We start from the raw sequence: 288,358 nt of genomic DNA, 5'->3' as shown, positions 1-288,358 counted from the left end.
AGCACTTAGGCCTGAAAGAAATTCTTTGTAACATACTCATAAAAATAAGGGTAGGTAGGTTTGATTTTTTTGGGGGGATTTTTTTTTTTATTATTAAGGGAGACTTTTCAGAAATTATTTTTGTGTCAAAAAATAAATACAAATAAGGGGGTTATGCCTTTAGAGCATCAGTAAGTTGATTTCTAACATCACTGACCATGTTTAAAGCATAAAAAGTGCAGATTTCCCACATTTTTTTAATAAGTTGAAAAAAAATTCTCTTTTTTTTTAAACCTTACTTTAGAATGTGCAAATTTATTCCACAGAAAGAAAGTTGTCTTTCTGCTAGGAAAATTTCAAAATTCAAATTATTTAAGCAAACTTTTATGATAAGCAAAGGCACTCAGCGTGTGGTCTGAAACCTAGACAGCTTACTGTCATGGAGAGGCTGCTTTTTACTGTTTGACCGTCACAGTATAAAACAAACTGTATAATATGTCAGATTAGTTTGACTAGTCTGAATCCCACCCCAGCCATCCCCTCTGCTACTACCCTGGCACAAAATTGCACAAGCTTGTAAAATCTATTCTTTTTGTACATGAAATAATAAAGTTCTGTGAGAAAAAAAATCATATCCTATTAGAATACCCAGAGTAGAACTACTAAATATAGATCTATAAAAAGAAATATCACCGTGATTTGGCGTTAACACATTTTTTTCATAAACATGAGGTCTTTCATAACAAAGCAATGTTTCAATAAAATATTCAAAATGCACTTACCTAACCCGTGGCTGCCCTCGGAAGGAAAAGGACAAGCTCCGAGGGCAGAGAGAAGGGACCTCACACCCTGCTGGACCAGGCCACAAGAAACCATGAGACTGCACAGAACCATTATCAAGATAATTCAGATACTTTAGCTAGACAACAGATATATATAGTCGCAGTAGCACAATTCCTGCCGGTCAAAATTTGAATTTGCCTTTATATACCCAGGTCAATCCAACCATTATCAGGAAGGGTTTGTTTACTTTTGTTTTGTATGTCAACTGTCATTACCTGATACCTTTGATCGTACACTTACTATTTTACATACCTTTCTTCATATTTAGGAATTTATTCGACGTTTATGTTTCAGTTTAGCTTCTACATATTTTTTTCAAAAGATTTTAACAAACCTGCCTACCCTTTCTTTCGTTAGCCGTGGTCTCTTCCATCAGCTCGTGCCGTACGGAAAATAACGAATGTTGCCGACTGATCTTTCCGTGGTAAAGGTGCTAACACGATAAGCCATAGCAAATTAAACGCAATTTTACATTCAACATTTATTTTTATGATATTTTACGTTGTTCTTTTTTACTTTTATTTTTTATCACTTCATGTAAGACCTAATAAACATGATAAAATGCGACCGAAAAAGATCATAAAAACTAGTTTGAACGTAAAAATGCTCTCCCTAGCTAACACTGCTTATTTCATCTGAAGAAAACCTGCATCCATGCCAACTAATTCTTAAAAACAGTAATATCCAATTGAATATAGATCTTATCCATTTTATATTTCCTACACTTGACATGTATCTATTCATTATTCAAGATTTCTCCGTGATATCCGTGCAATTCATGTACTGGTCATAGGCGTAGCCAGAGCTTCAAAAATGATACGCACAAAGAGGTACGAAGTGTCGAGTGGGGGAGGCTGGGGGAACCCCTCCCGCTGGTGTGGGGCCTCCCCGCGAAACTTTTGGAGATTTAGATAAAAAATGGTGCATGCTGTCACAGTTTGTGTTTGTTTGTTTGTTTTGGGGTTTAACGCCATTTTCAACAGTATTTCAGTCATGCAACCGGCGAGCAGTTAACCTAACCAGTGTTCCTGGATTCCGTCCTAGTACAAACCTGTTCTCCGCAAGTAACTGCAAACTTCCCCACATGAATCAGAGGATGAGGACGAATGATTTCAGACACAGTGTCTTTTTATCAAATCTTCACGGAGAACATACCCCCACCCGAGGATCGAACTCACGACCCCGCGATCCGTAGACGGACGGTCTCCCTATTGAGCTAAGCTGACGGGTGACGCATTTTGTGGCATATAATTCAAGAATGCCATGGTGTATTAGCGTTCCTAAATTAGAAGGAAGTTTACCTAAACAGATGAACAAGCAGCGCAATTATTTTAGAAAAACCAGACGATACAAACCCAATGGAAAGTACTGTACACCAAGAAACCCTAAAATCAGTTCAAATATGTTCATGGAAATTTTGAGCTGTATAACTTTATGAAATGCCGACATATATTAAAATTTATTAGCGTCATTTTCGCTTACCAGTAGGTTTCGTAATTGACTGAAATAGACAGGACAGACAGCTTTTTTGCCGACGGTGAAATTTTATATTAAATTGTTTTAGATTTAAATTGTTTGAGATTTTACGCTACGCTGGACCGCGCAAGCAATGTAACCGGACAACATTTAATGTAAATATATGTTGTTATTTGCCCATCCCCGCTTGCATACATGATATTGCTCTAGAAACATAACTAGTTATAGATTGTAAAATATGTTATTCCTACAGTAAAAGAAAGCTCCCCGTACTCGGAATCAGTGTTGTTATATTTTGTGGTCATTGTGGCCACGGAGTACCTCCATTCTTTTACTGAAATAGAATTCCGCTTGCGTTCATTACCTCTATCAAGCCGAGTCTGCAAGTATGTTGCGTTCATTACCTCTATCAGGCCGAGTCTGCTAGTATGTTACGTTCATTACCTCTATCAGGCCGAGTCTGCTAGTATGTTGCGTTCATTACCTCTATCAGGCCGAGTCTGCTAGTATGTTGCGTTCATTACCTCTATCAGGCCGAGTCTGCTAGTATGTTGCGTTCATTACCTCCATCAGGCCGAGTCTGCTAGTATGTTGCGTTCATTACCTCTATCAGGCCGAGTCTGCTAGTATGTTGCGTTCATTACCTCTATCAGGCCGAGTCTGCTAGTTTGTTGCGTTCATTACCTCCATCAGGCCGAGTCTGCTAGTATGTACCTCCATCAGGCCGAGTCTGCTAGTATGTTGCGTTCATTACCTCTATCAGGCCGAGTCTGCTAGTGTGTTGCGTTCATTACCTCTATCAGGCCGAGTCTGCTAGTGTGTTGCGTTCATTACCTCTATCAAGCCGAGTCTGCTAGTGTGTTGCGTTCATTACCTCTATCAAGCCGAGTCTGCTAGTGTGTTGCGTTCATTACCTCTATCAAGCCGAGTCTGCTAGTATGTTGCGTTCATTACCTCTATCAAGCCGAGTCTGCTAGTATGTTACGTTGTTACGTTCTAGGCTTTCATATGATTTTTTCACAGATTTTTTTTTTAATCAAGTGCAATAGCTGTATTGGCCGTCTGATTGAACTGTAGTCTAGGGGAGATAAGCAATTTCATCACATTTTGATTCTTAATAGATTTATTTCCCTTAATTTGATATTATTTCCTCACACCGTCGGTGATTAGTACAGAGTAAAAGCTGAATGATTTAATTTACTGTTCTTTTAGCGATAGTAAGAATGTGACAGTGACAAATGTTGTTAAAATGTTAACACTACTCCATGTAGTGTTGTCGAACATGCATTTAAAATGTTCTATACCGCACTTGGTGTTGCTAATATCTTTCTTAATTTCTCAGTTAACACTTTGGAAAGTTTACAGCATTGGCATATATCATTTGTGCGAGAGACACAAAGTGACTGTCTAAAATATGAGGAAATGAAACTAGAATACTGTACTGGACAACTGGAGTATCCGATAATGTGATACCATTATCTCATGGCATACAGGTTTCTGGGACGGCAAAAAGCATGTCAATCTAAAAAGAAGGGATGCAATTGTTGTAATATTACAAGAACATGCCCAAGACAACAAAGATTTATAACGATTGCCACAAATTTTAAACAAAATCCAAAACACAGACCAAAAGAAATTCGCACAATTAAAGGTTAAGGTGATACGATAGAGAGTGATTAACCACAAATCAAATACTAAAGAAGGTAGAGATTTTGACGGAACATAAAAACAATTCCTGGCGTTACTGACGCACTCGATGACCATGGTCAGTTTCACTTGTGCAAGACCTGGTGTTCATTAGCAGCAAACAAAACGTTTCTTATGGAAACGCGAAATTTTGCACTAAAACATTTTCAGGAAATAAATAAAAAATATCTAGGAAATATCATTTATTGCCGAGATGTTTTCAGAAAAAAAATGCACACATTTCCTGGGAAGTTAACAAATTATCGTAGTAGCTACCTAGCTATCTCGTAGCAGAAATATACCACCTGCATTCTGTATCCCTGAGTCTTCTCGGCCCCTGTAGACAAACCGCACGTCAAAGTTTGTAGTCTGTGGAATGTTTTGTTTTTGGTTGCGGGTTTATCCCGCTGCCAAAGTTAAAGTGTATTTCTGACAATCATATCATTTTTCTTTTATTCCGAATCACATCCAAAGGATGTTCACATATATATAGTCCCATTTCATGAAGAATGTGGATGAATTTATCAATGAACAAGTAGTTTTTATCATCACCTGTATCCACACACACTGACCATTTAGATTTATTACTATTTTCTAATTCTAATTTCTTAATTACAGCCAAATATCTTTATCTCTCACTATGTAAGTTGAACAAGAATCTTCTACACTGGAATTCTACTTTTTCTAACACATGTAGCCTTGATCGAGTGACTGAATCAAGGATTTTTAAATCCTGACAGAGATGAGTACAATCAGTGATTAATTTAATTTGTTCTGGTTGTGACAACTGGTTCCACCATGTAACTCCAACAGTTTCAAGTTCGTGGATCAAGTCGAGAAGAACTGAATCTCGTACTGGGGAGAACACCCGACATCGGAATATAAAATGTTCCATTGTTTCAATTTAAAGCATTTTCTGATAATAAAATATTTTTAATTAACGAATATAACAAGACTTATAGGTTTCTTTGATTAAATTTGGTTATCCTTTGTTTAGATCAGTGTAGACATAGCTAGTGAGAGAAAAATTTAAGAACGAGTAATGTGGTAAACACGATTTCTTTCCCTTTAATACTCTTCTCAATAGAGGCCTTAACTGTTGGATAATTTTTGTATCTTTAAGCCGATATATAAAATATATATAATATTTCGCGCGAATTTTCACAGTTTTGTTTGACACGATTGATTTGATAGTAGAAATTTTGGCTTGATGGTTTTAACTGTGGTCATCCGGCATTTACATCGTGACACCAAATCACTGGAGCATGATATATGTGATGTATAATAATAGAAGTTACTCCCCTTCGTTATTTTCACACCATTTGCACGTCGGTTGACTACGAAACCAGGGATCGTGAGTTCAAGCCCGCGCTTCTTCAAATAAAATTATACTAACTAACATACTAACATTGGGATAAGAGTCCCGCACATGGGCGCTTGGCATATCCGGGAATCTTCAATCTGTGTACGGAATGAACAAAAATAATAAAGGGAGGTAAAAATACGTTGGTTTAGAAACCTTTCTAAATGTCATAATTCAATATCTGTAAGTTTAAGACACTCTTAGGGGTGGTGGTCAGGGATTAAGGTGGATATAAGGAAGTATATATACTTCATTCTGTAGAGGGAAAGATAATCGGATAATGTCGGGTGCTTTACTCCTGGCATGTTATATAACCAGGAAAGCTCTGGAATTGGAGTACAGTAAACCTCGCTTATAAGGAACAGCTTGGGACCTCTAAAAATTGTTCCTTATAACCGAGGTTCCTTATATCCGTATAGCGAACTAATTCCTTGTAACCGAGGTTTGTATAACGAACACAATTTGTTCAGCGAACATTATTTGACTGACGTTTGATAAATGCCAAGTGTTCACACTCCGGGCTGACCTTGAACCTTTATGTGAGGAAGTTACTTTTCTAGTATCCGGTCCTTTTCTGGAGAGATGGTAAGGTAAACTGCCTGCATGTATATGACTGAAATAGTGTTTAAACGCAGCGTTAAACCTAAACCAAGCCAAAATGTTCGTCGGTAAGAATGACCGTAATTTATGTTTATTTTTTGTCGGTTATTTCTATCTTCTTTTTAGAGAGCGCTACATGGTGACTATAAGATATTTTGCAATTACTCCCCTTACCTTGCTTGACAGCATGTTACGTGAATAGACATCGATACTAATATAAAACAAATGTTTTTTATTACAAAAATGTTAAATTAGACTTCCCATTAACTTAACATTTAAGGTGTTTATGACATACAGTGTATTACGACTAGACAACGGCGCCATACATATGGATTAAAGTGTAAATTATACCTTTACATTTGCTACTGTCCATTTTAGCACCTGCTATAATTTTTACAATTGGAGATTTGGTAAATTGGAGTGTTTGCCATTGTTAATCACGTGTAATTAGCACATTTATTTAGGATAGTATGACCATGACCGTCACTATTGTTAACATGAAATACCCAATCCATGTAGCTGTCGAACATAATCTTGAGTAAATAATAGTCTACTATCGTCTAGTATTTGGTAATTTGGTGATATTATATATATATATTTTTATGGTATCCGTGAATTAACAAACTAAAGATCATAGAAATGAAATAATTTGTGTTTATTCATGTGCATGAAAGCGCGTGATAGTGCCGACGTTACTCTGACGTCATCAGCGATTCTCATGTTTATTTTCGGTTTTCAATAATTTTTATTCTTTATGTCTGTTCGATATAACCGAGGCGTTTTGCATTGAATTTTGTACTTTGGGACTGGAAAAAGTGTTCCTTATAATCGGGCGTTCCTTATAACCGAGTTCCCTATAACCGAGGATTTTAACATTGAATAAAGAAGGAATTAAATCGGGGAATTGAAAACTGTTCCTTATAACCGAGTGTTCCTTATATCCGAGTTCCTTAAAAGTGAGGTTTACTGTATCCTCAGTCTTTTGGACATAGAGAAGAAGAAGAAAAATATTTTATTAGACTTAAATAACTTTTACAGTTTCTGGTCTATTTACAGTATAACAATATACAGTCAAATATACAACTATAAATAAAGGTCAATAAAAGATTACTATCTATATACATGAGGGTGGATCATCATCTGGTTTCTTTAAACTCTCTCCTACAATACAGTGTTTTCGCTCATAACATGATAATATGAATAATAAACTTAATAGAATCTAATACTAATGTAATTTATATGTTTCAACAATATATATGCTACGATTTGTAAAGATTTTAGCTTGGTTCGCTATGAAAGAGTTGTATTAAGTGAGAAATAAAATGTCACATGGCCGGCATTATGCAGCATAGTTATTGTTTTCTTATTGGTGTTGACAGTTATGTAACTAATTGCCTTACTGTGTGCACCAGATTTGATTCTAGGCCGAACCATACATCCAATGAACAGTAGATCTATTACATGAATATAAACATTATTGTTAATATTATTATTGTACCCCCCAACAACAAAGTTGTAAGGGGGGGGGGTATACTGGTTTCAGGTTGTCTGTCTGGCCGTCTGTCCGTAGACGCAATCTTGTGCGCACCATCTCTCCTTATTCCCTTGATAGAATTTAATGAAACTTCACACAAGTGATCAGTACCAACAGTAGTTGTGCATGGGGCATGTTAGGTTCTTTTAGAAAATAAATTTGCAGAGTTATGGGACTTTGTTTTTTTGTTACTATACTATATACATAGACACAATCTTGTGTGCAGCATCTCTCCTCATCCCCTTGACACAATTTAATGAAACTTCACACAAGTGATCAGTACCAACAGTAGTTGTGCATGGGGCATGTTAGGTTCTTTTAGAAAAAAAATTTGCAGAGTTATGGGACTTTGTTTTTTTTGTTACTATACTATATACATAGACTCAATCTTGTGCGCACCATCTCTCCTCATCCCCTTGACACAATTTAATGAAACTTCACACAAGTGATCAGTAACAACAGTAGTTGTGCATGGGGCATGTTAGGTTCTTTCAGAAAAAAAATTTGCAGAGTTATGGGACTTTGTTTTTTTGTTACTATACTATATACATAGACACAATCTTGTGTGCATCATCTCTCCCCGTCCCCATGACACAATTTAATGAAACTTCACACAAATGATCAGTAACAACAGTAGTTGTGCATGGGGCATGTTAGGTTCTTTCAGCGACAAAAATTGCAGAGTTATGGGACTTTGTTTCTTGTTAACATATACTATGTACATACAGTCTGCATATGCAATCTTGTGCGTGCCTAATCTACCAAACCCTTGCACACAATTTAATGAAACTTCACACAAGTGATCAGTACCAACCCTAGTTGTGCATGGTGCATGTTACATTCTTTTAGATAAATATTCTGCATAGTTATGGGACTTTGTTTTTTGTTACTATATTATACATACAGTCTATATACATACAGTCCACATAATTAATTTATGCAGTCTTGTGTGCGTCAAATTGCAATGTACTGTGTCAGTGCATGCGGGGGGTACATTCATCACCTTTAGTGATAGCTCTAGTTTATTTTATTAAGTAATATAATTGATATGTCTACAGTATATCATCACGACAAAATGTGGTAGTGCACATTTAAATTTTTAAAAACAATCAGTATGTTGCTGTGTATTACAGATATACAGTTGAAAGGCGAAGTATGTGAAAAAGATTAGGTTACAGTAAGTATTGTTATCAGTAGGTCTAAAATCTTATAATAATTTGTAATTATTAATATTGCCGTTCATTGTTTACAAAATTATTTACAGTAATATACGGCATACAATATGCAAAAAATTTGAATGATCATGCAAGATTACTATATCACACTATGTACCCGGATAATCCTAACTCTGTTCAATGACCCTAACTCAGTGCCAACATGGCTGACAGGTAGACGATGTATATAGTTAATTTCCCTGTCTTTTTTCATGTTTTTATGTTAGTATGCAATGTAAGCATAAAACTTTTGATAGCCATAATATCCTGTATTGATAACATGTTTTGTGTACTAAATATTTCAATCGACAAGTCACATTATGTACTCAAAGAAGTCTTCAAAAGAACATGTTTTATGCTTCTAACTGTTTTAAAGTACCAGAAATTGCAGTAAGACCTTACTTATCAACTGTCAATAAACATCTCTTAGACAATGTTTAACAGTATCAAAGTTTGAAATTCATTTTTATAGCTTAAAAACTGTATTGAATATGAGATGGGTTTAGATTGGCGGATAATTCCTGACTGGTATAGGAAACAGTGCTGGATAAATATGAACTTAGAATGGATAAACACCTAACCAAATGAAAACATAGCTGTTCATCTGTGCTTTATGTCTGAATTATAGATGCTTTAAGTTCTTTGACCCACCCACCCCTGCTGGGATGTGGAATTCCTATATCCAACTTGTCCATCATGATTTTTTGCCAGCATACAAGTGCATTTTTCATTCTGTGTGTCCGCGGACAAGCAGAATTTTTCAGGTATGAAATGAGAAAACAAAAAATATCATTAGGATTGTGTGTTTCTTCAAGTGTATGGAGGTGATAAAGATATAATTTAATGTATGAAATCCGTGATGTACTTGCTGAGATCTCTCGATTGCTGCAGTTTTAGAAAAAAAAAACATTCATCTGTGTCTTTAAGTGTCACTTTCCATGATTCGATTGGTTCTTTGGCTAGGTCTTGTGCACAACGTAACTCGGTGACTATGATAAAAAATCAGGAACGTAAACAACTTAAAAAAGTATTTCGACAAGTCTGTTAGTAGAATTCCACTGCTGAGACAATAAATCACTGTCAAAGGTAATATGAGAGCCAGTAGTCAGCCAAATGAAAATCAAAAGCACACAGAGATCGCAAGTATGACTAAAAAGAAGTCTGAACGTTTTAAGAGTCTTTCTCTGAATTCGTCTGGCTTTGTACCATTGCGTGGACAGTGTTTTGGGCATGGCATCAAAAGATCCCGAACCCTGCATGCGCGATTGCTGACATTTATATAAACTTTAAAAGGCAAATATTTTAACAGCTTATTTTTTACCATATGTACTGTGATATGCTTTTCTTTTCATTGCCCTAAATAAAGAACTCTCCAGTCTATTTGCAGTTTCATGAAGGTTTAATATTACAAATCCGAGCGAGTGAAATTTGACTATGGACAAGTGGATTTTTAAGTGTCCGTGGACAATTGAAAAAGGTGTGGATTTCCACACCCTTGCACTGTCAACACTGTCAATCCATGATCACCCCCCCCCCCCCCCCCACCTCCCCTCCACACACACACACTTTTTTAATCCCATTTAAACAATATCAAAATATTCCATTAGCACCTCTATAAAATCTCTTACACTATAAGATATACAAGATTTGAAACAAACGCCATTCTTCTGAAACAGTGTATGAGAGAGAGAGAGATGGAGGGAGAGAAGGTTGGGTGTTACAGAACTTCGAAAATCGGTGGTATTAAATAATTTCTTATATAATTATATAATAATCTTGACTTTTATATTGAAACATTTTCGAGGGTTTATCCAGATTTTTGCAAACATTGCTATTTGCATAATATTAAAATTATGAAAAAATATTTGACTGTAGTGGGCATACATATAACATCTTGTAAAATTAATGATAAAGTTTGAAGACAATACCGCTTATAAAGTAATAATTACAATAATCAGACCATGTACATGTCAACTCATTCATTTCTATAGAATACTAGTCAGTTCGGTGTTTATCCTTCCCGCGATTTCGTGTAAGTTAGGTTTTTATCCCTTCTTCATGTAAACTGAGTTTGGTTTTTATCAACTCGAGGTTAGGTTTTTATCGCTTTTCTCGCTGTCAGTACATTTGAACATGTACTGTGTCAACATGTAGTGGTTTAACAACATAGTGTAAAGGGACCTATAAAGCAGTATATTTTTGCTTTCAAACAACAGAACAGTAGAGGCATCAAAAGCATATAAGTATTTTTTAAGATTTTTTGTAAAAAATTTTCATTGAAAAGTTTGCCTTGTTCATCGGTATTCCACCTGAAAACACAAGGGTTGATATACTTAACATGATACATTTTGAAATAAATATACACTTGATCAATGGAGATAGATATAACAACCGAAACATTCCTTTATACATCGAAATTACACAGAAAACATCCGCCATGTTGGCACTGAGTTAGGGTCGCTGAACAGAGTTAAGATTATCCGGGTACATAGTGTGTATATACAGTAGGTAAACATATATGTGTCGCAGTACTAGCGTTTATGGGTTCTGTAGAGGTTTGGGTTGTATTTGGGGACCCTTGGGTAGGTAGTAAGGGTGTAACAGATATGATATTGTATGATATGATCCTGTAATTATATATAAGCATTCGTTTACAAATCTGATTTATTCACTGGCATTCTGCTGTAGCTCTTAGTAACTTGCTTTGCTCCTTTTTTGTGATTATCATTACTTGCATAAGCCAGAGATTAAATTGGCCCGGACAGGTCAAATAAAAAACCCTATAGTTGTTGTACAGACTTATTCATTCACTGAGATAAAAAATTTGAACCTGTATACATTATAATTATATGTCTGTTTATGTATATACAATGGCGGCATTATGTGCTCACAATGTACAGGTGGTGTGTAATAGTAGTTTAACCTGTTTATGTATGAGTACAATATTTCTATGTGTATGTAACAGGGTAGAGAGTGATATCATAAATATTGTTGAATAGTCTGCCTTGTTCCTCACAACACCTACCTTGTTCCTCACAACACCTGTATGACAGTCTGCAGTTTAATGTCTCTCCCAGAAAACTTGGTGAGAGGCACTGAAAGGTATCTAAGATTAATATCAATGGCATTGACCAGGACCAGACTTTGTACCTCAGTTTGCTAGGCCAACACTATTACTGGATATACATGCTGTCCAAGACTGCTGTGTCACTGCAGTAATGTGAACTGCAAACGTCACTTATTTAAACTTAAGTGTCATGGAGCCAGTTTCTATGAGGTCAGTATCTGGGAAGCTCTCTTTAGTAGACACTGATCAAGCCATTGGCATTAGAAGTGAACTGAGAGAGAGAGACTTCATGGCACTGGTTGCTGGTTCGGTCAGGAAATGAGCAGAGGCTACTGCCAGACGCCAGAAGATAGATTTGTACAATAAAATCCATTTGAATGGACAATTCACCATTGAATTCATGTGAGGAAGCCATTCAGCTGGCTTGCGGAAGGTTGGTGGTTCTACCCAGGTGCCCACTCATGATAAAATAATGCACAGAGGGTCTTCCTCCACCATCAAAGCTGGAAAGTAGCAATATGACCTATGATTGAGTCAGTGAGACGTTGAACCCAACAAAAACATAAAATACTGATCAGGACACTCTGTAAAGTGAATGCTTATGCAGATTTCTTATAGAAATGTTAATTTCTTAAAATTTCAGAAATGAAACAGTCAAATGGATAGTATCAAATTATCCGGGCTATGCAGCTTTTATAGTGGTTTCCTCACAGAATGATCCAGCATCCGCTGATGCAAGATGGGTAAATAAGATGGCACTCGCGAAATATCTGAGTTTATTCCCAGAGTGGCTAGAGGCTATCAACATCAAGAAGTTAGAGGTTCGTAAAGTGCCCATCTCAACTGGTAGAAGGTATTTTTTTGAAACATTAATAATTTCTTTTTTATTAGATTTTTTTAAAGAAACAAAGCTGCAAAATGTACACAAGGCATATTATAACGGTTTATATTACAATGTTACTACCAGTGCTTAACTAAAGTTTCATTGTACATGTACAGAGCTCTTTCTTAGTTCAATTAATTAAATGGTTTATAAATTATAACAAAACCCTGTTTTAACTCACTTTATACATGACAGGTGGTTATAATTATGTCCAACATAATAATTTTATATGACATATAACCACCAGTGTATATAAATCGTCATATGAGCGCAAAAACTGGATAACGGACATTTTTTTTCGAAAATTACTTTTTTGCATATTTTTCCAAGTTTTTATTTAAAAAAAAACCTTTTTTTAAAAGTTTGCAAAAACCTGCTATCTGCAAACCAATTTTTAATAAGAGCAAAAACAGGACAAGTGCACTTGGCTTGTTTTTGCACTCATAAGATATCATATAATCGCATAAATTCTAAATGCAAAAACAAGCTAAGTGCACTTAACTTGTCTTTGCAGCAATGATTTGTTAAAAGACAATATGACAGATAGGCAAACAAAATTATAGTTAATTTGCATTTCATTATAATTTTAACATTAAGTGAGTTTGAACACCAATCTGTACTGCTTACTGATCTTAATTTGTTTTTTTAGCTCAAAATATTTTTGTTATACTTCCATTATTCAAAGCTAACAAGCGCGATAAAAACGTGTATTAAGTAATTAGCTTAAGTACAAATGAAATAGCTAAATGCAAGACTCTCCTTGAATAAACCATAGTAATAAACTTCTCTGAGCAAAAATGGTAAAAAAAATGGTTTTCAATTTTCATAATACATTAATTATATAACTGATACCTCAGTAGAGTTTGACTGCTATCTTTAAAAATACTGAGTTAGGTAAATGGGGTAGAAGTTCTCTATTTTGCATTCACTCTTTAGATTACATATTGTAGAAGAAATGTAGTTAGTTTACTTCTGCCCCAAAGTTATTTTTGAATGAAGTGAGCAAAATTCAAAACAGACCTGCAAGATTCGACCTTAATTTTTCAGTGTTGGAGTGAGAATTCTGTCTCATTAAATCCCTTTACTTAAGGTACCCCAGAAAAAAATTATATTGACAGTTTTATTTTGTGTTTTATTATTGTTTACCAATAGTTCGAGGTTTCTTTTATCAAAATTAATGGTAAAATGAATTATCTGCGAACATTTTGGATAGTGTCCATCACTTTGAAATTTGTCTGTACTTGAGCTTGAGGAAATATCATGAATTGTACAAAATAAAAAAAACGGTAAAATTTCTTTAAAAATTGCAACACAGAGCGAAACACTGTCAACTTTAAAGGTGGATAATCAGATTTTGGCCATGTAACGGATTTGTTCGAAACTTTAGCATCTGATCATTTACACTCATTTATGCTCACTTAACACTTAATACAAATTAGATTTTCACTGGAGGTATTTTTAAAATTTCATTTTCCTATCCTGGTTGCCCAACCAAGATAGAGTTATTTTATCATAAGTATAAATTTGATAAACATACTTTGCCTAAGGAAATGCATAAATATTAGACATATTGTAATATATTTGTAAAATATTTGCATTAAAAATTATGTATTTAGATGGAATTCATTAGAAACGCAAGTTTGAAAAATTATTATTACCTCCCTTTGCCTATCTTGGTTGCGCAACCAAGATAGATTGGAAATAAATGAATTCAGAAGCTACACACAGCTTTTAAACTTGCATTTTGGTTCAGATTGTTCAATAGTTGATATGTCTATCAAATGCAAATGTAAAACTAGACATTGTATCGAAATAAAAAGAAATACCCAGCTTTTTATATACTTTCATATTAAAGGGGAGTAATTACAAAATTTTATAAAAATAATAAAATATACATTTCAAATAGGAATCTAACTCTATGTAATCAGTCTTTTTGTTCCTTAAATAATTCTCTACCAGAATATACAAGAAGTAAAAAATGTCATTAAATGTTGTTTAAATGTGATCGACCACCTTTAAGAATATACCAAGCAGAGGCCATTCTGTAAACATTAACATTATGGGTCCAATACCTTAATGTCTAGAGTTGTTTTGTTCGACAGTGAGATGTCTTCAGCTATGGCCAGTTCTTGATGACCCAAAGTCAGTTAAGATTATTTTTCAGTTTATTGCCAGTTACAACAAATGACAGAATGCCGTAGTTCATAATTTACAGTTTTAAAGCTAATGAAATTTTACACAGAGTTTATAATCAGTTCATTACAGTCTACAGAGATTCAATCCAGTATCTGCATTAGTTAACATGAATGCAAAACTTTAACCAGGATTTTCTCTATGTCCAAAAGGGGGCATAATTTGGTCAAAATGCATGTCAGGTTTATAGGTCTTGATGCTATTACCTAGTTTAATAACGCTGAAGACAAGTGAAGTTTCAAGTCAATATATGCATTAGTTTTGGAGACAGTAACTTGTACCCGAACTTTATAAAAGTAACCAGGATTTGTTTTTAAAGTACAAAAGGGGGCATAATTGGCAAAATGCAATTGTCAGAGTAATGGGAGTTGACACTGTAGCACAGTGGGGTTGATATTTTAACACAGAAAAAGGAAAAAATAAGTTTCAAAGCTATATGCCTTTAAATAATAGCTATATGTACTTGCATAAGGCATATTACATCTTAATTTTTTGTTACATTTTATTTTTAGAAAATGTTGTATTATTTCTGTACAAGGGGGAACATAAAATTTTGCAATTTGTGCATGCTAAATCCTGAATTTTAAGGCGATTTCAACACTGATTATGGTTGTCAATTACTTTTGTTTAAGTTACATATTGTCATCAAAACTTGGAAAAAATGTATTTTAAGTAGAAATCTTTATTAGGGTACAAGATCTTTGTTGGAAGTATTACTGCTGATGGTTCTGAATATTTCAACAGCCAACTGCTGAATTCTAAGAGCTTTTAGGATATAATTATCAGTATGGTCTTATAAATAAGAAAATATACCAATATATATATATATAATACTCCAAAAATGGTATTCCCCTCCCCCATGCCTCCTTGAACATATGCTTAGGTTTGCAGTATAGAGTACTGTTTATATACTGAAATTATCAGTACAAAATATTAGTCACAATTACACTACACAGAATCAATCTCATCTTTAGCAGTGTCCAATATTTAAATGAAATGCTGCCTAGAAAAAGTGTTATGCTATAAATGATATAATAATTATACTAACTTACGCTATAAATGATATAATAATTATACTAACCTTACTACTGGTATGTGATTATAAAAATTTAAATCTAAGGGCAGTTTCGAAACAAAGTAAATGGCTTTCAGAGTAATAAAACTTTTATTTTTTTTAATCTGACTTGGAGCATTACAGTCGACATTGTACTTGCGACCACCTCTATTAAGCAAGTCTTTTTATTAAATGACCACTCAAAATCCCTTACGAACATTTTCAATACATAAATACATTCCATTAAACAGCATTTTTATTAAACAACAAGCGACCACATTACTGTAGTCCTGACAGGTAAAATAAAACATTTAGATGTTGATTCTGAATTATTTAGGAAATGACAATTGCCATCTATTTAAAAACTTTTCTGCTAGAGAGTGTATTTGTGCTACAAAGGCTCTTCAGAAATAACGTAGACTTTTTCTCTAGCTTTTACATTCTTTAATGAAGCAAAAAGAGAAATATAACATCATGATTTGCAATTTTTCTACTAACTGCACTGCAGATCTGACGTGATTATGATGGAGTTACACCTCCTCGAAAAAACTTACTTACAGTTACACGGACCTGGCGCACAGCGATCATATTTCAACGACGTTAACGACGTCATGCCTACATTGTGATGCTTTCATTAAGTTTGCATTCATTTTTATTTGTAAATTTATTTTATAAATTTTCATGAGTTATACTTAAGTCATAACAAGCTTTTTGGTTAGAGTACTAACAATGTATGAACACTAATATGACACGCATCTTGGACAGGGTACACAACGTGAGTACTTGGTCTTTATCTACGGCGTCATACATTGGCGTTAACATTCATTCGCAGTTTTCCATTTTTAGCTAGACTATACGAAGTATAAGGAGAGCTATCCTACTCGCCCCGGCGTCGGCGTCTTTCCGCGTCCCCACCTTGGTTAAAGTTTTGGTGCACTTTCTCTTTTTTCAACTTATCTCTGTAATTACTTGATGGATTTGATTCAAACTTGAAATACTTATTCCTCATCATGATCCACATCATCTGACATAAGGGCCATAACTCTGGCACCAATATTTCATGAATTATCCCCCCTTTTCACTTAGATTTTCAGGTTAAAGTTTTGATGCACTTTCACTCTATCTCTGTTAATACTGAATGGATTTGATTCAAACTTAAAATAGTTGTTCAACATCATCACCCACATCATATGACACAAGGTGCAGAACTCTGGCACCATTTTTTCATGAATTGTTCCATCTTTTTACTTAGAATTTCAGGTTAAAGTTTTGGTGCACTTTCACTCTACCTCTGTTATTACTGAATGGATTTGATTCAAACTTAAAATAGTTGTTCAGCATCATCACCCACATCATATGACACAAGATGCATAACTCTGGCACAATTTTTCATGAATTATTCCCCTTTTTACTTAGAATTTCAGGTTAAAGTTTTATGCACTTTCACTCTGTCTCTGTTATTACTGAATGGATCTGATTCAAACTTAAACAATTGTTCAACATCATTACCCTTATCATATGACACAAGGTGCATAACTCTGGGACCAATTTTTCACGAATTATTTCCCCTTTTTACTTAGAATTTTAGGTTAAAGTTTTGATGCACTTTCACTCTGTCTCTGTTATTCAGAACAATTCATTTCAAAAGAATTGAGGAACCTAGATGTCTCAAAGTCAACTGGGCTTGATGGAATTGGACCCAGAATAATAAAATTAAGTCATAATATATTCTCAAAACCACTGTCTAAAATAATAAATCTCAGCATATGTAAAGACAAATTCCCAGCTAAATTTAAAGTAGCCAAAATAACACCAATTTTCAAGAAAGGATCCAAGTCAGACAAAAACAATTACAGGCCTATCTCAATCCTGCCTGTGCTATCTAAAATCATTGAGCGTCATGTATCTACACATTTGAAAAACTTCTTAGAAGAAAACAAATTATTACATCCAAAGCAATCAGGTTTCCGTGTAAACCACTCATGTGAAACAGCACTAACCAGTATAATTGATGACTGGATTATGGCAATAAACAATTAGTCCTGTGTTGGGACAATATTCCTAGATCTGACTAAAGCCTTTGACCTTGTAAATCATTCCCTTTTATTAAGCAAACTAAAGCTATATCACTTCAGTGACTCTTCCATTACTTGGTTTACATCATATTTAACAAATTGCAAACAGAAGGTTTCTGTATCTGGTCATCTATCAGAAACACAAGATATCTCAGCGGGTGTGCCCCAAGGCTCAGTCCTTGGGCCGCTTTTATTTATTCTTTACATAAATGACTTGCCACTTCACACAGGTAACTCTACTGTGGATATGTTTGCTGATGATACAACAATGTCTGCTAACGGCAAAACAGTTACTGAAGTTCACACTTCTGTCCAAGATGATGTCAATAGAGTTGAGAAATGGTGTCAACAGAACTGTATGATTCCAAATGTATCTAAAACAAAAGCAATGTTTATATCTGCATCCTACAATAACAAACAAATCAATGCTTATACAAGCACAAACTCAATTCAGATGCAAGGACAATCACTAGAATACTCATCTGCAGAAAAACTTTTAGGGGTTCAGGTTGATAAAAATCTTAACTGGAAGATTCAAGTTGAAAATACACTGAAAAAGTGTAACACTAATCTGTACCTTCTGCTAAGAATTAAATCCTTTCTCAGTATACATTCCCGCAAGCTTTTCTTTAATGCATACATCCTACCCCATCTAGACTACTGTTGTACAATCTGGGGCAACTGTAGTGATGACCTTATAGAAAAACTTGTCAAATTTCAAAAACGAGCAGCAAGAATTATTCTTGATAAGGATTTCAATGCACCATCAGCTGAACTCTTTACAGAACTCAAACGGATGACCTTTCCTGAACGAATTCATTATAAAAAGGCTGTTCTGGTCTATAAATCCCTACATAACATTTGCCCCCAGTATCTAAACTCTAAATTTCAGTACCTGCAAAATTCATGTGAGCTTGAACTTAGATCCAGAGATAATGCTAACCTGGCTGTCCCCAAACCACGCATAGAATTCTTTCGCAAATCCCTATCATACTCTGGACCTGTAATCTGGAATGCTATTCCAGCATATATTCGAAATTCAGATACACTTCAAAAATTCAAAAACTCATACCTTCAGTGGAAGTACTCTCAGGCTGGGACCACCAGTTTATATATGTAATTTCATGGTTTAAGCTAAATTTTCTTAAGTTTGTAGTATATGTGTATATATGCATGCCTTTGCTGTTACTTTTATTATCTTGTTGTGTTTTATGCTACATTTGTTCATTATTGAACTTTCTTTTCAGGTTTGCTTCTCAGCTGTATAGCTGTATATTTATCAATCATTACTGTTCTCTGATTTGTAAATTTTGTAATTAATCATGTATCTTTTGTTTGATAATGTGGACCATATTGAAAATTGGTTAAACACCAAATATGTTATCAACGTAAAATAAAGTCATTATTATTATTATTATTGTTATTACTGAATGGATTTGATTCAAACTTAAAATAGTTGTTCAACATCATTACCCACACCATATGACGCAAGGTACATAACTCTGGCACCAATTTTTCATTAATTATTCCCCCTTTTTACTTAGAATTTTAGGTTAAAGTTTTGATGCACTTTCACTCTGTCTCTGTTATTACTGAATGGATTTGATTCAAACTTAAAATAGTTGTTCAACATCATCACTCACACTATATGACACAAGCTGCATAACTCTGGCACCAATATTTAATGAATTATGCCCCTTTTTGCTTAGGATATACTTATATAGTGTTTTGATACATTTTATCTTTATCTCTCGTATTACTTTAAGTTGATATTTTTGACATAGACTCAGGCTATTGTGCAATATCTTCATCCACAATTGGAGTCATTAAACACTCCAGTGACAGCTCTAGTTTCCTCAGATGTGCCCAGCTTCACTATCCAGCATCGAAATAGTCGAGCGTGCTGTCTCCTGTGACAGCTCTTGTTACCCTCCATCTTCACTGGCTTTAAGCAATTCTGAACCATTTGAGAAACATTTGTACCACTTGAAGATAAAGACACAGATGACTGAACATTGTTGTGGTGTCTGCTTCATTAGTTTATGAGTTTCAGTTGTTGTTCGCCAAAATTTCTCTAAAACTGAGCAACTGTCTTAGTATCCATGCGAGTCGATGACGACATTACATGCATTATAAACAGTAATACTTCATTTAAACATTGTTTTCCTTCGCCTCCCACGTCGGAATGACGCTATACTTTAGGTGCATGTTGCCCTGACGTGTTGCTTCACTTAAGCAAACATGTGTATTATTAGTGCGAACATTAGCGATCAAATTCAAATCATGACAGATCAAAAAGCGACTGTGCTGGTAATGCGTAGCTATGAATAAAAACGTTTGATGCACTTCACCTATCAGCAAAAATGTTACAAAAACATATGACAGAAAGATTCCGAAATACAACGATATATTTCACATCATTATTTACACAATATGCAACATTTGACAGCAGAAGTCTACGTTATTTTTGAACAACCTTCTTATACTTCAAAATATTTGAAGAATAAAAGTATCTATCTGTCTATATTATTATGTTGCAGCACTGAGTGGATTGAATTTTGTGACTTAACTTTGTGTCCTAGAGCCATAATTATAGTCTAGGGAGTAGTCTATTAATATGAGTTTTATAGGCTCTAGGACACAAACATAACTCAATCCACTCATTGCCGGACCCCATTGTTGTGTTGCATTAGACTGTTAATTAATATTATTGATATTGTTAAGTTTTCACTTTCAGTCACTGGCTTGCACAAGGTTTCTACATTTTCAAATCATGAACATAAATGATTATAATAATAAACACCAATTGTAACTGAATGTAGTAAAGTAAAACATATCCCGCTATACAACATAGTATCTTTAATCATGCAGATGCTCTCTTAACATACTAGTCATGAGTGTGAGTCAACTTTGAAATCTGTTCTTATTATCTAAGCATATACAAAGCTTTATTTTAGTTTGGTTGTGCAAATATGCATTAGGGAAGTGCACATAGCTACTTTTTGCACACACAAAAATGATGCAAAAGCCAGTTATGAGCATTTAACCTGTTTTCGCACAAAACAATTTCTGAACAAAATCAAGCTATATGCATATTTAACAAAAAACTCTTTTACAATAACGATTTTATAGATAATACATCTAAGGTATAAATTCATGTATTTTCAACTGTTGGAAAATTATACACATAAAAATGAGCTCACATTAAAGTAGGAGTTATTAGTTTTTTGGCTCTCCTGAAAAATTATGAAAATGTCAGTTATCCAGTTTTTGCGCTCACATGACGAAATAGTGTTCAAACACAGTTTTGCTATGAATTATTTTGATTCTAATATTTTTTATTGCAAAATTTAGATGATATGTGATAGAACTTTTTCTTCTCGCATGTATGTTGCGAAATAGTAGGTCTTCAAGCGCCTTTGTTTATACACAACTTGACCAGAAATGGTAATATGTCTTGCGGAATAGTTCCATTAGAGTGCAAATGATGTCACATTGATGTGAAATTATTCTGTACAGAGAATAACCAACTCGTTGTGTATGTAAATTAATCAAGACAGTTGTGCTATGTGACTTTTCATTTTATGCATGTTTTTAAGTAAAATGTTTTATCTATTAAATTTGACTGCGCTGTTTATGGATGCACATAAATTTCATGCCGGTGTGACGTTAAGATAATACTGTTGTGATGTTTTAAGCATTGCTAGTCATATTTGAATAGAAATAAATGCACAGTGATGTTAATTTCAGCTGCCACTGATCTCATGTCCTACACAGATGATAATGAGTTGTCTGCAGTGGCGGAAAAGATAGAATTTGATCTCAAGGTACTATAAGTTTATTTAAGAAGTGAAATATTTTTTTCAAAGTTCATGAGAAATAAAAACAGAACAGAATTGGCAAATCCACGAATCGTGATGCAGGTTTCTGTTTCCTATGCTGGCGGTCATTTTGCATGAAAAAAAAATTCAGTTCTTACATTTACATGATATTTCCTTTCCATGTTTAAACAAGGTTGTAATAAAACATACACACATTTGTTGCATTGAACATTTAAATCAGCTTCCCGGCCATTCTGTTCACCAGAGGAAAGAAGTGCGACATCATCTACAGAACGTTCTCCCTGACTATATGTGGACATCATCAAAACAGTGTCCCATTAAATAGCAACTTTTCATTCACTGGATAATAATGCAGTTACTTGAATTAAATGTGTCAAGCAGAATCCTGGAGTGAATCTCAGTATGTAAAATGTGTTCTGAACAAATGGAATATTTTACAATACTTTACATAATGAAGCTGTCTCAGTTGTGATATTATTGTATTATAATTAGGTCTGCTTTGAGTAAAGTTTTCTAAGGAGTTACCACATTTGTACCAATTAATAACGGTAGGAATACATGTATTAACATTTTTCCAGTTTTCCAACCAACTGCGACTACTCTGGCGTCTTCACCAAAAGAAAAGACTCCACCAAAAAAGACTCTGCAACAGGCAGGTAATGATCTACTTAACAAATAATCAAGGCCTTTGAGTTGTTTATCGTCTAATTTACCATGCTTCAGAGTTCAGATGTGTAGGAATTGAACCACGAGGGCGTTAGCCCAAGTGGTTAAATACTGAGGCATCTCAATGATGAACCATGGTAAATTAGATGATAAATAACAAGAAGGCCTTGATTGTTTTCATTCTGACATGCTCATTGATATATTTTGATAAATTATACTGGACTTCATTTACGCGAGGAGTAATGTACCAGACGTCATGCGACAATATGATATCATAATTGACGTCATAATGCTCTCTTAACGGTCCGCGCGTCAACCGTTGTTTATCGCAGAATATACAGAGCTTGATTTTCTTCTTTGTTTAACTGGAAATCAAATCGAGCCATGTTAGAATTGAATGTATATTATGACAATGTATTTTAACCTAACATTCTTAAAAAGTTGTTGCTACGTGGGAATTCTATGTAGTTCAGAAAAAAAAAAATCTGTATATTATTTGAAATTGTCCATTAATTACAGAAGAGCAAAATAGGACAAGATCAAAACTAAAGTATGATTTAAATAATGCCTTGCAGCTGTATTCGAAGTTGTTTTGGTGAGTATTGCTGGCTGCTGATATGCTGTATCTTATAATCTGATATATTTGCATTTTATATCTTCAACCTTTACCCTGCTAAATTTCTAAAATGGACTGGTCCATCATTCAATTTGGGTAATACCACTTATAATTCGAAGGGGTGTTCACTTAAAATTTAATGACTGAATAGCAAACAGTGCAGACCTTGATCAGACTGCACAGACATGCTGGCTTATCTTGGTCTGCACTGGTCACAAAGGCAGAATCAGTTTAGTAAAATAGCTTGTTTATAGCAATATATTTCATACAGTCCATCAAACTCTAAAATCTGAAAACTAACCCTTATCATGATGAACATGACTGATTCTGCCTTTGCGACCAGTGTAGGTCATGATCAGCTTGCAAGAACTCAGCCTGCACATCCGTGCAGTCGGATCATGATCTGCACTGTTCACCATTCAGTCAGTATCTTTTTGGTAACCACACCTTTTAAAAGTTAATGGTACTGCCCAAACTGAAAGATAGACAAGTTCATATATAAATTTAGCAGGGTAAGGGCTAAAAGCCATGTAAAAGAGTGATTAAATTCTTGAAAATGTTTGCGTAATTGTAGCATGTATATTATACACTTCATTGTTTTCCCCAGCTTTAATGTGACAGTATAGCTGTGTATAAGTATAAATTTGCACTGTTCACTTATGACCATTGTTATCTGATATGTATGTTGGAAGTATTGTGAATGGCACTCTTTTAATTCTGTCTTGTATATTTCTTATAAATATTGATCCATTGTTGTCATCATTGAATAGCATAAGTTCAGTTGCTTAAGAAGTGTTCCAGTTCAGTATCAGTTTGATACTTATAACCTCTAAATAATGCAAATGCTAAAGCAATTGCAGCAAATTTAAAATCTTGTTTGTATTGTTTTATTCTTCCATCAGCTGACTAACTTTAGGTCAGTTGTGCTACTAAGCTCCTTGCACTTTGGCCTTCAGGGGTACCAGAGTCCTTCATGCACTCGCAAAAGATGCAGAGCCACTATATGGCCTATAATTGTGTTGGTATGATGTTTAACCAATTGGAAATAGAGCAGACTAAAAATCTATCCTTTCTTTTTCAGTGCCTGAACAGTGAGAGCTTCCACAAGGACTGCCTCTTCAAGCCGCTTCGTCAGTACCTGAACCAACATCTTCAGCAATCTCAGGTGGTTATACAAATAAATACATGATAATGATAAAATGTACACCAAACTACTTTTGGTGATCACAAAACAAATTATAGTTGATAATCCTGGTATTAATTTCAGCTTCTAATGAGATTGGTTTAAGACATTATTTATTTCTTGAATGGTAAGAAATAGTCGTGCTAGGTAACTCTTGATGGAACATTTATTGATATGAATACTTTTCTACGTATTGTTTTATACGCATGTACTATGTATCTTCTAAATGCGTATATACAAATGCATGAATACATACTCAGGTTTTAATAAAAATGGATTTATCTTGGTACAGATTTATAGAACTCATTTGAAATTTTATTACTGTGTTCAGTTGCACGGAGGCAATCAGGGTAGATACCTTTAAACTGATTTTGTGTGAAATTACCTCCCTTTCTTTCAAATTAAAATGGGTGTATCTTAGTAACCAATGAAGATACTGATTTGAAATGTCATTTATGCCATCAGATGAACTCGGACAATCAGGGTAGATAACTTTCGACTGCATTTATGACATATTACCTCCCTTTACTTTATGTAAATGAATTATATATCTCCGCAGTATCAAATGAGATTGGTTTTAGCTGTCATTTAAGTATTCCAGGTTAATGAATAGTCGTGCTAGTACAAAAATGCAGCATTTGAGCCTAGGAGAAATCAAACTTGGTATGGAAATTGGTCCTGACTAGGTCAAAAGGGACTTTTACAAGGAAATATTTATCCTGATGATATCTAATGTGTATGCCTATGTGCTCTATGTCAAAACTTGATCATATCATTTTGATCAATTTAACTCAGGTGAGCGATATAGGGCCATCATGGCCCTCTTGTTTTATCAAATTAAATGGACCAACCTTAGAATTAAACAGTCATGAATTTTCCCTCTTTTTCATTTCATTAATCACAGATCAAGTTTGAGGGTGCTATGCAGATATAAGAATGAAAAGAGACAAATACAAAGGAATGGATGACTTCTCAAAATCAATAAGTAATCAGCTCATTCACAAATTTTACTGATTTTTGGAACTCTGAAGTGAATTCTTCAACAAACTTGCTCTTTATACCATGTTTCAAATAAACATTCAGGGACACAATGTGTCCAGGTCATCAAAGTACTTTTAATATCATTGCACTTCTAGTTAAAATGTAATGAACAAGTTGCATTGAAATACAGATGAAAAACAAAAATGAAAACTTTCAAACATGAAACTCGCACAATGTTTTGAGACAAGAACTGCTTTAAACTGTGACCTTGACATCTGAAATACAGAGAAGGTTCGATTGCTTTTTGCATTCTCTCATCGTCATCTACCTACAAGCCAAGTTTGAAGTCAACATTGCATGGTTAGTTTTGCTGCATACAAAAATTATGATGGACATTTTATAAATTTTAGCTCAGACTTTGTTTTCTTCTTCTTTTTACATGGTAACATTGCAGTGATAGCAGATATATAAGGTGGACCGATGGTCTAGTGGTAACAAGCTTGACTGTCAATCCAGAGGTCCGGGGTTCGAATACCGATCTAGGCACTGGAAATTTATGAGATGCTCTTGAGTGTCTCCCACCTAACTAGAGGCCTGTACTGGTTCTTTCCAGGAAAGACGGTTTCGCGTGTATCAGTGCTATACACCTGGCATGTTAAAGAACCACACTGTCTATTCGAAAAGAGCTAGGCTAAGTTAGTCAGACATGTCTGTATCTGAAAAGTTTTATCTGTCTGTTCCGGGGACTTTATCTCACTCTGTCCCTCTGGTCAGACCACTCTGTATCTGTACTAGTAGAGGATGATTTTGCGCCCTGTGTATCTGCAGTGTATGTAAAGTGCCTTTGACTGTGTTTATCATGAAAAGGTATGATAATAATAAAAATATAATAAATTGATTGAACAACGCCTCCACAGAGGTGACACATACCAACATTAGGACAATTTTTTTTCTATCAGTACTTAGAACAGATTATGATGTCTATAAATTTGGAAAAAATGTTTTTAATTTTATATATGAAATCCAAAAACAGATATTCCAGTACTCAAAGTGATTATAATGACTTTCACTTTTACAAACTACACAATTGTTAACAAAGGCAAAAATAAATTCATAAAATTTATTATCATGTAATAAATGAGATCATAAATTGGTTTGTGTGAAAATATTAATATGATGGTTTTTTTTCTCCAATTACAGCTCACTGGTCAAATGAACACAAGTACCGGTAACTTGGAAGTAATCAAAGCCTTGGAAGAGGCGGGCCATGTTGTGAGGCACAGAAAGAAGACTGTAAAGAAGGGTACTGTATCTTTTGTATATCTCAAATCGGGTATTCTAGCATAAAAGTACTGTTTGTCAACATGTACAAATTCTTCTTTGGCAAAGCGTAATGTATCAAAGCCCCAAACGGCTTATACAAATGAAAATGGTGTAAATGTGAAAACAAGAGCACAGCCTTGCACGTGCAGACGCTCATTAAAGCAAACATGTTGATGAAATTTCAAGAACATCCTGCACAGAATGAGGCCCCAGTTGCATTCATAAACTTTTTACTTGTTTTTACTGGGTGACCTTGTTTTTTACTTCACAGGATCCTTATTTGAATTCGAACTGGACCTAAATATCAAGACAAACATTCTGATCAAATCACATAAATATCCAACTAGACCCAGTATTGCATGCACAAGGGTCTTTTTTATTTTACAAGGTGACCTAGTTTCTGATCCCAGATGATCCAGCCAAATTCAAATTTAACATAGCCAAATTCAAATTTAACAGATTTCATTCAGACATTGTGATGAACATTAACAAGCTTATTCTTTAATTTGATCTTAAGGGACTTAGTTCTTGTCCCCAGATAAGGTATTTTGAGAATTAAAACCTTTTAACTGTTCCCAGCAACATTGACCTTGATGTTTGACATACTGATTTCAAAATCAATAGGAAACATCTGCTGGTGATGACCGGTCTTTCTATCAACTTTCATGACCCTAGGCCAAAGCGTCCTTGAGTTACCGGTATTATCATGAAAAGGAATGGTCTACATATTGACCAATCAACCGATCGACTGACTGAAAGGCCGACAAAATTGACCCCTTCAGCTTAGAATGGGGGCATAATTATTAATTAACAACTCTACTAACTGAACATTTCAGCTACGAGAAGAATAGAAATAGATAAAGAAGTTTCTGTTGAAAACAAACCTGCGGAGAATGAAGACCTTCTTAAAGCCATTAGAAATAAATATGTGGGTAAGAACTTCAAATGAAATTTCCTAAAATGCATTTACTGTTAAAATTTTTAAATACCACAGGCAAATGAAAATATAGAGTATATTACATGGGTGCCTTTTCACATTGAATTTATTGAACGAGTTGAATAAAATGATAAAATGCGAGGCTCTGCCGAGCATTTTATCAATTTTATTCAACGAGTTTAATAAATTCAATCTGGAAAGTCACAAATGTAATATTCTTTTTATCACATATTTTCGTTTCCTGTCGAAACATCAACAAATCTACTTTCTTTTACTATATAAACAAGTCAGTTTGACCAACATCTCCTATACTGTAAATGACGTCAACGTCAAAGCTTTATTACACTAGTGTATTATCATTTTTATTTAATAGCTTTATTACACTCCCGTGACGTCAAACATGTGATAAAAAACAATAATGAATGGCAAAGAACAATTCACAACTCTGATGTCAAAATTATTGTGTTCATATGAGTATTATTACATCACTTAGGATGCGCCGGGCTCAAGAGTTAATTCCTTTACATCTGAACTCTAAACAATGATTTGATCAGTGACAAATCACTACATGAGATATATTACTTCTTTCATTAATACATACATAAGTAAATATAACAGTCTATTAACTATTACATTGAAAGGTCAAGCATTAGCCTGGGAATCCAGTCTGACAATTTCTAATCTTTTATTTACCTGCAAATTGACAGCCTGGGGAAACCTGTTTTCCGATCGCAGCGCCACCTGTATTACACCCGGAATATGCGGGTGTTTAATAAAGAACGATAACTTCTGAAAGCAATAATCCATGGCTAAAAATAGAAACGGAATTCTCACGGAAAGACAGATCGGAATCGTGTACTTCGGAAGGTTTCCGAACATTTCCGGGCCATAAACAAATTCCAGTTTGTACCTCCCATAGCTTTTCCAGCAAGTTGCAACAACTTTAAAATATGTAAGTTTAAACTTAAATTTGCGTCATAGTTGTCAAGATGTTATATTAATGCAGACCTAGTAATCTACGAAAATTGCCGAAAATCATTGCCTCATTTTCATTTCAAACAAGCGCAGATATGGTCACATGTTAATTAGGCTAATTATAGAAAATCGATAATCAGTAGTGACATGGAAAATCCTTCAGATTTCCCCGGGCATTGATAATATCAGAAACTCGATGAATGCCAATTAAAACTAATTAGCGCACATTAGTAGCATCTATAATGCATAAATATTAGGTATGATTTCTTCTGACAAAACACAAATATTATCAACGGCTTCCCAGGCTAGTCAAGCATTACAGTCCTTTATTAGTTCTTATTGCCATAACAACATTGTACTGTGTAAAAGTTTTTTTATGCCCCCAAAGGGAGGCATATAGTTTTTGAACCGTCTGTCGGTCTGTCAGTCTGTCTGTCAGTCTGTCAGTCTGTCCGCAATTTTCGTGTCCGGTCCATATCTTTGTCATCGATGGATGGATTTTCAAATAACTTGGCATGAATGTGTACCACAGTAAGACGACGTGTCTCGCACAAGACCCAGGTCCGTAGCTCAAAGGTCAAGGTCACACTTAGACGTTAAAGGATAGTGCATTGATGGGCGTGTCCGGTCCATATCTTTGTCATCGATGGATGGATTTTCAAATAACTTGGCATGAATGTGTACCACAGTAAGACGACGTGTCGCGCGCAGACCCAGGTCCGTAGCTCAAAGGTCAAGGTCACACTTAGACGTTAAAGGATATGCATTGATGGGCGTGTCCGGTCCATATCTTTGTCATCGATGGATGGATTTTCAAATAACATGGCATGAATGTGTACCACAGTAAGACGATGTGCAGTGCGCAAGACCCAGGTCCGTAGCTCAAAGGTCAAGGTCACACTTAGACGTTAAAGGATAGTGCATTGATGGGCGTGTCCGGTCCATATCTTTGTCATCGATGGATGGATTTTCAAATAACTTGGCATGAATGTGTACCACAGTAAGACGACGTGTCACACGCAAGACCCAGGTCCGTAGCTCAAAGGTCAAGGTCATACTTAGACATTAAAGGTCATTTTTCATGATAGTGCATTGATGGGCGTGTCCGGTCCATATCATTGTCATTCATGCATGGATTTTAAAATAACTACGCATGAATGTGTGACACAGTAAGACGACGTGTCGCGCGCAAGACCCAGCTCCGTAGGTCAAAGGTCCTAAACTCTAACATTGGCCATAACTATTCATTCAAAGTGCCATCGGGGGCATGTGTCATCCTATGGAGACAGCTCTTGTTTCATTTTATCATGAAAAATACTTTGAGATGAAGAAGTGAAATCTGTTAATCGCTACTAAAACATTTTCAGAATTTTAAAATAAAAAATTGAATATCAACATGAAATTTAATGACCTCAGGTACTTTTTTCGAAATGTTCCATTTCATTTACTGCAAATTATATCAAATAGTGATTTTCGATATATATATACAACTGGTTAATACTCCATACTTTCCTTTTTCTAGGGAGTTAGTACGTCGAAGTTAACTCATTAAGACCAGCTCCAGAACAGTGGAAAATCCGAGAAGTAGACGAAAGCTGGGTCGGTCTTATTAAAGAAAGCCTTATTTGCCTACCAGGCAAAATTATAACAACTCTACCTGTGAACATAGTTACCCAGGAAGTAAAATTCATGTGAATCAAAAAGTTCACACAAATTCTTCTTTTTTACAGTAATTAAAATTAAGTTGAAATTAATAACACTGGACAAGGTACATTTAAATCTCACATAGCCTACACAAATTCTAAAATAATACCAAAAAAATACTATTCCAAAAATTGATGGAACAATTTGGTCAAAATATTACCAAAGATTTTCAGACAAAAGAAAAAAATAGGTAAGACAAAAAATGTTCCGGAGTGTATTTAGGGAACTGGCTAAGTCTTGCACTATAATAGCTATGTGTCAATTGTAAGCATGTGTTCATAGTTTCAAAGCCATACTGTGAAATCATTTTTATTCGCGTAAGACGAATTTTCGCGTACTTCGCGCTAGGACCGATGCGCGAATTTAAGACACCGCTATTATTATTTTTTGATTATATTTGTTCATTACTTTAATTCGAAAATGCGCGAATTTAAGCCTGTGCGAAACAGTCCTTTTTCATGAAATTTCATGTCAGCGAATTTTAATGATTTCACAGTATATATGTAACAGTTTAGACAAAATATGAAATGGTATGAGAAACTTCACTCATTTCTATGTCAAAAACTGAGCTTAAGTCTTGTACATCTTAAGAAGTGTTGTGCACATATGTGGACTATGATTGTAAACAAGTGGTCAAAGTTTCAAAGCCATATAAGAATGGGTTAGGCAAAATATGAACTACTATGAAAATTTTAACTTATTCAAAGTCCAAAAAAAAAAGGCCATTCATTCAGCAAAAATAGTTGACAAAGTTATTTTCCTTGCCTACAGATGGTAAACAAGTGTTTAAAGTTTCAAATAGTTTTGACAAATCATGGCTTGTACAAACAAGAGCACAGACTTGTGGGTGCATATGCTCATCTGATATTTTGTCCCTCTATAATAGAAATTTTGACCAATCAATGATTTTCTAAGTCCAAAAGGGGCCATAATTCATGCAAAAAGGAGGATGGAGTTATCTTTCTTGCTGTACAAGGTGTGCTTTTTGATGGGGAACAAGAGTGGCAAGTTGCAAGAGCCTCGCATTTTATTATTTTATTCTTGTTTCATAAATACTTCACGGAAAGACACTCATGTAATATCCCCTGTCAAATGTTTATTCATACTTTATTAATCTTCATGAAGAATTCATGAAAATATTCCTGAAAAAATACTTCATGAAGAATTCATGCATTATTTTGTTCTTTATTTCACAGTGTCTCATTTGCACTTCATGTTTTTTCCATGAACACTTCTTATAACTGCATGAAGACATTTTGTGCTTTTCTTGAATATTTCATGAACAGTACAATAGGGTTATAACAGTAGCTTGATCTGGGATGCAGTATTCGGCTCGAGTGGATTTTGCCAGATCGGATCTCATGAGGCGCGCATGCGCCGAGTGTGATCCAACCTTGCAAAATCCATGAGACCGAATACAAAGTCCCAGATCTAGCTACTGTTATAATGACCTTTTATTACTATACCTTTACCATTCTGATTCTTGTTTTGTTCTTGAACGAAATCTTCAGTGTTTATTGATATTAAATGGACCTTAGTGGAGTTTTTATGTGCGCTATATATAGAAATGTGTCGGTCATGCATATTTATGAAAATAGTCAGGCAGCATACAATACGGAAGGTACAATACGGAATTTAAAAGGTACAATACGGAACTTTTGTCTGTCTGTCATATTTAATTGTGAAATACAAGCCAATTCTTTCCAGAATTTATATAGGTATATAATAAAAGACATTATAAAAAGACTTCTTTGCCTTAAATGATACAGAAATCCATCATATTTAAAAAAAAATAATAATTTTCAGTTACTAAATAATACCTGTACCAATTAAGTAGTATCCATGCACTTGTTATTAAGAGATAAATTTTGATTTTCATGAGTATTTATTCATGAACTATTTTTGTAAAAAAAGAAGTTTCATGAACTTGTCAAGGTAACCTGGTAGAAGTGTAACACTATGAAACCTGAGAGATCTGAATGTAATGAAATTCTTTAAACAATAACGGCATAGCTTGATACAAGAAAAATTCCTGTAGGTCAATTTAAGTGTTGTTCACTTAGTGTCTAGAGATTGTTTTAGTCTCTGCTGAGTCACTGAGACAATGACATTTTCCACCCTCAACAAATGACATGTTGAGTCAAACAGTAAACTAGAGTGGGATTGGGAGCATAATAATAAGTAAACAATAATTATTGCTGTATAAAATACAAAAATATATAGTTTACTTTAATCTCAAGATTGACATTCAAATAAGGTACTAGCTTTGTTGCAGGGTCGTGAAAACATGTGACATTTTAAAAGGATTTTATATTTTTTTAAAATGAACAATTTATGACCACACCATAATTACTTATTTGATATTCAGTATACTTATGTTTCTTTTAAACCATTCCTTACTGTAGTAGGATAAATATGTCTTCTCATTTGCTGAAAAAACTTCTCAAAAATTGCTGAATCACAAGTGCAAAAAATTTCCCAGCATGCAACAAAATAATGGAAACTGATCATGTGACATGAATTTAATGTTCATGAACATTCATGAACAGTTCATGAACTTATTCATTTATTGTAAAAGGGAAACATAAGTTTTATGTTTAATGAATTAACAATTCAGAAACTCCTAATTGGGTTCAAGAACTGGTACTGAACTAGGTTTTGAATTTTAGTACTTTTAATGAATCATAGAAGACTTTTTCTTAAGAACACATCAAGAATGTTTTAAGAAGTTAATATTTAAGACTGCTCATAAAATGTTCATCATTTTCTTGAATTCTATAGGTATAGTGACATTCATGAAATAATCTTAATTCATTCTTAAACAAGTTCATGAATATTTCAAGGATTTCATGTATCTGTCAGTAATGCTTAATATCTTCATGAAATAGATCAAATGACACTCCATGCATAAAACTTCATGAAGTTAGATTAAGAAGTGATCCAGAACAGTTCATGAATAATTCATAATGGTTTCATGAATTCCATTTCACCGGGGATTCTCTCTATTTATATATGCCTCACCTCATTAAAGTAGGGGGCTTACAAAAAGCACACAGAACTGCCATGTCTTTAAGAAAATATCCTCACTATGTGAATATCTTATAATAAATCCTACAAATTGTGTATTGTTTCTGTCCTACAGTTTAACCCAGAGATGTTAAAAACTGACAAAGAGATTTATTTACTGGGTGGTAACCATCTCCTTGCTGCCATTCATTCAATCTTAAAAGAACACAAGGAAGACACCAACTTTGACTGCTTGAAGTAAGTTACCAGCATTTTTGGCGTAGCCTGATGTGTGATTGTAAAGTCCACCTTCTGCCCTTACTCTTAGCTCAATATATAGAACAAAGATCTACATATCAATGGGTCATGAGTTCAATCCCAGGGCTGGGTGTATTTTATCCTCGACAGTTTGATAAAATTGTTTGCTTCCAGCATCTTGACCTGCCCTAAACTTTTGGCAAGACCCAAAATGTTTTTATGCAATTACCTTAAGTGGTTAATATCTAAAGTACATGAAAGAAGGTCAAAATTACTATGCTTTTAAAACTTACATGAAAACCTACTTGAATATTTGTTAGTTATCTATAAGCTTAGCAATTATTCCAATTTGATTAACTGACAATCAAATCAAGCCGTGTTAAACTGTCAAAATACGGATATGACCCAAAACTATCCTTAAACTAAATGCAAAAATAACACTTGTACACTTTCATGTTTTCAAGAATACAATTCTTTGATTACATGCAGTAAATATGCATGACAGTACTGGGTGTTATTCATAAGGCTCAAACACACATGCAAATATGAAGACCATGTACAATGCATTAAGTATAACTGGTACTGATACCTATGCTCATTGCAATTCCTTATTATTTCAGAAGCCTTGAGGTAGATGTTTACAACAATTTAACAGATGATGAGGCAATATTCATGGCCAACTGGCATAATGAACGTACAAAACAAAATAAATTTCCACAATGAGTGAACATGCAGCCAGTCAATTTCATGACACTTAAATTTTATCTCCTAAAATTAACAAAAAAAATTTAAAAGAATGAGTAAAGCTTCATCTCTTAATTTTTCGAATTTCAGAAAGTGCCAATCCAGTCTATCGGATGTGTGTTATCTGTAGCAAGTTATAGTGATGAAGAGTATGAGGCAACTGACAGAATATTCAAGAAATTTTCCGAGACTAATGAACCTGGAAAGGCCTTTCCACAGAATGTTAGTAACTATTACTAAACACAATATACATTCTAGCATAAAACTGCTGTTATTGTCACATTTCGGGGGTGTTTTAACAGGAGAGAAAACGTGTGTTAACAGAGAGATTCTCGTGCTCACGTGCTGTTATAACACCTTTTTATATATAAGAGTTCCGTGGCAAAGCGTAAACGTCATTCGGCCCCAAAACGGATAATCAAAACAAAATGATGTCAACGTAAAAAACAACTCGGACATTCCCGCGCATTTCATGGAAATTTAATGACGTTCAGGTAGGATGTATTCATTTATTAGTATTTTTTCCGCGTTTTATGCTAGAATAGCGTTAGCGCATGTTCATTTCATGTTATAACGTCTACTGGCTCGGGCACCAACCAATCCCGAGGGATTCTGCAGACGTTGTAACACGAAAAAACATGCATTATCCCTACAGTAACAGATGATCGAAATGAACATGTACTATTTCTGTGTCAAAAACTTGTGCTGATAGTTTAAATGTGCGGAATTTATTTCTGCATGACAGCCTCGAAAGACAGATTTAGCAGAAATAAAAGCCCGCAGAATTAACCTGCTATACGGTATACATACTTTACACATGATTTTCATACATGATTGGTTACAAACTCTAAACAAGAAGTGTCTGAAATAAAGCCAATGCTGGCATAATCAAACTATTGTCCAAAGGGCAGGAAAAAAATAACCTAAATGTAATATATATAGTAAGTATAGAGTTTAAATCCTGTACCTGCATCAGTTTTAGACAGTAACTTGCATGCAAAACTTCATCCAGAAGTATCAAGTTCAAAAGGGGGCGTAATTTGGCAAAACGCATGCAATAAACTAGTTTAATAAGCCTGAAGGAACATGACTTTGTGAAGTTCCAATTTAATATCTGCATTTGTTCTCTAGTAACTTTCAAGCAAAATTGTTACAAATTAGGAGCAAATTCTGAAACAATCATTTTACAACAAACAGGAGGAAAATATTTTAAGTCATTTGCGACATTCCCACCGCCAAAGTTTAAGGTCATAAAGTCACAGTTTGTAGTAATCTTGCTCAGCTCTATAAGTACATATGACTATTTCATCATTTCTGTATGTCGTAGTTTTTATGACTGTCATTTCATACCGGTATACTTCAGTTTCAGTTCGTAATTTGAAAGGCTCCAATTCATCACTTATAATAACAACACTATCCTCCTCATCATTTTCATTTTGTTCCAGTTCATCACTATCATGGTAAATATCAATATCACTATAATATTCAACATCTCCATCATTATCGGACTTCGTAATTTTACACTCGTCATCATAGTCCTTTTGTTCAGAAATGCATTCCTCATCACTCTCTTCGTCACTTTGTGAAGCATGTGCAGAAAGCCACGAACGGCAACTCCTGATGTTCCGAACGTAAAACGCGCACTTGTTCGTACCGGGTACGATAATTGCAAAAACCTTGAATTGAGTCTGAGGTATTTTCCACCATTCAGAATTAGTTGTTAGTGTGTTATTGAAGTTGTACATTCATAAATTACAAAAAGTGAATAGAAATTCGCCAAAATAAGTGAGAGTGCAATTAAATGACGCTAGAAATTGCCGACTTGTTTCGTAACCAAAACTTTTCGTTCCCAGCAAAGAGTTATAAAAATAAAATTTAAATGTATTTTATACTTCTTTGTTCCCAGCTATGTAAAAACAACGCCATAGGTGAAAGAAAACGTTGCTGACGTTTTTAAAGCTGAGACAGTTTTAGCAATGGATAAATCATGGAAAATTATTTTAAACTCATAAATTTATGGGCACATAGATGCTTTATACCATTAATTTGACCATTTTGAGTGAAAATAATGTTGTTTCCAGTCCCATTCGGTGACAGTGTCACTTAGTGTCAATGACCCACTTGACTGGTATGGGTCACCTGGGTGTCTGATCTGTGCAGCTGGAGTCTTACTTAATATCTTAGTGACAAGCTTTGATTACTTTTATTTCATTTATTTATTTATTTGTTATTTTGAATGGTTGAACTGGAATTTTGAAAGTACATGGACCCAGACCACAAAACTGTAGATTTTGCATGTTTCACTTAGCTGTTTGAGCTAGCCCTTGCTTTTGTCACTAACACATAAACTCTCTTGGTATGCTATATCATGAATCTAGCATGGCCCAGTAATGTAGCCAGTTGTGAAGCGTACTTTCTGAATATAACAAATTACTAAAGTTCCATCACTGTTCAAGTGTTCGAATCTTCATCAGTATACTGCTGAATGCTGAAAGGAAAACTGTACAAAGACATGCTACATTTTCCCTGCTGTTCAACTTGTTCAAGTTGAGTTTTTAGTTCATGTTACAATGCATGAATTTTTCATCAGTTTCAGATAAAAACCATTCTTGCAGACAAACCTGTGCTAAATACCACCTCTGAACAATAGCAACTTGCCAGAAAGACTACTCTAGCAGTCTCCTTGAATATTACTATCAAGTATTTTTAAAATATTGTATAATGAAAACAGCCACCACTTGCAATAAATGGCTCTTTTGTTAGTTCCAAGGGTGGTCTTTAAAGACAGGATTGATTGTAAATACATTGGACAGGATTATATATTTTCTTTTTTTTTCTCACGGATAACTACATAAACCCCTCTGTACTGCATAGTGGACTTTACACTTGTTTTGGCTGTGAATGTTTCATCAGATTTTTGTACACAAAAAGCAACATAGCTACTTATAGTTAGAGGTAAAGTGAATTACTGTGAAATCATTTTTATTCGCGTAGGACGAATTTTCGCGTATTTCGCGCTAAGACTGTTGCACGAATTTATGACTGCGCTATTATTATTTTTCGATTATATCTTTCCCTTTCTAAAATTGAAAATGCGTGAATTAAAGCCCGCACGAAACAGTCCTTCTTCACGTTTGCGCGAAATTTCATGCCAGCAAATTTAAATGATTTCACAGTATGCTCTTTTATGGCCCCGAAGGTGTATTAAAATCGCACTGTCTTCATCTGTTGTGTCTGTGCATGTAGCTGTAACTATGCCATCTGTGAAAGGATTTTGAAGTAACTTGGCATAAATATTTACCATAATGAGACAATGTGTCATGCGCAAGATCCAGACCCCTAGCTTCAAGGTCAGTGTCCCACATGGAGGTCAAAGGTCAACAGTGTCTGTTTCGTGTCTGGTCCATAACTCTGCAAACCATGAAGGGATTTTGAAATAACTTGGCATAGGTGTTTACCATAACATAACGACATGTCATGCGCAAGACCCAGACCCAGACCCCTAGCTTCAAGGTCAAGGTCACACATAGAGTTTAAAGGTTAACAGGATCTAATTCTTGTCCAGTCCATAACTCTACCATTAGTGAAGGGAGTTTAAAATGAACTGGCACAAATGATCCTTATATTGCGATGATATATCTTGCGCAAGACCTTGACCCTTAACTCCAAGGTCAAGGTCACACTTAGAAGGCAATGGTGTTCCTTATATTGCGATGATGTATCTTGCGCAAGACCTTGACCCCTAACTCCAAGGTCAAGGTCACACTTAGAAGGCAGTGGTGTTCCTTATATTGCTATGATGTATCTTGCGCAAGACCTTGACCCCTAACTCCAAGGTCAAGGTCACACTTAGAAGGCAATGGTGTTCCTTATATTGCGATGATGTATCTTGCGCAAGACCTTGACCCTTAACTCCAAGGTCAAGGTCACACTTAGAAGGCAATGGTGTTCCTTATATTGCGATGATGTATCTTGCGCAAGACCTTGACCCCTAACTCCAAGGTCAAGGTCACACTTAGAAGGCACAAATGTTCCTTATATTGCGATGATGTATCTTGCGCAAGACCTTGACCCCTAACTCCAAGGTCAAGGTCACACTTAGAAGGCACAAATGTTCCTTATATTGCGATGATGTATCTTGCGCAAGACCTTGACCCTTAACTCCAAGGTCAAGGTCACACTTAGAAGGCAATGGTGTTCCTTGTCTGATCCCTAACTCTGCCATTTATCAAGGGAGTTGAAAATGATTTGACGCAAATGCTTACAAATTGAGTAGGTGTGTCATGCTTATGACCCGGGTCTCTGGGTTCAAGGTCAAGGTCACAAGATGATGTGTATTTTTTTGCACAGACAACTTATTATTCTTAGGCATGGTTTGAAAATATTTGTCACCAATAGAGACAGCTCTTGTTTTTCATGCATTTGGAATTACATGACTGTTGATGACTTACTATTCAGAATAGGCCTATATTTGTGACCAGAATCCAAACTAATATTACCAAGGAATAACAGAAAAAAGCTTGAGGTTATAGACTTTTGGTGCTTTTTCATACTATAAATACTACTAAAGTCAGTTGCTATTGTTTTTGTGTCAGATTTTTAATAAAATGTCATTTTTTGTTATCAGGTCGTTTTTCAGACTAAAAGCTTTAAAAATGGCTTTATGAGCCGTAAAAACGCCCATATTTGCATGAACATATTTTTTCTTAATTTTGTGGTAAATTATTTTTTTTACTTCCATGTTGTTCTGGGGTATATACTGTTATGAAAAAATGTCATTTCAAGTGGAAAAGTCTGATTTATAAAAATGTCTTTGCATTGCTAACTTTAAAAACCTGAAATGAGAGCGCTCAGACAATGTGAAGTTTGTCGCATAGATGGGGATTGACCGCCTTTGTACATATATGTCTACAGCTTCTCAGATTTCACCGAAGACAATTGTTCTGTGTTGTGAATGGGTAAATAATTCCTTTTTATATGCTTTTAATCAAGATCAGGTAGTTTCTAAGATTTTGTAAAATTTAATAGACTTTGTTAAATTGCACCAGCAAGCGAAAAAAAGCTAGAAAATAGAATTGTAGTGGAATAAAATTATTTCAGCCAGTTTTGCCATAATGACTACTTTCTAAAGCATGTGTGGTAGTGAGATTACATATATAATCAGTGTTACCATGAAATTGGACAGGAATTTGTTCATAGTAGTTGATGCAGTAAGCTGTATTCCCAGTGTGAATACTCAGTTCAGATTGTAGCTAATTTTACCTGAAAACAGTAACATTGCTTCAGATCTAGCAATCAGTAAAGCAAGGAAACTGGACTGACTGCTTTGTGACTGATAGTTTTGTTATTCAGACTGTTTGTTATGACACATTTTACATATATGACTTGAATTTGAGGTTTTATATTACATTATGAAAGTTTCAGTATGGGGAAAGGAGATTGTGATATAAATATTCATAGAAAAGTTGCTTTGAGGAGCACTTTTTAGCATTTCACACTTTCTTTGCAGTCAGATTGTTTTGAAATATAGTTTGCACATACATACAATCATGTAAACTGATTTAGTATTCAGTCTAAGAAATTATGACTAGCTTGACTCGTATTTCAGATGTTGTTCGGCCGCAAGCCTTCCAGTCACACAGAAGATCCTGGTTCGATCACACAAAGGGTCGATCACTTCCATTGATATGTAAGTCACCGGAAAAATAAGGAGCACCAGTTGTAGTGTTTAAGGTTGATATTTATCAAGGTTTTTGCTGAAATTTAGCCAGTTTGGAACATTCAGCACCAGTGATGTACATTAAAATCATTCTTTATAGAGATAGGGGCTGTTTTTGCCAGAAAGCTCAGTTGTGATACACAATGTAAGATTTTGTGCAGTGTAACTGGTCATGGTGTGCATGTTTCATTTACAGAGTGCACTGAATGCCTATAAACTGTAAGATTTTAGTGAAATATTCATTCCAGAAAGACTCATAAGCTTTTTAGTAAGCTCACATATTGGACTTTTCAGAGCTGTTTGGCTCATTTTACATTGGGTAGCCATAAATGAATGATCACTGAAAAGTATATGACACATACATGTACAAAAGCTATTCATTCTCATATTTGCCACATACTGGGCTGCTGAAAAAGGGCAAATTTGACAGCTACAGGAGTTTTCTTAGTTCACATTGTACTTTCTCGTATGAGTAGACTACACGTTTTGACGTGCTTTTTGTAATATGAATAGTTTTCCTAAAATTGGAACAGTGATATTGTAATCAAAGTTGAAGTGGCTCTTTATTTGGATAGATATATAATAAGAAAACATGCAGTTTTTTATTTTGGGTGAAAAACTCATCAAACCAAAAAGTTATAGAATTTTGCTTTTTTTTTTCCTCTGAAAAGTACGCACATTTTTTTTTGCTCAGATTTGACCGATACCATGTGTAACATTGGAAGCTGTCAAATTTTAGTGCATAGTTCAACAAGGTGTAACTTTCAGATTTAATTTGCAATACATCTGAAATTGTACTGGTAAAGTCTTTTTTAGTTTGAAGAGAAAAATAAGTCTAAATAGGCACAAGACCACAGTTATTTGCCCTTGTTGACCACAATACGGAAGTGGTTTTGTGGAAAATAGTTCCTCTGTTTGATGGTGAATATTGGTGAATTTTTGAGTGAAAGATCTGCAATAAATGGCATGATTTAATAGAGGAGATATGAAATAGTAGGTACATGTACAATTTGACAGAATGAAAATGTCAGAATATGCATAACATGACTTTTTGTTAGGGCCTGTTTTGCCTGTTTGAGGCCATCTAGAGAGTATTCTTCATACGCATGTGATTTGGTTCAAAATGGTGGAAAAAAGAGCAAGTCAACCCAATGTTTACTGTGGCTGGAATTTTTTCTCTTGAATAGTTCTGTTGAGTTCAGGTATTTTTATGGGGGTTGGAATGCATGCAAAATTGCTATAGTGTCCAGTGCCTATATAGAACATATAGTAAAAATAACTGTGGTCTTAGGCCTGTTAGAGTGGGGTTTCACTTTTTTTTTTAGTGTTGAATATTTCTTTGTAAGTGGATATATAAAAGATAAATCCCCATGCAAGGCAGTGTCTTAATTCATATTACATGTGACTGCTTATCTGTAATCATATTTTATTCTTCAGACAACATGGAAATGAGCTCGTGTAAGAAGGAGAGAGATAATAATGAAACAGAATGGGTATTTGCTAATGCATGGCGGACTCTGTATGGTCAAACACCATTGAAAGACAGTAAACCAGACTGTACACGAGATGCAACCTCCAATTGCAATGGTATAAATGCAATTCTCATGAAACTTGATTCCCTTGCATATGAAGTGAAACTAGTAAATAAGAGCCTTACTGAACGCATTGATTTGCTTGAAACTGAACTGGAGCTTAAATTGATGGGGGGAAAAAATCTGAAAAAATGGCTCGAAACTGATGACACAGACAACAGGTCCTTGAACTTAGGCTTTAGAAAAGTGCCAGAAACTGTAAATGAAAATATTGTGGAAAAAATTATTATAATAAATGATCACATGAAAGTTGAGGATGTTAAAGTATCGTCTGCAAAGAGAATTCCAAATAGAAATGAAGAATCCGTAGTTCCAGGTATTGTAATAGCCACTTTTGCTGACAAAAATGAACGGTCTAAAATTCTTAAAGCAAAGAAAAACTTAAAAGATATAATATACAACAATGTTTTTGTGCATGTAGAGTCAAAGGAGGAAAGGATTACTGCAAACAACTTGAGATGCAGTTAACAAGGGAGAACACTTAGCAGTCAGAGGAAACCGTGTCTTTAAAGCTCAACAGAATAATGGCAGAAATAGTAATTCTAGGAATAGTGGTACCCATAATAATGGTACAAATGGTGCAAACGAAAATAATGGTTTTCGTAATTCAGGTTGTACAAATAGTGGTACCCACCATATTGGTACAAATGGTGCAAACGAAAATAATGGTTTTCGTAATTCAGGTTGTACAAAAAGTGGTACCCACAATATTGGTACAAATCATGGTAATGATGATCAACCTGTTCATAATAATAACAATCGTGGTTTCAGAAATAACATAAATTTCCGTAATGGTCAAGGTCAGAGAGGAAGAGGTCAGGGTCAACGTGGAAATGCGTGGAGTGGTTGTGGCGGTGGAAACAGACATAGCTAGGTTTTCATTGGGTTTTGGAATGTCAACGGTTTTAGTACAAAAACAGACGGTGACCATTTTCTTTGAGATATGATTGTATAAAACATCTAGATTTTGACATTTTAGGCATAGCTGAGACACATTTGGTAGATAATAATGTATTAAATTTACCAGGATATGTCTGGTTTGGAAATACTAGGAAACCAATTCATGTAAGAAGATTTTAGTGATAGGTATTTTATAAATGTCTTTGATGAAAGTTATGATGGTATATTATGGCTAGAATTTGTTGATAAATGTACTGGTTTTTCCTTTTATGCATGTTGCAACCTACCACCAGTTAATTTCACTAGAAATGTTGATGTTTGCGAGTTTTATGATACATTACTTAGTAATATGTATTCTTATCAAAGTTTAGGTCCTCTGTATATTTCTGGGGATTTTAACAGTAGAATTGGTGACAATCTTGATTATATTGCTGGTGTTGATGATTTACCAGAGAGAAATATTTTTGATTTTAATACAAATACATTTGGTGACAAATTGATAGATTTTTAATTGACAGCAATATGTGTGTCCTTAATGTTAGACAGTGTCTGAAAATTATTACATTTCAGTATCTGTTAAGGGATGTTCTGTGGTAGACTATTGTATAGTCTATCATGATAATTTATATCTATTCAAAGACTTTAAAGTAACAACACTGTCTTTGAACTAAAATGCAATGTGAAAGCACAACCACAAAAATTGCAAGATACCTGGCAGGCATGATACTTGTCAATACAACATAAACCAGTATCAACATTTGAGTACTGATACATACATGTGATCTCCCGCGCGGGAGGGTCAAAATCCCGATTTTTTCACCTTGCCTCCCGTCTCCCGACCAAAACCATATTTCTCCCGCTTTTCAAAAAAAAAAAAAAAAAAAAAAAAAAAAAAAAAAAAAATCAGTATTATGACTGGGTTGATAATTACCGAGGAGTGCCAAACATGTTTACACAGTCAAAGTGTCACCGACTGTTGTGTATTATACATGTTTGACACACATGTAGCTGGAGGAAAGAGTTGTTTTTCACAGGTGAATTATTAATTGTTTGTTTTGATAAGGGATTAGACAAGCAAGGCCTTTTCCACCTGTCTCACGGGACCGAATATCGGCCCATTCTTGATGCCAATTAGGCTCGATTTTTTACCAATTCGAAGCAAAAAACTCCCAGTCATAAGAATTAATTCCAAACTGAAACGAATTTTGATTATTCAAAGAAATGTTTTGTAATTAAATCACATAAATAATTGTTGGAAAACCCAACCCATTACTATTTTTAGAACAGGAGTGTTATTCCCCCTTATGCAGTTACGCCATTTTCTTCCAATGTTTACCAAATTAATTGCTAGTAAAATTGGACTTATTTCATTGAAAATTGGATGAAAACGCACACTCATTTATTTGATAACATCGATCTACATTATTTTGGTAAGGGTAAATACATGTTGATGCATTTCTGTTTCTATTTTTCATGTCAAAATCATCAGTATTTTTATACGAAAGTGGGTGGGGTAAGGAATTTACATAATTTATGAGTTGTGTTCAGACCAAATTAGAGCTTCGTTTTTTTTTTCAGTCCTCAAGTAGAATAATGTTAATGCATGTTAACCATCATTTCAGACCAAAATTGAGACTTTGTTTCTACAAATGTAATCTGTTAAGAAAGTTTACAGTTAGAACAAGAGGGACCTTCTGTAAGACAGCATGCTCGACTTTTCTCAGTGATTGACTCTGAATTTAAGGTTTGCCAGTAAAAGGGGCAATTAAAGCTTTGCCAGTAAAAGAGGCATAATAGTCAATAGCTTTGAAGGTTACAGAGACATTAGACATTATATAAAATTTTAACAAAAAATATAAGTTAAAAAGTGGCATAACTCTGTCAAATTAAAATCAAGAGTAATAAGGATTGTTTCTTCTGGTGTAGACTTATATACATTATTGTGTGGCCAAAAATGTTGGATTTTGTCTCTTAAGTTATGTGTCCGCGCCCTTAATTTATGTCGATAAAAAACCTCCAGTTTTGAGACCCCAACTCCAGCTGAAAAATGGCAAACCTCCAGTTTTGGGATTCTGAACTTATCACATGTATGACTGATAAAACTTATCAAAAATGTTATTTCATTCAAGATTCCTCATATTTAAGGTTGTCTGTCACATGTTTCAACAAATGTTGACTTCATTTCAGTTTTCCATAGAAAGTGTCGGCTGTGCAGAAAGATGCGCATAAAAAACATAGGAATTCCCTTTAATAACATAGACAGAAGATGACCTTCAATTTATGCTGAATATTTTGAGTACCTGATGTGATTTCAATAGTATGATGGTTAATCCTTGAAAAAGTCAAAATGTGTTTGATCATAAGACCTCGGCCAAGTTCGATAACAAGCCACATCGGTCCAGGCATATTGGAGTTACGGTCCTTGAATTACCAAAAAAAAAAAAAATCGGCCTATTTACTATTGTCCGCACTCTAAAGTCAAACATTTCTCATCCGATCTTCACCAAACTGAAACAAAATGTGTTTGACCATGAGACCTCAGCCAAGTTCGATAACTAGCCAAATTAATCCAGGCATTTTGGAGTTACGGCCCTTGAATTACCGAAAAATTGGCCTTTATACTCTTGTCTGCACTCCAAGTCGATCATTTCTCATCCGATCTTCACCAGATTTGAATAAAATGTGTTTGACCATAAGACCTTGGACAAGTTGGATAATGAGCCAAATCGGTCCAGGCATTTTGGAGTTCTGGCCCGTGAATTGTAGTGAGTAAACAGTATATAAAGACTGACTTGCTATTTAGATGATTAGGCAGTTGTGGGAGACATTAATTTTGCTTTTTGCAAAAGCAGCTCTAGTTTATGTATCTTATCTGTAACTTACTAGAATATTTTATTTGATATGTACAGAAATTATATTACAATTGCAGTCTCTTATAATTCTTTAATAGAATGGTCTTGCAATAGTTTGTTTATAATTATACACTGTAATTATATGTTTTATGCAAGAATGAGATGTAAATAAAGATATAATACTATTTAATGCAAGTAGTGCTACTCAAGAATATATATGATGTTTTTCTATATCTATTTTATCTATCCAGTTGTGAACATTCATTTGCAGCACATGACTATACAATATATTACCTTATTGGACGCACGTGTGTACAAAAACCCATATTTGGACGGTTCAGAAAGTCCCATTTTAAACATAGTTTACGAAAAAGCCCGAAACACGTGAAAATGTTCCAAATGTAAATCAGGTGAACAGAGTTACATTATGCGTCTTGAAATGAGGAAGACAGAAATACAATATTCAGTGAATCATTTTAATTTAAACTAAAATAAAACAGATATTGAATAAAAAGGTTATTTAACATTGAACTGTACAATACGAGATATATTTGGATAGTACCCAGCTGGAAAACCCATATTGAACTCGCCTAGCAGCTTGTCCAATATGGTGTTCTCAGCTGGGTACTCGTCCAAATATAACTCCGTATTGTACAGAACAATATTAAATAACCTAATATTATTTGTCTGTATTGTCCAACCTTCATTTAGTAGAGATGTAAATGTTTATTTACCTATATGATCCATTCCTGCATAAATCCTTGTGTTGTAATGAGCTTAATATAGTACAAAACATACAGATATCTATATTAACAATTTTGTCAGTGGAAAGCATGAAATATACAAATCCTGATATTGAACATAAAATCTGTGAAAAGAGAATGTAATCAAGTAGCATAATAGCAGACAAAATTTGACTGAATCTATTTTATGAGTGTTCAAATTATCCCCCTAAGGTCAAATATGGCCATGTCCTGGGGGTCACATGGTAAATACAGACTTATATAGGGAAAATCTGTTTTAAATATCAGGGCCAAGGGCTTTAATATTTTATATGTAGCATCATCTAGTGGTCCTCTACCAGTATTATTCAAAATATCCCCTAGGGTCAAGTACGGCCCTGCCAAGGACTGGTTCACATAGTTTATATATAGGCTTTTGTAGAAAAACTTTAAAAAATCTTCTTGTCTGAAACTGAAACATCCAGGATTTAATATTTGGTATGTTGCATTGGTTTTGCACACTGATATTAAAACTGATTCAGTGACAATAAATGTAACCTACTGACCTACTTTCTTTCGTTTAAAGATACAGCCATGAAATTTGGATGACATGTTCAGTTTTGCATTAGGATCTTAATACTGACTTTCAGTGGCCATGAATATGACATACTGATCACTTTCTTGTTGTTTTTGTTGTTTTTAGCTCACCTGTCACAAAGTGACAAGGTGAGCTTTTGTGATCCGGCAGTGTCCGTCGTCCGTCCGTCCATGCATAAACTTTTCCTTGTGACATCTCTAGAGGTCACATTTTTCATGGGATCTTTATGAAAATGGGTCAGAATGTTCATCTTGGTAAATTCTAGGTGAAGTTTGAAACTGGGTCACGTGCCTTTAAAAACTAGGTCAGTAGGTCTAAAAATAGAAAAACGTTGTGACCTCTCTAGAGGCCATAATTTTCAATGGATCTTCATGAAAATTGGTCAGAATGTTCGCCTTGATGATATCTAGGTCAAGTTCGAAACTGGGTCACGTGCCGTCAAAAACTAGGTCATTAAGTCTAAAAATAGAAAAACCTTGTGACCTCTCTAAAGGCCATATATTTTACAAGATCTTCATGAAAGTTGGTCAGAACATTCACCTTGATGATATCTAGGTCAAGTTTGAAACTGGGTCACGTGCCGTCAGAAATTAGGTCAATAGGTCAAATAATAGAAAAACCTTGTGACCTCTCTTAAGGCCATATTTTTCATGGGATCTGTATGAAAGTTGGTCTGAATGTTCATCTTGATGATATCTAGGTCAAGTTCGAAACTGGGTCACATGCGGTCAAAAACTAGGTCAGTAGGTCTTAAAATAGAAAAACCTTGTGACCTTTCTAGAGGCCATATATTTCACAAGATCTTCATGAAAATTGGTCAGACCGTTCACCTTGATGATATCTAGGTCAAGTTCGAAACTGGGTCACGTGCCATCAAAAACTAGGTCAGTAGGTCAAATAATAGAAAAACCTTGTGACCTTTCTAAAGGCCATATTTTTCATGGGATCTGTATGAAAGTTGGTCTGAATGTTCATCTTGATGATATCTAGGTCAAGTTTGAAAGTGGGTCACATGCCATCAAAAACTAGGTCAGTAGGTCAAACTAGAGCTATCACTAAAGGTGATGAATGTACCCCCCGCATGCACTGACACAGTACATTGCAATTTGACGCACACAAGATTGCATAATTATGTGGACTGTATGTATATAGACTGTATGTATACAGTATAGTAACAAAAAACAAAGTCCCATAACTATGCAGAATATTTATCTAAAAGAATGTAACATGCACCATGCACAACTAGGGTTGGTACGGATCACTTGTGTGAAGTTTCATTAAATTGTGTGTAAGGGTTTGGTAGATTAGGCACGCACAAGATTGCATATGCAGACTGTATGTACATAGTATGTTAACAAGAAACAAAGTCCCATAACTCTGCAATTTTTGTCGCTGAAAGAACCTAACATGCCCCATGCACAATTACTGTTGTTACTGATCACTTGTGTGAAGTTTCATTAAATTGTGTCAAGGGGATGAGGAGAAATGGTGCGCACAAGATTGTCTATGTATATAGTATAGTAACAAAAAAACAAAGTCCCATAACTCTGCAAATTTATTTTCTGAAAGAACCTAACATGCCCCATGCACAACTACTGTTGTTACTGATCACTTGTGTGAAGTTTCATTAAATTGTGTCAAGGGGATGAGGAAAGATGGTGCGCACAAGATTGTGTCTATGTATATAGTATAGTAACAAAAAAACAAAGTCCCATAACTCTGCAAATTTTTTTTCTAAAAGAACCTAACATGCCCCATGCACAACTACTGTTGGTACTGATCACTTGTGTGAAGTTTCATTAAATTGTGTCAAGGGGATGAGGAGAGATGGTGCGCACAAGATTGTGTCTATGTATATAGTATAGTAACAAAAAAACAAAGTCCCATAACTCTGCAAAAAAATTTTCTAAAAGAACCTAACATGCCCCATGCACAACTACTGTTGGTACTGATCACTTGTGTGAAGTTTCATTAAATTCTGTCAAGGGGATAAGGAGAGATGGTGCGCACAAGATTGCGTCTACGGCCAGACGGACAGACAGACAGACAGACAACCTGAAACCAGTATACCCCCCCCCCTTACATCTTTGTTGTCGGGGGGTTAAATAATAGAAAAACCTTGTGACCTCTCTAAAGGCCATATTTTTCAATGGATCTTCATGGAAGTTGGTCTGAATGTTCATCTTGATGATATCTAGGTCAAGTTCGAAACAGGGTCATGTGCGGTCAAAAACTAGGTCAGTAGGTCTAAAAATAGAAAAACCTTGTGACCTCTCTAGAGGCCATACTTGTGAATGGATCTCCATAAAAATTGGTCAGAATGTTCATCTTGATGATATCTAGGTCAAGTTCGAAAGTGGGTCACGTGCCATCAAAAAGTAGGTCAGTAGGTCAAATAATGAAAAAACGTAGTGACCTCTCGAGAGGCCATATTTTTCATGGGATCTGTATGAAAGTTGGTCTGAATGTTTATCTTGATGATATCTAGGTCAAGTTTGAAACTGGGTCACGTGCCTTAAAAAACTAGGTCAATAGGTCAAATAATAGAAAAACCTTGTGACCTTTCTAGAGACCATATTTTTCAATGGATCTTCATGAAAATTGGTCAGAATTTTTATCTTGATAATATCTAGGTCAAGTTCAAAACTGGGTCACATGAGCTCAAAAACTAGGTCACTATGTCAAATAATAGAAAAAACGACGTCATACTCAAAACTGGATCATGTGGGAAGAGGTGAGCGATTCAGGACCATCATGGTCCTCTTGTTTAAAAATTAATACAGCCTTGAAATGACTCACTGACCATGAATGTGACCTACTGACCTACTTTCTTGTTTTTGAAGCTTTAAAAAGAAATTTGTTCAAGCAAGCAACTTAACTCCGGTGAACAATATGGCCACCATGGTCCTCTTGTCTTATTGAACATATGCAGTTATGCTGAATTTTTTTCTCAAATAATATCTCATGTATCTCAGTTGAATTTTGTGCTTGTTTGTTTGAAATAAAAAATATAGCCTTGATGTTTGTTGTTTTCATTTTTAGCTTGATTCTTTAAGAATAAGGAGAGCTATCCTCCTCACCACAGTGTTGGCACTTACACCTTAGTTAAGTTTTTTGTATCTGTCAACATTTTAACAAAACCTTTTAGAAATAAAGCTTTGAAACTTTCAGCAATTGTGTACCGTCACCATATCAAATTTTTAGCAAGATTACGTAACTCCATCAAGGATTTTGTCTGAATTATGGCCCTTTTTAACATGACGTTTTGTTTGTAGTCAAGGGTATGTAAATATGTCAAAAGATATTTGGCAAATTTTTGTCCTTTTTATACGCCCATTTGAAAAATGGGATGTATTATGGGAACACCCCTGGCGGTTGGGCGGCGTCCACAGACTTTGTCCGGAGCATATCTTCTACATGCATGGAGGGATTTTGATGAAACTTGGCACAGTTGTTCACCATCACAAGACGGAGTGTCCTGTGCAAGAACCAGGTCCCTAGGTCTAAGGTCAAGGTCACACTTGGAGGTCAAAGGTCAAATTCAAGAATGACTGTCTGGAGCATATCTTCTGCATGCATGGAGGGATTTTGATGAAAGTTGGCACAATTGTTCATCATCATGAGATGGAGTGTCATGCGCAAATACCAGGTCCCTAGATCTAAGGTCAAGGTCACACTTTGAGGTCAAAGGATACAAGAATGAAAACTTTGTCCGGAGCATTTCTTCTTCATGCATAAAGGGATTTTGATATAACTTGGCACAAATGTTCACCACCACAAGGCGGAGTGTCATGCACAAATACCAGGTCCCTAGGTCTAAGGTCAAGGTCACACTTCGAGGTCAAAGGATACAAGAATGAAAACATTGGGAGGAAGTGCAATGTGCAAGAACAATAACTCTACCTTGCCTATTTTTTGAGTTATTCCCCTTAATCATATTTTCTTAAAAAAATTTGTGCGGAGCATATCTTCTTCATGCATGAAGGGATTTTGATATATCTTGGCACAAATGTTTACCACCATGAGGCGGAGTGTCGTGCAAAAGAACCAGGTCCCTAGGTCTAAGGTCAAGGTCACAGAGGTCAAAGGATACAAGAATAAAAACCTTGTCTGGAGCATTTCTTCTTCATGCATAGAGGGATTTTGATATAACTTGGCACAAATGTTCACCACCACAAGACGGAGTGTCATGCGCAAGATCCAGGTCACTAGGTCTAAGGTCAAGGTCACACTTAGAGGCCAAAGGTCAGATACAAGAATGACTTTGTCCGAAGCATTTCTTCTTCATGCATGGAGGGATTTTGATGTAATTTGACACAATTATACACTATCATGAGACGAAGTGACATACGCAGTTCCCTTCTTTAGAATTACTTCCCTTTGTTGTTACTATAAATAGCTTAAATTGTAACTTTTTCATTACTGGTAGTAGGGAAAAATTGAGACCACTTTTCTGTAGTAAAACATGCATGCTACATCCAATTTTGAGGTGTATTTTGACCAATCTGTACCTGGTAAAGATTTTTGTGCGGACTTACAATTTTTTGGGGATTTTATTTTTTTTTATCTTCCTTCCTTCAGTTGTTACTATAAATAACTTATATTGTAACTTTTTTATAATTGACCGTAGGGAAAAACCAAGACCACTTTTCTGTGGTACTTTCAAATTTTAGGTGTATTTTAAGAGCTGTACCTGGTAAGGAGTTTTTTTGTGGACTTAGAAAAACAAAAGACTTACAATGATTACTAAACAACCACAAAATTAAAATTCCATTCGCAAATACAGGTGCTAGAGTAAAGAAATTTGCTGTGACGGGCGTATATTGTGACATTTTGGCACTCATGTTTGGACTTTGAAATCAGTTAAGTTTTTCGTACCAGGGCATATTTTGTCTAAACTGTTTGACCTCTTGTGTTCCATCATAGTCTCCATAATAATGTAGACAAGACTACATACCTAGGGAGGGCCTCTGTGGCTGAGTGGTTAAGGTTGTTGACTTCAAATCACTTTCCTCTCATCGATGTGGGTTCGAGCCTCACTGGGGATTTAAATTAAGAGAGGAAGCCATTCAGCTAGCTTAAGGAAGGTCGGTGGTTCTACCCAGTTGCCCGTCCATGATGAAATATTCTAATATGCTTTTCTCTGTTAAAACACTCTTATGCTAAAATGACGTCACGTTAACGTGCGGTCCACCCCCACCCCACTGCTTAGCTCAGTAAGTAGAGCGTCGGTCTACGGATCACGGGGTCACGATTTCGATCCTCTGGCTGGATGTATGTTCTCTGTGACTATTTGATAAACGACATTGTGTCTGTAATCATTAGTCCTCCACCTCTGGTTCATGTGGGGAACAGTTGGCAGTTACTGGCAGAAAACAGGTTTGTACTGATACAGAATCCAGGAACACTGGTTAGGTTAACTGCCCGCTGTTACATGACTGAAATACTGTTATAAAAAAAGCGTTAAACCCAAAACAAACGTTAACGTGCGATGACATCAATGTTTTTGTTGCAACCAAGAAAGAGTGCTATAATATTTTATCTTCTGTTTTAGATTAAAGGCATATTAGAATTGAAATAGTTCATAGCAAAACCGTGTTTTAATACTATTTATAGACTTGGGCGGTAATACGTCGTACAAATAATTTCACTCGGGCTGCACCCTTGTGAAATTATTGAGCCAGACGTATAACCGCCCATCATGCATAAATTGTGTTAAAACACTCTTTTTGCTATAAATTACTTCCTAAATGTGCGGAGAGGCAGCTGGGGTCTTCCTCCACCACCAAAGCTGGAATGTTGCGATATGACCTATAACTGTCGGTGTGACATTAAACCCAACAAAATGAATAAATAAATGTACATAACTAGGACAAGGATTTGACTAGGTTTTTTGCCCTTTTTTGACAAAGAAAGAAGAGTTTTGCGTAACATTCATATTTTGTCTAAGCTATTTGATATATGACTTTGAAACTTTGAACATTTGCTTACCATCATGGTCTTTATGTGTAGTTAAGAGAACCTCTTTTGTATATATTATTCTGTATTCTTAAACTAATGCATGTTTTTGGTACATTCTTTAATCATTCGTTTAAAAAATTGCGATATCTATTATTTGTTTTAGTCCCAAGATTGCACACAATCACATCAAGCATAAAATAATTTAATTGTAACACTTATCTATTTTCTTTCTTTTGTCAGAAAAAAAAATCACAGGTAATATTTTGACACTATACTTACAACATTGTGTTTGATTATATATTTCATAATGCAATTTCGACATTTTCTTGCTCAATGTTGTACCAGTTTTTCTTTGTTATGTCCAAGGAATGCAGAAATAGCATACAGGATTATTGGATTTAGTCTGTAAAGGCTCGTCTACACTATTCAAGAAAATCTTGTAGGGCCCATAAATCACTAGATAATTTATATCTTGTACAAGCAGTTAGTGCTTTGCAATATTTCTTGAACTTGGAAGACACATTAATTTTAAATGGAGGGAAATCATGACAGGTAAATAAAAAAATGGCCGAAATGATACTGGTACAAAGTGTTTATATAGATCAAATATTTGTACATTTAAAAAAAATGAATCATTGGTGAAAACATTGATTGAGAAAAACTCTAGTTGAAGTGATACATATCCAGTTGAAGAACAAAGCTACTTAAAAGATATTATTTCAGGAAATATGATAAAACAGTCATATTTTGTTAATATGTAACCTTGTGAGAAACATCATTGATAATGTAAAAATACTTTTTGAGAACACCGAACTTGCTGATGTTACTCTTCCACTGGAGTACTAGATATAATTTTATTATTGAATTATAAAAACTTGGCTTTTGAGCATGTCATTCAATTAAAACATCATTTTTTTCTGCTGTCCACACTGCCATGTTTATTGTTAAATTATCAAAGCCAAACATTCAATTTTCATTTCATTTTCATTTATTGGCAAATCGGCATTACAAATGCCTTTGACCATTTACAGTATCTATTACAAAATTAATATGGTCAAAACATATTGACATAAAATATATGATGGTTTTATTAAATGTAAACAAAATACCATACTGGGCAGGTGCTCCTCATCAAAAAACCTTTATCAGAGCATTTGACAGCACTACCATCCAAGAAAAATAGGATGAGTTCTAAACGCTGCAAGATCTTGTAGCCGAAAATTATCTGGAAACTGCCACTCAAAAGACACTAATGGGGGACACAATGTACTGTCTACACTATACAAGTTGCTGTGATTTATATCTTGTGCAAGTTTTCTTAAATAGTGTAGACGAGCCTTAACATATAAGAGGAATTAGAAACAAAACAGTTTATAGCAGAAACATTACTTAATTCAGACAGTTCAGATTGGTTGAACACAAAATAATTCTCTTCTGAATCTATTCTGGCGGATGTATACATGGATTCCTTCTGTCTGATGGAAATACAATATGCTTCGGTTTGTCATTATTTCTTAACCCTTACTCTGCTAAATTTCTATAATGAACTTGTCCATCTTTCAATTTGGACAGTACCATTAACTGTTAAAAAAGGATGATTACCAAAAGATACTGTCTCAATGGTGAACCGTGCAGATCATGATCAGTCTGCATGGATGTGCAGGCTGATCATGATCTACACTGGTCGCAATTGCAAAATCAACCGTGTCTAGCATGATATGGGTTATAATATCAGAAGACTTTAAGTACTGATGTTTGTGAGATACGTGTGAAGTGTAACTTTATGGTACATCTTATAATTGCCAAAGCTTGAATCATCAGAATGATTTCTCATGAAATTTATGCAGAGAAATGATGACTTTAAGACATTTTTGCTGTGAAATGTGCAACACGTATCCCCTCCCTCTGTTCAGTCTATTCATGAGAAGTCATGAAACTTTGTGCAGCACGCCCATCTCCCTCTGTTCAGTTTATTCATGAGAAGTAATGAAATGTGCAACACACCCCTCCCTCTGTTCAGTTTATTCATGAGAAGTAATGAAATGTGCAACACGCCCACCTCCCTGTGTTCAGTATATTCATGAGAAGTCATGAAATGTGCAACATGCCTCCCCTCCCTCTGATTAGTATATTCATGAGCCCCCCCCCCCCCCCCCCCCCCACTCCCTCTGTTCAGTTTATTCATGAGAAATAATGAAATGTGCAACACGTATCCCCTCCCTCTGTTCAGTCTATTTATGAGAAGTAAAGAAATGTGCAACATGCCTCCCCTCCCTCTGTTCAGTCTATTTATGAGAAGTAATGAAATGTGCAACATGCCTCCCCTCCCTCTATTCAGTCTATTTATGAGAAGTAATGAAATGTGCAACATGCCTCCCCTCCCTCTATTCGTCTATTTATGAGAGTAATGAATGTGCAACATGCCTCCCTCCTCTGTTCAGTCTATTCGTGAGAAGTAATGAAATGTGCAACATGCCTCCCCTCCCTCTATTCAGTCTATTTATGAGAAGTAATGAAATGTGCAACATGCCTCCCCTCCCTCTATTCAGTCTATTTATGAGAAGTAATGAAATGTGCAACATGCCTCCCCTCCCTCTATTCAGTCTATTTATGAGAAGTAATGAAATGTGCAACATGCCTCCCCTCCCTCTATTCAGTCTATTTATGAGAAGTAATGAAATGTGCAACATGCCTCCCCTCCCTCTGTTCAGTCTATTTATGAGAAGTAATGAAATGTGCAACAGCCTCCCCTCCCTCTGTTCAGTCTATTATGAAAGTAATGAAATGTGCACATGCCTCCCTCCTCTGTTCAGTCTATTTATGAGAAGTAATGAAATGTGCAACATGCCTCCCCTCCCTCTGTTCAGTCTATTCGTGAGAAGTAATGAAATGTGCAACACGTATCCCCTCCCGCTGTTCAGTCTATTCGTGAGAAGTAATGAAATGTTCAACATGCCTCCCCTCCCTCTGTTCAGTCTATTTATGAGAAGTAATGAAATGTGCAACATGCCTCCCCTCCCTCTGTTCAGTTTATTCATGAGAAGTAATGAAATGTGCAACATGCCTCCCCTCCCTCTGTTCAGTCTATTGATGAGAAGTAATGTAATGTGCAACACGTATCCCCTCCCTCTGTTCAGTATATTCGTGAGAAGTAATGAAATGTGCAACACGCCCTCTGCCTCTGTTCAATCTATTCGTGAGAAGTAATGAAATGTGCAACACGCTCTCTCCCTCTGTTCAGTCTATTCATGAGAAGTAATGAAATGTGCAACACGCCCTCTCCCTCTGTTCAGTCTATTCATGAGAAGTCATGAAATGTGCAACACGTATCCCCTCCCTCTGTTCAGTCTATTCGTGAGAAGTAAGGAAATGTGCAACACGCCCTCTCCCTCTGTTCAGTCTATTCGTGAGAAGTAATGAAATGTGAAAACACGCCCTCTCCTCTGTTCAGTCTATTCATGAGAAGTCATGAAATGTGCAACATGTATCCCCTCCCTCTGTTCAGTCTATTCGTGAGAAGTAATGAAATGTGCAACACGTATCCCCTCCCTCTGTTCAGTCTATTCGTGAGAAGTAATGAAATGTGCAACACGCCCTCTCCCTCTGTTCAGTCTATTCGTGAGAAGTCATGAAATGTGCAACACGTATCCCCTCCCTCTGTTCAGTCTATTCGTGAGAAGTAATGAAATGTGCAACACGCCTCCCCTCCCTCTGTTCAGTCTATTCGTGAGAAGTCATGAAATGTGCAACACGTATCCCCTCCCTCTGTTCAGTCTATTCATGAGAAGTAATGAAATGTGCAACATGCCTCCCCTCCCTCTGTTCAATCTATTTATGAGAAGTAATGAAATGTGCAACATGCCTCCCCTCCCTCTGTTCAGTCTATTTATGAGAAGTAATGAAATGTGCAACACGCCTCCCCACCCTCTGTTCCGTTTATTCATGGATATACCGAGAAAAAGTAGAGAAATACACCAGGAAGCTCTGTTTTTACGCGATGCGTGTGTTCCCTGCCCATCGTTTCCAATCGTTGAAAGAAATTTTCACGAATAATCTAAAAAACCACGAGGAGGTTTTAGAAATCTCTGTTAACCGCGCATAGCTGTTACAATGCCGGGTACTCTGCGCCATGTCTCATCAAAATCGGTTTCGTATAAGCTGAGAAATCAAGGAAAAACATACCTGAATCAAGGCCGATTTTCGCGTGTTCCGTGCCCATTTGATCACGTGGTATGGCCACACTGGAGAAGTAATGAAATGTGCAACACGCCTCCCCTCCCTGTGTTCAGTCTATTTATGAGAAGTAATGAAATGTGCAACCCGCCCTCAACCTCTGTTCAGTCTATTCAACACGCCCCCTGGATGAAATGTGCAACACTCCCCCTCCCTCTGTTCAGTATATTCATGAGAAGTCATGAAATGTGCAACACGCCCCCCCCCCCCCCCTCCCTCTGTTCAGTCTATTCATGAGAAGTCATGAAACGTGCAACACGCCCCTCCCTCTGTTCAGTATATTCATGAGAAGTCATGAAATGTGCAACACGCCCCCTCCCTCTGTTCAGTCTATTCATGAGAAGTCATGAAATGTGCAACACGCCCCCCCCCCCCCTCCCTCTGTTCAGTCTATTCATGAGAAGTCATGAAATGTGCAACACGCCCCTCCCTCTGTTCAGTATATTCATGAGAAGTCATGAAATGTGCAACACGCCCCCTCCCTCTGTTCAGTCTATTCATGAGAAGTCATGAAATGTGCAACACGCCTCCCCTCTCTCTGTTCAGTTTATTCATGAGAAGTCATGAAATGTGCAACACGCCCCCTCCCTCTGTTCAGTCTATTCATGAGAAGTCATGAAAGTTACGACACGTCTCCCCTTCCTCTGTTTAGTTTATTCATGAGAAGTCATGAAATGTCAACACGCTCCTCCCTCTGTTCAGTCTATTCATGAGAAGTGAAATGTGCAACACGCCTCCCCTTCCTCTGTTCCATTCCCATTAATAGGGTAGTAACCTACAAGGTTGATACAATATATGCAGATTTTCACATGATACCTATGACCTATTTTCAACTCCTTGCAAGAAGATATTGTGATATTATAGATCTAAGACTACTACATAGATTTTCTTCATATAGAGGCCCAGTTTTTTTAGAGATTACCCAATTCAACTGTTGTGTTTAATGTTGTATACCTGTGACAGTGGCGAAAGTCAGTCAGGTATGTTATCATAGAAAATGATTGTGTGCTTGCTATGGTACTTTTGGAGCTCAATAGAATATACGGCTAAGACACCATCCAGGCACAATGAGCATATTTGCTTACCTTAAAACGACGAAAAGCTACATCAGCAAGACTATTGGAATTTCAATATACTAGTATATAATCAAACAACATTTGTCTTTAACTTTGAAGGACAAGGCGTCAACTGAACATACGCTTCCTAGTCTCCAGCATGAACTCAACACGCTAACAGTTTCTAGTCTCCAGCATCAGTTGGACACGCTTACAGTTTATGTCATCAGCATCAGCTGAACATGCTTACAGTTTATGCCTACAGCATCAGCTGAATACGCTTAAAGTTTATGTCTCCAGCATCGGCTGAACATGCTTACAGTTTATGTCTCCAGCATCAGCTGAACATGCTTACAGTTTATGTCACCAGCATCAGCTGCACATGCTTACAGTTTATGTCACCAGCATCAGCTGAACATGCTTACACTTTATGTCTCCAGCATCAGCTGGACACGCTTACAGTTTATGTCTCCAGCATCAGCTGAACACGCTTACAGTTTATGTCTCCAGCATCAGTTGGACACGCTAACAGTTTATGTCTCCAGCATCAGCTGAACACGCTTACAGTTTATGTCTCCAGCATCAGCTGAATACGCTTACAGTTTATGTCACCAGCATCAGCTGAACATGCTTACAGTTTATGTCTCCAGCATCAGCTGAACATGCTTACAGTTTATGTCACCAGCATCAGCTGAACACGCTTACAGTTTATGTCTCCAGCATCAGCTGAATCCGCTTACAGTTTATGTCACCAGCATCAGCTGAACATGCTTACAGTTTATGTCTCCAGCATCAGCTGAACATGCTTACAGTTTATGTCACCAGCATCAGCTGCACACGCTTACAGTTTATGTCTCCAGCATCAGCTGAACACGCTTACAGTTTATGTCACCAGCATCAGTTGGACACGCTAACAGTTTATGTTCCCAGCATCAGCTGAACACGCTAACAGTTTATGTCTCAAGCATCAGCTGAACACGCTTACAGTTTATGTCACCAGCATCAGCTGAACATGCTTACAGTTTATGTCACCAGCATCAGCTGAACATGCTTACAGTTTATGTCACCAGCATCAGCTGGACACGCTTACAGTTTATGTCTCCAGCATCAGCTGAACACGCTTACAGTTTATGTCTCCAGCATCAGTTGGACACGCTAACAGTTTATGTCACCAGCATCAGCTGAACACGCTTACAGTTTATGTCTCCAGCATCAGCTGAACATGCTTACAGTTTATGTCACCAGCATCAGCTGCACACGCTTACAGTTTATGTCTCTAGCATCAGCTGAACACGCTTACAGTTTATGTCACCAGCATCAGTTGGACACGCTAACAGTTTATGTTCCCAGCATCAGCTGAACACGCTTACAGTTTATGTCTCAAGCATCAGCTGAACACGCTTACAGTTTATGTCACCAGCATCAGTTGGACACGCTAACAGTTTATGCCTCCAGCATCAGCTGAACACGCTTACAGTTTAGGTCTCCAGCATCAGCTGAACATGCTTACAGTTTATGTCACCAGCATCAGCTGAACACGCTTACAGTTTATGTCTCCAGCATTAGCTGAACACGCTTACAGTTTATGTCACCAGCATCAGTTGGACACGCTAACAGTTTATGTTCCCAGCATCAGTTGGACACGCTTACAGTTTATGTCTCCAGCATCAGCTGAACATGCTAACAGTTTATGTCACCAGTATCAGCTGAACACGCTTACAGTTTATGTCTCAAGCATCAGCTGAACACGCTTACAGTTTATGTCACCAGCATCAGCTGAACACGCTTGCAGTTTATGTCACCAGCATCAGCTGAACATGCTAACAGTTTATGTCACCAGCATCAGCTGAACACGCTTACAGTTTATGTCACCAGCATCAGCTGAACACGCTTACAGTTAATGTCTTCAGCATCAGCTGAACACGCTTACAGTTTATGTCTCCAGCATCAGTTGAACACGCTTACGGTTTATGTCTCCAGCATCAGTTGGACACGCTAACAGTTTCTAGTATCCAACATCAGTTGGACACGCTAACAGTTTCTAGTATCCAGCATCAGCTGAACACGCTAACAGTTTATGTCTCAATCATCAGCTGAACACGCTTTCAGTTTATATCTCCAGCATCAGTTGGACACGCTAACAGTTCATATTTCCAGCATCAGCTGAACACGCTAACAGTTTATGTCTCCAGCAACAGCTGAACACGTTTACAGTTTATGTCTCTAGCATCAGTTGGACACGCTAACAGTTTATGTCTGCAGCATCAGCTGAACACGCTAACAGTTTATGTCTCCAGCATCAGCTGAACACGCTTACAGTTTATGTCACCAGCATCAGCTGCCCACGCTAACAGTTCATATTTCCAGCATCAGCTGAACACGCTAAAAGTTTATGTCTCCAGCAACAGTTGTACACGCTTACAGTTTATGCCTCCAACATCAGCTCAACACGCTAACAGTTTATGTCTCCGGTGGCTCAAACTTGCAACCCCTGATTTCGTATTTACGAGATGATAATGAAAACTGTCGTCAGATTGTGTGAACATTTGCGTTGAGCGGGTAATTAACCCGGCAGGCCTGTGGCAACTAATCTTATGGTCAGATTTTACAAGGCTGGAGAAGTTAGAAATGTATGACATTGGGATGGTGGTGCGTGCATGCTTATGGATTATATCATAAAAAAGAGCTGCAAACAACGTTTGCTCCCGTGGAGGGATGGCAAAGTCTAGGGTCATGGGTCTGAAATTACAAACTTTCAAAATTTTAACCTGTTGTATAATATTTATCTGTTTTGTTTCAAATGTGAAAACTCCGAACTAAAAGCACCATTGCATATTCATAGATTCTCCATTTTAACAGTGTATTACAAAAGAAAACTTGTTTATTGGTATTTTTAATAAGAAAAAGATGACAAAATATACATTATTATATAGAAAATATAATTAATTAAAGGGATTTTCAACAAAAGTAACATGATCAGACGTTTAAGTAAAGTTGTCGTACTGGCGTATGTTATACATTCTGAATTGGAACAAGTCGCCAGTTTTACAGTTCAATGATAAAGACCTCTAATGAAAATAAAACCCTCCTTTTCACGTGCCATGATTCGTTTTGCGTCTATAGTGAGCCTCTGATGAATGAGAATGTAAAATACTAAACTTTGAAAAGAGAAGTATCATAAAAAACAACTCGAACTAACGAGTGTTCTATTAAAGGCATCGGACAAACGTGTGTTCTGTTACCGCGAGCGAGCTTAAACGTTTCTATTCCCGACGTTGAGTTGACTGGCGTTCTATCACAAACGTAAAAATCAACGTCATCGGGCTGAAATGTGTTCTATTTCTGCCGGCGAACTGACACTCGTTCTGAAAGGGCGGTCGAGCTGACGTGTGTTCTATTCCTGCCGGCGAGCTAACACTCGTTCCAAAAGGGCGATCGAGCTGACGTGTGTTCTATTCCTGCCGGCGAGCTGACACTCGTTCCGAAAGGGCGATCGAGCTGACGTGTGTTCTATTCCTGCCGGCGAGCTGACACTCGTTCTGAAAGGGCGGTCGGGCTGACGTGTGTTCTATCTCTGCCGGCGAGCTAACATGTATGACTGTGTTCTGTTCCCACTGGCAAGTTGACACGTATTCTCTATCCCCGCCGGCGAGCTGACAAGCTGACGACTATTCTTTATTCCCGCCAGCGAGCTGAAACTCAGTAATCAATTACCGCCGTCGAATGGACGTGTGCTCTATCTCTGACGCACAGCTAACACGCGTTATATATCCCCCACCCCCAACACACACCGTTAAGTAACATCCCTGATAAATGAAACAAGTGTTCAACTCCCACAGTTCAACTGACACAGGTTCCATCACCGCCGTCAAACTGACACAGGTTCCAATGACACGTTATATTTCTGCCGTCACATTGACATGCTAACTGTCAGACATGGGTTATTTTTCCGACATTCAGGGCAATGTCTGCAGTGAGCCATTGTAGATATGTAGGTATACAGAAAATTCCTAGCAAGCTACTGCAAGCTGATCAAAGGGGAGATAACTAAATCTGAAATGAAACAGCAGCAACTTCTTTTATTTCCCCTTGACCAGTTGCTTAACGCGCATGTCTTTGCATGGATATCACGGTAAATCTCAATGTTTCTTGCTACATGTGCTTTCGAAATGTGAATAAGCGAAACATAAAAAGTTAAAAGGAAGAATTTAAAACACAATGAACAAAATTCGTAATGATATTCAGTGAAATATTTTATTTTTAATATGTATTTATTCCAGTTTATACTAAGGTTTATATAATACCCACCCCTCCCCCCTTCCCCGTGCCCTCCCCTCTCATTCTTTCCCCTTGCATTTGCGTTCCCTTGCTTTTGATCCCCTCTCCTTTTACTATGAAAAAGTTATCGTGCTCACCTTAATTCTGGCTACCTTAATCTTTAGTTGTAGGGTTTTTGGTACGTAGCATTCCTTTTCGAATAACTTTCCTCTTCAACCCCCACCCCTACCACATTTTCCCTTTTATATATATATTTTGCATAAAGTCACGTTAAAATGTATTTGTTCAAAAATTTGAAGCAAACCGTCTATAATATTTTTCCAACACAACAAGTTTGCAAATTTATGGTTCTGTCATTTTTGAATAGATCTATCAAAGTTAGGAATAAACACCAGTTAAGTTTCAGAAATAAAGCAATAATTTTGTATTTTTTCAATATAAAACAAAACTGTACGCCATTAGAAAACTCGTGCCCAATAGCACGGAAATACCCGACAGAACTACCCGTTATTTTCCGCCGTGTCCGTACTGACGCACGAGCTATTGGAAAGTACCATTTACTAAAGAAAGGGAAGGAAGGTATGTTTTTGTAGTTTAAGATATATTAAAAAAAACTGAAATAAAAAGTAAACGTTTAAAAGACGTCAAAAAAAGACGGAAAAGACATGTAAAAATATTGGTGATTCGATTGAAGATACCCAGTAATTGAAAACTGACCTGAAAACAATTGTAAATAAACCCCTCATTGCAACTACTGCCCATTATCCAATGAAATCTTTTGTTGTATTTGACCCACTATATATACGGAAATTCAAATTTTGACCTTCAGAAATTTAGCACGCTGCAAAGTATTTACATATTGTCAGAATAAAGCTATCATGATGTTTCTTCGCAACTGCTTGGTTTCTTGTGTGCACGTTCTGTCTTCCTTTGCCCGAAGGTGTGTTAGGTCTCTTCGTGGGGCTTTGGGACTGGGCCCGTCCCAAAGCCAGGGTGGGGACTGTAAGTACATTTTAATTATTTCGTCCATTTTTCAATCTGATTCTGCCTGCTTTAACTGGGACTCTTTAGAGTGTTATAAATAGATCTAGATCTACGTGTTTACCTTAATGTTCATTTGAAACAAGGCTGCCATCCAGCACATTAGTCTACTGTAAACCATGGGAGAGAACATACCAAGGTCCCTACTGGGGCTCGAACCCTGGACCTCGAGATCTGTAGGCGGACTCTCAACCACGTCGCTAAAGGGTTAACCCAACAGCAAGGCTGTTGGAAGTGGCCTATAAACCTACTCTCACTACATACTGGTACTCACTGGTATCTATAGCCTTTAGTCATTTGGCAGGATATGACTTAATTTTATGATCTGATTTTTTGTAGTTGTCATCCCATAATGTAGTCAAAATAATTGGAATTTCAAATTATTTTATATTTTTTGACGTGCAGTCTTTGGTCTTTCGAGTGTTTGACGCAAGTGGGGATATTTCTATTGCCCATATGAAAAAATTATCAGGTCTAGGAAAGTGGTAGATTTATCGCACTGCCTTTGCGTCCACGAGACAGCTTCACATTGTTGTTTTAAATATTGATTCATTTTGAGATTTTGGCAGCTTGAACTGGTACAGAATCTAAGAATACTGGTTAGATAGAATGCCTTACATTACAATTTAGAGTCTATTCTTTTGCTGTAAACACAATGCCTATAGTTGAAAAGATAAAATGTTTTCTGCTTGAAAGATTTGAGTTAGATGTCAGAATGAAAATGAATGAAAAAGTATCAGAACATTAAATAATTATTATCATAGGAAGTGCACACAGAAAACTGAAATGAAAAGTAAACATTGAAAAAGGATAGAAATCTTGAACCTGTGAAAAAGCTTATATAAGCTTTTATGTTGAACTTGTTTGCTATAAATTGTATCTTAAACTTTTATAAAATTAACAAAATCCACAAGTTATTAATTTTGTGAATTTTAGTGCTTTTAAAATAAAGCAAATTTACCGAAACTTTTTCTGGTTAAATTTATTTAAAAATCTGTAAATTCTAAGCATGTCATGCTAAAACATTGATTAAAATGATGTTAAGCTCGTGAGAAGATTCAGTATTTATAGTGTTATAACAGCTTGTTGTTGTTGATATTGCTACTTCTGATGTAGTGCGCTGAGTTTCTCCATTGCTGGCAGGTGCGTAGCCAGGCATACGCAAATACGCACGAGCGTACACTTTTTAAAAAATGACGAAAATAAAGTGGCACAGAAAAGCAATAGAAATCAATGCCTGACCCGGGCTAGGCATAAAAACTAGATCTAGTAATCACTGCATATCAAAAAGTTACAGAGTGAGTTTTTTTTTAAAAAAAAAACAAACTCAAATTACTACTTGGTTAACATGATATTTACGCAGTGTAGGAAAAATGATGGTGTGTTTTCTTTAGTATAAACTATACAGTACAGAGACAAACAATTTATGCGTGAAAGGTTTTGTTTGATCGTTGTTTTCGATTAGTATCCGAATGATGTTACAGCCGGGAGATTTTAAAAATGGATGTCGGTGCAGTTTCTACACCGTATACAAAGATGTTTTGATGGCTAAATGGAGCAATGTCCATTCGTACAATTTCCACTCTTGGTATACCTGTAGTAAAGCTATAAATTGTATAATTATGGTCCGACCAAATTTTACTGCGAATTTCATCAGGAAATACATCATACATTTAATGTAAACCTATACCATGTTTTATCTCAGAAACATGCTTAGATGTAACATAATTCTTGAAACTTGTTAAAAATTATTTACTTATAATTTTGCCTTAAAGTACTCCAGAATGCACCTAATGGGATACAGAATTCAAAATTTTTTAGGGGGAGCATGCCCTGGACCCCACCCCCTAGAAATATAATGAATTCACGTGTGTGTATGGTGATTTTCTGGCCAGCTACGCCTCTGGCTGGTTACAAATATAAAACAATCTAATTATTTGGACTACTGTCATGTTGATGGTGTGATTGACAGTGGCAAGGTTGCTGATGATAAAAAATGTTAGCCTTTGAATAGATTACATGCAGTCATGATTTTAATATGTCCAGTGTTAAAATACCTTGTTGCTGTTGTTGATGATGATGATGATACTTAGGCTGCACCTGATGATTTCCGTTACAATGATGTAAGCTTTTAAACAGATTAAAGGTTATAGGGATTCTGGTACTGACATTGTTTTTTAGAGAAGGTTTATATGAAGAAAGTGTTGTAATAGCTTATTGTTGATCGTGACGATTTTGATGATGATGTAAAGGCAGGCAGTAAGTTTCAGCATAATCAAGTTGTCTTTTAAATAGATGACAGTAAGTGTGTGTATTGAATGGAAAAAATACGAATCAAGTTCTGTGTCGAAATTTACAACTTTATTAAAGTAGAAGTATATGCATGATTTTGCTGACTAGACGTACAGCTCTGAAATATAGACTGATACATCTGTTTTGAAGTAATCGGTCCAACTAGCTGTTATATTGAATTGCCAATATGTATCGTGTATTGATCCTTCTTTATTGCAATTGTATCATACTGATTTTTTTCATTCAATACACAAGGTGACAACATTGCATCCTTGTAAATCGAATTTGAAACTGAAATTATGTAGCAGATTTGACAAAAAATGGAAAATTAATGGCATGACATACGGATTTCATTTCATATTAGCAGTGATTTCCAGTCAGTGCCTAATAAAAATTAAAAGCCAATGGAAAACAGAATTTCCTTAATTCACATGCTTGATTTACATGACATGTCAGCTTGTCAACGGATGTCTTTGAACTTAGCTGTCAAAACAAAATATGAAAGTAGGCAGTGACTGTTTGGGCTCATATTGGCAGCCTGAGGTTTCACCATGTAATTTCCCTGAATATTTTAGTGTAAAGTGATAAAAATGAAGAAGCTTAATTTTATTTTGTGTTAAAAGGGACCTCACTGAATTTAAGAATACATGCAGAAAGTCCATACGGGTTGCCTATCAGTGTAAACATGAATATTAAATTCATATCGATATATGGTACTCAGGGGTCATGCCATTATCGCCGTTTGCGCTTATTTTATTTAAATGGCGAATATTTTAGCTCACCTGAGCCAAAGGATCAGGGTGAGCTATTGTGATCACTCACTGTCCGGCATCTGGTATCCATAAACTTTTACTTTAAACGACATCTCCTCACTAGGCCAATTTCATCCAAACTTACAGAAATGTTCCTTGGGTGAAGCTCTACAAAAGTTGTTCAAAGAATTGAATTCCATGCAGAACTCTGGTTGCCATGGCAACCGAAAGGAAAAACTTAAAAAATCTCTTCTCAAAAACAAGAAGCCCGAGAGCTTAGATATTTGGTGTGAAGCATTGCCTAGTGGACCTCTACCAAGTTTGTTCAAATCATGACCCCGGGGTCAAAATTGACCCCACCTGAGGGGTCATATGATTTTACATAGGAAAATCTTCAAATTTTTTAAAAAAATAAACCAGAAGGCCTAGAGCTTAGATATTTAACATGTAGCATTGCCTAGAGGACCTCTACAAAATTTATTCAAATCATGACCCCCAGGGTCAAAATTGACCCTGCCCCAGGGGTCACTTGATTTTACATAGGAATTTAAAATCTTCAAAATTTTTTCTAAAAATAAACCATGCAGAAGGCCTAGATCTTAGATATTTGACATGAAGCATTGCCTAGTAGACTTCTACAAAATTTATTCAAATCATGACCCCGCCCCATGAGGTTACTTGATTGTACATAGAAAATTCTTCAAAATTTTCTAAAAATAAACCATAAGGCCTAGAGCTTAGATATTTGACACATAGCATTGCCTGGTGGACCTCTTCAGCTGATCTTCATGAATTTTAGTCAGAATAATTGCCTTAATGACTTATAGATCATTTTTGAATATGGGTCATCTGGGGTCAAAAACTAGGTCACTAGGTCAAATCAAAGAAAAACCATGTGTATGCAAGAGAGGCCGGATTTATAGCTCGACTATTCGAAGAATAGTCTAGCTATTCTACTCACCCTGGCGTCAGCGTCGGAGTCAGCGTCACACCTTGGTTAAGTTTTTGCATGCAAGTACATACAGCCATCAATTAAAGGCATATACCGGTAGCTTTGAAACTTATTTTTTCTTTTTCTAGGTCAATTACCAACCTCTCTGGGTCAAGTCCCATAACTCTGACATGTATTTTGAGCAAATTATGCCCCCTTTTGGACTAAGAAAATTTTGGTTAAAGTTTTACATGCAAGTTACTATCTCCAAAACTAATGCAGATATTGATTTGAAACTTCACATGTGTCTTCGGGGTTATAAAACTAGTTGATAGCAGCAAGTCCCATAACTCTGACCTTCATTTTCGCCAAATTATGCCCCCTTTTGGATTTAGAAAATTCTGGTTAAAGTTCTGCGTGCAAGTACATACAGCTAATACTAAAAGGCATATAGATTTGAAACTTATTTTTTCTTTTTCTAGATCAATTACTAACCTCACTGGTTTAAGTCCCATAACTCTGACATGTATTTTGAGCAAATTATTCCCCTTTTTGGACTTAGAAAATCCTGGTTAAAGTTTTGCGTGCAAGTTACATACAGCAATTACTAAAAGGCATATAGATTTGAATTTTTTTTTTCTTTTTCTAGATCAGTAACCAACCTCACTGGGTCAAGTCCCATAACTCTGGCATGTATTTTGGGCAAATTATGCCCCCTTTTGGACTTTGAAAATTCTGGTTAATGTTTTACATGCGAGTTTCTATCTCCAAAACTAATGCAGATATTGAATTGAAGCTTCACATGTGCCTTCGGGGTTATAAAACTAGTTGATAGCAGCAAGTCCCATAACTGATATGCATTTTGGTCAAATTATGCCCCCTTTTGAACTTAAAACTCTTTTGATATTTAACCTTTTTGGGTAATATTTTCCTGCTTCTGGGACAATATTTCGAATAGTCGAGCTTGGCTGTCTTACGGACAGCTCTTGTTCAGTTGATCTTCATGAAATTTAGTTAGAATAATTGCCTTGATAAAATCTAGGATAAGCATGAATATGGGTCATCTGGAATCAAAAACTAGGTCACTAGGTCAAATCAAAGAAAAACCTTGTGTATGTGATAGAGGCTGTAGTTTTCAATTGGTCATTGTGAAATTTGATCAGAATGATTGGCTTGATGAAATCTCAGTCGAGTTAAAATATGGGTCATCTGGGTGAAAAACTAGGTCACTAAGTCAAATCAGTGTGACGTTAAACCCAACAAAATAAATAAATTAAAAGTGAGGTCTCTTATTGAGACATATATTCATTTTACTGTTAAATTGCCGAATAGTGGAGCGCGCTGTCTTACGGAAGCTCTTTTTACTAATTTATCCCCCTTTTTCGACGTGGCCGAGTGGTTAAGGTCGTTGGCTTCAAATCACTTGCCCCTCATCGATGTGGGTTCGAGCCTCACTCGGGGCGTTGAATTCTTCATGTGAGGAAGCCATCCAGCTGGCTTATGGAAGGTCGGTGGTTCTACCCAGGTGCCCGCTCGTGATGAAATAATGCACGGAGGGGCACCTGGGGTCTTCCTCCACCATTAAAGCTGGAAAGTCGCCATATGACCTATCATGTGTCGGTGCGACGTTAAATCCAACAACAAAAAAAAAAAAAAAAAAAAACTTTTTCAACTTTTGTATTAATTTAATTGACGAGGCTGTTGAAAAGCCCAGCATTGCTGTCCTTCGACACTGGTCTTGTTTTCAGAATTGTTGCTGTGTATAGTCGTTGATTGATCTATGTGTATATTATTATTTTTTAATTTTTTTAAAAAATTTTTAAAATTTTTTTTATTATTATAATTTCACAGTAACAAATTTCTTGGGTAATGTTTACACATATAAACTTGTTTGTAAAATTTTTGTGCAGTGATGCACGTGACCATATCTGCGAAACAACAAAAAAATCAACAGGAGAATCGCTGATGATGTCAGAGTAACTTCGGCACTTTCACGTGCTTTCATTATTTCATTTCTATGATCTGTGTTGTGATTGTGACTGTATGACAACTTCCAAATTCCGTTATAAAATATTTGAAATCCATGTTTATTTACAGTCTCAGATGTATGTTGGAGACCAGAGTTCAAAATAACAAATTAAGTGTATAAAATTACCAAGATCAAGATAGATCAAGATGTGTAGAGAATAATTTTAAGGTACATCCGCCATATTGAATTTAGAGTGACCTTCATTTGAGGTGTGAAAATATAGTGAACAAAAGCTTTCAAATGCAGCTGCTCCAGAGTACAAAAACAGCTCAGTTTGCAAGACCTAAAGTAAAAGTGGCTGTATAAAAAGTAAAACTAAAAACGGAAATTATTAAAACAAAGAAGATATTTTACCTGTATTTTTCCAAATTTTTGGTTAGATTTTTAAATCCTTTTAAAATACTTTATTAAAAATTCATAAATGGCAAAAGTTAGTTCAACTTGTTTCAATTAGTGCATAGGAGAATTGTCTTATCGAATAGAACTAAACTAATAGTACAAGATCTGTTTTTTCAAATCTGACCACCTCATGTATTAAAACGAAAATAAATCTGTACATAAGGCTATTTTCAGTATACATAAAAGTAGTGCAATGTGCGGACAATGATTTTTCTATGTATGGTGTACCAAACTGCCTGAAATTGTAAGAGTAGTCTCAGACTTAATGTGAACAAGATTTGCAACGATCCAAAATTCTTTTCAAGGATTGTGCAAGTATAAGAAAATTTTAATTTACTATTGTGGAATTTATGTACTAAAGCGCTGCTTATCTCACGGAAAATTTGTTGGAAATGGAATTTCCGGTACTTCCTTCGCTAACTGTAACCGAAATTACTTAACGTAACTTTCTCACACATACGTGTATATTTATAAGCTATAAAAACAATCGAAAAATTTGCGTTTCACGATATATGCAAATATTTTTAGACAATCTTGAAACATTTGGCCACAGTATTTCCGCATACTGGTCGGGGACAAGTTCGATGTGTATAGTGATTCTATAGATGTTTCATGCGTCGTAATCCAGCCAATTTTGATCTTTCGACTTTTTATACAATATAAGAATTTATGCAGCATGTAATAAATCGCAGAAAAAAAAAAATGTGCAGCCAAATATGTTAGGAGGTATTACAATTTGTATACAGTGGTAGATAACCTGATGATTAAAATAAGCAGTATCTCAAAAGTAATTTTTCTGTATCTTGGTTCATCTTTAAACAGTGATATTTTTTTCACACTTTCAAAGATTTAAACTGATATTCTTGCATAAAAACTACTTTTTTCACTGGATCCGCCCATGTATAAACGGGAGAAAAATCGTGTGCAAACAAGGCAATTCACGTGCTGTTAATACCCGATTTTTATTTTTAAATGCTTTCCCAGGGACGTATATGTAATTCTGCGCAGATTGACATCTAGTATCTGTGTCTTTTTGTTCTTTCATAAAAACCTCTACTTGAAGCATTTAAGATGCAATCTAAACCATAGAATGTTTTACTGTATCAGTAACTAACGCAAAATACGCTGCTCCCACCCCCGCCCCTTTTTACTCTGCGTCAATTCAGATTTTGTAGACAACCGTGAATTTTAAAGAATTGCGTGTTTACCTGTGCGATTCTTTGTTTTTAGGTATTATATTTATGATTTTGATAAGTATCAGTCAGTTTGTTTTTATCTAAATTCTCGAAAAAATTATATAAACAGCTTGGAAACATGACACTACGTTCGTACTAGTCCGTATTCCAACTATGTGTCCGTACTCAATATAACTCGAATGTAAAGTTATTAGCTCACATGTCACAAAGTGACAGTGTGAGCTTTTGTGATCACGCAGCGTCCGTCGTCCGCCGTCCGTGCGTCTGTGCGTCCGTGCGTAAACTTTTGCTTGTGACCTCTCTAGAGGTCACATTTTTCATGGGATCTTTATGAAAATTGGTCAGAATGTTCATCTTAATGATATCTAGATCAAGTTCGAAACTGGGTCACGTGCGGTCAAAAACTAGGTCAGTAGGTCTAAAAATAGAAAAACCTTGTGACCTCTCTAGAGGCCATATTTTTCACAAGATCTTCATGAAAATTGGTCAGAATGTTCACCTTGATGATATCTAGATCAAGTTCGAAACTGGGTCACATGCCATCAAAAACTAGGTCAGTAGGTCAAATAATAGAAAAACCTTGTGACCTCTCTAGAGGCCATATTTTTCATGGGATCTGTATGAAAGTTGGTCTGAATGTTCATCTTGATGATATCTAGGTCAAGTTTGAAACTGGGTCAGCTGCGGTCAAAAACTAGGTCATTAGGTCTAAAAATAGAAAAACCTTGTGACCTCTCTAGAGGTCATACTTTTGAATGGATCTTCATGAAATTTGGTCAGAATGTTCACCTTGGTAATATCTAGGTCAGGTTCGAAACTGGGTCACGTGCCCTCAATAACTAGGTCAGTAGGTCAAATAATGAAAAAACCTTGTGACCTCTCTAGAGGCCATATTTTTCATGGGATCTGTATGAAGGTTGGTCAGAATGTTTATCTTGATGATATCTAGGCCAAGTTCGAAACTGGGTCAACTGTGGTTAAAATCTAGGTCAGTAGGTCTAAATATAGAAAAACCTTGTGACCTCTCTAGAAGCCATATTTTTCACAAGATCTTCATGAAAATTGGTCAGAATGTTCACCTTGATGATATCTAGGTCAGGTTCGAAACTGGGTCATGTGCCTTCAAAAACTAGGTCAGTAGGTCAAATAATAGAAAAACCTTGTGACCTCTCTAGAGGCCATATTTTTCATGGGATCTGTATGAAAGTTAGTCTGAATGTTCATCTTGATGATACCGAGATCAGTTTCGAAACTGGGTCAGCTGCGGTCAAAAACTAGGTCATTAGATCTAAAAATAGAAAAACCTTGTGACCTAATTTAGAGGCCATACTTTTGAATGGATCTTCATGAAAATTGGTCAGAATGTTCACCTTGGTGATATCTAGGTCAAGTTTGAAACTGGGTCACGTGCCATCAATAACTAGGTCAGTAGGTCAAATAATGAAAAAACCTTGTGACCTCTCTAGAGGCCATATTTTTCATGGGATCTGTATGAAAGTTGGTCTGAATGTTCATCTTGATGATATCTAGGTCAGATTCAAAACTGGGTCACATGAGCTCAAAAACTAGGTCACTATGTCAAATAATAGAAAAAAAACCGATGTCATACTCAGTTCAAAACTGGGTCATGTTGGGACAGGTGAGCGATTCAGGACCATCATGGTCCTCTTGTTATTCTTGAAATTGTGATCAAGTCCACCAAATTGTGAACTGATATGAACAATTACCGGTAATTTTATATTGTAATAATGACGGATAAAAAAATCGCTTAAAAACCTTCAGGATGTGCTTTTGATAGTGTTGTTTATTTCTGGGCCATGGATACGGGTATTTAAAACATGTTTACCATCTCCAAGAACAACTGGAATGGTAAGTAAAAAATGTACCGTAATCGTCAAGTCATCACATATGAAAACAATACATAAGTTGTCGTGAAATATATTTTTATGCAAGAATAGCGACCTTCGGTCTCAGTCACAAACAATTCCACGGGCTTCTGCAGACGTTAATACACACACACACACACACACACACACACACACACACACACACAAAACAAAAACGTGTATTATCCCGTATTGAAATGGACACTGACTTTACATTAGTGATTACTGCGATGTTGTCAGCGGGAGCAGCGGTCCAGTTCTATGACTTGTCTACGAAACCAAGGATAATGTGTTCTTTATCTGAAATTACGAACATTGGGATCAGTGTTCAGTATACACCTGAAAATGATAGACTTGCTTTTGCCGAGTGCACACTTGTTTTCTATCATCGTTAATAGGCCTATAAAGTAAACTAATAAATATTCGTACATGTGCATAATCTCATAAACACTTCTTTTAATATTGTATGTTCTCTGAAATTAACAAATAACTGGCTCAGCTGAGAGACCATACTTAAAGTAAATCAGTTTATTCACCACATGGTTCAAAATGCATGGGAGTCTCGTGATAGTACATGCCTTTTATAAATTTCACCTGGTTGAAGTGTAAACAAATACTTAAATTTGCTTCGTTTTATTTCTCATGGAAATGATCAGACGGTTTTTATGCCCCCAAAGGGAGGCATATAGTTTTTGAACCGTCTGTCCGTCTGTCAGTCTGTCGGTCTGTCAGTCTGTCAGTCTGTTCGCAATTTTCGTGTCCGGTCCATATCTTTGTCATCGATGGATGGATTTTCAAATAACTTGGCATGAATGTGTACCACAGTAAGACGACGTGTCGCGCGCAAGACCCAGGTTCGTAGCTCAAAGGTCAAGGTCACACTTAGACATTAAAGGATAGTGCATTGATGGGCGTGTCCGGTCCATATCTTTGTCATCGATGGATGGATTTTCAAATAACTTGGCATGAATATGTACCACAGTAAGACGACGTGTCGCGCACAAGACCCAGGTCCGTAGGTCAAAGGTCAAGGTCACACTTAGACATTAAAGGATAGTGCATTGATGGGCGTGTCCGGTCCATATCTTTGTCATCGATGGATGGATTTTCAAATAACTTGGCATGAATGTGTACCACAGTAAGACGACGTGTCGCGCGCAAGACCCAGGTCTGTAGCTCAAAGGTCAAGGTCACACTTAGACGTTAAAGGTCATTTTTCATGATAGTGCATTGATGGGCGTGTCCGGTCCATATCTTTGTCATTCATGCATGGATTTTAAAATAACTACGCATGAATGTGTGACACAATAAGACGACGTGTCGCGCGCAAGACCCAGCTCCGTAGGTCAAAGGTCCTAAACTCTAACATCGGCCATAACTACTCATTCAAAGTGCCATCGGGGGCATATGTCATCCTATGGAGACAGCTCTTGTTTATATTGGAATAATCATAGAACATATATGCATTTAAAGTTAAAAGTTGATTGTTTTCTACAGGACGTAAAACTGAAACAAGTAAGCACTTTTACTTTTTCAGCAATGTTCCTCAGGTGAACTTTGACATTGTTTACAAAGAGAAATCAGTTTTGTGTCATCTTGAAATGCGTTGTTTGGCTGAAACGTATAGTTCCCGGAAAAATTCTAAAATGGCTATAATATTTTGGGGATATTTGTTTTATTTATAAATTCAATACAATGTGCAATATTTCCAGCTTTTGAAAATGATTGAAATTGAACTTTATTTTAGAAAAAGTTACGCTCTTTCATCAATATTTTGTCAGCGGATGCTTACAAATTTTAGGTGAAACGACTTTCTTGTCCAAGAGAGGTGCGTGAAGAGAAAAACTATCATTACACATTGCGTTTATTCTTTAAATGTAAAGGATCGGTAACAGATTAAGGAGATAGGACAGTGCAAAATTATACTAAATGGATATCTCTAACCATGGAAAAGGAGGCATATATATTTCAGTAAGGAAATCTGAGGTAAAAGAACAATCAAAAAATATTTCTTGAAATAAACATGGTGGCGAAATATTTTAGAAAAACTGTGCACGTGTTTTGCGCATTAGAATGTTTAACGACATTTTCTTAAGAAAATAGCGCTCGTGTGCACTATTTTGGCATTTCTTTGATTTGAAAATAAATATTTTATAGCAATTTAGGATGCATACGATACCAAAACTTTGCACCAAAAATGTTCACTCATTCTCTTCCAAAGCACTGTGGATATAGGGTTCAACGTAACTTTCATGCTCGCAAGTTTACCTACAGATATCTATCTTTTCAAGTTTTATCATATATTTTTTGTGTCCTTGCATTTCGAAAGCTGTTTCGAGGATTCTGATTTTTCACATGAATTTCTTATTTCAATTTGTGGAAGTACCTTAAGGTGCAGCAATTAATTCAATGAAAGCCACATATATTGTGAAAAAAATGCAGAAAACAAGAGAAATTTTTATCTAATTTGCAGCAAATTATAGTTTTCAGTTAAATTACATCTTCTTAAGTAGAGGAGTTGTACAGGGAGACCACAACCACTAATGCTGGTCCCATGACTGTTAATGAAATTTCAATAACTAGATAATGCATGTGGCAAAACTAAACTAAATTTTTGCATGTGTATAAAACATTTTTACTGGACATGCATGATGAAGTCTGATGTTCATGAGCATACCCTAGGTGAAAGTAGCTGTCCAACCTATGTTGAAGCTTTGGATATTATTTTTAGCTCACCTGACACAAAGTAACAAGGTGAGCTATTGTGACTGCTTGATGTCCGTCGTCAGTCGTGCATAGTGCGTCGTCCGGCAACAATTTCTAAAAAAAATCGTCTTGAAAACCACTGGGCAGAATTACACCAAACTTCACCAGAATGATTCTTAGTTGGCCCCTGTCAAAATCATTCAAGGAATTGAATTCCATGCAGAACTCTGGTTGCCATGGCAACCAAAAAGAAAAACTTTAAAAATCTTCTTGTCCAAAACCACAGGGCCTGGGGCTTTGATATCTGGTGTGTAGCATCATCTAATGGTCTTTTACCAAAATTGTTCAAATTATCCCTCTAGGATCAAATATGGCCCTGCCCTGGGGGTCACATTGTTAATCCCCTGCCGTGGCGGAGGGATTATAGGAATGGTCTGCGTCCGTCCGTCCTTCCGTCCGTAACAAAATCGTGTCCGGTCCATATCTTTTGAACCCATTGACATATTTCCATTATATTAACAACAAATGTTAAACTTACCAAGGCAATGTGCAGTACCCATATTCCAACTGTGCTGGGTCAAGGTCAAGGTCACACTTGGGGATCCAAGGTCATGGTGTGATATTTCGTGTCTGGTCCATATCTTTTGAACCCCTTGACATATTTCCATATCTCCTAAACCCCTTGAAGGATTTTCATGAAACTTGGGTCAAATGATCACCTCATCAAGACGATGTGCACAACCCATGAGTCAGCCTTGTCAGTTCAAGGTCAAGGTCACAACTCAAGGTCAAAGGTTTGAGCCTGCCATTTTGTGTCCGCTCTATATCTCCTAAACCCCTTGAAGGAATTTTATAAAACTTGGTTCAAATGATCACCTCATCAAGACGATGTGCAGAACCCATGAATCAGCCATGCCGGCTCAAGGTCAAGGTCACAACTCAAGGTCAAAGGTTTGAGCCTTCCATTTTGTGTCCGCTCTATATCTCTTAAACCCCTAGAAGGAGTTTTATAAAACTTGGGTCAAATGATCACCTCAACAAGACAATGTGCAGAACCCATGAGTTGGTCATGCCAGCTCAAGGTCAAGGTCACAACAAAGGGTCAAAGGTTTGAGCCTTCCATTTTGTGTCCGCTCTATATCTCCGAAACCCCTTGAAGGATTTTCATCAAACTTGGGTCAAACGATCACCTCATCAAGGCGATGTGCAGAACTTATGAGTCAGCCATGTCGGCTCAATGTCAAGGTCACAACTGAAGGTCAATGGTTTGAGCCTTCCATTTCGTGTCCGCTCTCTATCTCCTAAACCCCTTGAAGGAATTTTATAAAACTTGGGTCAAATGATTACCTCATCAGAACGATATGCAGAAATTATAAGTCAACCATGCCAGCTCAAGGTCAAGGTCACAACTAAGGGTCGAAGGTTTGAGCCTTCCATTTGGTGTCCACTCTGTATCTCCTTAACCCCTTGAAGGATTTTCATCAAACTTGGGTCAAATGATCACCTCATCAAGAACTCATGAGTCAGCCATGTCAGCTCAAGGTCAAGGTCACAACTGAAGGTCAAAGGTTTCAGCTCTGTATCTCCTAGACCCCTTGAAGGATTTTCATGAAACTTTGGTCAAATGATCACCTCATCAAGACGTTGTGCAGAATTCATGAGTCAGCCATGTCAGTTCAAGGTCAAGGTCACAGCTAAAATCAAAGGTTTACCCTTTCACTATCCATAGCAGTGGCGGGGGATTTAGCTGTCTTTCAGACTGCCTTGTTACTTAGAATTTCAGGTTAAAGATTTTGTGCTCTTTCACTTTATCTCGGGTACTACTTAATGGATTTGATTCAAACTGGAAAAAAGTAGTTGTTCCACCATATGTCCCATATCATATGACACAAGGTCTCAATAATAACTCTGGTGGGAATATTTAATGAATTATCCCCCCTCTTGCACTAATCTTTCATGGATTATTCCCCCTTTTTGCTTACAATTATACTTATTCAATGTTTTGATACACTTGATCCTTATCTCTCTTATTACTTAATACTATTGACACAGACTCAAGTATTATCCAATATCTTTATCCACATTTGATTCATTAAACACTCCAGTGACACCTCCAGCTTCATCAAATATACCCAGTTGAGTTTCACTATCCAGCATTGAAATAGTTGAGCACGCTGTCTCCTGTGACAGCTCTTGTGTTGCTGAAGAGTTTGCCACTAATTATCACAATGATTTCCATATTCTGGATAATGGGGTATTAAAAATTTGTCCAATGAAGGCTCATAATTACGTGGTGTTTAAGAGTTGATGGATTTGAAAATTGCATAACAGCAGTTGGTAAGTTGCAGAATTAAATCAATTACTAAATCCTTATATAAAATTTGTACAAATATAGGCTGCCTTTTTCTTATTACATATTTTTTCTACTTTCAGGTACTGAGGTGACCGAGGTTATGCGGGCACTACCTCCCGGTAGTGATGAGGTCGTTGCTTTGGCTGTGACGGAGGAGCTGTCTACTGAGGTGACTCCCTTCGCTAGCCAGGACCCTGTCCGTCCCGTTGATGTTGCGGTAATCCCAGAGGATACGCCCGCCGCTGACGTCGAAGGTAATGGGGAAGGGGCTCCTCAGGATGTCCATCCTGTGGAGCTTGAGGTGGGTCCTGTACCCCAGGTGGAACCTTTCCCTTTTGTACCTGAGGTAGAGGTGCCTCTACCACCTCTTTTTGTCCCAGAGGTAGAGGTGCCCGCTCCATTTGTGCCACAGGTATCCCAGGTATTCCCAGGGAACACCAGAGACAGGGAGTCTCTGGGAGGGGTGGACCAGGGTTTAGAGGTTAATCCTGAGGGTAGGCCAGACTTAGATGTAGAGGTTTTTGTCCCACGCAGGTCAACTAGGACCCGTCGACCTCATGTGCCAATGCAAGTTATTTGGGGGGTTAAGTCCTATGATTAATAGCCAATGGCCTCACACCTTCCCCCCCTTGTGGTTGAGGAGAACATGACAGAAATAAGGGTGTTTGGTATACTTTAACATTTAGCTACTTGTTGATATTGTTATTGTTTGTTGTACTTATTTCTTTAAATATGCTTCATTGTATTGCCAATTGTATTGTCCAATCATCCTTATCATCATCATCATCATCATCATCATCATGACTCATCATGCATTCATTGTCATCATTCATTACAAGATTCATCAGTATTCATTTTCAATCATCATCATCACAACCATTAGTCATTATCATAAACATTTATCATCATCATCTTTTTAATCATCATTCATTATTTTCATCATCATTCACCAAGACTTAGCATCACCATCATCAGTCATTATCATATCATATCATACTGTTTGTTGTATTATTTTCTTAATCTTTAGTTTAGTTAAGTTTCTTTGTATTGCAAACTTGAATACAACTTGAACATCCTGGAGTCTGCTTACCGTGTAATGTAAGAGGTGCTAGTGTTAAACAGTTGGTTTTTGCACCAACTGTCTTCAAGCTGAGTGACCAGTGCCTTAACCACTTGACCAGTGCTTCCCATTAACTATTTTTGTGAATAATTCTATATTTTTGTCATCTTGATTCAATTTTGTTGTGCTCCTGTTCCTGTCTGACATTTTTTCTAAAAGTATTTTTGCTTTTCTATTTTACTTCTTAACATTTTTCAGTATTCAAGATATCTTTAATGATTCTTCATTATAGTCACCTGAATTCTCTTTTACCAAAACAAGTAATTTTACAGACCATATTTAATGTCTCTTGTACCAATTATACAGGCCTACTTACAATTTTCATAGGATGTACTTTACTGATAGTGAATTTTCAAATAAATTTTTCTCTGTAACTTAACAGATAGTCCTTATTTTAAATAATACAATACTGAAACATTTCATTATAAATTTTTGCAGCCTACTGTTAGACAGGGAGACAGGAAGGATACTTAGTTTTCTTAGGATGTATTTTGCAGCCTACTGTTAGACAGGGAGACAGGAAGGATACTTAGTTTTCTTAGGATGTATTTTGCGGAAAGAGAATTTTCAAATTGATTTTTGGTTAATTAAGACATAGTATATCATTTCATTGAAAATACTTTTAACAGTATTTCAGTTATGTAATGTCGGGTAGTTAACTTAACCAGTGTTCCGTGATTCTTTACCATTACAAAATTGTTCTCAGCAAGTATCTGCCAACTTCCCCAGATGAATCAGAGATGGAAAAATAATGATGAGGCTTATGTTCTCTGTGACAATTTAAGAATTATTCAAGTCTAGGGAGGATTCAGATCAATGGCAGTGAGGGAGACTTGAACCACTTGACCACAGGGACACTTTTGTTACAGAAGACATGTACCGTAGTACTACAGAATTACACAACAAGCATTTAAACCGATAGCAGTGAGAGAAGCTTGAACCACTTGACCACAGGGGCCCCTTTTGTTACAGAAGGCATGTACAGAATTTCACAGCTCAAACAAGCATTTAAACCAGTGGTAATGAGAGAAGCTTGAACCACTTGACCACAGGGGCCTCTTTTGTTACACAAGGCATGTACAGAATTACACAACAAGCATTTAAACCAATGGCAATGAGAGAAGCTTGAACCACTTGACCACAGGGGCCCCTTTTGTTACACAAGGCATGTCCAGAATATATATGTATGCAAGGTGTTAAATGTATACCAAACAGTCAGATTTCTTGCCAGTTCTTTGAAACCATGTCTTAGTTAAGTGTACTGATTGTTGTTGTTGTTGTATATAGTTTGTGTATATTGTGTGTGTGGAGGTTGAAAGCATGTGTTATGTGTTACCAGTAACAGTATGTATACTATAAATACTTAAAAGACAATACCAGATTATCCAAGGAGACTGTTGAAAAATGGCGAGCGATATTGCATGCAGTACTGGATTTTCCCAGGACCCAGCAAAAACAGTATTTATGGTAACCATTCTTCAATGCACAGTACTGGTTTTTCCAGGAAAGAAGAATGTGTGAAAAGTCATGTGTGCTTGTTCTGTGTGGTAGTGTGTGTTGTTTGTGTGTGTTTTTATAAAAAAAAAAAAATACAAAAAAAAAAAAAAAAAAAAAAAAAAAAAAAATACCAAAAAAAAAGTTTGTGCATGTTCTTTGTAGCATTATGTATAATATAATTATGTAAAAGACAATACTAGATTATCGGAGAAGACATTGTTAGCAATGGAAAGCAATATTGCATGCAGTACTGGATTTTCCCAGGACCCAGCAATTTCCCAGGACCAGCAAAAACAGTATTTATGGTAACCATTCTTCAATGCACTGTACTGGTTTTTTCCAGGAAATGAAAAGAAGAATGTGTGAGAAGTCATTTGTAGAGTTTTGAGTTATTTGTTCTTTGTTAGCATGTTCTGGTGGTGGTTTTACAAAAAATACAAAAAAAAAATGTTTATGCATGTTCTTTGTAGCAGTATGTATACTATAAATACATAAAAGACAATACTAGAGGAGACTTTGTTAAAAATAGCGAGTGATATTGCATGCAGTACTGGATTTTCCCAGGAACCAGTAAAAACAGTACTTTATGGTAACCATTCTTCAGTGCATGGTACTGGTTTATTTCCAGGAAATGAAAATTGGAGAATGTGTGAAAAGTCATTTGTGCTTGTTTGACTTGTTTGTTTTTGGTTGCATGTATTATACAAAAATTACAAAAAAATAATAAACAAAAAAGGTCTGTGCATGTTCTTGTCTGTGGTATTTGATGTAATAATGCAAAATTTGTTTTGTGACTATTGCAGGCAGCAAAGTAAGACCATCAAATTTTGTGGATCATATTTTCTCAGAAGCAAAGAAAGAGCAGCTAAGTGTGATTGACTGGGTTGTATTATGAAGCAAGAAAGGAATATCAAAGTGCAATGGACAGGATTTTCTCAAGAAGGAGAAAAAGAACATGAGGAAGGAACATAAAAGTGCAAAAGAACTTCGTCATTGTAATATGCACGTATGTTCCAAAATGTCACCTACTTTATATTGTTTGAAAACAATGTAAAGTATATTTTTCATGAATTTAGAGTCACAATGACAATGACATAAGATTTCGAACCCACATAGGTGATTTAAGTCAGCAACCTTTATTCCTCAGCCACAGATTATAGGGAGAATTGTCACAGGTATAGGTACCTTGGTAGCAGCAACAATCTTAGGCAAGCCAGCTGAATAACTCCTCACTTTCCTACACAGCAAGTCTGGTTTTGAACACACATTGGTGGAGGACAAGAGATTCGAACACGGCAGCTTTAACTACTTGGCTGTGGATATTGGGAAGCACAAGCAAGGTTTGGAACCTACATTGGTGATGACCAAGTGATTAAAAATCTTGGCAAGAGATTTTTGGAAACATTGTTTCAGGCATGGGCAGGCGGGCACACTGGTAGAACCTTTCTTCCCCCCAAGCAAGGTTTGGAACCTACATTGGTGATGACCAAGTGATTAAAAATCTTGGCAAGAGATTTTTGGAAACATTGTTTCAGGCATGGAAGACACCTAGATAGAAGCTCCAACCTTCCATCAGCCAGCTAAATAGCTTCCTTACATGAAGAACTCTACACAGCAAGTAAGATTTTGAACCCATATTGGTGAAGGACAAGCAATTCGAAGACAGCCATCTTAAGTACTTGGCAAAGGATATTGGGGAGTATTGTTTCAGGCATGGGTGACCATAAGTGAAACTGCTGACCCTCAGTAAGCTATCTGAATGGCCTCTGCACATAAAGAATTCCACTTCCCAAACAAGATTTGAACCAATATCAGTGAGAGGCAAGTGATTTGAAGTCGGCAGCCTTGACAACTTGGCCACACACTGGGGAGCATTGTGTCTGGCATGGGCGTGCACCTGGGTGGAACTGCTGACCTTCAGTGGGCCAGCTGAATGGCTTCCTTTCATGAAGTGTTCTGCACCCTTTATGAGGTTTCAAGCACACATCAGTGAGGAGCGGGTGATTTGAAGTCGGCATTCTTGACCACGCAGTAACAGATGTTGGAGAACATTGTTTCTTGCACAGGTGAGCACCTTGGTGGAACAGCAGACCTTCTGTAGACCAACTGGATGGTTTCCTTGCATGAGGAATTCTTCACTCCGGGCCGGGTTTCAACCTCACGTTGGTGAGGGGCAGGTGATTCGAAGTCAGCAACCTTGATCACTCTGCTGTGGATATTTGGGATCATTGTTTCAGGCATGAGTGGGTAGAAACACCAGCATTTTGTAAGCCAACTGTATGTGCATTCTCCCATGAAAAGTTTTACATTTGGAGTGAGGTTTTGAACCAACATTGGTAAGGGATAAGTGATTTGGGGTTTGTGGCCTTAACCACTCTGCCACTGATATTGGGGGATATCAGTGGCCTAATGGTTAAGGTTGCTTACTTTGAATTAATTGTCCTTTGCCAGTGTGGGTCTGAAATCTTGCTTTGGGTGTGGAATTCTTCATGTGAGGAAGCTATCCAGCTGGTTTGCTGAAGGTTGGTGTTTCAACCCGGGTGCCCACTTACGTCTGAAACAATACTCCCTGATATCCATGGCTGACTGATCAGGGTCACTGATATCAAATCTCTTGCCCCTCACTGATGAGGGCTTGAAACCTTGCTCGGTGTGTAGAATTCTTCATGTAAGGAAACCATCCAGTTGGCCCACAGGATGTTTGTAGTTCTGCCAAGGTGCTAACTTATGCAAGAAACAATGGTCTCCAATATCCATCATTGTGTGGTTAAGGATGCTGACTTTGGATCTCTCGCTCCTTACTGGTGTGGGTTTGAAACCTCGTTTTGGGTGTAGAATACTTCACGAAAGGAAATCATTTAGTTGGCCTACTGAGGGTCAGTGGTTCTACCCAGGTACATGCCCATGCCTGACACATTGCACCCCAGTATGTGGCTGAGGGGTTAAGGTTGCTAACTTCAAGTTACTTGTCCTGACTGATAATTGGTTCAAAACCTCATTTAGGGGATAGAATTCTTCATTTGCAGAGGCCATTCAGCTAGCATATGGAAGGTCAGTGGTTCAACCAATGTGTTGCCCATGCCTGATACAATGCTGTCCAATAAACATGGCTTAATGGTTCAGGTGAGCCCACTTTGAAGGAAGTGATCCAGAGTAGGCAACCTTAACCACTTGACCATGGATGTTGAGGAGAATTGTTTCTGTTATGGATGGGCAGCTGGATAGAACCATCAACCTTTTGTAACCAAGTTGAATGGCTTCCTTACATGAAGAATTCTACACTGCAAGTGAGGCTTTGACACCAGCATCTGACTACTCAACCATGGATACTGGGGAGCATTGTTTCAGGCATGGGTGATGCATAAGTGAAACACTAGCCTTCTGTAAGCTAGCTGAATGGCCTCAGCACATGAGGAGTTCCAATCCTCAAATGGGGTTTCAGACCCATGTCAGTGAGGAGTGGGTGGTCTGGGGTTGACAACCTTGGCCACTCGGCCATGTGCTGGTGAGCATTGTGTCTGGCATGGGCGTGCACCTGGGTGGAGCGCTGACCTTCAGTGGGCCAGCTGAGTGGCTTCCTTTCATGAAGTGTTCTGCACCCTTTATGAGGTTTCAAGCACACATCAGTGAGGAGTGGGTGATTTGAAGTCGGCATTCTTGACCATGCAGTAACAGATGTTGGAGAGCATTGTTTCTTGCATAGGTGAACACCTTGTTGGAACAGCTGAACTTCTGTAGACAAACTGTATGGTTTCCTTGCATGAGGAATTCCTCACTTCAGGCCAGGTTTTGACCTCACTTTGGTGAGGGGCAGTTGATTCGAGGTCAGCAACCTTGGGCACTCTGCTATGAATGTTGGGGATTATTGTTTTGGGCATTTGTGGGTGCCTTGGTGGGAATGCTGGCCCTCTGTAGGCTAGCTGTATGGCATTCTCATACAAGGAGATTTGCATCAGGGGTGAGGTTTTGAACCAGCATCGGTGGGGACAGATGATTTGGTGTTGGTGGCCCTGGCTACTCTGCCGCTGATATTGGGGGATATCAGTGTTATAGTGGTTAGGGTTGCTAACTTTGAATTACTTGTCCTTCGCCAGTGTGGGTTTGAAGCTTTGCTTTGGGTGTGGAATTCTTCATGTGAGGAAGCTATCCAGCTGGTTTGCAGGTGGTTGGTGTTTCTGCCAGGTGCCTACTTGTGTCTGAGGCAGTGCTCCCTGATATCCATGGCTGACTTAAGCTGTGAAGTGAAATCAACAACAGCAATCAGCTGTGATTTAAGAAACCTGTGAAGTCAACAGCAGCAGTCCACTCTGAATTGCATAAGCTGTGGAATTAGTCAGTTGGGATATAAGTAGTTGGCTGTGATAGTAAAAATTGCATGTTTTTACTAGATATACCAGTGGGTATGGGATACCTGGTATTTTGATATCTGTAACAACTGTGATTAATAAAAGGCTGTCTGATCAGTAACAGCAGTCCACTGTGATTTAAGGAAGCTGTGAAATCAGGATCAGCAGTCCCCTGTGATTTGCATAACTTTGGCAACAGTAGTCAGCTGGTATTTAAGAAAGCTGTGAAGTCAGTAGCAGGTCAGCTGGGATTTAAAAGATTTAAAAAAGCTGTGAAATCAGTAGCAGCAGTCTGCTGGGATTTTTGAACTGTGAAATCAGTAGCAGCAGTTGGCTGGGATTTTTAATAAAGCTGTGATTTATGAAAGCTGATAAGTTGTTATCAGTCACAGGTGGATGATATAAAGTCAGCAACCTTTAGCCACTCAGCCGTGTACTGGGGAGCGTTGCGTCGGGCATGGACAGGCTCCTTGGTGGAGCTGCTGACATTCATTGGGCCAGTCGAGGGGTCTCCTTTCGTGAAGTGTTCTGCGCCCAAAATTAGGTTTCAGATACACATCAGTGAGGAGCGGATGATTTGAAGTCGGCATTCTTGACCATGCAGTAACAGATGTTGGAGAGCATTGTTTCTCGCATTTAAGTGAACACCTTGTTGGAACAGCTGAACTTCTGTAGACAAACTGTATGGTTTCCTTGCATGAGGAATTCCTCACTTCAGGCCAGGTTTTGACCTCACTTTGGTGAGGGGCAGTTGATTCGAGGTCAGCAACCTTGGGCACTCTGCTATGAATGTTGGGGATTATTGTTTTGGGCATTTGTGGGTGCCTTGGTGGGAATGCTGGCCCTCTGTAGGCCAGCTGTATGGTGTTCTCATATGAGGAGATTTGCATCAGGGGTGAGGTTTTGAACCAGCATTGGTGTGGGATGGGTGATTTGATGTTGGTGGTCTTGGCTGCTCTGCCACTGATATTGGGGGATATCAGTGGTATAGTGGTTGGGGTTGCTAACTTTGAATTACTTGTCCTTCGCCGGTGTGGGTTTGAAACCTTGCTTTGGGTGTGGAATTCTTCATGTGAGGAGGCTATCCAGCTAGTTTGCAGGGGTGTTGGTGTTTCTGCCTGGGTGCCTACTTGTCTGAGGCAGTGCTCCCTGATATCCATGCTGACTTAAGCTGTAAAATCAACAACAGCAATCAGCTGTGATTTAAGAACCTGTGAAGTCAACAGCAGCAGTCCACTCTGAATTGCATAAGCTGTGGAATTAATCAGTTGGGATATAAGTAGTTGGCTGTGATAGTAAAAATTGCATGTTTTTACTAGATATACCAGTGGGTATGGGATACCTGGTATTTTGATATCTGTAACAACTGTGATTAATAAAAGGCTGTCTGATCAGTAACAGCAGTCCACTGTAATTTAAGGAAGCTGTGAAATCAGGATCAGCAGTCCCCTGTGATTTGCATAACTTTGGCAACAGTAGTCAGCTGGTATTTAAGAAAGCTATGGTCAGTAGCAGGTCAGCTGGGATTTAAAAGATTTAAAAAAGCTGTGAAATCAGTAGCAGCAGTCTGCTGGGATTTTTGAACTGTGAAATCAGTAGCAGCAGTTGGCTGGGATTTTTAATAAAGCTGTGATTTATGAAAGCTGATAAGTTGTTATCAGTCACAGGTGGATGATATAAAGTCAGCAACCTTTAGCCACTCAGCCGTGTACTGGGGAGCGTTGCGTCGGGCATGGACAGGCTCCTTGGTGGAGCTGCTGACATTCATTGGGCCAGTCGAGGGGTCTCCTTTCGTGAAGTGTTCTGCGCCCAAAATTAGGTTTCAGAGACACATCAGTGAGGAGCGGTTGATTTGAAGTCGGCATTCTTGACCATGCAGTAACAGATGTTGGAGAGCATTGTTTCTTGCATAGGTGAATACCTTGTTGGAACAGCTGACCTAGCTTCTGTAGACCAACTGGATGGTTTCCTTGCATAAGGAATTTTTCACTTAGAGGCCAGGTTTCGACCTCGCGTTGGTGAGGGGCAGTTGATTCGAGGTCGGCAACCTTGATCACTTTGCTATGAATGTTGGGGATTATTGTTTCGGGCATGAGTGGGTGCCTGGGTGGGAATACTGGCCCTCTGTAGGCCAGCTGTATGGTGTTCTCATATGAGGAGATTTGCATCAGGGGTGAGGTTTTGAACCAGCATTGGTGTGGGATGGGTGATTTGATGTTGGTGGCCTTGGCTGCTCTGCCACTGATATTGGGGGATATCAGTGGTATAGTGGTTGGGGTTGCTAACTTTGAATTACTTGTCCTTCGCCGGTGTGGGTTTGAAGTCTTGCTTTGGGTGTGGAATTCTTCATGTGAGGAGGCTATCCAGCTAGTTTGCAGGGGTGTTGGTGTTTCTGCCTGGGTGCCTACTTGTGTCTGAGGCAGTGCTCCCTGATATCCATGGCTGACTTAAGCTGTAAAATCAACAACAGCAATCAGCTGTGATTTAAGAAACCTGTGAAGTGAACAGCAGCAGTCCACTCTGAATTGCATAAGCTGTGGAATTAGTCAGTTGGGATATAAGCAGTTGGCTGTGATAGTAAAAATTGCATGTTTTTACTAGATATACCAGTAGGTATGGGATACCCGGTATTTTGATATCTGTAACAACTGTGATTAAAAAAGGCTGTCTGATCAGCAACAGCAGTCCACTGTGATTTAAGGAAGCTGTGAAATCAGGATCAGCAGTCCCCTGTGATTTGCATAACCTTGGCAACAGTAGTCAGCTGATATTTAAGAAAGCTGTGAAGTCAGTAGCAGGTCAGCTGTGATTTAAGGAAGCTGTGAAATCAGTAACAGATTTATGAAAGCTATTAAATTGTTAACAGGAGTCAGCAGGGATTAAAGAAATCTATGAAATCAATAGCAGCAGTCTGCTTTGATTTATGAAAGCTGTTAAATTGTTCACAGCAGTCTGCTGGGATTTTTGAACAGTGAAATCAGTAGCAGCAGTTGGCTGGGATTTTTAATAAAGCTGTGATTTATGAAAGCTGATAAATTGTTATCAGTCACAGGTGGATGATATAAAGTCAGCAACCTTTAGCCACTCAGCCGTGTACTGGGGAGCGTTGCGTCGGGCATGGACAGGCTCCTTGGTGGAGCTGCTGACATTCATTGGGCCAGTCGAGGGGTCTCCTTTCGTGAAGTGTTCTGCGCCCAAAATTAGATCCACATGAGTGAGGAGTGGATGATTTAAAGTCGGCATTCTTGACCATGCAGTAACAGATGTTGGAGAGCATTGTTTTTTGCATAGGTGAATACCTTGTTGGAACAGCTGACCTAGCTTCTGTAGACCAACTGGATGGTTTCCTTGCATAAGGAATTTTTCACTTAGAGGCCAGGTTTCGACCTCGCGTTGGTGAGGGGCAGTTGATTTGAGGTCGGCAACCTTGATCACTTTGCTATGAATGTTGGGGATTATTGTTTCGGGCATGAGTGGGTGCCTGGGTGGGAATACTGGCCCTCTGTAGGCCAGCTGTATGGTGTTCTCATATGAGGAGATTTGCATCAGGGGTGAGGTTTTGAACCAGCATTGGTGGGGGATGGGTGATTTGATGTTGGTGGCCTTGGCTGCTCTGCCACTGATATTGGGGGATATCAGTGGTATAGTGGTTGGGGTTGCTAACTTTGAATTACTTGTCCTTCGCCGGTGTGGGTTTGAAACATTGCTTTGGGTGTGGAATTCTTCATGTGAGGAGGCTATCCAGCTGGTTTGCAGGGGTGTTGGTGTTTCTGCCTGGGTGCCTACTTGTGTCTGAGGCAGTGCTCCCTGATATCCATGGCTGACTTAAGCTGTAAAATCAACAACAGCAATCAGCTGTGATTTAAGAAACCTGTGAAGTCAACAGCAGCAGTCCACTCTGAATTGCATAAGCTGTGGAATTAGTCAGTTGGGATATAAGCAGTCGGCTGTGATAGTAAAAATTGCATGTTTTTACCAGATATACCGATGGGTATGGTATACTCGGTACTTTGTTTTAAGAAAGCTTTGATATCTGTAACAACTGTGATTAAAAAAGGCTGTCTGATCAGCAACGGCAGATCCACTGTGATTTAAGGAAGCTGTGAAATCAGTAGCAGCAGTCAGCTGGGATTTTTGAAAGCTGTGAAATCAGCAGCAGTCGGCTGGGATTTAATAAATCTGTGATTTATGAAAGCTGTTAAATTGTTAACATTTAAGGAGGCTGTGAAACCAGCAACAGCAATCTGCTGTGATTTATGAAAGCTGTTAAATTGTTAACAGCAGTCAGCTGGGATTTTTGAAAGCTGTGAAATCAGTAGCAGTCGGCTGGGATTTAATAAAGCTGTGATTTATGAAAGCTGTTAAATTGTTAACATTTAAGGAGGCTGTGAAACCAGCAACAGCAATCTGCTGTGATTTATGAAAGCTGTTAAACAGTTAACAGCAGTCAGCTTTGATTTAAGCAAGCTGTGAAGTCAGTATTAGCAGTCTGCTGTGATTTATGAAAGCTATTATGGGGGGACAGATAGCTCAGTGGTTTGCACACTGGCCTTCTAATCCTGAGGCCAGGGGTTTGTTCCCTGGCGGCTACTCTGGAATTTTCAGAAGCGCTTTTCAGTGTTTCCCACCCAACTAGAGATGTACTGGTCAGGAGCCCAGTATCAGTGCTATACACTGGGCACATTAAAGAACCAGGCTGTCTATTGGCAACGAGCTAGGCTAAGTTAGCCAGACAAGCCTGTATCAGATTTCTGATCTCTCTGCCGTGGGGGCTTTGTCCCACTCTGTCCCTCTAGTCAGATCGCTCTGTGTCTGTACTAGTAGAGGATGAATTATGCACCCTGTGTGGCTGCATTTAAACTGTGTAAAGCGCCTTTGAAGGTGAACTTGATCATGAAAAGGGCGCTATATAAATCTGGTATAATAATAATAATGATAATAATAAAGCTGTTAAATTGTTAACATGTGAAATCAGTAGCAGCAGTCAGCAATGATTTATGAAAGCTGTGAAATCAGTAGCACCAGTCTACTGTGATTTATGAAAGCTGTGAAATCAGTAGCAGCAGTCCACTGTGATATATGAAAGCTGTGAAATCAGTAGCAGCAGTCCACTGTGATACATTTATGAAGGAAAGATTTGGTCATTCTCTTGCATATTTTGTCTACATTTTGTTTACAAAATGCTGTCAAAAGACTTGTTATTCTCATTATGTATTCTGTTTTTACCTGTAGATGTTATTAAAAGAAGTAAAGTTCAACTATCAACAGTGAAACTATTCTGGCTGTGAAGAGTTTGAGGCTCAAGAAGAATGTGTTCATCACTTGTCAGCAATTACAGAACAGAGATTACAGGATCATCAAAGACTGAAGTTAAGTTGCTTGTTTCTTGTTTAATACTTAATTTTAGGATGGCATAATTGAAATCTTAGAAGTTAAATTTTACATTTATACTCTGTAGCAGATACATATAAAGATGTTAACATTTTGTTGCTCACACTGTATATGCATTACATGTTGATTTTTTACTTTAATTTTACTATAGTTAAAGGAATATTTATATTATTGCCATGAAATTAATGTTTATTTATAACTTTCAGTTGCAGAACTATTCCAGCTCTGAAGAGTGTGTTATATCACCTGCCAGTGGTCATGAGCTGAGCAAACCTGTCAAGCTCATTACAGATTTCACAATATTGAAATGGAGGTATGCATTTTTCACCAAAATTTCGCTTGCTCAATCAAAGAAACAGCTTAGTTTGAACTTGATATAATATTGTTGCATAAAACACTTTACTGAACATTCCAATACAGGTTGTCCATTGATTTTGAATAGTTCACTGTACTCCTTTAGCATATAAGAATAGATGTGCTTGTAACTTGCTCTTAAATATCTCTCAAAGCATTTCTTGTACATTAAAGCATTTATAGTTTTCGGTTGCATGGAGACATTGCAGGGCAACATGTAAATATTTTAGCTGCATATTTTTACTTTATTAAAGGTGGATAATCAGATTTTGGCCATGTAACGGATTTGTTCGAAACTTTAGCATCTGATCACTTACACTCATTTATGTTCACTTAACACAAATCAGATTTTCACTGGAGGTATTTTTAAAATTTCATTTTCCTATCCTGGTTGCCCAACCAAGATAGAGTTATTTTATCGTAAGTATAAATTTGATAAACATACTTTGTCTAAGGAAATGTATAAATATTAGACATATTGTAATATATTTGTAAAATATTTGCATTAAAAATTATGTATTTGGATGGAATTCATTAGAAATGCAAGTTTGAAAAATTATTATTACCTCCCTTTGCCTGTCTTGGTTGCGCAACCAAGATAGATTGGAAATAAATGAATTCAGAAGCTACACACAGCTTTTAAACTTGCATTTTGGTTCAGATTGTTCAATAGTTGATATGTCTATCAAATGCAAATGTAAAACTAGACATTGTATTGAAATAAAAAGAAATACCCAGCTTTTTATATACTTTCATAAAGCGGAGTAATTACAAAATTTTATAAAAATAATAAAATATACATTTCAAATAGAAATCTAACTCTATGTATGAAATTGGTCTTTTTGTTCCTTAAATAATTCTCTACCAGAATATACAAAAAGTAAAAAATGTCATTAAATGTTGTTTAAATGTGATTGACCACCTTTAATCCAATGCATTGTTCTGTGTAAAAATTGTTTATGTATAAATTGTTTTTCTGCTTTAATAATGCTATTTGTTACAGTTATTGAATTTTATCTTGTACTACTTGTAAATATTTTCTTAATATTTAAGGGAAATGAAGAGATGATAGATTCACAAGGTTCCCATGACGATTTTGGAGGGAATGGAAGGGACATGTAGATCATTGACAGATGAAATGAGGAAACAAGTGCTAGGTATTTACAGTGCAACCTCTGTAGAGCAACACCCTTTTTGAAAGTGTATGTGAATAATTTGCATTTATTCAAAGCTTGAAATACTTGCGGCATTACTCATCATCTAACATTTTTATGGAAAAAAATATTGGTCTTGCAGTGATAGTTCTTGTGGCTAGTGTTGAATTACAGATAAAAAAAACTGAAGTTATGTTCCTTAAATAGGTCATTGTCAATACCTTTAAATTTTATATTTAGATATATAGGTTATGGCATTCGTTTCCATGGTAACATTAGTTGAATTCAAGAAATCACTGAAAGTTGAACACTTACAGAACATAGTTTAAGTATATAAGTATCAATGGAAATGGAAACAAGGGTTTTATAACATCCCAATTTTTGTTTGAATATGGCAGTAATAAGTAACCTTTCACCCAGCTATATTCCCAATACTGTGAAATCATTAATATTCATGGGGGACTAATATTCGTGGTTGAGTCATTCCACAAAATTTAATCCCATCAAACAAGTAAAATTTCCATTTTATGTTCAAAAGTTGAAATCCACGAATTAATATCCCCATAAAATTGCCGTTTTGACAAAAACCATGAAATTTCATGCCCACAAAATTAAATGATTCTACGTAACAGTAACATCAGTTACCAACATTTTAGTATGACTACACAAAGCTGTAAAATATTGATCATTATCCAGAGCAAAAGACTCGTAAAAATATTTTTGCAAATAATACTGTTTAATACTGCTCACAATTAGGTGTTTTCAAGATGAAAGCTATTAATTTTGCAAGGCAGCTTACATGTTGACGTCATTTTAAGGCAGTAGTGTTTTGTAGCATTTCTGCAGTAACTTGTTCATTATTTCTGCATTATTAAACTACTTAGCATCAGATCATTATTTAGAGAATAAGACTTCTTAGGTAACTTACCTCCTTAAGTATCAGTAAGAAGCTATAAGATAAATAAGTTACACAGACTGGAACTTATTTACTTTTTACTTGCATACTTCTTACCAGAGTGCTGAACACTTTTTAGTTGTTGTTTTTTTCGATTTCAAATTCACTAGGTTCCAATTATGTTAAATGAATCTGGGATTAATTTTTTATGAAGTCGTCTTTTTTTTAAGATATTTATAATAAGTAGCACCATGACATAGTGCATTTGCAACCAGAATGGATCCAGACTAGCCAGTGCATTTGAACAAAAAAAGTCTTTCAAAGCCTATTACAGTTAGATAAACTGCTAGCGAACTTCATGGATCCTGACCAAACTTTGCGAAATCACAGGCTGGTCTGAATTTATGCTGGTCGCAAATGCACTATTTTGGTTCTCATGCCTGTGATGAGCCTGTGATTTCGCACAGTCTGGTCTGGATCCATGCTGGTCGCAAATGCATTATTTTGGTTCTCATGCCTGTGATGAGCCTGTGATTTTGCACAGTGTGGTCTGGATCCATGCTGGTCGCAAATGCACTATTTTGGTTCTCATGCCTGTGATGAGCCTGTGATTTTGCACAGTCTGGTCTGGATCCATGCTGGTCACAAATGCACTATTTTGGTTCTCATGATGCGGCTTGTTATATAAATGATCATCTATATTGTACTACAGTGTAACTTCCGAAAACCGGACCTTCTGAAAACCGGAAACCTTTGAAAACCGTACGAAACTCAAGGTCCCGCTTTTTTCTGTTCTTATTTCTATATATTTTTAACCTCTAAAACCCGGAACTTCCGAATTCTGAAAACCGGACGATTTTGGAAGCACCGTTTATATTTTAACACTAAAATTGACTTCTGAAAACCGAACAGCAAATTATGTCCTGGATTAAAATTGTCACCTGATAATCCAGAAACGCTATCAACATGTTCTTTTGTTTATTCATTAGCGGTGCGCGTTTATTTTGACACGCTATATAATCACAATGATCATTTGATGCAAAAGTAAGGAAGTAATTAGCGATTATTTTCATTTGTATTTAATTTATGAAAACTTGATGAATTACCGGTAAATATCTTATGTGTTAAAACCTTTCTTAATGTTTGAACGAAAGAAAGATAGATGTTTTAACTTTTAAATGATCAGTTACATCGATTAAACTATGCATTATCAACATTAATTAAAATTTAATGTTGATGAACTCGGGACTCCAAAGATGGTAAAATGTAAATGGAAAATGTTTGCGTAAATGCTATTATTAAAGTTCTGTTGTTTCTTTTTATATTTGTTATTTATGTATTTATTATCCTTAATGTTTGTAAATAATTAATTAATTATCTAATTAATTAATTAATTAATTAATATGAAATTGTAAAATTAAAAAGGATAAAAATCTCCTTCATCCTACGTGTAAGAAAACATAACTCTTGTGCACCACATCCACTTTGCCTATAAACTTTAAAACTTCTGAATTCCGGAAACTTCTAAAAACAGAACTTTTAAGCTGGTCCGGAGGTCGTTCGGTTTTCAGAAGTTACACTGTATTACATGTTCTTCAGAACATCTTGGATTTTATGGACGAAGGGCCCTTACTTAAAGGTTTCATGAAGGACTATGAAGCTGGTGAGTTGAAAGTGAAATTAAAACACCAGTTAACAGATTGGTAATAGCAAAATTATTATAAAGTGGCCAATAACATGATATTTGCAATGAAGTGTATTAGTAGATGGAAATGTTTTACAGAGATAATATATGCTTACTTATTGGCCAGCAAGTAACAATTATTAGAAACACACAATTTGACGTGTTTCATATATATTAAGAAATGATACTACAAATATGTTCAACACATAAACATCTCGATATTCTATATACCAATTGCGTTCTAGATCAGAGATTATTACAAGCTGGCTTTGGATCAGTTGAAAAAATTGTAAATTAATGAGCCGTAAGCTGGTTGGATAAAAATGTTATATTTACAATATATATATATAATAATATATAAATCATAGTTTGTGTCAAAATCAAGCAATATAATGTTCTCTGTGAAATTTGGAATATTTTACCAGTGCCTGGCTGAATGGTTGACTTAACAATTCTGTATTTAGAATAGTAGGTGTCAGTGGGCATTTTGCCTCTAAATGCCATTCAAGAAAGGGGGTTGGGTTTGTCTGATGAAAAATTGTAAGAAAATAGATTGGATATGCCTATATAAAATTGCTATTTTCATGTGTCTGAAATGCTGTCTTACTGAAAGAATCACATTTTAATGGTCATTTCTCAATTTTGGGGCATGTGACAGGGTCATTTCTTATAATGGAAGTCTATGGAAAAAGTAATAGGAATGTCTGACCTAAAGAGAATTTCCTACACTTGTGAATTAACTGAAAAACTGATTCTGGAGAAAGATTTTGTAATTTCACATTCTTCTGTTTGATTGTTTTAGGATATTCAAAGCCTATTAGGTTGTTCAGCAGTAAAATTACAGGAATTTAGTCCAGTAAGTAGATATTTTCAGTCATAATCAGCACCAGGGGTACTTTATTTTGGCAAAGGTATTATTTCAAACAGGTGATTGCATATGTGACTAAGGTGACACTTGCAGTATTTGGTGTCTGCATTTAGGCAGAATTTTCTCTGTATGTAGGACATAAAGAGGGATGGAGTATAAGATGAATGTATAAATTTTTTTTTAATCAATCTTTTATTTAGGTCTCCATACAGACTTGACTGGTTATGGTTCCTTGAAGATTTTATGACAAGACTGGAGGAAGCCTATTTATTAGCAGACAGTGCCGAATTGGTTATTGTTGAAGAATAGTAAAGGTAGGACACAGAAATGCATTCTTTTAGATGGGCATAACTTAAAATTTGCTCCTACAACCTTCTGCATTATATATGGAAACTTCCTCTTTTTCTTGGAGCAATAACAGTCTGCGGGATGCAATTTTTATGTTTTATTTGTCTTTTAATATGACTACTGATAATGTTTAATTCATTTCAGATGTTTTCACTCATTCAGTTACTCAAAAGTTGAATTTGAAGCAGGAGTTACATTAAAATTGAGAGTAAAAACACTGCCCCAGAATCACTTATCCAGTAGGTTCAGTTGGAATCCATATTGCAAAATATAGCTATTTTACTTGTAAGTGTTCAGGCTACAGTTGCATTATGTAGGCATTCTGAGGATCAAATGATAGTCTATCATGTGCTGTTTTGTTGGATAGAGCTGAAAAATATTTTCTCATTCTTGCAAAATAATTTCTGAATAGGTTCAGATATAATCTATTTAGCTTTACAGCATTATGTACATGTTTTATAACTTATTTTAGTGCTGGTAATAGTGACATTGTCAAAAAAATGCCAAAGTTGAATCTAGGAGTTGTCAGAATTAAAATATTGGTACATATTACAAGTGAATTATCTCCATTTAATTGTTTATAATTCTAATATTTTTTTCGGCAACCTTTGTTTTTCTGTCATATCTTTGTTACTATTGCTTATATCTTACTGTAAGTTCACATGAACATTGTCCAGCGAACAAACAGTATGTGCAGGGGCTGGGTCCATGATACCCAAGGTCAAGGTCACAAAGTTGTTATACTTGGAATTATTTTCATGTTGAATTTTTTCGTTTATAGACATATCTTTGGTACTTTAAAAGATAATGACTTGAAATTAAAAGTATTTCTTTATAATCATCACCTACAAACCCCATAACTCTAATTGTATTTTTGACAGAATTATGCCCCTTTTGTATTTAAAGTTTTTTGGTTTTTTTGCAATCTTAACTTTCTGGATATAACTTTAATGCAATATAAGATAAAAACTTCAAACTTAAAATGTATCTGCATTATCATCATCTGCATGTGTGGTAACAATCCCTATAACTCTTGATTTGTATTTTGACCAAATTATGCCCCTTTCATACTTAATTTTTTTGACAAACTTAGTTTTCTGGACATAACTTTGGTACCATATAAGATAATGATTTGAAACTCAAAATATATCTTTACCATTATCATCTGCATGTGTGGTAACAAATTAACAATCCCAATAATTCTAATTTGTGTTCTTGACAGAATTATGTCCCTTGGTGTATCTTCCTTTTAAAGTAGAGTTCTGTTATTGAGACATATATTCATTTTACTGTCAAATGGCCAATAGTGTAGCACGCTGTCTTATGGACAGCTCTTGCTACAAAATTATGCCCCTTTTTTGACTTAGAAATTTTTGGGTATGGTTTTGTTTTGCATGTTAGCTGGTATCTCAGTACCCAGTAATGGGAATGGATTGAGATTTCAAACAATTGTTCACCGTCATGATGTGACATGCACTGTGTAGGTTCTACTCTACTTTGCATTTTACAAAATTATGCCCCTTTTTCAACCTAGTAGTTTTTTGTTGTTTTTGTATGTAATCGGGTATCTCAGTTCCACTAATGGGAATGGATTGAAACTTCACATGATATGACATGCAGAGCACAGGTTTAACCATAACTCTACTTTGTATTTTTTACAAAATTATGCCTCTTTTTATGACTTAACATTTTTTGGTTAAATAAATAGGAAACAAATATATATGTAATAGACATCACACGAGGCAGTAGATAGTTAAATGTTATACATATATTTGTTTAAATTACACATTTACTCATGAAATTTTCTAAATGTTTGAGGTACATGTTAACTTTATGCAATTCAGGTTTGTGAGTGGAAACCCTCCTGCTGGCTTCTAGGTCAGTAGTTTTATTCAATAACAAAAAGCCACAAATATTATGCTGAAGACTAATATCCCGCCCACAGTCTTAGGAATGAAATCAGATTGTTAATCTTAGTTCTCTATTTTTCAGTGTATGCAATTTGGAGATCTCAACAGTTACATGTAGTCTGGGATATTGTCAGTTGTATGCAGTCAGGGGATCTCGACAGTTGTATGCAGTCAGGAGATCACGACAGTTGTATGCAGTCAGGGGATCTCGACTGTACTTTGCAGTCCGGGGATCTTGACAGTTGTATGCAGTCAGGAGATCACGACAGTTGTATGCAGTCCGGGGATCTCGACTGTACTTTGCAGTCGGGGGATCTTGACAGTTGTATGCAATCAGGAGATCATGACAGTTGTATGCAGTCCAGGGATCTTGACAGTTGTATGCAGTCAGGAGATCTTTTATCTTTTTGTACTGTTGACAGTCTCAAGATTCTGTCTTAAATAACACTTACTTGGACAGTTTAAAAGCATCTCTGTAACTTGTCTGTGACATTCTAAAGTAGAAGACATGTATATGAATATTTAGTTCTGGCATGCCATACTTGAGCAGTTGAGTTTTGGAAAGGTGGCAGTTTGAATGTTTACAGTGGTCTCTGTAAACTATTATTTGGCAAATTAACGTGGATTGTGGTAGTAAACATGTTATCAGTGGTGCAAGACTGGAATTTTTACCAAATTCAAAAGATTTTGACTCTAAGGTGAAAAAGTGGACTAACTGCATGCTGAGACATCTATACCTTTGCACATGCTATAAAGAAGTGTCATCTGTTTTCATGGGTAGTTCCGAGGACTTTATAAGTAATTTTTTGCAGTTTGTGTATTTTTGAATGTGTTGAAGCACAATGAGGAACTTTTGGACTTAACAGCAGTTTCAGGACAACTGGTTCAGCTGGCCGATCTGGGACGTCCAGTGCCCAGACTGCTGGTGCCGGAAACCCCACTGACGGGACAACTAGTTAGACTGGTTGGTCCGGGTACTCACAGACCCTGACAGCTGGTGCCACAAACCCCATGGACGTCGGCAGGAATGGAGTTCACCATATGGAGTCAGAAGAAACTGAAAACACAAAACTGTTTTGATTAGTGATGACAACCGCACTGATAGGAAAACTGGTTCGGCTGGCCGGTCTCGGGTGTCCAGTGCCCAGACTGCTGGTGCCATGAACCCAAATGATAGGACAACTGGTTCGGCTGGACGGTTTGGGTCCTCACAGACCCAGACTGCTGGTGCCGTGAACCCTACAGATGTTGACAGGAATGGAATTCACCATATGGAGTCGGAAGAAACTGAAAACACAAAACTTTTTTGATTAGTGATGACAACCGCACTGACAGGACAACTGGTTTGGCTGGCCGGTCTGGGGTCTCCAATGCCCAGACTGCTGGTGCCGCGAACCCCACCAACAGGACAACTGGTTTGGCTGGCCGGTTTGGGTCCTCACAGACCCAGACTGCTGGTGCCGCAAACCATGGATGTCCATGGCTCTCATCTGGTGGAAGAAACAGCTACAAGTTGTGAGCAGCATAGAAACGAGCATTCTGGAAATCGAGGATATGATTCCAGTCGTGACCAGGCTGGTGACCTTGATTGTGGTCATTGGGATACGGAGGATTTGATAGAAAGGTGGGGAACTGCAGACATGGCATGAATAAAGGACAGGGCGGGTATCATGGAAGAGGTGCATTCGATAAACAGGGCTGGAGTAATAGAACTATGAGATATTGTTCAGGAGAACGCAGTGGGCATGATTCTTACCACCCACACCCTGGGAGTTCAGTAGTAGAGGTTGACAGAGCAAATTTCAAAGATGATAGGAAGACAGAGAGAGCACAGACACACAGACGATAGCCGTCGAGGCTGCCAGCATCTTGACCGAGACTTTTATAATTATTGTAATAAACTTGGTTGAATGTGAATGGATGGAACACAAATGGCTTCTCAGATAATTTTAATTTTAGAGCAAATTTTATTGATAAACTTCATTTTGATGTGATTGTTATTTCAGAAACACACCTAACAGGTGATAAGATAATAGAACTGTCTATGTATTTTATGGACACAATAGAAAAAATATTCACGTAAATGCACAAACTGGTTCAGGTGGAGTTTGTATTTTTGTAAAAAGGTCTTTTGCAGAACATTTTAGTATTGAAATTTTAGACATAAGCTATGAGGGAATTTTATGGTTAAGTTTTAAATCTAAAGAAGTTTTGAGAAACCTTTTACTGTTTTTGCTTGCTTTTTGCCACAAATGGGATCTTCTGCATATGTGGAGATCATGATTATTTTGACCAACAGTTAAGTAATATGTACTAGTATCAGAAATTTGGTAAATTATTTATTCATCCGTGGATTAGATGTAAGAGATAACCGGCAAAGTTCTGTACCATTTGAATTTGTAGATGATTCTGGGATTTGTACTTCTAGCCCTGTTTTAGTTTTAGTTTTAAATATGTGGAAAACAGACTTTTATAACTTACACTGAAAACTGACATGTCTTTTGAAGGGATTGCAGATATTGAAAGCAAAGTATATATAGATAATTGTACTGATCAAGACATTCACATTGTTTGATGTTAAAACTGCTATTTTTAATGTTAAAAATAATAGAGTAATGAGATATGATGAAATACCAAGTATATGTTTTAAATATGAGGCACAGTATTTGCATTTGATGTTTAATTTCTGTTATAACACTGGCAAAGTTATAAAAGCTTTGGGTAAAAATATTATTAACCCTGTACTGAAAGGATCTACAATCACTACTAAGGATCCGTTGTCTTACGTGGGTATTTCTATCACACCAGTCGTACACAAAATTATTGGTCATTGTTAAATAAGAAACTTACCTTATTTGTTAAAACAAATTGTATTTTATTTGAAGGCCAAAATTGCTTAATAAAAGTTGAAGTACCATTGATCATCTATCGACTTTTAACAAGTATTGTTGGTACACGGTGGAAAATGAAGTTGTTGACATATTGTTCATTTATAGACTTAAGGAAGGCTTATGACTGTATAAATAGGCAAATTTTATGGTGTAAATTAGATAGCATTTTAGGGAATAAGTTATTAAATGCCACAAAACATAAATGTATAGAGTGTAGTTTTAAGTGGTAACTTCAGATTTTAAGTGTTGTGTGTTGTACATATCTCCTATATATAACTCTGTTTATAGTGGCAGTACCCAAACCAAAATGTATGCTTGCCGCAAGCTTGCGGCAAGCTTGTGACAAGCTTGTACAGGCTGATATACTCATTTGTATTGTAAAAATGTTCCTCTGTGCTGATGATAATAAATAATAAATTAACAAATAAATAAAATACAATGTCATTGTAAATTTGAAATGTTTCAAGAAATGTTTTTACAAGAGAGTGTGAAATAAGAAATCATCATTCAGTTTTTAGCTGACCTGAGCACAAAGTGCCCAAGGTGAGCTTTTGTGATCGCCCTGTGTCCATCGTCCATCGGCAGTGGCGGCAGCGTCAACAATTTGATTATTAACACTCCAGAGGTCACAATTTTGGCCCAATCTTAATGAAACTTGGTGAGAATGTTACCCTCAATAAAGTCTTGGACGAGTTTGATATTGGGTCATCTAGGGTCAAAAACTAGGTCACCAGGTCAAATCAAAGGAAAAGCTTGTTAACACTCTGGAGGCCATATTTATGACTGTATCTTCATGAAACTTGGTCAGAATGTTAAACTTGATAATCTGTAGGTCAGATTCGAATCTGGGTCAGGTGGGGTCAAAAACTAGGTCATATCAAAGGAAAAGCTTGTTAACACTCTAGAGGCTACATTTATGACTGTATCTTCATGAAACTTAGTCAGAATGTTAAACTTGATGATCTTAAGGTCAAGTTTGAATCTGGGTCATGTCGGGTCAAAAACTAGGTCACAGGGTCAAATCAAAGGAATAGCTAGTTAACACTTTTGAGGCCACATTTATGACCATATCTTAATGAAACTTGGTTAGAATGTTAATCTTGATGATCTCAAGGTCAGTAGGTCAGGTGAGCGATACAGGGCTTTCATGGCCCTCTTGTTTTGGGTCTGTATGAACCATGAGCTTATACTACAAAGGGATGATATCCCTGCATAGCTTTTCTTCCATGTGCACACTCTGAATCTGTTGTAAGGTGTATGTAATACTTATACTAAGAGCTTAAAAAAAGCTTCTGCCTCAAAATTTCAATATACTTGAAAGATACTACCTTACCTTTTATTTTGTCAATGCTTGTAGCCAGGTTGGTTTAAACAAAATCCATGAGCAACAGACTACAGGTTAAAATAGAAAAGCTATTCTTGCATTTAGTAAATATTCATATGTTAGGGATATGGTAGGATAAGGCAAAAAAAAAAACAACAACAAAAAACAAACTGGCTATTGGTTTCAGAAAACTGCCATATCACCACATTTTAAGGATGGTTTTGGCCATGTATTTTTGGACTAAATTTCAGTAGATAGGGATGGTAAGGTAGCATAAGGTTTTTATTACTGCCACTGTTGTGTTAAAGTGCATTGTATGATTGTGTTTAAGTCAGCCCACATCACATAATAAGGTAACAGGTATTGCCATATCATTGTATATGTGCAACATTTGTAGCCAGGCTGTTCGCAAAAGTTTGGTAAAAATCCATCATCAAGAGAGGGCTGCATCTCGGATCATATCGTTCTTTTATGTTTATACAATATTAAAGTTGTTTTTTTTTGACACTGTTTGAATATTAAGACTTTGACTTGATGATACTGGTAACATTAAAGCCAGTTTTGAATAAATTGGTTAAGAAAAAAAAAATATTTCTTTGTGTTTCTTACATGATAATGTTTTGATAGTCTTAGCTGTTAGGGATATGGTAGAATAATGCTAAGTGTCTAATACTGGCTACAGGTTTTTCATGAAAACTACCATATCACCACATTTCACTTATAAGGGCAATTTCGGCAACATTTATTCATTTTTGGACTAAATTTCAGAGATAGGAATTAGTTGCTGAAGAAAATAGGAAAATTATCATCAATTATTTTTATAAGTTGTAAATAAACAATGTGTGTTTGAGCAGTGTGCAAGAAATTTTGTGTGTCTTCCTGACAGCTGATGAGATACTACTGCAAAAAGACTGCCAGAAGTTTTGGCTTTTTGGCTTATATGGAGACTGGCAGCTGACCTTGGACGTGTAGTATACTTGTTTTATTCTAGCCACTGTCAAACTTGACAGTCTTAGGGATGCAACACTACCATGTCATTGTGCTTGCACATGATTATGTGGCAAGTTAAGCCATTGAAGTTTGGAGAAAATCCTCAACTTATAAGTTTACTAGCAAGTCAAAGAATAACATGAGTTTAGCCATTACATTTTTCTGCATTTTAGTTTAAACAATTGTTGTTTATTATTGTGTTGTATTATTTTATCATTTAAGTTTCATGTTATAGGACTGTGGTAGAGTGGGTCATTTGGTTAATGATCCTATTAAATGATAGTAACTTGCTACAGGTCTAGAAATAAAACTACCACTTTTTGCATTTAATAATCTTATGTTTAAGTGATATGGTAGGATAAAGAAAGAAATACTGGCAACTGGTTTCAGAAAACTATCATATCACAATATTTCAAGGGAAGTTTTGGCCTCGCCGTGCTTTAAACATTTTTTTTTTGTTTTCAACAGCTGCACGTGCCTGGATTTTTGAACATTTTTGATCTAAATTTCAAGAAATAGGAATGACATGGTAGAATAAAGGTTAATGTCAGCAATTGAATTTTTATTAAAATATCAATGTGTAGGTAAATTTTGACATGTTATAAGTATAAAGGATCATAGAATAAATGATAACTGATTTTTTTAAATAACACTGTTAATTATAGTAAATGAATGTTCAGTGAATGAATGATGATTGAATTATGGAGCAAAAAGGGTGGATGAATGTTGAATGAATTATTTTGTAAAACACAATGAGTGAATGGTAAATGAATTTCTTTGTAAAACACAGTGTTTGAATACTAAATTCAAAATTGCTTTTTAGAACATTGGACAGACTGTAGCTAAAGTAGTGATATTGTAAAACAGTGGCAGGATTAGTTTTTGTTACTTTTTGGTTCAAAAACTAGGTCACCAGGTCAAATCAAAGGTAAAGCTTGTTAACACTCTAGAGGCCACATTTATGACTGTATCTTCATGAAACTTGGTCAGAATGTTAATCTTGATGATCTTTAGGTCAGTAGGTCAGGTGAGCGATACAGGACTTTCATGGCCCTCTTGTTTTTAATGGAAGTACTTAAAGCTATGAATATACTTGAACAAAGATCAGTCACTTTTTTGGTTTGGACCTGTCGAAAATGATGATGGATGTGACTTTGACTGAAAAAGATCATAAACTGGACACCCTGGAAAATGGAAATATGTTGTTTGAATAAATTATTCTTTTTTCAGTCTTGTAAAAAAAAAATCTTTGAATGACCTCTCTTAAAAATGTTGATAGTTATTTTTACCAAGGGCCTGTTAATTGACATGGATTTTATTAAATTTTCATATAGTTTAATTGCTTTTACATAAATTTTTAACTGATTAATGTATTGTGAAAATGATACACATGGGCTAATTATAGGGAATTTTTGTATGTCAGACTTTGAATTTTTGTAATATTGCACACCATCTGACAGTTGGTATATACATGGAGGCTTGTTGTGTGCCAAAATAAAAAGATCTAATTATATTCTTTCTACAGTAGATATTGAGTTTACATGAATAGAACATACAGCAAAAATAATGGATTGACATGCTTGATGTTTTGGTGAATCTGCTTTGAAAATTCACAACAATTTACCATTTTCCTAATAAGAGTCTGATGTAACATCATATTTTAAGGATTTCCTGTGTAAAGAAATGTTGATTTTGACAAAAGGTTCAACAGTTGTAAAAGTACCAATATTGCGTCATGTATTGTACTTAAAGGTGGATAATCAGATTTTGGCCATGTAACGGATTTGTTCACTTAACACTTAATACAAATTAGATTTTCACTGGAGGTATTTTTAAAATTTCATTTTCCTTTCCTGGTTGCCCAACCAAGATAGAGTTATTTTATCATAAGTATAAATTTGATAAACATACTTTGCCTAAGGAAATGTATAAATATTAGACATATTGTACCGGTAATATATTTGTAAAATATTTGCATTAAAAATTATGTATTTAGATGGAATTCATTAGAAAAGCAAGTTTGAAAAATTATTATTACCTCCCTTTGCCTATCTTGGTTTTGCAACCAAGATAGATTGGAAATAAATGAATTCAGAAGCTACACACAGCTTTTAAACTTGCATTTTGGTTCAGATTGTTCAATAGTTGATATGTCTATCAAATGCAAATGTAAAACTAGACATTGTATCGAAATTAAAAGAAATACCCAGCTTTTTATATACTTTCATATTAAAGGGGAGTAATTACAAAATTTTATAAAAATAATAGAATATACATTTCAAACAGGAATCTAACTCTATGTAATCGGTCTTTTTGTTCCTTAAATAATTCTCTACCAGAATATACAAAAAGTAAAAAATGTCATTAAATGTTGTTTAAATGTGACTGACCACCTTTAAATTATAACCCCATGTACTGACTAGCCAATGGCTAAAGCGAACAACTGAAATTCTGGCTGATTTTCCAACAAATTTAAGAACTGTTCATGTAAGATGGTCTGTTAATCTTGAGAATGGATTCATTGTTGGCTATACAGACAGACAGAGAGACAGACAGATATTTTATTAACGTCTTACTTTCATACATAATAATATGATATACATTAATATACAAGACATAATTATAAGATTCTAATTTACCAACATGTACATTTACTTATTTATTTTTTTTAATTTTGTATTTTGATAATTTTCAAAAAGAATTGAGAGATGTATTCTGAAATTGCAGAGTGTAGTTACTGAGGATTAACTTGCCTTGAAATGTGCATGGTCAGGGGTTGTCTGAATAAATTTACTTAAGACTTAAGTCTACATAAGTATATCTGTCCTTCCAAAGAAATATTTACATTTTATGATTGAATCTTGCAAAATATTGCAGAAACATCTGTCCTGTAGAACATTTGATATAATACGCTTTTTAAAACAAGAGTTTGTTCTTTTTTCAGAATTGAACACATTGGCTGCTAAAAGATCCATGAATGTATTATGTATATTTCTTAATGTTTTGATAGGATATTTCTCGTTCTTGGATATACATTGTTCTTTGTTCAATATGTTTCAATGACAAAATAAATGTACATAATTTTGATTTTGTTTTTTTCTACCATTCATTTCCTTGGCATCAAAGTTATTTTCCAGTGTGAACAGCTTTAATCCTTAAACATACACACCTGTTATTTATCAAAAAGTTTCATTTAAAGTATATGACTGTGTAGCAATATCAGCTAAAACAAATGTAAATTTAGGGTGATGTATATCTTTTTCAATGCAAAACGATTACTGTAACCATGGCAGCTTGAAAAAAAACAACAGTTTTTATGCTCCCACTTTGTGGGTGGGCATATAGATTTGTCCTTGTCTGTCCTGAGAATGTTGTGTCACGCCTAACTCCAAAAGTATTTGACGTAGAGTCACAAAACTTTACAGGAATGTTGGTCAGCATGACTGTGTAGTTGTGCACCTGGGTCTCGTGTCCGGATTCATTTAGTCTTGTAGGAGTTATGGCCCCTGACTTTGTAAAAATTGGTCATTTTAGTGTTATGTTGTGCCTAGCTCCAAAAGTATTTGACATAGAGTTACAAAACATTACAGGAATGTTGGTCAGCATGTGTAGTTGTGCACCTGGGCTTTCGTGTCCAGGTTCATTCTGTCGTGTAGGAGTTATGGCCCCTGACTTAGTAAAAAATTGGTCATTCTGATGTTGTGTTGTGCTTAGCTCCAAAAATATTTGACCAAGAGTCACCAAAGTTTACAGGAATGTTGGTCAGCACCTGGGGTTTCGCATCAGAATTCATTCAGTCATGTAGGAGTTATGGCCCCCGACTTAGTTAAAAATTGGTCATTTTAATGTTGACGCGCGTAGCTCCGAAAGTATTTGACCTCAAGAAAGCATATATGTTTATATGTACATTATATATGGTTATTTTTGGCATTTTTTTTTAAATAGCAACATATTGTTTTCCCAAAGTTGATCTGTGTCCTTTGTCATGTAGTGAGGTCATCTGTGTCCCATGGACACATTTCTAGTTACAAAAGTCATTAGTAATTATACAATATTTGAAGTAAAAGATGCTTTTGATAATTAATCAAGGAATGGTCCTTCCGTCTGTCCGTAACAGTGTTCACTCCATATCTCCTAAACCCCTTGAAGAATTTTCATGAAACTTGGGTCAAATGATCACCTCATCAAGACGATGTGCAGAACTCATGATCCAACCTTATTGGCTCAAGGTCAAGGTCACAACCCAAGGTCAAAGGTTTTAGCCTTCCATTTTGTGTCCGCTCTGTATCTTCTAAACTCCTTGGAGGAATTTTATAAAACTTCGGTCAAATGGTCCCTTCATCAAGACGATGTGCAGAACTTATGAGTCAGCCATGCATGCTCAAGGTCAAGGTCACAACTTGGTGTCAATGGTTTGAGCCTTCCATTTTGTGTTCGCTCTGTATCTCCTAAACTCTTGAAGGATTTTCATCAAACTTTGGTCAAATGATCGCCTCATCAAGGCAATGTGCAGAACTTGTGAGTCAGTCATATTGGCTCAAGGTCAAGGTAGCAACTCTGGTCAAAGGTTTGAGCCTTCCATTTGTGTCCGCTCTGTATTTCCTAATCCCCTTAAAGAATTCATATGAAACTTGGGTAAAATGATCACCTCATCAAGGCAATGTGCAGAACGCATGGCTGACTCAAGGTCAAAGTCACAACTCAAGGTCAAAGGTTTTGGCCTTCCATTTTGTGTCTGCTCTATAACTCCTAAAGAGTTTGAATTTTATAAAACTTAGGTCAAATGATCACCTCATCAAGACAATGTGCAGAACTTATGAGTCAGCCATGCCGGTTCAAGGTCAAGGTCACAACTTAGGGTCAAAGGTTTGAGTGTTCCATTTTGTGTCCACTGTATCTCCTAAACCCCTTGAAGGATTTTCATCAGACTGGTCAAATGGGCACCTCATCAAGAACTCATGAAAGCCCGCCCGCTTAGCTCAATAGGTAAGAGCGTTGGTCTACGGATCTCGGGGTCACGAGTTCGATCCTCGGGCGGGGCGTATGTTCTCCGTGACTATTTGATAAACGACATTGTGTCTGATATCATAAGTCCTCCACCTCTGATTCATGTGGGGAAGTTGGCAGTTACTTGCGGAGAACAGGTTTGTACTGGTACAGAATCCAGGAACACTAGTTAGGTTAACTGCCCGCCGTTACATGACTGAAATACTGTTGAAAAACGGCGTTAAACCCAAAACAAACAAACAAAACAAGAACTCATGAGTCAGCCATGTCAACTCAAGGTCAAGGTCACAACTCAAGGTCAAAGGTTTGAGCTATATATCTCCTAAACCTCTTGAAGGATTTTCATGAAACTTGGATCAAATGGTCACCTCGTCAAGATGATTTGCAGAATTCATGAGTCAGCCATGTTAGTTCAAAGTCAAGGTCACAGCTCAAGGTCAAAGGTTTACCCTTTCACTATCCATAACAGTGGTGTGGGATTGAGCTGTCTTTCAGACTGCCTTGTTTTCAATTGGTTTCGTACTCCAAATAAGCTGACATAAAAGAAAGCGAAGCAAATTAAGACTAATGAAGGCAGATGTTATAATTTTTTTCTGCAGCCAAAATTTTTAGCTCATGGTAAGCTATTGTGATCACACTGTATCTGTTGTGTGTGTGTGTCCATCATCAACAATTTCTCCAAAAGCACTATATGGATTTTCTTTATCCCCTACTAAAGTCGGAGGGATATGGTTTTAGCATTGCCCGTCCATTACTTGATGGATTTGTTTCAAACTTAAAATAGTTATTCCTTATATTCCACATCATAGTTGTAACCACAAACACCCACCCACCCCTCAGCCCCATCACCATACGCATTCCAGATTTCTTACTTGATTGTGCTCTCCTTAAAGGACATCTGTTCTTTTAAGTTTAAATGTATATGTTAAATAACGACACTTTGTGCTAAACTACTAGAATACAATATTTTGTTCTGGTTACACTTCAAGCTCACATTTCAAATAACTCCATATAATTCTGAAAGCTAAGCTTATTACAGTAAACATATTCCATTCAAATAATTTCATTACACATTAGATCAAAATGTAACATATTTGTATTATGTACATGTAATCAACATTTGTTTTCTGTTAAAGTAATCCTGACTAATGAAATAATTTGCTTCTTAGCATCACTCTTAATTTTTTTGCCGGATATATTTCTTTGCCATTCCTCACCACAAACCCATTTGATGGGATACCAATTCATCAAATTTGCTTGTTACAAAACTTGGTTTGGAAGTTCCTTCAGTGGTCCGCTTGAAAAGTTGTTCAAACAATTCTCCTTGGTTGTACAAAGGGGCTGCCAGAGATGAAAGTATAAAAATCTTCAAATTACTTGTATGATTTTGAAATATTAGTTTACACAAATGGACTGTAACACATAGCCTGGCCCATCTTAAAAAAGGATTACTTGCCTTCTGTTCTTAAGTGACTTATAAACCACAAGAACCCAAAGTGAAGTAGGGGTCATGTATCTTCCAAGAGAGATATTTAGCTTGACTATACAAAGTATGGAGAGCTGTCCTTGACCCAGCGTCGGCATCCTTCCACGTCAGCACTTTGGTTAAAGTATTGATGCACTTTCACTTGATGTCTGTAATACTTGATGGATTTGTTTCAAACTTAAAATAGTTATTCCTCATCATCACCCGCATCATATGGCACAAGGCCATAACTCTTAACACTAATATTTCATGAATTATCCCCTTATTTTACTTAGAATTTCAGGTTAAAGTTTTGATGCACTTTCACTCTATCACTATCACAGTTATTACTAAATGGATTTGATTCAAACTTAAAATAGTTGTTTCCTATATCACCCACATCATATGACGCAAGGTCCATAACTCTGGTACCAATATTTCTTGAATTATGCCCCCTTTTACTTAGAATTTCAGGTTAAAGTTTTTATGCACTTTCATTCTTATCTCAGTTCGAAAAGATACTCACTGAAAACCTGTGAATGTGTTATCAATTATGTCATAAGAAACACTGTAAAATTGTTATTTTTCACTTTTTGCATTTTTAGCTCATCTGATTTTTTTTTTAAAAAAATGAGTTATTGTCATCACTTGATCGGTGTTGGCGTCGGCGTTGCCAGGTTAAGTTTTATGTTTAGGTCAGTTTTTCTCCAAAACTATCAAAGGTATTGCTTTGGAACTTACAACATTTGTTCACCATCATAAACTGACCATATACAGCAAGAAACGTAACTCTGTCCTGCTTTTTGCAAGAATTATGGCCCCTTTTGGACTTAGAAAATATCAGATTTATTGGTAAAGTTTTATGTTTAGGTAAACTTTTCTCCTAAACTATCATTGCTATTGCTTTGAAACTTGCAACAGTTGTTTACCATCATAAGCTGACTCTGTACATGAAGAAACATAACTCCATCCTGCTTTTTGCAAGAATTATGGCCCTTTTTGGACTTAGAAAATCATGGGTAGGAAAATTTTTCTATTATACAAAAAAATCAGATGAGCGTCAGCACCTGCAAGGCGGTGCTCTTGTTAGTTTTGACATGTGATATCCTTTACATTCTAAAACGCGATCATTTGTGTTCTTGTCATTCTTTGCCTTGAAGACACATGCATAGAATTATCATATGCAAAAGGTGGCTTTAGAATACTTCTACGGGGGTTACTCCCAATTATAACTGGGAGGTCGGGGACAATCTGTTAAAAATAACCTATGTTACATGAAAACACAAGAGCTGTCAGATGACAGCGCGCTCGACTGTTCGAAGAATTGATTGAAGAATGGGGTCAAAATATTACCACAGATTTTCAGACAAAAGAAAAAAGATAGATTAGACAAACAATGTTCCTGTATTTATGGATTTCGATAAGTCTTGCACTAAATGGCAATGTGTGACCATGATGGTAATGAAGTGTTCAAAGTTTCAAAGTTAATATCAAACAGTTTAAGCAAAATATGGAATGGTTTGAGAAAGTTAACTTATTTCTATGTCAGAAAAGGGTTAAACTGAGTTTAAGTCCTTGGCCTAGTTATGAAGTCTTGCCTATATAATGTGAACTGTGATGGTAAACAAGTGGTCAAAGTTTCAAAGCCATTTGACAAATTAGTTAGGCAAAATATGGACTTGTATGAAAACTTTAGCTGATTTCCAAGTCCAAAAAGGGCCGTAATTTTGCCAAAATAGTTGACAATGATATGTACTCTTGCCTACAGATGGAAATCATGGATAAACAAATGTATAAAGTTTCAAAGCCACAGAATATGGTTACATTTTTATCTGAAGTGCTCAGCAAGTAAAGTATTTGAAATCCCGTTTAGTGAGAAGACCTTTGCACAGTGCTCATCAGAACCATAATGAGGACAAAGGATAAATACCATCAGAAAAGAACCTTATGGTGCTGAACTGGTGCTGATCCGGAAATTAGGGCTGTCATTGATTGGGTCTTAGGCATATCGGCGATACCGATATATCAGAAGACAAATATCGACGATACATCGATATATCGATTATTAAGTTAGATTAACAAACTATTTGTCCGTATGCATACTATATACCTTCCTGTAAATGCTATTTTTAGTTTTATTGCCTACTTTTCATATTACTGTTTGATTGTGTTGTATTTGTATTTATGAAATAAAAGAAATAAATAAAAATTAATAAAATCTTTCATTTTTATTTTGCCTTCACTTCTCTTTTGAATTTATCCAAATTTACAACTTTGTGAACTTTATAGTTTTTGAGGGTCTGAGTGTTTATCTGGATAGTTTTTTCTCTCTGTAAAATATCGATTTTTGAAAATGGGAATCGATAATCGATCGACAAAAAAAATATCGTTGATATATCGATATCGTTTCTATCGATGACAGCCCTACCGGAAATGAACTAAAGCCTTGGCGGGACCACACAGTAAATTTATGGTCATACAAGGGCAGTGAAAAAGACACACTAAACAGCCCTAGCAAGTAAAATATGTGTGGTTCATAAGGAAAATCACTCCAAAGACTTATCCGATTCTCTGTTAATTTTAGAGAAGAACATACAAAATCAAGAGTGATATAAGTATCCTATTTTTATCTAGCCTAGCTTGTTTAAACTTTTGAGAAAACCCCTGTATTTTATATTGAGTCCGCTGTTCACTGTTGCCCTCGTCATAATTCGCACAAGTCTTTTAAAGTTTTTATCATAAAACCTCTGGGGATAGAATCCATGGCTTCCTGCACTCAAAGTGATTATTCTACAGCTAGGCTATCGAGGTGGTTCATCATTGCAGAGCAAATATCATTTACAAGAATGAAATGTGTATGTAGAAGACAGGTGGTTGCACTGAAAAGGTCAATTGTCTAAGCTGTTTACTATTTTTGACAAATGAAAAAGGAAAATTCTGTTTTAATGATATAGTATTTGCCGCAATTAGATGCTTTATGCAGACATCATGCGAAGATATAATGGACAATGTTTTTTTTGGCAGAGTTTTCTTGGCTGATATCTGATGCCTTTAAACTCTGCTTAATTTCATTAAACTTGTCCATTCTTTAATTTGGACAGCACTGTTTACTATTTTTGACAAATGGAAAAGGAAAAATCTGTTCTTGTAGATAGGTGTTTAATTTTGTGGATGTCTTATTAATAATATAATATTTGCCAGCATAAGATGCTTTATACTGACATCATATGAAGATATAGTGTACAATGCTTTAAACTCTGCTAATTTTCAATAAACATGTCTATTTCTTAATTTGGACAGTACCATTAATTATTAAAAGGGGTGCTTACCAAATTATACTGACTAGATGGTGAACAGTGCAGACCATGGGCAGCACGGATGTGCAGGCTGATCTTGGTTCGCACTGGATGGACCACCAGCAGGCTAAAGGACGGATTACACAAAACAGGAAGTGACTTCTCAGTGTTACATGTGAAGTAATCCAAAATGTAGTTCCATGTTATGGATGAAATCTGGTATAATGGGTCATACGAGTATAATGACAGTCGTACTTTCGGCTTACTTTTATTGCTTATTGTATTGAGATTGTTACAGATCTAGACCATTTTCATTGTAAATTTCTTGGAATAAGTTTAATTATTAAAGGTAAAGGTAAATTTTATTTACCATCACTTTGTGAAACAATGAACATAAGCTCTGTAGAGCTTTTGAGTGATCCTATTTTAAGAACAGAAAAAAACAAATTATATCTTACCCCCAGCAATTTGCTAACACCCATTTACAGTTGGGTCAATTGAGACAATCGTGATAAAGTGCCTTGCCCAAGGACACACCACAATGGGAGTAGCCAGGAATCGAACACAGGGCCTTCACCTCCATACGAAAGCCTCTTAGCCCTCTCAACCAATGCATTTATTCTTTGAGAAAATGTCTATATACTCTTAATTGCTAAATGGCTACCGGTATTTTCATGGGGGCATTTTTAGAGGATGATGTCTCTCAGAACAGATTTTTCTTATTTGTAACAGCATGTCAATATTTTTCTATTTTTGATAAAAAGACATGTCATACTAAATGACCATATATGGTTTTCATATCATTGAAATGCTCTAAAGTGCTGAAAATGAGGTCTGAATACCTTATTGTTTATATGAAATGAAGATAGAACTGAATTAAAGGGGTCCGTGCAAAAAGTTACCTATCTCCATTTTTAGTTAAAATGGAGTTAGGGCATTTGTGGCATAAAAAAGAACAATCCGCACTTGATTCACTCCCCCAACAGCGTATTCTTCTGTTTAAGAGTGAAAAAAAGGTATTTCACGTATGCAACATTGGGTCTAACTCCACAATGAGTTGACATCAAGTAGTTCAGGGCTTTGATGGCTGTTTCGGATAATATAAAGAACACAAGTCAAATGTAATATTATTTATTAAGACTATATCAATAATTCTTAAAGTCATTAGGTATGTGAAATTGATATATTTCATTGATATATTTAGGAAAAAATGATTCACAAATCATGGTTTGAATGCAACAATGGTCTTAACTCCATGGACTTAGAACCTTTGTTGCATAACTCCATGGACTTAGAACCCTTGTTGCATAAACCAAAGAGCTATAAAAATAAATTATATTTTATACTTCTTTGCATAAACATTATCTACAAAAAACAAGATTTTTTTGTTATAAAAATGATATAAATGGTGCAAAATACACGAAACTTTTTAATATGACTGCAATCTATAGCTGCAAGTATTTTGGGAAATATCATATTTCACCTAAATTTTACAAAAATGAGTTTTCCCAACATTTTTACTAAATGGAGATAGACCTGTAACTGTTTGCACGGACACCTTCAACATTGGTAGAATGGAACCTGTAGTTAAATTATTGATTCATGTATCAATTACCTCCCCTCTTTACTTCTCCGCCATTTGCACAGATTTTGCACAAGAAAAAGGAAGTCAATTTCTGCAAGTTTATTTTTGATAAAAGGTGTCGTGCAATTTCACGATTTTATTAAGGAGTTTCTGTTAGTAATGTTTTAATGTAAGTTTTTAAGATAGTCAAACTCATTTGACGCGGTCCTAGGAAATATTTAGACAAGCTTACTGTCGCTGAGTGGCTGCTTCCTGTACATAATTAATACAGTGTTATAAGCAGGTCTAGGAAAGTGGTAGGGTAATTCGCCCTTGAAGCGAACGGGTTACGAAATTGCGATGATCACATGTTGTTCACTCACCTGCTACACCGTCAGATTCATTCGGACCGTGTCTAGTACCATCATCGGTTCACGTTATTTTAAAAGCTTGGTCATTATCTCGGCCAATGAATCAAAGTACATGAAATACTAACAACTAACAAAAATTCGCGTTAAAACAACTACTTTCGCCCATGACAACAATGTAAATGCATTCGCATTTTAAAATGTAACAACATTTGTTTGTAACGTTGCTGCCAATGAAATTTGCTTTGTTTTATTTTTTGCGGATATATTTCTTTGGTCATTCCCCAAATAAAGCGCCATTTTGTTAAGATACCATTCCATTTCTTGCAAAATGTTTGGTTTTATGTGTTGAAAGTTTTACAACATTTTGTTGTACAAAGGGATGCTAGAGATGAAAGTATAATAATCTCAAAATAGTTGATTTGATATTGTTTATAAATGGAAAGCTATAGCTGGAGATTCAAAACGGACTTGTTCTAACTATAACGGCAAAGAATCCAAAATTGGTAGAGCATTGGAACATGTATTCCGAAGATATTGCTGACTATACAGTATGGAGGTCGTCTGACACATTTGTCCTTCCACGTCAATCTTTAGTTAAGAATTTGATAATTTCTCTGAGTCTGTCAATACTTGTGATTTAGTGTCAGATTAAAAGGTTACAAAAACATACACCGCTCACAACATACCTAACTTTCATGTACCCCTTATTTTACTTATAATTGGGTAATTCCTTATTAACATCAAGTATTCTAAATGATTGATTCAACTGTACAAACTTGTTCTAACAACACCACATTTGGGTGTTACAAATTGACCAACATTTCTTGAATTGTTTTACTAAAGGAATTTGTTATTTTATCACTTAGTTCTGTTATCTCGTTTTGAGTATTTGCAAACTGTGAACGTTTTCCTTACATAGAAACTTAGATATTGTTAGGTTTGCACTTTTTGCATATTTGCTCATCGTGATTTTCATTGAAAAAAAGATACGAGTGGTAGCGCATAAACTGTTTTGGACGTCGCGTTGCATGAAGCTTTAGATCAGTTTTTTCTCACCTTAATGTTATGCTTGAAATACATATGTTCAGCATCTATGACCATATACACAAGACGTATCTTCGACTGCAGATATGGCTTTGGATTAGAATTGCTAGATTTTGAGAAAGTTGTTTAGGTAAACTTTTTTCTGTAAATATCATTGCTGTTGTTTGAAACTGGTTAACATGTTTACATACATAAGGTGACTTTACAAATAAAATAGAGACAACATAATCCATCTATCTTTGCAAGAATTATGGATTTTTACTAAAATCATGGTAAAAATTTTTCTACTTTATACAAAAAAATCAGTCTGAGCGTTCAGAAATAAGCGATTGCTCTTTAGTTGACATGTTATCTCTTTTTCATTTTAAACTGCAGATCATTTTTTCTTGTTTCTTTGCTTGAAACATGCTTAGTTTCCTATCGTGTGCTTAGAATTTCTGTTTACTCCTTTTTACTGAGTTCTTGCAATCTTGTTAAAACATTTCATCGAAAACACAAAGTCTTCATCATGTGGCTGCTGTTCGAAGATTATTGGTTGGTCTAAGTATTCCCAAGATTTTCAGGAAAATAGTAACGATTAGTGCACTTTTGTATTTTGGATTTCATAAGTCGTTACTACATGGCAAGTGTGTGACCTGATTGGTATGAATGTGTATCAAAGTTTATTTATCAACAGTTTATTGCTTGAATGTTCGAAATAATTTAATGTCGAGTGGATACGAAGTCCTCCTTAGTTTGACTTGCTATTTTGATCTGGATGGTAATGTCAAGTTTCAACCATGGACTAAATCAGTGTAGGCTTGTAGGACTTGGTGGAACTTAACTGATTTCAAGTCCTAAATAGGCCATTCTTCTAAAAAACAATGATAGGTACCACTTGCCTACGATGAATCATGGATAATACAATGTAAAGTTTGAACACAAATTACATTTTCGTAATTGAATGCTGCAGCAATAAAGTTTAAACCCTTAGTGAGAAGCTTTGCACAGTTCATCAGACCTATGAGCCAACAGGTAACTACCTCTGAAGACTTGAGTCTAAGGTGCTGATCGGAATTACTGTATTGATTGGTCTTAGGCATATCGGCCTGATAGATATTACAGAGACAAATATCGAGAACCATGTATATCGACTTGTTAGTGAGAGACAACATTGTCCGATGCCTTTATATACCTTCTGTAACTATTTTTAAGTTTTTGCGTAAGTCTCTGTACATGTTGTTGTGTGTATTTAATTTAGAAATACAACGTAAAACAATAAATTATTATAAAAACTTTCATTTATTTCCTTCACTTCAACTTTGAACTTTATCAATTTACAACTTTGTAATTTAAGTTTTGAGGGATTGGTGTTTATTGGAAGTTTTTTTCTCTTTAAAATATCGATTTAAGAATAATGGAGACGATATTCCAGTGCAAAAATAAATCGTCATTATCGATATCGTTTCTATCGATGTACGCAGTCCGAACTGACTAACCTGCAGTCACAAGTTACTTGTATGTGTGTATGACAGGAGCAGTGTAGTAAAATGAGTAACCCTAATCGTTAAACTAAGCATACACTTAAAATGAAAGAAAATAATGAATGAAATTTTTTGAAAATGACTTCAGACGTTAATCGATTTTGTAATTTTAGAAAGATCACAAATTAGACCATAATTAAACCATTTTTATTAGGCTGCGTTAAAGTGGAACCCTGTTTTTAATGGCCGCTCACATGTATGCCTCGTCAATTCGCCAACGTCTTTAAAGTTTTCAAAATGGGGTGAATCATGGCCCGCACAAAGAATCACACTATTGAGGGGTCATATGAGAGCCAAATATTTGATGGGTATGGAACAGTTCGTTGCACTGAAAGGTCAATTTCCACTGTTTACATTTTTCACACAGAGAAAACGGATCTGTTGCTATATATACTATTGAAATTTCTATGCAGCAATAATGCGAAATAATAATTGCATTTTTATTGGCACAGTTTTCTGACTGATATCTGATGCTTTAACCTGCTTAATTTTTAAACTTGCACTCTTAATTGGCGCACTGTTAATATATTTATTTGACAAATTAAAAGACTGTTTGTAGATAGGTGTTTAATTTGTGGTGTCTTTGTTAAATAGTTTCCCTCTAAATGCTGTATACTGATATATCATGAAATACAACAAACTCAGGACTAATTTTCAATAACATGTCAATATACGCCTTTACCCGTAGCATTTCATTCTTTAATGTTGACCAGTATCTGCTGTGGTCTGCACTGGGACAATAACGATGTGGTTGATGATGCCCCAGCGTGCATTACACACATATCAGGTTACTTCTCGTGGTTACATGTGATGTATCAATGTAGTCCCTTATGGAATGAATTGTAGGGGTCATTGGTGTCATGATAGTCCGTTTCGTCTATTCCAAATGGATGATTGGTTGTTAAGATATAGAATTTCATTTAAATGTATTTAATTATAAAGGTAAAGGATTTACATGGGACGGATCATTGAACATATGTGGTTATGCCAGTTTGCAGAAAACTTTGCATTGTCTTAAAATTAAGTGTAAGTGAGACAATCGTGAAGCCTGCCAAGCCACAATTTTCAGAATCGAACACGGGCCCTTAACATATACCCCTTCAGCCCTTAACCATGATTATTCTTTGGAAAATGCATAAAGTTATTGCTAAAGACCATTCTCATGGCCCCTTTTGATGAATGTTTTAAAATTTTCTCTTATTTAACAATTCATATTTTCCATTCTTGTGCTTCCTAGATGCAATGGTTTTCAACATTGAAATGTTAAAGTGTGAAATGAGGTGAATCCTTGATTGTTATTGAATGCGAACTGATAAGGGGTGAAAAGTTACTATCTCCATTTTCTAGTCCAAAATATATAGGGCTTTGGGATAAGGAAAGAACATGTTGATTCATCAGACCGTATTTTCTTTATAAGATGTAAAAAGTATTTAGTAGCATTGGTTATCACAAGGAAGTTGAATAAGAGTTCTGGAGCTTTGATGGCTGTTCGGTTTAAAACAAATCAATGAATTTATTATTAAGCTCATAAGTAATTATCTAAATGGCATATTAGTGTATTGAACAAGAGTGATATAATGTCAGATATTTCAGAAACAAAACGTTACACAAACATGTTAATTTGCATTACACTGAGTCTAAACTCCATGCTTAAACGTTGCATATCATGACTTAGACCCTTTTGCATAAACCAAATGACATAGAAATTAAATTTTATTTATACTTTTTCTTAAACTATTACTAAAAAAAAAAATTTTTTAGTTATTAAAATGAATATAAATTAAAAAACGACTTCGTTAATAGGGATCATCAAGCTGAAATTTGAAAACAATCACTAATTTTACAAATAAATGATTTTGAACATTTTTACCACTGAAACTTGTAAGGTTTGCAACGACAGCTCCTGGTGAGAAGACGAGTAAATATTGATATTAAATACTCTATCGATTGACAATTCAAGAATAAGCGAATCAATTTCTGAAAGTTATAAAAGGTGCGGCAATCACGTTTTATAGGGTTTTATATTTTTAATGAGAGATGGTCAAACATTGGCGGCGAAATTCGTTTCGGGTGGTTGCTTGACAAATTCGGTTTCAAGGGCGGAATTACTATATTACAGATTATCTGTAAATTTACAGATAATCTAAAATTTACAGATTTTTCGATCTGTAAATTTACAGATTGTGTGTATGAAAATTGATAAAATTACATTAATTTCCAAAACCGCAACTTGAAATTAATTTGTTTATTTACAGAATGCACAAATTAACATCATTTGTGAGTTTCAGCCATTTTTATTGACTTTGAATTTTTGGCATTTTCAAAAAAATCAAAGTCAACAGAAATGTCTGAAAGTTACAACTGACCTTTATTTATGCGTACCATAAGTAAATCAATTAATTTCAAGCTGCTATTTTGAGTCCAAGTAAGATTTTAGCAATTTTCAAACATTTGATCTGTAAATTTACAGATCGAAAAATCTGTAAAATTATAGATTATCTGTAATTTTACAGATAATCTGTAAATATACCACTTTCCTAGACCTGCTATTTTGAAATTATGAATAAGTTGGGTGGGAGACATGACATGATATCTGAGGAATTTCGAAGTTACTGTAAAACAAACATTTTTTTTAAAGTGACAATATATTAAAACCATGAAGTGCTAAACTCTTACTTTAACCTGTTAACTAAAAGACTAAAGTGGGAAAAGTTATCAGTATGTTCACGTCACAATTTTCGGTGCAAGCTAGATCTAGTATTCTATCATTGTCATCATGCATAACTGTGAAAAACTATAACATACATAATAAAGCTGAACTATCCGTGTAAATGAGTCGAGAGCTATTTTTCTATTTCCATTTATTACTTTTCTAAAAAACATATTGCAATTCACCAGGTGTTGGCAAAATTTGTCATTTTTGTGCACATGCCGTGACACATTAAAGAAGTCCGGACTATAGGTATGGTGTGCGCTTACGTAGTGGGCATTTACAGGGGTTGAACTACTCGGACAGATATACATATAACTTTATCATAAGTGCAACAAGAGAAATAGAAGTATTAATTATGTTATAATGTTATTTATTTACAAGGTATGTCTGACAAATGACATCAAGAATTCTTACTGACCTTTTAGAAAGCTGCAGTTAAGTACCTGATATTTTCCACTTTGGTTAATAAAAAAGCATTTTTAAAATAAATAACTGACTACAGAAGGTAATAAAAAATACCCTTGATGCAGAGAATGCTACAACCTACTAAACTTCAAAGTTTAAGTTTAAAATTATATTGAACATGTTTGCTTTAATTTAAGGTAAAAAATAAACAAGAACTATATGATAAAAATGGAATAATGTAGGTCATTTCGGACATGTTGAACAGTGAGAAAGCAAACGTATTGTACGTATGATTAAGCATGGATGATTTGCACTGTGAATACATGCTTTTTAACACTTAGCATATAATTCCACGAGTACATACTCATATACACATAAATGGGTGTGTGTGTCATGGGATTTGATCCGATAAGGCCGGTTCTAGAGCTGCAAGCTTTTTTTGAATGGTTACCGACTTCTATCCGCATTGCGCCTGGCATAGTGGTAGGAGTTGGGAGGTAATTGGAAAGCACAACCTGTGTCTCATAAGCCAAATTGGCTGGCCCTTTCAATAGAGGTGGCACTATAATAAACAAGACCTTTATCTTTATCTTTTATACACTAGGAATATGTTTGTTTTACATGTAAGATCAAAGCATTAACCCCTCTTGAAAATATATTGCATGTGACGTTCACTGTTGATATATAATTGTAATGATATATTTTCACATTACACCGAAAAAAACAAAACAAAGACCCGTTTACAAATTCATTTATATAAAAATATAAACAAACAAACAAACAGAAAACGGGAACAATGTTTATTTTGTTTGATGAGAGTAACACCGAAATGACACAATGAACTTTTCCCAGGTAGGTTTTGTTGGTGGGGAAAGATTCTAAGTGCCCCTCCAGACATTTTTTGGGGCTCAGACTAGTAACTAGATCGAGACACTAACCTCAGCTGGATGGCTTCCTTACGTGAAAAGTTTTACACATCAAGTTAAGTTTTCATCCCATGTTGGTGATAGTCGAGAATTTGAAGTCAGCGACCATGACCGTCACGTTTTTATACCCCCATTCAAAGAAGAAGGGGTATAATGTTTTGCAGATGTTGGTCGGTCGGTCGGTCAGTCTGTGTGTCGGTCGGTCGGAATGTAGACCAATCCGTTTCCGGATGATAACTCAAGAATGCTTGCGCCTAGGATCATGAAAGTTGATAAGGAGGTTGGTTATCACCAGCAGATGACCCCTATTGATTTTGAGGTCTGTATGTCAAAGGTCAAGGTCACAGTGACCCTGAATAGTAAAACGGTTTCTGGATGATAACTCAAGAACACTTGGGCCTAGGATCATGAAAGTTGATAGGAAGGTTGGTAATGGCTAGCAGATGACCCCTATTATTTTAAAGGTCAGTATGTTAAAGGTCAAGGTCACAGTGACCCTGAACAGTTAAACAGTTTCCGGATGATAACTCAAGAACGCTTAGGCGTAGGGTCATGAAAGTTGATAGGGAGGTTGATCATGACCAGCAGATGACCCCTGTTGATTTTGAGATTAGTGTTTCAAAGTTCAAGGTCACAGTGACCAGGAACAGTAAAATGGTTTCCAGGCAATAACTCTAGAACGCTTGGGCCTAGTATCAGGAAAATTGATAGTTAGGTTTGCCATACCAGCAGATGACCCCTATTGATTTTGAGGTCATTAGGTCAAAGGTCAAGGTCACATTGGCCAGGAACAGTTAAAACAGTTTCTGATCTTCTTGTCCAAAACCATAGGGCCTAGGGCTTTGATATTTGGTATGTAGCAAAATCTAGTGGTCCTCTACCAAGATTGTTCAGATTATTTCCCTGGGATCAAATATGGTCCCACCCGGCGGAAGTTAAAAAATTCACTCTTGTCAACAAGGCTAGGCTTGATATTTGTATAGACACATCTAGTGGTCCTCTACTAAGATTGTAATTATTCCGGGTCAAATATGCCTCCCGGGTCACATGGTTTATATAGACTTAATGGGAAAAAACTTTGAAAACATCTTGTCTAAAACCACAAGGCCTAGGGCTTTGATATTTTGTATATGACATCATCTAGTGGTCCTCTACTAAGATTGTTAAAATTATTCCCTAGGGTCAAATATGGCTCTGCCCTGGGGGTCACATGGTTTATATAGACTTATATAGGAAAAAACTTTGAAAAATCTCTTGTCCAAAACCACAAGGCCTAGGGCTTTGATATTTTGTATATGACATCATCTAGTGGTCCTCAACTAAGATTTTTCAAATTATTCCCTAGGGTCAAATATGGCTCCATCCTGGGGGTCACATGGTTTACATAGACTTACTGTGAAATCATTAATATTCGTGGGGGACTAATTTTCGTGGATTTCGTGGTTGAGTCAATCCACGAAATTTAATCCCAATGAACAAGTAAAATCCCCATTCATCTTATGTTCAAAAGTTGAAATCCACGAATTCACATCCCCACGAAATTGCCGTTCTGACCAAAACCACGAAATTAAGTGATTTCACAGTATATAGGCAAAACCGAAAATCTTCTTTTCCAAACCACAAAGACTGTAATGTAGCATCATTTAGTGGTTCTCTACCAAGTCTGTTCAAATTATCCCTCTAGGGTCAATTGTGGCCCCGCCCCAGGGGTCATATGGTTTATATAGACTTATATAGGGAACAACTTAGAACCTTCATGTCCAGAACTTACGTCATTCAAATTTGGACCACATGTATAGTTTTGAGTGGCAAAATGAACCTTGACATGAGTTGATCTTGACCTAGTGACCTACTTTCACATTTCTGTAGTTACAGCCTTCAAATTTGGACCACATGCATAGGCTTGTATACCGAAAAAAACTTTGACCATGTTATTGACCTAGTGACCTACTTTCACATTTTTGAAGGTACAGGCTTCAAATTTAGACCACATGCATAGTTTTTTGTTCCAAAATAAAATTTGACCTTGAAAATGGCTCGGTGGATGGTGGTAAGATCACTCTGTAATCTCTTGTTAGGTTAATAGGTTAAAGGTCAAGGTCAGATTAAACCAGAATGGTAGAACTTTTGTTTACAGTGAGCATATAATTTCTGTTCCTTGTGCAATTACTGAATGCATCAGGGGGGTGGCGGGCATTTCATGTTCGACGAGCTCTTGTTTTCTTGTTGTTTCTTTTTGCAAGTTGAGGTATTAGAGCCAGAAGGCTCCATCTTTATATTTGAAATTTTTACAGGATGACCAGTTTTTTGTCTAACAGGTTGGAAAAGTATAAAATGACCAACCTGATGCAGTGAAGTTACTGATATAGGGTTTATTTAGCATGATAAATACTTTTTTATTTCTTATCTAACCTAATTAGGTCATAATAGGCATAACTTGTTCTGGCACAAATAAATGTCTATTTCATGTTTATAGTTCATCATGCCAAAACATGCTATTGACTAATAGCAGGTTTTGTCACTGTGAATTTGACATAAAAAATGCATTTCTGGTAATGCTACAACACACTATTATTTGATAGCTGGTACACTGCCATCATAACGCAAATGAAATTATTGTCAAAAATCTGCTACAAACAATGTCACATTCTGGCATTATCAAAGTATAATGGCAACTTAAGGGTTTTAAGTGTTTAACATGCCATTCTGTGATAGCTGCTTTTGGTAAAATTTGTTTCTGCATTAAGGAACTTATTTCCAAGGCAAGAAACATCTATCACGTGCATGTTCAATCAGTGTTTACTAGTTCTTCTGTTTTGTGCATGTTGGTCTTTCTTTAAACACATATTTATGAAGTAAATATTGTTAAAAGTTAATTAATTCAAATAATTGAAAAGAAATCACGCATTAAGTGTCTTTAACAAAATGATCTGATGTTATAAGATTCTTTCACTGGTTATAGGTGCAGACGGGAATTTCCGGCTTCAAGGGTAACTGTTTAGGCGGTAACGGGGTTTCTACCGTGTTACTGCCTAAACTGTTACCTGAGAGTCAGATATTTCCATCTGCACCTATAAGCAGTGAAAGAATCTTTTTCTTGCATACCGATATCAAGATATAATAATAAAAATAGAATCAGTTGAATGGCTTTCTTTTTATGCCCCCGAAGGGAGGCATATTAGTTTTCAACTGTCCGTTCGTTAGTTAGTCACAACGTTCACTTTTTGCATGAAGGCACTTTACTCACGAACCACTGCAACCAGGACCTTCAAACATCACATGCTGATAGTACTCATTGAGTGCACGACCCCTACTGACTTTGGGGTCACCAGGTCAAGGTCACAGGGGCCAACGTTAAGTTTTTGCATGAAGGCACTTTACTGCGGACCGCTGCACCCAGGACCTTCAAACTTCACATGCTGATAGTACTTATTGAGTACATGACTCCTACTAACTTTGGGGTCACCAGGTCAAAGGTCAAGGTCACAGGGGCCAGTGTTAACTTCTTGCATGAATGCAATTTACTTGCGAACCACTGCACCCAGGACCTTCAAACCTCACATGCTAATAGTACAAAAGTCTTATTGAATACACAACCCCTATTGACTTTGGGGTCACCAAGTCAAAGGTCAAGGCACTGCGGGGGCATTTGTCACCATTAGTAACAGCTCTTGTTAGAACTATTTCTTATAGCAGCATATTTAAACAAAGTGTGGGAAATCAACCGGTCAAATATTCGAATATGAAAATCAAATTCAAATACATGTATTCATTAAACTCTGTAAATACTTGTGTAAATGTTCATATTTAAGAATATTTATGTCTTAACAGTTATTTGCAGTTTGGTGTAGACACCTAACAAAAGATAGTTTATATTGTGATTGCATTGATATTGTTCTAGAATTCAGTTTGTGTACACTATTCTAGTTGGCTGTTAATTGAAGAATATTTGATAAATCGTTATGTCTCCCACCACACAGTGGTGTGGGAGACATATTGATTTACTCCAGTCTGTGTGTGTGTCTGTCACAAAGCTTGTCCGCACTCTAAGTCGAACATTTCTCATCCGATTTTCACCAAACTTAAACAAAATGTGATTGACCATAAGACCTCGGCCAAGTTCGATAACTGGCCAAATCGGTCCAGGCGTCCGCACAGTCTAATTCAAACATTTCTCATCCGATCTTCACCAAACTTGAACAAAATGTGTTTATTTATAAGATCTCGGCCAAGTTCGATAACTAGCCAAATCGGTCCAGGCATTTCGGAGTTACGGCCCATGCATTATCGGCCTTTTTACTCTTGTCCGCACTCTAAGTCGAACATTTCTCATCCAGTCTTCACCAAACTTGAACAAAATGTGTTTGACCATGAGACCTCGGCCAGGTTTGATAACTAGCCAAATCAGTCTAGGCATTTTGGAGTTACGGCCCTTGAATTACCGAAAAATCCGCCTTTATACAATGGTCTGCTCTCTAAATCGAACATTTCTCATTCAATCTTCACCAAACTTGAACAAAATGTGTTTGGCCATAAGACCTTAGCCAAGTACGATAACTAGCCAAATCTGCCCAGGCACTTCTGATTTATGGCCCTTGAATTACTGATTGGATTCACTCATCCAGACCATCTAATTGGATCAACTCATCTAAACCATCTAGAGAAACTAGACATTTTTCATAGGGGCAGTTGTGGGAGACATGCGCTTTCTCAAAAGCATCCCTAGTTTATAATTGAATACAATGTATTCTGTAGGATAATACTGAGTATTTGTTATAACCATGGAACTGTTCTAATTATAAATAATTACTCAATATTTCAAGTGCAGGAGGTCAGGGGTTCGATTTCCGACCATTGCATGCCAGAAGCATGAAAAATGGTACTGATAGCTTCCTGTGGTACTCCATACTTGTGCCAATATTGATTATAATATGATGTATAATAAAGCTTGGGGGCCTCCATGGCTGAGTGGTTAAGGTCACTGACTTCAAATCACTTGCCCCTCATCGATGTGTGTTCGAGCCTCACTCAGGGCGTTGAATTCTTCATGTGAGGAAGCCAACTAGCTGGCTTACAGAAGGTCGGGTGGTTCTACCCAGGTGCCCGCTCATGATGAAATAATGCACAGAGCGGCACCTAGGGTCTTCCTCCACCATCAAAGCTGGAAAGTCGCCATATGACCTAAAATGTGTCGGTGCGACGTTAAACCCAACCACATAATAAAGCTTACATGTACGTATATATTTATGTACAGCGTGGTGTGATATTGGCCATCAACAACACAAGAGATCTGAGTATGACAGTGGGAAGATTTTATCTACCTTTCAACAAAACAACAGCAGAGGAGGCTGTGTACTCACTTCCGTATATTGACAATGCTGGTGGAGGTAAAAAAAATTGTGGAACATAATGCTTATTATGGTCTTTCCTATAAACATTTTTGTCATTACCTTAATTTTGTAAAGGCAGAATATGTGTAGTCTGTTTTGCATTGCTTTAATTCTGGAGCATATCAGTAATTTATATTTCTCTTGAAAGAAAGATTTCAATTTTGATGTAAAAGTATAATTGACCTTGCCACCAGAATTTAATATGTTAAGTTGCTTGTTGCTTTTCTTTTCAATTGCAGCATTTCAAATTGCCATATTCAAAGCATTTTTAGCTTACCTGAGCACAAAGTGCTCAAGATGAGCTTTTGTGATCGCCCTGTGTCTGTCATCCGTCGTTGTCGTTGTTGGTGTCATTGTCGTCAACAATTTGACTGTTAACACTCTAGGGGTCACAATTTTGGCCCAGTCTTAACGAAACTTGGTCAGAATGATACCCTCAATAAAATCTTGGTCTAGATCGATATTGGGTCATCTGGGGTCAAAAACTAGGTCACAAGCGCAAATCAAAAAAAGCTTGTAAACACTCTAGAGGTCACAATTTTGGCCCAATCTAAATGAAATTTGGTCAGAGGTCACCAGGTCAAATCAAAGGAGAAGCTTGTTAACACTCTAGAGGTCACATGTTTGGCCCAATCTTAATGAAACTTTGTCAGAATGTTACCCTTAATAAAATCTTGGACGAGTTTGATATTGGATCATCCGGGGTGAAAAACTAGGTCACCAGGTCAGATCAAAGGAAAAGCTTGTTAACACTGTAGAGGCCACATTTATGACTGTATCTTCATGAAACTTGGGTCAGAATGTTAATCTTGGTAATCTCAAGGTCCAGTTTGAATATGGGTCATGTAGGAGCAAAAATTAGGTCACCAGATCAAATCAAAGGAAAAGCTTGTTTACACTGTAGAGGCCACGTTTATGACCATATCTTAATGAAACTTGGTCAGAATGTAAGCTTGATGATCTATAGATCAAGTTCAAACTGGGTCAGGTGTGGTCAAAAACTAGGTCAATAGGTCAATTCAAAGGAAAAGCTTGTTAACACTCTAGAGGCCACATTTATGACTGTATCTTCATGAAACTTAGTCAGAATGTTAATCTGGGTGATCTTTAGGTCAAGTTTGAATCTGGGTCATGTAGAGTCAAAAACTAGGTCACAGGGTCAAATCAAAGGAAAAGCTATTTAACACTTTAGAGGCCACATTTATGACCATATCTTAATGAAACTTGGTCAGAATGTTAATCTTGATGATCTTTAGGTCAATAGGTCAGGTGAGCAATACAGGACCTTCATGGCCCTCTTGTTTAAAGAGTGATATTATTAAAGTTTTGATTTTTTATCTACAGTATGTTATGAATGTATGTTTTAGGTCTAACAATGAGTATCAGCATGGCATATCTACATAACAAGAAGCCTGTGGGAGTGTCGGGATCTGCTCATGGAGTACCTCGTACAAGTTATCACATACTTTAACCAGGCAGATAATTCTTACACTTTCATAATCAACGAGAATGGGTATACCATAATGCACCCCGCATTCACTCGACCAATCAAACCAGCCTTCAACCAATGCATATGGACATCTGGCATTTTGAGAATGTTCCAGGATTTGAAGATGTATGCAGCAACATGTTGAGGTACAAGATGGCATTTTTTTTTCTTACGGTAATAAATTCAGGATTATAAATATTGAGATATGAGTATAATATTAAGTAACTCATGTTCAGTTTTGATTTCTTTGAATTCTGTTTAATTATTAGTGGTAACAGCTCATTTATAAGATTATATTTGTTAGGCATATTGAAATGGTGTGAGTTTCAAGTAAGTATGCTACATATTAACCACATATGAGCCGTGCCATGGGAAAACCAACATAGTGGGTTTGCGAACAGCATGGATCCAGACCAGCCTGCGCATCCATGCTTTTCGCTAACAGTTTCTCTAATTCCAGTAGGTTTTGAAAGCAAATAGCATGGATCCTGACCAGACTGCGTGGATGCGCAGGCTGGTCTGGATCCATGCTGTTCGCAAACCCACTATGTTGGTTTTCTCATGACACAGCTCAATTAGGCAAGTACTTGTGATATGATGGTAGATAATGAAAGGGTCAAATTTTGCTTTGTCCCAGGTCCCAGATATGTATAGTATTGTTGTTGGAAATTGAGAAATAATTTGAAAATTTGTATTATATTTGTAGGCGTGCTGGAGGAGAACAGACAATGTAGATAAAAGAAACAGGCAATTATACTGGTGTTCTTACCACATACAAGGTTTTCCATGCAAAATATGTCTGGAAAAACATGCATAATGAAGACAGATTTTTTATGGTCAGATGTTACAGATGAAATATTACTTTGCTGTAAATTTCTATTCTTATCTTAGGTCAAATGATGTGATTGTTTATTTCTTTCCAAAAATACTTTGGAGACCTTTTACATATGGATCTCTAGGATTGAAGACAGTTTTTCATGAAAAGAATTATATTTTTGGATTGCAGGTTGACAATACACCATTTATTGTGGTGGTCAAGATCCTGCAGAAGTATGATAATGTCAAGCATCTCAATAACCATGGTAACAATTTCTTACAAACTTGTTAAAACCTGAAGACTCAAGATATACATTGATCTATATTTAAATGATTAAAGATAGAAATCTTAAACTTTGAACAAAAATGGCAAAAGGATGTGTCACACAGTTTTGAGATTAGGAAAGTGCTGAGTGAGTTTGATTTTGTGGTAATTAAATCAAAATTTGTTATCTAAATTCAGAAATGTTTAGAGCAGATGTAAATTTTATATGCAGTAAAACACTTACAGCATAGAGTCACAATGAGATGAGCAAAATGCATGAGTTTTCCAGGGTTTTGAACAATTCAAACATAATTCATGTATGAAAAACGACCATGGACCACAAATTGCTCGGATCAGCCCTGGTGCTTGAGCGAGAGATGTTTCACTGGAAATGTAAAAAACTTAATTAGCTTTGAAGAAACTCCACATGCTTGCACAATTTGATTATCAAATTAGATGTTGCATGTAAGAGTATATATGTTTATATTTAAACAGTGAGCCTATCTGACCTAGTGTACCTTGGAATAGATATTTTACCAACCAACAAAATGTGCCTACATCTGAAACAGCTAGCTACAACAGGTAAATAACCACTATGTCATACATTTTGTACAGTATAATGTAATGTTAATGTCACATGAAGAGCAAGAGCAAACAAACATTTTTAGCTCACCTGTCACGAAGTGACAAGGTGAGCTATTGTGAACGCTTGATGTCCATCGTGCGTAGTCCGTCGTCCGTCAACAATTTCTAAAAAAATCTTCTTCTTGAAAACTTCTGGGCAGAATTACACAAAAGTTCACAGGAATGATCCTTGGGTTGCCCTCTTTCAAAATTGTTCAAAGAATTGAATTCCATGCAGAACTCTGGTTGCATTGGCAACCGAAAGGAAAAACTTTAAAAATCTTCTTGTCCAAAACCACAGGGCCTAGGGCTTTGATATCTGGTGTGTAGCATCATCAAGTGGTCCTCTACCAAAATTGTTCAAATTATCCCCTTAGGGTCAAATATGGCCCCACCCGGGGGGTCACATGGTTTATATAAACTTACATAGGGAAAACTTTGAAAATTTTCTTGTACAAAACCACATGGCCTAGGGCTTTGATATTTGGTATGTAGCATCATCTAGTGGTCCTCTACCAAGATTGTTCAAATTATCCCCCTAGGGTCAAATATGGCCCCGCCCCGGGGGTCCCAAGTTTTACATAGACTTATATAGGAAAAAGCTTTAAAAATCTTCTTGTCTGAAACCATACGGCCTAGGCTTTTGATATTTGGTTTGATGCATTGTCTTGTAGTCCTCTACCAAAATTGTTCAAATTATGCACCTGGGGTTAAAAGAGGCCCGGCCCTGGGGTCACTTAGTTATTATTTGAGTTATATAGGAAAAATACTTTAAAAATCATCTGATCCTATTTCCAAGACTGTTTAATTATAATTAATGATGACCCCAAGTGATATGATGTCATTTGACCGTGACCTTGACCTACTGACCTACTTTCTTGTTTTTTAAGATACAGCCTTGAAATGTTGATGACATACACAGTTTTGCACACAAATCGTAAAACTGAATTTCATTGACCATGAATGTGACCTATTGACTTTCTTAATATTTTATCATCAGTTTGACATTTGAAACATGTAGCTCAATCATATTACTTAGGTGAGCAATCCAGGGTCATCAGGACCCTCTTGTTTTGTTTGTAATATTACCGTGTATGTCTTGGCAGTAATATCTTTAGCACTTAGCCTGCTAAGTTTCTAAAATTTTGTAATTGCTGTATCATTGTTAAAATTTGCACATATAGAAATGAAATGTGCATTTTGCAGATAAAGCAGCTCTTAAAAAATTCAGGACTATGATTATGTCTCACCACACAATGGTGTGGGAGACATACTGATTTACTCCAGTCTATCTGTGTGTGTGTCTACCTGTCTGTCACAAAGCTTGTCCGCACTCTAAGTTGAACATTTCTCCTCCGATCTTCACCAAACTTCAACAAAATGTGTCTACCAATAAGTGCTCAGCCAAGTTCGATAACTAGCCAAATTGGCGTAGGCACTTCGGAATTATGGCCCTTGAATTACCAAAAACACTGAGATTTCTTGCGTAGTTTTGTCCCCAAACCGGAGACATGCGCTTTTCTCAAAAGCATCTCTAGTTATTCTGTGAACAAGGCTGTAGCAACTTGAATATCTGTCATTGTTAAGACTTTAGTTTCAGATATTAATTGATTAATATAGACCCAGAAAGTAGGTTATTTTGTGCCTCATTGTGCTGAAAGTCTGGAAAACATGAACAGGACCTGACGTATTATTAGGATTGTGAACATCATGTGACATAGAGTATGATTGTGAACAGGAGTAGAGGTGTATTCTGATTATGAACATTCTGTTACAGATTCCAGCACAGTTTTCCTGTCAGCCAATAGTTTTATGAACCCATTTGAACATCTCAATCAGGGAGTAAACAAGAGAACGGTGCAGAGTCATGTGGCTTATCTGAAAGATGATACGCACCTCATTAGCATCCCAGGACTTAAGGTATAGAAACTGCATTTTACACTTTTTTTTTGCATTTCATCACCTCTGACAGTTCAAAACTGTATTTAAAGAAAGAAGACTTTTATCTTTTAATTGATACATTACTGTATACATGTAGTTGTTTTACTAAGAAGGAAATTTAACAATGGTATAATCAGTACTTATTTTTGCCCATAAAATTTGGAAACTGATGTCATTTTTGGCATCATGTTGGTGTCTTGTGTCTTTAACCTTTAGCCTGCTGGCGGCAAATGATACTGCCTTTGCGACCAGTGCAGACCAAGATCAGCCTGCACATCCGTGCAGTCTGATCATGGTCTGCACTGTTCGCCATTCAGTCAGTAAATTTTCAGTAAAAACCCCTGTGAATAATAAGTGGTACTACCCAAATTGAATAATGATCAGTCCATTTTAGAAATATAGCAGGGTAAGGGTTAAAAATTGTTAACATTGATATTTTACATGATTAATTAAATGATGAATTTCTTGTATCTAAACACAATTAACATCTTTGAAATGGCAAAGATGTGCCTTATATGGTTACTAGGACTCCTAAGTCTCTACATGCACTTGGTCGAAGCCCTAATGCTGTAGGTTAAGTCGTGTTAATAGCATCTAAAGGCACACAGTTAAAATACACAATTTTGTTTCCTGTTACTAGATGTCAGCTATTTTATTTCCAGGAGACAGTAAGAAATGATGTAGCTGCTACAGCTGTTATAGATAAGGTTCCAGGTCAGTGAACTCAAGGAATACATTGTCAGGCGTTAGGTTACTACTTCCAGTGGTGTGTTCAGGTCTTATCCCGTAGCCTTTTTTGATGAAACATATGATCCTACAAAACAGCCATGGTAAATAAAAACTTTTCAGATATAACTTTTATAGGCAGTTTATTTCAGCTGTAACTTAGAAATTCAAACATGTAGTGTCATTCAGAAAACAGAAAACTATATAGGAAAAACTCTGAATTATCTCTTTGATATTATCTATACTGGCAGTGGAATAATGGGGAGATTTTTTTGCATTTTATTAACCTTAGCCTGCTGGCGGCAAGAGATTCTGCCTTTGCGACCAGTGCAGACCAAGATCAGCCTGCACATCCGTGCAGTCTGATCATGGTCTGCACTGTTCGCTATTCAGTCAGTAAGTTTTCAGTGAACATCTCTTTGAATAATAAGTGATTCTGTCCAAATTGAATGATGGAACAGTCCATTTTAGAAATTTAGCAGACTAAGGGTTAAAAACGTAAGGCCAAAAGTCATTCATTTCCAAATATAAGAGAGAAAATGTCCCTGAACCTGCCAAGTGAATACTGAAACCTTTGAGATAGACTGGTTGACTGCAGTAATTAGAAGAAGGTTTGTTATTAAAAAGTGATAAAATACAAAGAAATAAGATGTAAACTTCATATATTTTCTCTTATTTCTTCAGGTATGAACAAGCAATGAAATATCCCAGCCAGGTGACACTGACAGCACCATATTTGGATGTGGGCAGAGCAGGCTATTGTCACAATAAGTCACACTATCTTTTTGAAGGACAGTAAGTTCTGTACTAAGTTGTTTTTTTCAGTGGAGAGTATGTTTTCAATGCTCATAATTATATTTTCATGCTATGAAAGTGTAGAATTGTAGCATCTGATCTGCTTTTAGCACAAATTTGAAATTTACCAATGGCAAGACTGTATCCTGAGACAGGTTTCCTTCATATCTTCGGACACAGTCTGTCATTACAGACTGTGTCCATTATAACCTTGGACCCACTGTCATTACAGACTGGTTTCCATTATAACCTTGAACCCACTGTCATTACAGACTGGTTTCCATTATAACATTGGACCCACTGTCTTTACAGACTGGTTTCCATTATAACCTTGGACCTACTGTCATTACAGACTGTGTCCATTATAACCTTGGACCCACTGTCATTACAGACTGTATCCATTATAACCTTGGACCCACTGTCATTACAGACTGTATCCATTATATCCTTGGACCCACTGTCATTACAGACTGTGTCCATTACAACCGTGGACCCACTGTATCATTACAGACTAATTTCTGTTATAACTTTTGAACCAGTCTTGTCATTAGAGAGCTTGCTTTACCTGCACCACAAATGAAGTTATACAATCCACTTTTTTGCCTTTTCAGAGCTCAATCACTCCACAGTGCCACAGATAAGATTATAGCTGTGATGGGTATTGATTTAACACTTCGTTACTTCTACAAGATGATCTTTGATCATATAGCTGTCTGCAGACTGTCTGGTGTTAGTATGTAGCAGAACTTATTCTCATTTCAGTTATCTTGTAGGTAACTCCCTACAGTCTGATTGTATACTCATTCACTCTTGTCAAATGGTCAGACACTGCTATTAATTTTTCCATAGGCTTACATTGTAAGAAGTGACTCTGTATTACCCCCTCAAAACTTTTGTTGACACATGAGGTGCCATTTACCCTGTCAAATAGCCTTCCAGACACAAACAAATAACATTTTTACATGGGCATGCAGGATCCATTTTTTTCTATTTCCATTCAAAGACAACCACCCTCAACTGTGCATGGAATTTAGTGGTGAATTCCAACAAGTACTTACTTCACTAAATTGCTAATTTCAAAGTTAGATATATAGCCAGGCAGCTATAAAATACTTCAAAATGCACAGAAAACATTGTATTTCCAGATTTTAAGGATATTTTCATGATTCAAAGCAACACATTTTTTACCAATCAGCTGAAGTCTCATTGAATGCTTCGGGTTTCCCTACACAGTTTTCAACCAATCCAAAGCCGGCAAATAACAACTTTTGACCAAATTGCTCATATATTGTGTTACACTGGATGCCTAGTGTAAACTATTTGGTAGATCAGATCGTATTGTAGCACACCTGTTTCTGTAGTTCAGACTTATTTGTCTTCTATTCAGTTCTGACATTTAATCAAGCTGTGGTTATTGATTTCTTTCTGACCAGTTTTTTCATCAGTTTTAAGGATTAAAGGATGAGAAGCTCACACAGGGTTTGAAAGACAAAACTGCTGATGTATGTGGTCAGATCCTCTACCCACCACTTACCACTTTATCTAGTTGTTTTCTTGTATTAGATGTTATCAGTGTACAGATTCAGTCTGTGGTTTGAGACCTAAGCCTTTTAATCAAAATAATGTTGCATGGTTTCAGATTTTTTCTGATCATTGATGATGGTTATATGATAGCACATCCATCACTGGTAGAACCTGATGGTTGAGGTCCTGTTGAAGAACAGCATATTACACATAAAGTAAGTTACTGCTTAACGTGTGTGGACTCAAATATATTTCCTATATCCCAGACTCCTTAATCACTGTTCATAATTAACCTAAATCACTGTTCATAATTAACCTAAATCACTGTTTTCATAATTAACCTAAATCACCATCTCTATGGAATGGCATAAATTGAACTTAACAAAAATTAGCCAGTATGTAACTGTACACTGTGGATATATAATCAGTGTTGAATATTCCAGGAATCAAAATAAAATAAAACTGGAATGTTTCTGAAAAAAATGTTAAAAATGTGCAAATACCAAACTTACATCAAAGTAATTACATTATAATGATGCAATTTTAATAACGGAACAATATTTTTTTTTGAAAACTTTCTTATTTCAAGTGCAGAAGGGCGTATGTCAGAAAAAATGTATTCTTTTTATCATACAGCTCAAAATATGTTGCTAATTCGATTGTGTTTGTTTTGCAGGAACCACCTGTTGCTAATGATATATACTGAACCATCCATATTTTGTGCATAAGAAGTTGTGTAACAGATACAATGATATACAGCAGTTCTACAAGGTAACATTCTTACTGTAACATTTGTAACAGTTTCACGTAAGAGATTTTTCATGAGTCTTGCATCAATGCAGAGAGTGATTGTAGATTTTTTGGAGATGTCAAAATGTTTGTAAAAATGAGAATGGATCTTTTTGCAAGATTTGATGTTGTGTAAATATGTTACCTGCAATAAATGTATTCCTCGGTACAATAAGATAAATATGTTACATCTGAAAATTGATTTAAGTAACCAATAGTGGTGGCCTTCGCATGGTGTATTTACTGATTTACCATGATTCAGAGTTCAGATGCACAGAAAACTACAAAAAAGTCTCGTTTAATTTCCTTCTGATATGCTCTTTCAAATACTGTGATAAAAACTGTGCTGGATTGTTTATCCAGTTAGTAATGAAACAGGTGTCATGCGACAATTTCACATTGTAATTCATACCACAACATTCTCCTACCAGCCAGAACAATGCTTGACCTCCTTTGATTAACTGACAAAGAATTTTGTAGCTGTGTTAGAATTAATATATTTTAAATGAATGTTATATGAAAGTCTGAAGTAAATGTCATAAAAAAAGTTTAGTTGTGAAAAAATTGAACACCATTTAAATCATTTTTGCTTTCATAAGGATTTGAGCATTTTAGTTTATGGTGTAATCAAATATAGTGAATTCACAATGTTATGTTTTCAACTTTGTCACTTTATATTACAGTTTAACACAAGCCTTGATGGTGTATTAACTAACTTGGTACATGGAGAACACTGTGCCAGATACCAGATTGTCTCAGCGCCAGGAACCAAAAAAAAAAAAGGAATTTGGGGGAGGGGGCAGGGATGCACGATCAGGGTGGTGGTCATGACTTGAGTGGAGAGTGAGGTGAGAGAACAATACAACTTTGCATGTTGATAAAATATTCATAGAAGATTTGAAAAAAAGATCAAAAGGAATGATTTTTTTAAGGGGGGGGGGGGCAACAACTTTACATGTTTATAATAAATGTTCATGGATTTAAAAATGACAGAAGTTTAATGAAATTCTACCAATTGGTTGGTTTGCTATGTACAGATCTGTGGATTTTTTAAAAATTAAAGGGCAATAACTCAAGGGACACTGAATCAGAAAGAAAAAAAAATTGACGGGCATCATCATGGTACGCTGGTTCATGTATATTTCAAGTTTTTTGAAATTCTATCTCATAGTTACTGAGAAATTGCTGCAGGTGGACATTTTTGGGCATTTTTCATTAAATCAAGGGCAATAACTCTAAAGGAAATTGACCAATCAAAAAAAAAACTTGACGGGCATCATCGCAGTATGTTGGTTCATCTTTATATTAAATTTCATGAAATTCTACATGCTAGTTACTGAGAAATGACTGCGGACGGACATTTTTGGGCATTTTTCATTAAATAAAGGGCAATAACTCTACGGAAAATTGATCAATCCAAAAAAAACTTGACGGGCATCATCGCAGTATGTTGGTTCATGTTTATTTCAAGTTTCATGAAATTCTACCTGCTAGTTACTGAGAAATGGCTGCGGACGGACGCACGGAAAATGCCATTTCAATACCCCCCCCCTCCCGATTTCATTGGCGGGGGATAATAAAATTGAATATCTATGCTTTTGTAACTCTAATACATTGATATAATTTTATTCAGACCATTGACTAGGAACTCTGCACATTTTCAAGTGAAAGCATATAAGATAAAAGAACAATTCAGTTTTAAAGATAAAAGACTAATTTACTTTATTTGTTTTATACAAATTTTATTTTTGACAGATTCTGACTTTATATACAAGTTTAGATCATATTGTAACTGAGGTCTTAAAAAGTCATGAAAATTAATGAAAATAATGTTTAAGGTTGAAGAGCCACCACACAAAGACTGGAGAGCCATCGCCAGAGATTTAGACGACACTGAGTACATTGTTGAGGGTTTGAGACCAGGTCATGACTATAGGTCTAGGGTCCGAGCCAAGACACCAACCGGTATAGTCAGTGTGCCATCACCTGCAGTATCATTCTACACAAAACTTGGTAGGCAGATTAATTAGGTCCTTCATATAATTTTTGTCTGTGACTTTATGTCAAAATTTCTTGTTTTGTTTGAAAAATTTGGTGTTAAAGAAGGTTAAGAACGGCTTTAATATTTAGAAGTCCTTCTTTTCAATGTCTGTTTGGATGTATTTAGATGAGGGTAACCTTATTTTAGTTTTGTTTGCCACCTGAGTAAAATTAGAAAAAAAAGTAGTAAATTTATAAATAGAAAAAAAAAATTGTTTATTTGGTTGCGATGTTTAAATAATACATCTTGCATACAGCTATTTGCTAAACTTCACCATAATCTTTTAGACATTCTTTACCAGCCAGGAATAAGACATTTATGTCCACGTTATTCAAGCTGATAATCTTCCTTAATTGCAGCCCAGACCAGGGCACCAGTTGACAGACTGGAAGTGTTACAGTATGAGCCAGATACCACAAGTGTGAATTTGTCATGGGACCATGTTGATATTCCCCCATACAATATAGATGAAGAACCATTGATGTACATGTTGGAATACCAGGAATCACCACTGCCTGAGTGGAGAACACTTGTTACAGGTAGGTATATGTAAATCTCTAAGGTGACTGTGTCCCTCTTGCAAATAAATATAAACAGACAGTGTGCTTACTTCCTATCTGAAACTTCGTATCTAACTGGCTCAGCTGTTTTATAGAAATAAGGGCCAAACATATTTGCTCCACTGTGAGGTGAAATATTCTTTTTGTTTAAAAGATTGCCACAATAGTTCAGTTTTCACACAACATTCATCTGCCAATCTTCATATATAATATGCTTGTTTCTGACTTAAAAGCTACTTGTATATTGTGGGATAGGCTATTGCTTTATAAAATTCATAGATAACTTATTGATATATTTTGTCCTGTGACAGGAATACCAACTACCAGATACAGAGTGATGCACCTTTACAGAAAAAGGGACTACAATTTCAGGGTTCGAGCTCTTACACCTTACGGAGTCAGTCCACCATCCCCAGCTCAGCCTGTAACCATGATGCAGACACCAGGTCAGTATTTACTTTCATATTAAGTTTTGATCTTAGATTAATCACAACAGCAGTGACATGAATAACTAAAAGGGTTTGGAGAGCAGTCTTAAAATCAAAGAGCTGTAAATATAAATACTATATACTTATACTGTTTTATTAGAATGTAGTATTACCATGTGTCAGCTTCAAAATGCAGGATTTCTATTGGTCATTTTCACAGTCAGCGCAGTATTACCATTGGTCAAGTTCAGAAAGAAATGTTTCTATTTGTTGGTTCTTAAAGCAGTGTTTCCATTAATAAGTTTCAAAATTATACTCAGAAACAAGCTTTTAGTAATTATTATCCACCTAAAGATGAAATTTTCTAGTTACTCAAGAAAAGGTAGTTCCTGGAAAAACATATGCTTTGTGGGTCTGACGGTTTAATTTTAAATTAAGAAGAAATTTGAAATTGCAAAGTAAATTGCCCTTATTTAGTTGATTGCCAGTTTTTAACATATGACTTGTGTAATTTTCCTTAACATATCTTGTAACATGTTTTGTTTCTATTACAGTTACGAGAGGTTTGCCAGAGAAAGTTATAATCTCAGAAGTGGAGCCTCACTCTCTGAGGTTGACATGGCGACGACCTATGTATGACCTTGATAAACCAATCAATTACCAGGTAGAAATGTTGGAATCTCCCTTCTCTGAATGGCGACCAATAGCAACAAGAGTCTTGGAAACTACCTATAAAGTCACAGGTATACTTCAAATTCTTCACAAACTTCTATTGGCTTAAATAAAGTTTGGAAGATAAGCTTGAAAAGAATTTGAAAGAAGAAAAATGTGCCTATGGTAAACTAAGAGAGAGCTTTTTCCTTGACTAGCTGGTTAAAGTTGCTGACTTCCAGTTGTTTGCCTTTAACCATTGTAAGTTATGGGATCACCGAGTCTATTCAATATCAGTGTAATAGAATTTCATTTAAGCCAGTGCTAGGGGGCATAATAGGTGTTGCATGTTTCATTACCTCTCAAGAACAGACTTGGTCAAACCGAGTCTGCTATTATTTTGCTTGGTTGCATTCTATGCTGCCAAAGGATCTTTATATAGATTTTATTTTGCTATATGTTGATGTATTACAGGTCTGAAGCCGACCAGGGACTACCAGTTCCGTGTGATCCCTCATGTAGACACTAGGTACCTCGCTCCTAGTCCATCAGCAGCCCTAACCACCATGCCAGGTAAAATTAATTCTGTATTTAGTAATGAAAGCCTTTCCATACCAAATATAAAACATAGGGTATAACTCTAATGTGAAGTTATCTGTATATGACATGTATTTGAGCGTTTATCCAGTTTGTAGATTTGACAATTTATACAGAAATATGATTAAAATGTTATTCCATTGAAGCTCTGACCAACAGTTTTATCATTTGACAGTCAAACCATTGAGTAATGGATATTGTATTAACTCTAAACAGTATGTAGTGTTTGACCAATGGTGAGAATAAAGAGAAAACGCAATGGACAAAGGACCACTCTTTCTTGAAGAACTAGTGGTAATGATGCTTCTGTACAAAAGCCAGTGTCACAGTTTAATTTGGCGTTTACAAGCACAGAAGATGTTGTTATACACAGTTGTCCAGATGCAAATACATACATGCCTTGATAGATATAAATACAGGCATAAGTTTAGGTTAACTGTTGTTGCAGCATGCTTTCCTTTCCAGTTAGTTTGACTTGCTCTACATACCATACCTATGAGTGTACCTTTGCTGTCAGGAACAGGCATCATTTACAGTCTTACGTTGTTGTTTGCATATTCTTGAGCAAAGGAAGAAAAATCTTTATAATGTCCTCTTTAAATGAAGGTAATTACAATGTTTTGTTTCATTTGCAATACAAGAAATATTTTCTAACATTTGTACAGTTGTGAACTTGATAAGGATGTGTCAGCAATTGCTTAGGTAGCATATTTTGCAGCATTGCATTTAATAGATTATTAATCAATATCAAATATTTCTTTCTTCACTGTTGTGAAAGAAATTTGAAGTTGTTGTCAGATCATGCAAATATTATATTTATTCATTATGTTATTTGTTGTACCAAAGTGAGAAAAGTTGTAAATGTATTACCGGTATCAGTTACTAAAAATGTTATTTGCAGAGTTACGGGACTTTGTTTTTTGTTACTATACTATATACATAGACACAATCTTGTGCGCACCATCTCTCCTCATCCCCTTGACACAATTTAATGAAACTTCACACAGGTGATCAGTAACAACAGTAGTTGTGCATGGGGCACGTTAGGTTCTTTCAACGACAAAAAATGCAGAGTTATGGGACTTTGTTTCTTGTTAACATACTATGTACATACAGTCTGCATATGCAATCTTGTGTGCGCCTTATCTCCCACATAATTATGCAATCTTGTGTGCGTCAAATTGCAATGTACTGTGTCAGTGCATGCAGGGGGGTACATTCATCACCTTTAGTGTTAGCTCTAGTATTTATTCATTATGTTACTCACCGTATTTTCAGCACCAAAGTTTGCTTTGAAGGAGCCTTCAATCCGTGATATATCACAGAATATTGTACACCTGACCTGGACACCAGCAGAGATTCCAGACAGTACCGAGAGTATATCATACATGGTGGAGATGCAGACGCCACCAGGAATCTCTACTTGGAGTGTACTGCACAGAAAGCACCCGTCACCCAGTGTACGCCTTGCTGACTTCAGACCTGATTTAGACTATCTGGTACGAGTGAGAGCACAGTGTGGTTCCTACCGCAGTGAACCTACACATCCTGTCTATATACCAAGACGTGCAGGTAATATATCAATAAGATTATTGTTTATTCTGAAGCTTCAACAAGTGAGAAATTGTTTTTACATATACACTCAAATTCTATTCATTCAACTTTCAGCTTAACTTTGTTTCAATACTTTGGCTCATATATGTTAAATAGCAAAGCATCACAGTAAAGAAAAACGTTTCAGATTATGTCAAGCTTTAACGTTTAGTAGATAAAAGACAGATTATAGTGTGTTAATTGGGTGTCAGAAATACAAGATCCTGGAAAACCAAGGAACTGGACAAAAGTAGGTAAATAAAGGGAAATAACTTCCCTGAAATTTAAAGTATTGTAAAGGAGTCCAGGATATTCTAGGATTGACAGAACGCAATGGAAAGTTTTTCAAGGACCTTAATGTTGAGTTTAAAACTTTGCTATAACTTGTCGTCAAACAATCTGTTTAGTTGCACAGATATTGCATAAATCTGGACATGTCAGAAAGTATATTGATCAGTACCTAAAAGTGCTGGTATCACAGTTCTCTTGTTCCTTCTTTCATGATAATTATTATTATTATGCTTGTTTGAAGAATACTAAGATGTATGAGTTACCTCCCTTCAATGCAAACTTTTAACAGCTCCACCAAGACTGCCAGTAGAGGAGCCATATGCTGTGGACATTAACTCAGACTATGTGAAACTACAATGGAGATCAGCTGACCTACCAACACATATACAAGATTACGCACCAGTTACATACAGGTATTTAATGGGAGAAAAGAGGGTTGGATAAGTGGATAATGTATCGGCAGCTCATCCAGTTGGTTGTAAGTTCAAACCCCTGTCAAAACCTAGTAGTATTACTGGAGAGCAAAATTGTGTGTTATTGAAAAGCTTCTAGCTTTCCCAGCAGTCAAGCTATAATGAATGTGGGGAAAAGGGTGTACTGTTTACAAAAAGCTTTAGTTAAAGATTACTTTTCAGCTCACCCGAGTCAAAGGCTCAGGGTGAGCTATTGTGATCTTTCACTGTCCGGTGTCCGGCCGTAAACTTTTACTTCAAACGACATCTCCTCATAAACTGCTAGGCCAATTTCATCCAAACTTCACAGGAATGTTCCTTGGGTGAAGCTCTACAAAAATTATTCAAAGAATTGAATTCCATGCAGAACTCTGGTTGCCATGGCAACCGAAAGGAAAAACTTTAAAAATCTTCTTCTCAAAAACCAGAAGTCCTAGAGCTTAGATATTTGGTGTGAAGCATTGCCCAGTAGACCTCTACCAAATTTGTTCAAATCATGACCCGGGGTCTAAATTGACCCCGCCCGAGGGGTCATATGATTTTACATAGGAAAATCTTAAAAAATCTTCTTCTTAGAAAACAGAAGACCTAGAGCTTAGATATTTGACATGTAGCATTGCCTAGTGGACCTCTACTAAAGTTGTTCAAATCATGACCCCGGGGTCAAAATTGACCCCGTCCTAGGGGTCACTTGATTTAACATAGATTTCTATAGGAAAATCTTCAATAAAATTTAAAAAATAAACCAGAAGGCCTAGAGCTTAGATATTTGACAGGTAGCATTGCCTAGTGGACCTCTACAAAATTTGTTCAAATCATGACCCCCGGGGTCAATTTTGACCCCGCCCCATGGGGTTACTTGATTGTACATAGAAAAATCTTCATAAATTTGCTAAAAATAAACCAGAAGGCCTAGATCTTAGATATTTGATATGTAACATTGCCTAGTAGACTTCTCCAAACTTTTTGCAAATCATGACCCCCGGGATAAAATTGGCCCCACCCCAGGGGTTACTTGATTCCTAAAAATCATCAGTTTGACATTTGAAACATGTAGCTCATATTACTCAGGTGAGCGATCCAGGGTCGTCTTGACCCTCTTGTTTTAAGAATAGTTTAAACTAATTATACCTTACCCCCAGCAATTTTCTTATACCCATTTACAACTGGGCCGACTGAGGCAATCGTGATAATGTGCCTTGGTCGAGGACACGCCGCAATAGGAGTAGCCAGGATTTGAACCAGGGGCCTTCACCTCTGTAGGAAAGCGCCTTAACCCTCTCAACCACTGCATCCACCAAAGCAATTGTTTTTGGACAGTGTAAGGTCCAGCCAGATTAAGAAATAAGTTAACTATTAGACAGACATATTGATTTTGCTGAATGCCAACCTTCTTCCATTTTCAATGATGGCAAAATTAATATTGAAGAATTAATCCAGGAATCCATGACACTTCTCTCAGAAATCTATTACTGAAGATCATCTGGCATCCCAGGGCATGAGTTTTTTAGCTCGACTATTCATAGAATAGTAGAGCTATTGGACTCGCCCATGCGTCGGCGTCCGCGTCGGCGTCCGCGTCCCAATTTGGTTAAGTTTTTGTATGTAAGCTGGTATCTCAGCAACCACTTGTGGGAATGGATTGAAACTTCACACACTTATTCACTGTGATAAACTGACTTACATTGCACAGGTTCCATAACTCTATTTTGCTTTTTTACAAAATTATGCCCCTTTTTTGACTTAGAAATTTTTGGTTAAGGTTTTGTATGTAAGCTGGTATCTCAGTAACCACTTGTGGGAATGGATTGAAACTTCACACACTTATTCACTGTGATAAACCGTCTTACATTGCACAGGTTCCATAACTCTATTTTGCTTTTTTACAAAATTATGCCCCTTTTTCGACTTAGAATTTTTTGGTTAAGGTTTTGTATGTAAGCTGGTATCTCAGTACTCACTAATTGGAATGGATTGAAACTTCACACACTTGTTCACTGTCATGATCTGACATACACAAAGCAGGTTCCATAACTCTGTTTTGCTTTTTTACAAAATAATGCCCCTTTTTCGACTTAGAATTTTTTGGTTAAGGTTTTGTATGTAAGCTGGTATCTCAGTATCCACTAAAGGGAAAGGATTGAAACTTCACACACTTGTTCACTGTCATGATATGACATGCAGTGCAAAGGGTCAATAACTCATCTTTGCAATTTACAAAAGTATGCCCCTTTTTAGCTCACATGTCACAAAGTGACAGTGTGAGCTTTTGTGATCGTGCAGCGTCCGTCGTCCGTCGTCTGTCCGTGCGTCCGTGTGTAAACTTTTGCTTGTGACCTCTCTAGAGGTCACATTTTTCATGGGATCTTTATGAAAGTTGGTCAGAATGTTCATCTTGATGATATCTAGGTCAAGTTCGAAACTGGGTCACGTGCGGTCAAAAACTAGGTCAGTAGGTCTAAAAATAGAAAAACCTTGTGACCTCTCTAGAGGCCATATTTTTCACATGATCTTCATGAAAATTGGTCAGAATGTTCATCTTGATGATATCTAGGTCAAGTTCGAAACTGGGTCACGTGCCTTCAAAAACTAGGTCAGTAGGTCAAATAATAGAAAAACCTTGTGACCTCTCTAGAGGCCATAATTTTCATGGGATCTGTATGAAGGTTGGTCTGAATATTCATCTTGATGATATCTAGGTCAAGTTCGAAACTGGGTCAGCTGTGGGAAAAAACTAGGTCATTAGGTCTAAAAATAGAAAAACCTTGTGACCTCTGTAGAGGTCATACTTTTGAATGGATCTTCATGAAAATTGGTCAGAATGTTCACCTTGATGATATCTAGGTCAAGTTTGAAACTGGGTCACGTGCCATCAATAACTAGGTCAGTAGGTCAAATAATAAAAAAACCTTGTGACCTCTCTAGAAGCCATATTTTTCATGGGATCTGTATAAAAGTTGGTCAGAATGTTCATCTTGATGATATCTAGGTCAGTTTCGAAACTGGGTCAGCTGCGGTCAAAAACTAGGTCATTAGGTCTAAAAATAGAAAAATCTTGTGACCTCTCTAGAGGCCATACTTTTGAGTGGATCTTCATGAAAATTGGTCAGAATGTTCATCTTGATGATATCTAGGTCAAATTTGAAACTGGGTCATGTGCCATCAATAACTAGGTCAGTAGGTCAAATAATGAAAAAACCTTGTGACCTCTCTAGAGGCCATATTTTTCATGGGATCTGTATGAAAGTTGGTCTGAATGTTCATCTTGATGATATCTAGGTCAGATTCAAAACTGGGTCACATGAGCACAAAAACTAGGTCACTATGTCAAATAATAGAAAAAAAACGACGTCATACTCAGTTCAAAACTGGGTCATGTTGGGACAGGTGAGCGATTCAGGACCTCTTGTTAAACTTAGGAGTTTTGGGTTAAATTCTTATATGTAACCTGGTATCTCAGTACCCACTAATGGGAATGGATTGAAACTTCACACACTTGTCCACTGTCATGAGCTGATAAGCACTATGCAGGTTCCATAACCCTATTTTACTTTTTTACTAAATTATGCCCCTTTTTCGACTTTCTTATTCATTCAAGCGACAAGGCTGTTAAATAGTCGAGCGTTGCTGTCCTCCGACAGCTCTTGTTAAGATCAGTAATAGTCCATTTTTTTTTCAGGCGTACTGTATGTGACCTTGACACGCCTTGCTGCAACCTTGACGCGCCTTGCTGCAACATTGACACTCTTTACTGCAACCTTGACACCCCTTGCGGCGACCTTGACACTCCTGCAAAGTTGTTTTCCTGCATGTATCCACACACATGAAGGGCTGGCGGCTAACGAAGAACTATGGTCTCATACTGATGCTTATCCATATTTTGTTTACAATACTTACCTCCTTATACGAGTTCAATGTATTTTGATCTGTTCATCCAAAAGAGTGTGATTCAAATGATTAAATGAGTCGTGCCATGAGAAAACCAACATAGTGGCTTTGCGACCAGCATGGATCCAGACCAGCCTGCGCGTCTGCGCAGTCTGGTCAGGATCCATGCTGTTTGCTTTCAAAGTCTATTGCAATTAGAGAAACTGATAGCGAACAGCATGGATCCTGACCAGACTGCGCGGATGCGCAGGCTGGTCTGGATCCATGCTGGTTGCAGAGCCACTATGTTGGTTTTCTCATGGCACGGCTCAAATAATTGGTCAGTAAGAATCCTATGTCAAAGAGTTTATTAGTGGATCTCCTTCACTTTCTTCTTTTTTTCCCAGTATTTATATCGTATTGTTGAATTACAAAACATTTTGAATATATATGTGTGTGAGTTGGGTTTTAAGGCGAATCGACACAAAATGGTCATATATCGCCGAGTTTGGATATATGTATGTATGTGATAAATATATATATATGTTGTATGTGATAAATTAAATGGTTGTATAATATTAAATTGTTTAGGTACATTTTTTGTACACAACATTTTTGACATAGTTAACTTGTACAGAATACTTTACATAAAAATTATAAATGTTTTTCAGTCTTAATTGTTTTTCCAGTAAAATAGGAATATACATCCTTTCATATTAAAATGTGAATCAAAATATATAATTCCATTCACCTCCTTTAAACATAGTCATTTTGAGGTCTTTATGTTGCAATAGACATTATGTTAATATATAGAGGGTATTTTGTTTGTTTCAGTGTAAGAGATATTAATATCTTTCACAAGTGAATACCAGAGGCAGTATTTTCATGAATGGCATGGCTGCGTGTGAAAATGTAAGACATAGTGTTCTTGTGTGAAAGATATTTAGATTTTACATGTAAAACAATTTTTCTGTTTATGTTTTGACAAAATTTACCCATTTTATAGTTTCTTACCAGTGAAAAATACAAATATTTTTACTGTGAAAATACCAGATAATCGGTACTGTGAAATCATTCGTGGGGGACTAATTTTCATGGTCGAGCCAATCCATGAAATTTAATCCCAACAAACAAGTAAAATTCCCATTCATTTTAGGTTCAAAAGTTCACGAATTTATATCCCAGGAAATTGTCATTTTGACCAAAACCATGAAATTTCATGCTCATGAAATTAAATGATTTTAAGGTATTTCAATATTCACTAAAAATCGTGTAATTAATTTTGATCTTACACTTAAACACACAAAAAATCCTGTTTTTGTTTGGCTACAAGGCACCTATTTAGAAAAAAAATATTTTGTTAAGTGTTAGCAGTCTTTTAATAATGGAACATCAGTGTGTGGTTTGTTTGCCAACAGCTAAAATACTGCTGTATCCAGATATTGCCGTCTTAAGGTTCATGATCTTGTTGTGAAAATGAAAGTTTCAGATATTTTAACAAATTCTTATTGTGATACAAACTTTGTTCTACAAGTGTCTTACAATTTACAGTTACTTTGTGTTCTACAAGTGTCTTACGACTTACAGTTACAGTCAAACTGTGTTCTACTAGTGTCTTTAAGTCACAACTTACAGTTACTATGTGTTCTAGAAGTGTCTTGCAATTTACAGTTACAGTCAAATTTTGTGTTCTATAGAAGTGTCTTGCAACTTAGTAACAGTCAAACTTCGTGTTTTACAGGTTTCTTGCAGCTTTATCTGGCCCCGCAAATGTCAACTAGATTCTACTTTGACAATAAATAAATCATAATTCATATTCCAATCTTCCAGACTGAAGTATTTACATATTTATATGCCACTATGTTCTGGCGTGTTTGTTTCAGTGCCATCATGTAGGTGATATGTACTGTATTTAAAAACTGTATATATAAACTTTGAATGAAGATTTTACATCTGATTTCTAAATCTGACCTTAGATGTTATTAGAAATAACATTTTCACAGCAGTAACTATGAAATTCTGTTTTATGCAACACTTTCCTTTTGTAGGGAGGTTTTTATAATAGCTAGCATATGGCTAGCCGAATGAGGTATCGAGCTAAAATGTAGTACTGTAAAATGTGAAGAATTTGCATGGTTAGAATTGAAATAATAAATATGTTCCAATAGTTAATAAAATATAGGCAGTCATTTCTGATGCGAATAATAAATCACTCGTGCTACGCTCTCATGACTTAATTATTACACATCCAAACTGCTGCCTATATTTTATTACATGATAAAATATAGGAAAAATTTATTATTTCTTAAATGTAACTGATTTCATAGTAACAAATGAGCTTTTTTTTTAGATGGAGCATATTTTTTTTTTTTTGTATACACATTGAAATAACTAGATGTGAATAAAATCTAGTAATACATTACAAGTTGTTAACAAAATATATTTTTCATACAAGCGTGTAAATTTATTCTCAGTTACATAATATCATAGTTCTTATGTGACATCAAGTGAAACATTTGTGTGAGCATGATGTCATAGTTCTTACGTGTCTTCAAATGAAATGTTTTTGTGAGCATAATGTCAAGGTTCTTAGGTGAGAGCAAGTGAAATGTCTTATGTGGCAACAAGTGAAACGTGTGTGAAATGTCATAGTTCTGATGTGACAATGTATGAAATGTCTGTGTGAGCATAATGTCATAATTCTTATGTGATGTCAAATGAAATGTCTGTGTGAGCATACAATGTAATGTCATAGTTCTTATGTGACATCAAGTGAAATGTCTGTGTGAGCACAATGTCATGTTTCTTATGTGACATCAAGTGAAATGTCTGTGTGAGCACAATGTCATAGTTCTTATGTGACATCAAGTGAAATGTCTGTGTGAGCATAATGTCATAGTTCTTATGTGACATCAAGTGAAATATCTGTGTGAGCATAATGTCATAGTTCTTATGTGACATCAAGTGAAATATCTGTGTGAGCACAATGTCATAGTTCTTATGTGACATCAAGTGAAATGTCTGTGTGAGCATAATGTCATAGTTCTTATGTGACATCAAGTGAAATGTCTGTGTGAGCATAATGTCATAGTTCTTATGTGACATCAAGTGAAATGTCTGTGTGAGCACAATGTCATAGTTCTTATGTGACATCAAGTGAAATGTCTGTGTGAGCACAATGTCATGTTTCAAGTGAAATATCTGTGTGAGCACAATGTCATAGTTCTTATGTGACATCAAGTGAAATATCTGTGTGAGCATAATGTCATTGTTTTTCAATAACAAATGATAAGCCTTAGAAGTCAATGATATGTATTAAAATGGGGCTTAATGTTCACTTAATAGACTCAATAGTTAATAGGCTGGTAAAAACTATCAGTAATTTCTATGTTTGGAAATGTTTGTTCTAGGTAAAATCTATTAAAATAAGCCAGTATTTCAGTCAGGATATATAATTCTACCGTTTGTACAAAAATAGTAAAAAATGCACATTTTCACCTTGTTATGGGCCTAGCTCAAAAAGAATTTTATATAAATTGATGAAACCTTACATGAGTCTTTATCATGATATGAACTTGTGCACCTCCTATTTTTCGTCTGGCTCAACCCACTGTTTTCAGAGTTATGGCCCCTCAAAAAGTCAAAATGCACATTTTCACCTTGTGATGCATCTAGCTCAAAAAGTATTTGATATGGATTCATAAAACCTTGCATGAGTCTTAATCGTGATATGAACTTGCGCACCTCCCATTTTTCATTTTGGTTTGCCCCCTATTTTTAGAGTTATGGCCCCTGAAATAGTCAAAAATTCACATTTTCACCTTGTGACGCACCTAGCTCAAAAAGTATTTGATGTTAATTCATGAAACCTTGCCTGAGTCTTTATCATGATGTATCCTTGCACACTTGGTATTCTTCTTGAGAATCTTAGTGCTTTTACAGAGTTATTGCCCTCGAAATAACCAAAATAGTGAATTTTTTGTTTGTGATACTCATAGCTCAAAAAGTATATGGCCTAGAATAATGAATCCTTTTCATAAAATGTTTGTTGAGGCTATACCCCATTAAGACTGCAAACATCTGAATTATTGCCCCTTTTTTATGACAAATGTACAGTGGGGGGCACACCCTGTGTCCTACAGACACATTCTAGTTTCATATGTTCTATAGAGGATATTACATGAGTGTCAAATCATATCGAATTTATTAAATGAGTTGAATAAAATAATAGAATGTAAGGCTCTGTTGAGTTTTGCAAAAGAAAATAAAATTACACTGTGCGAAAGAACATGATCACAATAACTTTCTACCAAAAGTTGCATAAAATCGACCTTGCAATTTTAACAAAACAAACTTGAAAATTCTGCCAAACATGAGATTTGACGGTGGCCAAACGCGACACCATACTAGCGTGTTTCAGTAAGCGCGTGGAAATAGACGTCATACGATAATTCGCACGCCATATTTTCAATTCCAAGATGTAAACAAAATTCCGCAGACAGTTAGATGCTTTAAACAGAGACAATTTAAGCTGTAAGTTGTTTTTTTTATATTAAAAGCTTGTTTATGTGAATAAAAAAGAGCTGCATAGATATTGACAGCTGCCTATAATGCTTGTATCGATTTAAAACCATCTAGAGGTAGACGGGTAAGGTATATCACATGGTGTCATTGCAATTTGTATATTTTTTTAAAGAAAATGATAATATATAAAAGTTTAGAACGATCAATGTTGATATTTTAACTTGAAATTATTAGAAAAGAGCCGAAATTTGAAAAAAATGCATTCTTTTAACAAGAGTTTTGTTAGAAATATAAATGTACGGAAGCGGATAAGGGCCGTTTTACAGTTGAAACAAATTTATAATTTATTGAATCAAGTGCCACGCGGATCAAATTAACTTGATTTCCTGCATGTTTTCGACAAGGTATTTGTATAAATAATATTTTTGTGAGTTTGTACTTACTGATTTGATTTCAACTTACTGTTTTTTTCTCATTTAAGATGGCAACTTGAGCCGGTTGTGTCTCGTCAGAGTGTCTGGTGCCCATTAACTGTATCTTATAATGCCTGGTTAGCGCTTGCAAATGAATGTAAGTTTACTTTAAAACTGTGAAATTCTTTGAATTTCCGTATACTTAATTACCTTTAAGAAAAAAAGTAATTTTTTTTTTTTTCTAAGCAGACTGTATAAGATTGAATGATTTTTTTAAAGGAAGTTTTAGATAAAACTATAACTGTGATAAATTGCACCATATTACTCAATAATAAGATAAAGAACGACAGTATGCATTTTATTTTACAGTTAGACACGTTGATCCTGTGTGACAGATATGATACAGACGGGGAAGATTGTGGTACTGCTTATAATGAAATTGTTCGAACACGTCAATTGAAAAGATAGGTGGTACACATTTTATTAATCTAGGTAATTTCACACAAGTTTCTTGTTCATATACAACATGTTGATTCTGGATAGAGCATTAACACTGATTTCTCTATTCCGTTGTAGCTAATATAATACCTATGTACAATCTAAAATACATTAATGTGATAAAAAATGTAACCTTTTAAGAGAAAAAGCAGTGTGTGTATGTAAATATAATTCTGTTCGTTTGGTACTGAAGGTGTTCAGAAAACATATTACGAAACATTGGTATATTTTAATTTACAGCTAGACACGTTGATCATGTGAGACAGCTTGCTGCAAAGGGAAGATTGACTACAATAAAATTGTTTGAAAACGTCCATTGAAAATATAGGCAGTGCACATTATATTATATCTAGGTAATTCAGTTACAACATGTTGATTCTGGATAGAGCATTAACACTGATTTATCTATTTCTTTGTAGCTAATTGAATACCTAAGTACAATGGAAACATACATTAAAATGTATAAACAAAGTAATCAATCTAAAATACATTAATATGATAAACAGTGTAACCTCACAGGAGCGAAGCAGTGTGTGTATAAAAAATATACATCTGTACATTTTGTACTAATGAGTTCAGTAAAAAACATGTTACACTGCAATGGTATATTTTGTTTTACAGTTATGCATGCTGACTCTGTGTGACTGACATGCTGAAGTCGGAAAATCAAACGAGTGTCTTTGAGGACATTGCTTACCATATGTCCCTCTGAACGATTGAACAATGCTATAGAGTTAACTAGGTAATAACACAGTGTTCCGGAAATGTAGTTTTTTTCTGAAGAAATAACCTATGGTTGAACTATAAAATATGTTCATCTAGCACTAAGAATTTATATGAAGCTGCGTTTGTTCTGTCCGATTGTTTGCTCATTATAGATGTTGTTAGCAGAGATTATGTAATTACACAAATACACATTTATTTAAAGCTGTATGTAAATCCATGCAACATCCCCAGTTTAAATACTTATCCAAGACCAAATTTGTTCGTATTTCAAAAAGTGAACAACTACTTCATATAGTTCATATAAACATTACATTAACATGTTTATGTGTATTAACAGTACTATAAATTAGATTTAAGTACACATGTATGTAAAGATAAACACAGTATAGATTTGTTCTACCACTAGAAATTTGGCTCTTTTTCTAACAATCTTTCCTGCATGACATTTAATCTTGAATGTACCTCTATATGCAAACTTAATTTATAATGTCTCCCACTTACACACAATTGTGTGGGAGACATATTGCTTTACTCCTGTCTGTGTGTCTGTCTGTCTCTGTGTGCGTGTGCACATGTCTGTCTGTCACAAAGCTTGTCTGCTCTAAGTCAAACATTTCTCATCTGATCTTCACCAAACTTGAACAAAATGTGTGTTGCCAGTAAGTGCTCGGCAAAGTTCGATAACTAGCCAAATCGCCCGAGGCACTTTGGAATTATGGCCCTTGAAGCTTGTTTTTTTTTATAATCAAAGCACTGAAAGTCTGATAAAGCAGTTTTTGGAGGCATGCGCTTTTCTAAAAAGCAGCTCTAGTATATATAGTTGAGTTAAATACACCTGATCAGGAAAATACATACACTTGAAGAAAATATATACGATAAAATATTTTAGTGAAAGATGGTCATTGGTTATCTTTAAATGTGTTTATACAATTTTCTTTTTTTCCAGTAATTGATAAAGAACTATGGAAGAGTGTCCTATTTGCAAAGGGCAATTGGAAGATGGACAACCAGTTGTATGTCTCCGTAAGAAGGGGAGCGACGGAATCAATAATGCAACCATAGCAAGAGGAACTAACATTTTTACATGTAAAGGACAATATGTACACGTGCAGTGTCGCCATGACTATATACATATTCGAAACTCTTTGACAAACAGTGATATGAATAATAATCCTGTTACATCTAGGTCCTTACGTTCAGAAGATTCATCTGATTTTTCAAACAAAATGTCTTTTTTTGTACAAAAAATGCTAAAGTAAGTGTGAACAAACGTGGGTATGATGTCTTTCCTGTTCGTAGTTTCGAATTTCAGAAAACTGTACCTAAATTATATAATGAAAGAATTGGCAGTCAACATATTAAGCAAACTTTCCCTTGCGATAGACCTTCCAGCGGCTGAAGCAGTTTACCATCAGACGTGCAATGTCAACTTCAGGACAGGTAGGCAAATTCCTAAATGTTTTCAACACACAGAAGCAGACCTACCAACAGCACCGGAATCATCGCTGTAACTGCAAAACGAAATGTGATTCAAGACGATGCAGTTGCAGGAAACATGGACTGCAGTGTTCATTTGGTTGTGGTGACTGTAGAGGTACAAACTGCACTAACTCTCCTACAATAGCAGACATTGATATAGAAGACTATGTATAGCCTTTTGTTTTTTTGAGAAGTAAAACACAAACGAGGGAATCAGTATGAAATATTTATTTAAAATTTATCAAATAGTATGCTGAAAATGTTTTCATCATCTTTGAAATAACATATATATGCACAATATTCGATGTGTTGTGCACTTTGTATTTAATTAAAATTATTTCTGATGGAATGCAGCTATGAATAAATAAATATTGTTGTGATTGTTAATGGTACGTTAACATTATTTACCCTTTAGATGAGAAAATATGACATTGTTTCATAAGTATTTTAAGTGGGTGGGGTACAATATAGACCCCTTGATCAAATTAAATTGTTTAACAGTAAAGGAATAGCAGTATCAGCTTAATTTGGACAATGCTTCAGATGTTTGTTAGAGTTGATGTGAAAATGTGTTTTGTAATGTTAAATCTGAGATTATTTTCATACATGTATTCGTACTTTATTTAAGTTTAAACAGTAGGCTTAAGTGAATTTAAATTTAGTCAATACTTTCACTTTAGCAATTCCTTTAAACGTTTATAGATGTAGTATATATCATCTTGACACACTGTGATAATGTTCATATCCATTGTACTGTGACTGATAAGTATTACATCTTTTGAATGAATGTAAATCTGTTTTAGACAAAATAAAACATTATTTTACATGAAAAACTCACTTCTTTGTACAAAACTGTCTGCATAATTGTGTAAGCCAGAAACAATGAAATACATTTCATTAAACTGTTTTCCAGTCTTTCAAAGTGATTCTTGTTTTAAATAAGTACAGATGTCTAAATAATAAAAAAGAAATTGATATTCTGAGTTTTATATCTGTACTGTGCATTTTAACAAAGTGGGTGGGGTAATTTAACCCCTGTTTAAAAAGAAAAACAATATATATTATAATAAATTAAGGTAATCAAAGAATGAAATGTTGTTTAAAGCTAATCTAAGTGGCCAGTTGCCCTTGAATATGAAAAATAATGACGTTAACAGAGCTAATAATTGTAGATTTAGTAAAATTCAGTATAGCACTGCATTTTATGTTTAAATTTTGGTATGTGTGCTCGGGGACCATTTTACAAGATTTGGGCACTTGCCATGACATGCAACTTTTTGTTGGTGGAAAAGGAGATATTTCCCATGTCAAAACTACTTGAAACATTTCTTTTGCATGTACTTCAAGGTTAGGCCCCTTTTAAGGCTAGCCTGATTAGCCTAATTTTTTTTCAACGAGTTTAATAAATTCAATGTGGAAAGTCACAAATGTAATATTCTTTTTATCACATGTTAGTTTTTCATGCTGAAACTATCAAAAATTCTACTTTCTTTAGCTATTAAAACGATTCAATTTGACCAACGTCTCCTACACTTGAAATGATGTTAACTTCAAAGGTTTATTTCACTAGTGTATTATCATTTTTATGTAATGGCTTTAGTACACTCCCGTGACATCAAACGTAATAAACATTTATATTACATTGTACAGAATAGAAATAATTTACAATTGATAAACGATATTCTGTTTGTTCTTTTTTGTGAAGGATGTGAACTATTCATCCGCTATACTTGTCTTCTTTAAAAATATTTGTCTCCATGAAATCACTAGGTAAAATATGTATACACTGTTATGGTATGTTACACAGGTGAGCGACCTAGGGCCATCTCGGCCCTCTAGTCTTTAATATATTTTGTGTTCATTTTTATGTATGTCTAAATTGGGAATGCACATTTCACAGTCTGCACTAGTTTGTTGGTTTTCAATAAATGATGTCTAAAACACAGTTTCCTTGTTTTATTGTTTTTATGGCCACATTTGGCATATTTACTTTCTGAAAGCATTACAAAAACAGGACAGTTCTCTAAAGTGAACTTTGGCATGTTTTTCTTGTCAGAGATTGGCAAGAGGACGTTGTTGACTTGTTGATGGGAGACTAGACGACTTCAGTCTCATTTATTTATTATGCCCCCCTTTTAAGAAAGAGGGGTATATTGTTTTGCAGATTTCGGTCTGTCTGTAGACCAAGCCGTTTCCGGAAGATAAGTCAAGAACCCTTGGGCCTAGGAGCATGAAACTAGATAGGGAGGTTATATATAGTCATGACCAGCAAATGACCCTTATTGATTTTGAGGTCAATAGGTCAAAGGTCACGGTCACAGTGACCCAGAACAGTGAAACGGTTTCCGGATGATACCTCAAGAACGCTTGGGCCTAGGATCATGGAAGTTGATAGGGAGGTTGTCATATCCAGCAGATGGCCCCTATTAATTTTGTGGTAAGTAGGTCAAACGTCAAGGTTTCAGTAACCCAAGGCAGTTAACCGTTTCCGGATGAAAACTTCAGAAACTTTTGGCCAAGAATCACGAAACTAGATAGGGAGGCTGATCATGACCAGCAAATGACCCTACTGATTTTGAGGTCAATAGGTAAAAGGGCCAAGGACACATTAATCCAGAACAGTAGAACTTCCTTGTACAGTCACCATATAATTTATGTTCCTGGTGCAATTACTGAATGCATAATTGGGTGGGGTGCATTTCATGTTGACCGAGCTGTTTTTATTGGGTTTAGGCTAATGGCGGATACAAATAGTTCTCAGCTGTTTTGCTCTGTAGAGCTGTTTTCCTTATATTCTTTGCAATTTTTTTGCTAAAATCACATGACAGATCTATGCTTGACATGTAGGTAGCATTTCCATAATGGAATAACAAGACAAAACTTTTCATGGAAACTTAGATCATACACCACCAGTGTAATTTGGGGTCTCATTTTTTAGCTGATTTTGCAGTTTATGTGTTTGACTGAAATCATTTTTCTTGCATCAAACATGAGCCCCACTTTTCTTTTGATTTTTATTTAGCATTGACAATACTCTTCAGGAAAATGTAGGGTACAGACATTTACAATGGGTTCTGATGTGTGCTGCGGCCATTAGAAATAAGTCAATATTATATAGAATAAAGAACACCAACTATTTAATGTGTTATAACCTTGAACGTCGCACTGATACAATTATAGGTCATATGGCGACTTTCAAACGTTGATAGTGGAGGACGACCCCAGGTGCATTATTTCATCACTAACTGGCACATTGGTAGAACCACTGACATCCCGTTAGCTAGCTGGATATCTTCCTCACATGAAGAATTCAACGCTCCAGGTGAGACTGGAACGCACATCGATGAGGGGCATGTGATTTGAAGTCAACAACCTTACACACCCGGCCACGGAGCCCCCTAGACTTTAGTCTCAGCTGCCTGGTGTTTCTTCTCTAAAAGGAACAAATAAAACTTTTTATACAAGAAAACAGAACACACTGTCAACATTCACAACAAATATGTTTTTGTGCTCCGTAAGGGTGACATACTTTTGCTATGAATGATAACAATTAAAATGATTCCGACAAAACTACACAAATGATACAATCATGTGAAGGGGTATGGAGCCCTGCATTCCATAATATACTGTTACCTACAAAGCCCACCCGCATACCTTTATAGGGAGATTGTTGATATACAGATCGCGGGGTAGTGAATTCACTCCACGGATTGGGCGTATGTTCTCCATTTTGTGTCTGAAATCAATTGTCTTTCACCATTTATTCATATGGAAATGGCGATTACTTGCGGAGATCAGTTTTGTACTTCCAAGAACGCTGAAAATAATTTTAAAAAAACATTGCATATGAGTGTGTGGCGGTGCATTTGAACTTCAGTAGCAACATCTCTTGCAATAGATGAAAGCACTAAAACACCAATGTTAGATTTAAAAAAAAAGACGACAAAACAAACATCCGATTTGAGAAGTTAAAATACTGTTGAATTACACTGACTTGAAAGAAAGATTATTCATTATTTTAATACACTTTTCTACATTCACCCTTGATCAAATGGTTGTCAAGTAATTACTCGGAAACATTTTCCCATCTTCAACACTTGTGACCTTGGCCTTTAATGGAGTGATCTCAAATCGATAGAGGTCATCTGCTCTGCGTGTCCAATCATCCTATGAAGTTTCAACATTCTAGGTAAAGTGGTTCTCGAGTCGTTGGTCGCATACGATTTTCCATACTCAGACCCCTGTGACCCTGACCTTTGATAAAATGACAAGAAAAACAATAGGGGTGATATACTCTGTAAACCCTATCACCCTATGAATTTTGATTGTTCTAGGTCGAATACAGTCATTCATTGAACATGAAGTGTGACGGATTCAACAGACTGGACATGTTTCAAAGTTAATACACGAAGTTTGGCTCTGAAACCAGTAGCCATGTTAACTTCATATTTTGATTGTTATCAGGTTGGACAGAAACATTTAACAGAATGTACGAATAAACGAAAATGATGATCTGGTTTTAAGAAGTCGTTTCGTTTGCACAAGATACTGTATACCACAATTAAGGGCATTTCATGTAAATACACAGGTAACATCAGATGAATTAAAAAAAATATCTGATTGAATAGTTATATTGAAATTTTCTATTATTTACAGTAAAGCGTATTAAAAACCGTTTGACATATCTTCAAAAACTTAGTTTGTAGCATCGTTCCTTTCCCAATATTATTTAAATTATACGGAGGAGTTAGGGCTCCAATTTGGGGCCAATAGAGATAAAAATAGAAATACGCTTAAACAACTTTTCTTATTAACCACTTGTCAGATATTCATCAAACTTCACCCGGCCCTTTTAAAGATCAGTATAGCTAAAAACAGATATACTTTAAAGATCTCTAGGGATCTTCACCAAAGTTGTAATTATACCACCCTGCTGTATATTTCTATGTCAAAACTTCCCCCGCCAAATGCACTGCTATTTTCATAATGTAGTATGCTCTTTCTGATCTTGTACTTTTTTTATTTTTCCATTCTTTTCTGTTTTCGAACTAGTAATTAGGGGCAGTTATAAGATTTGCCTCCCTTACATTGTCGGTCTTAAAAAGCACTAACAAGGTCTCAAGAATTATCTCCCTTATAAAGCATGTGCTTTTCTCTGTAGCTGTTGCTGCCCTGTTTCGACATTTTGGCGTCGAACAATTCTACTTTTACGAAAATACCTCAAACACATTTTGTAACAGTGTAATTTCTGTAGCATCGTCAATGTATACAAAAGCAAAATGAAGATGAAGTCAAACAATATTACAATCAACATGTAGATTAAAAATATTCACTTAATGTCAGTAGACAGAGTGACGATGGAGAAAAAAGACTTTGATTAAAAAGTTAGAACAAAATAATAAGCCATAACTTGCTTTGCTGTTAGAAACAGTATGTCGTTTTATTACAAAAAAAAAAGAGAAAAAAGGTGATCATGTATCACATGTGAAATATTCATTGTATTTGATTTTGAAACAAAATTAATCCGATGAAATTTATGAAATAACAGTACAAAACGTCGTTATTTTACTGGAGTTAGTGGAAGCGCCACGGTAAATAATGGGAAATCTAAAACTTAAAAAAAATGAAGACAAACAGCAGCAAAATGGAGAATAATAGAGGACTGAAAAAAAAAACAGCTGTCAGAAATAACATCAACATTAAAATTTCAAAATAGTCCGTTGGGAAATGCTGGATTGTGCATTTTATGTCTAATGTTCTATCTCTGTCGTCCGGCCGACTTCTAGCTAACACGAGTTCTATCCCCGCCTTCCAGTAGGGAGAGCGCTGGTCTACGGATCGCGAGGTCGCAAGTTCGTTCCACGGACGGGGCGTATGTTCTCCGTGACGATTTGATGAAAGACATTGTGTCTGAAATCATTCGTCCTCCACCTATGATAATTCATGTGGGAAAGTTGGTATTTACTTGCGGAAAATAGGTTTGTATTGGTACAGAATCCAGGAACACTGGTTAGGTTAACTGCCAACCGTTACATGACTGAAGTACAGTTGAAAAACGGCCTTAAACCCAAAACAAAATAAAACAAAGTCACACGTTCTGTTCCTGCTGTTCAGCTGTCACGCGTTCAATCTCCACCATACAGCTGTCACACGTTCTATTCCGCCGTTCAGCTGTCATGCGTTCGATACCCACCGTTCAGCTGTCATGCATTCTCCTCGCCATTCGGCTGACACACGTTCTATCTCCGCCGTTCAGTTATCATGCCTTCTAGCACCACCTTCTAGCTGTCACGCGTTCTATCCCCGCCTTCTCGCTGTCACACGTTCTATCTCCCCCACCAGGTGATACGATTTTTATCCTGAAGTCCAGCTGTCACGCACACTGTCTCCGCGGTCCAGCTGACACGCCTTCTATTCCCGATGTGCAACTGACACGCCTGCAGCTGACATGTTATATCCCGCCGTCCAACTGACACGCCTGCTGTTCCCGATGTGCAACTGACACGCCTGCTATCCCTGTCGTCCACCTGACATGTTATATTCACGCCGTCTAAATGATACGTTGCAGCCACTGTCTACAGCTAGTTCTAGCGAGCTAGAACAGAAAGAAAACTGCAGTGAGTAAGTGCAGGCCCACTGAACCCTTATTATATGTGCAGCAGCGGTGGTGGTTTGTACTGGTGAAATGGGAGATAATTAAATTTGAAATGTAATGCAGCAAACTTGTTTATTTCCCCTTTCCCAGCTGCTTGTTCAATATGCATTGAAGGGTATCTCTTTTGCATGGATATCACGGGTATCACGGGAAATCTCTGTTTCTTGTTACATGTGCTCTAAAAATGACTGAAAAGTAAAGGTAAGAATTTTATTCTTATAATGTGGATCTGAGATATTTCATATATATAATAATATACAGCGCTTTTTATTTAGATTATGTATGATGAGCTCGAAAAAATATCTTCTTCCATTGTTTAAAAACAATAAGTATTACAGCCTGTGCAATAAGTATTACAGCATGTGCAATGTGTTATACTGTTATTCCAGTAAAACAGTGTGATTACACAGAGTTTAGTATTAACATCCTCACTGACCGTCTCAAATGCCCGTCCCCCTACTTTAGTAGCAGCATTCTTGCTGATACCCGTCAAACACACAAAGCTGTGTCTATGCCACGAGATCTTGCTGAATCCCCGCCAAACACATACAGCTGTGTCTATGCCACGAGATCTTGATGAATCCCCGCCAAACACACACAGCTGTATCTATGCCACGAGCTCTTGCTGAATCCACACAAAACACACAGAGCTGCGTCTGTGCCACGAGATCTTGCTGAGGTTTTATCGTCCTTTCAGCAGGCCAAAGACTTCTGCCAGTAGTGAGTACATAGAGCAGCTGCATTGTGCGAAAATATCAAAAGGTGACTGGTTATGTTCGAACTGATACTATTTCACTATTTTGGCCTATCATGAAGTTTTTTTTTACTCGGTACGTGCCTCATGCAGGCTGTGACAGCCGGAACAGTCACACTGACTTACTCGCCCATACTTTACATGGACAAACATATACATTTTGTGTATATATATTCTTAATTCCTATAGTTTGAAAAGATTCTAGGGTAGGTTGGTATGTTAAAACCGCTGCATGCTTTGTGTAAATAGATGAATCAGCTTCATATTTAAACTATTTAAAGCGGCATGTCTCCAGATCGTTCGACAACAACAACAGCAACAAAAAGATATTTTTTGGGTATCTTCAAAAAAATGCTATATTCTTTACGGCTTAAAAAATCTTTTAAGAGTCGAAAAAAATGCTAATATGCTTATGTGTTTAACCGCGATGATTTTTTTTTTTGTCTTGACAGGCGGATTGACATTCATGGCTTTGCTTTAAAGCGCACCATTTGTCCTGTAGAACTTCATAATTTTTACCGCGGGAGGACATCCGGCCCCTTTCTATTTTTGGGCACGGAAATACCCGATGTTACTAACCGTTATTTTCCGTTGACGCACGAGCGATTGGAAGATACCATTTATGAAAGAAAGGGTAGGGGGCAGATTTGAAATATGAAAAAAGACTGAAATGAAACGTAAACATCGACAAGAAGTCAAAACAAGAAGAAAGAAATGCAACATTGTTTGAGATTCGATCAATACAGTGATATGCAATTATTGAAAAATGACCTGCAAACTGCATACAATTGTAAATAAACCCTTATTGCAACTACTGTCCATTATCCAATGAAATCGTCCGCTTGATTTGACCTACTATATATACGGAAATTCAAATTTTGACCTTCAGAAATATAGCACTTGCCAAGTATTACACATTGACTAACAAAGTTATCAAGATGGCTTGTCTTAGCAGTTGCTGGATTTCTGTTCACCGTTTTTGTTCTTCCCTGTTCCAGAGGTTGAGGTCTTTTGCCCTGCGGCTTGGCCAGTCGCAGGGCGAGGGTGGGACTTGTAAGTACATTTTCGATTTTCAGTATTTCATTTTCAGTCAATCTTCGTGGATTTCTTTATCTTTTTTATGAATTCAGTTATATAGAGTTAAATATATGTTTACTGACTGTTTGGAAATATTTGAATGTTCATGCATGTGCTCAAGTTAAGAAAGTTGTGCTGGGACTCATACTCGCACCACAGGGAAACGTCACGTGCTATGATAGAGGGGTAAAATTTCTTTGAAATGTTTTTAAATGAAATTCAAGAAAAAAAATACATATAAACCATATATAGAGACTATATGGGGTTTTTTTTGTATTTTTTTTCATGAATTTCATTTAAGTTAGGTCCATTTTGGAGAAAAAGTCTCGAAGTCATCAACATCATAGAAGAACAGCATTGTTTTACATGAAAATTATTGCGTTAAAACATTTATATTATTCTACAAAACCCTTGTCAATTTGCTGATATATGTATTGATTCGGGAAATGGATGCATGAAGGGGCCACACTTCTGGACAGTTCAGCGCTTTAAAAAATCACCATTTATTAAAAGTGATTACAGTCTTCGTTTTGATGCATTTGCAAACATGTAGCGAGTATTAAACTTTACTCACAACTAGGTAAACATCGTTTTTGACAATGTTGTTACATTTTTATTTACAAATGGCATTCTTATTTAAAGGGGGACAAATAATTAAGTCTAAGTTTAAGTATCAACTTGTGGGACAGCAACAGTAAAAAATGTATTGGACAATAATGTTGTTTGTCATGGTGCTGTTCATTTACTAAAAAATCTGTTGTTTGGATATACTGCTAACCTTAAAAACATTTCAAAAATTTTTACCCTCTATCATAGCAGTGACGGATTCCTGTGGTGTGACTTGCATGGTTACAGAACTTGCCCTTTCGAACCAGTTTTTTAATTTTTTTATGTTTTACTTCGTGCAAGTTTATTTTTAAATATAAATCTCATTTTAAAATGCTGGACAATATTGTCACATTAAAATAATGTGAAAAGAAATTCGAAACAAAACATTGTTTGTAACAGATTTCTGTAATGATCAGACTGGGTTTCTGTGCGTAATGGGTCATACTCACCTATTCCCAATCACCACAAATGACTGAAATGGTTTTCTTACTACTATCCACAACAACTAAAACTACCATTTGATCGAAAAACTGAATATTTTATGTCAGGAATAGAAATAATCGCATTTAAGGCCAATTAAATGATAAAACGATAGGCATGACATCCTTCTTTGGCATTATTGAAATATTCTTGTTTAAAAACAGTCATTGGGCGGTCTTGTCTTTATGTGATTTAAATAGTCACATGTATATTAATACTGCCGCCTTTTTCTTTACATCTGGCCATGGGTAAAAACAATAACATAAATTATTATTTTGGACACATTGACGATATTTTTTCTGCAATCTTTAAAAGTGCAGCAGAACAGAACTGAAAATGTGTGATTCGGAAATAGGCACAATTGTATGCCATCTATATTTCTTCTTTAGCATCTCAATGGTCAATTGTTTTTTAATGTGGGTATATGATGGAAAGAGCATAAAATTTCCTTCTTTTAAATCTCCTTCCGTTTCATTCATTAAAAGCTGTAGAAGCAAGCGCTCTTTGTATCTGACATTTTTGTTTACATTCGTCAAATTTCCACATAAGAAAAAAATAATAGCATTGACAATGTTGCAAATATGTATTATGTAAGAATGACTTGAACATTTACCAGCAATTAATTATTAGTTTAATGTTATTAGATATAAATCAAAACATAGCTTACGGTTTTTCTGACGTATGCGCGACGGCTGCTTAAAATATTGGAATTGAGTGTCAATTACAGACTGGTTCGAATTAGCAAGTTCACTGTATTCGGCTACCTACTGGTTGTGAGCGATACTGTATCTGAGATTAATATAATAGGTACATACGTCTACGTTCTACATGGTACTCCAACAGTCAAAACTGACTATGACTGGAGTGGACTGTTGGGACATTTTGTGATAGGAACGCTATTGGATACACAAAAATTAGTGTGCAATATTACTACTATGATAATACAAGTTAGTGGTTAAAAGATGATAAAAACATTCATTTTTAGGTTAGAACATCAGTAATTCCAGGCTACTCTGAACTATTTAGGTAGCACTGGATTTTACATTATATGGTAGGATGTTCCAGAGTGGCCTCAACGCGAAACTAGTCTATCTGCTTCTGTTTCTATATACACATAGACTAGTTTCGCATTTAGGCCACAAATATTTATTATTGTTCTATGAAAAAATGAATTCATGTGATACTGTGTACGAGAGAAAGGAACATGAAAGTTAAGGTTCCTAGATTCTATTAGGTACTTGTGATCTACACAGACAATTGACTGATAGATTTTATACAACATAATTTGGGATGTGAAATTTCTCCTTGTTTCTAAAGTTTGCCATTTTAGTACAGATAACATTTCAGTGACACTTGATAAAAAGTCATAGTTGTTGAGAACGTATCTAGCTGCAGCCCTCTGCACTCTTTCAATTTCATATGTTTGATTTTGTTGCCATGGATGCCAAACAGTTGAGCAATATTCCAGTTGGGGGACGAACATATATTTTATACGCAGTTTCTTTAATTTTGATATTTTTTGTCTGAACATTTCTTTTTATGTATTTTAGGGTATTGTTTGCCTTGTTTGATACATTTTGTAAGTGTGATTTCCAACTAAAGTCCTCACTGATGGTTACACCTAAGTACTTAGCATTTTTGGTAGTTTTTAATTCATGGTTATGTAACTTATAGGGAAAAGTGGTGGTTTTTCTTTTTTAGCTCATCTGATTTTTTGAAAAAAAATGATGAGTTATTGTCATCACTTGAGCGGTTGTCGGCGTCGGCGTTGCCTGGTTAAGTTTTATGTTTAGGTCAGCTTTTCTCCTAAACTATCAAAGCTATTGCTTTGAAACTTGGAATACTTGTTCACCATCATAAGCTGACCCTGTATAGCAAGAAACATAACTCCATCTTGCTTTTTGCAAGATTTATGGCCCCTTTTGTACTTAGAAAATATCAGATTTCTTGGTTAAGTTTTATGTTTAGGTCAACTTTTCTCCTAAACTATCAAAGCTATTGCTTTGAAACTTGGAATACTTGTTCACCATCATAAGCAGACCCTGTACATCAAGAAACATAACTCCATCTTGCTTTTTGCAAGATTTATTGCCCCTTTTGGACTTAGAAAATCAGTTTTCTTGGTTAAGTTTTATGTTTAGGTCAGCTTTTATCCTAAACTATCAAAGCTATTGCTTTAAAACTTGCAACACTTGTTCACCATCATAAGATGACCCTGTACAGCAAGAACCATAACTCCATCCTGCTTTTTGCAAGATTTATGGCCCCTTTTGGACTTAGAAAATATCAGATTTCTTGGTTAAGTTTTATGTTTAGGTCAACTTTTTCTCTTAAACTATCTAAGCTATTGCTTTGAAACTTGCAACACTTGTTCACCATCATAAGCTGACCCTGTACAGCAAGCAACATAACTCCATCCTGCTTTTTGCAATAATTATTGCCCCTTTTAGACTTAGAAAATCATTTTCTTGGTTGAGTATTATGTTTAAGTCAACTTTTCTCATAAACTATCAAAGCTATTGCTTTAAAACTTGCAATAGTTTTTCACCATCATAAGTGGACACTGTACATCAAGAAACATAACTTTATTCTGCTTTTTGCAAGAATGATGGCCCTTTTTAGACTTAGAAAATCATGGGTAGGACAATATTTCTAATACACAAAAAAAATCAGATGAGCGTCAGCACCCGCAAGGCGGTGCTCTTGTTTTGAAATTCTAATCACTTCGCAGTTATCAGGATTAAACTCCATGGACTAGGTCTTTTCCCACAGTTCTAATTTGTGTACTGGATAATCACAACTAAACCATATATATTTATTACGTATTTTACTGAAGATTTGAAAAGTATTAGTATTGAATGTGTAAGATCATACCTCATGACTTAGGCTTATTTTTGTCTGTTATCTGGTACTACCATACTAATTTCACAAAATATCAGGTAGTACCGTTACTAATTAGAAAAAAATATCAGGTAGTAACGGTTACGAATTTCACAGAAAATCTGGTAGTACCGTTACAAATTGCACAAAACCTTATCTGGAGCTCGGAACATAACATTGATGCAGACCCCTTTTCTAAAATTTAGCGATAATAAGCAGTGACCAACCAATATAAAGATAAAACATGGGTCTTCTATAGGAGAGATCGTTGTGATGTCACGCATTAACACCTGTTTATCTGGTGGTAGGCAAAACAAAATTTAATGTTTTTACATTGTTTGTATATGGGATAGGAATTTTACTTCTTAATAACTTTTTCCCTCATCTATGGATTCTAAAATTTCAAAAAGTTTTGAAATACTTACAATTTTCATATTTTTTTATTCAAATATCTTTTTTAAATGAATAACCGTTTTAAATGACATATAAATTTGATAGTGGTGTAGTGATTTTCAAAACTTTTAGAAAAACACTTTAAGTGTTCATAATTCATCCATTTTATTTTGAAATAATAGTTAAAAGTAATTAATAAATCCCATGTTTTATAACCTTTGCATTGATAAAAAAAATTATTGATATGATTTATGTTTTAAGAAAGTTTAGGCCATTAGAAAAACATCACTGTTTACAAAAAAACATGGACATTTGACAACAGTCACTCTGCCCACCTGATCGCTGTCTTATAAATCAGTTCTATAAATAGAAAATACAACGGATCTGTATACAAACACGATCTGGCCTATACCCGTCAGCCACTGGATGCAGCCTACCCGAAGAAAACTTTTTGGACATTTTTTTTCAAATTTGCTATACCAAGATCCAACCACATAGACCCATTCTTGTTTGTACTTACCAACTGAATTGCGACTTCTGAAACAGGAAAGTCTGTCAGTATGTGTTATCTTGTCTAAGTCTGTCAGTATGTGTTATCTTGTCTAAGTCTGTCAGTATGTGTTATCTTGTCTGTCAGTATGTGTTATCTTGTCTAAGTGTTTAAAATATTCACCCATCAACATGATATGGATTCGGCTGTTCCACTAATATTTTATTGCAGCGGTATATGCAGATAGATATTGCCTGTAGACAAAGTGGCAAAATTTTCTGTTTTGCCTTTCAGCCATATAAAGGTTTCATTTATGCTTTGATTTGATACAAACTTGCACAGAATGATTATCTTGATAATCTCTAGGCCTGGATCGAAACTAGGTCATGTCTGGTAAAAAACGAGGTCATCAGGTCAAATGAAAGGAAAAGCTTGTTAACAACCTAGAGGCCACATTTATAGCCTTATCTTCATGAAACTTGGTCAGAATGTAAAATTATCTTGATTTCTAGGCCAAGTTCGAAATGCGTCATATGGGGTCAAAATTTTAAAAATCTTAAAAATCCAAAACCCCAGGGCTTTGATAGCTGGTATGTAGCATCATCCAGTGGTCCTCCACCAAGTTTGTTCAAATTATCCCTCTAGGGTCAAATATGGCCCAGCCCTGGGGGTCACATTGTTTATATAGACTTACATGTATATAGTGAAAACTTTGAAAATCTTCTTGTACAAAACCACATGGCCTAAGGCTTTGAAATTTAGTATTTTTCATCATCTAGTGGTCCTTTACCAATATTGTTCAAATTACCCCTAAATTCAAATAAGGCCCAGCCCCGGGTGTCCCAAGTTTTACATAGACTTGTATAGGAAAAAAAAGTTTATAAATCTTCTTCTCTGAAACATCAAGTCATAGGCCTTTGATATTTGATTTGTCACAGCATTGTCTTACGATCCTCAACCAGAATTGTTCAAATTGTATCCCTGGGAAGAAGAGAGGCCCTGCCTGGGGGTCCCAAGTTTTACATAGACTTATAAATAGGAAAAAACTTAAAAAATCTTGTCTGAAACCACAAGACCTAGGCTTTTGATATTGCCTAGTACTCCTGTACTACATTTGTTCAAATTATGCCCCTGGGGTTACAGGAGGCCCCGCCACGGGGTCACTTAGTTATTATATTTAGTATATGAGTTATACTAAAGAAAAAATACTTAAAAAATTATCTGATCCTATTTTTAAGACTGTTTAATTATAATTACCTGATGACCCCAAGTAATATGTCTTTTGACTGTGACCTTGACCTGCTGACCTACTTTCTTGTTTTTTAAGATACAGCCTTGAAAATTTGGATGACATACACAGTTTTGCACATCCATAGTAAAACTGAATTTCATTGACCATGACTGTAACCTAACTTTCTTAATATTTTAGCATCAGTTTGACATTTAAAACATGTAGCTGATATTACTCAGGTGAGTGATCCAGAATCATCATGACCCTCTTGTTTTAATGTCTGCTACTCGAATTTTGGGAAGGATTGGGGGCAGATGCCCCCTTGCCTCCGCTCCCATTCATACGCCCCTATAAGCCGAAGAGACCCAGGACTGTAGGCCCTGCAGAAATTGAAACTGAGACTGACAGTAACAGCAATGTTTCATTGTTACTCCCTCTAGTAGGTTTGCAGGTTTGTCCGGTAAATTCAAGACTAAGAAATTTGCTTACCGTATTCTCAAAATGTTGAAAAGTGGACCTAAAATGGTGGGAAATGAAAAAAAAACTGAAAATGAAATAAAATCTTTTGTGAAACTAGAGTAACTTCGGGTATATTCGACACCATAAGCATAAAAACGCTGAAGCATTCATGAAAACGAAAATAGACCCTTAAAATTCTGCATGGATCTTCAGTATAAAATGCTGCCCATGCAGTGCACTGTTTGCATCTACATCATTAGTATGATGAATTTTAATTTTATTGTTGTTGTAGTGTAAGTATCGACATCTTTTGGGCAAATTCGTCACCCTAATGGGGTTTTAAAAAATATTAAAGTTGAACATTTATTATTTTTTGTATATCTACATTAAAAGCAGCAAATGTTGCAACAGACATAACACCTGGTTTTATGCTGACGGGTATATTGCTCTACTTTTTCAGATTTCGTAACTCCAGCTATAAAAAGTAGAACAAAAATTGATTTTATATTTGTTCAGCAGATTATACAAACACTGGCTTATTGTTTCGGGAAACAATTTAATATATACTCATAATGATGTACTTTTTTTTATTTATTCGCTGCCTTCTTTTTTTGATATGGTACCGTTTTCAAACATCGGAACGAAGATTATGCAAGATTGTACGGAGCGTAGCTCTGCCACATTTCGCACAAATTTGTCTTGACATTTTAACCTGAAAGTAGGCGTTTTTGTTACGGAAACATGTGGAGTACTCGTCTGCAGTAGTTTTAAATAACGATAATATATGTTCTTATTGTATGCTGTTCAATATATTTTGCGGTTGATAATTAACTGTCATAAATCCATATTGGCCCCAGGTGTATAAACTATGTCCCAATATAAATGCACAGGTGCTTTTCAATGCACAAATCAGTGACTCACTGGAAATGGTAAAAACACGCTTAAACCATTTGTATGCCGTAAATATCATTTAAAAGAAGATTTTATAATCGAACAATTTTGAATAGTGTAGTGCAAATTCGTCACCCCTTAGGCCAAGGTCATGCTTGTAAGCCATGGAATATTAGTTGTTTCTAAATATCAACATCAAATATAGTTCTGTTTAGGCGTAAAAAAAAATTGTTTGTTTCCAGTATCCCGACCTACCCTAAATTTTTGGCCCGACCCTAAGGTGTTTTTATGGCCTTGGCGAATATTTTTTTCAAGTTTTTAACAAAAAGTTGCAAAACTGTTCATTTTATGCTTTAAACATGTCCAGTGATGTTAGAAATAAACTTACTGATGCTCTGAAGGCATTACCCCCTTAATTAAATTCATTTTTTGACACAAAAATAATTTCCGAAAAGTCTCCCTTAATAAAAAACAAAAAATTCCAAAAAAAAAAAATTTCCGACCTACCGATTTTTTTGAGCATGCTACCGGAAACAAAGAATTTTTTTTTTAAGCCTTATATTTTGGTTAATTGAAATCAAAATGCAATTGTAAGAATAGTCTTATATCCCTTAGCTTAACTGACCATTCTTATAGAAAACTGTAAAAGTGTAAGTGCAGTTTTCGTTCAAAATGAATTTGAATGTCAGATGAGCGTATCCGAAAAGGAGAGATTGCCAGTGTGATCAAGATGTTCTCATGTCAAACATAAATATGAGGTCTTATGAATTACCTAAGAAAAATTATTTAAGGACATTATGGGTTTCTCCATGCAGGTATTAATTCAAGATGTCAAATACACACAACTGTCGAATTTACCCAAAGTTATTCTATATACTTTTTTGCAGTTTGAGGAGCCCCATTTATAAAAAACCTGGATCAGCCCTATGCTTGTTCAGTGTTACTATTTATATATCATTTCAAAGTTATTTCAGCTCGTCTGATACCTAAACTTTATTAAAACAGCACCTTACCATTTTTAGCTCGACTTTTCGAAGAAAATATAGAGCTACTGCACTCGCCCCGGCGTCAGCGTCACTGTTGGTTAAAGTTTTTGATAGTCAAATATCTCTGTTACTATCAAAGCTATTGACTTGAAACTTAAAATACTTATTTACTATCAAAGTCTACACCAGGAGAAACAATCCCCATAACTCTGCTTTGAATTTTGACAGAATTATGCCCCTTTTTAACTTAGAAATTTTGGCGTGTTGTCGTCCGACAGCTCTTATTTTCCAGAAAAAATTGAGGCGGCGAGCTAAAATATAATTTAAATATGTTTTGGTTTCTGTTAAAACTCAGGAGCGAGGGAAGTCAGTGAAGAAATATACTATTTCTTCACTTGCCTTGATTTGGTTCTCGAATGACTAATAAAAACGTTAATATGAAATATGAATGTATTTAAGCCATTTTGCATTAAAAATAATTCATATTGAAAACATTTGACCTGCAGATGCACTGCAAAGTGAACTCATGAAAAAAGGTAATAATATTGGCATACAGCATGTGTGTAATTGAATGATTATGCTTTAATTTGAAAATGCTGCTAGAAAATATGTAATATATATAACAATGTTGCATTCTTTTGACTTTTGAAGTTTTTGACAGTTTAATATCTCTGTTACAATTAAATCTTTTGACTTGAAACTTAAAACAGATATTTACTATCAAAGTCTACACCTGGGGAAATAATCCCCATAACTCTGATTTAATTTGACTTGAGTCATGCCCCTTTTTAACTTAGAATATTTGGCTAAAGTTTTATATAGGGTCCAATAGGTCTGTTACTTTCAAAGCTTTTGACTATTATGCCCCTTTAAGTTTTACTGGCAAAGCTCTAATTCAGAGTCCAGCACTTAGAAAATTGGACAGCATCTTGTTCTAACTTTAAACTTAATGTTTTTCATCCGATTTTCAATGAAATACATACTCAATTTAGTGAAAGTTTGAAGAAGATGATGCATTAAGGGGAAAAAACTAATGCAACTAAATATAAGTATTATGATATATTGTAGACGAGGTTTGCGTAGCATGTATTTATTGTGATTACAGTTCGTTTTAGAACTTCTGGTACCAGAATTTTAATCATTTGTACATTAATTAGATCTATGTGCCTAGCTCAAAAAAGTATTTGATGTAAATTTATGAAACCTTGCTCGAGTCTTTATCATGTGACCTTGCACATTTGGCATTCTTCTTGAGAATCTTAGTGCTTATTACAGTGTTATGGCCCTTGAAATAGCCACAATAGTGGATTATTTGTTTGTGATGCTCATAGCTCGAAAAGTATATTTATGGCCTAGAATACTTCAAATTTTTTTCATAAAATGTTTGTTGAGGCTATACCTTATTAAGACTAATTTGGATTATTGCCCCTTATATGTGACAAATTTACCAGTGGAATGTACCTGTGTGCTACAGACACATTCTAGTTTAATTTGGCGTTGAGAGGCCTCTGGTATTGGAGTGGCTGCAGCGATGAGGGGATAAATATTGAAGGATTGTCTCCTGACCCCTCCCAGGTTGTTAAAATTTTTTTTGCAAATTGCACCATAAATGACATGATTTCCTTGTATTTAATAGATACCATATAACCACTTTTATCACCAGAGGGCGTTGTCACTTTTCCCTAGAATGTATATTGTGGAAACTTTCTTGTGTGAAACTGCTAGCCAGTTTTAAAATAACTTTACACAAATGGTTCTTGTGTGACCTTCTACTAATAATGTTCAAATTTTTCAGATTTGTAAAAAAAACAACCCATTAACTCCAGAGGGCATTGTCACTTTCATCAACAATTTCTTTAAACAATATCTCCTCCAAAACCACTGAATGGATTTTGATGAAACTTTACATAAATAATCTCTGGGTAACTCTCTTTCAAAATTCAAAATTCATCTGTGCCAATATTTCAGTATTAACAGTCGTAACGTCTTTACCCAAAACACTGGCACCAGATCAGAAAGAAAATGCCTCTGTACATGTTACACCGTACCACTAGGTATTCTATAAAAACCATGGTCATGAAGGGGAAAATTTACTATTGTTTTTTCTTTTCTATTTTATTATTTATCTGTTTTGAAAAAAGGAGATATGTGATTGCATGTTAATCTGTGAGACTTTTTGTCCATCATAATTTGTGTCCTGAGCATAACTAAATTCAAGTTATTGACTTCAAATTTGGGACAAGGGTACATGGCAATAAGAAGCTGTGTAGAGTGCTTAAACCATCTGTAGGGCAAAGGTCAAGGTCACAAACAGTGCTGAAAGTTAAAATTAGCCAACATATTTTGTGTCTGGAGCATAAATCAATAAACATGGAGGTATCGACTTCAAACTTGGTTTGTAGGTAGATAGATGAGATGTGTAAAGCACATGAACCTGGTCTATAGGTCACATATTGGGCTCAAAGGTTAAACTTTTTGTCAGTAACTTGTATAACTTGTAACTTCTGCCACTTGTTTCAATCTCTTCTGTACTGTAATGACACACCATTCACGTAACTATTTTTGCCAGCTAAATTTCTTAGTGCCTCTGATAATGTCTGTTAACATCTGAAAATAACTTTAAGTATGTGGTTTGATAACTTTGTAACTTGTGTAAGTTTTAACTTTATCCTTTCTGTACTGTGACAACACCAGTTATGACTAAAAAACTAAATTGTAAAAAATTTTACAGACAGTTTAACTGCATTGTCATGCCATATGTTTACACCTTTTTATATGCCCATTTGAAAAATGGGACATATTATGGGAACGACCCTGGCGGGCGGGCGGGCGGCATCCACAGACTTTGTCAGGAGCATATCTTCTTCATGCATGGAGGGATTTTGATGAAACTTGGCACAGTTGTTCACCATCATGAGACAGAGTGTCTTGCACAAGAACCAGGTCCCTAGGTCTAAGGTCAAGGTCACACTTTGAGGTCAAAGGTCAAATTCAAGAATGACTTTGTCCGGAGCATATCTTCTTCATGCATGGAGGGATTTTGATGAAACTTGGCACAATTGTTCACCATTATGAGACAGAGTGTCATGCGCAAGAACCAGGTCCCTAGGTCTAAGGTCAAGGTCACACTTAGAGGTCAAAGGATACAAGAATGAAAACTTTGTCCGGAGCATTTCTTCTTCATGCATGGAGGGATTTTGATATAACTTGGCACAAATGTTCACCACAACGAGATGGAGTGTCTTGTGCAAGAACCAGGTCCCTAGGTCTAAGGTCAAGGTCACACTTAGAGGCCAAAGGTCAAATACAAGAATGACTTTGTCCGAAGCATTTCTTCTTCATGCATGGAGGGATTTTGATGTAACTTGGTACAATTGTACACCATCATGAGACGAAGTGTCATGCACATGTCCCTTCTTTAGAATTACATCCCTTTGTTGTTGCTATAAATAGCTTATATTGCAACTTTTTCACTACTAGTCGTAGGGAAAAATCGAGACCACTTTTCTGTGTATTTTGACCTATCTCTACAGGGTAAGGATTTTTATGTGGACTTACAAATTCTTTTTGGATTTTTTTTTTTTTTTTTTTTTTTTTTTTTTTTTTTTTTTTTTTTTTTAAGATTAACTTCCCTTAGATGTTACTATAAATAACCTATACTGTAACTTTTTTATAAATGACCGTAGGAAAAAACCAAGATCACTTTTCTGTGGTACAACATAGATGCTTCTTTCAAATTTTAGGTGTATTTTAAGAAATCTCTACCTGGTAAGGAGTTCCTATGTGGATTTAGAAAAACAAAAGAATTACAATAATAACTACCACAAAATTAAAATTCCATTTGCAAATACAGGTACTAGTGTAAAGAATTTGCTGTGACGGGCGTATATTGTGACATTCTGGCACTCTTGTTAGACTTTTGTCTTCATTCAATTAACAAGGCTGTTGAATAATTGAGCGTTGCTGTCTTCCAACAGCTCTTGTTTTATGACTTGTAGCGATAGCTTCTGTTGTTGCTGCTGCTAATGATGATGACTTGAAAGTTAAATTCATTATTGAAAATGGCATTTTGCAGAATCAAAATGTGGAATTTAATATGCTTGTTGTCATGACTATACTGCTGTTGCTGATGCTGATGATAATGATAACCAATAGCTTTGTATTGCCATTTCAGTTTTGTGCTTTTCAAAACTTATAATGTAGATTTTTAGCTCGACTATTCGAAGAATAGTCTAGCTATTCTACTCACCCTGGCGTTGGCATCGGCATCACACCTTGGTTAAGTTTTTGCATGCAAGTACATACAGCTATCATTTAAAGGCATATAGCTTTGAAACTTATTTTTAGCTCACCTGTCACACAGTGACAAGGTGAGCTTTTGTGATCACCCTTCGTCCGTCGTCTGTGCGTGTGTGCGTCCATCAACAATTTCTTGTCTGCACGATAGTGATTTCATTTATGATTTTATTTTAAGCAAACTTGCACACAACTTGTATCACCATAAGATCTTGGTTCCTTTCTTGAACTGGTCAGATCCCATTATGGGTTCCAGAGTTATGGCCCCTGAAAGGGCCAAAATTAGCTATTTTGACCTTGTCTGCACAACAGCAGCTTTATTTATGATTTGATTTTTACCAAACTTGCACACAACTTGTATCACCATAAGATCTTGGTTTCTTTCTTGAACTGGCCAGATTCCCTTATGGGTTCCAGAGTTATGGCCCCTGAAAGGGCCAGAATTAGCTATTTTGACCTTGTCTGCACAATAGCAGCTTCATTTTTGATTTTATTTTAACCAAACTTGCACACAACTTGTATCACCACAAGATCTCAGTTCCTTTCTTGAACCTGCCAGATTCCTTAATAGGTTCCAGAGTTATGGCCCCTGATAGGGCCAGAATTATCTATTTTGACCTTGTCTGCACAATAGCAGCTTCATTTATGATTTGAATTTAATCAAACTTGCACAAAACTTGTGTCAACATAAGATATTGGTTCCTTTCTTGAACTGGCCAGATTTCATCATGGGCTCCACAGTTATGGCCCCTTAAAAGTCCAAAATTTGCTATTTTGGCCTTTGCAGCCATATAGAGACTTCATTTATGGATACAAACTTGCAAAACATCTTCAACAACAATAAATTTTGGATTCCATGACGAATCTGTCAGATCCAATCTTAGGTTTCAGAGTTATTTTATATCTGATTACCTCCCCTGATTGTAATAAAAATGGATTTATATCAGTAAATACTTATAGGACTTATTTGAAATTTCATTATTGTCATTAGTTGGACTGAGACAATCAGGGTAGGTAACTATGGACTGATTTTATGTCAAATTACCTCCCTTTATTTCAAATTAAAATGGGTATATCTCCGTAACTAATGAAGATACTGATCTGAAATTTCATTTATGTCAGCAGATGGACTTGGACAATCAGTGAAGATACATATTGACTGAATTTATGGCAAATTACCTCCCTTTATTTTTATCTAAATGAATACACCTTAGCAGCTTCTAATGAGATTGGTTTGAAACGTTATTTATGTCTTCCATGGTAAGAAATAGTCATATTAGATAACTCTTGATTGAACAATTATCGATATGAATACTTTACTAATATATTGTTATATAGGCTTGTACTCTGTATCTTCTACATGCATATACCAATGCATGATTACCTCCCCTGATTTTAATAAAAATGGATTTATCTCGGTAAATTTTTATAGAACTCATTTGAAATTTCATTATTGTCTTTAGTTGGACTTAGGCAATCATGGTAGATAGCTATGGACTGATTTTATGTCAAATTACCTCCCTTTGTTTCAAATTAAAATGGGTGTATCTCAGTAACCAATGAAGATACTGATTTGAAATGTCATTTGTGCCATCGTATGGACTCGGACATAACTTTTGACTGAATTTATGACAAATTACCTCCCTTTATTTTATGTAAACAAATATATCTCAGCAGCATCTAATGAGATTGGTTTTAAATGTTATTTAAGTCTTCCAGGGTAAGGAATAGTCATGTTAGTACAAAAATGCAGCATTTGAGCCTAGGACCCTCAAACTTGGTATGGAAATTGGCCCTGACTAGGTCAAAAGGGACTGTTACAAACAAAATGTTTATCCTGATGATATTTAATGTGTATGCCTATGTGCTCAATGTCAAAACTTGATCATATCATTTTGAGCAATGGTACTCAGGTGAGCGATGCAGGGCCATCATGGCCCTCTTGTTTCTTTTCTAGGTCAATTACCAACCTCACTTGGTCAAGTCCCATAACTCTGACATGTATTTTGAGCAAAGTATGCCCCCTTTTGGACTTAGAAAATTCTGGTTAAAGTTTTACATGCAAGTTACTATCTCCAGAACTAATGCAGATATTGAATTGAAACTTCACAATCATGTGCCTTCGGGGTTATAAAACTAGTTGATATCAGCAACTCCCATAACTCCCATAACTCTGATATGCATTTTAGTCAAATTATGTCCCCTTTTGAACTTAAAACTCTTTTGATATTTAACCTTTTTTGGTAATATCCTGCTTCTGGGACAATATTTCGAATAGTCGAGCTTGGCTGTCTTATGGACAGCTCTTGTTTGTGATTACTATAGTTATTGCCATCACTTGATCGGCGTCGGTGTAGGTGTCGGCGTTGCCTGGTTAAGTTTTATGTTTAGGTCAGCTTTTCTCCTAAACTATCAAAGGTATTGCTTTGAAATTTGCAACACTTATTCACCATCAATAGCTGCCCTGTACAGCAAGAAACATAACTCCATCCTGTTTTTTGCAAGAATTATGGCCCTTTTGGACTTAGAAAATATCAGATTTCTTGGTTAAGTTTTATGTTTAGGTCAACTTTTCTCCTAAACTATCAAAGCTATTGCTTTGAAACTTAAAACAGTTGTTCATCATCATAAGCTGACCCTGTACAGCATGAAACTTAACTCTGTCCTGCTTTTTGCAAGAGTTATGGCCCCTTTTGGACTTAGAAAATCGGATTTCTTGGTTAAGTTTTATGTTTAGGTCAGCTTTTCTCATAAACTTTCAAAGCTATTGCTTTAAAACTTGCAACACTGGTTCACCATCATAAGCTGACCCTGTACAGCAAGAAACATAACTCTGTCTTGCTTTTTGCAAGAATTATGTCCCCTTTTGGAGTTAGAAAATATCAGATTTATTGGTTTAAAACTTAAGTTTTATGTTTAGGTTAACTTTCCTCCTAAACTTTCAAAGCTATTGCTTTGAAACTTTCAACTGTTGTTCACCATCATAAGCTCTGTACATTAAGAAACATAACTCTGTCCTGCTTTTTGCAAAAATTATGGCCCTTTTTGGACTTAGAAAATCATGGGTAAGACAATTTTTCTATTATACAAAAAAATCAGATGAGCGTCAGACCCCGCAAGGCGGTGCTCTTGTTTAATTTAATATTGAACAGGTTGATGTGGAATTTTTAGCTCGACAATTCGAAGAATAGTCTAGCTATTCTACTCACCCTGGCGTCAGTGTCGGCATCACACCTTGGTTAAAGTTTTGCATGAAAGTACATACAGCTATCATATAAAGGCATAAAGCTTTGAAACTTATTTTTTTTCTTTTTCTAGGTCAGTAACCTACCTCACTGGGTCAAGTCCCAAATGAAAAGTATTTTGGGCAAGTTCCATAATTCTAACATGAATTTTGAGCAAATTATGCCCCCTTTTGGACTTAAAAAATCCTGGTTAAAATTTTACATGCAAGTTACTATCTCCAAAACTAATGCAGATATTGATTTGAAACTTCACATGTGTCTTTGGGGTTATAAAACCAGTTGATAGCATCAAGTCCCATAACTCTATCCGGCATTTTGGCCAAATTATGCCCCCTTTTGGACTTAGAAAATCCTGGTTAAAGTTTTATGTGCAAGTTCATACAGCTATTACTAAAAGGCATATACATTTGAAACTTTTTATTTTTCTAGATCAATCACCATCTTCACTGGGTCAAGTTCCATAACTCTGACATGTATTTTGGGCAAATAATGCCCCCTTTTGCAAGTTACTATCTGCAGAACAAATGCAGATATTAAATTGAAACTTCACATATGCCTTTGGGATTATAAAACTAGTTGATTGCATCATGTCTCATAACTCTGACATGCATTTTGGTCAAATTATGTCCCCATTCAAACATAAAACGTCTGGTTAAAGTTTTGCATGCAAGTTACTATCTCGAAATCTAATGCAGATACTGGATTGAAACTCTATAAATATTTTAACATTTAGGGTACCATTTTCCTGCTTCTCGGACAATAATATGAATAGTCGAGCATTGGCTGTCTTATGGACTGCTCTTGTGATGATTGCTGTTGTGACTGGTGTTGGATGATGATGACTATAACATTGTATTGGCAAATGAATCTGATCTAGATAATCCTGATTGAAGGTTCACAATGTGGGTTTTATGCTTGTTTTCATGACTGCCATTGCTGCTGCTGATGATGATAACTGTAACTTTGTATACATTGCAATATCAGTTCGACATTGAAACTGTTGCTTGAAAATCTATAATGTGGAATTAGTGTGATTGTTGTTGTGATTGCTGCTCTGTTTCTTGTCCATTCCATAACTCTGCCATTGATGAAGGAATTTTGAAATTACTTGGTATAAATGTTCACCATAATAAGACGACGTGTCATGAGCAAGACACAGACCCCTAGCTGCAAGGTGAAGGTCACACTTACAAGTCAAAGGTTAACCATTCTCGCATACCAGAGGTCTACCGTGGTTTCCCAGATGAACGTCTCGGGATTTTGACGAACATCTGATGGATGAGAATGAAGGTTAACATGGTCTGTTTCTTGTCCGGTCCATAACTCTGCCATTGATGAAGGGATTTTGAAATTACTAAGCATAAATGTTCCCTATATTGAGATGAGGTGTCATGTGCAAGACACAGACCCCTAACTCCAAGGTCAAGGTCACACTTAGAAGTCAAAGGTGTTTCTTGTCTGGTCCATAACTGTGCCATTTATCAAGGGATTTTAAAATAATTTGACACAAATGTTAACCATATTGAGAAGATGTGTCACATTTATGACCGAGGACTCACTCCACATTGGAGTGACGGGCTCCAGTTTCCTCAAGTGTGCCCAGTTTCACTGTCAAGCATCAAAATAGTCGAGCATGCTGCCTCCTGTGACAGCTCTTGTGACTACTACTGCTACTGTAGATGATGATGATGCAGACATTGGAACTGTTTAAGCTTGTGTTATCACTGTTGCTGCTGATACTGATGATGTAAATGATGACTGCTGCTTCGAATTCTTAATTATTCAACTGTTACTGTCACCGGTCTGAAAAGGTGAAAATGATCATCAGATGTTCATGATGGAAACAAAGTCACAATGCTAAATAATTTACTTCGCACAATGATTGTCAATTTAGTATAAAGATTATTCTCAGAAATTTTAATGCTGCTGCTGATAATGATGTTGCAGTTAACTGCTGCTAACTTTCGGAGGTGATGCTGATGATGATACTTAAACAAAATTTCTGATAAAAAAAAATACAAGGTGCTATCTGATAATTTACAAGGTGCTATCAATTTGAAAGTGAGAATATTCTTAGGAAGATTAAAATGTAGAATTGGTGATGGTATTGTTGCTGCTAGTGATTTTAATGGCATTGTATTCCATATCAATAACCAGGTATTACCTGTTTAGTATGAACAATGTGCCAAGATAGTAAAAATGTGGAATTGTTTACTTGACAGTGTATATTATTTAAGGTGATGTTGTTGTACCCCCCGACAACAAAGTTTTAAGGGGGGGTATACTGGTTTCAGGTTGTCTGTCTGTCCGTCCGTCCGTCTGTCTGTCTGTCCGTAGACACAATCTTGTGCGCACCATATCTCCTCATCCCCTTGACAGAATTTAATGAAACTTCACACAAGTGATCAGTAACAACAGTAGTTGTGCATGGGGCATGTTAGGTTCTTTCAGAAAAAAATCTTGCAGAGTTATGGGACTTTGTTTTTTGTTACTATACTATATACATAGACACAATTTTGTGCACACCATCTCTCCTCATCCACTTGACACAGTTTAATGAAACTTCACACAAGTGATCAGTAACATCAGTAGTTGTGCATGGGGCATGTTAGGTTCTTTCAGAAAAAAAAATTGCAGAGTTATGGGACTTTGTTTTTTGTTACTATACTATATACATAGACACAATCTTGTGCGCACCATCTCTCCTCATCCCCTTGACACAATTTAATGAAACTTCACACAAGTGATCAGTAACAACAGTAGTTGTGCATGGGGCATGTTAGGTTCTTTGAGAAAAAAAAATTGCAGAGTTACGGGACTTTGTTTTTTGTTACTAAACTATATACATAGACACAATCTTGTGCGCACCATCTCTCCTCATCCCCTTGACACAATTTAATGAAACTTCACACAAGTGATCAGTAACAACAGTAGTTGTGCATGGGGCATGTTAGGTTCTTTCAACGACAAAAATTGCAGAGTTATGGGACTTTGTTTCTTGTTAACATACTATGTACATACAGTCTGCATATGCAGTCTTGTGTGCGACTAATCTTCTGAACCCTTGCACACAATTTAATGAAACTTCACACAAGTAATCAGTGCCAACCCTAGTTGTGCATGGTGCATGTTATGTTCTTTTAGATAAATATTCTGCATAGTTATGGGACTTTGTTTTTTGTTACTAAACTGTATACATACAGTCTATATACATACAGTCAACATAATTATGCAATCTTGTGTGCATCAAATTGCAATGTACTGTGTCAGTGCATGTGGGGGGTACATTCATCACCTTTAGTGATAGCTCTAGTTGTTTTTTGTTGCTGAAAAGTTTGCTGCTTTTGCTGATAATTATCACAATGATTTTCTTATTTTAGTTAATGGGGTGCTGGTATTAAAACTTTGTGCACGAAGGCTCATCATTATGTGATATTTAAGAGATGATGGATTTGAAAGTCTTGTTACAACAGTTTTATAAGTTTCAGGGTTAAATTTATGACTAGAGCATTGTGTACAAAATCAAGGCTGCTTTTTTCTTATTACATATTTTTTCTACTTTCAGGTACTGAGGTGACCGAGGCTATGAGGGCACTGCCTCCCGGTAGTGATGAGGTCGTTGCTTTGGCTGTGTCGGAGGAGCTGTCTACTGAGGTGACTCCCTTCGCTAGCCAGGACCCCGTCCGTCCTGTTGTAGATGTTGCGGTAATCCCAGAGGATACGCCCGCCGCTGACGTTGAAGGTATTGGGGAAGGGGCTCCTCAGGGTGGCCATCCTGTGGAGCATGAGGTGGGTCCTGTACCCCAGGTGGATCCTTTCCCTTTTGTACCTGAGGTAGAGGTGCCTCTCCCACCTCTTTTTGTCCCAGAGGTAGAGGTGCCCGCTCCTTTTGTGCCACAGGTATCCCAGGTATTCCCAGGGAACACCAGAGACAGGGAGTCTCTGGGAGGGGTGGTTCAGGGATTAGAGGTTAATCCTGAGGGTAGGCCAGAGTTAGATGTAGAGGTTTTTGTCCCACGCAGGTCAACTAGGCCCCGTCGACCTCATGTGCCAATGCAAGTTATTTGGGGGGTTAAGTCCTATGATTTATAGCCAATGGCCTCACACCTCCTCCCTTCTTGTGGTTGAGGAGAACATGACAGAAATAAGGGTGTTTAGTATACTTTAACATTAAGCTACTTCATCATCCACATATCATCATCATCATCCATTCATCATCATCGTCCATTCATCATCATCATCATCATCATCATCCAATCTTCATCATCATCATCCATTTATCATCTTCTACTCATTATCATCATCTATCCAGCATCATCATCTGTTCATCATTATCATCATCCATTCATCCTCATCCATTCATCATCATCATCATCATCATCTCTATTCATCATCATCTGTCTATCATCATAATTATCTAGTCATCATCTATTCATCGTTGTCATCATCTATTCATCACCATCATCTCTATTCATCATCATCTTCTCTATTTATCATCATCATCTGTTTAGTCATCAGTACTTGATTTTTCTACAGACACTTGTTGGTTAGTCCCAATCCCCCCTCCCCTCCTCCGCCCCATGCCATTTGTCAGCATCAAGATTTAGAACATGATCAAAGATGTACTCTTATGTTCTGCATTGGTCGAGTAGGCTTATGTGATGGGACGTTTGCACTTTTCTCGTCATGGCTGCTGTTTCCTTGCTGTTGGGGGCTATCTTTTTTCTCTTAAGAGAGAAATTAGATTGACGGGAAGTGAATCTGTGGCCATGACAAAGAAACATGCCTATAGACCAACACCTTAGCCTGCTCAGCTCTTGCAGAACATGACTGATAACCAAATAATAATAAAAATAAATCTCAATATAACATGTTTTGTAATCATGACCATTTCTCAGTTTATTTTAAAAAACTAAAAGTTTGCTGATAGTTGTCAGGGTCTTAGGAGGGGAGTTGGGCAAACCCACCAGTGTATGTGGATTTTCCAAGGAAACAGAATTGGCATCACTGCTTATCACTCATCTCCATAAATCATTAGTCATTATCAAATCCATTTATCTTCATCTGTCCATTTAATTATTATCATGTATTCAGTCATCTTTATCATCATTCTTATCATTTATCATTACTCATCATTCATCCATTATCATTATTCATTACAAACATAATTCATCATCATTTTAAGTCATCATCATCACCATCATCAGTCATTATCATCATCATCCTCCTCCACTTCCTTCTTCTTCTCCTCCTCCTCCTCATCATCTATTTTATCATCATTCATTATCATCAGCCATTATCATATCTATCTATAAATCATGTCCAAACTACATTTATTCAAGGTGTTAAATGTATACCAAACAGTCAGATTTCTTGCCAGTTCTTTGAAACCATTTCTTAGTTAAGTGGTGTGATTGTTGTTGTTGTATGTGTATGTTGTTTGTGTATGTGAAGTTTGAAAGCTTGTGTTATATGTTACCAGTAACAGTATGTGTACTATAAATACTTAAAAGACAATACTAAATTAGCCAAGGAGGCTTTGTTAATAATGGCAAAAATTGCATGCAGTACTGGATTTTCCCAGGACCCAGCAATTTCCAGGACCCTGCAAAATTAGTATTTATGGTAACTATCTTCTATGCACGGTACTGGTTTTTTTCCAGGAGTGACAAGAAGAATGTGTGAAAAGTCGTGTGTGCTTGTTTTGTTGGTAGTGTGTGTGGTGTGATTGTTGTTGTTGTATGTGTATGTTGTTTGTGTATGTGGAGTTTGAAAGCTTGTGTTATATGTTACCAGTAACAGTATGTGTACTATAAATACTTAAAAGACAATACTAAATTAGCCAAGGAGGCTTTGTTAATAATGGCAAACATTGCATGCAGTACTGGATTTTCCCAGGACCCAGCAATTTCCAGGACCCTGCAAAATTAGTATTTATGGTAACTATCTTCTATGCACGGTACTGGTTTTTTTCCAGGAGTGACAAGAAGAATGTGTGAAAAGTCGTGTGTGCTTGTTTTGTTGGTAGTGTGTGTGGTGTGATTGTTGTTGTTGTATGTGTATGTTGTTTGTGTATGTGGAGTTTGAAAGCTTGTGTTATATGTTACCAGTAACAGTATGTGTACTATAAATACTTAAAAGACAATACTAAATTAGCCAAGGAGGCTTTGTTAATAATGGCAAACATTGCATGCAGTACTGGATTTTCCCAGGACCCAGCAATTTCCAGGACCCTGCAAAATTAGTATTTATGGTAACTATCTTCTTTGCACGGTACTGGTTTTTTTCCAGGAGTGAAAAGAAGAATGTGTGAAAAGTCATGTGTGCTTGTTTTGTATGGTAGTGTGTGTTGTGTGTTTGTTGTTTTTACAAAAAATACAAAAAATACAAAAAAAAAAAAAAAAAAAAAAAAAAAAAAAAAAAAAAAAATTTGTGCATGTTCTTGTTTGTAGTATTTAATGTAATAATTTATTGTGACCATTGCAGGCTGCAAGAAAGAGCATCATAATGCAGTTAACTGAATTCTGTTATGAAGCAGGAAAGGGACATCAAAGAACAGTGGACAAGATTTTATTCTGAAGCAGAGGACGAGATTTTTTTTAAGAAGGAAGAAAGGAATATTAAAATGCAGTGGACTGGATTTAATTATGAATCAAGAAAAGGAACATCAAAGTGCAGTAAATGGAATTTTATTATGAAATGCAAGGAAGGGACATCAAAGTGCAATGGACTGGAGACTACTGGGGAGAAGATGTTGCTTTAAAAGATTGGCAGAGTCGCTTTTTGCTACAGGTGCAAAGCCTTGACAGATTCCTTTACTATTGATTAAGACCTGCTAACGCTACCTTCGAGGACAATCAGGTGTCTTTATGTCCGCTAGATTGTGGCGTTTTTTGGAGCGACTGGAGGAAAGAAAGAACATAAAGAAGGAATATAAAAGTGCAATAGATTCAATTTTATGGAGCTACAAGGAAGAATCATTAAAGCACAGTGGACTTGGATTCTATTTAAATTCAGTGGACAGATTGGATTTTCTCAGAGTGAAGAAAGGATAATATTATCTAAATGTTATGCATGTAATAACCCATAAAAGTTTTAATTATTTGAATTGATACTTTTTGTGGGGGTGGGAATCTCTGTCCCGTCTATTTCAGATCCTTCCCATTCATCCTATCCCATTACCCTGCCCATCCCATTCCTGATTGGTTGCCCTGATATGTTCGTACAAATAATATATAATATAACATATCTGAATGAAAATATTAATGTAGAGCATGGTTACATTAAAAGCAGAGAAAAGATTTGAATAGATAAATTTAATATGAAATATGTTAGTGCGAAAATATGTCATATTCATGCAATTGACACTTTTTAACACTTTCTATAGTCACACTTTATAAGAAGTGGTAAAAGTATACTTCTGTATATGTAGATGTATATATGATAGAAAAGGTGGAAAACATGAGTTTTTCGAGATGTCCATAATATTATTATGAAAAGAGACTATTATCTGAAGTGGAATAATTATTAAATCTGGAACCACACTTGTATGAACAGTTGAAAGTTCATACACAGTTTTCGGAAGTTACACTCTCGCGATATTTTGAAAAGTTTGGAAAAAGAATTGTTTGAAAGGTATATATTTTTCTGTGTTACTTGCATATTTGCTGAATTACAAAAGTAATGTACATTTCATGTTGCCATGATTTTACTTACACCAGTTTATTAAATTTCAGTATGAGATATGTTGCAGGAAAATGCTGTCAAGGCAAGGAGAAAAGAATAGTTAAGTGCACAGGACTGAATTTAATTATGAAGCAAGGAAGGGACATTAGAGTACAGTTGAAAGAACTTGATAATAAAGCAGGGAAAGACATCAAGTGAAAGGCAGACTGGATTTTCTCAGGAAGGAAAGAAAGAACATAAGGAAGGAATATAAAAGTGCAATAGATTCAATTTTATGGAGCTACAAGGAAGAATCATCAAAGCACAGTGGACTTGGATTCTATTTAAATTCAGTGGACAGATTGGATTTTCTTAGAGTGAAGAAAGGATAATATTATCTTAATGTTATGCACGTAATAACCCATAAAAGTGACAAAAAAGTTTTAATTATTTGAATTGATACTTTTTGTGGGGGTGGGAATCTCTGTCCCGTCTATTCCAGATCCTTCCCATTCATCCTATCCCATTACCCTGGCCATCCCATTCCTGATTGGTTGCCCTGATATGTTCGTACAAATAATATATATAACATATCTGAATGAAAATATTAAATGTAGAGCATGGTTACATTAAAAGCAGAGAAAAGATGTGAATAGATAAATTTAATATGAAATATGTTAGTGTGAAAATATGTCATATTCATGCAATTGACACTTTTTAACACTTTCTATAGTCACACTTTAATTGAAGTGGTAAAAGTATACTTCTGTATATGTAGATGTATATATGATAGAAAAGGTGGAAAACATGAGTTTTTCGAGATGTCCATAATATTATTATGAAAAGAGACTATTATCTGAAGTGGAATAATTATTTAATCTGGAACCACACTTGTATGAACAGTTGAAAGTTCATACACAGTTTTCGGAAGTTACACTTTCGCGATATTTTGAAAACTTTGGAAAAAGAATTGTTTGAAAGGTATATATTTTTCTGTGTTACTTGCATATTTGCTGAATTACAAAAGTAATGTACATTTCATGTTGTCATGCTTTTACTTACACCAGTTTATTTAATTTCAGTATGAGATATGTTGCAGGAAAATGCTGTCAAGGCAAGCCGAAGAAGCAGCACGGGATTTTCCCTGGAAAAGAATGAAGACTGTCTGTGAAGAAAGTGACTGTATTCATTTGTAGTGTTTAAAGTGAAGAAAGAAATAAAATGTTATTAATTTAAATTTATACTCTCCGTGAGGGTTGGGAACTCTGTCCAGTCTATTCCAGTTCCTCCCCATTCATTCCTATCCCAATTCATCCTGACCCGGTCCATCCCATTTCTTATTGGTAACCCATGTATGATAGAACAAATAATATATATGGAGCATATTAGAATTAAAATAGTGTTGAGTATGGCCACAAAAAAGGAAGAGAAAATATGTGTATAAGTAGATTTAATATGAAATATGACAGTGTGTAAATATGTTTTATTCATGCAATTGACCCTTACAATAATTTATTATAGTAACACTTTACAAGAAGTGGTAAAAGAACCCTTCTTTTAATGTAAATGTTTATATATGATAGAAAATGTGGAGAATATGAGTTTTTCAAGATGTTCATAATATTGTTATGAAAACAGTCTATTATCTGAAGTGGAATAATTATTAAATCTGGAACCACACTTGTATGAACATTTGAAAGTTCATACACAGTTTTCGGAAGTTTCACTCTTGTGATATTTTGAAAAGTTTGGAAAAAGAATTGTTTGAAAGGTATATATTTTTCTGTGTTACTTACATATTTGCTGAATTACAAAAGTAATGTACATTTCATGTTGTCATGATTTTACTTACATCAGTTTATTAAATTTCAGTATGAGATATGTTGCAGGAAAATGCTGTCAAGGCAAGGAGAAAAGAATAGTTGTGCACAGGACTGAATTTAATTATGAAGCAAGGAAGGGACAGAGTACAGTTGAAAGAACTTTATAATGAAACAGGGAAGGACATCAAGTGCAAGGGACTGGATTCTTATATGTGAGAAAGGAACATCAAAGTGCCGAGACTACCAAGGAAGAGATGCTGCTTAAAACGATTGGCAGAGTTGCTTTTTGTTACAGATGCAAAGCCATGACAGATTCCTTTACTATTGATTGAGACAAACTAACGTCACCTTCGAGGACAATCCGGTGTCTATATGTCCGCTAGATTGAGGCGTTTTTTGGAAAATCTAGTCTGCAACATTGTGCCGGCAATGTTTAGATGATGGTTGTTCCTCTGTGTTTTGAGAGATGGAATCAGGGATTGTGAGGATTTGCATTTCTTTCAGGTCAACAGACTGCCAATGACAACTGACAATGTCCCGTTCTAATATACATTCAGCGATTGATTGGACTTTATTATGAAGCAAAAAAGGAATATCAAAGTGCAATAGACTAGATTTAATATGAATCAAGGAAATATCATCCAAGTGTTATGAACTATAAAGTTTCAGGACAGGAAGAAATATCATCCAATTCTAATTGACTGGATTTTCTCAGGAAGGAAAGAAAGAACATAAGGAAGGAATATAAAAGTGCAATAGATTCAATTTTTGGAGCTACATGGAAGAATCATCAAAGCACAGTGGACTTGGATTCTATTTAAATTCAGTGGACAGATTGGTTTTTCTCAGAGTGAAGAAAGGATAATATTATCTTAATGTTATGCACGTAATAACCCATAAAAGTGACATAAAAGTTTTAATTATTTGAATTGATACTTTTTGTGGGGGTGGGAATCTCTGTCCTGTCTATTCCAGATCCTTCCCATTCATTCTATCCCATTACCCTGGCCATCCCATTCCTGATTGGTTGCCCTGATATGTTCGTACAAATAATATATAATATAACATATCTGAATGAAAATATTAATGTAGAGCATGGTTACATTAAAAGCAGAGAAAAGATGTGAATAGATAAATTTAATATGAAATATGTTAATGTGAAAATGTCTTATTCATGCAGTTGACACTTGCTATATTCACACTGTATATGAAGTAGTATAAGTACACTTCTTTATAAGCAGATGTATATATATGATAGAAAAAGTCCGAAAATATGAATTTTTCGGGACGTTCATGATATAATTTTGGATGCAATCTATTATCTGAAGTGGAATAATTATTAGATCTGGAACCACGCTTGTACAGCTTTTTTGGAAGTTGCACTCTCGCGATATTTTGGAAAATATGGAAAAAGAATTGTTTAAAAGGTAATGTTTTTCTGCTTGGTACATATATGCAGAATTACAGGAGTAATTTATATTTCTTGTTGCCATGCTTATTTACAGTACTTATACCAGTCCATTTTTTTTCAGTTTGAGCTGCAAGTTGAAGCAGGAAAATGGTGTCAAGTGTCAAGGCAAGTCAAAGAAGCAGTACTGGATTTTCCCTGGAAAAGTATGAAGAATGTCTGTGAAAAAGGTGACTGTGTTCATTTGTAGTATTTAAAGTGAAGAAAGAACATAAAAATTTTAATCATTGGAATTGATACTTTTTGTGGGGGTGGGAATCTGTGTCCTTTGTAGTCCAGTTCCTTCCCATCAGTCCTAACCCCATTTCATCTTCATTCCTGATTTGTAATCCAGATATGAATGTACAAATGATATATATCATATTTGAATTAAAATATTAGTATAGAGCATGGCCACAAAATAAGCAGAGAAATGTGTATAGATGAATTTAATATGAAATATGTTAGTATGAAAATGTGTCTTATGCATGCAATTGACATATACAATAGTAACACTTTATAAGAATTGATAAATATATGTATATGATAGAAAAGGTTGAAAACAGTTTTTGGAAACGTTTATAATATTGTTATGGATTCAGTCTATTATCTTAAATGGAATAATTATTGAATCTGGAACCACTCTTGTGTAAAGTATGGGAACAAAATAAGCAGAGAATGAATTTGTATAAATGAATTCAATATGCAATAATTGTTCATGTGAAAATATGTCTTATTAATGCAATGAACATTTGCTATAGTTAAACTGCATTAGAAGTGGTAAAGTACATTTCTCTGTAAAAATGTTTATATGATAGAAAAGGTCAATAGACTGCCAATGACAACTGACTTTTTGTCCCGTTCATATGTATAGTCAGCGATTGATTGGACTTTATTATGAAGCAGAAAAGGAATATAAAAGTGCAATAGAAAGGATTGAATATGAAGCAAGGAAAGACCATCTAAATGTTATAAAAAGTGACATAATTAAAAATATTAATTATTAGAATTGATACTTTTGTGGGGGTGGGAATCACTGTCCTGTCTATACCATTTATTCCGATTCATCCTATCCAATTCCAACTTGACCCTGCCCATCCCATTTCTGATTGGTTACCCAGGTATGATTGTATAAATAATACATAATATAGCATACTTGAATTAAAATATTAATGTGGAGCACGGCCAAAAAATAAACAGAGAAAAGATGTGTATAAATCAATTTAATATGAAATTTGTTAGTGTGAAATCATGTCTTATTCATCCAATTGACACTTTCTATATTCACACGTTATATGAAGTGTTAATAGTACACTTCTTTATAAGTAGATGTATGTATATGATAGAAAAGGTTGAAAATATGAATTTTTCGAGACATTCTTAATATTATTATAAATAGTTTATTATCTGAAGTGGAATAATTATTAAATCTTGAACCACACTTGTACTGAGTTTTCAGAAGTTACACTCCAACAATATTTTGAAAAGTCTGGAAAAAGAATTGTTTGAAAGGTAATATGTTATTCTACTTGGCACATATATGCAGAATTACAGGAGTAATTTATATTTCTTGTTGCCATGCTTATTTACAGTACTTATACCAGTCCATTTTTTTCAGTTTGAGCTGCAAGTTGAAGCAGGAAAATGGTGTCAAGTGTCAAGGCAAGCCAAAGAAGCAGTACTGGATTTTCCCTGGAAAAGTATGAAGAATGTCTGTGAAAAAAGTGACTGTGTTCATTTGTAGTATTTAAAGTGAAGAAAGAACATAAAAATTTTAATCATTGGAATTGATACTTTTTGTGGGGGTGGGAATCTGTGTCCTTTGTAGTCCAGTTCCTTCCCATCAGTCCTAACCCCATTTCATCTTGACCTGGCCCATCCCATTCCTGATTTGTAATCCAGATATGAATGTACAAATAATATATATCATATTTGAATTAAAATATTAATATAGAGCATGGCCACAAAATAAGCAGAGAGATGTGTATAGGTGATTTTAATATGAAATAAATTAGTATGAAAATGTGTCTTATGCATGCAATTGACACATACAATAGTAACACTTTATAAGAATTGATAAAAGTACACTTCTTTGTAAGTAAATATATGTATATGATAGAAAAGGTCGAAAACATGAGTTTTTGGAGACGTTTATAATATTGTTATGGATTCAGTCTATTATCTTATATGGAATAATTATTGAATCTGGAACCACTCTTGTGTAGAGTATAGGAACAAAATAAGCAGAGAATGGATTTGTATAAATGAATTCCATATGAAATAATTGTTCATGTGAAAATATGTCTTATTAATGCAATGAACATTTGCTATAGTTAAACTTGATTAGAAGTGGTAAAAGTACATTTCTTTGTAAAAATGTATATATGATAGAAAAGGTCAATAGACTGCCAATGACAACTGACTTTATGTCCTGCTCATATGTATAGTCAGCGATTGATTGGACTTTATTATGAAGCAGAAAAAGAATATAAAAGTGCAATAGAAAGGATTTAATATGAAGCAAGGAAAGATCATCTAAATGTTATAAAAAGTGACATAATTAAAAATGTTAATTATTGGAATTGATACTTTTTTTGGGGGTGGGAATCACTGTCCTGTCTATCCCAGATCCTTCCAATTCATCCTTTCTGATTCCATCCTGACCCTGCCCATCCCATTCCTGATTGATTGTCCTGATATGTTCATACAAATAATATATAATATAACATACCTGAATGAAAATATTAATGTAGAACATAGTTGCATTAAAAGCAGAGAAAAGATGTGAATAGATAAATTTGATATGAAATATTTTTGTGTGAAAATATGTCATATTCATGTAGTTGACACTTTTTGACACTTTCTATAGTCACACTTTATAAGAAGTGGTAAAAGTATACTTCTGTATAATGTATATATGATGTTTATATAGTGTTTAGAGTGAAGAAAGAACATAAAATGTTAATAATTGAAATTGAATTTGTAGGGGATGGGAACATTGTCCAGTCTATTCCAGTTCCTTCCCATTCATGCCTATCCTAGCCAACCTGACCTGGTCCATCCCATTTCTGATGGGTAACTCATGTATGATAGTACAAATAATATATAATATAGCATATTAGAATTAAAATATTAATGTTGAGCATGGCCCAAATAAAGGAAGAGAAAATATGTGTATAAATAGAATAATTATGAATATGTTTTATTCGTGCAATTGACACTATGGTAACACTTTATAAGAAGTGGTAAAAGTACACTTCTTTATAAGTAGATATATATTTGATAGAAAAGGTTAAAAACATTTGTTTTTCGAGCTGTTCATAATATTATTATGGAAACAGTCTATTACCTAAAGACAGAAAGACAAATGATTATTAAATCTGGAACCACACTTGCATGAGCAAATGAAGGTTCATGTACAGTTGTTGAAAGTTACATTCTTGCTGTATTTTGAGAAGTATGGAAAAAGAATTGTTTGATAGGTAAAATAGATTTTGTGTTTCAGTCATATTTGCTGAATTTGCTGACCATTGTTGAAGCTGTGGATTTTCCCTGGAAAAGAATGAAGAATGTTTTCAAGAAGAGACTGTATTCATTTGTAGTGTTTGAAGTGACGAAAGAATAACAAATGGGTACTTACTGGAATTTATATTTTTTGTGGAGTTGGGAATCTCTGTCCTGTCTATTCCTGTTCCTCCTCATTCTGTCTTGTCCCATCCTGACCTGGCCCATCCATTCCTGATTGATAATCTAGAAGTGTTTGTAAAAAGAACATGTTGCATATTTGAATGGAATTGTATATTGAAGTAGTGTTATAGAATATGGCTACAAAATAAGCTGAAAAAAAGACAATGTATATAAAATATTAATACGAAATATGTTAGTGTGAAAATGTGTTTTATTTATGCAGTTGATACTTAGTTTAGTTTATTATTGTATAAAAATAAAGTGTGTTTCAGCAAAGTATAATTTATAAGTCTGTACGAGTTTTGTCAAACATATTATGGATACAGTTATACAGTATTATACAGGATATAAGATAGAATAAATATTAAACCTGGAATGACATTTGTAGCAATATGTAACGGAAAAACTTGGTCAATTGGGTATATAGACATTCTGGATGTAACAACATGACAAGTCTCTTACATTATACTGTTTCTAGAGACAGAAGACAGAAGACAAAAGATGCTGGAAATGTAAGTAGAGGCTACAAGACTGATTTCCAAACCAAATGATAGGCACTGGTATATATTGTTGTTTATAATGATACTTGTAGTGTTGTTTATAAAAGAATTCATTAATATGTTAACCTGTTCCACACAGGTAAATGTCAACTTCTCCACTCAAATTAAAAGTGGAGGATGTTTGATCTAGACTTTAGCTTAAGAGGATTTAACTAATGTATTCCATGTAACTTTTACCATGATTTTAGATGCCTAAGTTCCAAAACATTAACACTTATTAGGAGAAACACCCATGGATGAAGAATCAGAAGGCTTAATCAACCGATGGTGAAAATTGTCACATGCTGCAAGAAAAATGACAGCTGGAAAGATATAATCCCTCACACCACCAGCACCAACTCGGACAGATGGTCTTTCAACATATAGTAGATTCACGGTGATACATCGTAGAGCAGATATAGCTGGTCAACTTATACAAGAATGTTGAGGTAATGAATCTTAAATTCATATTAAATTTTTTTTTTCATAACAGCCCTTTACATTTGAACTTCTGCAGATAGTTAGGGAGTACACACAAGGAACATTTAAACATTTAAACTTTAACCTGCTGCTGGCAAATGATTCTGCCTTTGCGACCAGTGCAGACCAAGATCAGCCTGTACCTCCGTGCAGGCTAATCCTGGTCTGCACTGTTCGCTATTCAGTCAGTAAATTTTAAGTGAACACCCCTTTGAAACATAAGTGGTACTGCCCAAATTAAATGATGGACCAGTCCAAAATAGAAAAAAGCAAGGTAAAGGTTAAAGCATATTGCCATTGCCAAAAAGGTGAAGTTAACTGTTAAAGTTCTAATGCTAACTGCTACAAAGTTTTTTGCTTTTTTTTTCATTTAAAAACAACTACATCAGTTATTAAACAAGAGGGCCAAGATGGTCCTAGGCCGCTCACCTGAGAAACACACAATAACAGTGTAAACATGTTTGACATAGTGATTTCATGGAAACAAATATTCTGACCAATTTTAATCAAGATAGATAAAAAATGTGGTCTCAAGTGTAAACAAGCATTTTCTTCAATTTGACCTAGTTTTTGAGCTAAGATAACCTATATTCGAATTTGACCTAGATTTGATCAAGGCAATCATTCTGACTAAATTTCATCAACCTCGATTGAAAAGAACGGCCTCTGTTGCATACAAAATGTTTTTCTTTGATATATCCTAGCGACCTAGTTTTTGACCCCAGATGACCCATTTTCAAACTTGACCTTAATTTCATCAAGGCTAGCATTCTGACCAAATTTCATGAAGATCACTTGAAAAATACAGTCTCTATTGCATACACAAGGTTTTTCTTTGATTTGACGTAGTGACCTAGTTTTTGACCACAGATGACTCATATTCTAACTTGACCTAGATTTCGTCAAGGTAATCATTCTGACTAAATTTTATGAATATCCAGTTTAAAATGCAGCCCCTATTGCGTAAACAGTTTTTTTTTTTATTTGACCAGGGTACTTAGTTTTTGACCCTAGATGACCCATATTTAAACTCCACCTAGATTTCTTATAGATAAATATTCTAAATTTCATGAAGATTTGGTGTAAAATGCAGCCCCTATTGCATATACAAAATTTTTATTTGATTTGACCTGGTGACCTAGTTTTGTATCCCGGATGACCCATATTCAAACTTGACCTAGATTTTATCAAGGCAATCATTCTGACCAAAATTCATGAAAATCAGGTGAAAAATACAGCCTCTATTGCATACAAAAGGTTTTTCTTTGATTTGACCTAGTGACCTATTTTTTGACCCCAGATGATCCATTTTCAAACTTGGCCTAGATTTCATCAAGGTAATCATTCTGACAAAATTTCATGAAGATCAGTTGAAAAATACAGCCTCTCTCGCATACACAAGGTTTTTCCTTGATTTGACCTAGTGACCTAGTTTTTGACCCTAGATGACCCATTTTCAAACTCGGCCTAGATTTCCTCAAGGTAATCATTCTGACCACTTAATGGCTTTGTATAGATTGAAAGATGGAGAAGTCTGTTAAAGAAACTTAGCAGGGTAAGGTGTATACCCCATACTGCAAATGTCTTTACCCTGTATACTCCTGTCAAAAAGCCTTCGAGTAATACAAAGAGACTGTAATAGTCAGATAGCCAGGATAGTTCAGATACATACTAATAGAAATAAAAAAGTATTACCAATTCAGAATTTTGATGTATCAGTTATTACCGATCTATTTGACTAAAATATGCATAAAAATAAAGGTTTGACAGTGAGCAAATGGAACATCAGCCAATTTATAAATTCCTTTGTTCATGTTGCAAGCTATATGGATGTATTTTCGGGCATAGAAATCATTCAGCTTTTTATAAAATTCTTCGATTACATTAGTTTTTTATCTAAAAGGATTTGAAATAATCTTAAATCTAACTAGTGCTAATGCAGATTTTCAAGACATGCCATTATATACAGCTCAGTAACTAGTTATATCACTCTACAATGTATCATCTTGAGTACTTTGGGTTACTCAACATTTTGACAAAATTTGGTGTGATTTATAGGGTTTTTGGCTGTTTAAGCAATGCAATACCATTCTTAGTTTCGATTTCATATTCTAGTGAGTCTAAATATAGATCAGACTGTCCCACACATTTTTAGGTGTTAATTGTGATAAAACTGTATGAATTGATAACCAGTCATGGAAAATTACTGTCAAGTATGGTCAGCCCATGTCAGCCATTTACGATGCTGTTCGGCCACACTGTCAGGTTTCACCCGTCGTGTCAAAGTTTAAAAATAAAAATGCTTTTTTGATAAAAAACATTTAATTATTCTTAAATGAATCAAATTAAGCATTTAAAACTCATTTGAAACATATCTACTTTGTAAATTCGAAGAACGAACATGTAGAAAAACATAAAATCTGTCACTTCCGTAAATCCTTTGAAAATTAATGAATCAATTTTGGAATTTAAGAATGTATACAAAATAACAAAAGTTCTACATAGAGCATAGTCATTATCCTAAATCTAATCAACAATAGTCACACACAAATAATGCTACTTGTTCCTCATTAATTTCCAAACATGCAACACATGCCAAGTAAACCCAGGTACACTGGATTGTTAGGTCAGTCATATGGCGACTTTCCTGCTTTTGATTTAGGAAAATGGCCTTAGGTGTTCGATTCATATCTGGGCAAAAAATGTAGATCTTTATTATTCATGAGAAAAAAATGCAGTAATTTGGGGTTTGGAACAAAATCGCCAAGATAATAATTATAACTATGCTCTCAGGTAGCCTGGGAAATGACAGTTTCTAACCTTTTTCTACCTGCAAATTGACAAGTTGATAATTATCAGAAACTCGATGAATATCCATTAACACTAATTAAAGCAAATTAAGTGAGATCTTTAATGCATATATATCAGGTATAATTTTTTCTGATTAAAACGATTATTATTTGCCCGAAGTGACGTATTATGTTATGATGCTGGTGTCCATCTGTCTGTCCGTACATCTGTTAGCAATTTCCTGTCCGCTTTGTAACTCTTGAACCCCTTGAAGGATTTCAAAGAAACTTGACACAAAATTAATGTTCACCACACCAAGACGACGTGCAGAGTGCATGTTTTGGATGTCTTGCTTTAAGGTCAAGGTCATACTTAAAAGTCAAAGGTCATATCCGTTTGTTTAGTGTCCGCTCTGTAACTCTTGAACTGCTTGAAGGATTTCAAAGAAATTTGACACAAATGTTCACAACACCTAGACAACGTGCAGAGCGTATGTTCCGGATGACTCACTTCAGGGTCAAAGTCACACTTAGGGGTCAAAGGTCATATATGACTTTGCTTTGTATTTGTTGCTCTGCATTGCAGTGCTCTTGTTTTTATTTGGCAGTTCCCTCTTTCGTTTACTTACAATAAAAAAAAATTGAATTACTTCCCTTTTATTTACCATAAATAGCTTATTTTGAAACTTTTTATAAAATTGGCCATAGGGAAAAATGAAGATCACTTTTCTAGGGTACAACATGGATGGTACTTCACTATCAAAGTCTACACCAGGAGAAACAATCCCCATTTCTCTGCTTTGAATTTTGACAGAATTATGCCCCTTTTTAACTTAGAATTTTTGGTTAAAGTTTTTGATAAAGTCAAATATATCTGTTACTATCAAAGCTTTTTATTTGAAACTTAAAATAGTTATTTACCATCAAGTCTACACCGGGAGAAACAATCCCCATAACTCTAATTTTAATTTTAACAGAATTATGTCCCTTTTTAACTTAGAATTTTTGTTAAAATTTTTGATGAAGTCAAATATCTCCATTACTATTAATGCTTTTGACTTGAAACTTAAAAAAATAGTTCTTGACTATCAAAGTCTACATCAGGAGAAACAATCCCGTATTTTGACATACCTTTACCTGGTAAGGATTTTTTGTGGACTTAAATTTTCTTTTAAATTTCTTCCCTTTATTGTTCCTGTCCTTTGGGCTTCTTGAATTTTGCTCCCACCCTCTGATGTAACCCTTCGGGTGTATAATGCCCCACTTGGTGGAGCTCTTGTTTATATTACGGTATATTGTCGCTTAAATATTTTTTTCTGCGTGGATAAGAATTGTAAAAATTTCGTCAGGCTTCCTCAGCCACTTTTAAAGTAGATTTGAAACATCTACAACCTCCCTCAAGCGTTTATAAACATAGATTATACGATATTGATTAGGCGTAAAAAAAAAAATTGTTTGTTTCCGGTATCCCGACCTACCCTAAATTTTTGGCCCGACCCTAAATGTTTTTATTGCCTTGGTGAAATTTTTTTTCAACTTTTTCACAAAAAGTTGCAAAACTGCACTTTTTCTGCTTTAAACATGGCCAGTGATGTTAGAAATCAACTTACTGATGCTCTAAAGGCATAACCCCCTTATTTGTAATCATTTTTTGACACAAAAATAATTTCCGAAAAGTCTCCCTTAATAAAAAAAATTTCCAAAAAAAAATATTTTTCCGACCTACCTACCCTAATTTTTTTGAGCATGTTACCGGAAACAAAGAATTTTTTTTTTTAGGCCTTAATAACATTGTAAACTTGATTCCTCGAAACTGCATTTGTTAGATTTTGAAATTTTAATAAATCATACATGTCAAATGTTAAATATAGGTAAGTTACTGCTACTGAACTTATTGAAGATCCTTGATTTTCACATTTTTAAAAATGGTGGGTTGAAACCTTTCATATGTGCGCAAATTGACTTAAAAATGGCATTAATGAAGTGTTTCTGCGCAATGGCCGCTCACAGCTGACAGCCGGCCAGACACAAAATCACTTGAGCAGAAAGTTTACTTGGACATCAGCCATAGCTACAATTAGCATACAGTAAAACCTGCTGTTGCCTCTATTAAGCAGCCAACCTGTCTTAAGCAGCCAGTGTCTCATTTCCCTTCATTCTATAAATGACATGCATTAAGCAGTCACATGCGTTAAACAGCCACTTTTTCCCCCACTCTCTTGGCCAGCTGCTTTAGACAGGTTTTACAGTATGCTGATTTTAAAGACAATGTCAGCTTTTTGTAAAAATACAGTGTTGATGATACCTATTCTGTTTCTGGTAAAGGACAATGAATGCTAGGCAAGTTTCTCAAACATTATCTTCTTTCCCTGACAAAAAACATTGATATGAACAAAAAAATTCATTACTTCAGACATGGATAGTTGGTTTCCTGCGAAGAAGAATGTATAATGTAACACCTGCAGCCAGAGAGTTTGGAGAAAGGGATCAGCTCAAAGAACATTGGAGGGGTCTGATGACAATATTGATATAGGTTATGAAGGTAAGTGGTATCATTTAACAAGGTTTTTGGTTATTTAAAATACTTGTGCTGCTGTATATTTACTTTACAGTCTGACGCAAGTGTGCACACTATTTTTCAATTTCAGCTTATTGAATGATCAAGTTCAACATCGATCTTTTAAGACAAAGAATGCAGCCAAGTGAAATAGTAGTAGATATACAAATAATAATAATACAACTAAACACTGAAATTCTGTTTAAGAACACAGAGTTGTGTTGTCTTGATCTCATTTCTTAATTAATAATTCAATATATGCAAGTACCATTTTAAGTACTTTGTTATTTTTGTAGTATACTTAACTCATTCTGCCCTAAAGCCTTATCTGCTGAAGTTTCTCTTTCACCCACCTAGGAGGTATATTGATATTGTCAATACAGTAAATTGTAAAGCCAACCAGGGGAGTTGGAAAAAGTGGCTGAATACCTGGAGATATTATAGGTCATCTGGGGTCAAAAACTAGGTCACTAGGTCAAATCATAGAAAAACTTTGTGTATGCAATAGAGGCTGTATTTTTAGCTCACCTGAGCACGAAGTGTCGTCCATCGTCAGTCATCAGTCGTCAACAATTTGACTGTTAACACTCTAGAGGTCACAGTTTTGGCCCAATCTTAATGAAACTGTCAGAATGTTACCCTTAATAAAATCTTGGACGAGTTCGATATTGGGTTATCTGGGTCAAAAACTAAGTCACCAGGTCAAATCAAAGAAAAAGCTTGTTAACACTTTAGAGGTCACAATTTTGACCCAATCTTAATGAAACTTGGTCAGAATGTAGATCTTGATGATCTGTAGGTCAAGATAAGATCTGGGTCAGCTGGGGTAAAAAAGTCACTAGGTCAGATCAAAGTAAAAAGCTTGTTAACACTCTAGAGGCCACATTATGACTGTATCTTGATGAAACTTAGAATGTTTATTTTGATGATCTTTAGGTCAAGTTTAAATCTGGGTCATGTGGGATCAAAAAATAGGTCACCTTGTCAAATCAAAGGAAAAGCTAGTTAACACTCTAGAGACCACATTTATGACCATTTCTTAACCAGGTAACAGGTCAAAATGTTAATCTTGATGATCTTTAGGTCAATTGGTCAGGTGAGTGAAACAGGGCCTTCATGGCCCTCTTGTCCTACTTTTCAGGTCTGTTCCTACTTTTTTCCTAGATCTTGTCTGGCCCATAACTGAACAATCTTGTTCTATATTTGGCATGAATGTTTAACTCAGTGAGACGGAATCTCAAAGGTAATTAGTAGGTACCGAGCCGAGATCAATCTTAAATTGACCACTGCTTATAGATTTAAGATAGTCTACTGTGGAGTTAAGTTTTCTGTGAAGCTGCTGAGAATCATTGACATTAAGTCATCAAAGTGAATGGAACCTTTACTGCCTCGGTAGCCTAGTGGTAGAGCGTCCGCTTCGAGTGTGGAAGGTCGTGGGTTCGATCCCCGGCCGCGTCATACCAAAGACGTAAAAAATGGTACTAGCAGCTTGGCGCTCAACATTAAGGGGCTAGTGCTAGGACTGGTCAGCCTGGTGTCAGTATAATGTGACTGGGTGGGGTATCATGCCATGTGTCTACGGCAGCACTATAAAGTTGGGCATTGTGCTCACTGCTACAAGTAGACACTGTCGTTTATTTGACTGGAAAATTGTTGAAAAAGACGTTAAACCCAAACACACACACACACACACACTCTCAAAGGTCAAGATCGCAGTTATTGGCCAAACGGCGGGCTTCCCATGTTGCCCACTGCCTTGGTAGCCTAGTGGTAGAGTGTCGGCTTTGAGTGCCGGAGGTCATGGGTTCAATCCCTGGCTGCGTCATACTAAAGACATAAAAAATGGTACTAGAAATTTCCTCGCTTGGTGCTCAGCATTTAGATGATAGTGCTAGGACTGGTCAGCCCGGTGTCAGTATAATGTGACTGGATGGGGTATCATGCCATGTGTCTGGCGTGATATTCCACTGAGGCAGCACTATAAAGTTGGGCATAGTGCTCACTGCTACAAGTAGACACTGTCGTTTATATGACTGAAAAATTGTTGAAAAAGAAAAAAGACGTTAAACCCGAACAAACACACACATGTTGTCCACGGGCATCTGCTGAACATAGAAAAATAAATAAAGTCAATGAGTGAAAATTTAATCTTACTTGTAATAGAAATAATTTAGTTTTTGTTGTGCCCTCCTCCTCCCCCCCCCCAACCCCTATGAGTGATGGGGCATATGGTTTGCTCTTGTCTGTGCATCCGTCTGTCTGTCTGTCCGTCCGAAGTTTGTGACGCATCTAGCTTAAAAACAATTTGATATAAATTGATAAAACCTTGCATGAGTCTTTATGCCCAAAATGTTGAAACTTAGTGGTGTGATTGGACATGCCAAGTAGACGATCCCTATTGCAGCCAACCATCAGTGTCTCTTTGACTTCGCTTCTGTCCCCTATTGACTTCATGACTATATGACTATGCACTGGGGGAGAGATGCGCTTTTTTACAAAAGCATCTTCTAGTCTTGACCATGTTTGAAGTTTTGGAAACAAATTACTTTCAGTCATTAAGATTATGTGTTAATTGAGTAATATAATATTACATTTTGAATGTTGTTTCTGAAATGTTAAAATGTAAGGAGTACTATATATTGTAAGGTTCTAGATAATAGTTGTGTGATCTTCTTACAGGAATCAGGGTCCTGATTAAGCTCCTTAAATGGGTAATAGACTGTACGAGCTAAAGGTGAAATAGTTATATTTTAGATGTAGTTCACATATGTTTGACACGCTATTTCAGGGTGAGCTACCTCCTGATGAAGCACTGAAGGCTATAACAATACTTGAAGGCAAGCTCTTTACACTGAAGGCTGTAACAATACTTGAAGGCAAGCTCTTTACACTGAAGGCTATAACTATACTTGAAGGCAAGCTCTTTACACTGAAGGCTGTAACAATACTTGAAGGCAAGCTCTTTACACTGAAGGCTGTAACAATACTTGAAGGCAAGCTCTTTACACTGAAGGCTATAACAATACTTGAAGGCAACTCTTTACACTGAAGGAAGAGAGAGACAGTGTTGCCAAGGCAAAAGACGGCTCTTGAGTTGACAGAACCTGGTAACAGCCTTTATTGTCATAAAATATCAGACTTCTTGCAATGTTCATAGAGAATGTGCAATTATTTGTTTAGAAGTGGTAAAATATTTTGTTTGTTGAAACACCTGTCTTTATAAGATGCAATGTATAATGAAGTGCACAGTATTTTGTCCAGATCCTGAATTATAAAAAGTAATAACATCGGCCATCTTGTGGTGTTCATTATAGAGTGTACAATGTTATGTTTTGTTGAAAGAATAACTTCTGTTACTTGAATTCAACCTACACTTGTATATGGACAGGCCCGTGTGTATTTTTGTGTGATTTACCATGAAGTAGTTTGGCATACTGAACTAAGTTGTATGCTACTTGATACAAAGGTCAGCTGAGTCCAAGTGAGGAGAGAGTGCAAGTATAATAATCACTTGAAGACTATAAAATTTACCTCTACAAAAAAAACAACCTCTACTCATTAGCCAATATTTGTATCTCCCAAAGAGAGTTGCTCTATAGAGGTTGCACTGTACATTCCTGCAGAGCTTTAAGATGTTATCATCAGCAATGCAAAATTGAATCTTGAAGATAATATGACTAAATCTGATAAAGATAACCAATCTTTCACTTGAATGTTTTATATTTAGATGTTAAAAAATTCTTCAGTTGTAGAAAATCCTCTTCAGATGTATTCCATACCTCATGTTTTTATTTCGATGTAAATGAGATGTGAAACCAAAATTTGTAGTCCTGTTTGGCGCCATATAAACTATACTGTGTTGGTGCGTCGTAAACCCCCCCCCCACCCCCCCAAAAAAAATCTTCAAATGTATTTAAGTTTACTATATATATAAATTCATTGTGCGTGAGAATTACATTCATGATTAATTGTCATGCAATAAAAGTAATTTGCTTATAAATCTTCCATGAAGTTTGGGTCTAACATACCTTTAACAGACGTTTAAAAATCTTAAATGAAATTTAAGAATATTGAAATTAAACTCGTTTACGCCAGTGCATGTTTTGTTGTTTAAGTCTATTAAGAACTTCTGATATGTGAAATATTTTAGATAAAATTTGAAAACTTCCTTGCGTCAAAGAAGTTTTTTAATGCTTGCACACTTTTCATATACTTCCTGCATGTGTTGTTATAGATCCGACAGAGCAGTGACGGTCTGTTGAATTAGATGAAGGAATTACCTACTGGACTGAATGCCGGTGCTTCATATGAACATGTTAAATGATTGCATCAAGGATTTACAAAGGTTAGCACTAATGTTATCATTTATTAATTAAAATATTTTATTTCTTGTATCTACATCAATTACAAACTTTGATTATGATAAAAACATTTACTAGTGATTTATTAGCTCACCTGAGCCAAAGGCTCATGGTGAGCTTTTGTGACCACTCAATGTCCTTCGTGCGTCGTGTGGTCGTCAACATTTTCTAAAAAAATCTTGAAAACCACTGGGCAGAATTACACTAAACATCACAGGAATGATCCTTGGGTGGCCCCTTTCAAAATTGTTTAAAGAATTGAATTCCATGCAGAACTCTGGTTGCCATGGCAACCAAAAGGAAAAACTTTAAAAATCTTCTTGTCCAAAACCACAGATATCTGGTGTGTAGCATCATCTAGTGGTCCTCTACCAAATTATTCAAATTATCCCCCTAGGGTCAAAGATGGCCCCGCCCTGGGGTCACATGGTTTATATAGACTTACATAGGGAAAACTTTGAAAATTTTCTTGTACAAAACCACACAGTCTAGGGCTTTGATATTTGGTATATAGCATCATCTAGTGGTCCTCTACCAAGATTGTTCAAATTATTCCCTTAGGGTCAAATCTGGCCCTGCCTCGGGGGTCCCAAGTTTTACATAGACTTATATAGGAAAAAAAGTTTAAAAATCTTCTTCTCTGAAACCACAACACTTAGACCTTAGATATTTGGGCTGTAGCATTGTCTTATGGTCCTCAACCAAAATTGTTCAAATTGTACCCCTGGGGTGAAAAGAGGTCCTGCTCTTGGGGTCCAAAGTTTTATATAGACTTATATAGGAAAAAACTTTAAAAATCTTTTTGTCTGAAACCATATGACCTAGGCTTTTGATATTTGGTATGATGCATTGTCTAGTAGTCGTCTACCAAAATTGTTCAAATTATGCCCCTGGGGATAAATGAGGCCCCGCCCTGGGGTCACTTAGCTATTATGTGAGTTATATAGGAAAAAATACTTAAAAAATCATCTGATCCTATTTCCAAGACTGTTTAATTATAATTACCTGATGACCCCAAGTAAAATGATGTCACTTTTCTGTGACCTTGACCTACTGACCAACTTTCCTGTTTTTTTTTTTAGATACAGCCTTGAAATTTTGATGACATACACAGTTTTGCACACCAGTCGTAAAACTGAATTTCATTGACCATAAATATGACCTACTGACTTTCTTAATATTTTATCATCAGTTTGACATTTGAAACATGTAGCTCTTATTACTCAGGTGAGCGATCCAGGGTTATCATGACCCTCTTGTTTTCCTTTTTTTAGGCCAATTATCAACCTCACTGTGTCTTTGGAGTTATAAAAGTAGTTGATAGCACCAAGTCCCATAACTCTGACCTTCATTTTGGCCAAAGTATGCCCCCTTTTGGACTTAGAAAATCCTGGTTAAAGGTTTGCGTGCAAGTACATACAGCTATTACTAAAAGGAGTATAGATTTGGAACTTATTTTTTCTTTTTCTTGATCAATTACCAACCTCACTGGATCAAATCCCATAACTCTGACATGTATTTTGGGCATATTATGTCCCCTTTTGTACTTAGAAAATTCTGGTTAAAGTTTTACATGCAAGTTACTATCTCCAAAACTAATGCAGATATTGAATTGAAACTTCACATGTGTCTTTGGGGTTATAAAACTAGTTGATAGCATCAAGTCCCATAACTCTGATATGCATTTTGGTCAAATTATGTCCCCTTTTGAACTTAAAACTCTTCTGACATTTAACATTTTGCGTAATATTTTCCTGCTTCTTGGACAATATTTCGAATAGTCGAGCTTGGCTGTCTTACGGACGGCTCTTGTTCATTAAACACTTAAAGGAACCATCGCTATCTCAAACAGTAATTCCAAGTCAAATAAATTTTTATTTTTGTTGTTGGTTTTGGATTATAACTTCACCTCATTTTATATCTTTTTTCTTTGTCTTGCTTGTTTAAGGTATTAGATCACTAATAGTAATGTTTACAAAATGGCCTTTGCTTGGTATATTCTGAAAGGTAACCGTGTTTTGCACTATTTTGCAATTTTTAAACAACTTTTACTGTGCCGTTTTTTATAAATTTTGTATAACTTAAGGTATCTCCTCAAGCTCAAGTAGAGACAAATTACGAAGTGATAGCCACTATCCAAAACGTTTGCAGAGAACTCATTTTACCATTAACTTTAATAAAAGAAACATGAAACTTTTGGTAAACAATTATAAAACACAAAAATGTCAATATAATTTTTTCTATGGTGCCTCAAGTAAACGGATTTAATGAGACAGGATTCATACCTCAACATTGAAAAAATAAGGTCAAGTGCTGTGTTTCTGTTTTGAATTTTGCTTACTCCATTTAAAAATAACCTTAGGGCAGACATAAAACCTACCTAAATTTCTTCCACAATATATAATCTAAGAGTGGAAGCAAAATAGAGAACTTTCACCACATGTAACTCAATATTTTTAAAGATGTGTAACCCTACCCCTTCTGTTTAAGTAGTAAATTCACTTTGAACACCAAGAAATCGCTTAATAAGATTAATCTTTTTCAATTTTTGTACAAGAAATCAATAATAAGTCTTGAAAGAAGTAAAGACTTACTAGAAAAAAAAGAAAATAAGGAAAAAACAATTTGGCCCCAGTAGGTTTATGGTAGAAATTGAGTACTCTTCAAAAAGGAGGTTCTCTATTAGTAATCTAATACCTTAAATCCTGAATTGTACATTTTGTATTGCTTTATATACATGCTTGATAATGTTTGTTTAATGATGTGTATATACTATATAAACTCAATGTATAGCCCTTGAAACTAGTTGTTACTTCTTACTTACTTGAGTATATTGTTGCACTGCAAGCTTAAATTGTGTGATGCAATAAGGCCACAATTTAGAAATGTTATTTGAGCATACGAAAGAAACAGCAATATTTTCTGGTTTATTCAAAGGTGATCTACAACAATTGGTTCTAAAACTGCCAATGAACTTCGGTAGAAGAGCTGGAGGGGAATGGAGTGAGCAGATTGCAGTACAGTCAAACCTGTCTATAAAGACCACCCTTGGGAGAGCCAGAATGTGGTCTTTATTGGGAGGTGGTCTTTATTCACAGGTTAAAATATACTGTAAATGTTAAAGTGGGAAACAAAACATGTCTTCTTTAGAGGGAGGTGGTCTCTGTTCAGAGGTGGTCTTTAACACCGGTTTGACTGTATACACATCAGAGGGAGTGGAACAGGCAGATTTCAATACATACTACATCAGTGGGAAAAGCACAATGAAGTTCAGCTGTTTCCAGCTTGAAACACATGGTATGATTTGTTTTTAGCTCAACTATTATGAAGTATATGGAGAGCAATCCTGCTTGATTCAAACTTAAAACAATTTTTTCATATCATCACCCAGATCATTCGACACAACATCCATAAATCTGGCATCAATATATTATGAATTATGCCCCATTTTTTTTCTAAGAATTTCAGGTCAATTCATGATGCTATTTTTCTCTACCTTAATTATCACTCAGATAGTTGTTTACTTAATTAGCCATATGATGTGACACATGGTACATTATTCTTGCAGAAATATTTCATGAATCATACCTAGTAAATGATTTGATGTTGTTCCATTTGAAAGCCCGCCTGCTTAGCTCAGTAGAGAGAGCATCGATATACAGATGGATTACAGGGTTGTGAGTTTGATACCTGGGCAGTGCATATCTTGGCTGTGATGATTTGATAAAAGACACTGTGTCTGAAATCATTCATCCTCCACCGCAGATTCATTTGGAGAAGGTGGCAGTTACTTGCGGAGAACAGGTTTGTACTGGTACAGAATCCAGGAACACTCCATGGTTAGATTAACTGGCTGCCAAGTAACTGAAATATTGTTGAAAAAATGGTGTTTATCCCAAACAAATCCACCACTCGATCTTTGTTAATAAATACATTTTATTCAGACTCACAGGAGTCTAGGAGTCGTTAAGGTAGATCTGCACATTTGAATAATCTGAGGTGTTGGTGTAAAGTCATTAAAGAATAAAGACTAGATATGGCAATGAAAATCATTCAATGAATTGATAGCAGTATGTATGTAAATCTATTACAGTGGACTAGATATGGAAATGAAAATTGATAGCAGTATGTATGTAAATCTATTACAATGGCAAGTTTACTTTTCTTCTAAAGTTAAAATACCATTTTTAAACATTTGAGGCATTGAATTAATAAAAAAATGTCATTAAATCAGCTTGAAATGCTTGGATCTCTAATTATGGGCAAAATTATACCTTAAAATCAAGCAACGGTGCCTACGAATTTTAGTTATAGGCCATATTTTCATTTACGACTGCGAGAAGTTTCATTAAAATATTGTGTATTGTAGAAAAAATTGTTTCGATAAAAATGTTACCAAAATTGTTGTATTTTTCCCATTACAAACATTTTCAAGTCAGTCTAGCAAAAAAAAAACAAAAACAAAATGACCAAATTTTTAAATATATTCTGTTTTGGAAAATGAGGTTTTTAATAGATACTACAAAAAATTTGACCTGAATGTGCAGAACTACCGTAAACTCCATAATGGTTTAAATTTTTATCGTAAAAGTTTTCCAAATTCATGTTATGCATGCTTACATGGTTAGAAAAGCACTACTTTAATATTGCACATGAACGTTTTTAACTAGATCATTAAAGGGAGGTAATAAAAACAATTGATTCAATAAAAACATTCTAGTATATTTAGCAATATTCAAACTTTTGACTAACGTGAAAGAAAGTAAATATCAGAAATGGGATTTAACAAGAAATTAATGTATTTATGTTCATAATGGAAAATGTAGCAGCCACATTTTAAACAGAGGCATAATGAGCCTTAAGCATGCCAGTGATAACTTCCTCAGATGTGCCTTATTTCACTATCCAGCACTGCAGTCGTTGAGCATGCTGTCTGCTGTGACAGCTGTTTCTTTATATATTTACACATAAATTAGATTTTGCCATATCAACAAAAACCTTGGTACTCAATGATTTTTGTGATTCATTGTAGAGTTGCCTATTAAAACTAGAAATACAGATTTTATTTAAAGACAGTGAAATTGTAAATTCCCCAAATCGTACCTAGTTAGAAAGGTAATTAAGGTGTCACAGTTCCTAATTTGATATGGTTTTATGGCTAGAGCCAGTTGAAAGGCATAAATTTCAAGAACCTAGGCTTTATTCCTGTTCTGGTTTTCACATTTGTTGAACCTTTTGGCCTAAATGCAAAAAAGATCAATGAAATGTTTCATTTCAGCCAATGTGGACAGCCTAGGAGGTCCTCATCAAGTTTCAGTAGATTCATTCAAGAAAGAAATGGCATAAGCTTTACTTACCGAGTTCTGCTACCTGTAAAAAATGGCGTAAGCTTTACTTACTGTGTTCTGCTACCTGTAAAAAATGGCGTAAGCTTTACTTACCGAGTTCTGCTACCTGTAAAAAATGGCTAAGCTTTACTTACCGTGTTCTGCTACCTGTAAAAAATGGCGTAAGCTTTACTTACCGAGTTCTGCTACCTGTAAAAAATGGCGTAAGCTTTACTTACCGTGTTCTGCTACCTGTAAAAAATGGCGTAAGCTTTACTTACCGTGTTCTGCTACCTGTAAAAAATGGCGTAAGCTTTACTTACCGTGTTCTGCTACCTGTAAAAAATGGTGTAAGCTTTACTTACCGAGTTCTGCTACCTGTAAAAAATGGCGTATGCTTTACTTATTGTGTTCTGTAAAAAACAACAAACAAAAATAAAACATCTCATTTTACAAAAACCCAGAATATTTTTATGCCCATGCATCTAGTACTGATGCGGGAGGCATATAGTGATTTCCTGTCCATTCGTCTGTCTGTCAGTCCGTACAAGGTTAACCAAATGGGACCGTTTCGTCTAGCATCAATAATATGTACTAGAATGACTTGATACTAATTCAGATGTAACCTGTGACCATTCCTCATCTTTAAGACATCACCTGACCTCAATTTGACCTTGACCTTCACCTATTTTGGACTTTGGTTGCTTTGTATGGGCCATCTCTTGGTTAACCAAATGGGACTTTTATTTTAATGAAACTTGGCCTGGATGTTGCTTGGGTGGTCCTCTACCAAAGTTGTTCAAACAGTTACTCTTGGTCACACATAGAGTCCCCTAGAAGTAAATATAGAAGAATCATCAAATGATATCTCCTTCTAATCCAGTGGTCTGATTTAGAAGTAATTTTACACAAATAGTCCTTGTGTTACCCTCTACCAAAATTATTCAAATTATTCTGATTTGTCAAAAAACAGCTGCCAGGGGGAATGGTCACTTTTTCCTATATTTATATAGTAGAAACTTTAAAAATCTTCTTGCGTGAAACTGCTTGCGTGGTTTTTAAATAATTTTACACAAATGATCCTTATGTGACCCTCTACCAAGATCATTCAAATTATTTTGATTCGTCAAGAAACATGGCCGTCAGGGGGCGTGTTCACTTTTCCCTATATGCATATAGTGGAAACATTAAAAATCTTGTTGTGTAAAACTGCTGGCCTGATTCTGAAATAATTTTACACAAATAATCCTTGTGTGACCGTCTACAAAAATTGTTCAGATTATTCTGATTCGTCAAAAAGCATGGCTGTCAGGGGGCTTGGTCACTTTCCCTATATGTATATTGTGGAAACTTAGAAAGCCTTCTTGTATAAAACTGTTAGCCAGATTTTGAAATTATTTCACACAAATTGTCTTTGTGTGACCTTTTAAAAATAATGTTCAAATTTTTCTGATTAGTCAAAAAGCATGGCTGCCATAGGGTGTGGTTACTTTTGATCAACAATTTCTTGTAACAACATCTCCTTCAAAACCACTGAATGGATTTTCATGAAACTTTACACAAATGATTTCTGAGTAACCCTTTTTCAATGTTATTCAAATGGTTCTGATTCATATAACATATGGGTCTTTTTGGTTAAAAATAGGTTTTCAGATATCAGGCTTCATTTTTTTTTCTATGGAGATTTGATATTTGGCCTGTGTCATAAGGATTTGACTTTCTACCATTGTTGTCCAAATTAATGCCCAAAGGTTAAAAATGTCACACCCCTGTGTGTGACATGTACTTACAAAAGGCTTATATATAAGAAACTTAGAATTTTTTTCTCTGAATCCATAAGTAGTTGTTGAAATTATTGCCCTAAGTTCAGAAAAGTGTGTGACATGTATTTAATATAGGCTAACTTTTACTTTAACATAGAAGAAATAACACATATAAACACACTTGAAGCCATGTACACAGGTGAGCACTTAAGAGTCAATGACCCTCTTGTCTAAATTTGTTCTGAATGTATTGAGGCTAATTATGTTTGAAATCATAGAAGGAAAGAGTTGTTTCAAATGAAAATTTAACAGCATGCAAAACATGTATATTACTTATGAAACAAGTGTCAATATACTGATATAAACATGAATTCTTTAATAGGACTGCCCAAAGGGGTCCCACTTCCGGACAGTCAAACGCTTTTAAAATCAAAGTACTGAGAGGACTGATGGGGGCAGTGCTTTGCAGTTTCAAGACTTGATGTAACCCATTCATGTCAGGGAGGTACATACAGGCATTGTGTAATGCATTGGTGTGTGGCAAGAAATGGAGTGGTCACAACTTTTACAGTGAAGAACAATAAACAGAAACAAGTTCTTGTTTCAATAAATTTATAAACTTTGTGTTCTACACACTTCTATGTTTTGTTCAAAAGGTAAAGATAAAAAAAAAATCTAGTCTTGTTTAATAGCAATTGTTCATCGACAAACAAAAACCTTTCATTGCCAGGTTTGATAAAATGTAAAAGCTATACAATGTATTTCAATTTCTTCAATACTTCTGTTTGCACTCTATGTCTTGACATCATGTGTTCTTGACAGTCTAACAAAAAACAGGCATATTAAAAGTTCCATTTTTCAAAGTAATATGCAAGCCCAAATTTAAAAAAAAAAGCTGTGAAAGTGATACAAATGGTGTTGTTGCACATGACGCATCATCTTATTGAGGCAAACATTTGTGCAAAAGTATTTAAGAATCTCTCAATACATAGCTGATTATGGCCAAGACAAGCAAAACAGCACAGAGATTTGACTTTGACCTCAAAGTATTATCTTGAGCTTTAAGCTACCAACTTGGTTCTTGCATCTGACACATAGTATCATTAAGGCAAGTTATTTAAGAATCTCTTGATCTATGGATAAGTTACAGCCCTAATAAACTCAGACAGACGCATGCACAGATGTACACACACCGGACCGCTATTGTGACAACTACGTCAAGCTCACCGCCAGCAGGCTCATCAACAAGAGCTGTCACAGGAGACAGCGCGCTCGACTATTTTGATGCTGGATAGTAAAACTGAGCAAATCTGAGAAAACTGGAGCTGTCTATTGAGTGTTTAATGACTCCAATGGTGGTTGAAGAGTCTGTGTCATAAATATTAATAAGAGAGCTAAAGATAAAGTGTGTCAGAACTCTATATAATTATAATTCTAAGCAAAAAGGGGGCATAATTAATAAAATATTGGTGCAAGAGTTATGTACCTTATGTCATATGATGTGGGCGATGATATGGAACAACTACTTCAAGTTTGAATCAAAAGCATTTCGTAATAACAGTTTTACTGAAATATATTGAAAATGCATCAAAATTAACCTCAAATTCTAAGTAAAGGTAGCATAATTCATGAAAAAATTGGTGCCAGAGTTAAGCACCTTGTGTCATATGATGTGGGTGATGATGCTGAACAGTTGTTTTAAGATCAAAACTTTAACACCTATAATTCTAAGTAAAACGGGGGAATAATTCATAAAATAATTGTACCAGAGTTATGCACCTTGTGTCATATGATGTGGGTGATGACGTTGAACAAAGATTTTAAGTAGGAACCAGATCCATTCAGTAATAATAGAGCGAAAGTGCATCAAAACTTTAACCTGAAATTCTAAGTAAAGAGAGGGAATAACTCATGAAATATTTGTTATATACCTTGATTTTTGACATGGATCATTCATCTGGCTGACACAAAATGAATCTTTAATGCATTTTTCAAAATACCTTATAAGCATTTTAACAATCATAGTTTTCAAAAAGATAACATTCATACAAAGAACAAAATATCTATAAAAAGCTTCACATTAATTAGACATTTCTACAGTTTTCTTACCTTGGAAATTCTAACAAACAGTTTCTTGAAATTTTGCTCATTTATAGAGATCCCAAAAACTAAATACAATCACGAATTAGGACGGTCTGACCAAGTACATAAATATGCCTTTAAGCTTTAAAATGTTCTTAATAGTTGGTGTAAAACAGAAGTAGGCCTAATCTGTTCATAGTTGATTTTACGAATTTAAACAATTAGAGAAAATTAGATTAGATGATATGATAATTATAAAAGATCAAACTGTCGAATTAATTTCCCCCCAAACCAAATAAGTCATAAATTCAAGCAGACGAATAAGTCATGATTTTTTTTCTACCTATTCTATTTCAAGTAAAACACTGTTTTTTGTTGTTGTTGTTGTTTTTATAGTATTAATTTTTATAAATAACATGTCTCTTGAAAATATTTTCTTAGACATGCTTAAAGTATTTCATTTCAGCACTGTATTTTCTGAATTAATATTTTAGAAATAACACCTGCACGGAAAAATATTTTAACAGAATGCGAATCGGGATCTATAGGATGTTGCCGCATATTTATAGATTCGCCTACTGATAAACGGTACTGATCGCCGCAAACTGATAAAGTTTCCCGATAATACACTTCCACAACGGTGTCAAGGCACGGCATAATCTGGTTCCCTGTCCAAGTTTGGTTCCCATTCAAAATGGCTTCCAATGAAAAATCAATAATCTATCGGCTTATCAGTGGCGTTGCAATTCCCTAGTAGTCGCTGTTTTCACACAGAATCAAGAACACATTTTTGGAGCGTATTGAAACTAGTTATTAGGTTTCAGGATATGTCACATGATGAAAACAAATGTCGGTTTCAGAATCGATCACGTGATCAAATCAAGCGTCTTTATATTCTTACGCTTAAGTAGATCTGTTATCATTTATATTTACAATGCATTTTAGTTTTCTTCAGATACTGTTGTTAATATAAAATGTGTAGATCTATTTAATCATATCTGGATCAAAAATATAATTGCAAAACGTCGAATGATTGGTCAATACTTTGGAACTTGTTTTGCTTGTGTTGTCAGGTTGGTCATAAGCTCGACAAGGAAATTGACAGACGGTTTGTTAAATCTGGGGGCACTGCCCCCCAAAATCACCATTTTCAAAGAACTGTTATATAATGTTCATTTTGATGCATTTGCAATAGTGTACAACTGGTGAAATTTCACATAACTAGGTGAAACACAGATTTCAGCAATTGTTTATTTTTATTTCTTTACAAATGTCATTCATTTTCAAAGGGGGGCAATTTTTTCAGAATATTTTAAGTATCCGTTGCATGGGACAGTATGGCAGAACATGTAATGGTGAGGTAAAATATTGGTAAAGATGTGTTCGTTTATCAAATATTTCTGTGTTTTGATGATATACTCCTAACTCTTAAATATGATAAAAGCCTAGTAAGTTTATTAGTATATTATATGTTTATTTTGATGGAATCCATTTTACAAGCTACATATTTGTATTCTTCAGTATGTATGTACATGAATTATTTTTCTTCAGAGGTTGAAGTTGCAAGGAGAGACTGATGGAAAATGACAGTGACTGGACTGAGACAGTGATGATGGTGAAGAACTGTAGAAAAGTTTGGAAAACTTTTAATAGCTAGCAGTCATCGATTCCAGTATTCCAGCCAATGTATCCCTCTCGTAGGTAGCTAAATGATTAAGATACTGTTTGTCAAGTTTTTTTTTTTTTAGACTACTGTTTCAGAATTTCATTTTTTAGCTCGACTATTCAAAGAATAGTCTAGCTATTCTATTCACCCTGGGGTCGGCGTCGGCGTCACACCTTGGTTAAGTTTTTGCATGCAAGTACATACAGCCATCAATTAAAGGCATATAGCTTTGAAACTTATTTTTTCTTTTTCTAGGTCAATTACCAACCTCTCTGGGTCATGTCCCATAACTCTGACATGTATTTTGAGCAAATTATGCCCCCTTTTGGACTTAGAAAATTTTGGTTAAAGTTTTACATGCAAGTTACTATCTCCAAAACTAATGCAGATATTGATTTGAAACTTCACATGTGTCTTCGGGGTTATAAAACTAGTTGATAGCAGCAAGTCCCATAACTCTGACCTTCATTTTGGCAAAATTATGCCCCCTTTTGGACTTAGAAAATTTTGGTTAAAGTTTTACATGCAAGTTACTATCTCCAAAACTAATGCAGATATTGATTTGAAACTTCACATGTGTCTTCGGGGTTATAAAACTAGTTGATAGCAGCAAGTCCCATAACTCTGACTTTCATTTTGGCCAAATTATGCCCCCTTTTGGACTTAGAAAATTCTGGTTAAAGTTTTGCGTGCAAGTACATACAGCTATTTCTAAAAGGCATATAGATTGAAACTTATTTTTCTTTTTCTAGATCAATTACCAACCTCACTGGGTCAAGACCCTTACTCTGACATGTATTTTGAGCAAATTATGCCCCCTTTTAGACTTAGAAAATTTTGGTTAAAGTTTTACATGCAAGTTACTATCTCCAAAACTAATGCAGATATTGATTTGAAACTTCACATGTGTCTTCGGGGTTATAAATCTAGTTGATAGCAGCAAGTCCCATAACTCTGACCTTCATTTTGGCAAAATTATGCCCCCTTTTGGACTTAGAAAATTCTGGTTAAAGTTTTGCGTGCAAGTACATACAGCTATTTCTAAAAGGCATATAGATTTGAAACTTATTTTTTTCTTTTTCTAGATCAATTACCAACCTCACTGGGTCAAGTCCCATAACTCTGACATGTTTTTGAGCAAATTATGCCCCTTTTAGACTTAGAAAATTTGGTTTAAGTTTTACATGCAAGTTATTATCTCCAAAACTAATGCAGATATTGATTTGAAACTTCACATGTGTCTTCGGGGTTATAAAACTAGTTGATAGCAGCAAGTCCCATAACTCTGACCTTCATTTTGGCCAAATTATGTCCCCTTTTGGACTTAGAAAATTCTGGTTAAAGTTTTGCGTGCAAGTACATACAGCTATTTCTAAAAGGCATATAGATTTGAAACTTATTTTTTCTTTTTCTTGATCAATTACCAACCTCACTGGGTCAAGACCCATAACTCTGACATGTATTTTGAGCAAATTATGCCCCCTTTTAGACTTAGAAAATTTTGGTTAAAGTTTTACATACAAGTTACTATCTCCAAAACTAATGCAGATATTGATTTGAAACTTCACATGTGTCTTCGGGGTTATAAATCTAGTTGATAGCAGCAAGTCCCATAACTCTGACCTTCATTTTGGCAAAATTATGCCCCCTTTTGGACTTAGAAAATTCTGGTTAAAGTTTTGCGTGCAAGTACATACAGCTATTTCTAAAAGGCATATAGATTTGAAACTTATTTTTTTCTTTTTCTAGATCAATTACCAACCTCACTGGGTCAAGTCCCATAACTCTGACATGTTTTTTGAGCAAATTATGCCCCCTTTTAGACTTAGAAAATTTTGGTTTAAGTTTTACATGCAAGTTATTATCTCCAAAACTAATGCAGATATTGATTTGAAACTTCACATGTGTCTTCGGGGTTATAAAACTAGTTGATAGCAGCAAGTCCCATAACTCTGACCTTCATTTTGGCCAAATTATGTCCCCTTTTGGACTTAGAAAATTCTGGTTAAAGTTTTGCGTGCAAGTACATACAGCTATTTCTAAAAGGCATATAGATTTGAAACTTATTTTTTCTTTTTCTTGATCAATTACCAACCTCACTGGGTCAAGACCCATAACTCTGACATGTATTTTGAGCAAATTATGCCCCCTTTTAGACTTAGAAAATTTTGGTTAAAGTTTTACATACAAGTTACTATCTCCAAAACTAATGCAGATATTGATTTGAAACTTCACATGTGTCTTCGGGGTTATAAATCTAGTTGATAGCAGCAAGTCCCATAACTCTGACCTTCATTTTGGCAAAATTATGCCCCCATTTGGACTTAGAAAATTCTGGTTAAAGTTTTGCCTGCAAGTACATACAGCTATTTCTAAAAGGCATATAGATTTGAAACTTATTTTTTTCTTTTTCTAGATCAATTACCAACCTCACTGGGTCAAGTCCCATAACTCTGGCATGTATTTTGGGCAAAGTATGCCCCCTTTTGGACTTAGAAAATTCTGGTTAAAGTTTTACATGCAAGTTACTATCTCCAGAACTAAAGCAGATATTGAATTGAAACTTCACAATCATGTGCCTTCGGGGTTATAAAACTAGTTGATATCAGCAACTCCCATAACTCTGATATGCATTTTAGTCAAATTATGCCCCCTTTTAGACTTAGAAAATTTTGGTTAAAGTTTTACATGCAAGTTATTATCTCCAAAACTGATGCAGATATTGATTTGAAACTTCACATGTGTCTTCGGGGTTATAAAACTAGTTGATAGCAGCAAGTCCCATAACTCTGACCTTCATTTTGGCCAAATTATGTCCCCTTTTGGACTTAGCAAATTCTGGTTAAAGTTTTGCGTGCAAGTACATACAGCTATTACTAAAAGGCATATAGATTTGAAACTTATTTTTTCTTTTTCTAGATCAATTACCAACCTCACTGGGTCAAGTCCCATAACTCTGGCATGTATTTTGGGCAAATTATGCCCCCTTTTGGACTTTGAAAATTCTGGTTAAAGTTTTACATGCAAGTTTCTATCTCCAAAACTAATGCAGATATTGAATTGAAACTTCACATGTGCCTTCGGGGTTATAAAACTAGTTGATAGCAGCAAGTCCCATAACTGATATGCATTTTGGTCAAATTATTCCCCCTTTTGAACTTAAAACTCTTTTGATATTTAACCTTTTTGGGTAATATTTTCCTGCATCTGGGACAATATTTCGAATAGTCGAGCTTGGCTGTCTTACGGACAGCTCTTGTTTACATTAGCCATTACCCTGCTAAATTTCTATAATGAACTTGTGCATCTTTCAATTTGGACAGTACCATTATCTTTTGAAAGGGTTGCATACCAAAAAGATACTGACTAAATGGCAAACAGTGCAGATAATGATCAGACTGAATGGCTGTGCAGGCTGGTCATGATCTTCACTGGTCACTAAGGCAGAACCATTTGTGCCAGCATGGTAAGGGTTAAAATTATAAGATTATTAAATTTAATGCCAGCTTGCACATTTTTTGAAGCTCATGAAATTCTCTGTGGAATAAATTCTTTGTTAAGTTTAAAAGAAAATTGTTGCATGTGTAAATGTTGAGTTCTGCTCACACAGGGCAGGAGTGTGTGGACAGTAGCACTCAGTGTAGACTCAGAGCCTGCAACATTTCAATGTGTGTCAAGTTGCACGACCAGTGTTTTTCTACTTTTTCTATTTTATTAAAGTTTTCAATCACATTTATGCAACATTTTATGGTATTTTACATTTTTCATATATTCTGTTAGAGATTTATTTTAGGAATAAAAAGATCTATTACATAGACATAGATCCCTATTGGAAATGTATATTTTATTACTTTTTGTGAAAATTTGTAATTACCTCCCTTTTATATAAAAGTATTTAAAAAGTAATTTTGATTCCAACATAATTTCTAGTCTTGTTTAACCGAGATAGACAAATTGTGGTGATAATTGTACTTATATTCATATGATTCCTGAGGAAAAATGTTTATTTAATTTATACTTACACTAAAATAATGTTATCTTGGTTTGGCAACCAGGATAAGAAAATCAAATTTTACAAATACTTCCAGTGACAAGGTGATGTGTATTAAGAACTGGCTGAACACAAATAAGTATAAATGATCACCTGATAAAGTTTTGAATGAATTCATTAATTGACCAAAATCTGATTAACCACCTTTTAAGTGTAACAGATGGCCATTGTAGAACTGAAATACTAATGAAAAAGTTTTACAACACCAGTCAACAACAGATAAATTCATGTTTACAGCCCACAAGAAGCAATACCAGGAAATATGTGACATTCATCAGCCAGGTAGTCATTTACTCCAAGTGGCAAGGTTAGATACAGCCTGACACCAAAATACCCATTGGAGTGGAATGTTTTGTGCTGTGGACACTGCAGAATCGTGTATTTGACAGTTTAACTTGTAGGTATCATGTTTGTATTGTTACCTTTTAAATTACTATATATGTTAGCAAGTGCACTTATTAGCTTAGCTATTCAAAGAAAAGGTACAGCTTTTGGACACAGCCCTTCAACTGCATTGGCGTCCCAATTTGGTTAAGTTTTTGTATGTGAACTGGTACCTCAGTAACCAAATGTGGGAAAAGTTGAAATTTAACACACTTATCCACGTTGATAAAATGACTTACGGTTATGTAAAGTCTTTTGAAACCACCCCTCAGGTAAATTTTTTTTTAGTTTTTCACACCACATAGGCCTTGGTCTATCATAAAGAATACACCAAATTGTTTATAATAAGTAGAAGAAACTTCTGAGACAGGTTATTCCCTTGTGGACGACACATTTTGTCTTATATCACAGTCATGTGGCGATGATGTGCTTTGACTTTTCATGTTCTATTTTGTAGAAGATATCAATTAAACTTCTTTTTCAAAAGTATTTTGTCATTACTTTTATTATCATTGTACATCTAACATTTGTCCAGGTACTCCAGGAGTTGAAAGTGTTACAAACAATGTACATTTAAAAAAATGCAAACCTTGCAAAATGAAAGTGAAAGTTACTAAGAGCTGTCAAATTGACAAAAAAATGCAGTATAATTTCAACAAATATAAAAGTAAACTATTTTTCATTTCCCGGAGTACCTAGATAAGTATGTAAGACACACAACAAAAACAAACTTAGAGAAAAAATATGTTTGAAAAAGAAGTTTGATATTTTGTACAAATTTTATAATGTGGACAGTTGAAGTACATGTTTTGTAAGACAAAATACATATCACCAAACAAGGTAACCTCTATAAAAAGTATTTTCTACTTCTTCTGAACAACTCTGTATATATATATTATCAATATTATGGGTCTGTCAGGTATAATTTCCAAAATGAAAATTTAACCAAGGGGGTCGTCTCAGACGCTTTACATGAACCTTACATTGCAGAAGTTCCATTACTCTTACTTTTTACAAAATTATGCCCCTTTTTCGACTTAAGAAAAATTTGGTTAAGGTTTTGTATGCAAGCTGTTATCTCAGTATTGACTAATGGTAATTGATTTAAATGTCACAGTACACTTGCCTTCTTTCATGTTTATTCAGCATTCGTAATGGGAAGAAAGTAAAAACAAGTAATATTTATGCATAATAGTTTTATATTTCAATTTAGATAAGTAACAGTATTCAACTTTTAAGTTTTTGTTGACATTTACCTATTTGTCTCTTAGGTTAACTTTAAAGCAGTACTTGCACTGTTGTGGGGGGGGGGGGGGGAATCATGAAATGGAGATAATCACTTACCAGCCCACACAGTTGACTTTAGAAGAAATTTCTTATCAGTCAGATGATTTTTTAAACATAACTTTCTTACATCATTGTGCAAATGTTGAGTATAAATCAAGCCTAGAAATTTAGATGGGAATGTTCTACATATGAATTTGACTGAAAGAAATATGTCTGGAGTTATTTCTTACCCATATAGCATCATATGAGAAAATTGTTGTCTGCTTACAGAGAATAGGTCAGTAAAAGGAGAAATACTGGACAGCTGAATATACAATATAAACTTCTCTAACCCTTACCCTGCTAAATTTCTATAATGAACTTGTCAATAGTTTAGTTTTGGATAGTGCTATTCACTGTTAAAAGGGTTGCTAACCAAAAAGTTTCTGACTGAATGGCAAACAGTTCAGATCTTGATCAGACTGCACAGATATACAGGTTGATCATTTTCTACACTGGTAGCAAAAGCTGATATGTTTCCAGCAGGATATGGGTTAATGGCTGGCTGGTCAATAGTCAAGTTTGAAAGACCGAGGGCAACAGTTTTGACTATTTACTGCCTAGCCACTCATTAAATGTGTTTTATCATAAGTTTTTTTCTACAAACTGTTGACCAGTGATTAATATGAGGAGAATAATAGTCTATGCTTAATTAATGGCTTACCAGTCAATAGTCAAAACTATTGCCAGAAATATTTATTTTTTTTTTAAAGTTTTGACAAATTAGCCCAGTATTCATGTAATGAATACAGACTGATCATACAACATTAAATTGATGACCTGCACTTTGTAGAAGGAATCCTGTTATAGTATCACCAATGTGAACAACATCCATGTAGAGAAAACTTATCTCTGCAAGGGCAGATTTGTCTGAAGTAGATCTGTATCATCTTTTCTTAGGCTTTTTAAAAAAATAAAAGATTGCAACTAACTAAAGATACAGCTAGTAAATTTTCTGAAGTGGAGCATACAGAAATTAATTATTGCAACATAATACATTTTCTTCAATTTCCTTTACAGGCATTGGCCAAAAAGGATGTTGATATTGATGCACTTCCTCGAAGCAACTTCAGTCCTACAGAACTAAGGGGAGGCAACAGTTATCACTATTGACCTAGAAACCATTGACCTAAGTAAGTTGCTTCTGATGCTTTTTAGCTCACCTGAGCCAAAGGCTCAGGGTGAGCTATTGTGATCGCTCACTGTCCGGCGTCTGCCATTCGTCCGTCAGTCCACGCTTTCCTTTAAACAACATCTCTACCTAAACCACCAAACCAATTTTTATGAAACTTCACAGGGATGATCCTTGGAAGGTCTTCTTTAAAAATTATTCAAAGAATTGAATTCCATACAGAACTCTGGTTGCCATGGCAACCGAAAGGAAAAACTTCAAAAATTTTGTTGTTCAAAACCACGTGGCCTAGGTCTTTGAAATTTGGTATGAAGCATCATCTAGTCGGCCTCTACCAAGATTATACAAGTTATCCCCTTAAGGTCAAATCTGGCCCCACCCCGGGGTTCAAATCGTTTATATAGACTTATATAGGGAAAAACTTTGAAAATCTTCTTGTCCAAAACCATAAGGCCTAGGGCTTTGATATTTAGTATGTAGCATCATCTAGTGGGCCTCTACCAAGATTCTTCAAATGATTCCCTTAGGGTGATGTATGGGCCCGGGGAGCGGGGGTGGGGGGGGGGAGGGGGTCACATGGTTTATATGGACTTGTATAGGAAGAAAACTTTAAAAATCTTCTTGTCTCAAACCACAAGACCACCTAGGCTTTTGATATTTGGTATCTTGCAGTGCCTTGTGGTTCTCTACCAAGATTGTTCAAATTATTACTCTGGGGTGAAAAGAGGTCCTGCCATGGAGGTCCCTAGTTTTTTTACATAGACATATATAGGAAAAGACTTTAAAATTCTTCTCGTCTGAAATTGCAAGGCATAGGCTTTTGATATTTGGTATGTTGCAATGCCTAGTAGTCCTCTACCAAGATTATTCAAATTATGCCCCCAAGTTGAAAAGAGGCCCTACCCAGGGGGTCCCAAGTTTTACATAGACTTAATATATAGGAAAAATCTTTGAAAATCTTCTTACCTGAAACCGTAAGGCATAGGCTTTTGATATGTTGCCTTGCCTAGTGTTCCTCTACCAAAATTGTTAAAATTATGCCACTGGGATGAAAAGAGGCCCTGCCCTGGGGTACCAAATTTAACATAGACTTATATAGGGAAAAAATCTTCTTGTCAGAAAGTTCAAGGCCTAGGCCTTTGATATTTTGAATGTAGCTTTACCTAGTTGATCTCTTAACAAGACTGTTCAAATTATGCCCCTGGGGTGAAAAGAGGCCCCGCCGTGAGGGTCACTTTGTTATATGAGTTAAATACTTCAAAAATTATCAGATCATATTTCCTAGACTGTTTAACTATAATTACCTGATGACCCCATGTGATTAGGGGTCACTTGACTCACCTTGACCAACTGACCTACTTTCTTGTGTGTTTTTTTAAGATAAATGTTGAAATTTGGATGACATGTACAGTTTTGCACACCGACTTTAAAACTGACTTGCAGTGACCATGAATGTGACCTACTGACCTACCTTCTAATATTTTAGCATCAGTTTACTATGTTATAAATGTGGCTCATATTACTCAGGTGAGCGATTCAGGGTCATCATGACCCTCTTGTTTAAGATTTAGCAAAGAAATTTGTTCAAGCAAGCAACTTAACTCAAGTGGGTGATATAGGGCCATCATGGCCCTCTTGTTTTCATCCATTGCAGTATCAAGTGAATGGATATGCAATGTGTGTTAGTCATAGTCAAAGCTTTTAGGGCTTATACTATAACTTTTTTAGTAGCATTGTGTTTTGGTGAAGATAACATTTAATATTTTGTTTCATAGCTTTATTCACATGTAATTGATTTTCAATTGATGGAAATTCATTGGTTTTCAACCAGTTAAAGAAATAAAACTTGTTTCTACTTTTAAAGATTTGTCTGTTTTGAATTTTATACATTTTGTCCCAAGTGCTTGTGGGTTTTACACATAGTTTATTTTAGAGTGATATACAGTAAATTGAGATATTTCTTTTTTATAGTTCAATATTGGAATATGCCACATGTCACACAAAGACGCATACCACAACAAATCACTGTAGCACAGATATCTTTGTCACACCTAAAAAGGAAATTTCACCAGAGGCACAAAGATCACCAGGATCGCATGGAATATTCAGACACGATGACAATAAAAAACACAATAGTCCAACACATCTGTACCTGGAATTTTTAAGACTGTAGAGAAATTGTGTACTTGGCTTGAAAAGACCCTTAAGTGATTTTGGTAGCCCGTTATGGAAGACAATTTGATTTTCCAGTTCTTGTCTCAGCTCTACTGTGCACAAAAATAACTAGGACATTATTCAGCTGAGTTTCTTCTGAAAAGTATTCTTTTACCAGTGTTCAAGAAACTGTACCCTAAATAGTCATACCTGCTATGACACTACTTGGTATCCGTTACAATGTCTATAACCGACAGACAGATAAATTTATTTTGAAAAACTGGGAAGGCCTGCCAAGGGTTTTCATATGTTAAAGAAAAATTTCAAGCAACGACGTATACTCATGATAAATTTGGTGCGATAATGTTCATTATCTTAAGTAAAAAATGACAATTGTAATTGTAAATTCGAATTGTGTTATTTTACTCTATATTTAAGAAAATTAATATATTCAAACTTGTAATTTTTTTCATTTGTTGAAATGTTATATTATAGCTTTAAGCCTTAGTGCTCTCTTTTAACAATCTGCCTAAAGAAACACTTTAGTTGTTCTTGTTTATTATTTAGCCATTTCCTTGATTAAAAATACACAACAAACTTCTAGCTCAAGACTTTCCAAGGTTGACAAGTTATTACTTTCTTTGATTTTGCTTAAGTTTGTTAATTATTGTTAAATACTTTTGTTCAAAATTTAATAAGGTGTAAAACCTTTAAATGATATCCTTAAGCAACAGATGTTATGTTTTAATAGTAAAGTAAGGAGAAGAAAACCTTTACTGTAAGCTAATGTAGCTTTCTGTCCAATGCCTGAAACATTTTTTGTAAATATTTCATGACTTTCTGAATAAAAATGTATATAAACCCCAAACTTCTAAGGAGCAAGAAGACAAAATTTCATTTCAACTCATGTATAAAATTAACTTTGTGATATTTTTCTTAGTGATAAGTTTTTTCAGTGATAACTTGACATTTAATTTATATCTGTATAGATTTTTGTACAGTTAATTCAGGTGTATACAAGACAATATTTATAAAGATTTTTTTATGTTTTAAGCTACCTAATTATTTATATTAGAGAAAACTGTTAAATTTTAATTTCTTTATAAGTGTATGTGTAAGTCCTATTTCACTATACAGTGCAACCTCTGAAGAGCAACACCCTTTGGGAGATACAAATATTGACTGTTGTGTAGAGGTTGTTGTTCTTGAGAGGTAAATTTGATAATATATTTCAGCTTAGGGAAATTTTGATGTTGTTATAGAGGTTTTTGCTCTGAGGACCGCTCTGAAGAGGTTGTACAATACTTATATATTATTGAGAGCTAATAGACTCCATTGGAAATAAGTGAAATTGTTACTTTCAAGGTTTATCCCAGGCAGAAAGATCATCATTTTTTCCTGATATTTATGTATTAGCTTGATTACTCTTGTAAAGTACAAACATATAAGGGTTTACTGCATATTTATTAATTCTAATATTTTTCATTTCTGTACCACTTTGTATTTCTGTTATAATTGGATCTTATATTTGAATAAAATTGAATTGAATTGAACTGAACTGAATTTTAAACTGAACTGAATTCTAAACTGGAACCAAACTGAACTGAACTGAGTTTGAAACAGAAACTGAACTGAATTTTGGACTGTTACTGAATGAACTGAATTCTGAACTGGAACTAAACTGAACTGAACTGAATTTAAAACAGAAACTGAACTGAATTTTAAACTGAAACTGAACTGAACTGAATATAGCTGGGTAAAAATCTACAGTACAGCTTGCATTAAGAGACCACCAAAGGGAAGGAAAAAACATGTTCTCTTTATGCATCATAGTTTGTTCTTTGATAACATAAAAAAAGGAACTGAAAAACTGGTCTCTTAATGCAAGAAGCCTCTAAATCAAATGTACTTGATGAAACTTATTATGCTTTTGTGCTGCAAATTTTGTAATGTAGTTTTGTTGTGTCTATGATGATTTCTCTAAATAAACTTTAAACATTATTTCTCTCATTTATTACAATGTTTATAGTTGACAGATGCATACCAAGGTCAAAGAACACAATGACATGAGATTTGTGTGCCATTTACCAGTCCATTTTTTTTTAGCTCACATATCACAAAGTGACAAGGTGAGCTTTTGTGATCGCGCAGCGTCCGTCGTCCGTCTGTGCGTCCGTCAGTCCGTAAACTTTTGCTTGTGACCACTCTAGAGGTCACATTTTTCATGGGATCTTTATGAAAGTTGGTCAGAATGTTCATCTTGATGATATCTAAGTAAAGTTTGAAACTGGGTCACATAAGCTCAAAAACTAGGTCACTATGTCAAATAATAGAAAAAACGACATCATACTCAGTTCAAAACTGGGTCATGTGGGGACAGGTGAGCAATTCAGGACCATCATGGTCCTCTTGTTTTGCTAATACCAAGTCATCATTTTCATCAAAATTTCCAGTAATCACCTCCTTTTTGAAGAGTATACTCACGATTTTATTAGCTCACATGTCACAAAGTGACAGTGTGAGCTTTTGTGATCGCGCAGCGTCCGTCGTCCGTCCGTCCGTGCGTAAACTTTTGCTTGTGACCTCACTAGAGGTCACATTTTTCATGGGATCTTTATGAAAATTGGTCAGAATGTTCATCTTGATGATATCTAGGTCTAGTTCGAAACTGGGTCACGTGCGGTCAAAAACTAGGTCAATAGGTCTAAAAATAGAAAAACCTTGTGACCTCTCTAGAGGCCATATTTTTCATAAGATCTTCATGAAAATTGGTCAGAATGTTTATCTTGATGATATCTAGGTCAAGTTCGAAAGTGGGTCACGTGCCCTCAAAAACTAGGTCAGTAGGTCAAATAATAGAAAAACCTTGTGACCTCCCTAGAGGCCATATTTTTCATGGGATCTGTATGAAAGTTGGTCTGAATGTTCATCTTGATGATATCTAGGTCAAGTTCGAAACTGGGTCAGCTGCGGTCAAAAACTAGGTCATTAGGTCTAAAAATAGAAAAACCTTGTGACCGCTCTAGAGGTCATACTTTTGAATGGATCTTCATGAAAATTGGTCAGAATGTTCACCTTGATGATATCTAGGTCAGGTTCGAAACTGGGTCACGTGCCATCAATAACTAGGACAGTAGGTCAAATAATAAAAAAACCATGTGACCTCTCTAGAGGCCATATTTTTCATGGGATCTGTATGAAGGTTGGTCTGAATGTTCATCTTGATGATAACTAGGCCAAGTTCGAAACTGGGTCAGCTGTGGTTAAAAACTAGGTCAGTAGGTCTAAAAATAGAAAAACCTTGTGACCTCTCTAGAGGCCATATTTTTCATGGGATCTGTATGAAAGTTGGTCTGAACGTTCATCTTGATGATATCTAGGTCAGGTTTGAAACTGGGTCAGCTGCGGTCAAAAACTAGGTCATTAGGTCTAAAAATAGAAAAACCTTTTGACCTGTCTAGAGGCCATACTTTTGAATGGATGTTCATGAAAATTGGTCAGAATGTTCATCTTGATGATATCTAGGTCGGGTTTGAAACTGGGTCACGTGCCATCAATAACTAGGTCAGTAGGTCAAATAATGAAAAAACCTTGTGACCTCTCTGGAGGCCATATTTTTCATGGGATCTGTATGAAGGTTGGTCTGAATGTTCATCTTTATGATATCTAGGTCAGGTTCAAAACCGGGTCACATGAGCTCAAAAACTAGGTCACTATGTCAAATAATAGAAAAAAAACCACGTCATACTCAGTTCAAAACTGGGTCATGTTGGGACAGGTGAGCGATTCAGGACCATCATGGTCCTCTTGTTAAGGTACTGTTCTTGCGTGGCTGTAATGGACAAAAAACTATATCTCCCATGTTGCTGATTTACTGCTGTCTGTCCGTCTGTCACAAATCTTGTCCGCAATCTTAAATCAAACTTTTCTCGTGCAATCTGCACCAAATTTGAACAAAATGCATTTGCATGACCATAAGTCCATGACGAAGTTCTATTGCTAGCCGAACCACTTTGGAATAACGGCCCTTGAAAATCAGCCTTTTTAGCTCGACTGTACGAAGTATAATGAGAGCTATCCTACTCAACCCGGCGTCGGCGTCTTTCCGCGTCCCCATTACTTGATTTTGATTCAAACTTAAAATAGTTATTCCACATCATCTGACATAAGGGTCATAACTCCTGCACCAGTATTTCATGATTTATCCCCCCTTTTCACTTAGATTTTCAAATTAAAATTTTGATGCACTTTCACTCTATCTCTGTTATTACTGAATAGATTTGATTCAAACTTAAAATAATTGTTCAACATCATCACCCACATCATATGACACAAGGTGCATAACTCTGGCACAAGTATTTAATGAATTATATCCCTTTTTACTTAGAATTTCAGGTTAAAGTTTTGATTCACTTCTACTCTATCTCTGTTAGTATGTCTCCCCCCCCCCCCCCCCCCCCCACGGGGGAGACAGTGTTTTTGCCCTGTCCGTCCGTCCGTACGTACGTCACACTTCATTTCCGAGCAATAACTGGAGAACCATTTGACCTTCAAACTTCATAGGGTTGTAGGGCTGCTGGAGTAGACGACCCCTATTGTTTTTGGGGTCACTCCGTCAAAGGTCAAGGTCACAGGGGCCTGAACATTGAAAACCATTTCCAGTCAGTAACTTGAGAACCACTTGACCCAGAATGTTGAAACTTAATAGGATGATTGGTCATGCAGAGTAGATGAACCCTAACGATTTTGAGGTCACTCTGTCAAAGGTCAAGGTCACAGGGGCCTGAACATGGAAAACCGTTTCCAATCAATAACTTGAGAACCTCTCGACCCAGAATGTTGAAACTTCATAGGATGATTGAACATGCAGAGAAGATGACTCCTATCGATTTTAGGGTCACTCTGTTAAAGGTTAAGGTCACAGGGGCCTGAACATCGATAACCATTTCCGATCAATAACTTGAGAACCTTTTGATCCAGAATGTTGAAACTTCATAGGATGATTGAACATGCAAAGTAGATGACCCCTATCGATTTTGGGGTCACTCTGTTAAAGGTCAAGGTCTCAGGAGCCTGAACATGGAAAACAATTTCCGATCAATAACTTGAGAGGCACTTTACCCAGAATGTTGAAACTTCATAGGATGATTGAACATGCAGAGTAGATGACCCCTATTGATTTTTGGGTCAGTCTATTAAAGGTCAAGGTCACAGGGGCCTGGTCATGTAAAATCATTTCTGGAAAATAACTTGAGAACCACTTGACCTAGAATGTTGAAACTTAATAGAATGATTGGACATGCAGAGTAGATGAGCCCTATTTATTTTGAGGTCACTTGATCAAAGGTCAAGGTCACAGGAGCCTGAACAGTGACTTGAGAACCACTATGCCAAGAATGTTGAAATTTAGCGGGATGACTGGACATGCCAAGTAGATGATCCCTATTGCAGCCAACCATCAGTGTTTCTTTGACATTCGCTCCTGACCCCTATTGACTTCTTGCCTATAGGACTTTGCATTGGGGGAGACATGCGCTTTTTTACAAAAGCAATTTCTAGTTACTGAATGAATTTGATTCAGACTTAAAAATAATTGTTCAACATCATCACCCACATCATATGACACAAGGTGCATAACTCTGGCATTTTTTTTTCATAGATTATTCCCCCTTTTTACCTAGAATTGCAGGTTAAAGTTTTGATGCACTTTTACTCTGTCTCTGTTATTACTGAATGGATTTGATTCATACTTGAAGTAGTTGTTAAACATCATCACCCACATCATATGACACAAGGTGCATAACTCTGGCACCACTGTTTCATGAATTATGCCCCCTTTTACTTAGAATTTCAGGTTAAAGTTTTGATGCATTTTCACTATATCACAGTTATTATGAAATGCATTTGATTAAAACTTGAAGTACTTGTTCCACTATCACTCTCATCATATGACAAAAGTTGCATAACTCCTGCACCAATATTTTATTAATTATGCCCCCTTTTTGTTTAGAATTATAGTTATATATGTTTTGATACACTTTGTATTTACTTCTCTTATTACTTAATATTTTTGACACAGACTCAAGCTATTGTGCAATATCTTCATCCACCATTGGAGTCATTAAACTCTCAAGTGACAGCTCCAGTTTCCTCAGATGTGCCCAGTTTCACAATCCAGCATCGAAATAGTCGAGCGCGCTGTCTCCTGTGACAGCTCTTGTTACTCTTGTCCTTACTCTAAGTTGAACATTTCTTATCTGAACTTCACCAAACTTGAACAAAATGTATTTGCCAATAAGTCCTCTGCCAAGTTTGATTGCTAGCCAAATCCCCCCAGGCACTTAATAATTATGGCTCTTGAACTACCCAAAATTGGCCTTTTTATTCTTCAAAAGTATATTTGTAGTGAGCAAACAGTACATTTGTTTATGAAAACTGACTTTCTATTCAGATGATTAGGCAGTTGTGGGAGACATGTGCTTTTCTCAAAAGCAGCTCTGGTTATTAATTAATCTAAAAAGTCTCAATTTTAGCTCAACTATACAAAGTAAATGGAGAGCTATCCTACTCGCCTTGGGGTCGGCATTGGCATCTTTCCACGTCCCCATCTTGGTTAGGTTTTTTATACACTCTTCTCTTTTTTTCTACTTATCTCTGTAATTACCTGATGAATTTGCTTTAAACTTAAAATAGTTTTTCCTCATTATCACCCACATCATCTGGCATAAGGGCCATAACACTCACACCAATATTTTATTAATTATCTCCCCTTTTTTGAATTTCAGGTTAAAGTTTCGATGCACTTTCACTCTTATCTCAGTTATTACTAAATGGAGTGAAATAGTTGTTCCACTTTATCACTAACATCATATAATACAAGGTCCATAACTCTGGTACAAAAATTTCATGAGTTATGCCCCCCCCTCCCCCTTTACATAGAATTTCAGGTTAGTTTTGATGCACTTTCACTCTTACCTCAGTTATTATTAAATGGATTTGATTCAAACTTAAAATGGTCATTTAACATCATTACTCACATCATACAACTCAAGGGCCATAACTTTTGCACTAATATTTCAAGAATTATCTCCCCTTTTTACATAGAATTTCAGGTTAAAGTTTTGATGCACTTTCACTCTATCTCAGTTATTACTAAATGGATTTGATTCAAACTTAAAATAGTTGTTCCACCCACATCATATGACACAAGGTCCATAACTCTGGTACCAATATTTCACGATTGATACCTCCCCCACTTTTGCCTAGACTTTCAGGAAAATTTTGTTGCATTTTCACTATATCTGTTATTACTGAATGGATTTGGTTCTAACAAAACCAAAGGGCCTAGGGCTTTGATATTTGGTATGAAACATCATCTAATACTGTAAGTGTATTAATATTAGCAGAGAACAAAATTTTCGCGCTATTAGTGGTATCGGGCATGCGCTAATTCATGTCTAGCACTAATATTACACTGAAATGAATTAAAGGCTTTCCTTAAAAAAGTGATATTTATAGTATTGAAAATACCGTAACTACAATACAACAGAACACAGAGAAATATCTATTTATTGTGTAAAACTGCATTCCTAGCTAATATTCTGCAGAAAGTTTTGAATAGAATAATTTAACCTGTTTGAGTATTAGTACAAAAGTCATCTATTTTTGTAAATTAAGTTGATTTTTTTATCTTCACCATTGTCCATAAACGTGGTACATACATGTAACACCTTCGGAGTAGATCGCCAGTCCGGTCATGCTAATAACGAGTGTCACCATAATATTTTACTGGTTTGAAAAACAAGTGTAAATCACAGGCTGTCTAGCATACCCCGACAAAAAATTAGGGCTAATTTTAGGGCAATTTGTACGAAAAAATAGGGCTAAAATTAGGAATTTGGTACAATTTTACGCAAATTTTAGGGCTAAATTTAGGAATTTTCAAATCAAAATATGGACTTTAAAGACCATGTAATGTGCTTACCTTTATGTGATTGACATAAAAGTAACTCAGAAATAGTGCTTTATTTACAGAAAAGACGTCTCCTAGCTTTCCACTGTTTTGAACTGTGCTAAATTGTTTTTTTCTGAATTAGAAGAACTTTTAAACAACATTTAAAACATTTTCTCTTTTTGATCATTGCAAAAAAGTTAAAAAATTAGGAATCTTTGAGAAAAAATAGGGCCTTTTTAGGAATTTCCTTTGATTTTTTAAAAAAAATAGGAATTTTAGCCAAATTGAAAAAAAATAGGAAAAAGTAGGAATTTTAGGGACGCTAGACAGCCTGAAATCAGAAAACAATTATCGCCATTCTGCTCTGTATACATGTACAAATTTACAGTATACAGATTAACACTGATCTAAACGAATGTAGATTTTATGTCATACTGTAGACCATATGCATGTTTATTTGCGTGCCTGGTCGATTTCATTACGAATACCATTCAGTCACCAAATGGCTGTTTTAGCGCCGGTGATACAGCATTAAAATTTAGCTGTGCTAATATAAGTACACGTCCGACGTCATGTCCGTTTACGCGCGTCTGTTTCCCGGCTGAGATTAAAATTTGTTAGAAAATGCATATCTCAACGTAATTAAGCATAAAATAAAAAGAAAATTTGTTGTTTTTTTCGTGAATATCGAATATCTTACATCAAAATTTAGATCTTAGACTGCTACTTGATTTTAGATTTTAGACTGGCATTCATTTATAAACTTAATTCTAAACCATCTTTAACTCCCTAAACTCTTCAACTGCCAATTGCCAGAGGAGGAGAGGGTAACAGGTACCTTTTTGGTCCTACAAGAATACAAAAATTGCCAGAGGGCCACTTTTATGGCCATAATTCTATTCATTTAGGAAAAATGCCAATTTATTATCTGAAAGGGGATTTAGTGGAAAAATAAGGCGTAACTTTAGATGAGTTACACATAATTCCCTAGTCAAAATTGACTTTTGCTGAACCGTTGCGTCTGTGGCATAAATCTACAATGATATTTTATTGTCTTACTGGAACGCAATGACACGATATTAGTGTCATACTGTCAACCTCGACAGCACGATAACACGAGGCTATTGCGCGATATTTAACAAATAACCAAGGCCTTCTAGCGGTTTATCGTCTATATTACCACGGTTGAGAGTTCAGATGCGTAGAAATCGGACCACGACGGCGTTAGTCCGAGTGGTTAAATACTAAAGCTTCTGAACGATGAACCGTGGTAAATTAGACGATAAATCACAAGAAGGCCTTAATTGTTTTCATTCTGACATGCTCACTGAAATATTTTAATAAATATTATGCTGGACTTCATTTACCTGAGGAGTAATGTATCGAAAGCCATTCGGCAATTAGACGTCATAATTGACGTCTGAATGCTCTCTTACCGGTCAGCGCATCAACCGTTGTTTATCGCAGAATATACAGAGCTTGATTTCCTTCTCTGTTTAACTAAAATCAAATCGAGCCATGTTAGAATAACGAGTTACTGCCGACCGCGACAGCAGGACAAAATATTGCAATAGCACACTTACACAATGCTATAACACGACAACACGATGCGACAGAACAAAAATATGACGCCATAACACGATGTTAATATTTCTCTATCGCATCGCGTTGCCACATTGTGTTTACATGTGGCATGGTGTTGTTGTCCTGCCACATCGTGTTATCGCGCAGTGGCATCGTGTTGTCGTGATGCCAGATCGTGTTGTCATGATGCCACATCGTACCGTCATACATTCCGTAATAGGGGCCATTAACGATTTGCACGAAGAAAATGTCATATCATCTAGATAATGTATGAGTTGCCCTGATGTCATCTTAATTTTGACCACAAATTAAAAAAAAAGCTGAAAATTGTTCAAATGTGTAACAACTGACAGCTGTGCCGAATGGCAAAGCCTTATCGACAAAATATAGAGCTTAGCATTTTAAATTCAACAATTCAAAATCTTTATTTCTTACAGGTAACAATCGAAATGCAGTTTAGGTCCATTTTGAAAAGTTTGCAGTTTTTGCCTAAATTCTGAATCATATTTACTCCTGCGTCAAAATCAGTTTATTAACCGAACAGAATTTTCTATATTGTCATCCACCATGTTCAAGCAAGGATAAATGGCGAATTAATATAAAATCACCCGTTGTTTTTAGGTACCAGTCCGACTGGTGAAACTTTAAAATTTTGAAAGGGTTAACCAGCCATTTGCTGAATGAATTTATAATAAATGTGACATTTTACTACCAAGGAGAAAATAATCCAGATGGAAAAAAATGTTTCAAAATCAAAATTTCGACACAACTGAAAATATTCAATCGCATACTTTTTAAAAAAAAAGCCAAATGCACATGTTCTACACAATTCTATAATAAAGTGAACCTTTTTTTAAAAAAAAACTGTCAAAATAGTTTTTAATGTAAGCGAAATGAAACGATAGTACTATATTTTTTTAAGTATATAAAAATACAGATAACTATATTTGATACACGCTGATATACGATAGAAGAACATTCTTCGCGATTCTGGAGAGGACCAGTTTCAGCAGACGTTTTCAAAATGTCCATACACCGATAGGCTCCTGCGACATGATTATGACATTTTTTGAAAAAAGTTTTATTTATTAAAACATATATATTACAATATGTGAACAACTGCCTTTAACCCTTAGCCTGCTGGCGGCAGATGATTCTGCCTTTGCGACCGGTGTAGACCAAGATCAGCCTGCACATCCGTGCAGTCTGATCATGGTCTGCACTGTTCGCTATTCAGTCAGTAAATTTTCAGTGAAAACCCCTTTGAATAATAAGTGGTACTGTCCAAATTGAAAGATGGACCAGTCCATTATAGAAATATAGCAGGGTAAGGGTTAAGTTTCCTCATATATATGGTGAACAGGTACAGGTACATTGTATGTTGATATCATGTTCCGGGGAATAAAGTAGAATAGTTTCTATTTAAGTAATGTGACAAAGCGGAAGAAAAAACGAAAGGCAACAAATTTTAAAAGAAAGAAAATACGAGTCTTATTTACACAGACTTGGTCAGTCTTCCTGTAGGTATTTCTTACTCGTTGTTACAAGTTTGAAAGAGGGGAATATAACGTTTTTGACTACGCCTAAATACAGAGTTGGTGCACCTGTGATATATTACAGACTCCGGTATATACCGGATTAACTAAATTTGAAAGAAAATCTCTTAAATGTATATATTTTGTAACCATGGTGATACTAACCCTAACCTCTAGTCTGTATATTATGCATTTGATACTCTAAATGCGTGCGGACATGCAAAAAAAAGAGTAATTTTGCCGTGCGCTCCAATGGATAATTCCGCGCAGGCGCAGAACGGCTGCACCAACTCTGCAATGAGAAACATTCAACGTTTTCACATCTTCATTTATTTTTGACAATGAGCTGAATCCTTTATGTAAGTTGTGTTAAAATATATATTATTCTGTTTTGTTCTCTTCCTGATAAATGATGACTCTAACTTTAGAGATAAACAACAAAAACGGCAACAGAAAGAATGAAAGAAAAAGACGCCATATTTCCATTTGTAGCGCCATTTACATCCGGATCCGGTTTCCATTTACACTGCTCTCTAGCAAGTTCAGTGTTACATGAATCTATGCGATAAAAGTAGTCCATGATGGTCAATTTCGCTGTACCTTCCGCGGTTCTCAAACTTTCCTTCATTAATTTCAAATTTTCTTCTTGAAAGCAAGGCTCCTTGAAAATGTCACGTACCACTTCCAAACATCCCACTTTGCAGAAACCTGGTTCACAGTTACCATATAAACGTGCATTCCTTGCCGCAGTTATCGGGTGTCTGAAAAAGGGATCGAAACTTTTGTTCTGTTCTACTTGTCTAGGATATACTGACGACATCCAAGTAAAATACGCTGTAGATAAGTTTCAAATTTAAAGAACAATATTAGTAACATGTTAGGTTTTACATTTCCACAAACCCTATGATGTAAAATTCATAAAATGTAATATGTATCTTGTAAAAAATATAGCATATGGAAGATGTTGCTGTTATTTTTCGGGTATTGTTAACGATCACATTTTATTTAAGACTCGAGTTATCAATTATTGTACAATAGGCATAATCTAGACATATTCGTTTTTTAGAAAACTAGCGACAAGACTTATTCACCTTTTCACATGACTAACTGCACGGGGGAGGAAGTGTCACACGAAGGATGGAGTTCTTCTGATAACCTGTCATGTTTTCTTCTGATAACTGTTACGGAGTTCCTGGAAAACGTTACAGAGTTCGTCTGATTTCTGAATGACGTGCCAAGGAATCGTAGGAAAAATTGGTAATTATTTACATTTAAATAGAGAGAATGGTGTGTAAAACTAAAGTTTGATGATCAAGGTTGCCCGATGTCTTGTGCTATGCGTCAGAAAAAACTGTTTAGTCTAATAATCAGCGCCACTACTTCGAAAAGAAGACATTTTGAGTAAAATATCGAAATCGTTTGCTTATTCATACATATTATTCTTCTTATTCACGTTCTTCATCCGCAGCACATGCAATAGAATAATTTTAGTGCAAAATTGCAAACATATACCACTTTCTAACAATTTTATGCCCGATTTTTCAAATGTTACGGAATTCCGGTGATAACTCTGAAGATGTCACAGAGTTCTTATGATAACTTTTATTACTGCCAGGGTGTTTCTTGAGCTATGTTAAGATACTTTTTAGCTAATTTGATTATTTAAAAAGGGTGTTAACGATGTTCTAATGTAATATATTTATCCAAGGCACAGTATTGTGGTTGTATAATGTACGGTATGTGTCTTTTGTAAAGTTTAAAACTATATGCAGTATAATGACATATATAGTAAAATACGAATAGATAATAAATGCAGTAAATTGTATTTTTTCGTTCTATCAATGGATGTGCTAATGTTCGTGAACAACGATGTATTGGTTTCCGTTTTGACTGATAACTGAATTGAAATCAAATCCGTTATCTTTAATTTAGGGTACATCTATTTGCTGCATTTGCAGAGTCTGTCTTTTTCTGAAGTGGTTGATCGGATTAATATGTATGACTGTTGTTGTCATTGCATGCAATTCAATTGCTTGTCTAATTATGCATATTCATACTATTGCCTTTACGTTAAGTTAATATTAGGTACGTTGAAAAGGCCAATATGCTAGGTAAAGCTTTAGATAATTGTCCTTTGTTTTAGGATGCGACAGTCAGATGTAAATACTGTCACAAAAGATTCCCGACACCGTCTGAAGCAGTTGCTCATGTTGTAAATATTCATCCTGAAAGGAAAGTCGCAATTACAACATTGAGGCCATGTGGCAAATTTAAAACACGGACGTTTGATTTACTTGGGGAAGACATTGGACAGGACGAATCAAAAATATCTTATGATGAAGAAAGTGGCTTGATACAAGTGTTGACGAAAGAAACTACAGAAAGTCCTGTACAAAAATTAAAAAGAATAAATACACCAACCAAGACTGTGCATAAACAGTTGTTTAAGGACGATGGTCAGCTTGAAGCTAAAGATTCTGATATCAAAGGTAAAGACCTGTTTAAAGTTAAAAAATTTATAAGATAGTTAATATTTGGTCCTTATTTGTATTTGTTAACAATTGCTTTGTTGCAGAAAAACTATACTGTTGATATTGTCCATAATAAAAGTGTAGTGGATATAATCCTAAAATAATTAATGAAACTGTGTATGGGAACGCGATATCGAACAACGCAATTGCCGTGTCATGCTATGACTTTTGATCAGGAAATGCGAAAGCGGTCCAAGCGATTGATCTTAATTCAATGTAGGCCATATCGTAAAAGGTTTGCCTGTTAAATTATATTTATACAATTGCGTTGTTCGATATCGCGTTCCCATACACAGTTTCATTAATTATTTTAGGATTATATCCACTACACTTTTATTATGGACAATATCAACAGTATAGTTTTTCTGCAACAAAGCAACTGTTAACAAATACAAATAAGGACCAAATATTAACTATTTTATAAATTGTTTAACTTTAAACAGGTCTTTACCTTTGATATCAGCATCTTTAGCTTCAAGCTGACCATCGTCCTTAAACAACTGTTTATGCACAGTCTTGGTTGGTGTATTTATTCTTTTTAATTTTTGTACAGGACTTTCTGTAGTTTCTTTCGTCAACACTTGTATCAAGCCACTTTCTTCATCATAAGATATTTTTGATTCGTCCTGTCCAATGTCTTCCCCAAGTAAATCAAACGTCCGTGTTTTAAATTTGCCACATGGCCTCAATGTTGTAATTGCGACTTTCCTTTCAGGATGAATATTTACAACATGAGCAACTGCTTCAGACGGTGTCGGGAATCTTTTGTGACAGTATTTACATCTGACTGTCGTATCCTAAAACAAAGGACAATTATCTAAAGCTTTACCTAGCATATTGGCCTTTTCAACCTACCAAATATTAACTTAACGTAAAGGCCATAGTATGAATATGCATAATTAGACAAGCAATTGAACTGCATGCAATGACAACAACAGTCATACATATTAATCCGATCAACCACTTCAGAAAAAGACAGACTCTGCAAATGCAGCAAATAGATGTACCCTAAATTAAAGATAACGGATTTGATTTCAATTCAGTTATCAGTCAAAACGGAAACCAATACATCGTTGTTCACGAACATTAGCACATCCATTGATAGAACGAAAAAATACAATTTACTGCATTTATTATCTATTCGTATTTTACTATATATGTCATTATACTGCATATAGTTTTAAACTTTACAAAAGACACATACCGTACATTATACAACCACAATACTGTGCCTTGGATAAATATATTACATTAGAACATCGTTAACACCCTTTTTAAATAATCAAATTAGCTAAAAAGTATCTTAACATAGCTCAAGAAACACCCTGGCAGTAATAAAAGTTATCATAAGAACTCTGTGACATCTTCAGAGTTATCACCGGAATTCCGTAACATTTGAAAAATCGGGCATAAAATTGTTTGCAACTTTGCACTAAAATTATTCTATTGCATGTGCTGCGGATGAAGAACGTTAATAAGAAGAATAATATGTATGAATAAGCAAACGATTTCGATATTTTACTCAAAATGTCTTCTTTTCGAAGTAGTGGCGCTGATTATTAGACTAAACAGTTTTTTCTGACGCATAGCACAAGACATCGGGCAACCTTGATCATCAAACTTTAGTTTTACACACCATTCTCTCTATTTAAAGATAAATAATTACCAATTTTTCCTACGATTCCTTGGCACGTCATTCAGAAATCAGACGAACTCTGTAACGTTTTCCAGGAACTCCGTAACAGTTATCAGAAGAAAACATGACAGGTTATCAGAAGAACTCCATCCTTCGTGTGACACTTCCTCCCCCGTGAACTGGTTGCCGCGGAAAACATTGATGTTACTAGTTATCTAAACTGTGAATATATACGGAGCATTCCGATGTCTTCGAGCTCGACTGTGACGAATGCTTAAAACTCATTTGAACCACTCTCGGGTCCGCTTCATGGAAAACCAGTAACGGCGTCATATGAAAAATTAGAAGGTGTGGCCGCCGATCCAGCGGGACTCGAACCCACGACCACTACCCCTCCCCCACCCCCTCTCCCAATAGTCCAACTTAAACCCTTTCGTGTTATTTAATAATGAATGAAAGTGAAAACTGGTAAAATCTGAACTATATGCATTTGAATCTCGTGTGTCAGTTTATCAAAAATAAATGTATTTTGAGACACCAAATACTCATTTATCATTTTATGATATTAGAAAATATATTTAATGTTATCTTTTAGTGGTATCTTTATATACATTATGTAGTATTATATCATAAATTGTGAATATCACAAAATGCAACTGAAATGAGGGGCGGTTTGGATATCACCAGAATATCATAAACATGAATTTTTTTTCCTTGAACTTAATATATCGTCGCGGTTTATGATAATATACATGTACACACCAATCATTGTCTTGTTTGTTCTTTTTTCAATGTTTCAGGACGATACGTTGTCAAGTCGAGAGGATTTGTAAGACAGAAATTATTATAGATTATTATATACAACAACACGAACTTTACGTATTAAATTAAAGCTATTAAATCCAAATACTAGTAGTGGTTAACTATGTAAAAATAGTATCTATTACTTGTATTATGATGCGAATTTGTGTTCGACGACGCATTGTTATGATATCAAAACGATATGACATAACTGCCAACGCCAATCTGTGTTCTAGCTCCGCCAGCGGTCCGGTGTCGCGTTTTATCAAAATTATGTGACTGTTTTGAGATCTATGGAAATTACGATAAATATAGATCTTATAGTTATCATATTAAAATTTTACAGGTTGTTGTCAGAATATTTCGTGATTAACCCTTATCATGCTGGACATGATTTATTCTGCCTTTGCGACCAGTGTACATCATGATCAGCCTGCACATCCGTGCAGTCTGATCAAGATCTGCATTGTTCGCCATTCCGTCAGTATCTTTTTGGTAAGCATCCCTTTTAACAGTTACTGGTACTGTCCAAATTGAAAGTTGGACAAGTTCATTATAGAAATTTAGCAGGGTAAGGGTTAAGCATATCGTCTGTTATATCGCGACCAACTTCGACGGAATCATATCTTAAAGCTTTGCACTGAGTAAAATGGTACACATCTACTATCATGTGGTACACATCTACCATCATGTGGTACACATCTACCATCATCTACCATCATGCGGTACACATCTAACACCATGCGGTATACATCTACCATCATGTGGTTCACATCTACAATTATGTGGTACACACCTACCATCATGTGGTACACATATTCCATCATGTGGTACAATTCTACCATCATGTAAGAAACGAATATCCGCGTGTCAAAAAATATGTTGCAATTATCTATAAACATCTACCATCATGTGGTACACATCTACCATCATGTAAGAAACGAATATTCGCGTGTCAAAAAATATATTGCAATTATCTATAAAGACGTGTATTACTGTATTTTTCCCTTTCAACAACTTACAAGTCTTTGTAACATATGATAAGTAGAACTTACGAATAATTGGCAAGTTCTCTGAAATCACAGCCACCATCTTGTAAATTTGGATCAAAACCACACGAGTCGTAGTTTCCAAATGACGTACATTCTGAAACAATAATTCAGAACTTGAAGTTAGCATACAACCGTTCTTATGATTATAAGGAACTTAACCTCAAGAGTTGCACTGTTTATAGGACGTATATTCCGTAGAAAAACAAACAAGGACAGACAGAATTTCATTCAAAGAACACAGCCACCCACACAGGTGTTACGCAGCCACCCACACAGGTATTACACAGCCACCCACACAGGTATTACACAGCCACCCACACAGGTGTTACACAGCCACCAACACTGGTGTTACGCAGTCACCCACACAGGTGTTACACAGACACCCACACAGGTGTTACGCAGCCACCCACACAGGTGTTACACAGACACCGTCTATTAGTTTATAGTCAATACTGTTTCTATGAAGTATATTGTGAAGCAACAATTAAAGGTGGATAATCAGATTTTGGCCATGTAACGGATTTGTTCGAAACTTTAGCATCTGATCATTTACACTCATTTATGTTCACTTAACACTTAATACAAATTAGATTTTCACTGGAGGTATTTTTAAAATTTCATTTTCCTATCCTGGTTGCCCAACCAAGATAGAGTTATTTTATCATAAGTATAAATTTGATAAACATACTTTGCCTAAAGAAATGTATAAATATTAGACATATTGTAATATATTTGTAAAATATTTGCATTAAAAATTATGTATTTAGATGGAATTCATTAGAAACGCAAGTTTGAAAAATTATTATTACCTCCCTTTGCCTATCTTGGTTGCGCAACCAAGATAGATTGGAAATAAATGAATTCAGAAGCTATACACAGCTTTTAAACTTGCATTTTGGTTCAGATTGTTCAATAGTTGATATGTCTATCAAATGCAAATGTAAAACTAGACATTGTATCGAAATAAAAAGAAATACCCAGCTTTTTATATACTTTCATATTAAAGGGGAGTAATTACAAAATTTTATAAAAATAATAAAATATACATTTCAAATAGGAATCTAACTCTATGTAATCGGTCTTTTTGTTCCTTAAATAATTCTCTACCAAAATATACAAAAAGTAAAAAATGTCATTAAATGTTGTTTAAATGTGATTGACCACCTTTAAAGAGTTTGTACAAAGCTAAGATCTAAACCACAATAGGCTTGCTGACCATATGACGTACAGTCTGATCAAATGTAAATTAGCATCAAATACAACAGCTGTACTGTCAATATGATGTATAGAGAACAGTTAGAGGTTATATATATACACGATGTGTTGTAAAATTAGGATCAAAATCATACGAACGAAATACATTTGAAAGAGCACAGGCTTTAAGATGTACATTCTTAAAACCAGTTAAGAGGATCAGGTCATCCAAAAAGTGCTGTTAGTAAGATGTTACGAACCCCTACCCCCTTGTTATTATGATAAAAAATCATGAACATTTCACTCTGGAAAAACAATTTATAATTTGTTCAAAGCTTTGTCTAATAAATAAAGATTAAAATCACAAGGGGTGCACTATCCAGATAAGGTACACTGAAAAAATAAGTCAGATATGGTGCTCTTAAATTGGCATTAATACTACATGGATTGTTCTGTCCATATGACATACGTTTTGAAACAATATTTTTGATGTAGTACACATTCACTCTCTTGTAAATTAAGATAACAAGAAAATATCAGTAAAACTATGTTAAAAGAACAACATGGAATTCACTGATTGGGCACATATAGTTTAGTAATGTTGAATAATCAAAAGGCAATATCTCATTGAAAAATCATTCCATCGAAACATATTAAGGAAATAATTATGCTCTTCTCCTCTTAAGAGTGAAGCATCCTATGAATTTTTGCTGAATTCCATAGTAGCACGTACGAATAACAGTTTAGTACTTTTTTATTTTCAAATCAACTGAAAAGAAAACATTAAAATGTTTTGCTATGAATATTCTCAGTGCAAAAGAATTGCCACTTTAATTCATACGTTGAAGATAAGAGCAAAGTTACTTGACATTGTACAGATAACATAAATTTGCAATATTTTAGTTTATCTTTTGTCTGAACACACAATAACACTATATATACCTTGACGAAATACTCTACTTCAAATATGTGCTAAAAGGAAGATACTGAAATCATAAAAAGACGTTTTATAGCGATGACTCAAATAATGATTTGAAACTAACATACCGTCTCCAGTCCACTTATTCTTCGGGTAATACACGAGAAAGGTAAAACACATCTCGTCTGAAGTTCCCTCCCCAAAGTATGTTATCTCACTCCGTGATGTCGATCTATAGTTACATGTTAGCTGCAAGCTATACTCTGGCTCTACGACAAGTGGTTCGTCAAAACTGAAATTATATCATTTAATTGTGATATCACTTTGTTGATTGTTTTGGGTTTATAAACGCCGTTTTTTGACAATAGGCTATTTCAGTTATGTTACGGCGGACAGTTAACCTAACCAGTGTTTCTGTATTCTGTACCAGTACAAACCTGTTCTCCGCAAATAACTGCCAACGTCCTCACATGAATCAGAGGTGGAGGACGAATGATTTCAGACACAATGTCTATTATAAATCGTCACGAAGAACATACGCATTGCCCGAACTCACAACCCCGCAATCCGCAGATCTGCGATCTTCTCTTTGAGCTAAGCGGATGGACATTCATTGTAATGTCAAAAGATTGCAGAAGCCCTGACGTCATAATTAAAAATCATTACTTTCCATCTCGTGCACACGATATATTTTTGCTTAGCTCGACATTCTGTCTTGTAAGTACGACATGATTGATTAAGTTGTGAGCACAAGGAAGTATTTTGTGCGTACGACTTTGATAGCGTTTTTATCAAGTCGCTTCAGCTAGCGTGTCTTTAACCTTTAGCCTGCTGGCAGCAAGTGATTCTGCCTTTACCAGTGCAGACCAAGATCAGCCTGCACATCTGTGCAGTCTGATCATGGTCTGCACTGTCCGCCATTCAGTCAGTATCTTTTTGGTAAGCACCCCTTTTAACAGTAAATGGTACTGTTCAAACTGGAAGATGGGCAAGTTCATTATAGAAATTTAGCATGGTAAGGGTTAATGATCAGATTGCGGCTCTCTAATACTACTTACTGTAAAACCATGTAATTTCGTGGTCATTACTTTTCGTACGACTATTACCAGACAGTAAGTGCATATATAACCCTTGGGTTATCCGAAGGTACGATTTAATCGCCAGATCGTTCTTTGTCTCTTATTCTAACAGTTGTTAAGAGTTTCCAGAAGGGCACATTGGGTCTTTCCTTACCATTAAAGCTTGAATATGGCCATAGATTTGAAGCTGTTTACGCGATTTCAAAAGCCATCAAAACAATCGAAATGAAACAAAAGAAAAAAAAAACTAAACAAAAACGAAACAAACAAAACATCAAAAACAAGAACAGTGATAAACACTTTATGGTGTATGATAAATACTCACATAACAAATTTAGGAGTATCATAACTGTACGATTCCTCATGTGATATGTGGTACACTTTCCCTTCATTTGTCACCATCTGAGAAGTCGCGGAATACCCTAAAAACGGTAAGATTCGTTAAGTTCAAGATAAGATTGGAAGCTAAATGACAAAAGCACAATTTTTGTTATTCTAATCTGACTGGAAGAGTTACTTGAAATTTTGTCCATCCTTTTGTTATCCTGATCCATGCTCTAAAATAAGATATACAGAACTTATTGCAAATAGCACGTGTTTGATATCAAAACGAAAGCCCCTCATTTTTAATTTAGCTATAAAATAGTATAAACAAGAGCACCGCAATGCGTAGCAATATACACCCGAAGGTATGAATTCTGACCCCAAAGTGTGACCTTTACCTTGAAGCGAGCCATCCGAAACATGGCCCTGCACGTCGTCTCGATGTGGTGACCATTTGTGCCAAGTTTCGTTAAAATCCTTCAAGCAGCTCAAGAGTTACAGAGCGGACACCAAACAAAGTCATTTGACCTTTGACCTCTAAGTGTGGCATTGACCTTGAAGCGAGCCATCCAAAACATGCGCTCTACACGTCGTCTCGATGTGGTGAACATTTGTGTCAAGTTTCTTTGAAATCCTTCCAGGGGTTCATGAGTTACAGAGCGGGCATTTGCTAACGGACGGACGGACGAACAAGCGGACACCGGCGTCATAACATAATACGTCCCTTCGGACGTATAATAAGCACAGATCTATTTCATTTGAAATTTAACTAAAATTTACACAAGCTATTTCACTTGTCCAAGTTTCAGGCAACACGGCCAATCTAACAAAAAGACTAAACGGCTTGCGCCAAAAATTACCTAGATAATGCATGTGGTTGAGCGCACCAACAATTTTGATATTTCCAACCATTTTTCGTTGTATGCATTTAGAGGTACACGTTGAGTTGGCGGTGTATCTTTCCTTTCCAGGGGGAATTTCCAGTCGGGACTGCCCAATGTAAAACATCCCAGCATCATGTGCTCGAAGATTAGGCGTCAGATAAATAGTTATGCCTGAACCGTCTGTATATGTGCCCACGTGCATAGGGTTGTTCCAGTGTAACTATGACAAAAATCAAATTACTTATTATGTACCTGCCAACATATTGCTAATACTATACAACGTAGTTCAATAGTTTGTTAAAGTGTAACATAGCAAACTATAAACCTGTCACACTTAAATTGCTAAGTTTGATTGATCGTTAGATTGTTTATCTTTAACAGTGTGAGTCTTTTTGTCGCGAAATTGAAGCAGCAATACATATTTTGATCTGTTTAAGTATACATTATTAATACATGACTCCTTATATGAATCACCGGTCCATAGTTTGAGCTATTGACCGGTATATTAGTTCTTTTGCTCAGCTAAAATCCAATCTTGAAAATATTTCTTATGGAACACTTATTGAATAGCTTGCCGGGTTACAGCCAAAACTATTAACCTTCAGTCCTTCGGACCTTGGGCAATACTGTAAAGTCATTTAATTTTGTGGGCATACAATTTCGTGATTTTGGTCAAAACGGCAATTTCGTGGGGATATGAATTCGTGGATTTCAACTTTTGAACATAAAATGAATGGGAATTTTACTTGTTCGCTGGGATTAAATTTCGCAGATCGACGCAACCACGAAATCCACGAAAATTAGTACCCCAAGAATATTAATGATTTCACAGTAGTTTTGACTACTGACTAGCAAGCCATACTAATGATAAACGCAAATAGTTGTAGAAGTTAACATTTAAGTGTAATCGTGTGTCATATTTTTTTTGTAATTATGCGTTACTGTTACTACTGAGTTTATGATAAACAGTCAACGTACCTCTATCAGTGCCTTCTTATAGCCGGTTTTTCCAACCCTAAACCCTGCATTCTCATGGTAACATAACCCAGAGGATCCTACTGTCCAGAGAGCTATCACATCTTGGCATCCCTCAAGCCTGTTCATAAAACATGTAGTTGGCGAAAGATGTTTTGGCTCGATCTTCGCTGGTAACAAAATCAACATTTTATGATTTTACATGTGTTATCTTTTAAAAAGCGTATATACAGAAGCATTTTATCTTTTAAAGATTTTGTATTTTCACAGACAAGAAAGAGCTACAAAGGGCAGGCACTGAGATATCATATAATACGTAAAAACTTTACCAAAAATTGCTAAGTTGAAAAAGGAGCATAATTTGTAAATTTGCAAAGTAAAACTATGAAACCCAGATCATCGTGATGAACAGGTGTGTGAAGTTCCAAGTTTCCTTCCCATTTGTGAATACTGAGATACCATCTCAGACACACCCCCACCCCCAACAAAAAAAAATGTGCATGATTTTGGAAAGAAACAAAACATTTATGGAACCTATGCACTGCGTGTTAGATTATCACAGAGAACATATGTGTGAAGTTCCAACACACTCCCTTTCGATTTTACAAAATAACGTGTGCACTGCATGTCAGGTCATCACAGAGAACAAATATTTCGAGTTTTTAAAAAAATAAAAGTTATGGAATCTGTTATGGAATCTGTGCAATGTATTACTAAGTCAGTTCATTCACAATAAGTAAGTGTGCGAAGTTTCAATCAGTTCCCGTAAGTGGTTACTGAGGCCCCAGCTTAACCCATCGGGGCGCCGACGCCGACGCAGAAGTTGTCGTGGGCGCCAACGAAATGGCAAATCCAATAGACCAATCTATTCTTCGAATAGTCGAGCTAAACCATTCCTGTGTACTGCATGTCAGATCATCACAGTGAACAAGTGTGTGAAGTTTTTATAGCAGAAAAAAAAAACACATTTAATACGCATCCCCCAGATTCATATGAGGTATATTAGTTGCTTGTTGACAAAAAGTACGAACTGGTGTGAAATCCGGGAACCTTAATTACTGTTGATCAATGACATTTAAACATTTTTGAAAAAAATAACGGAACAGATGCAAATATGTTTTTCAAAAGAAGGGTTACACACTTATTAAATGAAGTTGTGTAGACGTGTATTTCGAAATGCGGCGGACAGATAGCTTGATTAATCTTGTCGGAAAATTTATACATTTTTTTTCTCTGCCTATAATTACAAAAAATTCTACTATTTGTTTAAAACACTAAGCGGATACCCCGAGGTTTTTCAAATGTTTAGACATATTGAATTGAACCATGATTATTTCATCCATCTTTTAACTTAAATGTTATGTTGGGAGGTCAGAAAGAGTTCATACCACTGTCAGTACAGCCGTAGACAACAGCATGGTGCATCACGTTAATGTTATCTATGTACGGTTTGTTGGCTACCAGGTGATAATCCCTGTCTGTAGGTAGGTCTATAACCTGGCACATATACGTTGTCTCTTCACTCGGAACAGGGGACGTGTCTAAACGGACATCTACGGGTTTTATATCTGGATCATATGAAATAAATTGTACAGGTTGTGATATATGTAGCTGTATTTTGTTGACACCTACAGAAACCCATCTGTCTTTTTTTTGTGATTGGGTGCAATTTGTATTAATTCTCTTCAAATAGAAAGTAAATTTAGATACAACAATTAAACAAGCGTTGTGCGCATTTTGTTATTGAAAATAAACGTCAATAAACCATAATGCATGTAGATTTTCTGAATTAATAATTAAAAGGTAACGATACATTAATATATAAAACCCTTTCATAGCACCGAAAAACATCACTATTTATATAGACTAGTATTTTAATCAAAGTACATTCTGATGCATTAACTACCGTTTTCTACTTCGCTTGAGTTAATTCAGTTATTCTCACCTGGGTCTTCGTCAACTGCACTGCATTTGAATTCAGTCGCAGAACAATTGAGAAACTTGTTCATCGTCATACACTTTGTGGAATTGTAAGGGTCACAGAAACCTGTAAGTTGTAAAATAAAACACACACGGAATTTGGGTGTAAATAATTAACATAGTTAATGTTAGATTACATACTATGTTAAAACTATTTCTATCTAGGTATGGTCTGGTATACAACAAGTGTTAATTGGCAATTGCAAACAGTCAGAAAATTGTCTAGAAAATGGAGTTACATTGTACACCATTAGTTATAATTCCTACCCTCCTTCACCACAAATTTTCAATTGCAAACAAATGTAATATGCCTACTCTACAGACGTTGCTACATGTGACTCCTCAGCTAAATACAAAGCCAGAACAGTATCACATCAGAACGGTATCATACCAGAACGGTATCACACCAGAATGGTATCACCCCAGATCGGTATCACACCAGAACGGTATCACTCCAGAACGGTATCACATCAGAACGGTATCACACGGTATCACTCCAGAACGGTATCACATCAGAACGGTATCACACCAGAACGGTATCACATCGATTGAGTTTAAATGACAATGCCTCAGTATTCCAAACTGCACTTTCAAATGGATGAAAAATATACTTCAACAATGTGGTAGAAATATGTTTCAGTTATTACTAAATTTAACGTAACAACATAATGTAGAAGTGCATAGTATAAGGGTGCTCTTATACTTCATTGCTATTGAGCAAGCTTTTATAGCAACGTGGTATTCCTTATAAGGGGTCGTGTGTTTGATTCCTGCTCAAAGCTGATATATTTTCAGTCTAAAATAATATATGTAAACTTTTTATCATGATGTCAAAAAGTCTTTAACCACGAATAAATGTTACCTGGGTGAGACAGTCCAAAACTTCTCTGAGGAGTTGATCCCACTTCCCACGTGCAGTTGGGATCACCCAATTCCTCTCCGTTCGTTTTACCGTCTTCATCCGAATCTGCTCTACAAAGCGCCTTTGTCCAGGTCTAAAGTAAAAAAAAAAGTTTTAAGCAATTGCATTATGTAATTCTGAATAATCCAGACATCTATCTAACTGCATATTGAGAAATTTTTAAAATTTGCAAAACGTTTTGTACCACAAAGTGTACGCTGTAATTTCCATCATATGCTATCTTGTTTGTTTTTTTATCTAACATGCGAATACAGTAACCACAACCTAAATATTGAAACATTTGTATGTATACTTTGTTTGCCGGTCGTAACTTTTATTTAGTTACATGTTAAGACTACGTTACAAGAAGCTGTTTCCTAAAAACCCTATAAACTACAATCAATCCGTTAAAGTTCAAAATCTATGAGAAAAAGAGCCGTTTTTCAACAGCAATTTTAACTGTGTCCAGTTTATCTAATTCCGTGTCAGAAGTAACCTAGCCTCCGAATATAACTTTTTTCACATACACTAATCTTAAGAGGTGGCGCAAACTCTCTTCTTGTTATAAATACAGATCTACCTCGCACTGAGGTCAAACACGAGGCTACTGATTATTATGTCTGCTAAGCTAACCATGTGGGATGGAGATCGATGGATAGGGAGAGTTTAAATTTCAGCAATTATCATACCGGACACGACTGATTCTGCCTTTACGACCAGTGCAGTCTGATCATAATCTACCCTGTTCGCTATTCAATCGCTATTCAATCAGTATCTTTTTGGTAAATCACCTCTTTAAACAGTCAATGGTACTATCAAAGTTGAAGGATGGACACGTTTTAATTATAGAAATGCAACAGGGTAATTATTCTTCAAACGTGTGTTCTCCTGAAGGGTTAGGCAAACTTACAAATCCTTGAGCTGCAAAGTCCTTTCCAAATGGGTTTCTTGATCCTCCGCCACCTTTCGCTTCATGTCCTACACCTTGCCATACATAGTTTGGGTTGCATGGACTTGGGACTTTCTCACCATTGGGAATTTTAGTCCCAAAGTGTGGATAACTGTATGCGAAATGCAGCAAAACTCCACAGAACACACTCAGTCTATAATATAAAAGTGAAAATACGTCAGAAAAAAGCTTGGCATGGTTCACATTACCCAACTGACCTCATTTTCTAAAACCAACCTAAATATGTTTTCGTTGAATAGTAGATTTTAACCCTTATCATGCTGGACATGATTGGGTCTGGGACCAGTGTAGATTATGATCAGCTTGCACATCTGTGCAGTCTGGTCAAGATCTGCACTGTTACCCGTTCAGGTATGCACCTCTTTTAACAGTTAACGAAACTGTCCAAATTGAAAGATGGACACGTTCATAATCGAAATTTAGCAGGGTAAATGTTAAAAGATTTTAGTTCCAGTTGACTTACGGGGGGAGTGTAGGCAAAATGTGAGTTATGAATTCAAAGAATTAGATCACAGTTATTGATGAAACCGTTGTAAAGTAATAAATTGCCTAAAGCATGCATAATAACAACTTTATTCTTGTTTGCTGATGATATCGAAAGATATAGTTCATTTTTTTACGGTGAGGGACACACCTGCTATACAGGGGGCATATATCTGAAATCTGATGCACAAAGATTAAGTACATTTGTATACAGGTTTGAAAGAATACAAATTTAACAGTCATACAGATGCTTAAATACTGAACTCCCCAGCTTAAAACCATACAAACTAAACGCAAATATTTAATGATCACTTTTATCACGACAGTTTAAAGTGGAAAATCTTCAAATGATTTGCAATCTTCTTTTGTAAAGTATTAACTTTCTTTTACAGTACTCACTGTCTTTGCATATTTTTTCTTTATTTTGTGGGCATGCGTAGGCTGTGTTTGCCAGGGTAATATTTATTCTTTTTTTCCTTTTCTTTCTGAGCTGATACCTCATTATTTGAAATGTTCAAAGCTTTCATTTTTAAGCCCTTGTTATGTTATAGAAACTTACTAATGAAAGAACGTGTTTGTCATTAAAATTGTTAATATTATGTAATAAAAAATCGTCCATGTTACAGTTCTGACAGAGAATTTAATTTTACGGACAAGCAGAAGCATATCATTTGAAAGGTCTGTATTGCCCGTAGTACCTGCAGAGACAGGTTCACGATGTGTTAGAAACGTACAAAATCAGATTCACAGTTGTGGTGAACTTTTAGCATAATTTTATATAAAAGTGACCATTCGGTAGGCAAACACAAATGAAATAAATCATCTAGGTCACACGTTAGGTATTGCTCAGTACAGCGTCACTTGACGACAGATGACACGATATTACATTTTCTGTTTCCAAAATTTCTAACCATACGACGCAAACGTATGGTGTGTGTTTAGGACATGCATTTACATTTTTAAAGATTAAATCATTTCGTGCGCGTGACACATCTCAAGCGCATGACATCTTATTTCGAGTGCTCGACATGTTAACTCGTGCGCATGACATCTCCGGGAAGTTATGAGCCTTTTTTAACCCTTCACATAGATCTGAATATTCAACATAATTATACAGATTGTGCAACAAAGAAAGCAACAATATCATATTTGGTCCAAACCAAAACCAATGCTAGTTATGTAAGGTAAAACCGAGTTTATTAATGTTGTACTATTAGAAATATCCGCACCCACGTACAATATATTATACGGCGGATCAAGTCAAAATGCTCTTTTGTGTGAGCGATAAATCTTATTTATTTGCGTTTCATCAATAGCAATAAAATACACATAATAAAATGAACGCATCAAGCGCTTATTCGTCATATGAGCAAACTAATACCACTGAAGTCGTAATTATTGCGCGTAATGCATTTAAATTACTCGCTATCGTGTTTAAAAATTCCGTGAGGGTAAATATACATGATTTGCGTAACACAATATATACATGTATCAATTACAAATTAACAGAGATATTTCGAGACTTACTATCCGCATGTTTTGTTGAAAATGAGGCATTTTGGATCTACTTGACAACTTGATGTACTCTCACTTTGTTTCTACGGTGTAAGATATTTATTTTGCTGTATTTTTAAAACATTCAAATATACTAACAAAGATTGAATGAATAATAAATAACAGCTACAGTACAATTTGCAAACAAAGTAGTCGGGATGGGCCTTAGATTTTCTATAACCAGAAACCTACAATGAAATAAATGCCAGTCTTACATCTTACAAAAATAGAATTAGATACAATCCAATTAGATACAGATTAGAAATAATATAATAGTAGCTTTAAATATTTATAAACAGAAGTTTACTTACATCAGACAAGCCATTATTACTTAAACTTTTGATGTACTTTTTCGAGATCAATTCTCAGTTTTCTCGGATAATATAAAAATATGAAACATAGGCACATGACATCAAAAGACGCCGTATCTATATTTATCCCTTAGTCAGTTTGGTGTGATTTTGCCGCAGGTAATTTTACATTTTTTATTTTTAAAAATTGCTAAAATATGACTACTTACATAGAATAATCCATGTTTACACTTTACAATGATTTGCGAAAATCCGATTAAGTACCAGACGATATTATATTTTTCAGGTTAACACGCTGTGAGAATGTCATAGATTTTGAACTACAGCATGTAAATACACTTATAAACACGCCAGTGGTGCACGTAATGGTGGCAAAGCTATAACCACTGTTAGGCTTTACACAATTTGAACAGACGATTTTCTTTGTTTACTATTTATCAATGATGGTATAGAAGGAAATATTAACAGAAAAACATGCTAAATGTACTAATATGGATAAGGGAAAACCCACACTTTACGTGTTTTCTTCTTTATTTAACAATAACAACAACAACAACAACAGTTTCTTTTTAATATTTAAGTCAGGTCATATAATCTATAACAGTATGACTACGGTTCGGGGTCAATTACACGTAATGCAAATTTGCAGTAAACTTACGTTCATATAACAGCTGAGGCGAAACTAAATGAAGTCTGATAATCTATAAAAAGGTGAACCTACTTAGAACTTTTGGCATCTTCTTTTCGTTAGTTTACTTACCTGTTTATAAAGTATAAAACTGCATAATAAAAACACGCGTTTTAATTAATAACTATTTTATAGTTAACCTAAAAAAAGAAAAGTAAAAAAGGACAATAATATAGAAATATCAGATATATTTTCACTGAAATTCTGGAATGTCTAAATGCGGTGTAAACATATTCATGTGATATCAAAGAACTGGCTTTGAAACAAACACTCAGTTCCAGATATGAGTCTTAAGAAATCGATTTTCCCCTCTACATATGCTGAGCAGGAGGTAAATAAATACTTCAAAGCCGTAGAATAGGTCACTTAGTTGGATGTATACTGTGTCTTAGACTGGTCTCAGTCCTTACATTTGCCAGTCATGGTCTCTTCTCATATTTTATGTTAAATTACTTCCCTTCATAGTTATAACATGGTTACCTTTTCTTGCTGTCGAATGTAAATGATAATACAGCCAGATATTCAAAAGGGAACTGTCTATAAACAGGGAGCTATCTATAAATGAAAGATATCTGACAAGGAAATACATTAGTATATAAAAAAACAACTTATTATCAGACTAGTAGCTAGTCTAACTCCTGGGTTTTGTTAACAGGAGATAGCTCTTGAGGCTATTCAAAATTTGTTTACTTATGTCTCTTTTCTTCTCAAAACATCAGAGCCAAGAAAGATCAGTCATAATATATAACAGAAATGATTTTTTTTTAAATAAAAAGATTATCTAATCGGTAGCCAGACTAACTATATCTAATTGTGCTGAGGTAACGCACTGACCGCCGGAATATTCATTGTGAGCTTAATTGTATCAGGGGTTGTTTCATATAAGATGTTCTAAAGACTCAAAACATTATCATTACTGTATTTGTGTAAACGACATCTATATTGCACGCGCGCGTAGCGTACGTACTTAAAATTTCTTAAGATATTGGCTGTTTTTGTATTCCTAATCTGGTATTCAAATCAAATTTGTTTTGTTTGTTTTTGTTTTAAGTATTTCAGTTATGTTATGGGAACAGTAAATCCCCGAATTTTGTAATAATAACATCTTCGCAAGTAACTGCCAACTTCTCCACATAACCCAGAGAGGGCAAATGTTTCTTGAAAACAAATGCCTCGCCTGAAGATCTTACACACGACCCCGGGACCTGCGCTTTCCCTGTTGCGCTAAGCGGGCGAGAACACTGCTTATAGCATACTGGTAAGAGTACATTTAATAAAGCTACTCTAATTTAGTCTTGAAATATAGACCGGGCAATAAAACAAACTACTGCTGAAATGAAACAGTACTTAAGATGATATGATAAAATATTACTTCAATGCAATGTCTACTCTATCTTTTCTTTTATCGTGATCGAAATACAGATGTACCCCCTCTGGCACTTTGTATATCCTTTTATAAATATATAATTATTCAATTTCTTTCATAATGATGTCAGACTGAAATAAATTACACATTCCTTTTATTATTTATTATTAAAAGGTGATAAAGGTATAAATTGTGTTAGTAAAATATACACACGCGACTCAAGGATCACTTATAATTCGAACCCTTTTCTACTAGTACAGTTAACAATGAAGCTATTGAAATTTTAGTTATTTTCAGTATTTACATTTTGTACTTACGGTTTTGTTTTATAGTATCAAGTGCAAATGTAAACAATTAAACCTCCAAAATGTGTACACACAAAAAAAGTTTTAACAACCTCTTTGACAGCAAACTTCCATCTTAATGAGCTTCAGTTTTGAATTAGGGAACCATATACAGGGACGTAAACACTTTTTAAAGATTTTAATGGCATTATAAAATAAAAAAAAGTATTGAGAACAAGTGGCAGAAAAAAAAATTTGAAGATTTATGAAGCATGATAATTCTGGTGGAAAAGCAAAAGGAAATAAAAGTAACTTACATGATATAAGCCATCTTTATATCTCTTATTACACTTCACCTTGCTGGCACGCGAACAGGATGTAAATGTATGTCATACTTTTTGATCCGTACCATGATCACATGACCATGAGCAATATTACCGCAGTTTTGTGTACTTGTTGATGATTTTTGTTTACATATTGTTTTCAGTAAACGTGCGATAAGTTTTGTTTGTATTTTTTGTTTTCAATTTATTTGTGTTTTTTTTTTCAGAATTACGTTGAATATCTTAACCTATTTCTCTTCGCACACAATGACCGACCAATTATCACTTGTAGCTTTTCGTGTCAAACACAAATACAATAGACGATTTAAAATATGCCCGGAGGAAATCTCGGCCAAATGTTACTCTTTTAACTACAATAAAATCGTTAGGTATTTCAAAATTTCAAAATACAAAGATAAAACAGGGAGTAAATACAGTACAGAGTTGTCAACATGGTCAATATGAGTTTCATTTGTAGAATGTTACAGGTACTGCCTGAAGCATTCTACTCACAATTATAGACCGACCACGAAATGAATTTGTACGGATAGCCAAAATCTTGAATTTCAGCAGCATAATACCCAAAAAATGTTACCAAAATTAGATATGAATGCATTACAACAGGAAGAAGTGAGAAGAACATTCGTGTATGCAGTTTCAACACAAGATCTGTCAAAAATAAGACGATTTCTCTGTGTGATTAAATAGTTTCAAACGATTTTGATTTGTTAGCACTCACTGAGACTTGGCTCGGAGCTACCCTGGATAAAACGTGTATTGGCGAACATGTACCGAATGGTTATTCAATTAAAAACGGGTAGCCGTGGAGGAGGTGTGGCTCTCGTGGGATCCGGACATTTGCCCCCCAGGACATTTGCCCCCCAATGAAAAAGTGGACTGCTGGACATTTGCCCCCCCAGTTGAAATAGTAGATAGGACATTTGCCCACCCCCCCTCTCCCCCCAGTGCTTATTTCTGAAACGGACATTTGCCCCCCAATAGTTTTGTCCCCCAGTGATTTTTGGGGAACTTGATACAAGACATTTGTCATATTTTAGGGGACAATGGCTTCGTTTTATACAATTTTGTAGTAGATAATTGCCAAATTAACAAGATTGAGTGTTAAAAACATTGCACTAAATAAGAAATTATAACACTGTTATGAGCACTTTTATTACTGAATAACAGGCTATTATTCACCTTAACACCTGAAAGTAATTAACATATTTATCAAATATTATCGATAAATCACTTTTTTTTACTGAAAAATTGCCTTTTAGAGTAATTTTGATAATAAAACAACCAAAAATACAGTTATATATACTGGCATATAGGACAAAATTATTGGGGGGCAAATGTCCATTCCAAAAATAAGCAATGGGGGGCAAATGTCCTATCTGCCATTTCGACTGGGGGGCAAATGTCCAGCAGTTCATTTTTTCATTGGGGGGCAAATGTCCTGGGGGGCAAATGTCCTACGATTGTCTCGTACATAAATCTTCGTGTTGTTGCATCTATTCGTGACAAAGATTTTAAACAATTTGATTACATGAATTGAAACTGGAGTATCAATGAATTTTCTGCACGAGTGACAGTGATACAAACATGTAAATAGACCAACAACAACAAAGCAAAACAGTTTAAGGACAAGTGAGTTTCTAGTGGAAGAATGGCCTACTTTCCTGGGCAGATATGCTACGGTTGATAAAGACATCATCATTGATGGAGACATGAATTTCTGTCTCGATATATGCTGTCAGATTTACAAGTGTTTTTCAGACATGTGGTATGCTTCAACATGTGAATGGACCAACGCATGCCCGAGATGTTGTAATAACCAGGGACGACAGCAGAATAATATCAAATGTCGAGGTCATTGATCCAGGTCTTTGTGACAATGCTGGTAATATGTTACAAGATCTAAACTAACAATCGACCATCAACTTTACAGGGACCAGTGTGCTACCGTAAATAAACTCCTAATTCAGGCCCGAACTGACCACTTTTCTGATAAGGTAAAGCCGTGTGGCACTGACTACAAAGGTTCTAAAGTCTATTAGGAGACAGTCATGATGCTGCCCGTCCTTCCATCTCATCCTCAAAGGAACTTACGCAGAAGTTTAGTGACTTTTTCATCGAGAACTGTGTATTGTCCGAGAACAATGGCGATATATTTTCCGTTTACCCACTTTAAGGTTTTGTGCAGTGACTTTTTCTGGTTGTTTTTTCTTTGGTGGCATGAAAGCTATTCTAGTCCATATTTATTTCTCCAATATAATCACAACAAAATGAAACAAATTTGCTTTATTTTGCAGTTAATTCCAAATAACTGACGGAGCTTATAATCCATGTACCCGCCTACAAAGGACAGTAATCAAATCCTTTATAGAATTCGTGTGTCATTAACCTGCAAACACACTCTGACGATTTCTAACGGTTTTTTTTTAATCTACAAACTGACTTCATCAGAAAGGCGACGAATGCCAGGTAACATTACTTTAGCGCATTTAGTGGGTTTTTAAACGCATAGATGTTAGGTATGATTTCCACTGTGAAAGTACGAATGATCAACCGCTTTCCTAATATCTCGTTAATATCTTTTAAAATAAAAATAAATACCATAATTATAAAATGCATTGTCACTTATATAATTATGTATATACAAGAGATAACATATTTCATGTAAAATGTCCACATCATATCCAATAGAAGGCCATGAGCTACATATGTGACTCCGCAAATATGAGTGGTGGCTGAAAATGTACGTGTATTAGGTTTTGTCAGAAGATGGACTGGTTGGGCCACTAATTGTGCTCAAAGCATGCTTAGAAAATACTACTGACTACGAAAGTGTTTCATATTTGCATGTAGTGCTTAGTTCCCGTATGATATTAAAAGATTTTTCCACTTTAGCGCAATAACTTTTGAATTCTGGAAACACTAATTAAACTTTTATATTATTTAGGACTGTGTCATCATTGGGATGGGATGGGGGGTCAAAAGAACAAAAGAGACTGATAGAGTAAAAAATGCTTGTCAAGTCCATTTAAACTTTCAAGGATCAGCTAACATTGGAAAACACCTGAATGGAGCTATTCGTGACATCCTGGGTCTGCAAATCTGTATATTTTCAGACGGTCAAGCACTGACGAAATCAGAACTATCCATACCCCCGGCGGCAGACACATCAAAATTCACTGTGGCAGAGATATCAGAGATTTCCAGTGTGGTAACTTGCATTTCAGACTAAAATAACAAAGACAAAATAAAAATAAACTCTCACGGTGATAATTTGTCAAATTCAAATATTTCTGTTCAAAACAATATCAGTTATTCTTTAGTTACAAGAAATGGTCTTAACTTTATGCATTTGAATATCCAGTATCTGTATCCCCAAGCTGAATGAACTGAAATATTTTGTGGATGAAAATATTGAATTGGATGTACATTGCCTGTGTGAAACATTTTTAAATGATCATAATTCTGACAATGAATTCATAAAAAATATTATCGGATGTTTAGAAAAGACAGACACACACATGGTGGTGGTATTATCGAAAATTTAGAAACATTATGATTAGAAATCAAGCCAACTACTTATCAAGAATCTCTTCTTTTTTGCTACATATATAGACCACATTCTACAAACTAGTCAAGGAATAAAGAATTTGAAAACAATCTTTGGAGATAGTATATTCAGAAAATAAAGAAACAATTCTTTTTGGAGATTTTAACTATAATTGTATCGAAAACAAAACAATAAATAGTGAATGGAACAACACAGTAAATGCACACAATCTCACTCAACTAGTAGATAAAGACAGTCACAAATGCGTATTCAACAATTATTGACCATCTTTATACAAATTACCCATCAAACATCACAAACATGCAAATACCACCACTTGCAATTAGCGACCACTTTCCTGTCCGTTTTACTCGCAAACCTGCAAGAAATGGTCCATTGCATTCAACAATTAAATAAAGGTCTTAAAAAAACTTCAATGAACAGGATTTTACATGACCTGGAAAGGGGAGACATTTATGATGATCCAGATGATGCCCTTGAAACTTTTCTAAAAATTTTAGCAACAGAAAAGATGTACAGCTTTACTAGACGTGATAGTACATGTAAGTAAAAACCGTGCATCCTTTTCATTTTGCGGATGGGACTTCAATATATGTCACTTAGAGTTTTTTTTTGTATTTTATTCCATAAATACTCACATTTAGGAAAGCGTTATGCGAATCCATATCTTCTCATCAGATATGGATAACGTGAAATAATATGCAAATCTGCTGCGTATTGTAATATCTTTTTTTTTGAAATACGCATAAAATATTGTACACAACCAATGTGCAGTATACATGTGTAAATAAAATATTTTATAGAGTACACAATCAGTGTGCTGTATACATGTGTAAATAGGACATTAAGATATATTTGTATCTAATTCTTGGCCAGTATTTTTTGAGGCCATGAAAACAGGAATCGTCTGACACACCTGGCTAAACTTACCGTTATTGACGCATTACGACTAGTATTTTGCATATTATTAAATGAAATAAACTGTTACATGGCAATAATTATGAAAAAGCATAATTACAAAATAACATTTAAAGAATGAAATTAATATAATTCACTTCATTTTTCTTCATTCAGAAGAAGAGTCGTTGGCGTGTTGAACCTCATCCGCCTATTTGACAAGTCACTACGCAACCATCCAAATAGGGCAAAGCAAATCAATCTGATTTCCCTGATCGGCAGTAAGCTGTGTTTGGTCAATACACCAGGGTAATTTTATGAAGAAATAAAACAAATAGCAATCTAAATAGATAAGTGAAACTTTTGATGGTCAGCATAATTACGTATACATTTACAGTATATCAGTACATTTAAGCATTGCAAGTTTGACAGCACTAAATGTCTACTTTTGTATACTATGTAGAAGTTACAATGTACAGCATCTTTTATCAGTACTTTAAGTCTTTCAATTCATGCAAGCTACCCTTGTCTTGAAGGTATGTTTATTGGCAATAAAAATATCAAAATATTATTGGGTTAACTATCATTCAAGGAATCCTGTGTCACGTGACCGAAGGCACGTGATAAACACGCTATTGTTACATAGGTAGCCGTCGGAAATACCACTAATCGTTTTAAATTTTTCTAGCAGTATCAGCACAATCTTAGAAGCATGTTAATTTTTTCATACACAAATATTGCTCTCAAGAACGCTTTAATTGACAAGAAACTGCCCTCTACTAGACAGGTAAATGACACTATCTACTGGAACACGGAGGCACATCTGTTTAATTAGTACTATCATACCTTATTAAACAGCGTAGTCTATAATCATAAAACTCAATGTTAGCAAAATAATACAAAAACTCACTGACAGCTTATTGTACATAATAACAGATTTTAACACAGGTTGCCGTTCTCGCCGTGCGTTAAACTGTAAATCCTTGACCTTCTTAAGAATAAAAGCAAACAGAAAGTTGTCTTATTCTCATTACTTGCTTCATTACAGGAAAATCAAGACATAGCGGTCTTTGTAATTACAAGGAATATATCTGAACTTGTCACGAACATTTTGGACGTTTTACGTTTCCAAAGATTGCGCTGAAATGGGGAATGAGAATAGGACTAACAATCACAGACAGTCATTAAAAAAATCTATATTAGAACATAAAAAGTACCATAAGCTATAAATTCACTTGGAATTATGAAGAAAGTAGAACAGATGTAGAAATTATGTGTGATTATTTAATGATAGATTGCGTTACTTGTTTCCATCTCGAGTGTCCAAATTTTGTTGGCAAGGAGAATATTGTAGAAGACTATTTATTTATTTATTTGGGTTTTACGGCGCGCCAACACAGTATAGGTTATATGGCGCCAAATTGTAGAAGACCAGTATGTCATTTCGAACAGCCATATTGAAGTTATACGGTAGGATTAAAACTGAATTAAAAGTTAAATCAAAACCGACATGATCATTCTTGCTTTCTGGAATCCTATTCTTTCATCCATCATTTGTTAAGACTGGCTGGCGAAATATCTTTATTACAACCAATAAATTCCTTATTTTCAGTGCCCAAACACGCTACGTTAATTGTATTAACGGCGTATAGAATCAAATAGAACCACATATTCATATCAGGGACATAATGGACATCTGTATGTAAATGAATCGTCCAATGGTCTTATGAAGATAACAACAATCAAAACTAAGTAGAAGACAATTGAAAGCAAAGAACACAACCAAGCAGAAATGAAAACAGACTCGATTCCATTGTGTCTGATCATGTACACTCGATTCCATTGTGTCTGATCATGTACACTCCATTCGACGAGCATACAGTTATTCCATTATTTGTAAGTTAGACTGAAATAAGATGCTTCTGAAATAAGATGCTTCCATTGTGGTCAAGTAAACTGATCCAGAACAAAGTAGTTTGTTATTAATTCGTTATCGGATCCTGACCTGATAATATTTTTAAATATCCTTCACAACAAAACTTGCAATTTAGAGAATAATTCTTCATTTTGAACTGTGGCATTATGGTTATTAACAAACAATTTCTGAAGTATTTCCAAACAAATGCACCCTTTTCTTGTCAGTAGTACTGGTTCTCGCTCTTAGAATAACAATGGTTGGACAAATACATGATCCTATAATATTATAGGGTTATCGAAAACTACATTTATGCAATTAAACATTTAAGTAAGAATTGCAGTCTGTGTAAATATAACATTAAGCCTTATAATAATGCACCATTTTGAACTGACATTACTTTAACGTGTCATTTTCTGTCTATCTCTGGAGAACAACGATAGAAAAAGAAAGAATCTATCAGGTGATGCTACCAATGTATGGGGGTTCATCGTAAGACTTATCCCCAGATTTGAATTAAAACGACAAAAGGGGGAGGGAGCATCCTCGACAAAGTGGTTAAAATTGTTGACTTCGAAACCTTGCTTGTAGTGTAGATTTCGTTCCTACGAAGCTTGCGGAAGGTCGATGATTTTACGCAGGTGCCCGCTCGTGTATGAAATAATACTTAAGGCCACCTGAGGTCTTCCTTTACCAGCAAAATCTGAAAAATCACCACATGATTGAACGTCGTGTCGTTGTGACGTAAAACATTAAAAATTAATAGGAAATAAATCATCAAAGGATGTAAGCACGTCATTACGTGATGAATTCATGTCTAACAGATAAGATGATGCCGTGAGAGTGGTAAAAATTGCAATCTATTTCTTCTATTGACGACAATGTTGACAATTAAGTCAATGTTTTCATTTCCATTTGATAGGTGAAAAATGAGGGACACCTGTGTTGTTGTCCGATGTTTAGTAAAAAGGAGCGTTTATGTACGTTGTTCTGTCATCATGTAAAAGTACTGATTTTATTGTTAAGATGTTTGAAAACTGAAATGTTTGAGTACTTACTCATGATTTATTTCCTTGTTTTATGTGAGGAGTGTTTGCCTAAAGACCCGAGAGAAAGGCATGTTCCACTATTCTTCAACGCTTGTGATTACAAACTTAATTTATAGTTTGTTTGTTTTGGGTTTAACACCGTTTTTCAACAGTAGTTTATAGCAAAAATGAGAAATAAAAATTCATTGATATATTTTGATGTCCAAACAATGATGACTGTGCTATATATATACATATATGTTATAAAAAGTAACTCTTAACTGGAGTTACAGTTAGAATAAATGATACGAATGTCTTACAAAATAAAGTAATCTAGCATGATATTTCTACTAATAATATCTTAGGCAATACAGTGAAGTTGATTAATATACTTCCGTCGATTATTTGAAATTAAGATCGTTCTATCAACTTCAGGTAAGGTACACAATAATAAGGACGGTGATACAAACAATATTCACGAGGGCTGATCCAATATTACGTTGACTTTCGCTATAGCCCCAGAAAATTAGAAAGATACTATAATAAAATTTCATTTCTAAAATATTTACTCTATTGACATGCGCTACTTGAACTGTTGTTATTAAAGCCTGAAATATGCAAAGGTCGGCCAAGAGCAAGTGCTATAGCGACGTTGAATTCAAAACAATGCTGCCAACAAGTATCTATATTGACATGATATCTTATAACACGGAAAACGCGGATACTATATTACCTCATATTTTAATTTAAAATTATTATTTTTGAAAATAATGAAACAATGAGTAAATGAATAATTTTATTTTCATCGTGCAATTATATCTACTCATGTTCTACTTTTCGATTAAAATTCCGCTTAAAAGTCACTTTTACCAAAAACATGGCACAGACAGTGTTCTTTAAAATCATTTCTCATGTCTATGTGCGTAAATTGTTTACCTTAAAACATAAAATAACATAAAGCAGTATTTTAAACGATTATTTTCTAAATTCTCGATAAGCAGTGTTTATATCAGTGTTTTTTTTATTATTATTTTCTGGTCCTTTGGTAACATATAGAGTCCATTGAATGTTGATTGATTATAGAGAACCAACGAAGCCGGTGCTACCTAATAGTATATTTAAATTCTGTAAAAAATCAACTTCTATTTCACAGCTGAATATGAACAGGCAGACACAAATCCGTATTGTACCTTTTGAATATCGTATTGTACCTTTTGTATTGTATGCCGCCGGACTACTTTTATTAATATGCATGACCTGACACAGTTCTATAAATATCGCACATAAAACTTCACTTAATTCCATTTTAATATCGATATAGAATTGCAGATTACAAAACGACAAACAAGAAGGTAACGGTATACAATAAAACGTTTATTATAACAGTAGCTAAATCTGGGATTTTGTATTCGGCTCTTGTGGATTTTGCAAGGTCTTGCGCGCCTCGTGAGATTCGATCTGGCACAATCCACTCCAGCCGAATACAGCATCCCAGATCGAGCTACTGTTATAATAACCCTATTATATATACATTTTATATTTGGATTTTTACAAGTATATCGTTTGAATGAGCATTTTCTTTATAAAAATTGATTGTCCCGGCTCTTAACATTGCAAAGCTAATATACTAAGCTCAGGTGATGATGGGAACGGTCATAATATTCATGTAGATTTAATTCAAACTGCAAAACAAGTAAACGGTTACGAGACAATTGCTTACATCTAATCACCTGTATTCCGTTAATTGCAGTCTTTGGTGGGCATTTTTGGCCATCTTGGTATAAAATTTGCCCTCTGAAAATTTATATCTAACATTTTTACATAGTGTGCAGACAGACAATGGCATGTGATAAAGTGTCATAAGTTTCTAATGTTTTCACCCTACTTTCCCTGTCAATTCTCAAAACAAGATAAAATTGTTTTCTTGCACTTTATCAACGTTTTTTGTTGATTTTTCCATTTTTTGTATCCTCTTTCCCGATATACACCCTAGGGTTAGGTTATTATTCGCACAAAATCGTCTGGATTCGGAAATTAACTGTGTATACCAATGTTGATTTCCGTCTGTGTGGGCGACACTAAAGCGCCAAAAAATAAATCTCTTCTTAGCTGAATAATACTTTTATCTATGTTGTGATAAATGGTATCGACTATACTGCTTAAAGGTTTCTGCCTCCTACCTAGAAATTCGCGGTATACGCGTGTTTTCTTTTAATTGATCAGAACAATAACTCGGTATCCCTAAATTACATTTTTATGCAAAAAGATTTATTATTGTAGATTTGTGGAGACTTTAACATCCGTGCAAGGATATAACTTTGATACTTCCTCTCTCCTGTTCATATTTTGTTTACATTCCGCTACAGGGAATTTTTTGTTTTCGTTCTTTGAATTTACGAAAATATTTTATTTAAAATTTTTCTAGTTGCTGCGTCAAAAGTTGACTGGTTCTTGAATTATCTACTTACATTTCGCTTAAGGGGGTCCTTGTTTTCTTCTCTTACATTTACAAATATTCTTCGAGATTTAATTAGATATTTTCTGCATCAGTACGTCAAAATCAATGATTGAAAACGTAACATACATGTATGGCAAATAGCATTCTTGCAATGTATATCCAATTATTTAGATGTTTATCCATAATTATTTAAATATTTCATTGATCCAATATCATGAAAAGCTTTCTGTGTGCTGTTTCAAGTGTGACCCAAATCACATGTACATATCCAGCTGAAAATAAAATGGCGGTCGCCTATAATATAAGATAGATGTTGGAAAACAAGGATAAATATCCAACAGGGAAAGCCAAGCTCCTCAAATCTTAACCCAGCACGCGGACGTGCTCGCGACCAAAACTTACACTCGCACATAAAGCAAAAACATGAGGACAAAACGAACAAATAAAGGAACACAGTGGGGCATCGCCTTGGAACGATCAGTGGCAATGACACCACCGGTGAACTTAACCAGAATTATGGTGCACCTAACCTCACTCTTATGTCCGACTAAATGAGCCTTTTGTGTGCTCTTTGGACAAATTATCAGAACAGAAAGCTTTGATGTATTTTAATATTTTTGTTTTAATGTTATTCCTGCTTTCAATTGAGATTGTCAGCATTTTTAAAGCAAAACTCATAAAATGAATTAGAAATATCATCAGTTACATGAAATGAGAAATCACACATGTATCACTCCGCAGAGGTTTATTCCGGTCTGAAAGTATGAATATGTAGTGTCAAGACTATAATTCATCAATAACCACACTTGACACTTTCAGTACATAATTTTCTTGCCTAGAATATTTATGGAACCATAACCGGTAAAACATGTTTGTAATCTAATAAATTTAAAGATTTATTAAAAATAACAATACATTTTTTCCAGTATTCTACCTGTCCTTCTCATTGAGATTAGTCCGGCTCTAAGCAGACACCAAAACTTGTAAGTATTCCTTACGTAATGCCTTATCGACAGTTCCCAAAATTAACAATGTATGTTCTGAATATCCTTGGTCCTTACATGGACTGAAAGTATCCACTTACTTTTCTAAACTCTTATAATTTATTTTACTGAAAACTCAGAAAGCTATCGTTCTGCTAAAATGTCTAGAGAAGCATGCCAATAGCAAAAGCATTTTCCTTATATCAGTTTTTGCAGTAAACTCATCTCACTTTAGGCCAAACGCTAGTAATGATGTTTCCATAGGCTTTCATTATGCGAAATGACCCCGTCACATAACCTAAAAATCAGGAATTGTCATTAAAATGTGATTCTTTTAATAAGATAAAACTGTCAGACACCTAAAAAGCGGTAATTTAATACAAGCTTATCCGAATTTCTTCGAACACTTGCTCCACTTAGAGAATGACATTTAGAAGCCAAGTGCTCACCGACACCTGCTGTTCGAAAGCGCATTCATACAGCCATACACTTGTAAAATATTTCAAATTTTACAGAAAACTTTTCCGATCAGCTATTGTCTCATTTAGTCCTACGGGATTCCTTACACTTTTTAACATTCCTTTAACTGTTTCAACCAATTCAAAATCAGTATTCAACTGATAGACAAGATGCTATTGAAAAAGAACATTAGGAAAAGAAGAGAGATTATTACTTATTATATTTGGGCGGCTTATGACCAGACCTGCGTAAGCTTATATTTGATTCCAGTAACAATAGATTATTGGAAATTACCAAACAACTTATTAACAGGGTCATTTCTTACGTGATATTCATCTGTCAGACGTACTGGGTCTCGGGCTAGAAGAATAAAGCTTGATGTTATATCTGCATCCGGGGAACTAGGTGATTACCATTTCAAATTCTTTTCAAAATGAAAAGTGTACATGTATGCAAGCAGTGGAGTTAAATCAGTGATTTATGTTTTTGACATTTCCGATATTTTTTCTGTTATTTATATAAAATATAACAATATATGTAAAATATAACAGTTGAAAGGTGATGTAATCCAGCGGGCTTACAGATGGTTGATGGTTCCAGAAAAGTGCATTTAACCTAACATTGTGTCTTTATCCTGCTTAATTTTTAAAATGAACTGGTCCATTATTCAATTTCAGTAGAACAACTTCTTATTCAAAGGGGTGTTCACTGAAAATTTATTACTGACTGAAAAGCCAACAGTGCAGACCATGACCAGACTGCACGGATGTGCAGGTAGATCTTGGTCTGCACTTGTCGCAAAGGCAGACTTACTTCAATACCTGCCGCCAGCAGGCTTACGGTTAAAACCCAACGAAAATAAATGCAAATGAAACAAGAGGCAGGAAATAATCCTCCCATTACGTGATTAGTCATCACTAACAGATAAGACGACACCGTGATAGAATTTAGAACTGAAATCTCTTTCCTGGCCAGCCTTACAATAGTTTCTTATTCACTCAGTTTATGAAATTTAGCATACATGAATGGAAAGGGAAAAAGATCTTGTAGAATGGAGAAGACATGTAAGTATTAAACTAAGGTTTGCCTAATACTAGAACGATATTGATATATAAATCTATAAACAACAGTGAGCGATCGATCTCAGCTGAAAATATAATACACCAAATCAAAAGCCTTAATCGAAACGAAAGCATTAAGACTTTTACAATGTGCAAATACCTGGGCGAAATTATTATTGTTTATTTTGCTGATCTATTATGAATTCAACTAGGTAATTGCTGAACTCACATAGAAATATTTTACAGCCAGTTCATCTACAAAAGCTTTAAAGCTATACACCCTGGCCTCGTCGCTCAGACAAAATGATGTGAAGCCACGAAACATTTCAATTATTTGTAAGTCAGGAGAAAATGTACATAGTGTTTGAAAGTTTTTTTATACCCAAGCTTTTAGACAGTGTAACCCATAACCAGGACCTCTTCGCTTCATTTGAAGGACAAAACAACAAAATATGTTTACTCAGATCATTGGTTACTTGCTTACACTTCGTGCAATGCGTTTCATATTTTCTAGTAAAAAATCGGCACATTAAAATGAATGTGGATGTGCACTCAGCCTGCAGATATCTACAACAACGGCTGAAATGCCACAGGTTACAGGGTTCAAAGACCGAATGTATTATCATAAACTGATTTAGACTTCCATCCAAAAGTATACGGTTTTTCCAGTCAAATTCTATTGTTTTTTCTATCGCTATATTGACATTTCTTTTCCAGATACTTAACTTAGGAAATATCCATGTGCGGTAAAAGTTTAAGATATAACTTGTTAGATTGTATTTTCCCAAAATCATGTAGATATCTGGAATAAACCCCTTTGATTTCCTCGGTGATAACATGAATGATGTTAATGGGTGTACGAAGACTACTTTAATTCGGAATTTAGTATCTAGCTGGCAAGGTTGACCAAATAACAATAATTTCCTTTTGTCTATCAAATTAGCAATTGGATGAATTCCAATACAACCCAGGGCAATATCTGTCCTAGTTCTTGTTGGCATTGACTGTATGCGTTTAATACACTGGTTGTGGAGTTTTCTTAGGGGCAGTAACTGTGTATCAGTAACGCTAGTCCACAACTCGCTTCCATATAAGGCTTGGGGCAGCACAACTGTCATGTATATTTTTTTGCATGTTAGGGGATGGATACCATTTCTATAAATACCTCAATCTACGATGCTAAAAAATGTTTTACGTAATTTGTCGCAACTTAATGCTATATTTTCTTTTAAATCAAGAGTTTTATTACATAGGACACCTAAATGAAGGTAGCTTTCCGTTTCGAGTATTGTTTCATCCCCTAATTTCCAAGTGCGGGGTGTTGAATTCACATCGTTAAACACAACTGCGTTACATTTGCTCGCATTGTATACATAGCGATCATTCTCTGAGTTGGTAAAACACATATGAATCAAAGAGTCTAGGCCGCGCTTGACGTTAGAAAGTACAACCATATCATCAGCGGATGTTGGACAACCACATTTTAATGTACCTAGTTTAAAACAGTATTGATTTCTTTCTATTTCATTCATCAAATCATTTATGAAAATGATGTAGAGAAAAGGACTGAGGCATTGACCTTGACGTGTTCCTTGCAGGATAGGGAACCAGTCTGAAGTGTAACCGTTTTATTTCACGCAGCTGTAGCAGTTACCGAACAATGACATGATGGCTTTAAATAGCGTTATATTAATGCCCATTTTGAACAATTTTACTAGTAATAATTGGGTCCATGTACGGTCAAAAGCTTGTCTAGCATCAAGAAAGCATGCGTATACAGTGGAATTGTTCTCAAAGCCGTAATACACGCATTCCCTGAGCATAAATGACGTCATAACACAGCTAACATTTTTTGAAAGCCACCCTGTGATGCATTTAAAACAATTTTCCCGTCTATTTCCAGTAACTCCAACATAATTTTTTCATACAGTTTTAAAATTACTGAACATAAAGAGATTGCTCGGTAGCTATTCGGGTCTGATTTCTTTTTGTTTCCGCCCTTAAACAGAGTAATTATTATACCTTTTTTCATTTCTACTGGGGTATGGGAGAAAAGAAGCATACTGTTAAACAATTTTGTGATAGCCTCAATCAATAGTGATCCACCATACATAATGTTTTCGTAATGGATGGAATCATTGCCACAAGCTTTTCGTTTTTTGCATGTTTGCAAAACCTTTTTTACCATTTCAGGTTTTATAGTAAACGTTTTACCAGTCTGGTTTTGACAAATTTTCTTTATTTCTAAAAGATCATTTTCTACCTTTAACCTATTGCTTTCATTGAATCTTGAGTTTTCTCCTGGTGAATAAAGCTCACCAAAATAGTTTTTTCCATTCGAAATTTATATTTTGAGGATCATTATAAACTGTATCGTTAAAGCACATTTCAAGACCTGTGCTAAAACCTTTTTTGTTACGCCGACGGTTAATAAGCCGCCAAAACTCATTGTTATCGCATTCCGCAGCCGTGTCGATTTCCGCTTCCTGTTCTTGCAAGAATGTCATTACTGCGTCACGATGTGCAGATCTGAATCTACTTTTGAGCAATTTATAATCCTTGAAGGGTACAGAGTCTGCCTTTCTTGGTTTACCAGCGCGTATCCAGTCAGAACGTTTTCTTTTCATTTGATTATGTAGGGAAGAGAGTGTACTATTCCAATATGGTTTAATGAATGGTTTGAAGTTTACCTTTGGTATAAACTAATCAGTTGCAAGGTTCACAATAGTAACGATACCGGAGTATAATTCATCTATGTCATTTTGATTATTAATAGGAACGTTTTGTGCGTATTGCAAGACATCGCAACTTTCTAAGAAGCTTTTATACTTATCAAGATGGAAATGTTTAACGTTATGCCAGTTTATGATTTTACGATTGTTTGTTTGAGAATCGGTACAATCCAGCCCTATGGATTGTCTTAAATTCAATTCACAAACAATTGGACGATGTGTAGATACATTAAGTGCACTGTCGTCAAGGATTTGGCAGTCTTTTACATTTTGTCTATATAGTTCAGGTAAGACGATGTAATCTATCAACGTTTCTCTGTTACTATTATATGGAATATTACTGTATTTTGCTCCGCGACAAGAGTTTAATGTATTTATAGGTTTAAGAGAGTATTTTTGCAGTAATTCTAATAAAAGGGCACCTCTAGAATCTAATTTGAAAGAACCGCTGATCCGCTCAGACTCTAGTTCCGTGTTATAATCCCCCATTATCATCAACAATCCTTTATCATCATACATACAAATAAAATTTTCTAACTCTTCAAGACAATCTCTATAAACATGTTTGGGATGATTCTTACACGGTAGATATATCTGGAAAATAAATATGTAAGTACCTGGGTTAACCATAACTTGGATACCAATAAAATATTTAGAATCAATGTCTAACGGCATGATATACTAACTCAATTTTTTATGCCATAAGAATGCAAGACCCCCTTTACCGACCCTCCTCAACGATGGCATGTCAAGGTCAGGGTCCGACACGGAGAAACTGGTATAATTATTATTGACGCTATCTAAAAAGTGAAGGTCATTTCTGTACAACCAGTGCTCTGACAAACCAAATATATCTATTCTTTGATTTAATTAAAAAATCACATAAGTAACTTGCGCCCGAAATAACACCTGTTGAGTTCCAGGTAGCAATGGTTAATCCATCTATAATGTTACTAAGACACATATTTATTCTGCGTCTTGGTCTAATACAGAGTATGGATTATAGTTGTTATAATCGTACTGACTGCCCTCCCTCGTCAGAATTCTGATTCGACATAACGTTCCATTTGTTATTTGACCTTTTACCTGGAGCTAATTAACCGTTCTCTCTATCTTTGTAACAGTTTTTATACGAACTGAGAGACATCCAAGGTCTGTACGCCTAAAAGCTAGTTTTGTTTGTTTTTGGTTTAACGCCGTTTTTCAACAGTATTTCAGTCATGTAACGGCGGGCAGTTAACCTAACCAGTGTTCCTGGATTCTGTACCAGTACAAACCTGTTCTCCGCAAGTAACTGCCAACTTCCCCACCTGTATCAGAGGTGGAGGACTAATGATTTCAGACACAATGTCGTTTATCAAATATTCACGGAGAACATACGCCCCACCCGAGAATCGAACTAACGACCCCGCGACCCGTAGACCAACGCTCTACCTACTGAACTAAGCGGGCGGGCTCTTAACACGATTTTGTACAGCAAAAAATGAATAAATATAAACACACTGATACATTTACGGTCCAGTGATGATTATGCATCTCTGTCTAACGTTTTGTTGAAATTAACATCATACCAATACATGAAGAAGTATGTTAGAAGACCAGTTAGAAGCAGTAAAGGTAACAGATAATGAAATGAGCAACACGACTGGTTTCCCCTTCCCTAGCACCGGCTTAAGTGGCACATTAATTTAGAAATATTAAATTGAATCATTGATCACAAAGAACTAGAAACTATGATATCACTGAATCCAAGTAAGCGAATACATTTTAAGGTCCTTACACGGCACAGAAAATCTGCTGTTCTGATAGTTAGTATAATCTTTGGCAAAAATGGAAATCAAAAGGTCGCCCAAAACGATAAAAATAAAATGGTGCAAGTTCGGTTTGACTGAATGTAGTGAAAATGCATGATACCATTCATGCACATGCTACAAGTACCAAACTACGATTAAAATACATCCGCAGATGTGTATATGAAACCTTCACTGATACACAGTGCACTAACATTTAATTATAATACACGTAAATTCGATGAATTGGTATCCCCCGCCGAAAGGGTTTGTGGAGAGGAATGGCAAAAAAATATATCCGGCAAAAAGTTACTAAGAAGCAAATAATTTCATTAGTCAAAATAAATTTAACAGAAAATGGATGTTTTAAGTGCACATAATAAATGTGTGTTATGTTGATACCGAGTAATGAAATTATTTTGAATGGAATATGTTTACTGTAATAAGCTAAGCTTTTAGAATTAAATGGAGTTATTTGAAATGTAGAGAGAGCACAATCAAGTAAGATATATTGAACATGGCTGGCGGCAGGGTGGGTGTGGATGTTGAATGTCTGAACATTTAAAAGAAAAAAAGAATGGATATTTTTTGGGTGTGTGTGTGGGGGGTGGGGAAGACATGGTGAGGGTACAAAACTTCACATGTTGTGTTTGTGTTTACATCATGGTAATAGTTCTCATGGATTTAACATAGGCAAATTTTAAACAGAATAGACAAGCAGTCTAACGGCCGATGTAATACAAATAAAACAAATTAAATCAGTCTCATGTGCTTTATAAAACCAGTCGAAAGGATCATAACAATTGTCTAGTTTGATACACATTTCTTAATTTAATATTACTGGCGTAAGAAATCAAATTTGCAAGGCTTATCAAACATCCTGTTTCTTTGCTAAGTTCAAAAACCATTTACAGGTAAATCACTGTAGCAACAGAAAGAACTGGTTTACGGACTTTTCATAAAACTATCAAAGATCAAATTGAAATAGTCACCATCTAAGAATACTGCGAAACAAAACCACTGAATGTAAGGTTATGTAAATGATTTGGCATTTTCATTACATTTACACAAAATACATATTAAACAAGCTGAAACGCGTAAACAACAAAATAAAAATAACCCAGTGAAGCACCGGCATGAAACGGTTTGTAGTCAAAGTTACACCAAGTAATGGTGCACCAAACCCTACATTTTACGCACGTCCTGTTTGCTCAAAAGTTATATATTAAATGATTTCCGAATTTAGTTAATCCGTCATGCAGGCAATAACACCAAAAGACACGATAAGTAAAACACGAAATGTTTGTGTAAAGTATTCAAACAGCAACCCCAAAGAATCATGTATGCAACGTCAATGTACTCAATCCAGAACACTATTGTGTCTGTACTGTTGTATCAAAAATTGAATATTATGTCGTTTTAAGATTAATTTCTGCACTACATGCCCATTATCTGTCACACATACGAGTTTGGAAAACTATTAGCAACAATGTCATACTTCCAAACATAGCAGTTCGCACGACCTGTTGTGATGGATAAGTTTATACACATGTAGAGAAACCGTCTACAGACACTTATGCAAAATGTTGTTTTTTTTCTGTCTGAATTGAAAACAAGATCAGTATATTTGTGAATACTTAATTTCATTTTACAAAATCAAACTTTTCCCCAGACAATGCAAGCAGACATTAAAATGTCTCCCTATATGTTCTCCAACAAAAGGAATAAGAAATCTTATAATTCGTGTGAATCAGACCAAAATCTCATCTAGATCTTTGCTCATGTATTATTCATAAATCAAACAGGCCGGAGAAAGAAAAACTGTTGTACTTCATTTCGACTGGCATGAGATTTGCTTCTACTCAGTTGTCATCACATAGAATTGTTGACTGGTACCTTTTATTAAATGTTCTACCACATTGTCAAATTGTTACAAACAAGGAAGAAGTCTCACATGTAATCGATAGCATTTTAATATGAATTTTCTAGCAGCTACATAATGAATAAGCTCCATGGCCGAGTTGTTTCGAATCAGCTGCCCCTGACCGGTGTTGATTTGAAACCTCGCTTGGGCGTAGCCATCCATCCGGTTTACGGAATGTTATGGTTTTACCAAGGCGCTTGCCTGTGATGAAATAATAACCAGAGGGCCAGGTGGTAACAACACAGAGTACGCTTACTACCATTGTTAGTCGTGGCATTACTATTGTTTTTTTTTTCAGCTAAAATAAAAAAGTGGAAAACTAATGACCGCCAAACACGGCAAAACGAAAATGTTGCAGACTCGGTTTGACTGAGCCTGTTTATGGACGGTAGTGGAAATGCATGCTACCGTCCACACCTCTAGCCCCAGGTTGATCAGAACCCAACATTTACATATGTTTTAAGTACCTGAATATAATTTAGAGACACCCGCAGATGTATTCACATGGCGGTGAGCATGAAACCTTCAATGATGCACGGAGTGCAATTCCTTAAAAAGCGGCGTATGGTTCCCAGATAAAATAATGACTTTACCCTAAAGGAGAAACACCCAACCCGAAAAGTGTAAGCAGAAAAGTTAAACAGTACACTAACATAACATAAAAATCGTGCTGAACGATAAAAAAAGATCGAAAATATAACAGCCCTGATAGAAGGTATGGGGAGACTTTACAATTTACATTTACACATGCTACAAGTGCAAAAACAATTTAGAGAAATCCACAGACCTTGAATAATTCCATGAAAAGCGGCGTGTGGCTCCTAGTAAAAATAATGGCTTTGCCCTTAACGAGAAAACAATGGTCAGAACTAATCAAACTGGAATTTAGAAAGAGGATCTGAGGTAACCAGAAACTGCCAAAAGATTAAAAAGCAGGCAACATATCCAAGGGGCGATTATACAATACCCAAAGCTATGAAAGCGGGAGTATTGGAACCAACCAGGACGAAATGTTCAAGCTGAGAAACTAAACAGTATCGGTACCCAATAACACGACATAAAATTTGTGCTGAACGATCTGAGAAGATCGAAATATAACAGCCCTGATTTAGAAGACTTGTTTTATTTAACATTCGAAAGATTTATGAATATTAAGGAATTACAAAAATGTTCATTCTAGCTGTACTAAGCCTCAATCTAACACACTGAACCACTATGACCAGACACAACTTATACCCTTAGGAAATCACTAATTTAACATTTAAGTAAGTATCTTTTTATAATGCAAATAAAACATCTGAAGAAACTACGAAATCTCTTATTCATGCAATGTAGAATAAAGCACATGTGAAAGTATTTAAACTTATAAAATCTGTAAAGAAGATATTTTGGAAGTATAGAACGTAACCAATTAGAGTTAATGCAAAATCCCTCAAGCCTTCATAGCGCCAGCTTAAACCTTCATAGCACCAGCTTAAAGCTTCATAGCGCTAGCTTAAGCCTTCATAGCGCCAGCTTAAGCCTTCATAGCGCCAGCTTAAACCTTCATAGCGCCAGCTCAAACCTTCTTAGCGTCAGCTTAAACCTTCATAGCGCCAGCTTAAGCCTTCATAGCGCCAGCTCAAACCTTCATAGCGTCAGCTTAAACCTTCATAGCGCCAGCTCAAACCTTCATAGCGTCAGCTTAAACCTTCATAGCGCCAGCATAAACCGAATTAAAGTACCATTGAATGTACTCCGTAATTCTAAACAACAACAAATATCAACAACACTGAGTCCAAGAAGGCAACGACAATTTACAATACAGTACCTTAAGCGTGCTGTTGTGGCGGTTAATGAACTTCATGTTAAATTACAACAGCATGAACTCATTAAATTTTATCTTATTCCGATCGATCTATTTCTGGGTCGATTTTGACAGCAAATTTCTATTTGTTGGACAACTTTGTGATGAATTACCTGTGTAATGCAATATAAAGATGAAAGCCTGTCCGTTGTCGAAGAACTTCTTTCTTGTTGGGGTTCGAGTGGCGTATATGTTTTTACCACGAGATGAAAATGAAAACCTTATTTATGATAAGAACTTGAATTTTCTGTTTATTATATACACAAATGATTAAAAAAGTCGTTTGTTTACATATAAAACGAGCGACAACATCAACAATACATTTTTGTACAATCGAAATTCAGTCTTATTTCAGAAATAAACGGAAAATGTCATCATTACAACACCCGAAATGGTATTAAAATGAAAGTGCAGTTTGCGTACAACAGAACTTTGCCGGTAATTTCGACATGTAGTGGCGGTTCTGCTTTCTGGCATTTCAAACGGTCTCCCGAGTAATGTCTTGCGGAAGGTTTCATGCCGTGTACTCGTAAATATACCGGTCAGAATGTACCAAAGGCGGTTGCGAGCATTGTAAATTCTGCAGCTTGCTTCGCTATCCATTTACATTTTTTTCACTTCAAATGATGCCAAAGTCACTGCCCAAGAATACTAAAATAGTTCAGGAAAAGCAGTGAAAATATAGAAAATATACCCCACTGCAGTGACAATACAGAAAGAAACGTTTCACTGCAGTGAAAAATAAGTACAATGGAAATGTGAATCAATAGTTCTCAATATTTCATTTGAAAAGTACAAAATAAACTAAATTACTTCCATTACGCATATTACCAAGTTTAAAGTCAACAGTGACACGCACGCAACTACTTTTTCCAAGGCGATGCCGAACTGTGTCATTCGTATATTCTTGCGATTTACATACCATGCCTTTTTGTTTCCATTACCTGTGTAAGAGATTATTTTCACTGTCCCGTGTCTTTGGAACTTGTTTGGTGGTGGTGGTGGTGGGGGTATCAGTTTTTGCCACTGATCGTTCCAAGGCGGTGCCGCACTGTGTTCCTTTGTTTGTTCGTTTTGTCCTCGTGTGATGGCTTTGTGTACGTGCGTGTGCGTGTGTATGTGTGGTTTCGTTTTGATGAGGCTGCGTTTTTGGTACGTGGCATTCCCTGTTTGATATTTGTCTTTTTTTAGTAATATCACCCACCTGGTGGGGGGGGGGGGGGAATATTACGTTATTTGCCATAAACATTTGAACTTCTCTGAACTTGTTGAAGATTTGTATAAGTTGTATTAAGCAGATTCAAATTCAGCATTTGAACATATAGTACAATATCCCATCACATCATGCGTAGAAACATCAAAATAATGTATATTGAAACCAATAACTTCTTCAGTTACAAAGTTTATAAGAAGATTGTTTACTAAGAGTGAAAACATGATATCAAAGAGACACCACAAACTATCAATTAGACCTTCCAAAACAGACCGCCTACACCCTAACAAACAAACAAACACCCCCTCCAAACACACACACGCACGCACACACACACCATAAAACAAGAACTTCAGCAGACTTGCACAGAAAGCTCAAATTACGAAATCAATACCCGTAAAAAGAAGCAACCCTGGGAGCACATTATGCAAATGCAAAAAAAAAAAGGGAACAAAATCGTTTAGTGTTTTATATTTTCTGGTCTTTTTTATCATGGAGTCTATTCAACAGTGTTGTTATATTGATCATGGAGTCCATTCAATATATCTGCAATACGAGAATTCCGCTTAAGCCGGTGATAGGGGGTATGCGGGGTGCTGCACATTTCACTATCTCTCATGACCAGACTCTGCTATAATTTTGCCTAGTTGTATTCTGTGCTTCCAATGGATATTCTCACAGATTTTATTGATTGAGTCTATACATGGGATGTAATGACAAGTGCAGCGCCTTTACACCATCACTACCGTCTTAAAGGGAATCCTTTTGTCTTTTATAACATAGAAATTATTCGTGATCGCAAAGGAACAGAAAAAATGATAACACTGGATCCAGGACACATGCAGCTGTTTAACGGCTGATCAAGTATATAATAGTATTCTTTGGAAGGACATGTCTAAAACACGGTTCAAATAAACACTCAAACCGTTTTGTGATAACATCACCAATAAAAGATACGATGTAGCAGTAATAGAGTTTACAATCCAATCAATTTCTCGACCAAGCTACTTTTTGCTGGGTTAGTTAAAGATCAACTGTTGGAAATGATGGAAGTCTGTCCCGTTGTCTGAGAAGAAATTAAATGAGCATGTCATTACGTTGATGTGCCATCACTTATATCTAATGGCTGGTAACTTTCGTAACGAAAAACCTATTTGATTGTAAGGAAGTTTCTGACATTAACAGAGCTTATGCCCAGCACAAGATCTATCCATGTAGTTTTGGAAACTAGTTCCCGATTTCTAGAGTATCTACTAAACGGCCCCAAAAGATCAAGTGTGTTACGTGTCTTTTTACCATTGTACAATCAAAATGACACGTTCGGCTTAGTCATACGTACAAAATATGGCAGAAAAATGTTGAACATACCTAAAATATTCGACTATTACTGAGTCAATGCTAAACTCTACCCATCCTCAGCTCAAAAAGAAAATACAAAATCAAATTGCCTTCTTTGTTTTTATCGTTAAAAATACTGTCTTGTAGCGCTATACATATTAGAATAAACTGTTGAAACACCAAAGATTCAATGCCGCATTAATTTCCTTTCAGAAGACGATGACATACTTTACAGTGACTGTATAATTGTATAATTATTATCAATTGTAACTATTAATAGTTCCTACAGTGAGTAAAAGGGGCCTCCGTGGCCGAGTGGTTAAGGTCGCTGACTTTGAATCACTTGCTCTTCACCGATGTGGGTTCGAGCAGCACCCGGGGCGTTGAATTCTTCATGTGAGGAAGCCATCCAGGTCAGTGGTTCTACCCAGGTGCCCGCTCGTGATGAAATAATGCACGGAGGGGGGCACCTTGGGTCTTCCTCCACCATAAAAAAACAACAAAGAAAGAAATACAGTCAGTAATGTGAGAATATGTGTCTTCAGCTCCTTAACTTGTAAAATTATCATTTTCATTCATGGACGACGCTCGTAATTGATAGATTTGTCAAATGATGGGTTATGTCCAATGTAGTAATCAGTTTTAAAATAATTGATGTTTATTCATATAGGAAATAAAAGCAGTGAAAAGATTCTTTGGAAGCACAGAACGCAATTAAACAACATAATAGCAGACTCGGTTTCACTGATTTGTGCATTAGTGGTAATGAAATGGGCGACACCCATTACGCTCACCCTCAGCACCATCTTAAGCGTTATTCTTTTATAGAATGTTCTTCGAAATTTAGAAAAAGAATATTTCTGCTACTGGTTCTTTATTTTGTACTATATTTTATTTGGGGTCATGATTGATGCTTTAATTATAACAGAAAAACCAGAGGTCGGATATATGAATAGCCTTTTAAGGCGTATTGTACCAATGTTTAAAAAGTATGAATTGTGAACATTACAAATGCTTCAATTTGCACAACCTAGAACTTCATATCTAAATTATACATATTTTCTACTAGACATGAGTAAATCGTGCATAATTACTGCATGTTACAAAGTGGCTCCCGAGATCGGAAATTTATCTTGGTATTTACATCATTCTTTACTTATAGTAAAATGAAATTATCAACCCCAGCTTCCTGGTAAAGCATTAGCAGAAAATCAGCTAATCTGGTAGAATTGGTAGCAACAGAAAATAATGCCCGCTCATTCTGTTTCAAATGCTTATGGAATCTGTCACTGAAGAAAGTCATAAGATGTACTTTTATGAGTAAATGTATAAACCAAATTCTGTTAGGAGAGACGAGATGTGTATTTAAGTAGCACTTATTTCTTTTAACTTAAAAAAACAACAACAACAACAACAAAAAACGTAATGTTACAAGAGGGATCTGAAGGAACATCATTCGGATTTCCTTAAAATCGAAGCTAGATTTGTTTGGCGACGAAATATTAAATAAAGGCTTTTAACGCGCCTTACTGGAAACACAAGTGTATAAACTTGTTATGGCTATGTAACATTTACTGAATTCCGTAGGGTTTCGTTTCTTCATCTTAAAGGCTTGTGGGTCAAATTACAAATAAATTGGTAAGCGATGTTCAGTAAGAAACTTCAATCGGTAGAGTCCGTTATAAGGAATAGTAACGGTAGAAATTAAGTTGTCAAAGTAAAGGTTTCCAAAGTATTTTTAGAACTAGACACAATTTATTTTATCATACTTTATGTGCTTAAATCGAAGTTACAACTCTTAATCATAAATTGATGTTGCATAAACGACCTATGTAGTTGACTATAAGCCTTGGGATAAACGTTATATATTCATTTAACCACTATTTTTAAGAAAGGCAAAGTTTAAGTTTATTCTAGTTAACATACAAAAACTCTGAATATTAAAGGATTACTAAAATATCAACTACAGCTGTTCTCTGTCTCAGTATGACACATTGAACCACAACGACTGCAGCTGTTCTCTGTCTCAGTATGACACACTGAACCACTATGACAGACAAAACATATTATAACAGGAAATCACTTAATATATATTAAAACAAATATATTTTCAATGCAAACACACGGACCAGTCTCAACTTGCTCATAAGTCAGAGAAATATTGTAATTATGCAACGTATTATGAAACAGTTTAAAAAATTATCTACCTGAATGTACTTAATTAAACTTCTAAAATATGTAAGAAGATGATTTGGAAATATAGAACACAACTAAAAAAAACGAAACCAAACTATTAGATAAGAGGAAAGGCCCCCATAGCACCGACTAAAACCAAGTAAACAGCATTGCATGGACTCCATGAACAGAACAAGAAATAACAAAAATCGAGACCAATTAGGATAGCGACAGATTAAAACCCAGCACATTGTGCGTGCTGTTGTGAAGGTTGATTAACTCAATGTTACATAACCACCGATAGATTAATTACATTGTATCTTATTCCGATCTCGATCGATCTTGACGGCAGATTTGTAATTGTTGGATAACTTAATAATTAATTGTCTATTTAATGCAATATAAGGATGAAAACCTGACTCATTGTCGAAGAATGTTTTTTTCTTGTTGGGTTAACATTAAAATGACGGCTGGATTGAATCCACTTATATTTAGATGCTTTGCATGCATACTAGACTTAAAAGCGCATTACTTTTTAAACCATTAATTGGGAGAAAGGTTAGACATATTTGACTGTTTGAACGACAAAACTTTCCTAATGTAAGATTGTCCATTGGAATAAAGTCAGACATGACATTGTTCCGCTGCAAGAGGTGATACGACTCTTTTCCGATTAATTTTTGATTCGTCATTTGGTTAAAAAGCAGCTCACCTTTACAATGTAATGTTTTTCAGAAAGTTTCTGTCTAACTGTCTCAGTTCCAAACACCTATGTCAAGACGATTTTAATTTATCTTCTATGTTTTTTTTTTTTTAAATTTCTACGTTTAAAACAAAGACATTTCCACCTATTAATAGTCTCATGTATTTCATTTTTAGATGGCGCGAATAACTGTGCGACAATAATTGCCAGAGGTTGAATTGGTAGAAATAGCCTTTTCATATATGACCTATTGAAAACATCTAAATATAGTTTGTACCGTTTTTATTAGTCAACCTATTTGAAGTAAAATCTTTAATCTGTTTTATCTTCAGCTTGTAAGCGTTGATTACATACACAAATAATGTGACCAAGAATTTTGTAAATCGGAATAAAAGCAATGGATTTTAGCAATGACTTACAATTGTGCGCGTATATCTAATGTTTACAGAACAAACAGTTTGCAAGAATTGTAGTGCAAATGGTCTATTATAATATGGAATTTTGATACAATCGCGGGGCACACAATGTCACATAACATATAGGATATTCATGACACTCGATGTCACATAAACTATAGGGACTTAGTGGCACACAATGTCACATAACATATAGGACATTCATGACACTCGATGTCACATAAACTGTAGGAACTTAGTGGCACACAATGTCACATAACATATAGGACATTCATGACACTCGAAGTCACATAAACTGTAGGGACTTAGTGGCACACAATGTCACATAACATATAGGACATTCATGACACTCGATGTCACATAAACTATAGGGACTTAGTGGCACACAATGTCACATAACATATAGGACATTCATGACACTCGATGTCACATAAACTGTAGGAACTTAGTGGCACACAATGTCACATAACATATAGGACATTCGTGACACTCGATGTCACATAAACTGTAGGAACTTAGTGGCACACAATGTCACATAACATATAGGACATTCGTGACACTCGATGTCACATAAACTATAGGGACTTAGTGGCACACAATGTCACATAACATATAGGACATTCATGACACTCGATGTCACATAAACTATAGGAACTTAGTGGCAAACAATTTCACATAGTAAATTGCAGCTGTTCACATTTAAACTTGTTGTAGATCTGTACGAGTTACGTTTGCTAAATGCTTCTTCAGATGATTTCAAAAAGATAAAGTCAAGTCGTAAGAAATCATTTAATAAACATTTGAACAGGAATAACAGAAATACAATTTTAGAATATTTTCTAAAAATAACGTAAATTTCATTGGCCGAAACCGCTCATCATCTTTCAAAATATATTTCATGTTTAATGTTAGTGGGTTTTCCCGCATCAAACATGACTCTAAAAATAGATCAGAAGTTTCACACAGTAATTGTTACTTTCAAACATTAAATATGTTGCAACAAATATCTGTTCATATAATAAAACAGTTATTGACTCTTGAGCCATTGGATATGATGTGATATTCACTGGAAGAGGGTAATATTGACCGAGACTATGCATAGAAACTGCCAACACAATGTATTTATGCAAAACAATATTTAATTTAATAAAAATCTATAAGAAGTATAACTTAAAGAATGAAAAAAATGATATAAAGGAAACGCCACAAACTGTCAGTTAGACCTTCCAAAAAAAAAAAAAAAAAAAAAAAAAAAAAAAAAAAAAAAAAAAACACTGACAAACACACAAACAGACATTACCACAGAACAGAAAAGAACTTAAGAAAGCAAATTCATACTTGGGTGCATAGAATGCAAATGCAAAAAATAACAACTAATTCGTTCAGGGTTGTTAAACCGAGTCTGATATTATTTTACTTGGTTACCTTTTTGCTTCTAATGGATCTTCTAATAATTGATGGATGTAATGTTAAGTGCAACACCCTCACACCCACACTACCGTCTTTAGCAGAACTCTTTTATCTTTTATAACAAAAAATTACCCACGATCAAAAAGTAACCGAAATAATAATAACACTGGATCCAGAACATATACGTCTGTTGATAAGGCTGATCAAATATATACGAATATTCTTTGGAAAGACAGGACTAAACCTACAGTTCAATAAACACTCAAACTATTGTGTGATAACGTCATCCGAAGCACATCCGAGTACTTTTTTGCCAAGTTAGTTAAAGATCAATTGTCAATTAAATATGTTAGGTACGAGGGAAGTCTGTCCCGTTGTCTGAGAAGAAATTAAATGAGCATGCCATTACGTTAGTGTGTCATAATTTATATTTCATTGGTTTCGTTGTTATCTGTACATTGATCTTACGATAAAAATGTTCGATATCAGCAAAGGTACTGCTCAGCACAAGATCCATGTTATTATGGAAACTGGTTCTCGATTTTTGGGCATCCGCCAAACGGTCACAAAAGACCAAATGTGTTTATGTGTCTTTTCTAATTGTACAGTCGCGTTTCTAAACGACACATTCGCTTATACTTTCCGTATAAATATATAGCAGAGAACAAAATGTTTGACTACTACAAAGTCACTGCTCTGATCCACGAAGGTAATTACGCATCCCGAGCTCGTTAAAATAGGAAATCAAATTGCATTCTCTGCCAATATCGTGTCTTGTAGCTAGATACATACTGAAACAAACGTTTGAAACACCAAAGATTTAATTCCGGTTCATAGTCGATGGGGCGTACAAGCTTGCAAGCGTCAACGATTCCGTTTTCGCCGCTCACCCGTGCAGTGGCAGAAACAGTCGAAGATGACCGGAAGTCAGTGCTCGTGATGAAGGACAGAGAACTGTCCGAAACAGTCAGCAGGTAAAACCTAAATTAGTTATGAATAAAGAACTTTCATACTATGGGTCTACCAACTAAATGAACTCCTTCAAGAAGAAATATTTTACTTTTTTTCTTTTTCCATATTTTGCTTTCTCAATTAAACTGCCTTTTCCCTTTTTTGTTACTGATTTAAAAGTGTAACAGTCTATTTCATAAATCAGAATTACTTTATGTATTCATACCTGATAAATCAGAATTACTTTATGTATTCATACCTGATAAATCAGAATTACTTTATGTATTCATACCTGATAAATCAGAATTACTTTGATAAATCAGAATTACTTTATGTATTCATACCTGATAAATCAGAATTACTTTATGTATTCATACCTGATAAGTCAGAATTACTTTGATAAATCAGAATTACTTTATGTATTCATACCTGATAAATCAGAATTACTTTATGTATTCATACCTGATAAATCAGAATTACTTTATGTATTCATACCTGACCTAAGTCGTCTTAGTACGAGCTATATTTTCCTAATGGTTCATTATATTTTTAATTGAAATCATGATTTAATCTATTACTTGAACACAATCGGAGACATCAATATCTTTATTTAAACAAAATGATGGTGGGTATCTGAAGTGTTTACCATAGGCAAACTTTGGACCTCTCGTACAAATATTTCATGTTTACTATCAGACATGAGTACAGGAATTAACAACAGTATAATTAAAAACTTTAACTCTCATTGTATGTACAGATTTCAACGAGGGCGCAACATCTTTAAAATACAACAAGTAATTTCAGGAAAATCTAGTTAAATCGGATTGAGTCCCAGTCTTAGGCATGAATCGACTATGACAAATCTAAGACAAATTACTAGGTCTAAAGGAAATCGCTTACTAGTATTAAAAAATTCTATAACCCTATCGAGGTACCGAACCACCAGCGGTAAGGGCAAGTGATTCGAACCTTCCGGCCATGGAGGCCGCTTGTGTAAGAGTTTCGTTTTGGGGCATAAAAGGCCATTAAACCAAATAAAAGGATCGGTTTGATTAAATCTTTTCCAGAAAAAGTAGTGAAAGGTAAATTACTCCGCATGTTCTTTAGCTCCGGCTACACCGGACTCTGTTACCAAATGACATTGAATAGACCCCATGACGTAATAACATTACCTAGCTCAAACACGATGCGATTCTTAACTTCTGCTACACACTTCTTAAAAACTGCATCATAAAGGTTAAACATACTAAACATACTATAGGAAGATGGTCTGGAAGGACAGAACGAAGTCTGTAGGTATATATTAAATTATAGCAGCAGACAAATTATTTTGATAGATGAGTTACTGATCAGTTGTATTATATATTAACAAGGCTGGGGGCCAACAGAAGTTGTTATATACACATGAGCATGTCATTACCGTCATCTGTTACGATGTGATAGTGGTAGCTGATAATGGTTACGATAAATGACTGAGAGGTCGTAATAACATGTTAGGAAATATGTAAACAGCAATATTAACTGAATTGTCGTACAAATGTGACAATTTTGTTACTCAACAACATATTCTAGTATTTGTTGGAACACACACATTGCTCACTGATCTATATAATAATCAGTCAATAGATGATAATAAAATTACCAATTTTTTCAATACTATCTTTTATCTTCTATTTACAATATGGGGGATTTCTATTGTACATCTGCTAGACGAATGTCTAGCTTGTCACAGTAAATACTTATTCAGAATGACAAAACAATCATGCTTGCCTTTACTTACGCAAACTGTCCTATATTCATGGAGTACCGATTATGTAAATATGTGTTGTAGAATTGTATTTAACCATGTTTTAAAAGGTTAGATCATTTTGTTAATTATTTACCAAATGTATTTGATATTAAAAAGAACAAACATATTCAACTGAGTAAGTGTTTACAAGGTTAGTCATTTTGTAAAATCAAACCGGCAGCCCGTTTAATATGCTCTACATGACTGAGACTGAAACATCTATGAAGTACCTAATACTGGTATACTGTCGAGCAATTACACAAAATGGAAACACATTTCTTTTAGAAAGAGTCTCTTTGGGTTCATATATTGCAATATCCGGTTCTCAGCTTGCCAGTCAGTTGCAATAATGGCGATTTTGTTGTTCTATTACAAACCTTTTCTGCATTTTCAAGTAGATCTCGTTTTGTTGTGCCTCCTCTGATTGGCCACAGTTTTATTTAGTTTAAATCTGTAGGTTTTAATGTATTAGATTTTGATCTTCATTTTAAATAAATCAAGTAAAGTATTTTTTTTCTTTGGTATTTTTGTTGAATATCCGCTCGAGACAACACGCCCCGTTACAGTAACTAAATATACTAATGCTTGTTCAGTTTCAGAACTGCAATGAATTAGCCCACTATGATTTTTTTAAATTTCATTTCAGTCTGCTACAATGCAGTCATGTTTGTCAGCCCTAAGTTAACAAAGCTACTAATATAGTATACTAATTAAGTCAAATATGTTTAAAATTTGTAGTGAATGATTTAAATTGAGAGGGTGGGGCGGGGAATTATCAAGCCAGGGAAAAAACTTCAGATTTTCATACCAGTTTTGGAGAAGAACACACGCGTATCCACTCTTCATTTTTTTCACAGCATCAATTTTTATTCATTACTTTGATCACGTATAGAATATATATGATTCTGGCTCAGTGTTATTTGTTATTGTATTAAAAAAGATCTAAACCAATTTCATTGTGAATTTGCAGGTTTAAGTTTTATTCATTGAGGAAATGTTTGTCTTATGCTTTCGTCAAAACTATCAGATGTTTGTCTCTTTACGTTTGTATTGACTGGACAATGGACTAAAGCCATCGTGTGTTTTATCTAACAATAAAGTAGCTGCTTAAGTTTGTAAAAGTGAAAATAATTAAAGCGTGTTGCATTTCTTCACAATTGAAATTCAAGGGAACAGCAACGATTTTTTTTGTTGAAAGCGTTTGAAAATATAAGAAATGCCAATGCAATAAACAATGTTATTGAATTTTTTCTGTTGAACATTAGGATCAGATAATAGTATTTCTCATTATTGATTGCACGTTTTCTCGATCTCAGAAACATGATTGTCTGTGAAACTATGAAAATATAATTGTTTTGTACTAATGATTATACAATATCAAGCTCGTTGGAGAACGTGAACAAACAACATCTTGCTGACAGGTATTACATATTGCGGCATTTTAATTTCCAGTTTGATCAGTTTCCATGACACACTGATCCAATGTTCCCTTTCTCGTCCAGTTAAATAGGCACAAATTAATTAATATGAAGACCAAATAAATTGTTTTCAATTTAGAGAAGGTAGGTTTCATTAATATTGAAACTATTTGTTGTGGAAATGTGTAAGTATAATATTTCAAGCTGACTTTTCACAAATAAAAAATAAAAATAAATAAATAAATAGTAAATTGTTTAGAGGAATATGCAACTAAAGGGATCCTTTTGTGCCTTTACTGATGCCAAATGACATTTTTGTGTCACATTGTAATTACATACAGCATTTGCACGGCACATGGTAACGGTATTTCAGTCTTATATCAACATTAAGATATCGGTCAATATTTCATAATGTTAGTATCGTAAAGACCACGTTACGTTACATTACACCTCCATATTTACATTAACTAAAAGCTCGATTCCTTTAACAAAATAAAATTGCCTTTACAATCTTACACGATTCTAGTAAAGTTTTTTTTTTTCATCCACTGATTTGAATACGTGCATCTGTCATATTGTATTATAATGAAACCTCTTCTTTTCTCCTACATGCATATAATAAATGTAAGACAGTATTGATATTTTTATCAAAATACTGTCTTATTTCTGCCGCTACATTATTATTTTGTATAAAAATACTGTCATCACGATGACACTGTTTACGGTCAGAGATACCAGGATTTGTTTACAATTTGCAAGTCATTTTGAATGCAGAGCGCAGTAGTGACGAAGTACACGTCTTTAGTAAACTTGAAGTTGTTACCTTGTATAAATAAATTTGAACAAATGCGTACAATAAAATTCTTCCTTTTTTCGTTGTAATAAAACAGATACTATATTTCTTTATTTGAGCATTAATGTTTAATGCTGGCAGCCTCAGTTCCGCTTCAATTAACAAATTTATAGGCAAATCTGGTTTTACCATTATTTAAATAAAAAACACATTTTTTAATCATTCTCTTCGAACTTGCATTCGGAATGTAACTTGTCATTGCTTACCCGTTTGAATCTGTTCACCTACTAGATATCCATATATTGCCTTATTTTATGTTATAAAATAATTGACCCAATTCAAGTCGCTCTTACTACAAATAATAGCAATAGATGGAAAGGCGTTACCTGTACCTGTTGGTGTTATGTTCTTTTGGGTTGTTTCTTTTTTTTGTCTGAAAGTCTCAAACTCAGCCCAAAATCAGTTATTTGCACAACTTCGCAACAAAATGTTCTATGAATTAAATAAATTAATTACAAAATCATTTAGATATCTGTAACTTTGACATATCTTTGTCTTCAGCTTTCTGAAATATAACACAAACCCCAACATATATTATGTACACATTATAAAAATATGCGTGATGTCATTCCTCACTTATAAAAACCTAAATATCAACAAGTTGAATAATGTACGTACATTGTACAGCATGTAGAATGTGTAAACTGATTAAAATCTCCAATAAGAGTTTTTCCATGCCGCATTATCAGAAACCGTACGAAAATGCATTCTTTGCGTGACACACGTCATGCATAGATTTGGTGTTGGTATTCTTAAAAGAAAAACATGTATGAGTACTTTGAATAATTAAACACTTTATCAATGCCAATCATGTGTCAAGTGTTTATACTTTGATATGTAACACATAGTAATTAAATATCACAAAACAACAAGAAAAACATAAAGTGGAAGTGATGCTGGACATTGTGCTAGTTGTATACTTTGGTTATTTGTGTGGGTGAATAAAGAGATTATGATGATAATGAACGGTATAATTATCAGCTATTTATCCGATTTTATTTGTTATATAAGATGATATTGAATAACAAATTATATCGTTATAATATTCTTGTATCATCCCAATGGTTAAAATCAGATCTGTTCATTCTCTGCATATACTTAAAAGCCATTTTGCCTATCACGTGTATTGTATTATATGTAT

General features: G+C 35.5%; 5 protein-coding genes and 2 long non-coding RNA genes across 27 annotated transcripts; 6 read left to right on the top strand and 1 right to left on the bottom strand.

Annotated features, from left to right (window-relative positions):
• The first annotated feature begins 33,259 nt into the window (after positions 1–33,259).
• LOC123539075 (uncharacterized) lies at positions 33,260–43,178 on the top strand. 2 transcript variants are annotated; one of them, XR_006683897.2, is made up of 4 exons: positions 33,260–33,458; positions 34,293–34,424; positions 39,811–39,891; positions 41,359–43,178. XR_006683897.2 is itself a non-coding variant. In XM_045323553.2 (3 exons), exons 1-3 carry the CDS (start codon positions 39,157–39,159, stop codon positions 41,979–41,981), a joined length of 708 nt encoding a protein of 235 aa, XP_045179488.1. In that variant the 5' UTR covers positions 38,170–39,156; the 3' UTR covers positions 41,982–43,178. The 2 variants fall into 2 exon arrangements, 1 of the variants encoding a protein (XP_045179488.1); XM_045323553.2 differs by lacking the exons at positions 33,260–33,458; positions 34,293–34,424 and adding an exon at positions 38,170–39,160.
• A 19,791-nt stretch (positions 43,179–62,969) lies between these two features.
• On the top strand, positions 62,970–105,548 carry LOC123538427 (uncharacterized). Of its 5 annotated transcripts, none has more exons than XR_008368313.1 (7): positions 62,970–63,114; positions 77,778–77,951; positions 89,893–90,364; positions 91,459–91,607; positions 94,054–94,117; positions 95,207–95,320; positions 97,347–105,548. XR_008368313.1 is itself a non-coding variant. In XM_053529611.1 (3 exons), the coding sequence occupies exons 1-3, from the start codon at positions 62,991–62,993 to the stop codon at positions 81,207–81,209; spliced, it is 390 nt and encodes a 129-aa protein (XP_053385586.1). In that variant the 5' UTR covers positions 62,970–62,990; the 3' UTR covers positions 81,210–82,375. The 5 variants fall into 5 exon arrangements, 2 of the variants coding, with proteins under 2 accessions (XP_053385586.1, XP_045178469.2); XR_008368314.1 differs by having other exon boundaries at positions 77,778–81,320; positions 91,459–91,562; XR_008368312.1 differs by having other exon boundaries at positions 77,778–81,320.
• An 8,331-nt stretch (positions 105,549–113,879) lies between these two features.
• LOC123538647 (roundabout homolog 2-like) lies at positions 113,880–149,871 on the top strand. Of its 11 annotated transcripts, none has more exons than XM_053529605.1 (21): positions 113,880–113,937; positions 126,038–126,170; positions 127,541–127,808; positions 128,669–128,744; positions 129,239–129,325; positions 131,145–131,287; positions 131,971–132,138; positions 132,719–132,829; positions 133,441–133,558; positions 134,469–134,568; positions 135,030–135,124; positions 135,826–135,990; positions 136,981–137,155; positions 137,543–137,722; positions 138,055–138,189; positions 138,726–138,914; positions 139,297–139,395; positions 139,885–140,025; positions 140,698–140,991; positions 141,593–141,716; positions 145,435–149,871. In XM_053529605.1, exons 14-21 carry the CDS (start codon positions 137,665–137,667, stop codon positions 145,580–145,582), a joined length of 1,188 nt encoding a protein of 395 aa, XP_053385580.1. In that variant the 5' UTR covers positions 113,880–113,937; positions 126,038–126,170; positions 127,541–127,808; positions 128,669–128,744; positions 129,239–129,325; positions 131,145–131,287; positions 131,971–132,138; positions 132,719–132,829; positions 133,441–133,558; positions 134,469–134,568; positions 135,030–135,124; positions 135,826–135,990; positions 136,981–137,155; positions 137,543–137,664; the 3' UTR covers positions 145,583–149,871. The 11 variants fall into 11 exon arrangements, with proteins under 11 accessions (XP_053385580.1, XP_053385577.1, XP_053385581.1 ...); XM_053529602.1 differs by having other exon boundaries at positions 128,369–128,744; XM_053529606.1 differs by having other exon boundaries at positions 127,541–128,498.
• Positions 149,872–150,092: 221 nt separating this feature from the next.
• On the top strand, positions 150,093–155,207 carry LOC123539253 (uncharacterized). The gene is made up of 5 exons (XR_006683948.2): positions 150,093–150,716; positions 150,929–151,051; positions 151,298–151,410; positions 151,679–151,799; positions 152,730–155,207. It is a non-coding gene; the product is annotated as an uncharacterized LOC123539253 (long non-coding RNA).
• A 6,367-nt stretch (positions 155,208–161,574) lies between these two features.
• LOC123538634 (uncharacterized) lies at positions 161,575–184,291 on the top strand. The gene is made up of 2 exons (XM_045322863.2): positions 161,575–161,724; positions 181,274–184,291. The coding sequence occupies exons 1-2, from the start codon at positions 161,610–161,612 to the stop codon at positions 181,798–181,800; spliced, it is 642 nt and encodes a 213-aa protein (XP_045178798.2). The 5' UTR covers positions 161,575–161,609; the 3' UTR covers positions 181,801–184,291.
• Positions 184,292–188,841: 4,550 nt separating this feature from the next.
• Positions 188,842–224,942, top strand: LOC123539078 (uncharacterized). Of its 4 annotated transcripts, none has more exons than XR_008368402.1 (10): positions 188,842–190,343; positions 192,149–193,318; positions 198,552–198,680; positions 201,484–201,802; positions 202,930–203,040; positions 205,994–206,353; positions 213,780–213,925; positions 218,183–218,342; positions 220,676–220,788; positions 222,759–224,942. It is a non-coding gene; the product is annotated as an uncharacterized LOC123539078 (long non-coding RNA). The 4 variants fall into 4 exon arrangements; XR_008368401.1 differs by having other exon boundaries at positions 188,844–192,890; positions 193,112–193,318; XR_008368399.1 differs by having other exon boundaries at positions 188,844–193,318.
• Positions 224,943–230,494: 5,552 nt separating this feature from the next.
• LOC123538847 (uncharacterized) lies at positions 230,495–254,391 on the bottom strand. 3 transcript variants are annotated; one of them, XM_053530286.1, is made up of 11 exons: positions 254,264–254,391; positions 249,201–249,393; positions 248,252–248,384; positions 247,355–247,456; positions 246,798–246,977; positions 245,413–245,579; positions 244,411–244,654; positions 243,552–243,648; positions 242,276–242,439; positions 240,038–240,128; positions 230,495–234,775 (listed from the first exon to the last, which is right to left on the bottom strand). In XM_053530286.1, exons 1-11 carry the CDS (start codon positions 254,275–254,277, stop codon positions 234,439–234,441), a joined length of 1,722 nt encoding a protein of 573 aa, XP_053386261.1. In that variant the 5' UTR covers positions 254,278–254,391; the 3' UTR covers positions 230,495–234,438. The 3 variants fall into 3 exon arrangements, with proteins under 3 accessions (XP_053386261.1, XP_053386262.1, XP_053386260.1); XM_053530287.1 differs by lacking the exon at positions 254,264–254,391 and adding an exon at positions 251,818–251,953; XM_053530285.1 differs by lacking the exon at positions 254,264–254,391 and adding an exon at positions 251,609–251,749.
• Positions 254,392–288,358: the final 33,967 nt, after the last annotated feature.

This window comes from Mercenaria mercenaria, chromosome 18 (genome assembly GCF_021730395.1).
Source record: "Mercenaria mercenaria strain notata chromosome 18, MADL_Memer_1, whole genome shotgun sequence".
In the NCBI taxonomy this organism is placed as follows: domain Eukaryota; kingdom Metazoa; phylum Mollusca; class Bivalvia; order Venerida; family Veneridae; genus Mercenaria; species Mercenaria mercenaria.
This window is presented reverse-complemented; position numbering and strand designations above follow the sequence as displayed.

Excerpts from the sequence above, each read along its gene's own strand:
- LOC123539075 (XM_045323553.2), top strand. Across the intron at positions 39,892-41,358 it reads TCGATCACTTCCATTGATAT|ACAACATGGAAATGAGCTCG; the intron begins GTAAGTCACCGG and ends TTTATTCTTCAG.
- LOC123538427 (XM_045322534.2), top strand. The coding sequence starts at position 62,991 with ATGATGTTTCTTCGCAACTGCTTGGTTTCTTGTGTGCACGTTCTGTCT. Across the intron at positions 63,115-77,777 it reads CCAAAGCCAGGGTGGGGACT|GTACTGAGGTGACCGAGGTT; the intron begins GTAAGTACATTT and ends TTCTACTTTCAG.
- LOC123538647 (XM_053529609.1), top strand. The coding sequence starts at position 137,665 with ATGTACATGTTGGAATACCAGGAATCACCACTGCCTGAGTGGAGAACA. Across the intron at positions 137,723-138,054 it reads GTGGAGAACACTTGTTACAG|GAATACCAACTACCAGATAC; the intron begins GTAGGTATATGT and ends GTCCTGTGACAG. Across the intron at positions 139,396-139,884 it reads AGCCCTAACCACCATGCCAG|TTAGTTTGACTTGCTCTACA; the intron begins GTAAAATTAATT and ends TTTCCTTTCCAG.
- LOC123538634 (XM_045322863.2), top strand. The coding sequence starts at position 161,610 with ATGGCTTGTCTTAGCAGTTGCTGGATTTCTGTTCACCGTTTTTGTTCT. Across the intron at positions 161,725-181,273 it reads GCAGGGCGAGGGTGGGACTT|GTACTGAGGTGACCGAGGCT; the intron begins GTAAGTACATTT and ends TTCTACTTTCAG.
- LOC123538847 (XM_053530286.1), bottom strand. Across the intron at positions 247,457-248,251 it reads TTTTGGACTGTCTCACCCAG|GTTTCTGTGACCCTTACAAT; the intron begins GTAACATTTATT and ends TACAACTTACAG. Across the intron at positions 242,440-243,551 it reads GATACTCCTAAATTTGTTAT|TTTTGACGAACCACTTGTCG; the intron begins GTGAGTATTTAT and ends ATATAATTTCAG.